Source organism: Somniosus microcephalus, chromosome 3 (assembly GCF_052327205.1).
Source record: "Somniosus microcephalus isolate GS21.2 chromosome 3, FLI_Smic_1.0, whole genome shotgun sequence".
Lineage (NCBI taxonomy): Eukaryota > Metazoa > Chordata > Chondrichthyes > Squaliformes > Somniosidae > Somniosus > Somniosus microcephalus.
In genome coordinates this window covers 51,913,486-52,201,843 of record NC_140989.1, presented here as the reverse complement: position 1 = coordinate 52,201,843, position 288,358 = coordinate 51,913,486, and the positions used below count along the sequence as shown (strand labels likewise).

The window sequence follows — 288,358 nt, the reverse complement described above, 5'->3', positions numbered from 1 at the left end:
CCGGCCTCGGGTGACTGTCTGTGTGGAGTTTGCACATTCTCCCCGTGTTTGCGTGGGATTTCTCCGGGTGCTCCGGTTTCCTCCCACAGTCCAAAGATGTGCGGGTTAGGTTGATTGGCCATGATAAAAATTGGCCTTTAGTGTTAGGGGGGATTAAATACGCGGGGTTACGGGGATAGGGCTTGGGTGGGATGGCTGTCGGTGTAGGGACCAGGTGCTAGGGTTTGGATCATCAGCCATGATCTCGTTGAATGGCGGAGCAGGCTCGAAGGGCCGAATGGCCTACTCCTGCTCCTAGTTTCTATGCGTTACCTGACCTCAATGAGCTGATTGTATTCATTTTTTTAAATCTGACTTTTTATGTTTCTCTTGTTATATTGATTTCTATGGTCATCAGGTTAAAATTGTCACTAAGTGAATGAGAAGTTAGGAGTAATTTATTTATACAAATGTGTGTTAGAAAATGGAATGAGTTCTGCCAAACCCCAGGTTAACCTTCTGAGACGATGGCAAATTACAGATACTCTCCAATGCTCCCAAATCTTAAAAATACATCTAAATTACTGCCAAGTTCCAGGATCCTCCCAATACCACCAAACTCCAGCACTAATACCTTGTAATACCAAAGCCCAGGACTCATCCCCTCCCCTGATCCCCCCAGAACTGTTAAATGCCAGGTACCTATCTGCAACTTTGCTAACATCTACACTTTAAAGACTGTAACAAACAAAAAGTTAGTATACAAGAAACAGGTAAGCAAAGACACTGATTTATAGTTTTCACATAAAAATGGATAGAATCATGGAATTTAATGCCAAAAGCACTAGTAAAAATCCCAGAATATCATGCAGTAAAAACTGAACTTGACTTATTCATTCATTGTAAATCAGTGGACCAGATAATACATTTTGTGTTACATGACAGTAATGCACCTCTCCTCAGTGCTCCTGCATGCCACTACCTCCATCTAGATACTGTTGTATATGTACCTTTAAGAGAGAACTGTTTTACAGCTCCTGTATACTGTAGTACCGGCAGTGACCACACCTGTATATAAAGCCGGAGCAGGCTTCTGTACTTCAGTCTTGAGACTACTCTGCTCTAGTAAACACCTGTTGATTGTTAAGTTACAGCCTCCGTGTAGTTCTTGGGGAAACATCCTATTTAAAGAATCACGGATCTAACAGTGGCGACGAGGTTGATTCGAATCTGCCTGCAACTCTGCATTTCCCGTCAAGGAGTCGCTCCGGGAGGACGGTGGAAGAAAGTCGAGGCCAGAAGCACGGGCGTCGACCACGAGCAACCACCCAGTCATCCGGCAGCAAGTGAACGTCGCAGGAGTGGCTGTTGAGAGCCACGACGACCCAGCAACAGACTGACAACAGGTGCAGCGCACACCCTTCCCGGACAGCAGCGGCGGGAGCCGACCGACGGCGTAGAAAAGCCAAGCAGCGTCGACAGGGTAAGAGAGAGGGTGAAGCGCACAGGGCGCGGCCGGGGGTTAAAGAACCGAGTGGCGTCGAGGAAAAACAAGAGAGAGGGTAAAGCAGCAGCCGGGTTCAGGACCGAGCGACGGCAGCAGGAAAGGCACACAGGAGAACGCGCAGAGCACAGCCAGGGCTCAAGGGCTGAACCGCGTCCGCGGGGAGAAGAAGGGAGAGCGCAGGAGATGCCATTTTTTTTAAGCCGCAGCGGAGAAGAAGGGCGAGCGAGGGAAGGAAGGAAAACGCGGGAGACGCCATTTTGTTCCAGCGGAGAAGGGAGAGCGCGGGAGACGCCATTTAGACAGTTAAATTACACCCAGGGATGGCGAAGAATGGCAGTATCACGGCGTTCGACAATGAAGTCGAAGATTGGGCGACATATGTGGAACGCATTGAGGTGTATTGCAGGGCGAATGAAGTGCCAGATGCTAGGAAAGCACTGGTTTTGTTAAATTCCATGGGTGCAAAAACTTATGGCTCACTGGGAAACCTGATAACCCCAGAGAAGCCCGTGGAGAAGAATTTCGAAAGCATAGTAGAAATCCTACAGGACCACTTAAGCCCCACACCGCTGCTGATAGCAGAAAGATTTAAGTTCCACAAAAGGAACCAGCATAAAGACGAAAATAATGCTGAGTACTTAACGGAACTGCGCAAGTTATCGAAACACTGCCAGTTTGGAGCGGGACTATCAGAGACGTTAAGGGACAAGTTTGTGTGTGGGCTTCAAAGTGAAGGAACCCAGAAACGGCTTTTATCAGAAAAGGATCTTACGCTGGACAAGGCTTTCAGTATGGCAGTATCACACGAAGCAGCCGCACGGGGCGCTGCAGAGATACAACGGAGATCGCAAGAATACGGCACCAATGAAATGTCATATGGAGCAGGGAAGTGTTATCGCTGCGGCAGAACAACACACGATCAGAAGGATTGTTGGTTCAAGGACCAAGTGTGCAGACAGTGTGGAAAAACAAGACACATAGCAAGAGTCTGCAGGTCAGGGAAGAAAACCAACAGCAAGAAATCTCCACAGGAGAAGTACAAAAAGGTACATAAGGTGATGGACAATAGTTCAGACGAACAGAAAAGTGATACAGACTCCGGAAGCAAGGAGCTGGGTTGTCTGAAACTACATAAGGTAACCAAAATGGAGGATCACCAGACTATCTGGGTCACACTCAAGATAGACGGAGTCCAAGTGAAAATGGAATTGGACACTGGATCAACCCTAACAGTCATAAACCAAAGGGACTAAAACCGGCTATTTCCACATATACCCTTGAAAGCTACAGAGATTGTCTTGAAGACGTACACGGGGCAAAAAGTCTACCCCAAAGGAAAAATAAGGGTGAAAGTGATATACAAAGGCCAGGAAATACCTATATGTATTGCCAGATGGAGGACCACCACTACTAGGATGTGAATGGATCCGGAAGATACAATTAGATTGGCATTCCATACAGGCACTGAAGGTTGAGGCCAAAAAGGATGACGACGCCACACCTGGACGACTGTCAAAAATGCTAACTGATGCACAAGAAGTGTTCCAGGAGGGACTCGGAACACTAAAAGGCATAACAGCAACGATTAAAATAGAGGAAAATGCAAGCCCAAAGTTTTTTTAAGGCCAGACCGGTGCCTTATGCGATCCGACCAGCCGTTGAAGCAGAGCTGGAAGGGTTGGAACGTTCAGGAGTACTGTTCAAAGTAGACTGGAACGAGTGGGCTACACCCATCGTCCCGGTAATGAAGAGGTCATTGAGTAATACGCCTGGGGAGCCAAAGAAGGTCCACATCTGTGGGGATTTTAAGGTGACAGTGAACCCAGTCCTTCACACGGTACAATATCCGCTTCCATGGATTGAGGATATTTTCGCCTCGCTATCTGGAGGGAAATGCTTCACCAAAATTGATCTGGCCCAGGCGTACTTGCAAATGGAAGTAGAAGAAGCCTCAAAACAATACCTCACGATCAACACTCATAAAGGTCTCTATCAATACAACCGACTGGTGTTCGGGGTAGCATCGGCTCCGGCTATTTGGCAAAGGGCAATGGATCAAGTCCTGCAAGGGATTCCAGGGACCCAGTGTTATTTGGACGACATCCTGGTCACGGGCGAAAATGACAGTGATCACCTCGCCAACCTGGAGAAGGTGCTCACTAGATTAAAGGAATATGGGCTACGAGCTAATTGCCACAAGTGCAAGTTTTTCCAGAAGCAGATCTCGTATTGTGGCCACATTATTGATGAAGAAGGGTTACATAAGTCTCCTGAAAAGATTGAGGCAGTAGTCAAGGCTCCAGCACTGGAAAATGTGTCACAACTGAGGTCGTTCCTCGGGCTGGTAAACTACTACCATAAGTTCTTACCAAATTTGTCTACAGTAGTACACCCACTGAATACCCTACTGCAAACGGGGGTACCATGGAAGTGGAATGACGAATGTAAACGAGCTTTCCAGAAGTGCAAAGAATTGATCACATCAAAAGAGGTGTTGGCCCATTTCAACCCAGCACTACCAATTCGGTTGGCATGTGATGCATCACCCTATGGTATTGGAGCGGTGCTGTCGCACAAATTCCCAGACGGGTTGGAGAAGCCAGTAGCCTTTGCGTCTCGGTCACTAACCTCAGCCGAGCGCAACTACGCCCAGATCGACAGGGAGGCCCTCAGCCTAGTATGGGGAGTAAAAAAATTCAACCACTATCTGCATGGGCAGAAGTTCACCTTGCTGACTGACCACCAACCACTTGTCTCCATCTTCAATCCAAAGAAGGGCGTTCCGGTGATGACTGCACAACGGTTACAAAGATGGTCCCTTTTTCTAGGGACGAACCAATATGAAATAGAATATAAAAGGCACGAAACAGCATGGAAACGCTATGGGCTATCACGCTTGCCACTGCCTACTGTGGAGGAAGCACCAGCAGTGGACCCTATCGAGATATTTTATTCGTCAATAATTGAACGATTGCCAGTAACTAACGCGGATATAGAGAAGGAGACCCGCAATGATCCGACACTGTCTCAGGTATATGATTTGATGGTGAGGGGATGGCCAACACATGGCGACTCACTGTTGCCAGCATTCTCATCCAGAAGAGAACAGCTGTCAGTATGCCAGGGGACAGTGATGTGTGGATCCAGAGTGGTAATTCCACCCAAGTTAAGGGAGAGAGTGCTCAATGAGCTTCACGAAGGTCATCTGGGAGGGGTAAAAATGAAAAGCCTTGCTAGGGCTTATGTGTGGTGGCCGGGGATTGATCAACAAATCGAGGACCTAACCAAGACATGCTCAGGATGCCAGAAGGTCCAAAATGCACCACCACATGCCCCTCTACACCCATGGGAGTGGCCCTCCTCTCCATGGCAACGGGTGCATATTGATTTTGCTGGTCCATTCATGGACTCAATGTTCTTAATAGCAGTGGATGCGCACTCGAAATGGCCTGAGGTGATAAAAATGTCCTCAACCACTACAGAGAAAACGATTGCAGTCCTACGGACCATATTTGCCAGGAACGGCTTGCCAGAGCAGATTTGCTCTGATAATGGACCACAGTTTGTGTCCGAAGAGTTTCGGAAATTTATGAGAAGGAATGGGGTAAGACATTACACATCCGCCCCATATCATCCAGCCACAAATGGATTGGCTGAGAGGTTCGTACAAACCTTTAAAAAGGCGATAAAGGCCATGTGCGATTATGAAATTCCACTACAGCATAAGGTGGACAATTTCCTGTTAGCCTACAGAAATGCGACACATGCAGTTACTGTGGTAAACCACTTTTATCGTTCACTATCGTTACACTATGGTTATCACTGTTTACACTGTTGTATCACTACACGAGGTCGCCTCCTGTCACGCTGTTATACCTGGGCTGACCACTGCTGACTCCGCCCATGGCTCCACCTACCTGCCCAGGTATAAAGGTGGTCGACTGGCTGGTATTCCTCCTTGTTGGATCCGATCACCCACGAGGGTGGGCTCTGTTATTTAGCCAATAAAAACCTATAGTTACTTTCTTAACTCGTCGCTTTTCATTGGATGAATTGATAGGTATATCAGTTACCAACCAGACCCCGGCCATGATGTTCTTTAACCGAAGGTTGAGATCTCGTCTGGATTTGCTCAGACCAAATGTGCGAAGAAATGTTGAGGATAAACAATTCCAGCACATCAATGAGAAGCCGACAAGGAGCTTCAATGTAGGACAACCAGTCTTGGCCCGTGACTACCGAACAGAGAAATGGCAACCAGGAATGATATGCACACGGCAGGGGCCATTAATGTACACAGTGGATGTCGGGGAGAACATTGTGAGATGCCACATCGACCAGACCTTAGCGTCACAGGAATGAGTCAACCCCATGTCTCGCGTACCTGGGGATGAACCCGACATACCAGTAGCATCTACTTCAGAAACAGTAGCAGTGGAAACTGATGAACTAACCGACGAAAGGGGGCCAGAATCGCCTCCGCACCAAGAACAAGAACCTCAGGGAAGGCGCTATCCAGAAAGGTCAGGAAGCCGCCCCAAAGACTGAATTTATAAATGGACTATTTTCAGTTAATGTTGCATGTTAAAAATGTTAATTGTTAAATGAATGTTATGGTACTGTTAATCTAAAAGAGGAGGAATTGTTGTGTATGTACCTTTGAGAGAGAACTGTTTTACAGCTCCTGTATACTGTAGTACCGGCAGTGACCACACCTGTATATAAAGTCGGAGCAGGCTTCTGTACTTCAGTCTTGAGACTACTCTGCTCTAGTAAACACCTGTTGATTGTTAAGTTACAGCCTCCGTGTAGTTCTTGGGGAAACATCCTATTTAAAGAATCACGGATCTAACAGATACTGCTCCAAAAGCTCCCTCCCAGTGCTCACACCCCAAGAACCCCCCCACTTCAATTGTACCACACCCTGACATCCCCACATCACTTCTACCAGACCCTGATATCCCCCTTTTCTGTACTCCCAAACATCATCACTACCCTACCCAGTGTTCCCACATCCTGCAATCAACTTCCTCCCATACTTTCGCAATCCTGCTCTGCCCCCATAATCCTCGCTCACAATATTCCCAGACCTCAGGACCAATTTGTAGATTTTAGGCCAGCTGGTTTTTACCTATCCTTCATTTTTGTTTGTTTTTATGTCATTAAATCTTTAGCCCTGATGTTATCCCCTACTTAGCATAAAGATCCCTATTGTTACAAAACACCGAATCATCTGAATCACGTGGGAAATATGGGCTGGATTTTCTGAATGCAGACGTGTTGGAGGCGGGACTGCTGCTTGCCCGGTCTCAGTCCCGCCTCCATCATCTTCTGGCCAACCAGCGGGATTTTCCCGATTGACCTTGTTAAGCCTGCCCTGTGAGCTCAGCAGGCCAATTAGGGGGAAGTCACTGACAGAGCACGTCAACGTCTGACGTGCCATCTGTCAAGATTTCTTGAAAGAAGAAATGACAGCTCTGTGAAGCTGTCAAACACTGACATTCTGTGTAGTTTGATGAGCTCTTGTGTTCATGACTCATCAAACCTTTCTACTTTGTAGAAATCAGATGACTGTTGGTTCGGAGGATCCAACAGCTAGTCTGTGAAATCTACAATGAAGATGTCGGGACTCCGGATCCAGAGCGTCTGAAGGCTGTAGGCAGAAACAAAGGTAAGTGAACATTTTCTAACAATTTACACTCACCTCACATACTTACCACTCCATACTTGCACCCATCACTCACTCACCTCTACATTGCACTTTCAGACCCCTCCACCCTGGTGGGGTTCTCCAAGGTCAGGAAGCCTGCACTTGAAAAGGTAAAATGGGACTAATCCTTTTTTCTGCCTGTTAACAGGCAGTTGAAAGGATTTAATCCCTTTCCCACCTCGAGGAGATGGGACCCGGGGCAGGACGGCTTCCCGCCTCCTGGCAAAAAGGCACAGAGGCGGGGTGGGGGCGGATTTGCCAGCCGCCCCCACTTTCTGCAACTTTACCGGCAGTTCCGCCTCCATACCTGCCTCCTTGGAGCTGGCAAAATCCAGCCCATAGTATTTATAGCGTGCTTTCCTTTAAATGTAACACTTTCTTGTCATGCCATTTCCATCACTATGAAACATACCTACTTATTACCTCTGATTGAGTCCTTCTAGCTCAATTTCAAACTAAGTGGTATTGTTCTTCACACACCTACCCGAGGGCTCCCACTCCTCAGTCCCTCAACTAAGTCCTAAAGTAGCCTTTCTCCCGACTGCTCGTCTTTCCTCAGCCTACCCCAAGCCTTTCCCTGCAGCCCACACCCCGTCCGGGCACCTCATGCTTCAGTGCCTAGCACAGTAAGTAATTTAAAGAATGAAAAGCTGATTCCAGAGAGGGAGAGAAACAGACACAAGAGGAGAAACAAATGCCCTTTTCACCCTTCCTTTTGTCACTCCTGCTCCATTGCCGCAGCATAGTGCCACTTTAAAGGACTTAAAGTCATGCCCAGAAAGAGATGGGGAGAAAGGAAGGGAAGTAGAGGTGACACAGACACACACACACACACACACACACACAGAAGAGCAGGGCCAGAGAAGTAGAGTTGAAAAGAATTGAAGGAGAGACACAGAAGTAAAAATGAGAAAGAGAGACTCACCAGTACCAGTATCCTTGGCTAAAGGAGCACAACAGACAATTCTTTTGGCAAACCTTTGCCCAAAATAAAAGCCAATAGCGAAGGCCGCTAAATCCCCAGGGCCTGATAATCTACATGCGAGGGTACTTAAGGAAGTGGCCCTAGGAATAGTTGATGCTTTGCTGATCATCTTCCAGCATTCAATGGAATCTGGAACAGTACCCATGGATTGGAGGGTAGCTAATGTTACCCCACTATTCAAAAAAGGTGGTAGAGAGAAAACGGGGAATTACAGACCGGTAAGCCTGACATCGGTAGTGGGGAAAATGCTAGAGTCCATTATAAAAGATGTAATAGCAGAGCACTTGGAAAAAGTCAACATGGATTTACAAAAGGTAAATCGTGCTTGACTAATGTACTGGAATTTTTTGAGGATGTAACTGTTAAAATAGATAAGGGAGAACCAGTGGATGTGGTGTATTTAGACTTTCAGAAGGCTTTCGATAAGGTCCTGCATAAGAGATTAGCGTGTAAAGTTAAGGCACATGGGATTGGGGGGCAAGCTATTGACTTGGATAGAGAACTGGTTGGCAGACAGAAAGCAAAGAGTTGGAATAAACGGGTCTTTTTCCGAGTGGCAGACAGTGACTAGTGGGGTACCGCAGGGATCGGTCCTTGGACCCCAGCTATTCACAATATATATTAATGATCTAGACAAGGGAACTAGATGTAATATCTCCAAATTTGCAGACGACACAAAGCTGGGTGGGCGTGTGTGCTGTGAGGAGGATGCTGAGAAACTCCAGGATGATTTGGACAGGTTGGGTGATTGGGCAAAAGCATGGCAGATGCAATATAACGTCGATAAATGTGAGGTTATCCACTTTGGTGGCAAAAACAGGAAGGCAGATTATTATCTGAATGGCAATAGATTGGGAGAAGGGGAAGTGCAACGAGACCTGTGTGTCCTTGTGCACCAGTCGCTGAAGGTAAGCATGCAGGTGCAGCAGGCAGTGAAGAAGGCAAATGGCATGTTGGCCTTCGTAGCGAGAGGGTTTGAGTACAGGAACAAGGATGTCTTACTGCAGTTATACAGGGCCTTGGTGAGACCACATCTTGAGTATTGTGTGCAGTTTTGGTCGCCTTATCTGAGGAAGGACGTTCTTACCATGGAAGGAGTTCAGCGAAGATTCACCAGGCTGATACCTGGGATGGCAGGAATGACGTATGAGGAGAGATTGGGTCGATTGGGCTTGTACTCGCTGGAGTTTAGAAGAATGAGAGGGGATCTCATTGAAACTTATAAAATTCTGACAGGACTGGACAGACTAGATGCAGGAAGGATGTTCCTGATGGTCGGGGAGTTCAGAACCAGGGGTCACAGTCTAAAGATAAGAGGTAAGCCATTTAGGACAGAGATGAGGAGGAATTTCTTCACCCAGAGAGTGGTGAACCTGTGGAATTCTCTACCAAAGAAGGCAGTAGAGGCCAATTCATTAAATATATTCAAGAAGGAGTTGGATATATTTCTTAAGGCTAACAGGATCAAGGGATATGGAGAGAAGGCAGGAACAGGGTACTGAATTTCGATGATCAGCCATGATCTCATTGAATGGTAGAGCAGGCTCGAGGGGCCGAATGGCTTACTCCTGCTCCTATCTTCTATGTTTCTATGGCAGATTTTAAAATACAAATGCATAAATCTATGCTCCAGAGCTTTAGGATTTTGATCACAAAATTAGATATGCCCACCAATGGCTTCTCCAAGTGACGCAGTGCCACACTTTAATTGAGCTCACCGCCCTCTGGCCCGCTCCCCATTTAAACATATCTTCACAGCCTCTTCAGATGCTGCCTTTCTGTGGTACCATTTGTCTGCTGCCCCATACTTCTCGGCCACTCATCACTTACATTGCTGTGGGTGCCTGTGGTCCATTCCTGGGTCTAACCACTCGTATAGCTGGGCATGTATTCAGTCCCCTCCAGCACCCAGTGCTCCAAAGCCACATCTCCTAAGTGGGATATAAAGCTTGGAAGCACTGGGAGTTCTCCCATGCCCCTTCTGTTAAAGCCCAGATAGCCCCAAATCCTACCAAGCCAAAGGTGCAATCCAATGTGTGTTCCCACACCCCAGCAATCCCATGTACATTCCCAATTGCTTCCAGATCCTGCTCTTCTTCCTATAGCTACTCTCTTTCACTCTCCAATCCCAACACATTGCTTTCTTTCTGCAGCAGTCCCTCTGGCCTGACCTGCAGCCTCACCTTCCCTCTCAACTATCCATGTCACAGCATTTCTATGGCAACCTCTGCCACACCAGCTCCAACTTCCTGTATGTTGCCTCACATCTTCCAGCATATGCTAGACATTAAAAAAATGCTTGGAGCAGGGACGTGTAGGACTGAAATGGAAAGGGCAAAAACTAGGAAGAAATTGCCACTCAGGGTGGGAAGGAGAGGGAAAGGTTGAGGGGCAGGAGGGGACAAATGTTTAGGGTCAGAGCAAGAGTGAAAAGGTGATGCATAGAAAGCAATGGACACTTGAGATGTTCACAGTGGGAGTGGTTCAGAGGGAGAGGGAAAGGATGAGGTGGGTGTTTAAGGCAGTAGAGAAAAAGAGCAAGGGCAGAAAGAATGGGCATCTGCGCTGGTATGGGGAGCAGGAACTTTAAGTTCCCTTCGCAACTGCAAGTTCCCTTCGCAACTGCAGATTTAAGGAAGACCCCATTATTTAAAACTCCGCAGTGGGCAAGCCTTAAGGGATTTTTTAAAAATAGGTACCTGCTGAGTAATGCAGCCTGTTTGTGATTCAAAATCCAGTTCCACGCCTTCATCAGGAACTGGCTTTTGAAGTTGCAGGGGGTTAGATTAATTAAATGGTGTCCCCACAATACTGGTGAAGAAGTCATTATTTAAAACTCAAAATGTATTAAATAATAGGGCATTTTCAAATATTGCGGGGAGCACAATGGAATTTGTCCCTTTCCACTTCAAAAGCTAGTTCCCAGTGGTTATGAATCAGCTTCTGAAATCTGGACAGCAAAAGAGGCAATTGGGCCAGGGACAGAAACAGCTGGAGTGGTGCCAGAGAGGAGCAAGCTGAGGGAGGTCACCAAGCTGGGAGAAGCTTTGGGGTGGGGGCAGCACGGTGGCATAGTGGTTAGCACTGTTGCCTCACAGCGCCAGGGACCCGGGTTCAAATCCGGCCTCGGGTGACTGTCTGTGTGGAGTTTGCACATTCTCCCAGTGTTTGCGTGGGTTTTCTCCGGGTGCTCCGGTTTCCTCCCACAGTCCAAAGATGTGCGGGTTAGGTTGATTGGCTATGATAAAAATTGGCCCTTAGTGTTAGGGGGGATTAAATACGTGGGGTTACTGGGATGGGGCTTGGGTGGGATGGCTGTCGGTGTAGGGACCGGGTGCTAGGGTTTGGATGAACAGCCATGATCTCGTTGAATGGCGGAGTAGGCTCGAAGGGCCAAATGGCCTACTCCTGCTCCTATCTTCTATGTTTCTATGTTTCGAAAAGTGAGGTCAGAGAAGCAGCTGGGCCAGAGGGGAGTGGGCCAGGTGAAAGACCAACAGGGCTGGAGAAATTAAGACACATAAAATTACATTTAAAGTAAAAGTAACAAAATAAAAAACACTTGAGCCATAGTACCACCAGCAGTGGGAGGCCTGCAACTACATGCTTTTAATGTTTCCTGGGGTCAGAGGGAGCATTACATGTCAGTGATCAGATTCACATTGGAAATCCTATTGGATCTCAACCTGCTAACATCATGGAGAATAGTTACAGGTAAACCCGGGTTCGAATCCGGCCTCGGGTGACTGTCTGTGTGGAGTTTGCACATTCTCCCCGTGTTTGCGTGGGTTTCCTCCGGGTGCTCCGGTTTCCTCCCACAGTCCAAAGATGTGCGGGTTAGGTTGATTGGCTATGATAAATTGACCCTTAGTGTTAGGGGGATTAAAATACGTGGGGTTACGGGGATAGGGTGGGATATGTGTCGGTGCAGGCTCGATGGGCCGAAATGGCCTCTATCTGCACTGTGGGGTTTCTGTGATAAAAAAAAAAAAAAAAAAATGTAACATGTTTCACCATTTTAACAAGAGAATCTCCACAGTAATGTTTATGTAAGATTTTTCAATGGAAGGTATGACCCAAGTACTGATTTTAATATATTATAGCTATTAATACACATGAATAATACACATGAAGAAGAAAAAATTGCAGAGATATGGGGAAAGAGTGGGTGAACGGGACGAATTGGATTGCTCTTTGAAAGAGATGGCGCAGACTCGATGGGCCAAATGGCCTCCTTCTGTGCTGTACTATTCTATGATTCTGTGATTCTATAAGGTCCTATATATATTCCTAAAGTAAACTTGAATTGTGGATATTACAATATGGAGCTTTAGCAAATGCAACGGTCTTTTTCATTTTCAATTTCAAATCAAATTGACGATTGTTTTTGCTTCCATAGAGATTGTTTCCATCCAACTCTACTTGATCCACAAGGATATAAACATTCAAAAGACACTGACATGGCAATAACAAAGCACAGAATTATTTACTGAGGGGAATTCTCAACAGTGCAATTCCTGCTATCCAAGGAAAAGAGCTGTGCTGCCAAGCAACAAAAATAATTGATTGCTGGAAGTTCCACAGGGACTTCTCTTAGGCAGAATGATACAGAAAGATCTGGAATTACAGACATCATCAAACACGAGGCCCTGCTGGATGCCCCTATGATCCCAAAGCCTTGCAAAGGAGGGAAGTCAAAATCTAAAGTGGGAATTAATATCTTTTTCCCAATTTCAGTTATCTTCATTCAAAATGCAGCTGGAAGTTCTATATATCAGACTTGAAAAATCTGTGACATCGCTTGTAAAAGTTATAATCGACAAACAATTTAGGTCATTCAGTAGGCATTCTCCTGCTCTATGGAATATATTGCCATAATCTATCTAATTATCTTTTTGAAATATTATAGTTGCCTTTTTACACTATAATACTTTTCCCAGCCCACACAAAGTTGAATGAACCTACCTTGTACAGATATAACTTTTCAAGTGGAAGCATCCTCCACATGATGCAGATGTAAGCCAAAGTTATCAGTGAAACATAGAAGATAGGAGCAGGAGTAGGCCATTCGGCCCCTCAAGCCTGCTCCGCCATTCAATGCGATCATGGCTGATCATCCAAATTCAGTACCCTGTCCCTGCTTTCTCCCCATACCCCTTGATCCCTTTAGCCTTAAGTATATCCAACTCCTTCTTGAATATATTTAATGTATTGACCTCTACTGCCTTCTGTGGTAGAGAATTCCACAGGTTCACCACTCTCTGGGTGAAGAAATTCCTCCTCATCTCTGTCCTAAATGGCCTACCCCTTATCCTTAGGCTGTGATCCCTGGTTCTGGACTCCCCGACCATCAGGAACATCCTTCCTGCATCTAGTCTGTCCAGTCCTGTCAGAATTTTATAAGTTTCAATGAAATCCCCTCTCACTCTTCTAAACTCCAGCGAGTACAAGCCCAATCGACCCAATCTCTCCTCATACGACATTCCTGCCATCCCAGGTATCAGCCTGGTGAATCTTCGCTGAACTCCTTCCATGGCAAGATCATCCTTCCTCAGATAAGGTGACCAAAACTGCACACAATACTCAAGATGTGGTCTCACCAAGGCCCAGTATAACTGCAGCAAGGCATCCTTGTTCCTGTACTCAAACCCTCTAGCTACGAAGGCCAACACACCATTTGCCTTCTTCACCGCCTGCTGCACCTGCATGCTTACCTTCAGTGACTGGTGCACAAGGACACCCAGGGCTCGTTGCACTTCCCCTTCTCCCAATCTATTGCCATTCAGATAATAATCTGTCTGCCTGTTTTTGCCACCAAAGTGGATAACCTCACATTTATCCACGTTATATTGCATCTGCCATGCTTTTGCCCAATCTCCCAACCTGTCCAAATCATCCTGTAGTTTCTCGGCATCCTCCTCACAGCACACACGCCCACCCAGCTTTGTGTCGTCTGCAAATTTGGAGATATTACATCTAGTTCCCTTGTCTAGATCATTAATATATATTGTGAATAGCTGAGGTCCAAGGACCGATCCCTGCGGTACCCCACTAGTCACTGCCTGCCACTCGGAAAAAGACCCGTTTATTCCAACTCTTTGCTTTCTGTCTGCCAACCAGTTCACTATCCAAGTCAATACCTTGCCCCCAATCCCATGTGCCTTCACTTTATACGCTAATCTCTTATGCGGGACCTTATCGAAAGCCTTCTGAAAGTCTAAATACACCACATCCACTGGTTCTCCCTTATCTATTTTACCAGTTACATCCTCAAAAAATTCCAGTAGATTAGTCAAGCACGATTTACCTTTTGTAAATCCATGTTGACTTTGTCCGATCCTGTCACTGTTTTCCAAGTGCTCAGCTATTACATCTTTTATAATGGACTCTAGCATTTTCCCCACTACCGATGTCAGGCTTACCGGTCTGTAATTCCTCGTTTTCTCTCTACCACCTTTTTTGAATAGTGGGGTCACATTAGCTACCCTCCAATCCATGGGTACTGTTCCAGATTCCATTGAATGTTGGAAGATGATCAGCAATGCATCTACTATTTCTAGGGCCACTTCCTTAAGTACCCTAGGATGTAGATTATCAGGCCCTGGGGATTTATCGGCCTTCAATTCCGTCAATTTCCCTAACACCATTTTCCTACAAATACTGATTTCTTTCAGTTCCTCCCTTTCATCAGACCCTATGTTCCCCGACATCTCTGGGAGGTTATTTGTGTCCTCCTTTGTGAAGACAGGACCAAAATATGTATTTAACTGGAATGCCATTTCTTTGTTCCCCATTGTTAATTCCCCTGATTCTGACTGCAAGGGACCTACGCTTGACTTCACCAATCTTTTTCTCTGCACATATCTATAAAAGCTTTTACAGTCAGTTTTTATGTTCCCTGCAAGCTTGCTCTCATATTCTATTTTCCCCTTCTTAATTAATCCCTTTGTCCTCCTTTGTTGAATCCTAAACTGCTCCCAATCCTCAGGTTTACTGCTTTTTCTGGCCAATTTATATGTCCTCTCCTTTAATCTTATGCTACCGCTAATTTCCCTTGTTAGCCACGGTTGAGTCACCTTTTTTGTTTTATTTTTATGCCAAACTGGGATGAAGAAATTCTGTAGTTCATCCATGCGGTCTTTGAATGTTTGCCATTGCCTATCCACCATCAACCCTTTGAGTGACATTCCCCAATCAATCCGACCCAACTCACGCCTCAGACCATCGTAGTTTCCTTTATTTAAATTCAGGACCCTAGTCTCTGAGTCAACTACTTCATTCTCCATCTTAATGAACAATTCGATCATATTATGATCGCTCCGTCCCAAGGGGCCTCGTACAACAAGATTGCTAATTAATCCTTTCTCGTTACATAATACCCAGTCTAAGATGGCCTGATCTCGAGTTGGTTCCTCGACATATTGGTCCAGGAAACAATCCCGTAAGCACTCCAGGAATTCCTCCTCCACAGTATTGTTACTAATTTGGTTAGCCCAATCTATATGTAGATTAAAGTCACCCATGATGACTGCTGTGCCCTTATTGCACGCTTCTCTAATTTCCCTTTTAATGCCATCCCCAACCTCCGCATTACTGTTTGGAGGTCTATATACCACTCCCACTAACGTTTTCTGCCCCTTGGTATTTCTCAGTTCTACCGATACAGATTCCACATCATCAGAGCTAATATCCTTCCTTACAATTGTGTTAATCCCTTCTTTAACCAGCAATGCTACCCCACCTCCCTTTCCTTTTTGCCTATCTTTCCTGAATATTGAATACCCCTGGATGTTGAGTTCCCAACCTTGACCACCCTGGAGTCATGTTTCCATAATCCCAATCAAATCATCTTCGTTTACCTCTATTTGCACAGCTAATTCATGCACCTTATTACGAATGCTCCTTGCATTAAAACACAAAGCCTACAGGCTTTTTTTTTTTTTTTTTTTTTTTTTTTAACGCTCTTAGACCTATTAGAATTATTATTTACTGTGGCCATGTTTGATTTAAGCCGTTGATTTCTCTGACTGCCACTTTTGTTTTTCTCCTTCCTATCTTTTGCTTTTATCCTCGTTTCCCTTTCCTCTGTCCCCCTGCTCAGGTTCCCAACCCCCTGCCATTTTAGTTTAAACCCTCCCCCAGAGCACGAGCAAACACTCCCCCAAGGACATCGGTCCCGGCCCTGCCCAGGTGCAAACCGTCCGATTTGTACTGGTCCCACCTCCCCCAGAACCGGTTCCAATGTCCCAGGAATTTGAATCCCTCCCCCTCGCATCATTCTTCTAGCCACGTATTCATCTGAAATATCCTTCCATTTCTACTCTGACTTGCACGTGGCACTGGTAGCAATCCTGAGATTACTACCTTTGAGGTCCTATTTTTTAATTTATCTCCTAACTCCCTATATTCAGCTTTTAGGACCTCATCCCGTTTTTTACCTATATCGTTGGTACCTATATGCATCACGACAACTGGCTGTTCATCCTCCCCTTCCAAAATGTTCTGCAGCTGCTCGGAGATATCCTTGACCCTTGCACCAGGGAGGCAACACACCATCCTGGAGTCTCGTTTGCGGCCGCAGAAACGCCTAACTATTCCTCTTACAATAGAATCCCCTATTACTATAGCTCTACCCCTCTTTTTCCTCCCGTCCTGTGCAGCAGAGCCATCCTTGGTGCCAGGAAGTTGGCTGCTGCTGCCTTCCTCTGATAAGCCATGCCCCCCAACAGTACTCAAAGTGGTGTATCTGTTTGAGAGGGGGGATGTCCACAGGGGACCCCTGCACTACCTCCCTGTACCTAGTACTCTGTCTGTTGGTCACCCATTCCCTTTCTGCCTGTCCAACCTTTGCCTGCGGTGTGACCAACTGATCAAACGTGATATCCACGACACCTCAGCCTCGCGAATGGTCCAATATGTATCCAATCGCAGCTCCAGCGCCGCAATGCGGTCTGCCAGTAGCTGCAGCTGGACACACTTCCTGCACACATAGTTGTCAGGGACACAGGAAGTGTCCCTGAGTTCCCACATAGTGCAGGAGGAGCATACCACGGCACCGGGCTGTCCTGCCATAACTTACCCTTTAATTAATTGCAATTAAATTAAATCAATTCAATCCCACCAATTACACTATAGTTAAATGATATATTTATGGGGAAATAAATCACATGGATCAAGGGGGAAAGATTTGGTTTCGCCCATTTTCAGGCGCTAATATCATCCGGGCGCAAAGTTTAGCACCCGCTGCTAATTATCGCCTCAGACTACAAAATTCACCTCTTTCGCCCCTGGAGGTGATTTCAGCGCTAAATCAGTCGCTACACACCTCTCTTAAGGCGCAAACGTCGGGGAGCGAGGCACTACCTCAGAATGCTACAGAAGCTCAGGTGCTGTCAGTTACCATGGAAGCCAGACAGACTGGTGCCGTCCAGTTCTTAAAGGGGAGGGGCCATTGCAGCCTTGAATCTCGGCCTGCAGAGACCTCTAAAGCAATTGTGTTGGAAGGACTAATGGATAGGCCCAGGGAAAGAGCTCAGCACGTATGAACCTCAAAAGTGGTGCTGAGGGCCAAAACTCCTTAGGACAGCGTTAAATCTTTCCAGACGCCTCTCTCCCTCTCAACCTGCGTGTACCAAAAATTTTGCCAACAAGAAAAGGCAGGACGCGCCCGCCTTTAAATAGCGCTCCCCCTCCCCTTCCAGACTTGAAAACGTTCCCCTCTACCTGTCATTCCTACCTGCAGGCGCAACTCAATATCCGGTCCGGGGCGCGACATGCTCGACTGATGTCACGATCTATGGGCGCAGGAGATCGTGGTGGTAGTGTTTAGCGCTGCCGCAAAACAAATGGTCAATTTCGCGAGAGGCACTAAAATCAACACGCTCAGGTGCTAAGTTCTTAGCGCCCCCCCCCCCGCCCCCCGGAGGCGCTAACCAAACGAATTCCCCCGCGCCCCCCCCCCCCAAAGTCTTAAGACACCTACAAACTTCCTTTCCCTGCACCACATATAAAATGCCTTCTCTGTGGCAAGGATTCCTTTTTTTTTTCCAAATGAGGTAGCATTTTAATATAATTATACGGTTATGTTTCAAGATTTTTAATCATTATTTTCATCAAAGAAAGGATTTGGGAAAGACTTTAAGTGTTGTGCTTTAAAACTGTAATTCTGCACAGATTTAAAAATTCTCACAGACAATTTCAAACTGAAGCAATGAGAGTTGGTTGCCTCATCCCAGGACCATGAAGCCAGGATGATCCCAGTTCATTTTTAGAATAGTAGGAAATGGTTTCTTGAACCTACAACAAAAGGATCGGGGTGGAGAATTATCCAGTTTTATATGCAGGCCTACTGGCAAATCACCAAACAGAAAAACAATCAGAGACTGCATTCCCTTTTCATGGGAACACAAAGAGAAAAGAACAAAGGGACACATGGCTGATCTGGGGAGCAACTCTGGCTTAACAAGAAGAAACTCGCTTATGTCAAACCCACAGCCAGTTAAAATCAGTAAACCAATCAATAGGAACAGCAAGGCATTTTTATTTTTATTTTTTGTTCTCGTGGAGGATTCTGTAGTTAGCTGAATCAAGATGAAATTCGACTGCAATTCTTACTCACTCTATATGTTTAATTGTGTCTGGCCTTGCCGCACAAAATGTTTCAGTCTGTCTTCAGAAAGATTGGTGAAGTGTATGTGAAGACACTTGTGAAAGATACGATATCCAGTTTAAATCACCAGGGCGTCCTACACACCTGGATTACGTTATTGTAAAATTAAATATGGGCAATATGTGCACACTCTTGAACATAAGATGCTTGGATCACTTACAGGAGTGGCCAGCACCACTGTACCCAAGAGAATATCTAAGATTGATCCAAAACTGTAACAATTGGTGGAAGTTAGCTGGGATACTGATTTATACTGATGATGAAGGTGACTCAAAATGTTTAAAATTTAAAAAAAGTGAACAAAACAGAAATACCTAAAAATGTTGACCAGATCAAGAGGCAGAAATTGAAGTGGAGCGATTAGCAACAGAAGGACAAGCGAGACAGAATTTCACAAACTCGGGTTGTGCTCCCTAGAATTTAGACAGTTAAGGGGTGATTTGATTGAAGTTTTCAAGATATTAAGAGCAGATAGGGTAGATAGAGAGAAACTATTTCCGCTGGTTGGGGAGTCTAGGACTAGGGGGCATAGTCTAAAAATTCGAGCCAGAACTTTCAGGAGTGAAATTAGGAAATACTTCTACACACAAAGGGTGGCAGAAGTTTGGAACTCTATTCCGCAAACAGTAATTGATGCTAGATCACTTGTTAATTTTAAATCTAAGATTGATAGATTTTTGTTAACCAAAGGTATTAAGGGATATAGGGCAATGGAGTGGAGTCCTTCTGCTGCTCTATCCTTTATATAGCATGGAGACCAGAACTATGCAACATATCTCGTTTTAAAATTTGGAATTAGATTTGATTTAGTAAAATGGCTGTAACATTTGCATATTGATTTATCATTGGCTCGCAGGCATCTGTAAGGAATACCTATTATATTCACATGTGATCACATGCTGAGTTGTCATTGGCCTGCAGGCATCTGTAAGGACTGCTATTGTTTATAGGACCCAGGGGGTCCTGACTCCATGTTGTCCACACGGTGCTGCATTGATTGAGAAAGCTTACAGACCTGATGCTTCATTAAAAGAGTTTAAACTGTAATACTCCGTTGTCCTGCAATTTATTATTTTTGTACAAAGTGTGCAAAACAAGACAATGACCAGTGGCAAATTCCATTACTTCTTTTACCAGACTCGCTGCTGATCTGATTTTCTTTGCCAGTTCAAGAACATAGGAACAGGAGCAGGCCATCCAGGCCCCCCGAGCCTGTTCCGCCATTCAATGAGATCATGGCTGATCTGCGACTCAACTCCATATACCCACCATTGCTCCATATCCCTAAATACCTTTGGTTAACAAAAATCTATCAATCTCAGATTTAAAATTAACAATTGATCTAGCATCAATTACTGTTTGCGGAATAGAGTTCCAAACTTCCTCACGTCCCCCGTGTATCTCTTGCCCAAAACCTTAAATCTGTGTCCCCTATCCTTGTACCATTAACTAGTGGGAACAGCCTTTCCCCGTCTAGCCTATCCAAACCTGCCATAATCTTGTAAACATAGAAGATAGGAGCAGGATTACGCCATTCGGCCCCTCGAGCCTGCTCCGCCATTCAATGAGATCATGGCTGATCATCCATACTCAGTACCCTGTCCCTGCCTTCTCCCCATATCCCTTGATCCCTTTAGCCTTAAGAAATATATCTAATTCCTTCTTGAATATATTTAATGAATTGGCCTCAACTGCCTTCTGTGGTAGAGAATTCCACAGGTTCACCACTCTCTGGGTGAAGAAATTCCTCCGCATCTCTGCCCTAAATGGCTTACCCCTTATCCTTAGACTGTGACCCCTGGTTCTGGACTCCCCGACCATCGGGAACATCCTTCAAGCATCTAGTCTGTCTAGTCCTGTCAGAATTTTATAAGTTTCAATGAGATCCCCTCTTATTCTTCTAAACTCCAGCGAGTATAAGCCCAATCGACCCAATGACCTACTCCTGCTCCTATCTTCTGTGTTTCATCTTCTATGTAATCTCTCCTCATACGTCATTCCTGCCATCCCAGGTATCAGCCTGGTGAATCTTCGCTGCACTCCCTCCATGGCAAGAACATCCTTCCTCGGATAAGGCGACCAAAACTGCACACAATACTCAAGGTGTGGTCTCACCAAGGCCCTGTACAACTGCAGCAAGACATCCTTATTCCTGTACTCGAACCCTCTCGCTACAAAGGCCAATATACCATTTGCCTTCTTAACCGCCTGCTGCACCTGCATGCTTACCTTCAGCGACTGGTGCACAAGGACACCCAGGTCTCGTTGCACTTCCCCTTCTCCCAATCTATTGCCATTCAGATAATAATCTGCCTTCCTGTTTCTAACACCAAAGTGGATAAACTCGCATTTATCCACGTTATATTGCATCTGCCATGCTTCTACCCAATCACCCAAACTGTCCAGATCATACTGGAGTTTCTCGGCATCCTCCTCACAGCACACACGCCCACCCAGCTTTGCGTCGTCTGCAAACTTGGAGATATTACATCTAGTTCCCTCATCTGGATCATTAATATATATTGTGAATAGCTGGGGTCCTAGGACCGATCCCTGCGGTACTCCACTAGTCACTGCCTGCCACTCGGAAAAATACCCGTTTATTCCAACTCTTTGCTTTCTGTCTGCCAACCAGTTCTCTATCCAAGTCAATACCTTGCCCCCAATCCCATGTGCCTTAACTTTACACGCTAATCTCTTATGCGGGACCTTATCGAAAGCCTGCTGAAAGTCCAAATACACCACATCCACTGGTTCTCCCTTATCTATTTTACCAGTTACATCCTCAAAAAATTCCAGTAAATTAGTCAAGCACGATTTATCTTTTGTAAATTCATGTTGACTTTGTCCGATCCTGTCACTGTTTTCCAAGTGCTCTGCTATTACATCTTTTATAATGGACTCTAGCATTTTCCCCACTACCGATATCAGGCTTACCGGTCTTTCATTCCCCGTTTTCTCTCTACCACCATTTTTGAATAGTGGGGTAACATTAGCTACCCGCCAATCCATGGGAACTGTTCCAGCGTCTATCGAATTTTGGAAGGTGACCAGCAATGCATCTACTATTTCTAGGGCCACTTCCTTAAGTACCCTAGGATGTAGATTATCAGGCTCTGGAGATTTATCGGCCTTCAATCCTGTCAATTTCCCTAACACCATTTCCCTACAAATACTGATTTCTTTCAGTTCCTCCCTCTCATTAGAGCCTATGTTCCCCGACATCTCTGGGAGGTAATTTGTGTGCTCCTTTGTGAAGACAGAACCAAAATATGTACAGGAAACTTTCTGGTATCCGGCACTGACGGGACCGAGCTGGTGCCAGTCGATCAACACTGCCGGAGAAACCAGCGCTCATGTTAAAACATACGGAGCTTCTGAGCTCCGTATCTAGCAACAAACCCTGTTGCTTAGCAACAGCTTCAAAACAGTCGGCGCAGCTTGCAAGCGTCTCTGTAGCTAAGCAACAGCTTCAGCTAGATGCTTACAGAGCCAGGAATGGAGAAAAAAAGCAATGAAAAGTAAAAAAAGTTATCTGAACCGACTCCTGAATTTTGCCGGTGGATAGAGCATTCCGGAGATTTAACCTCCGTTTAAACGAAAGTTTCCTGTATTTAATTGGTCTGCCATTTCTTTGTTCCCCATTATAAATTCCCCTGATTCTGACTGCAAGGGACCTACACTTGACTTCACCAATCTTTTTCTCTTCACATATCTATAAAAGCTTTTACAGTCAGTTTTTATGTTCCCTGCAAGCTTACTCTCATACTCTATTTTCCCTTTCTTAATTAATCCCTTTGTCCTCCTTTGTTGAATCCTAAATTGCTCCCAATCTTCATTTTTACTGCTTTTTCTGGCCAATTTATATGTCCTCTCCTTGGATCTTATGCTATCGCTAATTTCCCTTGTTAGCCACAGTTGAGTCACCTTTTTTGTTTTATTTTTATGCCAAACTGGGATGAAGAAATTCTGTAGTTCATCCATGCGGTCTTTGAATGTTTGCCATTGCCTATCCACCGTCAACCCTTTGAGTGACATTCCCCAATCAATCCTACCCAACTCACGCCTCATACCATCGTAGTTTCCTTTATTTAACTTCAGCACCCGAGTCTCTGAGTCAACTACTTCATTCTCCATCTTAATGAAAAATTCTATCATATTATGATCGCTCCTCCCCAAGGGGCCTCACACAACAAGATTGCTAATTAATCCTTTCTTATTACATAATACCCAGTCTAAGATGGCCTGATCTCTAGTTGGTTCCAAGACATATTGGTCCAGGAAACCATCCCGTATACACTCCAGGGATTCCTCCTCCACAGTATTGTTACTAATTTGGTTAGCCCAATCTATATGTAGATTAAAGTCACCCATGATGACTGCTGTGCCCTTATTGCACGCGTCTCTAATTTCCCTTTTAATGCCATCCCCAACCTCCACATTACTGTTTGGAGGTCTATGTACCACTCCCACTAATGTTTTTTGCCCCTTGGTATTTCTCAGTTCTACCCATACAGATTCCACATCATCAGAGCTAATATCCTTCCTTACAATTGTGTTAATCCCTTCTTTAACCAGCAATGCTACCCCACCTCCCTTTCCTTTTTGCCTATCTTTCCTGAATATTGAATACCCCTGGATGTTGAGTTTCCAACCTTGGCCACCCTGGAGCCATGTTTCCGTAATCCCAATCATATTATATTCATTTACCTCTATTTGCGCAGCTAATTCATCCACCTTATTACGAATGCTCCTCGCATTAAGACACAAAGCCTTCAGGCTGGTTTTTTTAACGCTCTTAGACCTTTTAGAATTATTATTTATTGTGGCCATGTTTGATTTAAACCCTTGATTTCTCTGACTGCCACCTTTGTTTTTCTCCTTCCTGTCTTTTGCTTCTATCCTTGTTTCCCTTTCCTCTGTCTCCCTGCTCAGGTTCCCAACCCCTGCCATTTTAGTTGAAACCCTCCCAGAGCACTAGCAAACACTCCCCCTAGGACATCGGTCCCGGTCCTGCCCAGGTGCAAACTGTCCTGTTTGTACTGGTCCCACCTCCCCCAGAACTGGTTCCAATGTCCCAGGAATTTGAATCCCTCCCCCTTGCACCATTCCTCTCGCCACGTATTCATCTGAAATATCCTTCTATTTCTACTCTGACTAGCATGTGGCACTGGTAGCAATCCTGAGATTACTACCTTTGAGGTCCTATTTTTTAATTTACCTCCTAACTCCCTATGTTCAGCTTTTAGGACCTCGTCCCGTTTTTTACCTATATCGTTGGTACCTATATGCACCACGACAACTGGCTTTTCACCCTCCCCTTCCAAAATGTTCTGCAGCCGCTCCGAGACATCCTTGACCCTTGCACCAGGGAGGCAACACACCATCCTGGAGTCTCATTTGCGGCCGCAGAAACGCCTATCTATTCCCTTACAATAGAATCCCTTATTATAATAGCTCTACCCCTCTTTGTCCTCCCGTCCTGTGCAGCAGAACCACCCCTGGTGCCAGGAAGTTGGCTGCTGCTGCCTTCCCCTGATAAACCATCCCCCTCAACAATATCCAAAGTGGTATATCTGTTTGAGAGGGGGATGACCACAGAGGACTCCTGCACTACCTGCCTGCACCTACTACTCTGCCTGTGCAACGTTTACCTGCGGTGTGACCAACTGATTAAACGTGATATTGTACAATTCTATCACATCACCCCTCAACCTCCTTTGCTCTAGTGAAAACAAATCCAGCTTCTCCAACCTGTCCTTGGAGCTAACATTCCCCCATCTCCGGAACCATTCTGGTAAATCTCCTCTGCACCCTCTCAAGTGCCTGGGATGGCAGGAATGACATATGAGAGATTGGGTTGATTGGGCTTATATTCGCTGGAGTTTAGAAGAATGAGAGGGGATCTCATTGAAACTTATAAAATTCTAACAGGACTAGACAGACTAGATGCAGGAAGGATGTTCCTGATGGCAGGGGAGTCCAGAACCAGGGGTCACAGTCTAAAGAGAAGAGGTAAGCCATTTAGGACAGAGATGAGGCGGAATTTCTTCACCCAGAGAGTGGTGAACCTGTGGAATTCTGTACCACAAAAGGCAGTTGAGGCCAATTCATTAAATATATTCAAGAAGGAGTTAGATATATTTCTCAAGGCTAAAGGCATCAAGGGATATGGAGAGAAAGCAGGGACAGGGGACTGAATGTGGATGATCAGCCATGATCTCTTTAAATGGCCGAGCAGGCTCGAGGGGCCGAATGGCTTACTCCGACTCCTATCTTCTATGTTTCTATATGTTTCACATCCTTCCTGAAGTGTGGTGACCAGAACTGGATGCAATACTCCAGTTGTGGCCTAACCAGCGCTTTATAAAGGTTCAGCATACCTTCTCTACTTTTGTACTGAATACCTCTATTTATGAAGCCCAAGATCCCATTTGCCACACCCTCAAGTTTGGTGTCATCAGCAAATTTAGAAATTCTACTCTGTATTCCAATATCCAGGTCATTTATATGTATCAAAAAAGCAGTGGCCTTAGCACTGACCCTTGGGGAACACCACTATCTACCATCCTCCAGTCTGAAAAACAGCCATTTACCACAACTCGCTGTTTTCTGTCATGCCAATTCCTTATTCAAGCTGCCACTGACCCACCTATTCCATGAGCCTCAATTTTGTTCAACGCCTTCCTAAAATTCATGTAGACAACATCCATTGCATTCCCTCCATCAATCCTCGCTGTTACTTCATCAAAAAATTCAATTAGATTAGTCAAACACGATCTGCCTTTTACAAATCTGTGTTGGCTCTCCTTAATTAGCTTAAACCTCTCCAAGTGCCCGTTAATTTTTTCCTTGATTATTGTTTCTAAAACTTTACCCACCACTGATGTTAAACTGACCGGCCTGCAGTTACTAGGATTGTCCTTACACCCTTTCTTGAACAATGGTGTCACATTTGCCACTTTCGAATCCTCAGCACCTCCCCCGCATCTAGGGAAGATTGGAAAATTATGGCAAGCCCTTCTGCTATCGCCTCCCCCAATTCCTTTAGCAACCTGGGATGCAAGCCATCTGAGCCAGGCGACTTATCCACTCTAAGCATACCCAGTCTTTCTAGGACATCCTGTCTATCAATTTTCACCCCTTCCATTGCTTCTACCTTTTCCACTTCTACCGTTACTTTGTCAGCATCCACCTCCTTCGTAAACACAGATACAAAGTACTCATTGAGTATTCTAGCCTTGCCATGCGCCTCTAAGCATATATCACCTTCTTTGGCCCTAATATGCCCCACCCCGCCTCTTACCACCCACTGTTTAAATGCCTGTAGAAGACTTTTGGGTTCCCTTTTATGTTAACCGCCATTCTACTCACATATTCTCTCTATGCCAATCTTATTTTAATCTTCACATCCCCTCTCAAATTATTGTATTTGGTCTGGCTCTCCCTTGAAGAATTCATCATACACCCTCTTTTTTTGTTTCATCATCTTCTCTATCTCTCTCATCGTCCAAGGAGCCCTTGCTTTGGTTCCCTTACCCTTCCATCTTGTTGGAATGTACCTAGCCTGTACTTGGAACATCTCCTCCTTAAAGATCACTCTTTATTCCGTTACAGTTTTTCCTGTCAGTCTTTGGTTCCATTTTACCCTGGCTAGATCCCTTCGCATCCCATTGAAGTTAGCCCTATTCCAGTTTAGAAGTTCCACTCTAGATTGTTCCATGCTCCTCTCCATTGCGAATCTAAATCTTATGATATGATGATCACTTGTACCCAAGTGTTCTCCCACAGACACTTGGTCGACCTGGCCCACCTCATTCCCCAGCACCAGATCCAGCAATGCCTCCCTCCTAGTTGGGCCAAGAACATACTGGTCAAAGAAATTCTCCTGAACACATTTCAGAAATTCCTCCCCCTCCTTTCCCTTTACCCTAGCAATATCCCAATCGATATTTGGGTAATTAAAGTCCCCCAATATCACCACTCGAAAGCTCTTGCATATCTCTGCGATTTCCTTGCAAATTTGCTCCTCTACCTCCCTCTCACTATTTGGAGGCCTGTAGAATACCCCCAATAGCGTGATCATACCCTTTTTGCTCCTCAACTCGAACCAAATGGATTCTGTCCTTGTCCCCTCAATAAAATCCTCCCTTTTCAACACTATAATGTCTTCCTCCACCCCACCTCCCTTTTTTCCTTCCCTATCTTTTCTGAACACCTTGTACCCTTGAATATTAAGTGCCGAGTCCTCATCATTTTTAAGCCTCGTTTCCATTATTGCCACATGGCTAATTTTGCTTGAAGCTCACCGACCTTATTTGCCACACTTTGTGCGTTTACGTACATGCATTCTAAACCCATATATCAATTTTTTGTAGTCTTTCTTAGTCTGCTCCTATTTAATATGGTACTACTTCCGCCTCCAGAACTACCTTCCCCTCCAGTACCGTCCAACACACTCACTCTTCCATGCACCCCATTCCTCCCCTCCACTCCTACATGCTGGTGCCCATCCCCCTGCCAAGCTAGGTTAAACCTTCCCCAACAGCACTAGAAAACCTACTTGCGAGAATATAAGTCCCGGCTTGTACAGGTTCCACCTTCCCCAGAAATGGTCCCAATGCCTCAGGAATCTAAAGCCCTCCGTCCTGCACCATCTCTCCAGCCACGCATTCATCTGTTCTATTCTCCTGTTCCTGTACTCACTAGTACATGGCACTGGGAGTAATCCAGATATTACTACCTTTGAGGTCCTGCTTTTTAATCTCTTTCCTAGCTCCCTATAGACTGCCAGTAGGACCTTATCCCTCTTTCTGCCTATGTCGTTGGTACCGATATGGACATCAATCTCTGGCTGTTCACCCTTCCCCCCCTTCAGAGTGTCCTGCAGCCGCTCAGTGGCATCCTTGACCCTGGCACCAGGGAGGCAACATACCACAGAGTCATACAGCACACAAAGAGGCCCTTCGGCCTATCGTGTCCACACCGGCCATCAAGCCTGTCTATTCTAATCCCATTTTCCAGCACTTGGTCCGTAGCCTTGTAATGCCATGTTGTTTCAAGTGCTCATCTAAATGCTTCTTAAATGCTGTGAGGGTTCCTGCCTCTACCACCCTTTCAGGCAGTGAGTTCCAGATTCCAACCACCCTCTGGGTGAAAAGGTTTTTCCTCAAATCCCCTCTAAACCTCCTGCCCCTTACCTTGAAACTATACCCCCTGGTTATTGACCCCTCCACTAAGGGGAAAAGTTCCTTTCATCTACCCTATCTATGCCCCTCATAATTTTGTACACCTCAATCAGGTCCCCCCTCAGCCTTCTCTCTTCAAAGGAAAACAACCCCAGCCTGTCCAGTCTCTCTTCATAGCTGAAGCGCTCCAGCCCAGGTAACATCCCGGTGAATCTCCTCTGCACCCTCTCCAATGCAATCACATCCTTCCTATAGTGTGGCGACCAGAACTGCATACAATATTCCAGCTGTGGCCTAACTAGCATTTTGTACAGCTCCATCACAGCTTCCCTGCTCTTATATTCTGTGTCTCGGCTAATGAAGGCAAGTATCCCATATGCCTTTTTAACCACCTTATCTACCTGTCCTGCTGCCTTCAGGGAGCTATGTGCATGCACACCAAGGTCCCTCTGATCCTCTGTCCTTCCTAGGGTCCTACCATTCATTGTGATTCCCTTGCCTTGTTAGTCCTCCCAAAATGCATCACCTCACACTTTTCAGGGTTAAATTCCATTTGCCACTGTTCTGCCCATCTAACCAACCTGTCTATATCGTCCTGTAGCCTGAGGCTTCCCTCCTCGCTATTTACCACTCCACTAATTTTCGTGTCATCTGCGAACTTACTGATCATATCTCCTACATTCATATCTAAATCATTAATGTACACTACAAACAGCAAAGGACCCAGCACCGATCCCTGCGGTACACCACTGGAAACAGGCTTCCAGTCACAAAAACAACCTTCGACCATCACCCTCTGCCACTAAGCCAATTTTGGATCCAATGTACCAAATTGCCCTGGATCCCATGGGCTCTTACCTTCTTGACCAGTCTCCCATGTGGGACTTTGTCAAAAGCCGTACTGAAGTCCATATAGCCTATATCAACTGCACTACCCTCATCCATACACCTAGGCACCCCCTCAAAAAATTCAATCACATTGGTCAGACATGATCTCCCCCTGACAAAGCCATGCTGACTATCCTTGATTAATCCTTGCCTCTCCAAGTGGAGACCAATTCTGTCCCTCAGAATTTTTTCCAATAATTTCCCTACCACTGATGTTAGGCTCACTGGCCTGTAATTCCCTGGTTTATCCCTACTACCCTTCTTGAATAATGGTACTATGTTAGCTGTTCTCCAGTCCTCTGGCACCTCCCCTGTGGCCAGAGAGGTTCTGAAAATGTGTGTCAGAGCCCCTGCAATCTCCTCCCTTGCCTCACACAGCAGCCTGGGATACATCTCGTCTGGGCGTGGAGATTTATCCACTTTTAAGCCCGCTAAAACCGCTTCTACCTCCTCCCTCTCAATACTAATTTGTTCAAGTATATCACAATCCCCCTGCCTCATTTCTATGCCTACATCGTCCTTCTCCATAGTGAACACAGATGCAAAATATTCATTTAAAACCTCACCTACATCTTCCGGCTCTACACAGATTGCCACTTTGGTCCCTAATGGGCCCGACTCTTTCCCTGGTTATCCTCTTGCCCTTAATATACTTATAAAACACCTTGGGATTTTCCTTCATTTTGCCCACCAGTGCTTTTTCATGCCCCCTCTTCGCTCTCCTAATTTCTTTTTTAAGTACCCCCCTGCACTTTATATATACTCCTCTAGGGCTTCCACTGTTTTTAGTCCTTTATATCTGCCAAAAGCCTCCCTTTTTTTCCTAATCCATTCTTGTATATCCCTTGACATCCAGGGTTCCCTGGGCTTGTTGGTCCCTCCCTTGACCTTTACGGGAACATGTTGGCGTTGTACTCTTTATTTCCTTTCTGCTCCCATCTTATATGTTTCTTTAGGGATCAAGGGATCTGGGGAGAAAGCAGGGACAGGGTGCCAAATTTGGATGATCAGCCATGATCTCATTAAATGGCGGAACAGGCTCGAGGGGCTGAATAGCCTACTCCTGCTCCTATCTTCTATGTTTCTATGAAAGACTTCCAATGCTCTGATGTGGATTTTCCTACAAGCAGCTGATCCCAGTCCACTTTGGCCAGATCCTGCCTTATCATATTAAAATCGTCCTTCCCCCAATTTAGAACCTTTATTTCCGGTCCATCTTTGTCCTTTTCCATGACTACCTTAAATCTCATCGAATTATGGTCACTGTCACCAAAATGCTCTCCTACTGACACTTCTACCACTTGACCGGCTGCATTCCCTAGAATTAGGTCCAGGAGCGCCCCCTCTCTTGTAGGACTTTCTACATGCTGGCTGAAAAAGCTCTCCTGGAAGCACTTGAAGAATTCCGCACCCTCTAAGCCTTTCACACTCTGACTATCCCAGTTAATAGTGGGTAAGTTGAAATCCCCTACTATTATTACCCTATTATTTCTACATTTCTCTGAGATTTGCCTCCATATCTGTTCCTCTATCTCCCCCTGACTGTTTGGGGGCCTATAGTACACTCCCAGCAAAGTGCTTGCCGCCTTTTTTTTTTAAAGTTCTACCCATATGGCCTCATTAGAGGAACCTGCTAAGATATCATCCCTCCTTACAGCAGTAATTGACTCCTTGATTAATATTGCGACACCCCCTCCTCTTTTACACCCCCCTCTGTCTCGCCTGAAGATTCTATACCCCGGAATATTGAGCAGCCAGTCCTGTCCCTCCCTCAACCATGTCTCTGTGATAGCAACAATATCATACTCCCATGTGTTCATCAACACCTTCAATTCATCTGCCTTACTCGCAAGACTCCTTGCATTAAAATATAAATGCCATCCAGCCTTCCCATACTCCCTTGTGCCATTACATATCTGCTCTGCATTCCAGGGTGACTTGTTTTTTCCTCTGTATTCGGCTGTGCATCACCCCCTACTATAGCTCCACTCCGTATCCCATCCCCCTGCCAAGTTAATTTAAACACCAGCCGCCCGCCGCCCCCCCCCCCCCCCGACCCCAACAGTACTAGCAAACCTCCCCGCAAGGATGTTGGTCCCGTTCCGGTTCAGGTGCAACCCGTCCGACTTGTACAGGTCCCACCTTCCCCAGAAGTAGACCCAGTGATCCAGGAAACTAAAGCCCTCCCTCCTGCACCAACTCTTTAGCCACGCATTCATATGCTCAATCCTCCTATTCCTATACTCACTAGCACGTGGCACCGGGAGTAATCCTGAGATTACAACCTTTGAGGTCCTGCTTTTTAATTTGCTACCTAGCTCCCTACATTCTTGTTGCAAGACCTCATCCCTCTTTCTACCCATGTCGTTGGTACCAGTGTGACCCATGACCTCTGACTGTTCGCCCTTCCCCTTCAGAATGCCCTGCAGCCGTTCAGTGACATCCTTGACCCTGGCACCAGGGAGGCAACATACCATCCTGGAGTCACATCTGTGGCCACAGAAACGTCTATCTGTTCCCCTTACGATAGAATCCCCTATCACTATTGCTCTCCCATTCTTTTTCCTCCCCTCCTGTGCAGCTGAGCCACTCGTAGTGCCATGGACTTGGCTCTTGCTGCATTCCGCTGAGAAACCATCTTCCCCCATCAGTATCCAAAACGGAAAATCTGTTGGAGAGGGAGATGGACTCAGGGGATTCCTGCTCTACCTTCCTAGTTCTTTTACTCTGTCTGGCGGTCACCCATTTCCTGTCTGCCTGTGCACTCTTTACCTGCGGTGTGACCACCTCGTTAAACGTGCTATCCACGAAGATCTCAGCTTCGCGGATGCTCCATAGCGACTCCAGCCCCAGCTCCAGCTCCGAAATGCGGATTTCGAGTAGCTGCAGCTGGAGATACTTCCTGCATGTGTTCGCCCTGGACTCCAAAAGTGTCCTTACTTCCCACAGAGCACAGGAGGAGCACTCCATGCTGCCCTACCATGTCCCACCCTTCATTTACTCTTCTATAGATAGGTGAAGAGAAAAAGATTGGTGAAGTCAAGCGTAGGTCCCTTGCAGTCAGAATCAGGGGAATTCATAATGGGGAACAAAGAAATGGCAGACCAATTAAATATATACTTTGGTTCTGTCTTCACAAAGGAGGACACAAATAACCTCCCAGAGATGTCGGGCAACATAGGGTCTAATGAGAGGGAGGAACTGAATGAAATCAGTATTTGTAGGGAAATGGTGTTAGGGAAATTGACAGCATTGAAGGCCGATAAATCCCCAGGGCCTGATAATCTACATCCTAGGGTACTTAAGGAAGTGGCCCTAGAAATAGTAGATGCATTGGTAGTGGGGAAAATGCTAGAGTCCATTATAAAAGATGTAATAGCAGAGCACTTGGAAAACAGTGACAGGATCGGACAAAGTCAACATGGATTTGCAAAAGGTAAATCGTGCTTGACTAATCTACTGGAATTTTTTGAGGATGTAACTGGTAGAATAGATAAGGGAGAACCAGTGGATGTGGTGTATTTGGACTTTCAGAAGGCTTTCGATAAGGTCCCGCATAAGAGATTGGCGTGCAAAGTTAAAGCACATGGGATTGGGGGTAAGGTACTGACTTGGATAGAGAACTGGTTGGCAGACAGGAAGCAAAGAGTTGGAATAAACGGGTCTTTTTCCGAGTGGCAGGCAGTGACTAGTGAGGTACCGCAGGGATCGATGCTAGGACCCCAGCTATTCACAATATATATTAATGATCTAGACGAGGGAACTAGATGTAATATCTCCAAGTTTGAAGATGACACAAAGCTGGATGGGCGTGTGTGCTGTGAGGAGGATGCTGAGAAACTCCAGTATGATTTGGACAGGTTGTGTGATTGGGCAGATGCATGTCAGATGCAGTATAATGTGGATAAATGCGAGGTTATCCACTTTGGTGGCAAAATCAGGAAGGCAGATTATTATCTGAACGGCAATAGATTGGGAGAAGGGGAAGTGCAACAAGACCTGGGTGTCATGTGCACCAGTTGCTGAAGGTAAGCATGCAGGTGCAGCAGGCGGTTAAGAAGGCAAATGGTATGTTGGCCTTCATAGCGAGAGGATTCGAGTACCAGAGCAAGGATGTCTTGCTGCAGTTATACAGAGCCTTGGTGAGACCACACCTTGAGTATTGTGTGCAGTTTTGGTCGCCTTATCCGAGGAAGAATGTTCTTGCCATGGAGGGAGTGCAGCGAAGATTCACCAGACTGATACCTGGGATGGCAAGAGTGACGTATGAGGAGAGATTGGGTCGATTGGGCTTATATTCGCTGGAGTTTAGAAGAATGAGAGGGGATCTCATTGAAACTTATAACATTCTAACAGGACTAGACAGACTAGATGCAGGAAGGATGTTCCAGATGGCGGGGGAGTCCAGAACCAGGGGTCACAGTCTAAAGGGGTAAGCCATTTAGGACTGAGATGAGGAGGAATTTCTTCACCCAGAGAGTGGTCAACCTGTGGAATTCTCTACCACAGAAGGCAGTTGAGGTCAATTCATTAAATATATTCAAGAAGGAGTTAGATATATTTCTTAAGGCTAAAGGGATCAAGGGCTATGGGGAGAATGCAAGGACGGGGTACTGAATTTGGATGATTAGCCATGATCTCATTAAATGGCGGAGCAGACTCGAGGGGCTGAATGGCCTACTCCTGCTCCTATCTTCTATGTTTCTCCCTTTACTTCCTTTAAATTAAAGAATATTAAATACACTAGGTACCTTACTTCCTTTTAAACACTACTTACTCTAAACTAGAGACCTTACTTTTACTTTAATGACTGGACTGTAGAAATACTCACCATGTCCTACTTACCAATGAGCTCCTTCCCTGGTTGTGACATCACTTTAGCGGTTTCGCAGTTGTTGTTGTTGTTTGACTGCTCCCGTTCTCGGACCCTTTCCTTGGTGTAAAGTAAGAACCAATTCCCAACTCGCAGCACTCTGTTTAAACCGCACTCAGTGCAAAGTTCTGGAGTCACGTCTGCATCCACAGAAACGCCTATCTGTTCCCCTAACCAATGAATCCCCCATCACTAATGTTCCACCACTCTTCTTCCTTCCCCCCGCCACACCAGTTTCCAGAACTGTGAAACGGTTAGTGAGTGAGATGCACTGTGGGGACTCCTGCCCTACCTGCTTGGTCCTCTTTCTCTGTCTGGTGGTCACCCATTCCCTCTCTGCCTGCACATTCTGAGGCTGCGGGCTGACCACTTCTAGAAACGTGCTATTCAAGTATTTCTCAGCCTCGCGGATGCATTGTAGTGACTCCAGCTGCCGCTCAAGCTCCGGAACCTGGAGCTTGAATTGCTGCAGTTGGCGACACTTCCTGCACACGTTGTTGTCCAGGCCGCAAGAAGCATCCAGGATTTCCCACATGGCACAGGATGTGCAAATCACAGGACTGAGCTGCCCTGCCATGCCTCTATTTACCAGACGATGGAGGTAATTTAGCAGAAATAACCTTAAGAAACACTCAACAGCTACCCACCAATCAGCACCTCCCTGTATTAGATAGGCTATGAACTACTTAGCAGAAATATACTGGTAGTCCGCTCACTCAGACTCCCAGGTCTCTGCTCCGCGCTGCCTTTATCCCCGGTCTCCGACTCCGTTCCTCCCGCAGGTCCGCTCGCTCAGACTCGCATAGCTTAGATGCTTTCAAAAGGAAACTAGACGAGTACAAGAGAGAAAAGGAAATAGAGGATATGCTGAAAGGCTGAGATGAGGTAGCTGGAATGGGAGGAGGCTCGTGCGGAGTATAAACACCAGCAGACTAGCTGGGCCGAATGGCCTGTTTCGTTGCTGTATTTTTTTTTATTTGTTCATGGGAAGTGGGCGTTGCTGGCAAAGCCAGCATTTATTGCCCATCCCTAATTGCCCTTGAGAAGGTGGCGAGGTGCCTTCTTGAACCGCTGCAGTCTTTGCACATCTTTCCTGTAATGTGGTGACCAGAATTGTATGCAGTACTCTAGCTGTGGCCTAACTAGGGGTTTATACAGTTCAAGCATAATTTCCCTGCTCTTATATTCTATGCCTCGGCTAATAAAGGAAAGTATCCCGTATGCCTTCTTAACCACCTTATCTGCCTGTCCTGCTACCTTCAGGGATCTGTGGACATGCACTCCAAGGTCGCTCTGTTCCTCTACACTTCTCAGCATCCTAACATTTAGTGTTTATTCACTTGCCTTGTTACCTCTTACTTCTCTGGATTGAATTCCATTTGCCACTTTTCTACCCACCTGATACCTTGTCTACAGCTTTCTTCCTCACTATCAACCGCACGGCCAATTTTTGTATCATCTGGAAACGTTTTAATCATGCCCCCTGCATTGAAGTCTAAATCATTGATATGTACAACAAAAAGCAAGGGACCTAGTACTGAGCCCTGCGGAACACAACTGGAAACAGCCCTCCAGTCACAAAAACACCGTCGAGCATTACTCTTTACTTCCTGCCACTGAGCCAATTTTGGATCCTACTCGCCACTTTCCCATGGGCTTTTACTTTTCTGAGCAGTCTGCCATGTAGGACCTTGTCAAAAGCCTTGCTAAAATCCATGTAGACTACATCAAGCGCACTACCCTCATCGACCCACCTTGTTACCTCCTCAGAAAATTCAATCAAGTTAGTCAGATATGACCTTTCCTGAACAAATCCATGCGGACTGTCCTTGGTTAATCCTTGCCTTTCTAAATGATGATTAATGCTGTCCCTCAGAATTTTCTCCAATAATTTGCCCACCAGAGGTAGGCTGACTGGCCTGTAACTACTCGATCTATCCATTTCTCCTTTTTAAACAATGGTACCTGTACAATGTTAGCAGTCCTCCAGTACCACACCTGTAGCCAGAAAGGATTGGAAAATGATGGTCAGAGTCCTCTGCTATTTCCTCCCTTGCTTCTCTTAACAGCCTGGGATACATTTACCTACTTTCAAAGATGCTAAACCCCTTAATATTTCCTCTCTCATTATGTTTATCTCGTATTTCCTCTCACTATGTTTAGAGGGTAGTTAAGGCAGAGACAATTGCATCTATTAATGGAAAATTGGATAATTATTTAAAGCAGAGGAAGATATAGGGCTGTGGGGTGAAAGCAGGGCAGTGGGATTAGTTTTGGATTACTCTGAGAACATAAGAAATAGGAGCAGTAGACCATATAGCTCCTCAAGCCTGCTCTGCCATTTAATAAGTTCATGGCTGAAATTCCACATCAACTCCACTTTCCCGCCCTATCCCCATATCAATTGATTCCCTTAGTGCCCAAAAATCTATCGATCTCAGTCTTGAACAGACTCATCGACTGAGCATCCACAGCCATCTGGGGTACAGACATCCAAAGATTCACAAGCTGAGTGAAGACATTTCTCCTCATTTCAGTCCTAACTGGTCAACCCCTTATCCTGAAACTATGAGCACTAGTTCTAGACTCTCCAGCCAGGGGTAATAGTTTCTCAGCATCTCCTGTCAAGCCCGCTCAGAATTCTATACATTTCAATTAGATCACCTCTCATTCTTCTAAACTCCAGAGTATAGGCCCATTCTACTCAATCTCTCCGCATAGGACAACCCTCTCGTCCCAGGAATCAATCTAGTGAACCTTCACTGCACGCCGTCCAAGACAAATATATCCTTCCTTAGGTACGGAGATCAAAACTGTACACAGTATTCCAGGTGTGGTCTCATCAAAGCCCTATAAAATTGCAGCAAGACTTCCTTACTCTTATGCTCCAACCCCCTTGCAATAAAGGCTAACATACCATTTGCCTTCCTAATTGCTTGCTGTGCCTGCATGTTAACTTCGGTGATTCATATACAAGGACACACGAATCCCTCAGAATATCTACATTTAATAGTCTCTCACCTTCTAAAAAATACTCTGCTTTTTCATTCTTCCTACCAAAGTGGATAATTTCACACTTCCCCACATTATACTCCATCTGCCACCTTCTTGCCCACTCACTTAACCGATCTATATCCCTTTGCAGTGCCTTTGTGTCCTCCTCACAGCCTACTTTCCCACCTAGTTTTTTATCGTCAGCCAACTTGGATATATTACACTTGGTCCCCTCACCTAAGTCACTGATATAGATTGTAAATAGCTGAGGCCCAAGTACTGATCCTGGCAGCACTCCACTAGTTACACCCTGCCATCCCGAAAATGACCCATTTATTCCTACTCTCTGATTTCTGTCTGTTAACCAATTCTCAATCCATGCTAATATATTACCCCAATCCCATAAGCCCTAATCTTGTGCAACAACCTCTTGTTTGGCATCTTATCGAATTCCTTCGGAAAATCCAAATATACTACATCCACTGATTCACTCCTTATCTATCCTGCTAGTTACACTCAACAGATATGTCAAACACGACTTCCCTTTCATAAAACCGTGTTCACTCTTCCTAATCATATTGTAATTTTCCAAGTACTCTGTTACCACATCCTTAGTAATAGATTCTAGCATTTTCCCTATTACTGATGTCAAGCTAACTGGCCTATAGTTCCCTGTTTTCTCTCTCCCATTTTTCTTGAACAGTGGGGTTACATTTGCTATCTTCCAATCCACGGGGACCGTTCTAGAATCTAGGGAATTTTGGAAGATCAAAACCAATGCATCCACTATCTCTGCAGCCATCTCTTTTAAAATCCTAGGATGTAGGCCATCAGGTCCAAGGGATTTGTCAGCTTTTAGTCCCATAAATTTCTCCAGTGCTTTTTCTTTACTAATATTAATTACTTTAAGTTCCTCACTCTCATTAGAGCCTTGATTCCCCACAATTTCCAGTATGTTTTTTGTGTCTTCTACTGTGAAGATATACAAAATATTTATTTAACATCTCAGCCATTTCCTTATTCCCCATTATAATTTCTCCTATCTCAGCCTCTAAGGGACCCACATTTAATTTTGCTAATCTCTTCCTTTTTGCTCTTACAATCTGTTTTCTTTATTTCTTGCTAGTTTACTCTCATATTCTATTTTCTCCCTCTTTACCAATTTCTTAGTCACGCTTTGGTGACTTAAAATCCTCCCAATCCTCAGGATTAGTTCTCTTTTTGACAACATTGTAAGCCTCTTCTTTTAATCCAATACTATGCTTAACTTCTCCAGTTAGCCATGGCTGTACCACTTTTCCAGTGGAGATTTTATTCCTCAAGGGAATGTATATTTGTTGATAATTATGAATTATTTAAATATTTGCCACTGCTTATCTACCATCATATCTTTTAATCTAATTTCCCAATCTACCTTAGCCAACTACCCCCTCACGCCTCTGTAATTTGCTTTGTTTAAATTTAAGACCCTAGTTTTGGACTTAACCACGTCACTCAAACTTAATATGAAATTCTATCACTTTATTTTCACTCTTCCCCAGAGGATCCTTTACTGTAAGATTCTTAATTAACCGGTCTCTTTACAGTTTGTTCCTCAACATATTGTTCTATAAAACTGTCTTGAATGCATTCCTGAACTCATCCTCCAAGCTGCTTTTGTCAGTTTGGTTTGCCCATTATATTAAGATTAAAGCCCCCCATCCCACCCCCCATGATTATTGCATTACCCTTGTTACATGCTCCTCTAATTTCCTCTGTCCAATGCTAGGATTACTGTTAGGGGGCCTATAAACTACTCAACAACATTTCCGCTTTTTGTTATTTCTTAGCTCCACCCATACAGATTCCATACCCTGATTTTCTGGGCTAAGATCCTTTCTCACTACTACCTTTATCTCATCATTTATTATCAGGGCTACTGCCTCCTTTTCCATTTTGCCCATCTTTTCTACCTAGCTTTGTATCTACCCTGGAATATTTAGTTCCCAAACTTGGTCACCCTGCAACCATATTTCACTAATGACTACTAGATTAAACCCATTTATCTCTATTTGTGCCATTAATTCATCTATCTTGTTATGAATACTATGTGCGTCCAGGTATAGCTTCTTTAATTTTAACATTTTACTATTTTTTCCCTTCTGTGGCCTTAGTTGCTAACGCCCTATTACCATTGTTAAATTCTCTATCCCTCCCTGGCACAATCTGATTGATTTTACCCAAATCACTACTCTGGTCTACACCCTTGACTTTTCTCTTCACTTATAAATGTACCCATACCTGAACCCTCCCGCCCCATTATTAAAGTCCTATCTACTGCAGGCGCAATGGGCTGAAAGGCCTCCTCTGTACTGTAACCATCTATGATTTTTATCTTTTGCAGCCCCATCCGTGCCATCGTCAAAGCATGGCTTCGCTTCACAAAGATAGAAGTTGGACTAAGCATGGTCGTTAAAAGCAGATACTGTCCAGGGCTTTTTTGGACTTAGAAAACATAGAGATAGGAACAGGAGTAGGCCATTCGGCCCTTCGAGCCTGCTCCGCCATTCAATGAGATCATGGCTGATCTTCGTCTGAGATCATAGCTGATCTTACCAGTTCAGTACCCCGTCCCCGCCTTTTCTCCGTAACCCTTAATCCCCTTAGCCTTCAGAAATATATCCAATTCTCTCTTGAAAATATTTATTGAATTAGCCTTCACAGCCCTCTGTGGCAGGGAATTCCACAGGCTCACCACTCTTTGAGTGAAGAAATTCTTCCTCATCTCTGTTTTAAATGATTTGCCCGCTATTTTTAGACTGTGGCCCCTGGTTCTGTGCTCCCCGGCCATTGGAAACATTCTCTCTGAATTCAGCCTGTCCAGGCCTGCCATAATTTTATATGTTTCGATGAGATCCCCTCTCAATCTTCTAAACTCCAGTGAGTACAAGCCCAAACTATTTAATCTCTCTTCGTAGGTCATTCCCGCCATTCCAGGTATCAGCCTGGTGAATCGCCGTTGCACTCTTTCCATGGCAAGAACATCCTTCCGCAGATGGGGCGACCAAAACTGTACACAATACTCCAGATGCGGTCTCACCAGCACCTTGTACAGCTGTAGTAAGGTATCCCTATTCCTATACTCGAACCCCCTTGATATGAAGGCCAACATACCATTTGCCTTCTTAATCGCCTGTTGCACCTGCATGCTCTCCTTCAGTGACTGGTGCACAAGAACACCCAGGTCCCTCTGCACTTCCCCATCTCCCAATCTATTGCCATTTAGATAATAATCTACCCTCCTGTTTTTACCCCCAAAGTGGATAACCTCGCATTTATCCACATTATAGTGCATCTGCCACGTATCCGCCCATTCCCCCAACCTGTCCAAATCGCACTGTAGCCTCCTGACATCCTCATCAGAGCCCACCCCTCCTCCTAGTTTAGTGTCGTCAGCGAATTTGGAAATATTGCATCCAATTCCCTGATCCAGATCATTTATATATATTGTGAACAGCTGGGGTCCCAGGACAGATCCTTGCGGCACCCCGCTGGTCACTGCCTGCCACTCCGAAAACGAGCCGTTTATTCCAACTCTCTGCTTTCTATCCGCCAGCCAGTTCTCTATCCACGTTAATACTTTGCCCCCAATCCCATGAGCCTTAATTTTGCATGATAATCTTTTGTGTGGAACCTTATCGAAGGCTTTCTGGAAGTCAAGGTACACCACATCCACTGGCTCTCCCCCATCTATTTTACCAGTTACTTCCTCAAAAAATTCCAGCAGATTAGTCAAACACGATTTACCCTTTGTAAATCCATGTTGACTCTGTCCGATCCTTTCCCCATTTGTCAAGTGCTCCGCTATTTTATCCTTAATAATGGACTCTAGCATTTTGCCCACAACCGATGTAAGGCTTACTGGTCTATAATTCCCTGCTTTCTCTCTACCCCCCTTTTTAAATATTGGGGTAACATTAGCTACCCTCCAATCCACGGGTACTGTTCCCGAGTCAATGGAGTTCCGGAAGATGATCCTTAGAGCATCTGCTATCTCCAGGGCCACCTCCTTAAGTACCCTAGGATGTAGTTTATCAGGCCCCGGGGATTTGTCGGCCTTCAGTCCCCTCAACTTACCCAACACCATATCCCTAGAGATACTAATTTCTGTCAGCTCCTCCCTCTCATTAGTCCCTATGTTTGCCGATATTCCTGGGAGGTTATTTGTGTCCTCCTTTGTGAATACAGAACCAAAGTATGAGTTTAATTGGTCTGCCATTTCCTTATTCTCCATTATATATTCTCCCGAATCGGACTGCAAGGGACCGACTTGGGATTTTACCAGTCTTTTCCTCCTGATATACCGATAAAAGCTTTTGCAGTCTGTCTTTATGTTTGCTGCAAGTTTACTTTCGTATTCTATTTTCCCCTTCCTGATTAATCCCTTTGTCCTCTTTTGCTGTATCCTGTACTGCCCCCAATCTTCCGGTCTGGTGCTTTTTTTTGCCAGTTGATATGCCCTTTTTTTTGATTTTATGCTGTCCCTAATTTCCCTCGTTATCCACGGTTGAGTCACCTTTTTAGGTTTATTTTTATGCCAAACCGGTATAAACATGTTCTGGAATTCTTCCATTCTATCTTTGAATGCTTGCCATTGTCTATCCACTGTCAATCCCCCCAGAAACACCACCCAATCAATCTTACCCAATTCCCGTCTCATACCCTCGTAATTCCCTTTATTTAAGTTCTGGACCTTAGTCTCTGATTCAATTTCCTCACTCTCCATCTCGACTGAGAGCTCGATCATATTATGATCGCTCTGACCCAAGGGGCCTCGTACAAGAAGATTGCTGATAAGTCCCTTCTCATTGCACAATACCCAGTCTAAAATGGCCTGATCTCGAGTCGGCTCCTCGACATATTGGTCCAGATAACCGTCCCGAAAACATTCCAGGAATTCCTCCTCCTCAGAATTTTTACTAATTTGGGTAGTCCAATCAATATGTAAATTAAAGTCACCCATGACGACAGCTGTGCTCTTATCGCACGCTTCTCTAATTTCCCTTTTTATGCCTTCCCTCACCTCCATATTACTATTTGGAGGCCTATATATCACACCCACTAATGTTTTCCTCCCCTTGCTGTTTCTCATTTCTACCCATACAGATTCCGTTTCATCCAAGTTAATATCCTTCCTTTCCATTGCATTAATCCCCTCCTTTACCAGCAATGCTACCCCACCTCCCCTACCTTTTTGCCGATCCTTCCTAAATATTGTATATCCCTGGATGTTAAGTTCCCAGCCTTGCCCACCCTGCAGCCACGTTTCTGTAATCCCAATCAAATCATACTTGTTTACCTCTATTTCCACAACTAATTCATCCACCTTGTTCCTAATGCTTCTAGCATTAAGATACAAAGCCTTCAGGCTTGCTTTTTTCACACTCTCATTATGAATTAGTTTGGCCCTTTGTGTTTCTCTCCTTTGCTTAATGCTTCTCACCTTTCTACCATCTATTTCTGACTTCATATGACTTCCCTCTTTTCCACTACCTAGGTTCCCATCCCCCTGCCAAATTAGTTTAAATCCTCCCGAACCGCCCTAGAAAATATTACCCCGAGGACATCGGCTCCCTCACAGTTCAGGTGTAGACCGTCCCCTTGGTACAGGTCACTCCTCCCCAAGAACTGGTTCCAATGCCTCAAGAATTTAAATCCCTCTCCCTTGCACCACTGCTCAAGCCACGTATTTAGCTTATCTGTCTTACTCTCTCTAAACTTATTAGCTCGTGGCACTGGTAGCAATCCAGAGATTACTACCTTTGAGGTCCTACTTTTCAATTTAGCTCCTAACTCCCTAAATTCAGCTTGTAGGACCTCCTCCCTCTTTTTACCTACATCGTTGGTACCTACATGTACCACGACAACTGGCTGATCCCCCTCCCCCTTCAGAATGCTCTGCACCCGCTCCGAGACATCCTTGACCCTTGCACCAGGGAGGCAACATACCATCTTGGAGTCTCGGTCTCGGCCACAGAAACTCCTATCTATCCCCCTTACAATTGAATCCCCTATCACTATAGCCCTATCCCTCTTTTTCCCGCCCTTCTGTGCAGCAGAGCCAGTCATGGTGCCCTGAACCTGGCTGCTGGTGCCTTCCCCTGATAAGTCATCTCCCCCAACAGTACCCAAAACGGTAAACCTGTTTTGGAGGGAGATGACCGCAGGTGACTCCTGCACTACCTTCCTGCCTTTACCCTGCCTTTTGGTCACCCATTTACTGTCTGAGCTAGCCTTTACCTGCGGTGTGACCAACTCACTGAATGTGCTATCCACAACATCCTCAGCATCGCGTATGCTCCAGAGTGAGTCCATTCGCAGCTCCAGCGCCGCCATGCGGTCCGCTAGGAGCTGCAGCTGGACACACTTCCTGCACACATAGTTGTCAGGGACAGTGTCCCTGATTTCCCACATGGCACAGGAGGAGCATGACACGGGTCCGAGCTGCCCTTCCATGACTTAACCCTTACAATACCCTTTTATTTACTACGATTTAGCTTAATTATTGAATTCTACTTAGAATAAGTTTGTGAAAGTACTCACCAACCAGTCACCTACCTGTTTTCTGGTGTTGTATTTTCACTGCCACCTCCTGTCCTGGAACCTTTTCCACCTAGGTTAGGCTCCTGAAATAAAATAAATTGAACCTACCTTTTCAACTTCCCCTAACCCCTAAAAGGTTAGAGGAGGTGGAAGGGTGGGAGACACTACACTGTAGTGTTTCGGGTTTAGCAACAGCTCCACCTATATAAGAGTTACTGGCCTCCTGCTCTCCCGACTGCACCAGCTGTGAAAGAAAAAGCCCGCGAAAGGTGAGCTTTTAAACTCACCAGTTACTGGCCTCCTGCTCCTTACTTGATGTTGGTGTGTCACAGATACAGAAATATATTTTTAAAAACAAAATCAATTATATCTTATTCCAGGCCCAAATTAAAGATTGATTTAATGCTTTAAATTGGATAGGCTTTATTACAGTGGCATGTCTTCTTCATATTGTGTGGAATATTGAATATTGAAAGTGTTCCTTTCATGCAATTGAGCAGGCCTACATTAACCAAAATGTTGTTCATTTTAAAGCCTGTTGTCACATTAGGAAATGTCATTGCTCCCAACTTCAAGCTGGTCTTTTACCAAATTCTTCCTGTGTACCGTCAAAAAAGAGTCTAAAAGTGTGTGGAAACATTTGAAATCACAGCGCTATTTTACACTAGGAAAAAAAAGTTCATACTTAGTTGTTGTTCATGTTTTGGTGTACTTACTTGATCTTGGTGTGTCCCAGATTTGTTGAAGCATGACAGATACTGACTGCCAATAGGCTACCTCTGTAGAAAAAACATTTAAGTAACTTTTTCCTGTGAATGCCGGAATCCTTATTTTTTCAGGCCAGAGGTAAATCTTAGCTGTAAAATGACTGAAATTATTGTCATTGTAGTACTGCAAAAAATTTTTTGTGATTATGTTTTCCCATTGCTATTAAAGCAATTATGGGCTAGAAATTCATTATAGCCAAGGAATGGGTGGTGTTAAGACAAGACATGGTAAATCAGCGCCAGGCAAAAATGCTCCAGACTGCACGCAAAATTCGTTCTCACTGCTCAATAAAATGATTGGAGTCTTAAATCAAGTCTAAAAACACAAGCTCATTGGCATTACACTTAAAGGCTAGACCAATATCGGGTGCAGTCTAGTCACAAATCATGATTGCCACAGGCTTTGTAGACTACTTATAGGGGAGGTTCATTGATGCTGCAGCACCTCATTCTCAGCATTGTTGGCTGTGCAGCTGCCTCAACAACCATAAGAAGGACAAGGAGAAAGAGCACTTATTTAGAAATCCCCATGGCAGGTCGCTGTCCCAGGGAGAGAGCCCGCAGGTTTTCCAATGAAGCTTTGGAGGCATTGGTTTTAGCGCTGGAGAGAAGGCGGGCAGTCCTGCACCCACCAACTGGCAGGAGGCCCTCACCACAAGTCTGCTGCACTACGTGAAGAGAGGTGGCACACCATATCACGGACCGCCCATCCGGAAACCCAACTGTCCGGCTGCCTCCTCCCTCCCTCCTATTCCTTGTCTTCTTCCGCCTCCCTCTGTGCATATTTTCACATCTTTCTCACTGTCTACACTCCCTCCACCGTAGATCCTGGAGGGCGAAGTGGCATGCCAGTACACCCCCCATTAATCTTACCAAATGTTGCAGTTTGAATCTTTGAAGAATAAATGTAACTACTTTGTACTTGCCACAAGACTCCTGAAACAAAATAACCTTGAAATTACTCAATGAAACTGTTGCAGTAGCTGAAACTAACAAAAAGCCACTGAAACTGCACTAACCTGGCCGGTGCGAGTGATTACTGACGATCCCTTTAAATAACGCCCCTGCAGCCGGCTTCCTAGTGCTGCACACCAGCGCTCCCTGTCGGTGTTTACTCCAGGTGATGAGTTAAGTGGCTAAAAGCAATTTGGGAAATCGGGCGTTCAGTGAGCGTCGCACACTCATTGACCTCACGATCTCCCTGGCGTTGAGGTCCCCGGCGATAGCGGTTACCGGCAGCACTACAGGGGGTCCCGATTTGGCGTGCGGCGCTGGATTCGCCTCGCCCTGTCGGTACTGGTCTCAATGCCACATTAGCGCCATTCTACTGGCGTGAAGGGGACAAATTTTTCCTCCGCTGAAAGGTTTTTTTTTAAAGTCTAGCTGCAGATGCAACAAGCATCAGAACAATAATCATGCCATTGTCTATTGCTTTATCAATTTTAAATGCCATTTAAATCCAACAAATTCCACCAGACTTCTTACCGATTAGAATATCCTACGTTGGTTCTTAGCTTATTTAAAACTTTCTCCCCAGAGTCACCATTTTAAATTTCTAAATTACTCATTCCTAAACTGAGCTGAGAAATCTAGGTGCAGGATTTGACCAACATTGACAAGAGTCAATGAGGACTAAATATGATTGGTAAATCGAGATGTAGCACTTAGGTAAAGCCTAGCTTGGGTTTTAAAATCTAGCACAATAGCTTGCAGGAGAAAAAGTAGACGGAGGAAGATAAAGAGCTTCACAATTTTGAGATTCTGAGTAAGTGTAGGAGATACTATCATGAGTCTATTTTTAAAAAAACAATGAGGTTGCAAGGAGTAGAAGATTTGCACTACATTGTGAAGTTAATACACTAGCAGATCTCCCCAAGTATTGCTCCTGGTGTGTTGGAAGGTAAGTTTTTTTTATCCCACCTAACATACAATATACTGTATTAAGCAGGATCACTGATTGAAAAAGTTAAATTGTATTTCTACTACATTGCATTGTGGGAATATTTGTGATATTTTTGCATCAAATACTATAATTATGTGCATATTTGTGTGTAAAATGTAAATCAATGTTTTTTATTATTATGTTTATGCAGTTCATTTTATCGTCTACCTTCTATAAAGCCTAGGAATTAGAGGGTGATGGAATGGAAGATGTTCCAGGATGCAGGTACTGAAGTCAACTATGCAGTTAGATAGTGTTGGGAGGTTGGTTCTGATGTGTGGGAACACTGGAATGACATTAGAGAGCCATGGGATCACTGGGGGGAAATTTCTCGGGGTGGAAACAATAGGAAGGGTGGTGCAGGCTGCTGCTGAGAAAAGGATGACAACAGGAGTTTTGTTGAGGTTAGGTCAGTACTGGCAATTGTGGAGAAACTATGGATACTTGGCATGCAATAGAGATGTGGGAGTGGCGAGAGAATGGTGAGGGGAAGGCATGGACACTCGAACAGTAGGCAGGAAAGGGGAAATGCACCAGTATTCAAGGCAGAGGCTATAGGACGGAGGCAAGTACACAGGTGTACAGTGTGAGGAAAGATAGCACAATGAAATGGGGAAGGGGATTGGGTGGAGGCTGAGAAACTCAGGGGAAATCGGGTTGATGATATTACATACAGGCATAAAGAATAGTCTTTCCCGGTATCCCAGCAGGTTTAAAAAAGTAATTGGCTTGTCTAATACGGTTTACAGACTATTTCAATACGTTTCCCAGCTACTGTGGGAATGGTCCACTAGTGATGGCAACAAGGACTGGTGCTAGAGCGAGCCAGGAGAGGAGAGAGGCCGAGCAGGCACCACAGTGCCAGTCATCTCAGAGACAGAAGCTAGGAAGACTAGATCACAAATAGGTATATGGTAAGAAATAGTCTTAAGCTTAAATAAAGCCAATAACATAGGTATGAGGGACAAGTTGGCGTAGGCAGATTGGGAAAATAGATTAAAAGACATGACGGTAGATAAGCAATGGCATGCAATAGCGATCACAATGAATATATATTCCATTGGTAAATAAAAACACCACGAGAAAAATGATCCATCCGTGGCTAACTAAAGAATGGGTTTAGAGTGCAAGTACGTAAACGCACAAAGTGTGGTGAATAAGGTTGGTGAGCTACAAGCACAATTAGCCTTCTGGCAGTATGATGTTGTGGCAATAACAGAAACGTGACTTAAAAACGGTGAGGACTGAGCACTTAATATTAAAGGGTACAAGGTGTTCAGAAAAGATAGGGAAGGAAAAAAGGGAGGTGGGGTGGCAGTGCTGATTAAGGAAAACATTGTAGTGTTGGAAAGGGAGGATATTATTGAGGGGAGAAGGACAGAATCCATTTGGTTAGAGTTGAGGAGCAAAAGGGGTATGATCGCGCTATTGGAGGTATTCTATAGGCCTCCAAATAGTGAGAGGGAGGTAGAGGAGCAAATCTGCATGGAAATCGCAGAGATATGCAAAAGCTATAGAGTGGTGATATTGGAGGACTTTAATTACCTAAATATCGATTGGGATAATGCTAGGGTAAAGGAAAAAGGAGGGGGAGGAATTTCTGAAATGTGTTCAGGAGAATTTCTTTGACCAGTTTGTTCTTGGCCCAACTAGGAAGGAGGCATTGCTGGATCTGGTGCTGGGGAATGAGGCGGGCCAAGTCGACCAAGTGTCTGTGGGAGAACACTTGGGTATGAGTGATCATCGTATCATAAGATTTAGATTCACAATGCAGAGGGACAATCTAGAGTGGAAATTCTAAACTGGAATAAGGCTAACTTCAACGGGATGCGAAGGGATCTAGCCAGAGTAAAATGGAACCAAAGACTGACAGGAAAAATGTAATGGAACAATGGGTGATCTTTAAGGAGGAGATGTTCCAAGTACAGGCTAGGTAGATTCCAACAAGTGGGAATGGTAAGGGAACCAAAGCAAGGGCTCCTTGGATGACGAGAGAGATAGAGAAGATGATGAAACAAAAAAGAGTGCATGTCAGGTGAATTCGTCAAGTGAGAACCAGACCAAATGCAAGAAGTTGAGAGGGGAAGTGAAGATGAAAATAAGATTGGCACAGAGAGAATATGCGAGTAGAATGGCAGTTAGCATAAAAGGGAACTCAAACTCTTCTATCGGCATGTAAACAGTAAGAGGTTAGTAAGAGGCGGGGTGGGACCTATTAGGGACAAAGAAGGTGATATATGCTTAGAGGCGCAGGGCAAGGCTAGAATACTCAATGAGTACTTTGTATCGGTGTTTACTAAGGAGATGGATGCTGACAAAATATCAGAAGTGGAAAAGGTAGAAGCAATGGAAGGGGTGAAAATTGATAAGACAGGATGTACTAGAAAGACTGGATATGCTTAGAGTGGACAAGTCACCTGGTCCAGATGGCTTGCATCCTAGATTGCTAAGGGAATTGGGGGAGGAGATAGCAGAAGGACTTGCCATAATTTTCCAATCTTCCCTAGATGCGAGGGAGGTGCCTGAGTATTGGACAGTGGCAAATGTGACACCATTGTTCAAGAAAGGGTGTAAGGACAATCCTAGTAACTACTGGCCGGTCAGCGTAACATCAGTGGTGGGTAAAGTTTTAGAAACAATAATCAAGGAAAAAATTAACGGGCACTTGGAGAGGTTTAAACTAACTAAGGAGAGCCAACACGGATTTGTAAAAGGCAGATCATGTTTGACTAATCTAACTGAATTTTTTGATGAAGTAACAGCGAGGATCGATGAAGGGAATGCAATGGATATTGTCTACATGGATTTTAGGGCGGTGTTTGACAAAGTACCACATAGAAGGCTGGTTAACAAAATTGAGGCTCATGCAATAGGTGGGTCAGTGGCAGCTTGGATAAGGAATTGGCTTAAGGACAGAAAATCCCAGAGAGTATGTGGTTGCTTTTCAGACTGGAGGATGGTAGACAGTGGTGTTCCCCAACGGTCAGTGCTGGGGCCACTGCTTTTTTGATATATATAAAAATGACCTGGATATTGGAATACAAAGTAGAATTTCTAAATTTGCTGATGACACCAAACTTTGGGGGGGGGGGGGGGGGGGCAAACAGTGAGGATGATACCAATCGACTGCAACAGGACATAGAAAGGCTAGCAGAATGGGCAGACAAGTGGCAGATGGAATTTAATGCAGAGAAGTGTGAGGTGATGCATTTTGGCAGAAGGAACAGGGAGAGGCAATATACACTTAATGGCACAGTTTTAAAGAGTGTGCAGGGACAGAGGGACCTGGGAGTTAATGTGCATAGATCCCTGGAGGTGGCAGGAGATGAGAGAGTGTGGTTTGCAAAGCATATGGGATCTTGGGCTTCATAAATAGAGGTATTGAGTACAAAAGTAGAAAAGTTATGCTGAACCTTTATAAAGTGCTGGTTAGACCACAACTGGAGTATTGCATCCAGTTCTGGTCAGCACACTTTAGGAAGGATGTGAAGGTCCTTAAGAGGGTGCAGAGATTTACCAGAATGGTTCCAGGGATGGGGGATCTTAGCTACAAGGACAGGTTGTAGAAGCTGGATTTGTTTTCATTGGAGCAAACGAGATTGAGGGATGATTTGATAGAGGTGTACAAGATTATGACGGGTTCAGATGGGCGAGACGGGGAAAGGGTATTCCCACTAGTTGATGGTACAAGGACAAGGGTCACAGATTTAAGGTTTTGGGAAAGAGATACAGGGGGACGCTGTGGTGTATGTAACCTGTTCCACCTTAAGAGAACTACCTTAAGAGATGTACTACTTTGTCTTGGCTGCTGTATACTGTAATACCGGTGGTGACCACACCGGTATATAAGTGTTGTGCAAGGATTTGCTGGGCAGTTCAGCCCTGACCTCCGAATAGTAAAGACCTGTTAAAAGTTATTCTTTTTGTCTGTGTCCAGTGATTGATCCTGAACATAACTGGAACACACAGACTCAACAGTGGCGACGAGTCCGATCTTACCCTGCGGCAATTTTACATCCAAGGCAGCTTCGTCCTCAAAACGGGCGTCGAGAAGAGGCATCCGCCCTCATCATCCTGCTGAGCACCATCGCACGGGAGGCATCGAGAACCCGGGTTAAAAAGAAAAAGAATTCTGACCACGAAGCCCTCCATCAGCGACAGGCAGTGATCATCCCTTCTACCACGGTGGTGGGTAAGCCGATCAGCGACACGAGCAGAAAGTCGGCCGCGTTGACTGTGGAGTAGGGGAGGGAAAACGGAGGAATAAGGGCGGAGAGCTCGACCACGGCCGGTAGAAAGGGCCGGGCTGCAATCGAGGCCGAGAGGCGCAGCGACTGGGGCGGCTTAAGGCTCGAGAGCCGCGGAGAACTCAAATGCAGCCGGTGTACAGGACCGGGCTGCGAGGCAAAGCAGCGTCGGGGAGTTGAGATGCTTAAGGCACGAGAGCCGCGGAGAATTCAAACGCAGCCGGTGTAAAGGACCGGGCTGCAAGCGGGGCTGCGAGGCAAAGCAGCGTCGGGGAGTGAGAACCGCTGGGGAGGCGAGAACGGCAGCAGCAAGGCAATCGCCATTGCGCCAGCGGGGGAAGAAGGCAAACGCGGGAATCCGCCATTGTAGTCGGCGGGGGAAGAAGACGAGCGCGGGAAAGACCTCCAAGCGCGGGAAGCCGCCATTTTAGTAGGCGGGGGAAGAAGACAAGCGCGGGAAGCCGCCATTTTGAGAAAAAGAAAAATTAAAAAAACTTGCAAGGATGCCTAAACATGGGAGCATTAATACCTTTGATAGTGATATAGAAGATTGGACCACGTATGTAGAACACATGGAAGTTTATTGTAAAGCAAATAAGGTACCAGATGATGAGAAAGCACTAACCTTATTAAGCTCAATGGGTGCGAAGACATACGGGCTATTGAAGCACCTTCTATCACCAAATAAACCGGCGGATCAGACTTTCGCGAATATTGTTACTGTCCTGAAAAATCATTTAAACCCCACGCCGCTGATGATAGCGGAACGATTTAAATTTTACAGAACGCAGTTGAAAGACGAAAGCAACGCTGAATTTTTAATTGAACTACGTAAGCTATCGAAGTACTGTCAGTTTGGAACAGGACTAGCAGATGCGCTAAGAGATAAATGTGTGTGTGGATTGTTAAAAGGAACACAAAAGCGACTGCTTGAAGAGAATGATCTTACGCTTGATAAAGCTGTCACTATTGCAGCATCGCAAGAAGCCGCAGCAAGAGGCACTGCGGAAATGCAGCTACGGTCACCGGAACTCAGCACCAATCAAATGGTCTTGGGTACAGTAAAATGTTATCGTTGTGGAAAGACAACGCACGATCAGAACCAGTGCTGGTTCAAAAATCAGGAATGCAGAAAATGTGGCAGGCTTGGTCACATAGCTAAAGTATGCCGGTCAGGAAAGAAGACCAGCAACAAAAAGTCACCGCAGGAAAAGTACAGAAAGGTACACAAGGTGACAGAGAACAGTTCGAACGAACAGAAGTCAGATTCAGACTCCAGCAGTAATGAACTGGGTAGTCTAAGAGTACACAATGTTGGTAAGGAAGCAGACCTCCAAACAATTTGGGTCACACTTCAGATAGCAGGAGTCCAAGTGAAGATGGAATTGGACACTGGATCGGCATTGACGGTCATGAATAAGAAAGATTACAAAAGGTTAATCCCACATATTCCCCTTCGGGATACGGAGATTGTATTGAAAACATACACGGGGCAAAGAGTATACCCCATTGGGAAGATAGAGGTAAAGGTGGTCCACAAGGGCAAAGAAAGCCGAGGAATGGACTTATATGTGCTACCTGAGGGAGGTCCACCACTACTGGGACGGGAGTGGATCAGGAGAATAAATATGGACTGGCATTCCTTAAAAGCACTAACGGTAGATTCCGGTACAAAAGATGTCAAACCTAAACGATTGTCCAGAATATTGGACGATGCTAAAATGGTGTTCCAACAGGAACTGGGAACACAGAGGAATTACGGCAAACATCAAAGTTGAAGAACATGCAAACCCGAAATTTTTCAAAGCCAGACCGGTACCTTATGCAATACGGCCTGCTGTGGAAGCGGAGCTGGAAGGGCTAGAACGTTCAGGAGTACTGTCTAAGGTAGACTGGAGTGAGTGGGCCACGCCCATTGTCCCCGTCATGAAGCGTTCATCGAGCAACAAGCCGGGGGAACCGGGGAAGGTTCGCATCTGTGGAGATTTCAAGATCACTGTTAATCCAGTGCTTCACACGGTGCAGTATCCGCTTCCGTGGATCGAGGATATCTTCGCTTCGTTGTCTGGCGGAAAACACTTCACCAAGATAGACCTGGCACAGGCGTACTTACAGATGGAAGTTGAGGAAGAGTCACGCCAGTATCTCACGATCAACATGCATAGAGGCTTGTACCGGTATAATAGACTGGTTTTTGGAGTGGCATCGGCTCCAGCAATTTGGCAGAGGGCCATGGAGCAGGTATTACAGGGAATTCCAGGTACACAATGTTACCTGGACGATATTCTGATTACAGCAGATGATGACGAGGAACACCTTGCAAACTTGGAACTGGTGCTCACCAGATTGAAAGAATATGGTCTTCGAGTTAATCGCCAGAAATGTGAATTCTTTCAGAAGCGGATCTCGTACTGTGGTCATGTCATTGACCAGGAGGGGCTTCATAAGTCTCCTGACAAGATCGAAGCTGTTGTGAAGGCTCCCGCTCCGGATAATGTATCCCAATTGAGGTCGTTTCTAGGGTTGATTAACTATTACCATAAGTTTCTGCCAAATTTATCCACGGTGCTGCACCCGCTGAACGCTCTTTTGCAGAAGGGAGTACCATGGAAGTGGAGCGAGGACTGTAAGAGGGCCTTTCGCGAAAGCAAGGCATTGATCACCTCAGAGGAAGTGTTGGCTCACTTCAACCCAACGCTGCCTATTCGTTTGGCTTGTGATGCTTCTCCATATGGTATTGGGGCAGTACTCTCACACAAGTTGCCAAATGGCCAGGAGAGGCCAGTTGCATTTGCATCCAGATCATTGACCTCCGCTGAGCACAACTATGCTCAGATAGATAGGGAGGCTCTCAGCCTTGTGTGGGGAGTAAAGAAGTTTAATCATTACCTGCAGGGCCAAAAGTTTACGCTTCTGACAGACCACCAGCCGTTGGTATCCATTTTTAACCCTAAGAAGGGTGTTTCGGTGATGACAGCACAGAGACTCGAGAGATGGTCCCTTTTCCTAGGGGCACATCAATATCAGATAGAATTCAAAGGTACAAAGCAGCATGGTAATGCTGATGGGCTGTCACGCCTGCCACTACCTAGAGGAGGAGGCACCGACGGTTGACCCTGTTGAGTTATTTCACTCGACCATCATCGAATGTTTACCAGTCACCAATGCAAGTATTGAAAGAGAAACCAGGAACGACCCGACACTGTCCAGGGTCTACGAAGTGACAGTGAAAGGATGGCCAGCACATGGTGATCCACTGTTACCGGCATTCTCAGCAAGACGAGAACAGCTGTCCGTCTGTCAAGGAACATTGATGTATGGAACAAGGGTGATTATTCCTCCTAAGTTAAGAGACAGAGTTCTAAAGGAACTGCATGAAGGTCATCTGGGGGGAGTCAAGATGAAAAGCCTTGCTAGGGCTTGTGTGTGGTGGCCGGGTATCGACCAACAGATAGAGGATCTGACGAAAAGCTGCTCAGGGTGCCAAAAAGTGCAAAATGCACCTCCGATTGCACCGCTGCATCCATGGGAATGGCCTTCAACCCCATGGCAACGTGTACATATTGACTTTTCTGGTCCTTTCATGGACTCCATGTTTTTAATTGCGGTGGACGCACATTCTAAATGGCCAGAAGTGATTAAGATGACTACCACTACCTCGGAAAAGACGATCGCGGTGTTAAGAACGATATTTGCAAGAAATGGATTGCCAGAACAAATATGTTCAGACAACGGACCGCAGTTCGTGTCAGAAGAATTCCAGAGGTTCATGAAGAAGAATGGAGTGAAACATTATACCTCTGCCCCATATCATCCGGCTACAAACGGGTTGGCCGAGAGATTTGTACAAACGTTCAAAAAAGCGATAAAGGCCATGAGCGAAGATCAGATTCCACTACAACACAAGGTGGACAAATTCCTACTGGCATATCGAAACGCCACTCATGCAGTGACAAACCAAAGTCCTGCCATGATGTTCTGTAACAGGAGGTTGCGGTCCAGGTTGGACTTGTTAAAACCAAATGTGCGGAGGGAAGTTGAAAACAAACAGTTCCAGCATATAAATAACAAGACCACTCGGAGCTTCGAAATAGGACAACCAGTGTTAGCCCGGGACTATAAAAACGAGAAATGGCAATCTGGAACAATTCGGGCCAGACAAGGACCCCTGATGTACACGGTAGATATTGGTGAAAATGTAATACGGCAGATATTGGTGAAAATGTAATACGGCGTCATGCTGACCAACTGGTAGAATCGCGAACAAGGGTCGAACCCATGGTTACGGCAGAGACAACCGTGGAAGAAGTTAGTGAACCTGAAGCATCTACCTCAGAAGTGAATGTACCTGATGATGATGTCCAATCCATAAGAGACCAACTAGATGAGTCACCCCAGCAACGAGAATCAGAGACCCCTGAAAGGCGTTATCCAACTCGAATCAGGAGGCCTCCTCAGCGACTGAATCTTTGAACTGTTTTGCATGAAGTTGTATATATATATATATGTTATTATGTTATGTTAAATGGGGATATAACTGTTAAGCTAAAAAGGGAGGATTGTGGTGTATGTAACCTGCTCCACCTTAAGAGAACTACCTTAAGAGATGTACTACTTTCTCTTGGCTGCTGTATACTGTAATACCGGTGGTGACCACACCGGTATATAAGTGTTGTGCAAGGATTTGCTGGGCAGTTCAGCCCTGACCTCTGAATAGTAAAGACCTGTTAAAAGTTATTCTTGTTGTCTGTGTCCAGTGATTGATCCTAAACATAACTGGAACACAGACTCAACAGATGCGACGACAAATTTTTACGCAGCGTGTGGTGAAGACCTGGCACTCACTGCCGACGGAAGTGGTGGAAGCGGACACACTCAATGTTTTCAAGGGGAGACTGGATAGGCACTTGAAGGAAATAAATTTGCAGGGCTATGGGGATAGAGCGGGGGAATGGGACTGACTGGACTGCTCTGCAGAGAGCCGGCACAGACTCAATGGGCCGAATGGCCTCCTTCTGTGCCGTTATGACACTATAAAGAGGTTAAGAATATTATTAGATTCGAAGAGGCTTATAATGTTGCCAAGAGAGGTAAGCCAGAGGAGTGGGAGAGTTTTAGAAACCAGAAAAGGATGACCAAAAAATTGATAAAGGGGGAGAAATAGAATATGGGAAAAAACTAGCAAAAAATATAAAAGAGCTTCTACAAGTATGTAAAAAAGAGAAAAACGAAGTAAACATGGGTCCCTTAGAGGCTGAGACAGGAGAAATTATAATGGGGAATAAGGAAATGGAAAGGACATTAAACAGATATTTTATATCTGTCTTCATAGTAGAAGGTACAAAAAACATACCAGAAATAGTGGGGAGCCAAGGGTCTAATGATAGCGAGGAACTTAAAGTAATTAATATTAGTAATGAAAAAGTACCGGACAAATTAATGGGACTAACAGCTGACAAATCCCGTAGACCTGATAACCTACATCCTAGGGTTCTAAAAGAGGTGGCTGCAGAGATAGTGAATGCATTGGTTGTGATCTGGAACAGTCCCAGTGGATTGGAAATTAGCAAATGTAACACCACTATTCAAGAAAGGAGGGAGAGGGAAAACAGGGAACTACAGGCCAGTTAGCCTGACATCTGTCATCAGAAAAATGCTGGAATCCATTATTGAGGGCACTAAGAAAATCAGAATATGCTCAGGCAGCGTCAACATGGTTTTATGAAAGGGAAATCGTGTTTGACAAATTTTGGAGGGTGTAACTAGCAGGGTAGATAAAGCGGAACCATTGGATGCAGTATACTTGGATTTTCATAAGGCATTTAATAAGGTGCCACATAAAAGCTTGTTACATATGATTAGAGTTCATGGGATTGGGAGGGTAATATATTAGCAATGATTGTGAATTAGTTAGACAGAAATCAGAGAGTAGGAATAAATGGGTCATTTTCGGGATGGCAGGGTGTAACTGGTGGAGTGCCACAAGGATCCGTACTTTGGTCTCGGCTATTTCCAATCTATATCAATGACTTAGATGAAGGGACGTAGTGTAATGTATCCAGGTTTGCGGACGATACAAAGCTAGGTGGGAAAGTAAGCTGTGAAGAGGACGCAATACCTAGGTTAAGTGAATGGGCAAGAAGGTGGCAGATGGAGTATAATGTGGGGAATGTGAGGTTATTCACTTTGGTAGGAAGAATTGAACTGAAGAATTGAAAAACATAATTTTTTTTAAATGATGAGAAACTATTAAATGTTGGTGTTCAGAGGGATTTGGGTGTCCTTGTACACAAAACACAATATGTGGAACACTCTTTGTTCCAGTCCTACTCAGGTCCCCTCCCTCACCTCTTTTTCCAGTACATTGATGAATGTATTGGTGCCATTTCCTGCTCTCGCCCTGAACCAGAAAATTTCATTGACTTTGCTTCCAATTTCCACCCTTCCCTCACCTTCACATGGTCCATCTCCGACTCTTCTCTTCCCTTCCTTGACTTCTCTGTCTCCATTTCTGGGGATAGGCTATTGACAAACATCCACTACAAGCCCAATGACTCCCACAGGTACCTGGACTACACTTGCTCACACCCCGCATCCTGTAAAGACTCTATTCCATTCTCGTTTCTCCGTCGTATCTGTACTGACGATGCCACCTTCCATACTAGTGCTTCCGGTATGTCTTCCTTTTTTCCTCAACCGAGGATTGCCCTCTACCGTGGTTAGCATGGCCCTCGGCCGTGTCCGTTCCATTTCCCGCACTTCTGCGCTCACCTTCTCCCTCCCAGAACCACGATACAGTTCCCCTTGCCTTCACCTTTCGCCCCACCAGCCTCCACATTCAACGGATCATCCTCCACCATCTCCAGCGTGATCCCACCACCAAACACATCTTCACCTCCCCTTTCAGCATTCCGAAGGAACCGCTCCCTCCGCAACACCCTGGTCCACTCCTCAATCACCCCCAACAGCCCCTCCCCTCCTCACGGCTCCTTCCGTGCAAGCGCAGGAAATGCAACACCTGCCCTTTTACCTCCTCCCTTCCCACTGTCCAGTGCCCCAAACACCCTTTCCAGATGAAACATCAATTTACTTGTACTTGCAATTTATTATACTGTATTCGCTGCGCACGATGTGGTCTCCTCTACATTGGGGAGACCAAACAGATTGGGTGACCGCTTTGCGGAACACCTCCGTTCAGTCCGTAAGGGTGACCCCGAGCTTCCAGTCGCTTGTCACTTTAATTCTCCACTCCACTCCCACTCCGACCTCGGCCTCTTACACTGTTCCAATGAAGCTCAACACAAGCTCGAGTAACAGCACCTCATCTTTCGATTAGGCACTTTACAGCCTTCTGGACTCAACATTGAGTTCAACAATTTCAGACTATAACCCCGCCCCTATTTTTTCACATGGCAGCTGTTGATGATTCTGCCATTCCCATTTGCAACATTTAACCACTCCTGCCTTTCACCCCAGCATAGACCGTTCCCTTTTGTTCTTTCTTCCCCTCCCCCTTCCTCTGCACCTGCTTAAAACCGGTTACATCTCTAACTTTTTCCAGTTCTGACGAAGGGTCACAGACCTGAAACATTAACTGTTTCTCTCTCCATGGATGCTGCCTGGCCTGCTGAGTGTTTTCATGCATTTTTTGTTATTTCAGATTTCCAGCATCTGCAGTATTTTGCTATTATACAGAAAGTTAACATGCAGGTACAGCAAGCAATTAGGAAGGCAAATAGTATGTTGGTTTTTATTGCAAGGGGGCTGAAGTACAAGAGTAAGGAAATCTTGCTACAATTGTACAGGTCTTTGGTGAGACCACGCATAGGGTACTGTGTACAGGTTTGGTCTCCGTACCCAAAGAAGGATATACTTGCCTCAGAGGCGGTGCAACAAAGGGTCACTAGATTCATTCCTGGGATGAGCGGGTTGTCCTCTGAGGAGAGATTGAGTAGAATGGGCCTATACTCTCTGGGGTTTAGAAGAATGAGAGGCGATCTCATTGAAACATACAAAATTCTGAGAGGGCTTGCTCTGCCCTGGCTGAACAGACTACAACGAGGTGGCATAGTCTCAGGATAAGGGATCTGCCATTTAGGGCTGAGATGAGGAGAAATTTCTTCACTCAAACAGTTGTGAATCTTTGGAGTTCTCTACCCCAGAGGGTTGTGGTGCTCAATTGTTGAGTATATTCAAGGTTGAGAGCAATAGATTTTTGGACTCTAAGGGAATCAAGGGATATGGGAATCAGGCGGGAAAGTGGAGTTGAGGTCAAAGATCAGCCATGACCTTATTGAATGGCGGAGCAGGCTCAAGAGGCCATATGGCCTACTCCTATTTCTTATGTTATTTTAAAAAACTTACATTTGTATACATGTCCTCAGGATGTCTCAAAGCATTTGACAGCCAATGAATTACTTTTCAAATGTAGTTAATGTTGTTTTGTAGGGAAATAAAGCAGCCAAATTACATACAAATGGCAAATATGATAAATGATCAGTTAATGTGTTGAGAAATGACAGTTGGCTGGGACACTGAAAACTCCTTGCTCTCTGCTACCAATAGTGTAGGTTTATTTTTTAACTTTGTGAACATGCAGAGTCCCTCAGTTTAATATCTCTCATCTGCAATACCTCCAACAGCTCGGCCCTGCACTCAAAGGACAGCTTTGATTAGGGGCTCAAGTCCTGGAGTGGGATTGAACCCAAAGCTTTCGGACTCAGAGGCAAGAATACTACCACTGAGCCAAGATTAGTATTCATTTTATTAATTCTCATGATATGGTGTCGCTGGCAAGACCGACATTTATTCTCCAACCCTAGTTGCCCTTGGGAAAATGGTGGTGAGCCTTCTTGAACCGCTGCAGTCATGTGGTGAAGATGTTCCCAGAATGCTGTAAGGGAGGTTCGGGATTTTGACCAAGTGACAATGAAGGAAGGGCGATAAATGTCCAAGTCAGGATGGTGTCTGACTTCACAGAATCATAGAATGGTTACAGCACAGGAGGCGGCCATTCAGCCCATCAAGTCCGTGCCAGCTCTCTACAAGAGCGCTTCAGCTAGTCCCACTCCCCCGCCCTTTCCCCGTAGCCCTGCAATATTTTTTTCCTTCAGGTACTTATCCAATTCCCTTCTGAAAGCCTCGATTGAATCTGGCTCCACCACCCTCTCAGGCAGTGCATTCCAGATCCTAACCACTCGCTGCATAAAAAAGCTTTCCTCATGTCGCCTTTGGTTCTTCTGCCAATCACCTTAAATCGGTGTCCTCTGGTTCTCGACCCTTCCGCTAAGGGGAACAGTTTCTCTCTATCTACTTCCTTGCTTTTGTACTCTATGCCTCTATTTATGAAACCCAGGATCCCGTATGCTTTTTTAACCACTGCCCTGCCACCTTCAAAGATTTGTGCACATATACCCCGGTCTCTCTGTTCATGCACCCCCTTTAGAATTGTACCCTTTAGTTTATATTGCCTCTCCTTGTTCTTCCTACCAAAATGTATCACTTTGCACTTTTCTGCGTTAAATTTCATCTCTCACGTGTCCACCCATTCCACCAGCCTGTCTATGTCCTCTTGAAGTCTATCACTATCCTCCTCACTATTTGCTATTCTTCCAAGTTTTGTGTCATCCTCAAATTTTGAAATTGTGCCCTATACATCCACATCCAAGTCATCAATATATATCAAGAAAAGCAGCAGTCCTTGTACTGACCTCTGGGGAACACCACTGCATAACTTTCTCCAGTCTGAAAAACAACCATTCATCACTACTCTGTTTCCTGTCATTTAGCCAATTTCGTATCCATGTTGCCACTGTCCCTTTTATTCCATGGACTTCAACTTTGCTGGCAAGCTTATTATGTGGCACTTAATCAAACGCCTTTTGGAAGTCCATGTACACATCAACACTCTCTGTTACCTCATGAAAAAACTCAATCAAGTTAGTTAAACACGATTTGCCTTTAACAAATCCCCGTGCTGGCTTTCCTTAATTAATCCACACTTGTCCAAGTGACTGTTAATTTTGTCCCGGATTATCGTTTCTAAAAGCTTCCCCACGACCGAGGTTAAACCGACTGGCCTGTAGTTGCTTAGTTTATCCTTACATCCTTTTTTGAACAAGGATGTAACATTTGCAATTCTCCAGTCCTCTGGCACCATCCCCGTATCTAAGGAGGATTGGAAGATTATGGCCAGTACTTCTGCGATTTCCACCTTTACTTCCCTGAGCATCCTAGGCTGCATCCCAGCTGGTCCAGGAGACTTTATCTACTTTAAGTACAGCCAGCCTTTCTATTACCTCCTCTTTATCACCTGTAACGGCTTCTCATCCCACTCCTGCATCATTACCTCTGGTGTGCCCCAAGGATCTATAGTTGGCCCCCTCCTATTTCTCATCTACATGCTGCCCCATGGCGACATCATCCGAAAACACAGCATCAGTTTCCACATGTACGCTGATGACACCCAGCTCTACATCACCACCATTTCTCTCGACTACTCCACGGTCTCTAAATTGTCAGACTGCTTGCCCGACATCTGGTTCTAGATGAGCAGAAATTTTCTCCAATTAAATATTGGGAAGACCAAAGCCATTGTTTTCGGTCCCCGCCACAAACTCCGTTCGCTAGCCACTGATGCCATCCCTCTCCCTAATTTCTATCTGAGGCTGAACCACACTGTTCGCAACCTTGGTGTCATATTTGACCCTGAAATAGAAACATAGAAGGAGCAGGAGTAGGCCATTCGGCCCCTCGAGCCTGCTCCGCCATTCAATGAGATCATGGCTGATCATCCAAATTCAGTACCCTGTCCCTGCCTTCTCCCCATATCCCTTGATCCCTTTAGCCTAAAGAAATATATCTAACACCTTCTTGAATATATTTAATGAATTGGCCTCAACTGCCTTCTGTGGTAGAGAATTCCACAGGTTCACCACTCTCTGGGTGAAGAGATTCCTCCTCATCTCTGTCCTAAATGGCTTACCCCTTATCCTTAGATTGTGACCCCTGGTCCTGGACTCCCCGGCCATCGGGAACATCCTTCCTGCATTTAGTCTGTCTGGTCCTGTTAGAATTTTATAAGTTTCAATGATATCCCCTCTCATTCTTCTAAACTCCAGTGAGTATAAGCCTAATCGAAATGAGCGTCCAACCACATATCCGCGGCATAACTAAGACCATCTATTTCCACCTCTGTAACATCGCCCGTCTCCGCCCTTGCCTCAGTTCATCCGCTGCTGAAACCCTCATCCATGTCTTTGCTACCTCTAGACTTGACTATTCCAACGCACTGCTGGCTGGCCTCCCACATTCTACCCTACGTAAACTTGAGGTCATCCAAAACTCGGCTGCCCGTGTCCTAACTCACACCAAGTCCCGTTCACCCATCACCCCTGTGCTCGCTGACCGACATTGGCTCCCAGTTAAGCAACGCCTCAATTTCAAAATTCTCATCCTTGTTTTCAAATCCCTCCATGGCGTCGCCCCTCCCTGTTATCTCCTCCAGCCCCACAATCCCCACCCCGACATATCTGCGCTCCTCTTAAAACCTACCTCTTTGACCAAGCTTTTGGTCACCTGCCCTAGTTTCTCCTTATGTGGCTCGGTGTCAAAATATTTTTCATATAATACTGCTGTAATGCGCCCAAGGACATTTCACTACGTTAAAGGTGCTATATAAATACAAGTTGTTGTTGTTAATCCATTTTTATCCCATTCAGTATCTCAACTACCTCTTCTTTCACTGACTTTGGCAGCATCTTCTTCCTTGGTAAAGACAGGTGCAAAGTCCTCATTTAGTACCTCAGCCATGCCCTCTGCCTCCATGTGTAGGTCTCCTTTTTGGTCCCTAAAGAGCCCTACCTCTCCTCTTACTACCCATTTACTATTTATATGCTAATAGAAGACTTTTGGATTCCCTTTTGTGTTAGCTGCTAATCTAGTCTGATACTCTCTCTTAGCCCCTCATTTCCTTTTTCACTTCCCCTCTGAACTTTCTATATTCAGCCTGCTTCTCACATGTATTCTCAACCTAACATCTGTCATAAACCCCCTTTTCTGTTTCATCTTACTCTCTAAGATTGGATGTTTAAGGTAGATCAAGTGGATAAGGTCGAGCTTTAGTGTTGTTGGAGCTGCATCACTTGGAGGTGATGGGTGTTCCCAACCACCTCTGCCCTTGTCCTTCTAGGTGGAGGTCTCAGGTTTAGGATATAATGCTGAAGATGCCATGGTGAGTTACTGCAGTGCATCTTGTAGACAGTACACACTGCAGCCAATGGTACGCCGATAGTGGAAGGAGTGGATGTTTAAGCTAGATCAAGCGGACTGCTTTGTCCCAGATAAGGTTGAGCTTCTTTAGTGTTATTGGAGCTGCACCCAACCAGGAAAGTGGAGAGTATTCCATCACACTCCTGACTTGTGCCATGTAAAGAGGCTTTCGGGAGTCAGGGGGTAAGCCACTCATCACAGAATACCCAGCCTCTGACCTGCTCTAGTAGCCACGCCATTTATGTGGCTGGTCCAGTTCCATTTCTGGTCAATAGTTACTCCTAGGATGTTTATGGTAGGGTACTTGGCAATAGCCATCACCTGACACTTGTGTGGCGCAAATGTTACTTGCCATTTAGCAGCCCATGCCTGGGTATTGTCCAGGTCTGAAGAATTGTGAATGGGGTGGACCACTATGCAATCATTGGGGACCAGCCCCACTTCTGACCATATGATGGAGGAAAGGTCACTGATGAAGCAGCTTAATATGTTTGAGCTTAGGACACTGCCCTGAGGAACTCCTGCAGCGATGTCCTGTGGCTGAGATGATTGGCCTCAAAGGACCGTTACTATGGTTTAAACATGACAAACAGGGTGATTGATAAAGGTGTTACAGGAAATGCAGCTGAAGACAATAACTTTAAGGTTCTATATAGGATATGAGTATTATGTACAGATGTTTATACCAAGCAGGTCTCCGACTCCATCCCCGTTGGTATCGCGGTAGGATTGGACGGCAATGCGATACATCGGTCCCTTTTGCCACCATCTAAGTTTAGGGGTAGGTTTACAGTCAGGGGTCCGTATGATGTTCACCAGGGCCGTCGCCAGTAAGCCTATCCAACTGAACCAAAACAGAGTGAGGGTGCATCGCTTGGCCCACTTCCATCGGGGCCTGCTCGCTAGCTGCAGCTCTATCTTGGTCAGTGTTTTGAACGGAGACGGGCTCGAGGGTCGGCCGGCATCAAAGCGACGCAGTTCAGACATCACCGAAGAAAAACGGCTGCTGAGTTTGTGTTTCAGCGGCGGTTCAGGGTCGCTCGACTGGGAGGCGGTGGGACTCGGCCCCTGAAGGATAATCTCACTCTCGTTCTCAAGGGCAGCGGGTGCAATGGGGATATCTCCTCCGTCTTTCTGTAAACCTTTCGCCCCAGCGTCATCGTGTACTGCATTATTCACGGGTAAAGTTTCCTGCTCCATGTTGGCGGCTCTCCGGAGAAGCACAAGCCGCTCGAGGGCCTCGCTTTAACGGCCGGCGGTTTAAATCCTCGCGCTCCCTGTTCCCGCTCATTTCCCCTCTGGCTTGAATTTCAATCCCCGCGCATGCGTCCCTATGCGCGACAAGCCAGGCCTGTAAATAAATTACTCATCGGCGAAGATTTTACCCAGGTCTCCTGTTTGTTTTCTCAAGCACGCTGTTTTTCGTAATGTGAGTTTTTAATGTTTTTACTGAGAATGCGGCTCCCTGCCCTTTGACAGAGAATTTCCGCAAGGGCAAGGTCAGGCGGTTGGGAGAACGACAAGGTAACCCAAGCTAAAATACTGGTAACGTTTATCCCACTTGTACAAGTTAAAGATTATTTATTTAAACATTCATCACAAGCGTAGGAGCAAATAAGGAAGTGAAGCTGAACTACGAAACAAGATAATAAATATGTAGAATACTACAGCGTCTCACAATGGTTTTAGTGATCACGTTTGAACTTGTTTGGTTCAATCGTCTTTTCACATCCTGTAAAGTCTGTGGGTTGTTTAGTTAATTAATACACAGACTACCAGAGTAACTTAAAACAGGACTTTACTATTCGAAGGTCAGGGCGAATCTGCCAAATAAATCCTGACACAGCACCGTCGGTATTACAGTATACAGAAGCCAACAAAGTAGTGCCACACCTAAAATAGTTCTCTTAAAGGTGAACGGTTACATACAATGGTTTTCTTAAAGGTAGACGGATACATACACTGCAATCCTCCCTTTTTAGCTTACAACATACTTAGTCCCCCATTAAACATAACATATACGCAACTTCATGTAAAACAATTCACAGGTATAATCTATGCGGGAAACAGTTTACAGATTCAGTCTCTGCGGGAACAGTTCACAGATTCAGTCTCTGGTCTTGACTCGGTCCGAACAACATCGCTGTGGTGTAGCCGGTTCACATTGCTAGCGTGACTCATCCAATAGTCTTTCCCTTGACTTAACAGCTTGAACTTCCGTCCTGTTGAACCAGCAGTGCTGACTTTTACAAACAGCTGGACTGCCTTGGTAATTTTTCCTACTTGCCAACTGATTTGGCTCCCTTCGTAGGGCCCACGTACATGATCTGGTAGAAGTGATAATGATTTAGATGGTTATCACCTTCTGCTTCGTCTTTTTCTTTTCTGCTTCTTGGAGACTCTCGGGGCTCCCTTATCAGCTGCCAGCTGTAGCGCCACCATCTCCCTATGTTCCTTAGACTTTAAGTGCTTCATCCTGATTTCTGCACTTTGGGAGTTTTCATCACAAGCTGGGCAGACCAAGTCCTCGTAATATTCCGTGTCACTCAACAGGTCATGGTAATATTCGGTGTCGTCCTGAACTAGTCTAGCGAGAGGGCCTGCTACTTCTTCCTTACCCAACTGGACGTTAGCCAACTGTTGTTCCCTCCCTAGACATCTTTCCTGAAGAGACTTCTTCATGCGTTCATATTCATCCCGCTCTTCCTGGGTTTCCTGCAAATCCTTCACTAATTTCAATACTTCCCCTTCCATCGGGGATTGATTGATCGGGCTATTCAATCCTTCTACTGGAGCAGCTGTTTCAACATTCTGTTGTTCACATAGACGTGATTCAGCGTACTTTTGGCATCCCAGTAAAATCTGTGTTGCAACCTCAGCTATTTCCATAACTTTTGAGAGCTCCGAACTCCTTCCCTTTGAAGATTGAAGCTCGTGTTCAGATTGTTCCCATTGCAGAGTCTTGTCCCTCAGCATATGAAGGAGTTGGCTGACCGTTAACTCTTCCACGGGAGCACTGTGGATCAGAGTCTTCTCCATTTCATCCACCTTTTCCTCCAATGCTTTCACCTTCTTTTCCTCTTGTACTTTGGCTTTCAGCGCTCGGAGAAGTTGCGCCTTGATGCTCTCTAGCTCATGTTCAGGGGCCATTCTTACAGTCTCTGTGTTTCTTAGTTTCCTTTTCTTCCACTGAAAGGATTCCCAGTTGAATCTGTTCTTCAAGTTGTTGAACCTCGGTCATTGCCGCCTCATATTTGTCTTGGGTTTCCTTCAATATTTTTAATGAGTTCTTGGACATTTTGTCTTTCATGTTCTGCCATGTCTTTCACCTCTAATTTCTCATCTATGGATGGAACTTCTACCGATGAGTCTGTCTTGGCCTTGAGCTCATCAAGAATTTCCTGTAGCCTTTGGACTTCTTGCTCATGTTCAACCTTTAGTTGCTCATATGCTTCTACTGAAACTAGCTTTTCGGAGGTTGCCGAGTTAATCCCCTCCAGGATTGTAGCCTGGGCCTGTTCATACTGTTCCTTCAACTTCTCAAACTCTGCTTGTAAGGAGTCGTAGAGAAGAACGGGAATAAAATCCTGGCTTCCTGAAGATTCCTCTTCATTTGCTCCTTCCTGCAAATATTCTAACTCCTGAACAGCATAAGGGAGATGTGATCGGTAATTGGTCACAATGGCTCTATGGTCGCTCTCTGCTTGAGCTAGCTGCTTCTGTTGTCTTTCCAGATTCTCCCATTCGGTGTCATAGAACTTTTTCATTGTTTTCATCTCTTGTTCGAGATGGTAACTCACTTGTTCTACTTGCTGTCGTAATTTGAAATAAAGTTGAGTCCGAGCTCGGTGTTAGTCAGTCATGGATATGTCCGTAAACTGGACAGACTCAGAATTCTCTGTCAAACTATGTTGTCGTGAGTTCTGTTCTGAAACTTTGTTCTTCTCTGGAGCATAAGCCTTTATGCATGCCTTCGTTCTTCCAACCTTAGTCGGCAAGTCCATTTTAGCCTTGTCTTTCATATTTGGGTTGGTCTTATCGTCATCCGTTTCAGAATCTGAGCTGATTGTCTGCACCGAGTCCTCACTCGTTATGGCTTTTAGATAGTGCCATTCCATGTCTATTTTCTTGATCCACTCCCGTCCCAGAAGTGGTGGTCCTCCCTCAGGTAGTACGTATAAGTTCATTCTTGGGTGTTCTTTACCCCTATCTCTCACTTTGACTCTTATCTTTCCCATGGGGTATACTTTATGCCCCGTGTATGTCTGCAATACGAACTTGGTATCTCTTAAGGGTATATGTGAGAATAGCCGGTGGTAATCCCTTCGATTTATGACTGATAGAGCTGATCCAGTGTCCAACTCCATTTTCACTTGGATTCCAGCTATTTTTAGCATGACCCAGATAGTTTGTAGGTCAGCTTCCTTACTCACATTGTGAATTCTCAGACTACCCAGCTCCTGGCCGTTTGGGTCTGAGTCTGAATTCTGTTCGTCTGAACTCTTCTCAGCCACCTTGTGTACCTTGTTGTACTTTTCCTGTGATGGCTTCCTTTGGTTGTTGGTCTTCTTCCCTGACCGGCATACCTTAGCTATGTGACCCAGTTTGCCACATTTCCTACATTCCTGGTTCTTAAACCAGCATTGGTTCTGGTCGTGTGTTGTCTTCCCACAACGATAGCATTTTGTTGTACTCGAGGTAATTTGATCCACACTGAGTGCCGCTGCCTTTAGCTGCATTTCCGCAGTTCCCTTCGCTGCGGCTTCGTGCGATGCTGCAATAAGGACAGCCCTGTCAAGTGTAAGGTCGTTCTCTTCGAGTAGTCGCTTTTGCGTTCCTTCCTTTGACAACCCGCACACGAACTTGTCTCGCAATGCCTCTGTCAGATTCCCTCCAAACTGGCAGTGTTTCGCTAGTCTACGCAGTTCGACCAAGTATTCTGCGTTGCTTTCGTCTTTCCTTTGCGTTCTCGCATAGAATTTGAATCGTTCCGCCAACATCAACGGTGTGGGGTTCAAGTGATCCTTCAGAACAGTCACAATATCATCGAAAGTCTGATCCGCCGGTTTAGCTGGTGCGAGTAGATGCTTCAAGAGCCCGTATGTCTTCGCGCCCATCGAGTTTAGCAAGGTTATAGCTTTGTCATCTTCTATTTTATTGGCCTCACAATAGATCTCAATGCGTTCCACATACGTGGCCCAGTCTTCTACCTTGGAATTAAAATCGTTGCTGTTACCACGCTTAGGCATCTTCCTCTCTTCCTGATAACACCACGAATTATTTCTTTAAATTTTCTTTTTTTTTCCCCAAGATGGCGGTTCCCGCGAAAATGGCGGTTTCCCGCGCTTATCTTCTCTCCCCGCCCACTTCAATGGCGGTTTCCCGCTTCGGTCTTCCTCCCCGCCTAATGGCGGCTTCCCGCGTTTCTTCCCTAGCGGGAGGGGTACACTTTCCCCATGGGCGACGGCCGCTGGCTTTCAGGTTCACAGCCTGCGCGTCGGCTTCAGGGCTTTCCCTTTTCTCGGCAGGGCAACTGGCGCTGGGTACACCCCGTTGACGGCGAACAGTTTCAGCCGCTGGGCTGGCTCTCGCTCGGTTCCCCTTGCTCGGGCTCTGTCTCCCGCTCGCTCGGCTCTACCGGCGCTGGGTACACCCCGTTAACGGCGAACAGTTTCAGCTGCTGGACTGGCTCTCGCTCAGTCTCCCTTGGTCGGCTCTGCCTCTCCCGCTCGCTCGGCTCCCAATCGCGCCTCCCAGCCCTCTCGCAGTCCGGTGCTTCCCTCCCCGGCTGCGGCTGAGTTTTTATATCTTCCCGCGCCTACGCTCCCGGTCGCAGCGCTTCGTGGCTTCGGTCGCTGCCCGGCCTTTTTCGCCGGTCGCGGTCTAGCTGTCTCACGACGCCGTTGCGTCCCCAGCCTGTCTGTACCGCGGCTTCCTTGCTCCACGCTGCCCCAGTCTCAGCGCCTCTGGACCCGACTTCTGTCCGGCTCCTTTCCCCCTCGACCGTGGTCGAGTGCACCGCCCTTATCCTCCGGTTATTCTTCTTACTTTTCCCTTACTCACAGTCACCGTGGCCGGCTTGCTTCTCGTGCTGATCGGCTCACTCCGCACCGTGGCAGAAGGGACAGTCAGTGCCTGTTGCTGATGGAAGTCTTTGTCTCTGAATTCTTCCTCCTTTCCAGCTCTGCAGACTCGAGTTTTCTCCCAGCAGAATGACGAGGGCGGTTGCCTCTTCTCGACGCTCGTTAACTGCTTCGGAAGTATTGTTGCCACAGGGTACGATCGGACTCGTCGCCACTGTAAAGTCTGTGGGTTGTTTAGTTAATTAATACACAGACTACCAGAGTAACTTAAAACAGGACTTTACTATTCGAAGGTCAGGGCGAATCTGCCAAATAAATCCTGACACAGCACTTATATACCGGTGTGGTCACTGTCGGTATTACAGTATACAGAAGCCAACAAAGTAGTGCCACACCTAAAATAGTTCTCTTAAAGGTGAACGGTTACATACAATGGTTTTCTTAAAGGTAGACGGATACATACACTACACATCCCTCCTTCCGTGGCTATTCTGAATTCCTCCACTGACTATTCTGTAGTACTTGCACTACTCCTGTGCCCTTTTTTAATTGACAGTCCTTCCCTATCTGAATTTAAAGGTAAAATATAATCGAGGCAAGAGTTTTAGATTTGCTTGTGGATTTACGTTATCCCCCAGCGGAAAGTTAAATCTCAATATTTACATTCTCGGTTTTAACTGTTAGCCGCCATGGTGCATTTACAAAAAATGGTGTGCTATAAAACATCAAGCGGTTAGATCCACTTTTACTTAAAAACTTGTTGCAAATTTAACCCAAAACTTAAGAAATGGCAAAGAGAAATAGCTAGAGTTGAATGGAAGCTATCTTTCCTTACCCAGATACAAAAAGATCAAAAACAGATGGTTTATTGGACGAGCGCAAGATGAATAATCAGGGTTTGCTTTAGGTACTAATTAAATTGTATGTGATCAAGGTATAAAAGGTCAGAAAGCAGACAACATGTGAATAACTGACCATCAAAATTTTACACTATTGTGGGCTATAAATGCTGAGGAATGCTCACCGGCTTTAATCCTAGCAAAAGATCAAAACGCCATCGGTGAACTAGAAATTCATAGCTGTGTACATCAAAAAGTTTGTGCAAAAATGATTAAAAGTATTTTTAACCCCATATGAACAAATTCTAATTTACCTGTTTTTAAGCATTGTGCGGATTTTCATGCTGTACCATATTTAACCTGTAAATAAATCTGACCAACAACAGAAAATGCTGGAAAAACTCAGCAGGTGAGGCAACATCTGTGGAGAGAGAAATAGAGTCAACGTTTCAGGTCGAAACCCTTCGTCAAGACTCAATAAATCTGACCAGTTTGTCTATGCATTGGACTAGCCGTACACTATTTTCCACTCTTCAAAATATCAGGCCAGCCTAGTGGGCATACCACATGATCTCCACTGTACCATATAAATAGTTTAGGGTAACTGTTAATCATGCTACCAGTAGACATGCTATTCCATATATACAAAGGCATAGATTTCAGATTAAGATAATCCATCTTCTGATGGGAACTTTAAAAAAAATCACAACCACAAAACAAAAATGTCAGGAATAAGCCTGCATTGTAACAAGAACATTTATTTTGAAAAACACTTAATTTTTTTAATATTTCACCCCTTATTTACAATACACATTATTTAACAAAAAAATTATTTGAACCAAACTTCCATGTTACAAGTTTGGCAAGTCAGGGCCGTCTGTTCAGAGGGGGGAAATTACTCCCCTTAATCACCACTAACCCGTACATAGTTCTCAAGATATTTTAGGACTGGCCAAATGTATGTGACTTGTATGCCACTCTACTTTCTTTACAAGTTGTATCCATGTGGAAGATTGGCAATGTCCAAGGGCAAATTCTGATATCCCAAATTCAGTTGAGCATCTAAAGCATAACTTTCACAGACTGCTTGATTAAAAGTCCACAAAGGGTATCCTACACCCAAGGGAGGAAACAAGACACTGTTGTAACTGCTTCCATCATTAAATTTGTGAAGTCTTAGTGTAGCAAGATGACTATAAAACACTTTGCATCGGTACCATACCCTTTGTAATCCAAACCTAGAAATGTCCCAGTTGTTCCAAGAATGTTCAATAGTAATGTAATACCTGTCAATACATGTCCTTGGAATAATAGTGTACCAAAGAGGATATTGTACCTACAGATTTTGAATGTCTAAATAACAAAGTCAACATCTTCATAAGAAGGTAACAAAGATCTTCAGACATCATAATCCAAGTGTTGAAAGGTTATTTTTACCAGAAACTCCAGTTCAGATTGTTTAGTGAAGGGGTGGGGTTGGTTGCCTTTGTATCAATAGGTTATTTAACTCTTAGAAGTTTGGTGGCTGCTGAGGCTTACGCACCTCTGGGTGTTACCATCCACAATATTGGATACTGTTCCCCTTATTATCATGGTCATTCTTGGCTTCCAGAATGCCAGCATTTCAAGAGTTCTATATGTTAGATTTCTTCACTCCAGACAGAACCGAGCATCCTCACCCTCACTGCAGTCCCTTATTAGTTATAAAGGCACCATATCAATGATTATTACAGCTGTGTGAAGTTCTATCAGCTTTATTCAGACACAGGAAATTATTTTGAGCAAGCTGAGCTATCCATGCTTTGACCACATACAGCTGTGCTATTGCTGCCTTCTCATTTTTCAATACTGGCATCCAGCTAATGATATTTTATACCTGAAAAAATAGGCATCAGTACTTGGCTAAATACTCTATGTAACTGATAAGCGTATTCCAACATAGAATTTACAGCACAGAAACAGGCCATTCGGCCCAACTGGTCTGTGCCAGTGTTTCATGTTCCAAATGAGCCTCCTCCCACCCTACTTCATCCAATCACCATGTCCTTCTATCCTTTTCTTCATGTACTTATCTAGCTTTCCCTTAAATAACATCTGTGCTATTTGGCGTAACTCCTCCATGTGGTCACAAGTTCCACATTCTAACCACTCTCTGGGTAAAGAAGTTTCTGTTGAATTCTTTATTGGATTTATTAGTGTTTATCTAATATTTTTGACCCCTAGTTTTGGACTCCCCCCACAATATAATGTATTAGTTGATTAATAACCTGTACAACATGTAAGACCCAGCTTTGGGACCATAATTTTGCATACAAGTCCTGGTGCTCAGCACAAAGGGAAGTCACTTAACTGCAGAGCAACAGCAGTGACCTCTTCACTGTGAAAATGGATACAAAGTGCTCTTTAACAAATCTACCATTTGTAGGATTCGCAAAATTGAACATTGTCCTATAAGGGTCTATTGGCAGAAAAGGCCTTAATTTTAAAGACTGTTTTAAAAGCCCAGAAAAAGGGGCACACAAAATGGCCGCCAGAACCCGTGATCAGCTTTTTGGGACATTTTAAAATGGTTCCTGCAGTCCACAGACAGCTTTGTGGATTCAGCCCACAGTAAGTTCTGGAATGCAATTTCGGAGAATGCGAAACCAGACAGAACCCCATACATATGGATTGGATGCAGATCCAATCAGATCGGCCTGTAGATAAAGGCCATCAAAATGTTTACCCAGACAAAGGGAAACAGCTTCAAATTCAAAAGGGAACATCAAGACCCATTAAAGACAATACAAGGTCATTCCAGACCAGAGATGGCAGTTACCGGCCATCCCGAAAGTACTTTAAACACAATGACTACCCCTCTGCTACAAGCCCACCAAAATTTAAACAAAGACTAACCTTGATATGGCGGGAGATAAGGGCCTCGATGAGAAGTATAATTGGAGACCCGGGGTAGCTATCAGGAGTTCAGAGAATCGGAAGACGATCGAGTTGGGGGTTCGAGTCGAGACGATCAAGTTGAGGATCGGGATCGACGATCGATGTTCAAGAGAGAGGTTCGAGAGGGAAGATCGAGTCAGCGCCCAGACCCGGGGTAGCTATCGGGAGATCGACAAACCCCGGGCCATTTGGCGAGACGAGAAGACGGCAACCCTCCAAGAAGAAACCTATATGAAAATGGTCAAACAGTTGGGTCTCTCTCCACGCCGACGTCCAGGCCTGCTAACATCCAGCCTGTCCGAGTCCATCACCTTGAGGGAGAGAAGAGTGAGTCGCAGCCCGCTGCGTTCCGCTGACCACGTGGAGACAGGACGCCTCAGAGGACCAAAACGCAGACTTCAAAACCTCTATTTTCTAACTGGGACTGGTGAGCATGTTTCTAATCTAATCTAGCTAGGTTTAGGGGGTGGGCATTTTAGGGGATAATTAACAATGAGTTGTTGTCCCTCGATGTTCTGTGTGTTTCCCTATTTCATGGTGAACCTTGTAAAGTGTAATATGCCTGTGGATATATTGGTTAGTACTGTATTATGATTTGTTTTTCCCTCCCATGTACCTTATTTTGGCTTACATTCAATTTTTCCTTCATGCGATAAAATTTCACTTTGTTTCATTAAACTTGGTCTACAGAGTATTCTCTGCATTGTAGTTCCTGCCTCATATCCAGTGTATAGAACCTAAGGGGTGAGAGGGTCGAACCACTCGGTAAATTACTGTGCAAAAGAAAGGTCTCACCAGAGACCTAGCAGAGAAAACCCCTTACACATTTCCTTATTGTCCATTAGCCTTTACTGGGCCCACATTCCTCTATACCACTCTCTTTTAATGTTTACAAAAAACATTTGCTGGTAGCTCGCAAGTTTTTTTCCCCCATATTTCCTTTTTGCACCTCATTACTTTCTTCATATACAATTATAGCTCTCCCAGTCCTCTGGATTACCATTCTTTCTTGTATTTGTGCAAGTGTTTTGTTTTAGCTTGATACTGTCTGTTACCTCATTTGTTGTCCATGATTGCTTAACTATACAAGTGAAGCCTTTGGCCTTTTAGGAGAATCAGAGGGAGCAGTGTTGCCGACGTCTCCATTGTGCCATTATAATCAATTTCTTCACTTCTCTGTTTCCATCACTACTTGCCCTTTTCTAGTGAGCATTGGCTCTTTAGGAGCTGCTACCCCTTCAGATTTTCCAACACCCAGTGTACAACAACAAGCTCTTTGTACAAGCTTTTCTTGTATCTGTACCTTATTCAAATTAAGGCAGAGACTTCCAGCAGAAAATGCAACCAGGCCTGGCCTCTGCTGCATAACCAGGCAAGCCTGCACACTGGACAAACGCAATCCCCATTGTTCCTGTTGCCTGAAAATCAGGGCTAGAGTTTTCATTTATTGATCCTAGTTTGTTTGATAAAAGGGCTTATAAGCAACTATTAGATTCAGAATTCACAGGCTAAAATGTGAACTTTTAAATCATCAACTGCAGACAATACAATTTGAACACAAACAAAAAATGGAATTCAGTGGGCCATGAGCAGGAAGCCCAAGCACCCTGTAAGAGTAAAAACCACCTCCATATCCAAAAAATACAGCAGCAAAAACTTCTAGTAACAAAGCCTAAATTTCAGTGAGGGAGGTATGCAGAGACGGACCAACTGCTTGCAGGGGGGGGGGGGGGGCGCCGCCGAGAAATAGATGAAAAGAGGGGACTGGGATGACATTTATTTGGCATGAGAGTCTTTGAAAGTGGAACATTTTCATTAAGAGCATTCTTCTTCGAGCAGGGATGTAATAATGGTTGGGATTAGTTGCTAGAATTAACATCTCACCTCAATTGTCATTCTTCACAAAGATGATGTGCTGCTGTTTGACCAACTTTTGATCCATTGTGGGACTTCTTGATCTGAGATTTGTAACCTGCGGCTATGCAAACCCCCAACTAGTTCACGTCCTTCAGGGAGGACAGCCTGCCACCTTTATCTGGTCGGGCCTACATGATATTCCAGTCTCACTGCATGATTCACTCTTAATGCCCTCTGAAGTGACCCATCACCACCTCTCCATCATTTGAAGTAATGGAGTCAGCAATAGCGTTGTGAAGCAACACCTACTCGCCAATAACCTGCTCACCGACACTTGGTTCATGTTTCGTCAGTATCACTCTTTTCCAGGCTTCATCACAGACTTGATCCAGACACAGATGCAAGAACTGAATGCCACAGGAGAGGTGAGAGTGGCTTCCTTCAATATCAAGATCGCATTCAACCATGTATAGCACCAAGGAGTCCCAGAAAAACCCTGAGGACAATGGGGGAGGTGCCAGCTGAAGGCAAAACTCTATGGTTGGAGTCCTACTTGACACAAAGGAAGATGGTTGTTGTTCTCAGAAGCCTTAGGGAAGTGTCCTTGGCCCAACAATTTTCAGTTGCTTCATGAATAACTTACTTTTCAACACAAGGTCAGGAGCAGGGCTATTCATTGACGATTCCAGAGTGTGTTCGGCTCCATTTATAACTGCTCCAACAATGCAGCAGCCCATGCCAGCCTACAGCAGGGCCTGGATAACACATCCAGGTTTGATTTGCGCCACATGTGCCAAAAAAACCTCAGAGAAAGACAATCCATCTTCCCTTGACCTACCATGGCACCACCATTAACATCTTGGGGATCACCACTGACCAGAAGCTTAAGTGTACTTAGCTAGATCAACAATAATATGGCAGAAGCTGGGTTATCTGCAACAAGCAGCTTACCCCTGCCCCCTCAAAGCTTATCCACTTAGATGTGTGCAGCCTTAATAACACTCAAGCAGCTCAACACCATCTAGGACAGAGCGGTTTGCTTGATTGGTGCCACTGTCACCAGGCCCAATATCCACAATCTCCATCACCAGTGCACCATGGCTGCAGTATATATGATCTACAGATGCAATGCAGCAACTTACAATGTAGTGGGAACACCATTACGTCCAAGTCATACATAGAATCATAGAAATTTACGGCACAGAAGGAGGCCTTGGTGGCCCATCGTGTCTGCGCTGGTCCAAAGAGCTATCCAGCCAAATCCCACGTTCCAGCTCTTGGTCCGTAGCCTTGCAGTTTACGGCACCTCAAGTGCATATCCAAGTACTTTTTAAAATGTGGTAAGGGTTTCTGCCTCTAGCACCCTTTCAGGCAGCGAGTTCCAGACCCCCTCCACCCTCTGGGTGAGAAAAGTTCTCAATTCCCCTCTAATCCTTCTAACAATTACTTTAAATCTATGCCCCCTGGTTATTGACCTCTCTGCTAAAGGAAATAGGTGCATCCTATCCACTCTGTCTAGACCCCTCAATTTTCTTCTTAGGCAGTCCCTTGGATGACTTGCTTCCACACTAAAAATGAGTTCTCAGGTGACTGATGAGTCCAATGCAGGACCTACAGTCTGTCACAGATTGGGCAGACAGTGGTTGAAGGAGCGGGTGGGTGGGGCGCTTGGGTTCACGTGCGCTCCTTCCGCTGTTTGCGCTTGCTCCCGGCGAAGAAACCCAAGTAGTTCAGCGCCTTCCCGGATGCTTCTCCAATTTTATGCACCTCAGCCTCCTCTGTTCTAAAGAAAATCTCAGCCTATCGAATCTTTCCTCAACTAAAATTCTCCAGTCCCGGCAACATCCTCATAAATCTCAATACCCTCTCTTGCAATCACATCTTTCTTGTAATGTGGTGACCAGAACTGTATGCAGTACTCTAGCTAGTGTTTCATACAGTTCAAGCATAACCTCTCTGCTCTTATATTCTATGCATCGGCGAATAAAAGTATCCCGTATGCCTTCTTAACCACCTTATCTACCTGTCCTGCTACCTTCAGGGATCTGTGGACGTGCACTCCAAGGTTCCTCTGTTGCTCTACATTTCTCAATAACCTACCATTTATTGTGTATTCCCTTGCCTTGTTAGCGCTCGCCAAATGCATTACCTCACACTTCTCCGGATTGAATTCCATTTGCCACTTTTCTGCCCACCTGACCAGTCCATTGATATCTTCCTGCAGTCTAGAGCTATCTTCCTCACTATCAACCACACAGCCAATTTTTGTATCATCTGGAAACATCTTAGTCATGCCCCCTACATTGAAGTCTAAATCATTGATATATACCACAAAAAGGGACCTAGTACTGAGCCCTGCGGAACCCCACTGGAAACAGCCTTCCAGTCACAAAAACACCAGTCAACCATTACCCTTTGCTTCCTGCCACTGAGCTAATATTGGATCCATTTGCCTCTTTCCCTTGGATCCCATGGGCTTTTACTTTTTTGACCAACCTGCCATGTGGGACCTTGTCAAAGGCCTTGCCAAAATCCATGTAAACTACATCAAATGCACTACCCTCATCAACCCTCGTTACCTTCTCAAAAAATTCTATCAAATTAGTCAGACATGACCCCTTAACAAATCCATGCTGACTGTCCTCGATTAATCTGTGACTTTCTAAATGATGATTTATACAGTCCCTCAGAATTTTTTCCAATAATTTTCCCACCACCAAGGTTAGGCTGACTGGCTTGTAATTACTCGATCTATCCCTTTCTCCCTTTTTAAACAATGGTAGCAGTCCTCCAGCACCACACCTGTAGCCAGAGAGGATTGGAAAATGATGGTCAGAGCCTTCACTATTTCCTCCCTTGCCTCTCTTAATAGCATGGGATACATTTCATCCGGGTCTGGCGATTTATCTACTTCATCATCCTGACTTAGACATACAATCGCCATTTCTTCCAATATCCTGAAATTTCCTACCCAACACCATTGTGGGAGCCCCATCACCCACAAGGACCGCAACAGTTCAAGGGGAAGGCCCACCACCACCTTCTCAGGGCAACTAGAGATGAGCAGCATCACCCATGTCCAGTTAACAAATTAAAAAAGTTTCCCCATCTGCTGTTGACTGACTAGCAGAAAGGAGCTTAAATGCAGCTCAAAACACGCTACTTGCCGAATTTTTCACCCCTCCATTTTTACAAGGACAATCCTAACTACTATTTAACATTTCAACACAGGCCAGGAACCCTGCAGAGTAAAGCACTGCTTACTCTATGCAATGATGCCCCTCACATATGTAATTCTTTCTCCTCTTTCCAAGCCCACCACCTTGCTTTTCTCTGGTAAAAATATGAATATTCTGAAGTCACCAAAGTTCCCTGCTAAATGCATCTGTTCTTGAAAAATTAGCTAACAGCTAGTTAGTACAGATACTAAAATAACATTTTAATGGGCCTATATTGATAAATCCGGGATTCCTAAAACTGGAGATGCACAAGTGTGGAGGGAATGTAAATGCAGTTACTGCACAGAGCAGATCAAGATTGTAATATGAAAGAAATTTAACATCTGAAACTAATTTTTGTCTAGTGAATCAAAAATCGTATCTCCTTTTACCTGGGAGTGCATGGGCAGAGAAGGAAGAGCAAGCTACAGAGATAGCTATATAACTAGAAAACTTATTTTCTTGGCAAGAAGGGGCAATATATCATTTCTAAACAACACATCGGTAGAGTGGAAGATCTTATATTTATGATAACAGGAACAGTATCCAATACCAAGGCTACGGACTGAGAGCAAAGCCTCCTAAACTTTGTCTTCCAATTCATATGTTCATAATGGTGTTAGGGAAGCTCAGCCACACTAGTAAAAAAAAACCTGCTGATCCAGCTCCTTCCCTCAAAGAAGCATTCCACAAAGAGTACTGTAGATTCCAAGCCTAGCAGTTCCACAAGATAGATTGTGGATCCAGCTAGCATGTAATATGGTCAGTGATAACCAGTAACATTTAAATTACTAAAACTACAGATCATTGCACATTTGTAATTGTTAAGCTATCAAAAACTTACCTGTATTCAGAGGTTTCATTTAATGTTACAGGAGCAGATTTCTATCAACAACATTTGCAGTCACAAAGTGAGCAAGGGGGCACACGTATAATGACAAAGAATGAAGTCAATCAAATGCTCTAAAATTCCACTGTGCATTTGATCCACAATTAAGTATAAAATGTACAAAATGGTATGGTAGGCAAATTTTGATAGAGACTACACAGCAACTGTTAAATATCGGCTTATAATGAATGTTATAAGCATTACAGAAAGATAAGATGACTGAATGCTTGCACCAAAAAATGTTATCGGAATTTTTCCCATTTATCGTGGGACTATGATCCACCATGATATTGGCCATCATGCTGTAAACAGTTTTCAAAGGCATAACTTAGTTCAGCAGAAATAGAAAATTATGGTTACCATGGGACTAGTGGCAGAACCTCAAGCATTGCTTCTGATTAAGGGTGTATGTCCAAAATGTTAACCTTTCTCTTTACAGATGCTGACTGGTCTACTATGTATTTCCAACATTTTAAGCATCAATATTATCTCAATCAATGTGCTGATTTAAAAAAAGGACAAACCTGAAGCTTTATACTTTATTTACCAAACAATGGCAAGTTCCTTATTTTCATGTTTTTTGTAACTGGCAGGTGTATTCCAGAACTTATACAGCTCAGGATAGAAGATATGTATCTGAAGTGAGTGTAGTATCCATAAACACTTAAAAGTGCTCAGTATCTAAGCATGAAGGCAAATTACATTATCAATACATGGATGATCTGAATGGCCAACTGGATCTTCGGTTCTAAGGAGAGAATATTTTAAATGCAAGATCAGCTAATATGTTTACATACAGTTCTGAAGCAGTTTATAAAGCGTTATCACTTACATTATTCCAGAATACTATTGGAAAAAAAGTTATGTGAATCAAACAAAATTACTGAGTTTTTGCTGTGGAAACAGGTAACACTATAAACATAATTCCATCTTTTAAAATAAATTCTTTGCAGTATTTTTGACCTCAGAATACAATCAGAGCCCCATTACCTAACAGGATCCAAAAATACCTTCTGAAGTGCAAACTTTAAAGTTCCATTTGATTTTTTTTTAAACCTGTAGCAGTTACATATGGATTAGTCACATAATGCAAAAAATGGCTCGAGATTATTACAAGAACCAGCTTTTTCTCTATTGTAGATAAGAGTACAAAATATAGATAGGGTTTATTCTCAGGCAGTATATACATGATACAAACTGTAAATACAAAAGTCACAATGCATTTAGCAATCCTTTATTGAAGATAACAAGGTGGTTATGATCACTGTATTGTATGAAACATCACAAATATCATACAGGGAATATACTATAGTCAGTACAGGGAAGGACCAGAGTGGACAGTCTGTGGACAATAAGAAACCACTTGTGCACTCTTCATCCCCTATCCTAAAACAACCCCATAATCTCAACAAAGGGTCAAAACACCTGTTAACATCATCTTCTTCAGGACATTTTCATTGTTGTAGCTAAAATCTAGTGAATAAATAAAAACACTGGCAATAATCATACTCTCTAGGCCAAGAATCATACCTACACAATGAACCAAACGATTGGGGAAGCTGGTTGTAGGCACCAGTGCTCAAGGGTGTATGGTAACAGGCAGCTTTTCAGCATAAGGACTTAATGAGGGGAAAAAAAACAAAGTTAGAGAAATACAAATGAATTCCATTTTATACAAATCCAATCAGCATCACTCATTAGTATGTTTCAATCATGTATAAGGGCAATCAACATTTTCAACAATACACCATTAACAGACTAGCTGCATCATTTAAATCTTACAAGGCATCCATAGCATGTGTATTGTGTACAAGTGGATACATCCATTGCTCTCTCTCTGCCCTCAATGCTGCTCAAATCCCCTTCCCCCTCAACCATTAGCTTAAACCGAACTTTAGTACATGCACAACTCAAACTTACTCAGTAAAATCATGTTATTGCAGAAATATAAATCAAACTAAGAATCTTCAAGTACCTTAAAAGACAGCCACTCTGTACCATGCCCATTCCACAATGAATGAAAGAAAAATCACTGAACAAAATTAAGAAACATATTTTGTAAAGCTTAAATTCACAATAGAATATTTTAAATTGCATTTATAAATCTATGTGATCTCTAGTTTTGTAATTGTTAATGCAAACAATTCTCTTTTGCAAAACTATACCCCAGTTTACACAAGGCTGTCTCTCTTTATTTCTGCTGCAAATCAATGATACTAATAGAAAACCACATGTAGAACAAAATCACAATTTACAATATCATGTGAGAAAGGCAAATTTTATAGCGATATTTTCAACTTCTGCAATAATGAGTGGGATGTCTGAAGCAAATGACAAGTGACATAGAAGCATAAATTAATCTATTCATTTTTGTCCAAAGGTTCTGCTTAGCAAGAGCTTATAATCTACACATGCTTTAAAATCATAAGGGAACTTTACCATACATTTGCTATATTTATTGCCAAATGCAATGTTATCTTCAAGCAAGCAGTAGACAACATATACTGCATATCTGACAGCAGAGAAAACTGAGTATTTGGTAGTACAGCAGAAATTGAAGTGAAGAATTACACAAAATAAATTTCTACAGCATTCTGCTTACTGCATGTTCCCTCTGGGCCTGAGATAGGTGCAGAAGCTCTCAACCTTGAACCTTGCAATCAAGTAATGCCTTATACAGCAATTTGTACATGCTCATGTCCGGTGAGTTAGATTTAAATTAACAGTACTTAGTGCATCTTCCAAATGAAACTAGAAATCCATGCACCTCAGGTACTTTATTACATCTGCTAACAGCATCACCATTTCTTCAGGCAACAAGTTGGGTACAGATGCAATCAGTAAGTCTGAGGCAGTCAACAAAATACTGTTTTACAGGAAGATGCGCAAGAGTGGCAATATTAGAATATGCAAAAAAAATAAATGAACAAATGGTGTATAATTCTAACAATTAAGTTCCTCCTGCCCTTCTGACAAAATGACTTTAAAAGAAGATCCTTTGGATTTTTAATTTCCCTTGTAGTAAATAAAAGGTGTGTGAACGAAGGTTTCTTCCATATTTCAAACCAGGAAATTCTTAGCGATTCTAGCCTATTTAACTACCAGGGGTCTTCAAGATCTGCGGAACCCTGTGAGAAATAAAATAATACTATTATACTTGCATTCTCCACCATGTGTACAGAAGTTTTGCAAATGCCTTACCTGTTGAATATTTCAAATACAAAGGAGACGACAGACAAGAAAAGGAGTTTTATATTACTTTAAAGAAATTGGAACAGATAAGCACAAAGGGATAAAAGTTGTCTTATATATGGATATACATAGCAGTAAACACCTACCCAATAGGACATTTTAGCTTGATTCTTGTTAGGGGAAAAAGAGAGAAGTATCCTGATGGATAAACTCCAAAGATGATTCAAGCTACATAGAAAAGTGGTTACGAGCAACATTTCAAATATTGTAAAAAGCTTCTATTCTGCAACATTTCAAATGTTGTAATGTATATCTTCATATAAAATATAACTTTAATTGTACAAAATAACCTTTCAATGTAATCACATTTTGGAAGGGACATGAAAAGGTTCTGAAGAAAACTCAACACTTCAAATTTAAAATTAATCTAATTTAGGACTGTATGGCGTAGTATCTTTAATTGTCTTTGCTCTTCATCAATCTCGAATGTCTTTTCACCTGTATGGGTAAAACACATTAAGATATGCAAGAAAAGGAAACCTGAAATCTGTCCAAGCAGGTAGAAAACATGAAATATTCACCCGATGGCTTTTTATCATGAAGTAGCACAAAGCTTTTTATCATGAATGAGCACTATTTTGATTAAGTTCACATATTGTAATCCGGGAATTTACACATAGTAACAGCATAAAACTGTACTGATTTCCAATGGAACTAAATTCTAGGCTCATTCTTCAAAAAGAGAGATTTTTAATTTTCAGTAAATAGATTAGCTTTTCAGAGTAAGTGTGTTCAAGCCTGTTTACTGAGTGTTTGATGATTTGCCTGCTGACAACACAGTACCGTATGTTGGTAATATGATACAATGTATCTTGATCTGCACAGTCCCCATTAGAGTTCATTCTCTATGCAATTTCTGTGGAATATTAAAGTCATACAGAAAGGTACTTGCATTTGTACATAGCACTTCAAACTCAGTTTTAAATATGGCTGTTGATGAATAAGCTCAACTTTTATGTCGGGTCTTGTTTAGCAAATCTTCTTTACCAAAATCAGAAATTTACAGAGCACATGAAATTTGAGAAAAAATCCATTCCATTTTCATCTCATTCTACCACTGCTACTAATTAGTATATATTGGAGTATACAAATGCCACATATTTTAGAAATAATATGTCCATTTTTTCTTTTATAAATGAGCTGTTCTGCTTGAACACCCAATTTCTCACTAACATTACCGGTGCTTTCACATACCTTTCCGAAACAAATTATAGCATGTAAATTCTTGAAACGTTTTACCAACTTGTTGTTTAAAATAACCAACCCACTACCTGGCCAAATGTTAGTAGTGTTCTTTTGGAAATTAGCCAAAATAATTTCTTGCAGTAAGTTGTACATTGGCTCAGAGGGTCCGTGCAGACTCAAACAATACATAGCTGTGCATGTAATCCAGATTATTTTCTAAACAACCCGATGGCTTTAATTTATATTTTAAAGTAAGATGTGGAAATAATGACATGTAAATGGTTGCATAAGAATCATAAGCATATGTAAAATGGTGCATTTAATTAAAATGAGTTTAGAAAAATTGTAACTGGGATGCATTGAAGTGCGCAAGTTTATAATCATTTTATGCAGTGTTTACCCCTTTAAATGCAAACACAGTGTAGCCTCCAGACAAGCCACTTACTAAACGTAAAACACAACCATCTGGTTTCACGTTTTTTTTACACATTTATTGTGGTAAACAAAGTATATCCATATTAACTTGTAATGAGCAAGTTAAACAATGGTCCAGACATACTATAAAGCTTTATTACACGTTAAAAACAGACAAATCCCCTCTCTGGCTGAATACTGCAAAAAACAAGAACATACCCAGAGGGATTGTTCACAAATAACTGACATTTACACTAAAGCATGGCGGATTTATCAATGTCACAAGCATATGTTCTGAATCATGCATTTACTATGTTTACAGTTTTACAACCAAAATTAATGTGCTACAAACAGGTCTTGAAAATTAACTTTCACTGCTTGGGCTGTTATGTGACCTGACAACAAAAATCTATATCACAAGCACAAAACACTTTTTTTAAAAAACATGCAATAGAAGTCACAAACTCATGCAATGTAATAAATTATAACACAGTTGATACACAATGCTGGAATCATGAGCTCTTATGGTGTTTCTCATTTATTACTACATCTTCAATCAGTTCAGTTTACATCCTCAGGACGAGTCTCATCAGCCCGCAACCTGGTCTCTGATTCTCTAGCAGGTATAACTGCAGTAGAAGCAGCTTGTTCGGTGGTACTTGCTTCCCCCTGGATCTGAGCTAGCCTGTAATTAGCCAGCATCTCCTCCATTAGGTGGCGGTAGCTCCCCCTATGATTAATTCTCAATTGTCTGAGTGTCTCGAGCAATGTGCCCGGTCTTGTTCCCCCATCATCTGCTCCAGTAGGGTCCTTTTCAAGATTCAATACCCCAGTGTGAGTAAACAGCCTATGATAATCTTTTGGACTATCAAATACATATAAAATTAATTCTCAAAAGGAGCTCTTATGGTTAGTAAATATGCATCAAAAATCATATTTGTGACTTCCTTTGAAGCTACACCTGTGCAACAAAAAGGCTAGCTAATTAATGTTAAGATTAGAAGTGCAGTAGAATAAAGTAGGAATTTAGTTTTAAGTCCTCGATTATAGTGTCCCTTTAACATCTGAATAACTTCCAAAAGGTGCTAGCCAATATTAAAAAGGACTGTCACACAAATCAAGTTATTGCATATTAATTCATTTATGAAATAATAAGTATTTTTAAAACCGGTTTACCAGTGTTGAAAACCTTTTCATCAACAATCTGTTTTCAATATGCAATAATCTTAGTAGTATTCAGACTAAAACATACACAAAATGAAAATTACCTCAGCATCTTTTCTCAGCCATAACCCTTTTAAGTTCTATCTACTTCAAAATGCATTTTTACTTGGATATTATGTAGCAGGTATTTCTACAGAAGACAACCTGAGTGAATACAAACAGAATCTGCAGCTTATACTCTGGTATTTTAAATACACGGTTCAATAAAACCTCTCTGGAGGACTGTTACCAACGAGTACGAACTGAATAATTCCACTTCTCCAATAAATCTGAATTAATTGTTAATTTGGCTTTTAGGATTAAATAAGTAAATAGAATACATATACTTAATCTCCTGTGTACAAGTATTGATTATAAAGTTTCACTACAGTGTTTTGATAAGTGGCATTTGTATCCTAATATTAGGGAGGTCTTTTAGAAATCATATGATCTGCCTTTTATTCATAGCTTCATTTTTACCACAAAAATGAAAATAAAAAATAATGCATCAAGGATTCCTTCTTAAATCGTAAATCTTTGCCGCTTAAGATTAGTATTTATTTCAGTCCTGTAAAGATGATTTATAGTAATTTCCCAGAGTACTACTGCAGCTACTTGAAAATAGTCTTGTTCATATTAGTTTTAGGACTTTTGTTTAGAACCTTTCCATTTTTATCAAGGAGGAAATATTAAACTTCAACAGTATAATGCTAAACTTGCATTGCATATATATTTATGAATAAAGGACTCTTTATTTCTAAAGCAGAGTAAGACCAGGCTTCGAGACAAGTGCATCGATACCATAGGTTTGCATAATTAAACCTGGTCTGCAGTATTTGTTCCAGTCATAGGCAATCTAAATTTAACATTTATATGGTGCTACTGCAAGACTTGCGTGCAACCAGATATCAGTAACCCAATAAAGCAAGGAGAATGAATAGTCAGTCAGCTTTTTAAAATTAAAAATATACTATTCAATGGATATTAAGTTTTAGGGTTTATAGTATTCAAGGAAACATTTAAAGCCTCTTAATACATTGTCTATCTTTAAAACTATTTAGATCCATTTACAAGAACTGCTCGAGTGCAAAGGACTATTTCAATATTTATAGTCCAAATTTTGAAGTGGTCTGCACCATCACACCAGCAGCTTACAGGTCCACAGAAAATGCCAATTTTCTTCCTTTTTCCTTTGCCTCTGATATAGTACGACTGTTTCATGAAAGCTTTACATAAACAAATGTTTTGAAGTCAGTGGTCAATTAACATAGGCCGCTGTATTAGCCACAAGCCAACTGTGGCTAATTGGAAATCCAGATGTGGCTAATTGCATTTCTAATTAGGAAATAAAAAATTAGTAATAGACAATGTTGTCATCATTGGGCATGTGATCTCAATACTCATATTTGCAAGGTGTACGCAACCTTTTTTATGCATTTGTTGGTGAAATGATAAGATGTAAAACAAAGTGTGCAAGTGTTTTTTGATCGTCAAGTGCTTTACTTCCTTGGAGACTGAATGGTGATAGATGTTTGTTACGTAAATATCCACATGAAGTACAGTTACCTGCAAATGATGCACGGTGTTTTCTAGTGCACATGACTAAAACAGTGTCGCCGTAGCAACACCTGCAACTAGTCAGTAATCTCTATTGGACAACATTAATATATGCAAATGAAAGGGACAAACACAATCCTGGACAAACCTAGCAGACCTTTTTTTAATATAAAGTTTACATTTTCTGCTGAATTCTTATGCCCATCAAAATAAAGAATGTCAAGATTGGGAACACAAGAGTTTTCCACTTATTTGGCACCAATGTCAGTGGTAAGCATTGCCAAATCAGGTACAGTACATATGGGCTAAAGTTACTCAATCACAATATGCATCAACTTACTGCTGCACCATTATGGAATTCTCAATTCCTCCAACAGCTTCTGAATAAGATGGCCAGTTCTGTGCATTCTGTTCTCAATTCCAACAGTTCTGTGCCGAGTAACTACACTTCTTAAAAGCTGAACTAAGACTGCCCAATCACATTTTATATGGGGCTTTTACTTAATCAGTAAACAGAAAAGTTCATCCTATAATTTTGTGCTGAATTTTAATCAAACTATTGGAGATAATCAAAAGTGTGCCATCTAGATTTTTATTCTCTAAATTGAATTTCGACAAATTATTTTTTCTCCATACCTTTTTCTACAACTGGGCATCTTAATGGCTTCTACTTGTACTTAATGTACTATTGAGCCAGCTGTGAAGTGCTACCATATCCTAGGCTAGGAATGAAGTGTGGGAGGTATGATTCAAGAACAGTAAACTGAAAAATATAAATTTTTTCTACCTCCCCAAAGATGGAAGACTATGGCCCAGAATTTGCTGCCAAAAATAATGGCTAGCTCACGCAGCATGTTGTTATTAATGCATAAAAAACAATAATTTGTGGTGAGGAAGAGATACGCTGTGGCTGCAGAGATAGTGAATGTATTGGTTGCAATCGACCAAAATTCCCTGGATTCTGGAGAGGTCTCAGTGGATTGGAAAACTGCAAATGTAATGCCCCTATTTAAGAAGGGAGGGAGACAGAAAGCAGGAAACTATAGCCAGTTAGCCTAACATCTGTCATTGGGAAAATGCCAGAGTCCATTATTAAGGAAGCAGTAGCAGGACATTTAGAAAATCATAATACAGTCGAGCAGAGTCAGCATGGTTTTATGAAAGGGAAATCATGTTTGACAAATTTGCTGGAGTTCTTTGAGGATGTAACAAACAGGGTGGATAAAGGGGAACCAGTGGATGTGGTGTATTTGGATTTCCAGAAGGCATTCGATAAGGTGCCACATAAAAGGTTACTGCACAAGATAAGAGTTCACGGGGTTGGGGGTAATATATTAGCACGGATAGAGGATTGGCTAACTAACAGAAAACAGAGTGTCGGAATAAATGGGTCATTTTCCGGTTGGCAAACGGTAACTGGTGGGGTGCCACAGGGATCAGTGCTGGGGCCTCAACTATTTACAATCTATATTAATGACTTGGATGAAGGGACCGAGTGTAATGTAGCCAAATTTGCTGATGATACAAAGATAGATGGGAAAGAAGTTGTGAAGAGGACACAAAGAATCTGCAAAGGGATACAGACAGGCTAAGTGAGTGAGCAAACATTTGGCAGATGGAGTATAATGTGGGAAAGTGTGAGGTTATCCACTTTGGTAAGAAAAATAAAAAAGCAAATTATTATTTAAATGGAGACTACAAAAAGCTGCAGTACAGAGGGACCCAAGGGTCCTTGTGCATGAAACACAAAAAGTTAACATGCAGATACAGCAAGTAATCAGGAAGGCAAATGGAATGGCCTTTATTGCAAGGGGGTTTGAGTATAAAAGCAGGGAAGTCCTGCTACAACTGTGCAGGGTATTGGTGAGACCACACCTGGAGTACTGTGTACACTTTTGGTCTCCTTATTTAAGTAGGGATATACTTGCATTGGAAGCAGTTTAGAGAAGGTTCATGAGGTTGATTCCTGAGATAAAGGGGTTGACTAATGAAGAAAGGTTGGGCCTATACTCGATGGAGTTTAGAAGAATGAGAGGTGATCTTATTGAAACATACAAGATACTGAGGGGGCTGGACAAGGTAGATGCAGAGAAGTTCCCCTCGTGGGGGAATCTAGAACCCGGAGGCATAGTTTCAGAATAAGGGGTCGCCCATTTAAAACTGAGATGAGGAGGAATTTCTTCTCTGAGGGTCATAAATCTGTGGAATTCTCTGCCCCAGAGAGCTGTGGAGGCTGGGTCATTGAATATATTTAAGGTGGAGATAGACAGATTTTTGAACAATAAGGGAGTGAAGGGTTATGGGGAGCAGGCAGGGAAATGGAGCTGAGCCCAAGATCAGATCAGCCATGATCTCATTAAATGGCGGGGCAGGCTCAAGGGGCCAAACGGCCGACTCCTGCTCCTATTTCTTATGTTCTTGCAAATCACCATAAATTGCTGGACAATTTGCATATTTTAATAAACTTCTGATTATTTAAAGGATGTCCATCCTGCCACTTCACAGCTCTGCTAACCATTCAGATCCTTAAATTTCATTTGTTAAGGAGATAGGCCATTGGTCCCATCATTCACCAAAGTCCCAGATGCCCAGCTGACCTTGCCGCACCGTTATTATTTCCTACTTACAGAAATTTGCAGTGCAAAATTAATTGGAGCTGAAGGGTGAGGAGAAAATCCAACTCATGGCACTCCCCATGAGATGCCCCGCTTCAGCAAATTCTGGGCCTACATGTATATGGCACATCAAATGAACTAAAACTCACCCAATTTAGACAACGGAGTTCAAATAATAGGTAGCTTTGGGGCTCAAACTCATTCCATTCTGCCTTAAAACCAAGGACTTTAATGTAACCCAATGCCTCCTGGTTTCCTGTAATAAATTCTAATTTAAGCTGTGGTACTATAAAATCAAGTGGTCTAAATGCTGCAGGAGGTTAACAGACCATCCTTTCAAATCTGTTACCTGGGTTCAAATGCAGTTTAGATGTGGAAGTAGTTTAGGTAGTCTCACCACAATTCCTGAAAGGGCAATAGTAGAATTGTCCATAATTTGATATTAATTGCCAATCTAATTCACATTTAGGACCTGTGGTGTGGGAAGTGAAATAAATTAGCACTGGTGCAAAAGGTAGCAAGCCAAGGTTCAGGTTGGCAAATGTTGTAGTAATAGAACACAGGGAGCTTTGCTCTGTATCCAGCCTGAGGTATGTCTGCCCCAAGAGTTTATGATGCATATAATGGGTGTCAGAAATGAAAAAGTGTCTCATTCCTCAGTATCATTGATCTTGATGAGCATAATTCATCAAAAAATTGTAAGTTTAAAAAAAAGCAATGTAAGACTCTGCTTTATTTCTTCCACAAATTTTCAAAGCATTAGGTTACTTTTAATAACTTAATATTTTTGCTGAAGTGCAGTTTAACCAATTAATTAATGCATGCTTATTAGAATAAATTTCTAAATAATGTCTTATACTCTTAAAATACAGGATTTACACCCATAGTTAGTGCACTGTACAGCACTGACCTGTTGGGTCGAATGGCCTGTTTTTGTGTTGTAAAATTCTATGTAAGCAGCAAAGTTGCGCCTTTGGACAAGTCAACTCCACAAATTACACATGAACTAAGTTTTTGATTCAAAATCTAGTATTAAAAAGGTGGTCAGAAATTGTTGCGAGTTTTTTTTTGCATGACAAAGATATTTTCCAGAATGATTAAAAGGTTATCAAATGGCATTCTACTGCAAGCAAACCTTTTGATTAAATAGATTTATGTAATCCAATGAAAATAATTATATCAGTGAACATTACATGTACATTATATTCAAGAATTAATTTTTGAACTTGTTCAGTACAAGAACAGTATGTGCATAAGAAAATAAAGCTCACCCCATCATCATCCCTGTGTGGATTCAGTCTACTATAAACAGCTTCAATCACACTGCGCCTAAAGGGATGAGAGAAACACAAACTATCAAACAGATTTTTCTTGTTTCAATTACTTGTGAAAAGATGAAGCAACGCTATTTGTACCTTTAATAGAATGCAGCCAAACTTGGATACAAGAGAGCCATGAACGTATTCTCATGCTATATAAAGTTAATATTCCAAGAAATCTGAAGTTTTATGGAAACTTGTCAGCTAAAATCAAATAGATTTTTTAAATTCCTTTTAGTACCTCATTTAATGTATCTTTCCTAAAGTAACATTTTATTTTGCCTCGTAGCCAAAGAATATTATGCGTGAAAAATGGTTCAAACATTTGAAGTGTTGAATAGGCTGTTTCACTTATGACTGAGCCAGACTGCACAGTAGAGATAATTACATAGGAACAAGATTAGGCCATTCAGCCCCTCAAGCCTGTTCAACCAGTTAGATCATGGCTGATTTGTACCTCAGCTCCATTTGTACCTCGCCTTTGCTCCAAGGTGTCAGACATAGCTCAGTGGTAGCAGTCTCGCCACCAAATCAGAAGGTTGTGGATTCAATCCCACTCCAGAGACAAGCACATTATTCAGGGTGACACAAGTGCAGTACTGAGTGAGCGCTGCACTGTCGAGGTGCACTGTCAGAGGAGATGTTCTCTCAGATAGGCATAAAAGGTTCCATGGCACTATTCGAAGAAGAGCAGCAGAGTTCTCCCGGTGTCCTGGCCAATATTTATCTCAACCAACATTACTAAAATAGATTAACTGATCATGTATCTCATTACTGTTTGTGGGACCTAGCTGTACACAAATTCCTGATATTACAACAGTGACTATGCTTCAGAAGTACTTCATTGGTTGTAAAGTACTTTCGGACATCCTGAGGTCGTGAAAGGCGCTATATAAATGGAAGTCCTATAGCTAACTAGCAAAAGTTAGCCAACAACTTCAAAAAAGCTAGCAGCTCAAAGACTGCAAGCCTGTGGCAGGTGAAAACAAGTAATTACACAAGCTTTGTAACTTAAGCTATAGGTATGCACAATATTCCTTCACTTGTACTAAAAGTATAAGTACATAAAGCCTGAAGAAAAACTTCAACATTGAAGGTTCGAAATTGATGCTGCACTTCTAACGGGGCGCAGGGAGCATACGCGGTATTTTTTCCATTAAAAGTCATGTATCCTGCTTAATTTTAAACACACTTATACTTCACAATTAACAGATTGATTTTTTTTTTTTTTTTTTTATAAACAGATAAACATGGCATTTGGATTTTCAATGGACTAACCAGACCATCAACCCAAGACCAAGTCATTAATGTACATCAAAAACAGCAGTGGTCCTAGTACTGAAGCTTGGAGAACTTCACTGTATACCTGCCTCCAGTCCAAAAAAACAGCCTTAGCCAGTTTTGTATCCATGCTGCTACTGCCCCTTTTATCCCATGGGCTTTAATTTTGCTAACAAGCCTAATATGTAGTACTTTATCCACCCTCTCTATTACCTCATCAAAAAACTCAATCAAGTTAGTCAAACAAGATTTGCCCTTAACAAATCTGTGTTGGCTCTCCTTTATTAGTCCATGCTTGTCCAAGTAATTTTCTCCGATTATTGTTTCTAAAAGCTTCCCAACCACCGACATTAAACTGACTGGCCTGTAGTTGCCAGGTTTATCCTTCTCTTTTTTGAACAAGAGTGTAACACCTCCAATCCTCCAGTCCTTTGGCACCGCCCTTGTATCTAAGGAAGATTGTGACCAGCACCTCTGCAATTTCTACCCTTACTTCCCTCAGCAACCTAGGGCGCAACCCATCTGGACTGGGTGACTTATCTACTTTAAGTATTGCCATCCTTCCTAGTAGCTTCTCTTTATGTTTAACTCATCCAGTATCCCAGCAACCTCCTCATTTACCATAGTTTTGTCAATAGGGTGTTTAGGGTGATTTGCTTTCCTGGAATATGATTGGGAACATGCTTTTTTGGTGCCGGGTGATTGAGAAGAAGCTTTGTGTAGGATGGTAGAAAGGTTTTGTCCAATAGGATTGGTTATTCTTTGCTCATTATTTTACCAATTGGAGAAGTGAAAAACACAATATATTTGAAAAGTTTAAGGTGGTCATTTCAGATGCAAGATATTTAATACTCACTTGCTTGCAAGGCCTCCTCCTGGGGGTAGGTTAGGGATGTTCTCCATAGAGAGGGTACGCATCACATGAACCAAATCAGGCATCCCTTCTTCACTGGGTTTCAGCATGATTTCTAGTATTGGTAATTAAAAATAAGACACATTTAACTGAAGGTGTCTTCAAGTTACAAATCTGCCAGAGTGCTTTGTGCAGTTGCCAATAAAATTAAAAACTTCAATAACTTTGCATAACCTGTAAAGTAAAAAAAAACTGGATGCTCATACTCCCAAGTTAGATACGTTACCATGTATGAAAAATGGCCAAAAAATTCTTTGGTCAACAGCACACACACTTGTGCTGCACAAGAAGTATTGTACTTACTTTGGAAGAGACAATAGTTTAGCTGCATCAAGTGCAAGTGTCTCACCTCGAGTCAGAAGGCCATGGGTTAAAATCCCACTCTGGGAGCCGATACTTCAGTGCAGTACTAAGGAACTACTCCATCATCACAGCTGCCGAGCTTCAAATTAAATATTAAAATTGAGGCTTCTCCATCTGTTAAAGAGCTCATGGCACTACTTGGAGAGGAGCAGGGAGTTCTCCCAGAGTCTGGGCTAACATTCTTCCCTCAACCAACACCACCAAAACAGATTGGTCATTCATCTGATTGCTGTTTTTTGTAGGATCTCAGCATGTGTAAATTTGCTATTTTTGCCTAAATAACACTGCTCTTCAAAATTAATTTGCACTTTGAAACATTTCTCAGAGATGTGATAAAGCACTATATAAATGCAGATCTTTATTTGAAACTAGCAGGTGTTGAAATTATTCAAACACTAAGCAGATAATTTTCAACACCAAATCTAAAAGGAAGACTGAAGCAGTTTGAACCGGAAAAAAAACTTGGGCATGAGCCGATTTTACAACAGGGGCGCAGTGACAACCCGCCCGTATATTAGTGTATGAAGTGTAAATGAGGTCCGCTCACATTTTTAGCACAGAATAAGCCATGTACTGAGGTGGGTTGAAGGCGCAGCCTCCTCAGAAATGTGCTGTTTGGCCTGCATGGGAAAAGGTAACTGTTCAGGTGAACATAATGTCATCATATGCTCTATTTGTGACCTTGTGGAAGCATGAGCTTCATTACCACCTACCGCCCTCCCTCAGCTGATGAATCAGTACTCCTCCATGTTGAACACCACTTGGAAGAAGCACTGAAGAGTAGCAAGGGCACAGAATGTACTCTGGGTGGGGGAATTCAATGTCCATCACCAAGAGTGGCTCGGTTGCACCACGACTGACCGAGCTGGCCGAGTCCTGAAGGACATAGCTGCCAGTCTGGGCCTGCAACAGGTGGCGAGATAAACACAAGGGAAATACCTACTTGACCTCGTAAAACTGAAGTCAATGGGAATCGGGATAAACTCACCACTGGCTGGCGTCATACCTAGCACAAAGGAAGATGGCTGTGGTGGTTGAAGGTCAATCCTCACAGCCCCAGGACGTCACTGCAGGAGTTCCTCAGGGCAATGTACTAGGCCCAACCATCTTCAGCTGCTTCATCAATAACCTTCCCTCCAACATAAGGCCAGAAATGGGGATGTTCGCTGATGACTGCACAGTGTTCAGTGTCATTCACAACTCCTCAGATAATGAAGCAGTCCATGCCCGCATGCAACAAGACCTGGATGACGTTCAGGCTTGGGCTGATAAGTGGCAGGTAACATTCACGCCATACAAGTGCCAGGCAATGACTATCTCCAACAAGCGAGAGTCTAACCACCGCCCCTTGACATTCAACGGCATTACCATTGCCGAATCCCCACCATCAACATCCTGGGGTCACCATTGACCAGAAACTTAACTGGACCAGCCACATAAATACTGTGGCAACAAGAGCTGATCAGAGGCTCGGTATTCTGCGGAGAGTGTCTCACCTCATGAATCCCCAAAGCCTTCCCGTCATCTACAAGGCACAAGTAAGGAGTGTGATGGAATACTCTCCACTTACCTGGATGAGTGCAGCTCCAACAACACTCAAGAAGCGCAACACCATCCAGGACAAAGCAGCCCGCTTGATTGGCACCCCATCCACCACCTTAAACATTCACTCCCTCCACCACCGGCATACCGTGGCTGCAATGTGTACCATCTACAAGATGCATTGCAGCAACTCACCAAGGCTTCTTCGGCAGCACCTCCCAAACCCGCGACCTCTTCCACCTAGAAGGACAAGGGCAGCAGGCACATGGGAACACCAGCACCTCCAAGTTCCCCTCCAAGTCACACACCATCCTGGACTTAGAAGTATTTCGCCATTCCTTCATAGTCGCTGGGTCAAAATCCTGGAACTTCCTACCTAATAGCACTGTGGGAGTACCTTCACCACACAGACTACAGCGGTTCAAGAAGGTGACTCACCACCACCTTCTCAAGCACAATTAGGGATGGGCAATAAATGCTGGCCTTGCCAGCGATGCCCACATCCCATAAACGAATAAAAAATATATATATTCTCTAAGCTAGGGTTTGTAGATTTCAGACTACTTAATTAAAAAAAAGCAAGCTCATATTCTGAACCCAGTTAAAGAAATCAAAGAAACTCACTAAAAGGTTTCAGAGCTGATCATGTATTTTTGGGGCAAATTATGCAAAAGGCAGATGGTGAAGCCCTATCTTTGAGTTACATAATTTTGAAATCTTGAACGAGGCCTGAGCACAGTAGCATGAGCCTCCTATGAAACCAGTTGAGCCAAAAAAAGTAATTTGATCCCAATGCAAAGCCTCCTCCCGGCATTTTCGAATTGTCTCACACCAAGACAAACATGCCCGAACATCACATACTAGCTGACTTGAAAAATTTCCCTTTTCATTTCTTTTGAGGGTGGGAGGTGCTTACAAGGGTCATCAGGAATTGGACTACGCTCAGCCAAAACAAAAAAGAACAGAGTCTAGGTTTACTGATCACTTAACAGTTTAAACACACCTTTTTAAATATCTTCCATCCTCTCCTACACCAAAACTGCCTCCTGAATTCCAACAGGCACAGACTCACTAATCCTGCATGCTTCAACAAGCACAGTCCATCTACAGTGATTTTGGGTCGACTTTGGGTCTCATTTTTTGAGCGAGCAATTTACCTCACCTCAATGCTAAGACCAACCACCAGTTGTTCAAAATAATTCATTATCTGTGGTGCTGTAAGGGTCAAATCATATTCAGAAAACACTGAATGATAAACCTTAGGCAACAGAAATGTAAAACAAGACAGTAATTTGGTTGAAGTTACAAGTACTTAACAGCATCAAATAAACCAATGTTCAAATTATATACTGATCTGTGGCAGCAATGTTGAATAATAGGGCTTTAACTCGTCCTTTCATTTTGTCATCCCCAACTCTGATGCATTGTTTACAACATGATTGTGGTCAGGAACTTCACTGAATAAACCAAAAGGTGAAACGTTCATTGCAATGCTTATGGAAATTGACTTTACCTAAGCTTTTCTGGCACATTACACGGGATATTCCAGCAACATCTGCTTACTGCTGACAATGTTTTCTGTAAGGGCAATGTCTGAATGGATATGAGTGATGAGGAAATCCTGCCACACTTGCTGTGCCAAAAGGCTTGGTGCCAGCTGCATACTTCAGCTGATCTAACAGCCATGTTAACACCACAAAGTAACCCATGTTTTAATCAAACCAGGAAATGCAGTGCGTCTGGTATCCACAGCATCCAAACAACACAAACTGACTCCACAAGCCAGTTAAATATTTACACAATGTCCTTCACTATGCCACCAAGATTTTTTGGAAGAAAAAAAACTACTTTGATTCTTTGAAGAAAAGACCTCTACAAATTTGTAACCGTCTCAATCGCTGAATAAACAAAGTACTAAGTATCATGTCGGAGCCAAGAAACCAATTATAATTTACAAACAGGAAATTACTCTTAATATCAGTTATACTAGTAAGATGTACAGCAGTGTTTGAGTGACATTACACAAGCCTACAAGTATAATTTTTCTGAGCTAAGCTTTTTTTCCTCACCTCCTGCTAGATTAATTCCAAGTATCTAACCTCATAATACTCATGCCCATCAAAGAACACAGTAATTAACCTTCTAGGGCCACAGAAAACAGAAGGAAACTGATTGCAAGTGCTCTGAAGAACACTGAAAATAAAAAAATAAAAATGTATTTTGTTCCTGTAACAAATTACATTCTACAGTTTGACAGCAATGAATATAAATATTGAGATCCAATGTGATGTTTTGTGAAATCTCGCCATCAACATCCAGAAGCATGGGTAAACTTCCACATTTATGCTGTTAACATCCAGGTGTGCCTCTCTAACTTCTTCAACGATTCAACTGCTTATCCCAAAGACCTGGATGTGGCAACATTTCCTGCAGCTTAAAGTCAAAGCCATTCCTTTTGGCTATCAATAGCATCTACGCGCCACTGGCTTTGATACCATCAACCCCTTCCGAGCTGCTACCTCAGATAGAGTCTGGTACTGCAGAACCCTAGAATACGACTCAACCCCGAGCACCACTTCCTCCCTCTCCTTCACTACTGCTGTCTTTCGTTCCTGCTGCTGAAATCCGGCTTCATGGCTTCATCACCCGGAGACTCAGCTTCTCCAACACTCTTAGCCTCAACCCTCCAAAAGTTTCAACTCATTCAAAACACTGTCGTCTATACCTGACCAAAGTCCTACACTCCCATCACCCCATACTCCAGTGAGTTTACTTCAAAATTACTGGCCACGCTTCCAAATGCCTCCATGGCCTTACCTCGCCATTCTTAAGTGATCTTCTCTTGCGATACGTTACTGCATGCATGCTTTGTTCCTATTTCTGACCTGCACCTCTCGTCTACAATTGGTTGCCACTCATTCAGCAGCTATACCCCCCACTTTCAAGAATTCCCTACACAGTTACTTTTGCCTTGCCATCTTCCTTTCTATTTTTAAATACATCCTCAAAACCCTTTTCTTGGATTGTGCCCTTTATTTTATCTCCCCATCTTTATTTTTCCCTTTGGCTCTACTGCTCGGTATCCATTCTTATGTCCTTCTGTAGTTAAGCATTTGAGATGCCTTTGTGCACGTGAAGAGTGCTATACAAATGCAAGTCGCTTTTGCTGTCATACATCCATACCAACATTCCAAGTAGGAACAGGGAGTGGAATTTGAGTTCACTGAAGGCATGGTCAAAGATTTGTTTTAAAAAGGTCTCTGAAGTTGGGGAGAAATTTAGCAGGGTGGAGAGAGAAAACTACAGTGCTGAGACATGGGGCAGGATTTTCATTGGGCCATGGAGACGGGATTGGAGGCGTGTGGGGGTTAAAATCCTGAAATCGGGGGGGCACGAACCCATCCCGCCCCCATGCCAGTTTCAAAGGAGGCGGGTACCCGACCCGCACTGGGACCCGCCTCCCCGAGGCAGGAAGGGGATTAGTGCCAATTAACTGCCTGTTAACAGGTAGTTAACATGCAGTTTTTAGCCTAATCCCTATTTTCATTTTTGAAGTGTGGGATTCCCGACAGCTCAGCGAGGCGGGCCGTCGGGCTGAAGGGTTCGAGATGTCTGGTGTTCAGGTGAGTGATGGGTGCATGAGTGCAAAGGTAAGTGTGTTTGGTGTGTGCAAAGTGTTTAAAGAAGTTTTACTTACCTTTACAGCCTTCCTTCCTTCAGGTCTCGGGAGTCCCTCATCTCACCAGCACAGAAAGCAGAATGGCCGCGATGTCAAAAATTGCAGCATTCAGCTTTCTGTTCTGGAGAGATCTCTAAATCATCCTGAGAGGAAGGAATTAAGTTGGAGTACAGATTGTCAGTGTTTGACAGCTTCAAACAGTTGTCAAACGCTGATATTTCATCTGTCAAAAGGTCTTGACAGATGAAATTTCAATCTGTGACGTCACCTGTGGCTGGGTGGCCCTTAATTGGCCTGCTAAGCCCGCTGGGCGGGCTCAACAAGGTCAATCAAGTCAAAATCGCGTGGGTTGGCTACAACTCGATGGAGGCGGGAATACAACCCCGAAAGTTGTAGTTCCGCCTCCTACCCGACTCCTCAATGAAAATCCAGCCCATGGTGGCTGAAGGCTCCATCCAATGGTCAAGTGGGTGGGGGGGTGGGGGGGGGGGGGAAGGAGGGAAAAGAAAGGTAGACCAGAGTCATAAAATGCACAATATGCATACTGGGACAAAGGTTTGGTGAACATTGAAGAGATAAGCAAGAGTTATACTACAGAGATATTTAGAAATGTGGGTGAAGATTTTTTTTAAATTTTTTTTTAAAGTTGATGCACCAAAACATCAACGCCCAAACAGTAAGAAGACATCCCTTGCAAGACAGGGGATGCTTCCTTTGCTCACTGCTATGATGGCAGAGAACCATGGCCAATAAGGAGTTACCAAAAAAGTTTCTGCTTTATTTTCTGGTAAGTTTTGAACTACTCATAACATCGGGGGTACTAAACATGTCCAGGGAAAGAGTAGATTGTCCAGCCACAGACTAACCTGGCCTCTGTGCTTGAGCAGAAACTTGGTTATCCTGAGATGCAACAAGTCTACCTCCTGATGCCACACCCCACACCCACTCCTGAAAATGTCCTAAAGTACCTCTGGGTGGATTTTGCACTTGTGGGTGGACTGTGAAATGACAAAATCTGTGTTATGTTGTCCAGCCTAGCTAAATGCTGACCGAGAGTAATCATACTATAGACAGCAACATACATGGAGATCACATCTTGACAAAAGGAACAAAAGCAAGCTTCTTCCTTGCTTGTTAATATAGCACTACAGTATAGTCCAACCACACACATATCAGCCTGTCCAGTAGTGTTCAAGAGCTAGCCTTACTACCCCTTAATTGGAGTCAATTGATGGATTGGTCCACTTGCAGATGGGCACAAATTCCTGTCAGAGACACATCTGTTACCATGATCAATTGTGAAGAAAGCGGTTGCTTGGATTACTCGAATATGTAGTCTTCTGGTGGCTACCATGCGAGGTCCACAGCTGACACCCAGTCCAATAAAAAGGGAAGATTTTGAAGTGTGGGGTCACAACACTAGCTGAGCAGGTTCAGTTGAAAGGATACATAAAAAGTCAATCATTGGGAACTATGAAGGTGGCTTTTGCCATTAGACCCAATATTCTTTTGCTGGGATTCAGAACTCTTCCAATAAAGGAGGTATTCTGGAATAGCCACAAGTTGTGCTCCATGAGGGAACCAATGACATAGGAAGGAAAAAGGTTGAGGTCCTGCAGTCAGAGTTTCAGGAACTCGGGAAGAAATTAAAGAGCAGGTCCTCAAAAGGTAGTAATCTCTGGATTACCCCCAGTGTCATGCGATAGTGAGTATAGGAATAGTAGGATAAGACATGGTTAATGCGTGGTTGGAGAAATGGTGCAGGAGGGAGGACTTCAGATTCCTGGGGGATTGGGACCAGTTTTGGGGCAGGAGAAACCCGTTCAAGGTGGACCTCAACTGAGCTGGGACCAATGTCCTTGCAGGAAGATTAATTAATTTGGCAAGGGGGTGGGCATCAGGATGAAACATTAGAAAGGAGAAACAAGGTGCACAGAGGACTGGGAGAGACAGCTAGCACTAGAGTAAAGAATAGTTCAGAAATAGGAGGGATCAGACAGGAAGCAAATGCAAGATAGTCTAAGGTGGGTTTGGAGTGTGTGTGCGTAAATGCACAACGTGGTAAATAAAGTTGGTGAGCTGCAGGCACAAATTGTCACATGGGACTATGATATAGTAGCAATAACAGAGACCTGGCTCAAAGAAGGGGAAGATTCAGGAAAGATAGTGAGGGAAAGAGAGTGGGGTTGGCAGTATTGATCAAAGAAACTATTATAGCACTGGAGAGGGATGATGTAGTTGAGGGGTCAAAGAAAGACATTATTTTGTTACAATTAAGAAACAAGAGAGGGGCTATTACGTTACTGGGTGTATGCTATAGGCCACCAAATAATGGGAAGGCGATAAAGGTGCAAAAACTAGAGTAGTGATAATGGGGAACTTCAATCCTGATAATAGGCTGGGATAGTAACAATGTAAAAGGCAAAGAGGGGGAGGAATTTCTAAAATGTGTGCGAGAACTTTCTTGATCAAATGAGATGAGGAGGAATTTCTTCACACAGAGGGTTGTGAATCTTTGGAATTCTCTACCCCAAAGGGCTGTGGATCCTGAGTCGTTGAGTATATTCAAGGCTGACAGATAGATTTTTGGACTTGAGGGGAATCAAGGGATATGGGGATCGGGCAGGAAAGCCTACTCCTGCTCTTAATTCTTGTTATGTTTTCAGCCCAACAAGGATGGGAGCAGTGCTGGATCTAGTTCTGAGGAATGAAGTGGGGCAAGTGAAGCATGTTTCAGCGAGAGAGCGCATTTGGTGATCATAATGTCATCAGGATTAGAATAATTATGGAAAAGAACAAGGAACAATCAAGCACAAAAATATATAACTGGAGGAGAGCGAACTTCAGGCAAGTTAAAAAAGGGATCTAGCCCAGCTGAATTGGAATCAAAAATTGATAGGCTAAACAGTAACTGAACAATGGGAGGCCTTCAAAGAGGGGATGGTTCGGGCACAGAGTAGACACAGTCCCATGAGGGTGAAAGGACGGGCATCCAAAGCTAGAGCTCCATAGATGACTAAAGATAGAGAGGTTAAATGAGGCAGAAAAAGGAAGCTTATGACAAATGTATGGTTCATAATACAGTAGAGAACCAAGCAGTACAGAGGAGCTCCTAAAAAAAGGAATAAATGGGACGAAAGAGTATGAAAATAGATTAGTGGCCAACATAAAAGGGAACCCAAAATTCTTTTATAAAACACATAAATAGTAAAAGGGTAGTCAAAGGAAGTGAATGAATTAGGGACCAAAAAGGAGATATTCTTGTGGAGGCAGAGGGCATGACTGAGATACTAAATGGGTACTTTGCATCTGTCATCACTAGAGACGAGAATGCTGCCAATGTAGCAGTAAAGGAGGCGGCAGTAGCGATATTGGATAGGATTAAAATAAAGAGTTACTTAAAAAGTTGGCAGTACTCAAAGTAGAAAAGTTACCCAATCCAGATGGGATGAGGGAAATAAGAGAGAAAGTTGTGGAGGCTCTGGCTACAATCTTCCAATCCTCCTTAAGATATGGGGGTGGTGCGAGAGGACTGGAGGATTGCAAATGTTACACCCCTGTTCAAAAGAGGGGAGGGTGATAAACCCGGCAACTACAGGCCAATCAGCCCAACGTCGGTGTTGGGGAAACTTTCAGACAATAATCCAGGACAAAATTAATTGATATTTGGAAAAGTATGGGCTAATAAATTTAAGTCAGCACAGATTTGTTAAAGGCAAATCATTGCTTGACTAACTTGATCAAGTTCTTTGATGAAATAACAGAGGGTTGGTGAGGGTAGTGCAGTTGATGTTCTGTGTATATGAACTTTCAAAAGGCATTTGACAAAGTATCACATGATAGACTTATTAGCAAAATTAAAGCCCATGGGATTAAAGGGACACTTGCAGCATGGATGCAAAACTGGCTAAGGGACAGAAAGCAGAGAGTAGTGGTGAGCGGTTGTTTTTCAGACTAGAGGGAGGTATACAGTGGTGTTTCCCAGGGGTCGATAATAGTGCCGCTGCTCATTTTAAAATATATTAATGACCTTGGGTATACAAGGCATAATTTCAAAGTTTGCAGATAACAAGAATATCTCCTTTTTGGTCCCTAATTCATTCACTTCCTTTGACTACCCTTGTACTATTTATGTGTTTTATAAAAGAATTTCAGATCCTTGGCTTTATTAATAGGGGCATAGAGTACAAAAACAAGGAAGTTATGCAAAACCTTTATAAAACACTGGTTAGGCCTCAGCTGGAGTATTATGTTCAATTCTTAGCACCACATTTTAGGAAGGATGTTAAGATCTTGCAGAGGGTGCAGCAGAGCTTTACTAAGATGGTACCAGTGATGAAGGACTTCAGTTATGTGGAGAGACTGGAGAAGCTGGGATTGTTCTCCTTAGAGTAGAGAAGGTTAAGAGAAGATTTGATAGAAGTGTTCAAAATAATGATGGGTTTTGATCAAGTAAATAAGGAGAAACTGTTTCCAGAGGCAGAAGGGTCAGTAATCAAGGAACACAGATTTAAGGCGATTGGCAAAAGAACCAGAGGTCATAGAATCATAAAATTGTTACAGCACAGAAGGAAACCATTCTGCCCGTCGAGTCCGTGACAGCTCTCTGCAAGAGCACGTCAGCTACTCCCACTCCCCTGCCCTTTCCCCGTAGCCCTGAAAATGTTTTTTTTCCTTCAGATACTTATCCAATTCCCTTTTGAAAGCCACGATTGAATCTGCCTCCATCACCCTTTCAGGCATTGCATTCCAGATCTTAGCCACTCGCTGCGTAAAAAAGTTTTTCCTCCTGTTGCCTTTGGTTCTTCCGCCAATCATCTTAAATCTGTGTCCTCTGGGTCTCGACCCTTCGGCCAATGGGAACAGTTTCTCTCTATCTACTCTGTCTAGACCCCTCATGATTTTGAATACCTCTATCAAATCACCTCTCAACCTTCTCTGCTCTAAGGAGAAAACCCCCAGTCTATCCACGTAACTGAAGTCCCTCAACCCTGGAACCATTCTTGCAAATCTTTTCTGCACCCTCTCTAAGGCCTTCACATCCTTCCTAAGTGCGGTGCCTAGAATTGGACACAATACTCCAGGTTGAAGCCAAACCAGTGTTTTATATAGGTTCATCATAACTTCCTTGCTTTTGTACTCTATGCCTATTTATAAAAGCCAAGGATCCAATATGCTTTTTTAACTGCTTTCTCAACCTGCCCTGCCACCTTCAATAATTTATGCACATATACTCCCAGGTCTCTCTGTTCATGCACCCCCTTTAGAATTGTACCCTTTAGTTTATATTGCCTCTCCTCATTCTTCCTACCAAAATGTATCACTCGCATTTTTCTGCGTTAAATTTCATCTGCTACATGTCTGCCCATTCCACCAGCCTGTATGTCCTCTTGAAGTCTATCACTATCCACTATACTTCCAAGTTTTGTATCATCTGCAAATTTTGAAATTGTACCCTGTACACCCAAGTCCAAGTCATTAATATAATCATGAAAAGCAGTGGTCCAAGTATGGACCCCTGGGGACCACCACTGTGTACCTTCCTCCAGTCCAAGAAACAACCGTTCACCACTATGCTCTGTTTCTCGTCACTTAGCCAATTTCGTACCCATGCTGCCACTGTCCCTTTTATTCCATGGGCTTCAACTTTGCTGGCAAACCTATTATGTGGCACTTTGTCAAACGCCTTTTGGAAGTCCATGTACACCACATCAACCGCAATGCCCTCATCAACCCTCTCTGTTACCTCATCAAAAAACTCAATCAAGTTAGTTAAACACGATTTGCCTTTAACAAATCCGTGCTGGCTTTCCTTAAGTAATCTACACTTGTCCAAGTGACTTAATTTTGTCCCAGATTATCGTTTCTAAAAGCTTCCCCACTACTGAGGTTAAACTGACTGGCCTGTGGTTACTGGTTTTATCCTTACACCCTTTTTGAACAAAGGTATAACATTGGCAATTCTCCACTCCTCTGGCACCACTCTCGTATCCAAGAAGGATTGAAAGATTGTGGCCAGTGCCTCTGCAATATCCACCTTTACTTCCCTCATCATCCTAGGATGCAACCCATCCAGTCCTGGTGACTTATCTACTTTAAGTACAGCCAGCCTTTCTAGTACCTCCTCTATCAATTTTTATCTCATCCAGTATCTCAACTACCTCCTCTTTCACTGTGACTTTGGCAGCATCTTCTTCTTTGGTGCCTCCGTGCGTAGGTCTCCATTTTGGTCCCTAATCGGTCCCACCCCTCTTCTTACTACCCGTTTACTATTTATATGCATATAGAAGACATTTGGATTACCTTTTATGTTAGCTGCCAATCTATTCTCACACTCTCGCTTTGCCACTCTTATTTTCTTTTTCACCTCCCCTCTGAACTTTCTATATTCAACCTTAGTTCTCATTTGTATTCTCAACCTGACATCGGTCATATGCTCCCTTTTTCTGCTTCATCTTACTCGCTATCTCTTTCATCATGCAGGGAGCTGTGGTTTTGGTTGCCCTACCTTTTCCCCCTCGTGGGAATGTACCTCGACTGTACCCAAACCATCTCCTATTTAAAGGTAGCCCATTGTTCGATTACAGTTTTGGCTGCCAATCTTTGATTCCAGTTTACCCGGGCCAGATCCATTCTCAACCCACTGAAATTGGCCTTCCTCCAATTAAGTTTTTTTTATTCTAGATTGCTCCCTGTCCTTTTTCATAGCTAATCTAAACACAACATCCACTGTTTCCCCCTTATCTATTCTGCTAATTACAACCTCAAAAAACTCCAACAGATTTGTCAAACACGATTTCCCTTTCATAAATCTGTGTTGACTCTGCCCAATCCTATTATTATTTTCTAAGTGCCCTGTTACCACGTCCTTAATAATAGATTCTAGCATTTTCCCTACTACTGATGTCAGGCTAATTGGTCTGTAGTTCCCCGTTTTCTCTCTTCCCCCTTTTCTTAAATAGTGGGGTTACATTTACTACCTTCCAATCCACGGGAACTGTTCCAGAATCTATGGAATTTTGGAATATGACAACCAATGCGTCCACTATCTCTATAGCCACCTCTTTCAAAACCCTAGGATGTAGGCCATCAGGTCCAGGGGATTTATCAGCTTTCAGTCCCATTAATTTCTCCAGTACTATTTTTTTTTTACTAATACTAATTTCTTTCAGTTCCTCATTCTCGCTAGACCCTTGGTTCTCCACTATTTCCGGGAAGTTTTTTGCGTCTTCATCCATGAAGAGACACAAAGTATTTGTTTAATTTCTCAGCCATTTCCTTATTCCCCATTATAATTTCTCCTGTCTCAGCCTGTAAGGGACCCACATTTACTTTCGCTAATCTTTTCCTTTTTACATACCTAGTCTTTTAGTCTGTTTTTGTGTCTCTCGCTAGTTTACTCATTCTATTTTTCCTTTCTTTATCAATTTCTTGATCCTCCTTTACTGAATTCTAAAATCCTCCCAATCCTCAGGCTTACTACTCTTTCTGGCAACATTATACGCCTCTTCCTTTGATCGAATATTATCTTTAACTTCTCATTAGCCACGGTTGGACCACTTTTCCTGTGGGGTTTTTGTGCCTCAAAGGAATGTATATTTGTTGTAAATTATGTATTAATTCTTTAAATGCTAGCCAGTGCTTCTCTACCATCATATCTTTTAATGTAGTTTCCCAATCTACCTTAGCCATCTCGTCCCTCATACCTACGTAGTTAGCTTTGTTTCGATTTAAGACCCTAGTTTCCGATTTAACTCGATCACTTTCAAACTCAATATAAAACTCTATCATTTTGTGGTCACTCTTCCCTAAAGGCCCCTTTACTACAAGGTTATTAATTAACCCTTTCTCATTGCATAATACTCGGTCTAAAATAACCTGTTCCCCAGTTGGTTCCTCAACATACTTATCTAGGAAACTATAGTTTTCTATGAATTCATCCTCCACACTATTATTGCAAATTTGGTTTGCCCAGTCTATAATGTAGATTAATGTCCCCCCATGATCACTGTATGCCTCTAATTTCCTGATTTATACACTGCCCTACATTACAACTACTGTTTGGGGGCCTATAAACAACTCCCACCAATAATTTCTGTCCCTTGCTGTTTCTTAGTTCCACCCAAACTGATTCTGCTTCTTGATTTTCAGAGCGAAGATCCTTTCTACTGTCTTTATCCCATCCTTTATTATCAGACTATCCCTCCTCCTTTTCCATTTTGCCCATCTCTTCTAAAAGTTAAGTATCCTGGAATATTTAGTTCCCAACCTTGGCCACTTTGCAACCACGTCTCTGTTGTGGCTATTAGATCAAACCTGTTGATTTCTATCTGCGCTATTAATTCATCTATTTTGTTGCGAATGCTTCACGCATTCAGATATAGTGCCTTTAGCTTTGCTTATTTCTGTTTTTCCCCTGATGTCAACTTAGTCACTGATGCCTTATTACCTTTGTTACTCTCTCTGACCCTTCCTGATCCACTCTGCTTATTTTTACCCAAAACTCAACTCTGCTCTGCTCTAGAGCCTTGACATTTCTCTCGCTGCTTTTAAATTTACTCTTTCCTGAATCCTCCTACCCCCCCACATTAGTTTAAAGCCCTGTCTACTGCCCTAATTATTCGGTTCGCCAGGACACTGGTCCCGGCCTGGTTTAAGTGGAGCCAGTCCCAACGGAACAGTTCCCTCTTTACCCAGTATTGGTACCAGTGTCCCATGAACTGAAACCCCTTCCTCAAGGGGTCTGGGGAGAAAGCAGGGACCGGGTACTCAATTTGAATGATCAGCCATGATCGCGTTGAATGGCGGAGCAGGCTCGAAGGGCCTACTCCTGCTCCTGTCTTCTATGTTTCTATGGTGGAAAGGCTTTAGGGAATCAGGTGGTGAGACACTCGCCAGAGTACCCAGCCCTCTGACCTGTTCTTGTAGCCACAGTGACGTCACTTTGCGATTTCTCTCCCGTTCTGCTCTCGGCCTCGGCCTTTCCTCCCGCTCCACTCTCGGCCTCGCCCTTCCCTCCTGCTCCACTCTCGACCTCGCCCTTCCCTCCCGCTCCGCTCTCAACCTCGCCCTACTCCCTTACTCCGCTCTGCTCTTGGCCTCGCCCTTCCCTCCGCTCTCTGCCTCGCCCTTCCCTCCCGCTCTGCTCTTGGCCTCGCCCTACCCTCTTACTCCGCTCCGCTCTCGGCATCGCCTTTCCCTCCCGCTCTGCTCGGCCTTTTCATCATGGCTGATCTGTACCTCAACTCGATTTGCCCACCTTTGCTCCACATCCTTTGATACACTTTTCTAACAAACATCTACCTATCTCAAGTCTTGAAAAATTGAACCAGCAACCACAGCCTTTGGGGAGAGTGTTTCAGATTCCCATTACTGTGTGTGAAAAAGTGCTTCCTGAATTCACCCCCGAATGCCCTAACTTGCGTCATCTTAGCTCAGGTGGTAGCAGTCTTACTTTGAATCACAAGCCCCACTTGATGACTAGAGTGCATAATCTCAGCTGACACTTTAGAGCAGTACTGAGGGAATGCTGCATGGTCAGAGGTGCAGCCTGTTCCCTCAGGAAAGCATGCTTGTTCCATCTTCAGTTCTTCACTTAGGTGACATGGCAAATGTCATCAAAAATGACATCCTCAGCTACTTACACTATCTTCTACAGAGGATTAATGCCGGTCTTAAAAGATAAATGGTGACTGGAGTACAGACAGAAAAAAGCCCAAAGTGAAGGAATACTGTAGCAGGAACAAAATCCACTCTTCTGTCCTTTTGGTACTTGTTACATAACAGAGGTGTCTAATAGGCATTTGAACCCTGGGCAATTACCACTCTGGGGGAGCACCATAAATGGTAGACAGCACAATCCCTCTGAATCTGGACATTCTTTATAACAGTCTACTTTATCCAGGAACTTGTAACCTGTTGAGAATCGACACACCTGCCCTTACTAAACTGCTTGTCCTCAGAAGGCATAAGGCCTGGGAACATATTCTACTGGCTGAGGACTGGATAGTGAAGTACCCTTTAAAGAGAAAAATATTGCAATCACTTGCAAGTCTTGAAGGGAATCAAGTTTAGTTGGCACTGGCCCTTGTTGAAAGTGTACCTAGGTAGATCAAACAGTTACTATTTAAACTTGAAGACTTTCTCCAGTTTAGCAAACAGTTTTGTGCTGAAGACAAACACTACATAATCATTTTCTGGACATCAGAAGACATTTCAACATGGGAACTACCTCATGCCTATACAAGTGTCTTGAACTGGATTCTTTCCACTAGGAATATATTTTAAACAAGGGCATGCTGATCACAAGACTTGGTGGCAAATCTGGTAATATAAAATAAAGTGCTTGGTGCAGAGAAAAAATAAAACCCAAAAAATCAGATACATGGCTGAAGAACAGTTCTTCTTGAAAATGAATGGAAGCAGAACCCAAGTTCTGACAGGAAAAAGATAAAATAAACCAACAGTGAACATGATCTTCGTATATTTCAAGAACTTTCATTGAAACAACACATTTTCTAGCATTGTTTTTGTTCAATTACACATCCTACCGTAACATATACAGTAGAAAGGAAGAACATCACTTGAACTCTATATTTTAAGATCTTTGAGGCTTTGGAGAACCAAAAAGTGTTCAAAAATAATTCTTTAAAACATTTACTTCTGCAGAGCCTATTGAAATAAGCATTTGGTAATAAATTAATTGAATCTTAGTAAAAATCTCACAACTACAACAAGTAAACCAAACCAGTCCTACCTTCAACACGTGACTCCAGGCACTTATCCAGTTCAGTATCTTTTTTCACTGCCTCTTCTGAAACCTTGGGAGCATTAGGGAAGCAGACTAGTACAATGCTCATGTTGTCTCTACTTCCCTATAAAAACAAATTAAATGAGTTAAGTTTAATTATTAATATGCATCGCAAACTATTATAAGAATATTAAACCACAGGTTAGGGTACAGATCAGTCACATTCATATAATTGGCGAAGCAATGCAATGCAACTTTCCTATATATTCCAGAATTATCTCAGTTGCTGTTTTCAGAACATTTTAATGTGTAGTTGAATTTCTAACTCCTACTAAAAAAAAATCTCTTTCACTCTCTAGCTAAGAGGCAGGTAACTTACTCTCAGGCCTCCGACAATGGAAATTTGTAACCCATTCCCTTATCTGCGCATGAAACTTTACTAACATGAAACTTTAGACACAGTTTTTACTTAAATTGTAATATCTACATTACAAATTAGGTGTTCTGAAATCTACATGTGCCACCAGTTTCTAACTTAAATACACTTTCCTGATTGAGTACAAAAGGATAGTCCAGTTTATATTAAAGTTAATTTTGTAGTTTTATACCATGCTTACATAAAGCAAAGTCACTAAACATAATGGGCTGTATTTTCCGATCGGAGGCCTTCTGCGTGCGGAGGCCTCCAATCTGGAAAAATCTACGAACTTACCCGAGGGCTCCTATACTCCCGATCCTGGGCCTCTCCAAACTCCAAGTGCGCAGGGCCCACTTATCCCAGAGACGCAGGCAGTTCGCAGCGTCCCTGGGATCACGTGGGCCATGGGGAGCCAATAGAAGAAGGGAATCTCCCTTCATACACTTGACAGATAGACCTGTCAAATATATGAATGGAGATCACCCCAAAAACATAGTAAAACTTTAAATACATTTTTTTAATCACCTTTTTAAAATTAGTTTAAATTACAATAAATTAAATATTTTAAACAAAAATTTAATTTTTTGAAAAAAATAAGTTTTTTTACAGGGCTAAAAATAAACTTACCTTTTTTTTTTAAAAGTATTTTTAAATGATAAATGAGTGAAAAAATGTATGCGCTTTTTTTCAACTCTTATCCTGGTAAAAGCAGGCTTTTTACCAGGCGTAAGAAGTCTAAGGGTTTTCTGCAGGTGGGGGGTCTCCAGAAAGCGTAACTCTCTGCCCGCGGAGGACCTTCTCCAGGGCAGGCATCCAATCTGTCAAGAACATTCTTGACAGATCGGAAATGCCGGTTTTCAGCGCATACACACCCGTAGGAATCGGAATATACAGCCCATTTTATTTGCAACAGGAAGCAAATAACTGCATTAATAAGTTATTTAGGTTCCCCTTAAAAGTGGGAAAAATGTCTTTTTCAGCAAGATATTGAATGCATGTATACCTACACACCAAACAACAAAAAATAAAATCTCCTTGTTTTATTGTCCTTGCAAATATCTGAACTTGGGCTTCCACATGGAGATACATAGACATCAAGATGATCCAACACTGATGAATGAATGTGTCAGACAGGCACAAGATACTCCCACTGACAACACATTTTAATATACACAAAGCAAATTCCACACCTCCTGCAGAGGTCACAACCCAACTTCTTCTTGTCATGAGAAAGCATGTACTTCTTTTCCACTGGTCTTCTAAAATGGGCCCATGGCACACTAGTACATAAAAGGAGAAAAAGAGGCACTCAGATGTACTGAGTCTCCTCTTAAGGACTTACTCAGAACCCCAGCACAAATTAAAAGTGCTACAATACAAAATGAAAATCACAAGATAACATACATTCAGGAACATTTAGTTGTTTCAACATATCGGGAACGGTAGCATAGTGGTTATGTTACTGGGCTAGTAATCCAGAGTCCTGGGCTAATGATCCGGAGACAGGAGTTCAAATCCCACCATGGCAGCTGGGGAATATTAATTAAATAAATCTGGAATAAAAAGCTAGTATTAGTAATGGTAACCATGTCGTAAAAACCCATCTGGTTCGCTAATGTCCCTTAGGGAAGGAAATCTGCCGTCCTTACCAGGTCATAATATGTGATTCCAGACCCACAGCAATGTGGTTGACTCTTAACTGCCCTCTGAAATGGCCTAGCAGGGCAATAAATGCCGGCCTTGCCAGCATCCCACATCCAGTGAACGAATAAAAAAAAACATTCAAAAAACTGAAAGCCAAAACCAAGTCACTTCAGGCATAGGAACTGCTAGATAAAAAGGGACCAAGATCCATCTAGTTCGCCTTCTACCATCCTGGTATCACGATAATGATAATGGAATTGCTGACTAATCATAGCAAGCTTCATCTATTAGTCTACAATAGTCCCAGCAAGGTCACTAGGAAAACCTCTGTTGGAGGTTTGGGAAGCATAGTTCCAAAATCATCTGTTCCTCCTAAGCATGCTACACTTACCATGCCTCTATTTACTGTATCCCAAATGTTATTTTCTGAAGGAAATGCACCTAATTTGAATGTGAATGAATCAATACTAACTGATTCCAGTCATCCTTGGGAGCCTATTCTTCTGGCTCTACAGCAAAGGAATTTGTGTAAACTCTAATAAGACAGAATTTTTTTTCCCCCACTGCATGTGGACTTGTAGCAGCATGTAAAGAACATATTATTGAAGATAGAAACTCAACCAATTTATTGCTTTGCTAACTTCAGTTAAAAAGAAAATCATGACTGTGCATAATGAAGTACTGAAAATTAAAGAAAAAAGGTTGATTATACACCATCGAGCCAGCAAATTGCACTGGCTGTATCTAATGAATTGGCTGGTAAGCAAAAGCAAACGATAATGGCAACCTTCGGCTCCAGAACCCAAAAATCCTATTCTCAACTGAGCTAGAAAGCTTAGAAGGGTAAATTCTGTGACAGCATACCCTTAGTAGGGAAGCAACAATGGAATGCAAATTGAAGACAGAGCTATAACTACATCCCCAATTCTCTGACCCATGCTCCCTGTAAGCAGGGCTCCCTCCTGGGAGTGGAGAATTTACTCCAGAGATCTAAAATAGGCTATTTCCCTAAAAGCCTGTAAATCACATCCAATCAAATTTCCATCTTGAAATCAAAGTTTTCCAGCACTTGATAAAGATTCTTCACAGATGTTAAGTTAATGGAATAAACTGCTTTTGAACAATCTCAAAGATCCATTATTAGACCAAAATGTCCCTTTGATTTTTCTGGAAGTTTTCTTCTACACGTGAGCCTCATTCTGTTCTTGCTCTTTTCCCCTCCCCTTCACAAACCAGTGTTACACAATCTTGGAACTTCTATCTCGAACATTTATTCAGTTGCCTCAAATCTATGATCATGCACAATCTAAAAGCCACTTTCCTCTCCAGCTAATATTCATTCGCGAAAAAAAAAAAATTACAAGAGTGCAAACTTAGTACAAACTCAGATACTCCAATACTGGTGTTAGCACTAGTGGAGATCAGGTGCTGGAACTTGCTGCAAGGTACAATCTTCAACTTAATTGCCCCCTCCCTGCCCCCAAAAAATTAGAAAACGGTTAACCAAAATCAATGCCTGAACAGGCCTGCATAACCCCTACAAATGGGATCAGTTTGTGCCATCCCCACTCTTTGATTCATATTGTTGTTAGTTGGTCTCAAATTACAGTGCTAAAATGAAGATGGTCTCGGCAGTGGTTTAAGAGACCATCTGGCTAAGCATCTAAGTAAATAAATGCAAGTTGTTGTATCTTGTCCCAAACAAAAAACGAGTCAGAAAAATCTTCCCTCAAGCTCTGACAAGTCCCATTAATTAACTGTCTACTATTAAGACTTGCCTCTTTCAGTTCCCTTTCCACATTACAATGGTGGAATTACCCAATTAATGACCTAGATATAAGTCTGTAGACCTACCATTATCAAAAATTGCAATTCTACTACAGGTACTGACATCAAAATGATCTCTTCCAACATGTGGACAATGAACTGGATATTTGGTACAGCTAACACTAGAAGCAGATTCTAGTGATGAGCTCTGCCCACTCATGCACCAACGCTCAAGCAGAGCCTTCCACCTGCACCAAGACAAGTCAACTACTGTATATCGTAAGATCTCACCGCAGAGAACAGCATCCTTGGTTTTAACATGTTTTTGACCAACAAATCAACTTAAATGAAACCTGGAAGGAACAATGCTCAGAAAGAGACAAAAGTGATCTTCAGCATTCTACCAATATTGGCCATAGTACATTAATAATAGTGTCTTTTAACACTTCTTCAAACCATCCTAAATTCTCAAACAAAAACTTGCCCCATAATTTCTTGAAGAACATTACGTAGCTTGGTCTTGGCTATTACTTAGTTATTAACATTTTGAAACCAGTATTTAGCATAATTTTTTCACTCCTTGCAAGGAAGTGAACCACATGGCAGCTTTTTCCAAAGGTCAAAAACTGACCAAGAAATCCAAAGCACTTCTATCTTAAACAGTTCTGGAAGCAGTCTGAAAGCTTCCAACAGCCACAGGAGAAGAAATAAAGAATATCTGTATATAGTACAGCAAGAGACAGGTCACCAAAACTCAATGATGCCACATCTGATAGCATTTGTTACTTACTTCTGAAAGCTGTCACTGCATCAACACAAAGCAAGACCAATGGGCTACGGGATCATTGTCATTTTAAACGTGCATTTCTGGTATTATTTGTAAACATGGCCAAGATTTCAGAACTATCAGCCAATTATCTAATCAAGCGTAGGACCGTCATTAAAAAACAACTGGTTCAGTAATGTCCTTTAGGGAAGGAAACCTGCCATCCTTATCTGGTCTGGTCTATGTGCGACTCCAGTCCCACACCAACATGGTTGACTCTTAACTGTCCTCGGAGGGGGTCTAGCAAGCCACTCAGTTGTATCAAACCACTATCATCACCACCACCTTCTCAGGACAATTAGGGATGGGCAATAAATGCTAGTTTCACCTAAATACCAAGAATTTTTTTTAAAATCTGCTACAGGACACAAAGCCCCTGTTTTCTTAATGCAGATGTGGAAATGCTCCTGAACAGGAGGTAGGTCATCATTGGAACAGAAAGGCACCAATGAGGTCAGCTCAGTGGAAAGGGGTGGCCAGGACAATTATTCTGAACTACACGACTCCACACATTGACCCTCAGTGCAAGTTTCATTTAGGCTTTACCAAGTTAGGCAAATTAAGAAAAGTTAGCCACAAGTTCCAACAATGTACTCCAATAATAGTGTTTGCCACTTACAATAACCTCCCTTCACACTGTGTTAAAGTGCTTCAATTGCTTACCATCAATGTCCAGGAGGCTGCACATCGCCCTTCATAGCCCCATACTTCACTTGTAAATGTTCCTTCACTTGCATCCTTATTATGCATTCATCTCTCAATGGAATGGAATTACTTATTGCATGCACTTGCCCTCACACAGTTAAGGGTTGCATGTTGACACCTAGAGTTTTACACCATAGCACGGCAAACTTAAGGTGATTTGGACTTTTAGTTTGCTTTTTCTTGGACATCACAACCACTAAAAGCAGGCAGGAATGAGCCTAGTTTAAAGTCCCTTAGTTACTACATTGGACTAAGCTGGGTGTTTTTACTCTAGAAAAACACAGACTTTAAAAAGAGTTGACTTAGGTCTTTATAATAATGAAAGGATTAGATTCAATCCATGTGGATAGGCTATTTGAATAAGATAGGTTAGGGGGGGTGGGGCCAGGGTCAAAAGTATAAGTTACATAAGCAAAGAAGTTTACAAGATACAACTGCAGCAACTCGCCAAGGCTTCTTCGGCAGCACCTCCCAAACCCACGACCTCTTCCACCTAGAAGGACAAGGGCAGCAGGCACATGGGAACACCACCACCTCCACGTTCCCCCTCCAAGTCACACACCATCCTGACTTGGAAATATATCGCCGATCCTTCATTGTCGCTGGGTCAAAATCCTGGAACTCCCTAACAGCACTGTGGGAGTACCTTCATCACACGGACTGCAACAGTGGCTCACCACCACCTTCTCAAGGGCAACTAGGGATGGGCAATAAATGCTAGCTTTGCCAGCGATGCCCACATCCCATAAACGAAAAAAAAAAGTTGGTTAGGTATAAAGAAGTACTTCTTTTCGCAGCAAGCAATCAATATATGGAACAAGTTGCTGGCTCGTGCAGTAAGTGTGCATTTGCTGCAAACCGAAAGTAGGTATGGTAATGGGGAATGTGTCTCCTAGTCACTGAGGTCTCCTGGAACTTGGTTGATCACCTTCTAGGGTTGAAGTGGAAGTTCAGGGTTTCTTTCCCCCTAAATAAACCTAGGGTTATTTTCCTTTTGTTTCCTTCTCCCAGGAAAACACATGGTTGGCTGGTGAGGGTCATGGTGTGCATAAGCTGCACCATTGACAGTACGGAACAGACCATCTGATCTTTTCCTATTCATCATTATCGCATGTTATCTCATTGGAACCAAATGATTTACTGTCCCACAGATCAGTGGCTATGCAAAGTCAGTGCCTAGTACGAGCACCATAGAAGGAAGGTGCAAATTGCAGTCTCTCAAGAGTGCCAACACTTATATACCATCCTGCTTGTTCCCTCTGCCACACACGTGGCAGAAAGAGGCAAGGTAAGGTTGCACATGCTGTAGTACAAGAGATGCTGTCTGCAGGAGGTCTATGCCAGAATATAGCTTCAGTGGGACTGAGGTAGCCCTCATCTCGAGGGTTCTCCTGACCCCATACGAAATCCAGCAACCTTACATGATCCTGGAATACAGGAGCACCTAAGACAACCACTAGGGTTGTTTTCGAAGTTCAAACATCACATCCTGGCAGCAAAGGAAGGCACAGTAGTAAGAAATTGGCATGCAGATACAGTATGGGTTGTAAATAAAATTGTTAGCAATAAAGTTGTTACACATGCAGACACTGTCTTTGGCAAAGTTTGGAAGTGGCTTTGATACGGTGACATCAATAAAAACTGTGCGAGTTGATGCACTGAAAAAGGCCTGTAAATTAAGGCATATTTATGGTGGGAAATGGAGCGAGAGATATAAACAGTTTAATCAGTGGCCAGACATGGCATCAAGAGAAGGTCTCCCATATCAGATTGGCACAAATGTCTTACAGCCAGGAATAGGTTGCCCTCCACTTCATTAGGCTGCTGCGTCTCGCTGATGCCCTTCCAGCACGTTCACAAGGAGCCCTCTTTGTAAAGTAAGTTTATACAGTATGCAGCATATCACAACGGCCAGCGAGACCCTTGCTAGATGATACTGCAGGATTTATCCCAGATCCTAAGGTTCAACTTCAACATGCCTATGGTGTGTTCAATGATGATTCAGGTGGATGAATGGAACTCATTATGGTGCTGCTCAGCAGGTGCCCTGAGAGAATACACTAGCGTCATCATCTTGGAGGCACATCCCAGAGACTTGTCTTTCTCGGTTAAAGAGTGCTGCCATGGAAGCACACATTCATTTGCATGATGGTGCGCTGCTGGTTGCAAATAAGCTGCACATTAAGAAAGTGGTACCCTTTCCTGTGGATATACATCTGGACATTGATGAGAGGAGCACGCATACCCACATGGGTGCCATGTATGATCTTAAGGAATCCTGTCACTCAGTAACAATGCAGTGCTTTGTCATATTGGCACAGTTGTCCATGGGGAATCTGATGAAATTGCTAGCTCTACAAAATAATGCGTCCAAAAATCTGCTCGATACATCTATGCAAAGCTGTTTGGCTTAATCTCAGTGGCAGCCTGGAATAACCATAGTACAAAAGTTAGTGGCAGTGGAGATGGACTGCAGGTCTGCTTGCAGTAGGTGGTGTAATTCTGTGACCGATTCCTCTGAAGTGAAGTCTCCACAGACATTCTGCTCATTGGTCAAATACAGGAGGGCCTATTGCCTGTATTTGACCAAGGAGCAATGTCTGTGGTGTGGGGGTATCGGTGCTATGTGCCAGCAGTGCAGCTTCAACAGTCTGGCCGCCGTGGTTTCTTCCAAGAAGAAAAGATAGGGGGAAAATCCCCAAAGGGAAACATACTGTGCCCGGTCTGAACAGGGTAGCAAGGCTAAATATGGCAGCCCCTTATAAAATGGCACAAAGGGAGGTGGCAACAGCAAAAAAAACAGCAACAGTAACTGAATAAGCTTCTCCCTTTAAACTCAATTCTGACAGGAATCAGATGTAGGATGTCACCTATCATTACTGCCTCATTTACGTATACCTGCCCCAAAATGGGCTGTGCTTTTCCCAACTTCCTGAAGTGACAATGAAAATTGGGTGGGCGCTATTTTTTGGCAGCGATCCAATAGAACGGATCCCTTCCCCATTTCCCACCCCACACCACCCCATGATTAGCACACCAAAGTCAGGGAGAATGCAACAACAAAAACTTAAGATTTATATATACATTTAATGCAGCAGGAAACCAAGGCATGGTTGATTATGCATGTTTGTGAAATTATGTATTATCACAACCTCAGGACACCTCAAAGCACTTTGCAGCCAATTAAGAACTTTTGAAGTGTAGTCACTGTTACAATGTAGGAAATGAGGCAACTAATTTGTGCATAGCAAGGTCCCACAAACAGCAGTGTGATAATGACCAGATAATGTTTTTAATGGTGTTGGTTGAGGGATAAATATTGGCCAGGACACCAGGGAGAACTCCCCTATTCTTCTTCGAAATAGTGCAATAAGATCTTTTACGTCCACTGGAGAGAGCAGACGGGGCATCGGTTTAACGTCTCATCCAAAAGACAACACCTCTGACAGTGCAGCACTCCCTCATTACTGCACTGGAGTGTCAGCCTAGATTTGTGCTCAAGTCTCAGGTGTGGGGCTTGAACCCATGACCTAATAATGGCCGACACCATTGAGAGTTGTTTTGTTTCATGGGTGTAAACTTGTCAGGCAGTCTTTCAACCCTTCTGTGATTGACAGCTCTATTTAATTGCGAGTCCCCTTAAAGCACTGACAGGAGATAGATTGTTGTCCCATGTTAGGGTTGCTTTTGAGAGTTATCTGCTTCACCAGGCAGTCGTCGAGCTCGAGTGAGCTGAAACACTCCACAAATGTCTGATTTCATGCGTAATGTTTCGCCGCGTAGACAATGGTTCAAACTAATTTTATGTCATAAATGTTTAAATCAAATTTTGTAAGTGAACCAGTGTAATTTATTGCTGTTGCTTGACTTTTTCTCCTGCTACTTTTATTTCCTACTTGATCGATAGTTAGGTGAGATATGTAATCTGTCAAAGTGCCTCAGTCAGAAAGGCAACAGTACAAGGCATTGAAATTATTTCCAAAGCTTATAGCAGCAAAAGGCATTAATCATTCACCCTGGGCACACTACATCATCCGATAAGCTGCCATCACACTTCAGTTTATAAGGAGCAAGAGCTTGCTTACAGGAGGAAGCTTTTACACTGGGCATCAGAAAAAGTATCTGGCGAGAGCCTAAAACATAACACCCTCCCAGCACGGTGGCATAGTGGTTAGCACTGTTGCCTCACAGCGCCAGGGACCCGGGTTTGAATCCGGCCTCGGGCGACTGTCTGTGTGGAGTTTGCACATTCTCCCCGTGTTTGCGTGGGTTTTCTCCGGGTGCTCCGGTTTCCTCCCACAGTCCAAAGATGTGCGAGTTAGGTTGATTGGCTATGATAAATTGACCCTTAGTGTTAGGGGGATTAAATACGTGGGGATAGGGTGGGATATGTGTTGGTGTAGGGGTTACGGGGATCGGGTGGGATATGTGTCGGTGCAGGCTCGATGGGCCGAAATGGCCTCCATCTGCACTGTGGGGTTTCTGTGATTCTGTGATCTGGAAAGAGCAGGGGAGTGGGACTAATCGGGTAACTCTTTCAAAAAGCCAGCACAAGCACAATGGGCCAAGTGGCTTCCTGTGCTGCATGAGTAAAGCAAGCTCTTACCTTCCACTGGTGGGTCCTACCCTCCCTGAGTAAGGAAAAATACTCAACCAGCCAATTTGTTGATTTCAGCAATGGGCTTGCACACAATCCTGTTTCCATATAAAACTATTAACACACAAACCTTCCGTGAGAAAGTTAAAGTAATATCAACCAAGTGATCATTTTCTGATTTCTAAATGATATCTCCTTCTGGTTTCCTGTACTGTATTAAAATTATGCCATAAATGACAGATGAGAGGTGAAGCATGCTGTGCTTACATGCCAAACAAGATATGGTGACGAACAATGCAGCTTCAGCTCATTAATCTTTTGCACCAAAATAAGGGTTAGCAACATTTTTAGGGGAAAAAAACTTAGGATCACACAAATACATGGTTCAAAGAATAATGACATTAGTTTGAGACAGATTGAAGTCCCAAGTGTGAGTTTTTGCAACAGATCCTTAGAGCTATCTAGTTTCAAGTCAAAAAATTATCTTTTAAGTTTGCAATTCAGCCGAGGGAATGGGATGTTTAAACAAGTGAAAATTTTGAAAATCTGAAACAATATTAGAAATGCTATAATTAGAAAGTTCAGTCAGCATCTGTACAGAAAAAAAAGATTGGTTACCGTTGAGAATAATCCTTAGTCAAAACTCTCTGTAAAAGAAGACAGTTAATGTTAATGTTTCAGGTTTAACCAATGGAATATTAGGGCTACTGTGACTTGAGTCTCTTTGTCTTAGCTCAAGAACAGGCAGACAACACATAATAGACACCTGTAATTGTAGGAGGTACCTGAACCAAGGTAGAGGGCGTCACTACTTATAATGATTCGGAAATATGTTTGTTGGGGATATTAGAGGTGAAAGCACCACAGCGCAGAACAGTTCCATTGACATTGTTTGTGACAAACAGGTCCACCATCTTGGCATGATGCTTAAAAGGATTGTGGAATCTCCGGCAGACAGTACCAGTCCTGGCTATGATAGAGGGAAGGTCTTTGATATAGCAACAGAAGATAGTTAGACCAAGGATGCTTCTTGGAGAATCTTCTGTAGTGATGTCCTGGAGATGGGATGACTGGCTTCCGAAATCACACCATCTTCCTTTTTGTCAGATGTGACTCCAGCCACAGGACCTTTGACCCCATTAGCCCCAGTTTCACGAGAGCTCCTTGGTGCTAAATGTTGGCTTGATGTTGAGGACAGCTACATTTCACCTTTCCTGAGGCATTCAGTTCTTGCATCCATGCCTGTATCATGACTTGGAGATCGAGACCAGTGTGCTTCTGGTAAAGCCTGAATCGAGTGTCGATGAGCAGGTTATTGGTGACGATTGTTGCTTGATGGCACTATTAGTGACTTCTTCCATCACATTGCCGATGTTTAGGAGGCTGATAGAGCGGTTGGCCTGGTTAAATTTTTTGTTTCTCTTATGGATAGGAAACAGCTGGGCAATCTTTCACATTGTCTGGTAGACATCAGGGTCATAACTATACTGGAACAGATTGGCTTGTGGAGTGACTAGCTCTAGTGGACAGGTCTTCCGCGCTAGTCAAGATTTTGTCAGGGCCCATAGCCTTTGCTGCCTCAGGTGCTTTCAGCCACTTAACGACATGTGAAATGAACCAAATTGGCTGGACACTGGCATCTGTAATGGAAGTGTCCTTCGAAGGAGGCTTAGTAGGCTCTGTTGGCTTAAAATTGGAAATATTTCAGTCTCGTCGTGCACTCCTGTGCTAGGCTGCACCATAGTTGAGGATGGGGCTGGGAACGTTTATGGAGCTGCTTCCTCCTGTTAGTTGCCTGGTTGTCCATTACCATTCTCAACTGGATGTGGAAGGACTACAGAGCTTTTCTCATATCCGTTGGTTGGGAAACCATTTAGCTCTGTCTATAGCCATCAGCTTTTCATGTTCAGCATCTGGGTAACCCGGTGCGGTATGCTAAAAGTGGTAGACTTGTCTCTGGTCCAACTTTTCTCCTGGGGGATGCTGGAAGCATCCTGGTGTGCAGCACAGGACCTGACTTTTTCTTCCTCCATTTACCATTTATTTCCTTTATCTGTTTGTTGGGTTAGTTAGAAAAGTGGAAGCAAGAGTAGAATAGGTGTGCATTGGCATACTTGTACAGCATTTTGTGATGTTGATATGCATTATAAAGTCAAATTTTATTCAAAAAGAAAGCGATTTACATTTATAAATATCCTTTTACCTCGGTGAGCCACTGCACATTGTTCCCAATTAATCAAAATCCATTTTTCTTAGCTTCCTTTATGGTAGCTTGGACATCAAAGCAAAGTGAAACATAAGGATATTAGCATCCCGTTCTTGTGTTTCCTACTATAATGGCTTAAAGGAGTTCCATGTGATTTATTTCATGAAGTTTTCAATCACACAAATGTTTAAAAGTTTTTTTTTGAAGAGAGAACAGCCAAGACATCGAGCTGCCAAACTTTTGCAACAGAAGTACTGTATTTGTTCTTGATTCTGTATAATTTTACTTACAAATTGATTCATTATTTTTATCCTGAGCTATACGGCCTCTCAGCATGCCATTGGCCAACAATTCCGAAAGAGCTGGAGGACACATGTAGGCCATACCATACACCAACAATAAAATAGAATAGTGGATAACTGCCCCAAGTTTCCCCACATTATTTTAACAACAGACATATAGGAGGCAGAAAAGTTCCTGAACATGTCTGAGTTGAGAATTTTTCAAGTTTCACACACAGTCCTTTGTTCAAGTCAAAATTTCCTGAGACAGACCCATTTGAATAGCAATAAAGGGGTTATAATCATTAAGAGACTGGAACCCTGGGTAAAGGAGCTCTGAGGACTAGAATTCTTCTCCACATATACCTTTCCACCTTCTTCACCAGAAAAAGAGATGTCTACTCTGCTATTCTGGGACAAACTCATAGGCTTCATAAGTCAGTAGTGCAGAATCAGTAACATTGGCCAGGGCAGGGTGAGGAGCATTGGAGCAGAGGCCAAAACTACAAGAGGTACTGCAGTAACCAGCTGCTGTACGAGACTAATTACAGTAGGTACTTCAGCAATTATTTTACATTTGTAGAGAAGACGAAATAGCTAGAATGACAAAGCCTAATGTATAATATTGGCATCAATGAACATGCATTTTCCACAACATTATGGACTGTTAGGGTGGAAGCTTTGCTGATGTCAGGCAGATCTCTACCACTGGGCAAATAAAACACTTTTTGGATAGGCTGGTCCTTTCACGTGTACTGTCTTTTTGTGACCAAGCGGTCTGGCTTTTCTTAAATTCAATGGTACTTTCAGTATGGCTTCAGAAAGCAGAAAAGTGTACCTCAGGACAAGCACTCTGACTATCCTAGGAAGGTGACTCATCTAAATAGTGGGGATGCTTTGTAAAGTGAAAATATAGCCTTCCCAATAGTCTCTCTTATCTAGGGCAGCACGGTGGCATAGTGGTTAGCACTGTTGCCTCACAGCGCCAGGAACCCGGGTTCAAATCCGGCCTCGGGTGACTGTCTGTGTGGAGTTTGCACATTCTCCCCGTGTTTGCGTGGGGTTTCCTCCGGGTGCTCCGGTTTCCTCCCGCAGTCCAAAGATGTGCGGGTTAGGTTGATTGGCTATGATAAAAATTGACCCTTAGTGTTAGGGGGGATTAAATACGTGGGGTTACGGGGTTAGGGCTTGGGTGGGATGGCTGTCGGTGTAGGGACCGGGTGCTAGGGTTTGGATGATCAGCCATGATTTCGTTGAATGGCGGAGCAGGCTCGAAGGGCCAAATGGCCTACTCCTGCTCCTATCTTCTATGTTTCTATGTTAACCTTGACATGAGACATGACCATAACACATTGGCCTAGAAATTCAGTTGCCTTAGCACCGCTTTTGAGGCGCTAGAGGGACTAGCGCCAGAGTTATGGCCAGTTTAAAAATTCCCATGGGCCCTAAATCGGCGTTGCACCGGTTGCGCTGCGCCGGCACCGATGACGTCATCGGTGTGCGCAGCGTCCCGGTTGCCGTGGTAACCCGCCCGAACTCCGAAATTGAGTTGCGGCCGCCTCGCCCGTGGCAGCCGCAAGCAACGTTCTGGCAGAGGTGCCTTACTCCAGTTTGCGCCGGCGCATTAAAGGCCCCGCGGCGGCCGGCCGGCCACTTTCCCGCCGGCCGCCTGCCCGCAGCTCCCTCCCCGGACTTCTCCCCCCGCCCCCCCCCCCCGGAACAGATGCAAGCCCGGCACTTGTCCGAGGTGCCGGGCTCATTTTTAAGCTGATTTGCGCGGGCCGCGGCCGGGTGCAGGCAGCTCCTCCTTAACGGGAGGAGGAGGCCTGCACGTCCCCAGCCTGCCGCACCGCATCGGGTGCCGCAGCGCCGGAATTGCGGCGCGAAACGGCAGTTAGCGCCGATGTACCGCCGCAAAGACCCTTCAGTAGCGCCGGCAGCCGTTTGGGCGCGGCGCCACTGAATTTTTGGCGCGCGCAGGGGACTTAGCGCCGGCACTAACTTCCGGCGCTAAAGCCCTGGCTAAGCCAAAACCCAATTTCTAGGCCATTGTGTCCAAGAGGTGAGGTTCATTCTTGTCTTCAGTGAAGTCACCAATTACGGAAGTTGCTTCAACTTACATAACCTTAAATGTTAAAGAGTCTTGTCCAGCGTCTATCAAAAGATATTGATGTCTAGCAAACTCAAAAGCAGCATTGTCATATGCTCAGGTTAACAATATAGATTCAAAGCCATCTTTTAAGCAGTTGTGAAGTAAACAGTTTCTCTTTATTTGCTCTATCAAAACCTCATAATTTTGAACACCTCCATTAAATCTTCGCTCAGCCTTTTCTACTCTAAAGAATTGGACATAATTCTCTAGCTGAAGCCTAAGCAGTGATTTATAAAGGTTTAGAATAACCCCCTTCTTTTGTACTCTACGCCTCTATTTATAAAGTCCAGGATCTCATATGCTTTTTCTAACAACTTGTCCTGCCACCTTTAAAGATTTGTGTATGTGAACACCCAGATCTCTGTTTCTGCACCCGCTTTAAAAACTGAACAACTTGCATTTATATAGCACCTTTAATATAGTAAAACATCCCAAGGCGCTTCACAGGAGTATTCACAAAACTGTGCCACATAAGGAGATATTAGGACAGGGGGCCAAAAGTTGTTTGAAGAGGTAGGTGTTAAAAAGCATCTTAAAAGGGGGAGAGGGGTAGAGAGCTTTAGGGAGGGAAATCCAGAGCCATTTAGTTTATATTGCCTCTCCTCATTCTTCCTTCCAAAATATATAATTTCATATTTCTCAGCAATAAATTTCATCCGCCATCTGTCTGCACATTTCACCAGTGAGTCCATGTTCTCCTGAAGTCTGCTACTATCCTCCTCACTGTTTACTGTATTTCCGAGTTATCTATGTACTGGTTAAAGACTCTGAAATACCTAGTCAGTGGACACAGAATAAGGCATGGTTAGGTGCTACCTTTTTAAGACTGTTCCCAAGTACTTTTGCTACCTCAACTTGCTTCTGTCCTGGAGCTAGAAGTGAATGTTGGAAAGAATCCAGAACCCCAAGTCTCTTCACAGATGATCAAGGATGCTCCCTCTTGCCTGAATTCCAAAATTAGGTGGCTACAAGAGCCATTTTGCTGAGCTTGGAGACGTCGTCACACTTCTGAAAATAACACTCAAGCAACATCAGTGAACAAAGAAGTACTTCAGAGGTCAACCACCAGAAAAAAAATCAACACCAGCAATGCGGGTCTTAAAACAAGCTGTTGACATCAACCAGAAAAAATCCTTTCACGACTGATCAACTCTGAATACATAAAAGCAAAATTTGGCTGGAGTTGCAGCCATCACTTTGAAAAATAGATATTTTGCTGGAAAAGGAAAGCTTTTAGATTACAAAACACCTACAAAAACGTTTTGAAGTGCAATGACTAAATGGACAAAGACTTTTCTATAAGCAACAATAAATACCGTTGCTCATGATGAAACACCAACACATGAATCCTGAGTAACGGATAATACCAGAAAATGGCAACTTAATTTTATAATACCAACTGTGTATAAAATAAACAGTGCGCACCTCCAAAGCAGAGCAGCATGAAACCACATAACAGTAACGTACTAAATGCTTAGCAAAGAAGCAACTGATGTCAGTTGCAACAATCCAACAGCATACATGCAGAACATGACAGTATACAGCAAGTCAAGTAAATTACATTAAAGCAAGTTCCAAGAAAATTTAATTTTGGGGGTAATTGTTGTCATCAAAGGCAGTCGTGACTGCAACCACTCTGCCTTCCCGACCTATTAAGAGCATGCCAGCAAGTTTTTGGCTTTCTTCAGCCTCCGATGACCGCTCCCAACTGCAACAAATTCTACAGACCCCACTCACTCACTAACTTTCAGCAACTACAAAGTGTCTTTTTTCTAACCATGCTCAGAGACAGAACTCCAATGTCTGTGAAACCTGCAATCTCCTTCCTTAAACCACAACCACTGGCTCACTACCTACTGTTAAGTAGTGTGGTTTCTGAAGGAAGAGGGGAAAAGACAACAGATGAAAAGGGAAACAGGAAAAAAGAAACCAAATGAAGCAAAAATGAGGGGATGCTGCAGCAGAAGATTCCGGACTTCAAAGGTTAAGTTACGAGGAGAGATTACCCAAATTAGGGTGGTATTCCCTAGAATTTAGAAGGTTAAGGGATGATCTGATTGAAGTTATCAGGATATTAAGCGGAACAGATAAGGTAGATAGAGATAAACTATTTCCGCTGGTTGGGGAATTCTAGAACTAGGGGGGCATAGTCTAAAAATTCGAGCCAGACCTTGCAGGTGTGAAATTAGGAAAACACTTCCACACACAAAGGGTGGTAGAAGTTTGGAACTCTCTTCCACAAACAGCAATTGATGCCAATACAATAGCAAAATACTGCGGATGCTGGAAATCTGAAACAACAGAAAATGCTGGAAATACTCAGCAGGCCAGGCAGCATCCGTGGAGAGAGAAACAGAGTTAACGTTTCAGGTCTGAAACATTAACTCTGTTTCTCTCTCCACGGATGCTGCCTGGCCTGCTGAGTATTTCCAGCATTTTCTGTTCTTATTTCAGCAATTGATGCTAGATCAATTGTTAATTTTAAATCGGAGATTGATAGCTTTTTGTTAACCAAAGGTATTAAGGGATATAGGGCAAAGGCGGGTATATGGAGTTAGATCGCAGGTCAGCCGTGGTTTCACTGAATGGCGGAGCAGGCTCGAGGGGCTGAATGGCCTACTCATGCTCCTATGTTCTATGTTCCTAAGAACAAAGACAGCAGAGTGGAACTAAATTTAAAAAAAAGACGAAAATGGGATGAGATGACAGCAATGAAAAAATACCGAACATGCATTGTAGGAAAAGAGCTACTGCAAGGGGGAAAAAGGTAGTAAATAAAGTCAAGGAAAGTTAGAAGCAGGGGTCTAAGGCTGAGGAAGAAGCTGCTACTGACAACATAACTTGGCCAATAGCCTAATCAGGGAATGGTAGATCCCAGTATTTATTCCTACCATATTCTCCCAAGGAACTCAGTAACTGCAATAAAGCAAGCCGTTATCTCTGTGCTGGTCTGTGCAAACCAAATAGGATTTATACAGGGCCACTTCTCAAGGAACACCAGGTGGCCATTAAATGTGGTTAAAACACACACACACACCCAGGTACTCGCCTTAGATGAATAAAAAAAGCTTTCCAATCAAGTCAAGTGTAAACTGCTCGTCACAACACTTGAGGAATGGTCTTTTGTAACACGTTCCAGGGGTGAATTACAATCCTGTACTCTCATCCCACAACAGGCTCAACTCCGCTGAATATCTTCTGCACCAGAGGACCAAGCAGGGATGCCCCCTATCCCCACTCATCCTGGCCACAAAACATTTAGTGACATGCATCAGAATGAATTCAGACTTCCATGAGTACATGGTGAGAGAATGCACACAAAATATCCTCACTTAAATACATAGGATTACATAGGATATACAGCATAGAAACAAGCCATTTGGCCCAACCAGTCCATGCCAGTGTTTATGCTCCACTCAACCCTCCTCCCATCTTTCCTCATCTAAATCAATCAGCATAACCCTCTATTCCCTTCTCCCTCATTTGTTTATCTAACTTCCCCTTAAGTGCATCTATACAATTCACTTCAACCACTCCCTGTGGTAGCAAGTTCCACATTCTCACCACTCGCTGGGTAAAGAAGTTCCTTCTGAATTCCCTCTTTGATTTCTTGGCGACTATCTTAAATTGATGGCCTCTAATTTTGCTCTTCCCCACAAGTACAAACAGTCTCTCTCTATATATACTCTATCAAATGACCTTCCCTCCATCATGAAGGTCAGAAGTGGGGATGTTCGCTGATGATTGCACACTGTTCAGCACCATTCGAGACTCGTCAGATACTGACGCAGTCCATGTCCATATGCAGCAAGACCTGGACAACATTCAGACTTGGGCTGACAAGTGGCAAGTAACATTCGCACCACACAAGTGCCAGGCAATGACCATCTCCAACAAGTGAGACTCTAACCATCTCCCCTTGACATTCAATGGCATTACCATCGCTGAATCCCCCACTATCAACATCCTGGGGGTTACCATTGATCAGAAACTGAACTGGACCAGCCATATAAATACTGTGGCTACAAGAGCAGGCCAGAGGCTGGGAATTCTGCAGCGAGTGTCTCACCTCCTGACTCCCCAAAACCTTTCCACCATCTACAAGGCACAAGTCAGGAGTGTGATGGAATACTCTCCACTTGCCTGGATGAGTGCAGCTCCAACAACACTCAAGAAGCTCGACACCATTCAGGATAAAGCAGCCCGCTTGATTGGCACTCCATCCACCACCTTCAACATTCACTCCCTCCACCATTGCGCACTGTGGCTGCAGTGTGTACCATCTACAAGATGCACTGCAGCAACTCGCCAAAGCTCCTTCAACAGCACCTTCCAAACCCGCGACCTCTACCACTTAGAAGGACAAGGGCAGCAGACGCATGGGAACATCACCACCTACAAGTTCCCCTCCAAGCCACACACCATCCTGACTTGGACCTGTATCGCCGTTCCTTCACTGTCGCTGGGCCAAAATCCTGGAACTCCCTTCCTAACAGCATTGTGGGTGTACCTACACCATATGGACTGCAGCGGTTCAAGAAGGCGGCTCACCACCATCTTCTCAAGGGCAATTAGGGATGGGCAATAAATGCAGGCCTAGCCAGCGACGCCCACATCCCATCAATAAATTTAAAAAAAAAATAATTTTAAAGACCTCTATTAGGTCACCCCTCAGCCTTCTCTTTTCAAAAGAGACCCAGCTTGTTCATCCTTTCCCGATAGTATACCCTCGCATTTCTGGTATCATCCTTGTAAATCCTTTTTGCATCCTCTCCAGTGCCTCTATATCTTTTTTTATAATATGGCGACCAGAACTGTACGCAGTACTCCAAGTGTGGTCTAACCAAGGTTCAATACAATAATGTTTTTTAATAATTTCCCTAATTTGTCTGTATATTTCTTCCTCCACCTCCCTTCCACTATTGGGTGGTCTGTAGACTACCCCTATTAGTATGATTGATCCTTTATTATCTTTTATCTCTATCCACATGGATTCTATTTTTGTCTTGTTGATAGCTGTGTCATTTTCTTTCAACTGCCATTGTTACCCCTAATAAGTACAGCTACTCCACTTCCCCTTTTCCCCCTCTATCTTTTCTAAATATGTTATACACTGCAATGTTTAATTCCCAGTAATAATTTTTCTGTAGCCATGTCTCAGTAATCCCTACTATGTCTGGTTCCTCACAACATATTATTGCCTCCAGTTCCCCGGTTTTATTATAGACACTGTATGCATTACTGTACAGAAAGTTTAACATTTTTAATAGCAGTTCCTCTCACTGTTAACCATCTTTTTATACTCCTGTTCTATAGCACTATTTATTCCCTGGCCATCAATGTCCTCCCTTACTTTATTCTTTCCTATGCTCTTCCTTTAGGGAAGAGTGACCATAACATGATAGAATTCTTCATTAAGATGGAAAGTGAAGAAGTCCAATCCGAAACTAGGGTCCTAAATTTAAACAAAGAAAACTACGAAGGTATGAGGAGGGAGTTGGCTATGATTGATTGGGGAGCTTCATTAAAAGGCATGGAGGTGGATAGGCAATGGCTAACATTTAAGAAACAAATGCATAAATTGCAACAGTTATACATTCCTTTCTGGCGCAAAAACACAAAGGGAAAAGCAGCCCAACCATGGCTAACTAAAGAAATTAAGGATAGTATTAGATCCAAAGAGGAGTCATATAAAGTTGCCAGAAAAAGTAGCAAGCCCGAGGATTGGGAGCAGTTTAGAGTTCAGCAAAAAAGGACCAAGAGATTGATTAAGAGGAGAGAAATAGATTACGAGAGTAAACTTGCAAGGAACATAAAAGCAGACTGTAAAAGTTTCTACAAGTATGTAAAAAGAAAAAGATTAGTGAAGACAAATGTAGGTCCCTTAGTCAGAAACGGGAGAATTTATAATGGGGGAAAAAGGAAATGGCAGAGCAATTAAACAAATACTTCGGTTCTGTCTTCACGGAAGAGGACACAAATAACTTCCCAGTAATGCTAGGGAACCAAGGGTCTAGTGAGAAGGAGGAATTAAAGGAAATTAGTATTAGTAAAAAAAATATTGCTGGAGAAATTAGTGGGACTGAAAGCTGATAAATCCCCAGGGCCTGATAATCTGCATCCCAGAGTACTAAAAGAGGTAGCCATGGAAATAGTGCATGCATTGGTTGTCATCTTCCATAATCTATAGAATTTTGGAAGAGTTCCTGCAGATTGGAGGGTGGCAAATGTAACCCCACTATTTAAAAAAGGAGGGAGACAACAGGGAACATCAGTACTGTAGATGGGAAAATGCTAGAGTCTATTATAAAGTCTATGATAACAGGACATTTAGAAAATATCAATGGGATTAGACAAAGTTAACATGGATTTATGAAAGGGAAATAGTGTTTGACAAACCTACTGGAGATTTTGAGAATGTAACTGGTAGAATAGATGAGAGAACCAGTGGATGTGGTGTATTTGGAATTCAGAAGGCCTTTGAGAAAGTCCCACTAAGAGGTAAGTGTGCAAAATTAAAGCACATTGGATTGATTGAAAATTGGTTAACAGACAGGAAACAGAGAGTAGGAATAAATGGGTCCTTTTCAGGGTGGCAGGCGGTGACTAGTGGGGTATCACAGGGATCAGTGCTTGGGCCCCAGCTATTTCACAATATATATCAACGATTTGGATGAGGGAACCAAATGTAATATTTCCAAGTTTGCTGACGACACGAAATTAGGTGGGATTGTGAGGAGGATGCAAAGAGGCTTCAAGGCGATTTAGACAAGTTGAATGAGTGGGCAAATGCATGGCAGATGCAGTATAACGTGGATAAATGTGAAGTTATCCACTTCAGTAGGAAAAACAGAAAGGTAGAGTATTATTTAAATGGTGATAGATTGGTAAATGTTGATGTACAGAGGGACCTGGGTGTCCTTGCCTTGTACACCAGTCACTGAAAGCAAACATGCAGGTGCAGCAAGCAGTTTGGAAGGCAAATGGTATGTTGGCCTTCATTGCAAGAGGATTTGAGTACAGGAGCAAGGATGTCTTACTACAGTTATACAGGGCCTTGGTGAGACCACACCTGGAGTACTGTGTGCAGTTTTGGTCTCCTTACCCAAGAAAGGATATACTTGCCATAGAGGGAGTGCAGCGAAGGTTCACCAGACTGATTCTTGGGATGGCAGGACTGTCGTATGAGGAGAGATTGGGTCGACTAGGCCTGTATTCACTAGAGTTTAGAAGAATGAGAGGGGATCTCATTGAAACGTATAAAATTCTGACAGGGCTAGACAGACGTGATGCAGGGAGGATGTTTCCCCTGGCTGAGGGGTCTAGAATGAGGGGTCACAGTCTCAGGATACAGGGTAGGACATTTAGGACTGAGATGAGGAGAAATGTCTTCACTCAGAGGGTGGTGAACCTGTGGAATTCTCTACCACAGAAGGCTGTGGAGGCCAAGTCACTGAATATATTTAAGAAGTAGATAGATTTCTCAACACAAAAGGCATCAAGGGGTATGGGGAGAGAGCGGGAATATGGTATTGAGATAGAGGATCAGCCATGATCATATTGAATGGCGGAGCAGGCTCGAAGGGTCAAATGGCCTACTCCTGCTCCTATTTTTCTATGTTCTGTTTCCTTTCCAGTTTTGCTTATATTTAGGCTGGTTTCATTTCTTGTAGATCACTCCCCCCCTTCTTACTAGTTTAAAGTCTTTACCATCTCCCTATTTACCCTTTCCACTAGGATATGGGTCCCATCCCGGTTCAGGAATTCTACCCTTTACATGGTCACAGGACGGTTTTAGATACCTTATGAACACACCACCCTGTACAAAAGGAACTCACTCCAACTCATCCCTCCATTTGATACAACTATGTGATTTACTGGGCCACTTCATAGAACAGTTAAGAGTCAACCATGTTGGTGTGGTACTTGGAGTCACGTATATGTCAGACCCAGTAAGGATGGCAGGTTTCTTTCCTTGTTTGAATCCCTCCAATCAGGTTTCTGCCTCTGCCACAGCACCGAAACAGCTCTCAAAGTCACAAATGACATCCTTTGTGACTGTGACAAAGGTAAACTATCCCTACTCGTCCTTCTCGACTTGCCTGCAGCCTTGGGCAGGTTGACCACTCCATTTTTCTCCACGCTTCTCCACTGTCGTCCAGCTGGGTGGGACTGCACTCACCTAGTTCCATTCTTATCTGATCATAGCCAGAGAATCATCTGCAATGGCTTCTCTTCCCGCTCCCACATTGTTAACTCTGGTGTCCCCCAAGGGTCTAACCTTGGCCCCCCTCCTATTTCTTATCTACATGCTGCCCCTTGGCAACATCATCCAAAAACACTGCGACAGTTTCCACATGTACGCCGACAACACCCAGCTCTACCTCACCACATTTCTCTTGACCCCTCCACGGTGTCTAAATTGTCAGACTGCTCGTCAGACATCCAATTCTGGATGAGCAGATATTTTCTCCAATTAAAGATTGGGAAGACCGAAGCCATTGTTATCGGTCCCCGCCACAAACTCCGTTCCCTATCCACTGACTCCATCCCTCTCCCTAACATCTGTCTGAGGCTGAACCACACTGTTCACAACCTTGGTGTCATATTTGACCCTGAAATGAGCTTCCGACCACATATCCGTGGCATAACTAAGACCGCCTATTTCCACCACCATAACATCACCCGTCTCAGCCCTTGCCTCAGCTCATCCGCTGCTGAAACCCTCATCCATGCCTTTGTTACCTCTAGACTATTCCAACACACTCCTGGTTGGCGTCCCCCATTGTACCCTATGTAAATTTGAAGTCATCCAAAAATCAGCTGCCCGTGTCCTAACTCGCACCAAGTCCCGTTCACCCAGTACCTCTGTGCTCGCTGGCCTATATTGGCTCCCAGTTAAACAATGCCTTGATTTCAAAAATCTCATCCTTGTTTTCAAATCCCTCCATGGCCTCGCCCCTCCCTATCTCTAATCTCCTCCAGCCCCACCACCGAGATATCTGCACTCCTCTAATTCTGCCCTCTTGAGCATCCCTGATTATAATCGCTCAACCACTGGTGGCTGTACCTTCTGTTGCCTTGGCCCCAAGCTCTGGAATTCCCTGCCTAAACCTCTCCGCCTATCTATCACTCTTTCCTCCTTTAAAACACTTCTTAAAGCCTACCTCTTTGACCAAGCTTTTGGTCACCTACCCCAATTTCTCCTTACATGGCTCGCTGTCAAAAAAAATTAATCTTACAATACTCCTATGAAGCGCCTTGGGCCATTTTACTTCATTAAAGGCGCTATATAAATACAAGTTGTTGTTATTAAAAGGACATTACTGAACCATTTGGGTTATTAACAACAATCCAACAGCTTCATGGTCACTTTTATTGATAGCAGGTTTTTTTGCCATGCTGGGATTTGACCTCATGTCCATCACATTCTCTGGATTATTAGTCTAGGTCTCCGGATTACACTTTAGAACTTTTCTATCCATGCATTAACAGCGTACTGTGCATCACCACCCTCTGCACCTTCACAACCAAGGACGTAGCTGAAAACCTGAAGTCCAGCAACATATTCACTGGCCTAACCAGATGGAACAACCTACCTTCGTTACCCACTGGGAGGACAAACACAGTACAAATGAACACCATCAAAGTACCAAACTGACAATTCTATAATTTGGACAGTCACATCTCCAAATTCTTGAGTGAACAAGACACCACAGAAACACCTCCAGCTCCTAACCAAGAATAAGCACTTGGCCTCCCAAATTACAGACAATATCATTGGAATGCTCAGACTCTGAATGTGGACTGGTCCCTACCTCCCCAACAAAACCTATGGCTGGGAATGGAAGCAAAAACTTCCTTCCCAATCCCCTTACACAACCTGCTATTCATACATCCTCAGAAGACACCATTTTACCCTGAAGACAGATTGATGCCATTTTGAAGATCCCACCAGGTCGATCGGTCTTTCCCAAATCTAGCATAATGGGGCGCTCCCAGGAGGACTCAAGTCAAATGGATGCAGGGCCCCATCACAAGATTAGAAAGCTCCTCCATGAGGGACAGGATTATGCCCTTCGAACAGTAATCCAAAAATGTCACTTCTCCCAGCATGACCAATGCCACTATCTCGAAGTTTGAAATATTTTGTAGACTTCAACATGAGCTAAACACTTTAGAACTTTTCCTCCACTCATTAACAACGTACTGCGCATCTCCACCCTCTGCACCTTCGCGACCAAGGGCACGAACAGAAAACTCGAAGGGAATCCTAAGAACAAAACCTAGACTTACTGTCAAAGGGGGGGGGGGGGGGGCGGGGGGGAGGGAGGAGGGAAATAGCACATGGAGCCAGACCCTAATTAGCAACACCTGCAACAAAATGCACTATGATCAACTCAACTCATACATCGCATGTTAGACCCCACATAAATTCCACAAATTTCATCCTAATCTGTGGCAGTGATAGCAAGTTTTTTCCAGCTATTTTGTTAGGAGTCAGAAGGAATGTATAAAGCTAGTACGGGATTCTGCAAGACAAATTTAGGTAGAGTCCCAAAATACAGCTGAAGTTTTAAAAGGCTACTTTGTATCACTCTTCACTGAAGAGGACACTGAGCTAACACTGCAGCATAGTGTTGATGCTAAAGTTGAACGTGTGAAAGTGGATGCAGAAATAGCATTTGCTAAATTTACAGCTCAGAGCAGATGGGGCTGCTGGCCTTAGAGTGTTTAAAGAAATGGGGGCTGTATTCTGCAAGTTTATATGTAGATATATGGGCAAGTAGATATGTACACATATGAGAAAAGCAGGTTGCAGGCAGATTTGGACACAATAAAAGGAATAAGCCTAGTATCTGGTAGACTTTTTTTTTTTAAATATAGACCACATTTGGGCTGGGGCAATTCCTAGCATTGGATTACAGGTATTCCCAGGAACTGCTGGAGGCCCATGTGGTGCCTAAATCTAAAAAGGGTAGCAAGACAAAACCAGGAAATTATAGACCAATTAGTTTGACGTCAGCTATAGGCAAGTTGTTTGAAGAGGTTATTAGAGATGCATTATATGAACACTTTGAAAGAGATTATTCGAGAACTTCAGCAGTTTCTCGAAAAGGAGGTCCTGTCTACCAAGTTGACCGAATTCCTTGGAGGTTACGAACTTGGCGCATGCGGGGAGCCCAATTAATAGTGTATCTAAACTTTAAAAAAATATTTTGATTAAGTACTTTATAAAAGGCTGGCTGCTAAGCCAGGTTGCGTCTTGTGGGATTGGTAGGCAGATCTTAGGCGAGATAAAGAATTGGTTGTATTTGCATAGACCGTAGTTGTTAATGGTAGTAGCTCTGTGTCGGGGCCAATCAGCGCAGTCCCTTAAGGTTCAGAGTTAGGGCCATTGCTTTTCAGCCTTTACTAACTATCTGGAAGAAGGCATCAGAGGAGCAATCTGCAAGTTTACGCATATAATGTAGATATATAGGAATGTAGACATGCGCACCAACATAAAAAAGCAGCTTGCAGAAAGATTTGGACACTATAGAAAAATACACCTAGTGTCTGGTAGACACATTTTAATATAGACAAATGCAGCATAATACATTTGGGCAGGGTCAATGCCAAGCATGTATACACCATGCAGGGTTGTGCACTCAAGGCAGCTGAGCCAAAGGAGGACCTGGCAATTATAGCTAATGAGTCATTGAAAATCTATGATCAGTATCACGAGGCTGTGTGAAAGCAAATGGGGTGTGAAGATGCGTAGCTAGGATAATTAAATATAAAGCTTGGAAGTACAAGGCCTCGGTCCAGTTATATTTAGAATATCGTTCAGTTCTAATGCCCTCAAATTGTGGAGGAATCTCTAGGTGCTCTTGATTGATACCTAGGTCAAGCTTAGAGAGCTGGAACTTTTTACCTTGGAAAAGCATAGACTTCGAGGGGATATGATCGAGATCTTTAAAATAATAAAGGGAATAGATTCTGTCCACATGGATAGGATTCCTGAGTTAGATAGGTGAAGGAGAACTAGAGAATTCTGGTACAAATTAAAGCATTAGAGTTAGATTAAATGCTGCAAAATTCTTTCAGCAGAGAGTTGTCGATCAATGGCGTAATATAGCAGTACGTGCGAATTTGGTGCCACTATTCTTAACGGAGCTTCACAAGTTTCTGCAATTGGGAGACATCACAAGTTATAAAAAGTAGGTGGTTAATGGGGATAATGGTACTAATTACCTTGGTCTCCTGGAGCTTACTTGATTGCCTGCAGAGGTGAGAGAGAAATTTACCAGAGTTTGTTCTAAATTAGGCCAAGGTTTTTTTTCTTTGAGGAGACGGTGTTCCTGTGGAGCGGTGGGGTGCAAAGGTATTAAAATGGTATTTCTAGGTTGCACCATGTGGAGAGTGACCAGCGTGATGGTCCAGCTGGTCCTTTCCAGTCCTTTATTCTTACATTTGCAGCCCTCTATATAGATGATTCCTAGAGGGGCTGTGGCCAGAAGGCACCCGCCTACACATATTCTGGTCATGCCCCTGCATCCAGCCATTCTGGACAGCAGTCCCAGAAATCACTAGGAATTTGACCAGTCTCACAACCCCAAAGAACCCAGCTCTGTATTTGCTGGGCCTGCCCACTGGAGAGGAAGTGTCTCCCAAAATGAGTGGGCTAGCACATATTATTAGCTGCAAAATGCATTCCCCTTAGTGGCAGAGTGCAACCTCAACATGGATGCTAGATGTTCTGCATTTGTTTCAATCAGGACAAGTGATGTTTGGCCTCTCCCTGAAACGGGGGAAACACCAGGTAATCTAAGGATTCTTCTTAAAAACTTAAACATAAACTAGCCCCTTGGAGCAATCTATCCAATAACCATGAGAATCAACCCCAAGCAACACAACCATCAGTATGTGGGACCCCTCCCACCATTCGCAAGCATAACTAATAGGGCCATACAAGCTGCCTCAGCGCCTGCTCTAGATCACTCTCAATGCAAGCACACTGTGCTAAGAGACCTGCATATGGCAGTAAAGTCCTCCTGCAGGCACTGTGGACTGACTTAATAAACCTTGTAGAGAAATGTACAGTCTCAAAATGCGTGTGTGAATATAAACCTAAATATAGAATTTCCTCAAAATATATCTTAATGTACCCTTAATTTCACAAAGGTTTCATAAAATATATGTATGTACGCCTATATGTATAATAGCTTCAAAACATGAATGTACTGTACTTCGAGAACCCAATTAAGAGATAAAAAACATTCAAACCACTTGATGTCACAAAAATAAGTGATGTTATAAAGATCCTAACCATGAACATCATTGAGCAAGCCTGCTTCTCATTTCTGCTTCCTTCATAATTAACATAAACTGTATTTTGAGTATACTTATCAAGGATTATATAACACACATAAAAAAGTCACCCATAAACACTTGCTTTGTATTTTGATGTTGATTCCATCTGCACCTAGGTTACATCAGGAACCCCTACCATATGTTGGAATAGGATTTTCCCATCAATATGACAGTCTGCGATGGTAGAATACTTCAAGAACTGCTTTCTATCTATATGTAGTTGCAGGCTCTGGCCACTGAGAGGCTCTGCAGCAATTTTTGTTTTTCCAAACTTCTCGGTTAGCCATTCTAGCCAAGGCAAGAGGCCAGGTGACTCTTTTTACATGCAAGTTACATGAAAACGGGCCATTCGGCCCAACCAGTCCACATCAGTATTTACCCTCCATGTGTGCAAATCCTTCTAATCACATGAACCACCCTGTGCCCATATCCCCTCAACCCCTTTTCGTTCATCCACCTATCCAATCTAATCTTGAATTTTGGCAGTCTCTGCTTCAACTGCGAACCCTAGAAGTAAATTCCACAGCCTCACAACGCACTGTGTTCATAAATCTCTGATATGTAATCTTGTATCTATGGCCTCTTGACCCCTCAACTACTGGAAAGAGTCTGCTTCTACCTGCCTTGTCCCATCCCTTCATTTTAAACGCTTCTATCATATTGCCCCATAAGCAGTGTTGTTCTAATGAAAAAAGATCCAATTTGTAAGTATTTGTATTTCCTCATACCATTGATCAATTCTTGGCACCTTCTTGTAACCTTTTTAAAATATTCAATTATTTTGTGGTAAACTGGGTCTCTGTATGCAACAGTTTTCTTCAGCCACATGAAGTCCTCAGCACCTCCAACACACCCACACACCCAATTTTAACAAAACCACCCACACCAAGGCAAAACTGTACCCGTAAACTCCTCACTCAGGCCTTGTTCACACACCTGGCCTAGAGCGCACTATAGCTGAACACCAGACCCTGGTCTTTTTTATGCGCCATCAGCTTTTTTGAGGCACTCAAGGCCTCCAATACCTCCAATCTCATGCATTAGACTTTTTTTGAAATAAAAGGACACTGTCCATCCACACTCAACCCAAACACCCGTCCTGACCCCAGTAAGTTTCTCTCTTAGCCCTTAAAAAAAAAAATTATCAGAACTTTTTTAAAGTTAGGAATTCAAAATAAAGCAAAAGAAAAAGTGCTCTTTTAAATTACTTTTAAAAATTGCCCCAATGTTCCCCTTATTTTTAAAATTACTTGTGCTGCTTTTTTTTAAAAAACCCGTTATACTTTTTCTCAATATGCTGCTTTTTCATAGCCTCAATGGGTTTTTTTTTTAAACCGCTAATTCTGCTGTTTTGTAGCCCCAATTATGTTTTATTCCCCCAACATAGTTCCACTATCCTCCATTTCTTCTATAAACTCAGTTATGCTAACTTTATTTTGTCAATAAATTTTTTCGGCTCCTATATTTAATAAAACAATAGCCCGAGAGCAACACCATGGGAGACTGACTAGAAATAACCCTGTGACAGCAGAAGCCATTGGATCATAAATACATAGTCCCAGTGCATGAAGGGATGCAAGTTCAATTCACCATTGTCCTTAGTTCCTGACAGTCAATGCTCTGAGGAGATGCTAAGCAGTAGGCCCAAGGTGCTTGCTCCACAGTAGATGGGTAACCCTCCGAAGCTTATATTTGCAGAGGAACAAAGACATTTTATAATTTCTTTAAAACAGCTGCACGAACAACTAAATTATTGTGGTAAACCACTTTTATCGTTCACTATCGTTACACTATGGTTATCACTGTTTATATCGTTACACTATGGTTATCACTGTTTAATCACTACACAAGGTCACCTCTTGCCACGCTGTTATACCTGGGCTGACCACAGCTGACTCCGCCCATGGCTCCGCCTGCTTGCCCAGGTATAAAGGTGGTCGACTGGCTGGTATTCCTCCTTGTTGGATCCGATCACCCACGAGGGTGGGCTCTGTTATTTAGCCAATAAAAACCTATAGTTAATAACTTAACTCGTCGCTTTTCATGAACTGAATTGATAGGTATATCAATTATAAACTGTTTGGTTCCTCCTCCTCCTGTTTCTTATCATTTGTCTTTTCCCCTTGTGTCTACTTCTGATTGATGTCCTTCTTTTCTCCTTCATTTCCCCAAGTTTCTATCCTCCTTTTCCATAAATTCAGTGGCATTAAGTGATGCAGTATTAGCTGAGTCACAGAATGAGAGGTGTAGATTCAATCACACTCTGCTCAGTTCCTAATTTGAGCAAGCTGAATGAATTTGCATTTATACATCGTATCATGTCGCTGCAGACATCCCAGGAAAAATCTTTCCTTCCCGAGCACTAACATCCCTCAGCTTGATGAGCACAATACAGAGACACGTGCACACACACAAAAATGGATACTAGAACTATTTTAAAAGGCCAGTTTAAAAATCCCTTACAGTACGTAAAATCAGAAGCACATTTTTATATGATACAAGCAGAAAAGGATAGAATTTCAAGATATCTTCCCTTAAAACATAAGCTAAATTATCAAGATGTTCCATCCAGTTGAGACTTTGCAGATACTTTTGCATGTACAGGTGGCATACATTTTCTAAAAGGTGCAGTGGAATCTCTGTTATCATCCACTGCAATGTGAATAGACGTTCAACTGCACTGTAATAAACTGGGTAATTGAAGAGTCTCCAAATTTTGGCCTGCATGAATCATACAGCAATACACTGCACAGGAATTAAAAGGTTGAAATTAATGTTCCTTGGGCTGCAAGGTGAATTTGTGTCAAATAGGAGTTTGGTGTTAGTGGGCTATACATTTCATAAAAGGCTTTGTCCCACAAAATTTCTTGCAGATAATCAGGAAAATCATGGAGGTTCCGCATGCTGATTTTAAACCCAAATATTACTGATTACACCCCATTCAACTAAATATTCAAATCCAGTTTGCACTAGTAAGGCACAAATCACAGCAGATTTCTAGTATAAATAATGCAGCTGGGATACAAAGTAGAGCTCCCAGTCTCCAGGATGTAAAATTCTTATCCATCCTTTCAAATGTGTAGCAGTCCCAAGAGCTTCCTTACCCATCAATCCTTTATGATGCCAGGGTTTATCCGTTCTTCTTTACGAAAGTAAAATGGAATACATTTTGAGCAGTCTCCTGAGCTAGGGGCTTAAAACTTGCACTAATTTTCCAGTAATATCATACCCATTCATGCAGTCAGGTATCAGTTAAAAATAGAAGCCCCAAATGAAGGTTATTCATCGTGGATGTTTCAACATGACCATTTGCAGAGCTAGAGCACAGTAAGCTAACCAACAGTTGATCTGTGGGTCTCAGATTTGCAGGTCATCTGCAGCATTTTGATTCAATTCATCACCAGGAAAGGTTGCACACAGTCAAACTAGCCAAAACAGCATATGAATTACAATATTACATAGCTAGTATCTAAAAATGACCAAATTCACTAACATTGCAGGAAAGACTTTAGAAATTTGGAACAGTTATTGTGAAGTAGATTTCTCCCTATAGTACAATACAGCAAATGCAATTTGAACAAATGAGATTTCATTTTCTACAGAAGTATGAATTGTAATTTCAGGCTCCCGTCTCTGGCCTCTATCTTCATGATCATGTGGGAAAGTATGCGGTCATCTCCCCTTCTTAGTTTTCCCCTGTGATAGAAATGCCCCATTTTTCAGGTAAGATGTAGTAGTCAGAAAAGCAGCCAGCAAGTTTAAAGTCACACCTAGTTTGTGGTCCTTTAACTTTAAACTAAAAGTGCAGGCAAGAAAATGCTCCCAGTTCTATTGAATTGTATCTTGTGTATCTTTAAGACAACAAAATATTTGGACTATAAAACAATGTTCCCATGTTGTTGTACCTGACTTACAATAATCTTCCAGTTCAAATTGCACTGTATATTACTTCGATGCAGCTTTGATCTAAACAAAGGCAAACATCTCAATTTTGCATCAAAACAATGCAGAAAAGATTTGGGGGGAAATTCTTGTGCTCAAGGTGAATGGTGAGCTATGGAACATTTCTCCACTGTTGACATTTCTATCAGTTTCGAGCACTGCCGGAGCAGGTACAGCAATGGATGGGATTGGATGGGTTATAATTCTCCATTTACTTTGTTCCAATTGTGCACCCAAGAAAAGTACCATCTAATGCATTTTCCATTTCCCACATCAGCCATCCTTACATCATCAGAGCAAGCCTGCTAATTTAGTACTCAATTATAGACAGCTTTGCGCTGCACTATGGACTCATGGTTACTATTAACTGGCCTTGGACTATAGCCTCATGTACAATCTTCAGTGCCATGGGAGTGGAGGCAGTCTACCTTGGATTAAACCCAGGATCCAGAATGAGCGACAACACTAACTCACTGACCCCAACCTGTTGAGACAAAAATTCACATCTAAAATAGCTGAACAGTGATCAGGCTTTAATTTTAGTGATTTAAATAGTAGCCGAGAAACTTGGTAGCCAAGGTTAGCGAAGCGGTGCAATGGCATGAAAATATCACGGTTTGCACTTGACATGTTTTAGTACATTTAAAACATAGCACATTACTATTTCTACTTCTAAATCTCATTTGAACAAAAACTAAATGCATCTCTGGAAAAGCATTAGGAAGTGTGTCATTTTAGAATGTGTGAACTAGTACTTAAGGGTCCTTCACTTTTGAGCCGAAAGTTTGATAAAATTATTATTCATTATCTAATCTCAGGATCTTAAAAAGGAACTCGCAATAGCTTTTCTCACAATTATCCCCTCTTTCTTCCCTCCCCATCTCTTTTGAAGGCACTGATTCTTACTAGGATCAATTCCACATGTCTAATACTTTGTCCAAGTGATGATCCATCATGTGGGAGACAAGACCATGAAAGGCAGCTAGTTATTCCATCATACGGGGCATCACAAACAATAGTGGATACTGTTCTTAACTACATTTTTCAGCAGTGGTCATTGGATAGTGATTTGAAGCAAAAATCATGGCTGATTTTTCACCCACAGATAACGAAAAACCCTCTCCGTCAAATGCGCAACAAAGAATTTTTTTAAATTGCATGAATATATTAATTGTGCAAACCCAGTAACCTACCCACTTCATGGTGTTCTGCATTAAATGGATTAAATAACTTACTGTATACAAATACTAATCATAAACAAAACTGGGAGTTTCAATGTAAAAGATCATATGGGGTTAATCATAACATGTTGAACATACTTTGTTTTTGGTTCACAAGTATTTAGCAATGACACCATGCACATTAGAGTAGTAATTCATGTAAGCCCTTTCCCCTCCGCGCCCCCCCCCCCACAAGAGGCTGAAATCAATAATTGCATATTAAAATCAAATCAATATCACATCAATACACACATTGTTAATTCAAAACAATCCATAATAAAATACATATATTAACTACCTTGTGTAAGCAGGTGTCCACCACCCAGTTGCAGACTTTTTCAAGGTCATCCGTTATCTCTAGTCTAGATCTAGTGAACTCACAGAGCTCCTCATTGGACATCACATCCCAAATGCCATCACATGCCAGTATAATAAACTCATCTTCTTCTGCTCTAAGAATCTCATACACTTCAGGTTCTGGAGATACCAGCTGCTCTGTAGGCCCTTTCCCATCGACACACTTGTAATCATAGTCCCCCAATGCTCGTGACACAGCTAGTGACCCATTAACTCGCTGTATCATTACACTGCCCCCTGCATTCTGGATTCGCTCTTTCTCCCTTGGGTTGCAAGGCTTATGATCCTGTGTTGAAAAGCAAAGTTGTGCATTTCTGTACAGAACAGCTCTGGAGTCGCCACAGTTGATAAAGTATATGTGCTCTGGGGAGATCATCACTGCTACAGCGGTCGACCCACTCCTGTCCATGCCATTTCTCAGCTCTGAAAAATTACGCATGTACTCATCAATTTTCAAAAATCCAGTTCTGATACCACTCTTGACATGTTCTATGGTAGGTTCAATGGGATACCCGGACACATTTGTGCCTCTGAAGTCTTCGTTACTTGTGATGTGTTCAAGTAAGTGCTTTGAGCAGTAGTTTGCCACTCGAGAGCCTGCATGACCATCATACACTGCGAAGAAGGACCATGTGTCCAAGCCTTGAGGAATGCCAACAATAGCTGTGTGAGCATCTTCCATCTCCACTCTCCAACCCTGCATGCTGCTAAGGCCATAACGCAAGTCATTCCCTGCACCATGTGCATTATGTTTCTCTGTTTTTGGTTTATCCAAAAATGCACCCATTTTTCACTTTCCTGAAAGAAAACAAGAGACACACAAATAACGAGTTATTTGTAACAGCAAAATCAGGAACAAAACTCTTCAATTGAAAAAATATAGCACAGGTCCAAAGGGTAAACATTTGTGTTTCACTTTGCATTATTCTGTGTAAGCATATGCCAATATTTGCTTTCCCCACTCACTATAGAAGTGTTGCTAAATAGAAAATCTCTTCCATTTAAAACAGGATCCAATGTTCCTCCCCAATTTCCAAACATCTCCATATAACTGAACAGAAATGCAATTCTAAAATTAAAGTTACTACAAAATAAGTAATTACACAATCCTTCTACACTCCTGATTTTTGAGAAATTTGCATAGCCATAACCAAGCATGTCTAAGATTATAGAATCTTACATACATCCAATAATAAACTGAAGGAAACCAACAAGCTTTGAGTGAAAAATCTGCACTGTTTGCAAATGAAATATTTCTGAGGCCCATGCAAATCATAACTAAACAACTAACACTAACTGAAGACAGACTGGGCTTGCAAGCTACCAACTTATCCATAATTATTTTTGCACATACAGACATTGCTTTGGAGAGGGTGCAGAGAAGATTCACCAGGATGTTACCTGGGATGGAGCGCCTCAGCTATGAAGAAAGACTAAACAGGCTGGGGTTGTTTTCCTTGGAGCAAAGAAGGCTGAGGGGGGACCTGATTGAGGTATACAAAATGATGAGGGGCATAGATAGGGTAGACAAAGAGGAACTTTTCCCCTTAGTAGGGGGGTCAATAACAAGGGGGCATAGATTCAGGGTAAGGGGCAGGAGATTTAGAGGGGATTTGAGGAGGACCTTTTTCACCCAGAGGGTGGTTGGAATGTGGAACTCAATGCCCAAAAGGGTGGTAGAGGCAGGAACCCTCACAACATTCAAGAAGCATTTGGATGAGCACTTGGAATGCCATTGCATACAAGGCTATGGACCAAATGCTGGAAAATGGGATTAGACTGGACAGGGATGGATGGGCGGCGCAGACACGATGGGCCGAAGGGCCTCTTTCTGTGCTGTAAAACTCTATGACTCTATGACATTCATTCTTTTAAACAGCATTTAATTTGCAAACTTTTATTTTTAAATACCACAATCTGATTTTTGGGACAAGAAGTGAAAGACAAAAAGATTAAATATTTTGCTATCACTGCCAACTTAATTTGCACGAGCGTTAACATATAACTGGATTTAGATAGTTGAGCTTTAATGGGTTAAATGGTCGCTTCTCTTCATGACTTTTCTTTTAAATTAACTCTGCAAGGCCAGTTGCTGGTATGGGGTCTCCACCAGTATTTTCCTCATCAGAATTACAATAAATAACATTCCTAGTCTCCATCATGGCATGCTCTGTCACAGCCACATGTGCAATATTGCATATATTGTTCACAAATCATTCCTGTGCAGAGAGAGAGTTCCATAAAATCCAGACTATAAAGTAGGAGCTTCTATACCCCTCAACTACCATTAAAATAACTACCAGTGCGGCATAATATGAACAAGATGTTTACCATCAAGAGACAACATATTATCCAGCAAAAAAAAAATCAATTTGTCTTACAAATTCTCAACAACCTTTGAAACATAAGCAAGCGTTTGGAAAAATGTTGCTTTTCTCTCCTTTAGTCGTATAAAGAGGGGCAGGTTTCCATATTGTGCATTGCATTTAAACTTCAAATTATTAGCGTAAAGTGTCATCTAATTTGTTCTTAGTGTACAAGTTGGATTAACAGGAATAAACCATTAGGTCCATAAGTCACTTACTAGGTCCATCATAACACTAGCTCCTTGTAAACCACTGCAGCTAGCAGTATAAGATGATACATAACCACCAAGGGAAAGGCTACTGCTTACAGTGATTAAGTGCAAACAGATCTTCACTAAGGAGTGACCTAAACTAGTTTTAGGAGACGGTAGAATAATGAACTACAAGACTATTATTGTGATTCAGTTGGAATATGTGAAATGTAGAATGTTAATACTGGAAAATATCAGTTCCCAACTGCCAGATACTGGTTTCAAAAATGTTAATGCCATATTAGTAATTAGAAACATAGAAAAATAGGAGCAGGAGTAGGCCATTCGGCCCTTCGAGCCTGCTCCGCCATTCAATATGATCATGGCTGATCCTCTCCCTCAATACCATATTCCCGCTCTCTCCCCATACCCCTTGATGCCTTTTGTGTCTAGAAATCTATCTCCTTCTTAAATATATTCAGTGACTTGGCCTCCACAGCCTTCTGTGGTAGAGAATTCCACAGGTTCACCACCCTCAGTGAAGAAATTTCTCTTCATCTCAGTCCTAAATGTCCTACCCCGTATTGTGAGACTGTGACCCCTCGTTATGGACCCTCCCAGCCAGGGGAAACATCTTGCTTGCATCCAGTCTGTCTAGCCCTGTCAGAATGTTATAGGTTTCAATGAGATCCCCCTCATTCTTCTAAACTCTAGTAAATACAGGCCTAGTCGATCCAATCTACAAAGTCTGAAACATTGATGAATATTCTTCATATGCCTCCTATGTATTCACACAGTGGAAGGAGCAATTCCCTTGTACAATATGGGATATGTAAAAGTAAGTTTATTACTTAAAAAGGAACATCCATTTATCTATTTTGAAAAACAGAATGTCCAATTGTACAATATATACAAAACTGTGAGAATTTAATCAATTTGCATGACAAACAAATGAAACAACTTTGGCAATGTTTCTACTGACAAGTTTGACAAACATCGCAAAATAGGTAAGGGAGAGAATGAGGAGGGGGCAAGTGACAGAGAGGGGCGGCAAGAGAGCGCGACACACACGCACAAAGACAGAGCCCAAGATACATACACAGGGAGACAGAGTTGGTGAAAAGGAGCTCTCACGTGCCCCCGAGTTCTAAATGAACACTGGCCTAAAAGCAGTAATCTCTCAAGTGCTGCTTGCCCTGGGAAGTCCAAAGAGCCAAATCCTCAAAACACAAATTAAAAACCACTATAGCCCAGTGGAGAGGTTGCTAGCTATTTTGTCACAGAGAAACTAAGTCAGATGAATCTTATCTAGGCTATGAGTGTGCACTCCTTCCAGCCATGAATCTGGCTGAACATCCTGTCAGCATGTAAAGACCCAAGAAATAGGGAATGCACGTGCAGAAGTATTTACAGGCTGCAATACTCTAAATCTGTAAAACCTCAACACCACTTAAAATTCACTAAGGATTTAAGCTATCAGCTGTCCAGCTGGGTTACACCCTTGCAATCTTTCCTGCTTGCATCCCATTTAATGCTTGCCCCTCAATTTCCTAACAATCTTCTGGATTCCATAAATACATAAAAGGAACAGTGCCATGTTATTTCCAATATCAAACCAAAACAAACTTCTAAAATGACATTGTAACAATCGGAAACAAATATATCTTGCGTAGCACTGGGAAGATTTGGTGTTAAGTTGATTCTTGTTTGTTAGTCAAACTAACTAAGTTAGGGCAACATTTGCGCAATACGATTAGCATCAGCATTCCTCAAGTTAGGGAAACACATATCCATGTTTTCCACTCCAAATAACTATCCAGCAGACCATCTAAGGACATCAGATGGGGAAAAGTCAGAGTTCCCTCGACAGTCAGATAACACTGACAACCCATGCTCATGCATAAAGGAGAGCTCCTTGGGCAAGGTACTGGAGGGCTGCCATCACCTAGGTAGCTGTACTTCAGTGCATGTCACACCCTTCAGGATAGGAGCAAGGGATGAAATATCATATAAAAGCAAAGGGAGAACAAAAATTACAGCAATTGGAAGAAAACAGCCAAGATAAAGGCACATGGCCAGAAGGCAGATGTAGGCAAGAGAAAAGGAGATAGGAAAGTGTGAAATAATTAGTACCAGCAGGAAACTAAATTGAGAGGGGTGAAGGGGCGAAACAGAACAATGCTGGCTATAGCATGTGGAGTATCATTTGGGAAAAAGCACACACAAAAAAGGTTAAAATAGATATGCATACACCATGCAAATGAGTATTGAGATCACATGCCCAGCAAGTGTTGATTATTGATTTTTTTATTTACTACTTCTGTGTAATATCTTGCCAGTAAATAGTAAACTATTAGTTTCATCCTGAGTGTGACATCTACCACCTTTCAGAGTAAACAGAAGAATATGGTGGACATCCCCCTTAGTCTAAATACAATATAGTATAGACAAGGAGTAATTGTTGGTCCTGGCATACTAACCTGCTCACAGCAAGAGAGTGTTACATTTTCTACACATTTTTAATCACAGCACTGCACCACAAATATGTCTCCAAATTTTTATGATCTGAGTGAATTGGGAAACGTGTCATCTCACTTCCAACAATGTGCTAAAATATTAGAGTGCTGGACTGTAAATGGTAATTAGTTGAAAAGTCATCACGTGAGTATTGGTTTATCACTTCCCACAATATTGCATTATTAAATTATGGAAAAAAATTTTAAAGGCAATTGATTATGGAGTTCAATGCTCTGCAGTGATAATGGAAGATTCAAATATTTTTCCATTTCTCCCACTAATGCAAATGTAATATGAACCAGTACTGCATTAGAATCAAACCCCACGTACAGTGACATCTCAAATGGCTCAGTATTTAAATAGTTTTAAAAGATTTTGATGAAGCTGAAGTTCTATCTCCTGGACTCATTCCCTGGTGGTGTTTTATGTTTCGTAAAATAGAGGATAACTAACTATATTAGGTATTCCAATTTCTCAGTGAAGGCCACTGTACTTATGGACCTCTCAGATACAACAGCAGACAAATTTACAAAATGTGGAAAAGGGGCTAGTATAATTACTGACTAGAGTTTTGACACTCTCATTTGTAACACTTTTTTTTTTAAATTAGTTTGGATTATGCAACTCAATTTATACAAGCTCCAACTTCAACTTTTTAAAAGCACAGTCAGCATAAAGCCCACCTGCAGGGAATATCCCCCTTCATCCCTAGCCATAAAAATAATAGTAAGGCACCTCTGGAAAGAGTGATGATGTAACCTCACAGGAAGTTTTAAATGGTCCTTTGCCATCAATAATCCCAGTACTACACTGCCAGCCGGCAAGCTATTTCTAGCATTTTAACACTCTTATGATACAGTTCCATATTTAAAACACAAAATTATACTTAAGTAGAATGCATACTACCACATTTAATTTTATTCTTTTTTAAATATATTTCTTCCACTCCTATAGCCCCTTTCTGGAACTTGAGCACGTAATCTAGGCTGATAATACAGTGCAGTACTAACAGAGTGTTACTTTGTCAGAGGTGCTGTCTTTTGAATGACACGTTAAATCAAAGTCCCATCTGCCTGCTCAGGTGAACATAAAAGATCCCACGGTATTGTGTGAAGAGGTGGGGAGTTCTCCCAGTGAGGGATAAATGTTGTCCCTGACAACCGCAAAAACACAGACCAACGGGATATTTCTTTCATGTGCTGTTTGCGGACCTTGCTATACACAAACTGGCTTCAAAAGTATTTCAATGGTTATGAAACGCTTTGGGTCATCTTGAGGATGTAACGGTGCTATAAAAATGTATGTCTTTCTCTCTTTGCAATTCCTCCCCCCTCTTGCCACCATAAGAATAGCAAGCCATTGATGAGCTGTAGCAATTCACCAAAATGTGTGGAGATGCTACAGGGAGGAGAAAAGTTGCCCATTTTTCATGAGAGAACAGCTTAAACATGCAGTGACTATCAGATGGTACACCCGAGGGACTGAACATGAAGCGGAGAACTGCAAGTTTGAACCCACATCCAACCAGTATGTAGCACAATGTTCGAACACAGGACCACATTCATGATTTTACTTCAAATGAGTGGCATCCTCTCAAACCCATACTGTTTTACATTTTTACAGAGTTCTTTTTTTGGAGGAGGGCCCTGACTTTAAAGCTCATTCCTTTTCTTCCTGATTAAGTTGCTGTAGCTTAGCAATATTGTAATATCTTATTCATTTAAATAGAAATAATGAGAAAGGCTACTTTAAAAAATGGTAGATGGACGAATTAAAACAATTGACTTGATACAACTGTAACCAGTATCCTCCATTTGTTAGGCTATTACTATTTTGGGGACTTTGTCCCCAATGAATTATTGGGTCACTGCGAGGAACTAGTGATACTTGAGGGCATTACTGTTTGCTAGGACATATCCTCACATATACAAATCAATAATCTGCCTATTTTAAAATAATAAAAATGCAGTACCCTGTACTTCTTTACTCTAACCCCCCACCCCTTACATTTTCTTCAGTGGCCCAATTTCTCTTATCCTCCCCGCACCCCACCCCACCCCATTTCCCTTGACCGCTCTTCCAGATTAAGTTTTCTAACATGTATTTCTCTTTTTGGCTTCTCCTTTTCTCTCCCCCTCCCTACCTTGGGGCCTTTTAAATGTTTAATTCTGGCTTCCAACACGAGTTGTGTTCACCGTCCCAAGAGCAGAAGAAAAACAAACAAAACAACACTGCGCTGACGAACCGCACTAAAAAGCCGCGACCACTCCCGTTGACTGTCCCTTCGTGGTTGAACTAACGCGCTCGAACCTCAACGACTGATACAGGCGCAGGAAAGGCCCAGGCTTTAATCAGGGCCTAGGTCGTCATTTCCCGCTCGGCAACAACGGTTTCACCGCGGTCCTAGCGCCCGACAAGTTATCGAGTCCAACATTTTTTCCAACAAAATGAATGCGACTCCACAAAAACGTTGCTAAAATCAGCAGCTTCACTAATTACACTATTTTACAAGAAGTGACCCAAGTGTCATCAGCCCTTTGCCTCTCCTTTCCCAATCGCCCTCTTGCCCCACTGCAGGTCCAGCATCAAATGTGACATCTGGTGACATTGGAACTGACCTCCACCTGGATCAACAGGGGACTGCGAGATGCCAATGTGACACCTTAGTACAAACTGTTGCACTTCAATTCAAAAGGAGGTGGATAAAACGCCACGAAACAGATTGAAACATTGTATTAAACAATGTTCATGCGTCGCTCCTTGAACGGGTGAAGACGCTTGTGAAACTTCTGCTGAAACTGTCAACTCTCAGATCGCAAGAGTCAATATTAGCACAGTATTCTCACTCAATGTAATCTCTCGAATTCCTTTCCGTATAGTAGCTAAATTTGACTTTCCTCCATGTACTATATTTCCTGCAAAATAACGTTGACTTACAAGCCGCTCATTCCTACAACTGTAGTAACAAGCCAGTTCTTTCTTTTCTGCAGTTTTAACATCAATGTACACTTTAACAAAACAGGGGGAGGGGGGGGGGGAGAGAGAGTCCAGAATCAAGGCCAGTGCAAGGTGCAGTGAAGCAAAAGGCGTGCAGTACTTACACTGCGCAGCATCACTGCTGACACCAAATGTGCACTAAGCATTTTAAACTCCTTTCGCTATTTATATTCCAGAGTCAGATTTCAGTGCTTTTGGCAAAGCTCGTGGAAACGAGCAGAACGTACTTTAAGCATATCTTTGAATACAATTTATAGTCTTACACTATTTTCTTTGCGTTCGAAGATGCGGTTTAGATTCAGTAAATTTTAAAAAGTAAATATTTTACGTCCTTGTTTTTCCACTTCGAACCAGCTTTATTACAAACATATGGATCGAGTGAGTGTTCGTTTCAGACATTTATTTTCTTGCTAAAATTACAAAAAGTTTCAACATTTCATTTTTCCTTGAACTGTAGGAAGCGAAAACTGCACAAACTTTGTCAGAAGTTCTAAACAGCCAGGGCATAGACAAATCAAAAAGTTTAACTGTTATTGTAGGGCATAAGTATTAGATTTTATTTTCACTTCCGGATAATAAGCCCACACTAATTTTGCCCCTACAAAAAATCAAAATATCGTTCATATTGCTTGTGATTTGGTCCAAGCAATAGGAAATTTTGGTTTTGTTGGGGGAAATGAGTACGTTGTTTTATTACCCAAAAGTGGACAGAAAATCAAAAACATATACCCTGCAACAGTTGAACATTTTGTGTAATAAGTGTAACGATTTAGCTTTTAACAGTATGTCCTGGTGGTGGTATAAAACGCCCATTTAAAAAGGTACTGGATACGCATTTGCCCCAATTATTTTTCTTTAAATGTAAAATATACTTATTAGCCTCTCCGTCACAGATTTATAAGCCATAATATTTGCAGCTACAATACATAGTAGTTGCAAAATACAGATTAGTTCTCTTAATTCATAGTTGCTTAATTCAAAAATACCTGTTAAAGCCAGAGTAATGAAATTGCCTGCACAGCAATGTACAGAGCACCACCAACAAAATGGGGAAATTGGAGGCAGTAATTAGACATGAGGGAACAGGGTGACAGACAGGATTGGCAGTTAAATATTGGAGGCTATAATGTATTTAGCAAAAATAGGGAAGGAAAAAGGGGTTTGTGGAGTAGTTGTGTTAATCAGAAATAATATAATGGCAATTGCAAGGACATAACTAACAAGAGATTGCAACAGAATCCATATGGACTGAGATAAAGAACACAAAGGGATCGGTCACACTATTAGGGGCACACTACAGACCAAATAGTGAAAAGGAAATGGAGGGAAAACTTTGTAGGCAAATCGATTAAATGAATTTTAAAAAATCATGGGGGATAACCCCAAATAAACTGCCAAGGAGAGGGAGTGAAAGAGGATAAAGGGATGGAGTTTTTACACTGTTTCAGACTGTTTTCTGACCCAATATGCAAGAAGCCCAACAAGGGAGGGAGCACTGCTAGACCTAGTAATGAGAAATGAATTGGAGCAGGTAAAAGTAAGCATGGGAAAATATTTCGGGAGTAATGATCACAACATAAAAGGTTTAAGGTAATGATTGAAAGAGATATAGGTGGTACAAAGACCAAAGTAATAGACTGAAAAAAACAACTATGAGGGAATGAGGGTGTAGCCAAGGGAAATAAACTGGAAACAAATATTGATAGACAAAGAGGGAGAACAACAGTGAGCAATATTTAAAGGAGAGACTGATAGAATTCAGGAGAAATATAAAAAATAAACTAGCCACGAATGACATGCCATGGATAAATAAAGAGGCATGGATAAAATTGAATCTAAAGAAAAAGGTATACACAAAGTACAGAAACAATAAAGGAGAGAATGACGAGAGAGAATATGAGCCGCTTAGGAAAGAGATAAAAAATACAATTAAGGCGGCAAAGTGGAAATATGAACTTGAAATATCAAAGAATATAGAAAGAAAGTGAAGTTTTTTTTTAATAGGCACATAAGTAACAAAAGGAGAATTACAATAGGGATAGGGCCACTAAGGGATCAGCAAAATAAACTCACAGATGATATTGAAATGGCACAAATATTGAATAGATACTTTGCCTCAGTTTTCACTGGGAAGGCTAAGAAGGATATGACAACAGTTAAGATAGAAAAAAAGATACTAGACAAACTAAAGAGAACAAAACTCCAGGTCCAGGTGGATTGCACCTGCTGATACTCAGAAGGAGATTGCAGTGGCACCCGTATCCATATATAAAAATTGAACAGAAAAAGGAGTAGTGCCAGAGGACTGGCAGACAGTAAATGTAATCTGTATCAAACAACAACCCCCACCTGTATTTATATAGCACCTTCAACATAGTAAAAACATCGCAAGGCACTTCACAGGAGTATTAAAAGACAAAAAATTGGACAACGAGCCACATAAGGAGAAATTAGGGCAGATGACCAAAAGCTTGGTCAGAGGTGGGTTTTAATGAGAGTCTTAAGTGAGGTAGAGTGCAGGAGAGGGTTAGACAGGGAATTCCAGAGCTTCGGACCTAGGCGACAAAAGGCACAGGCACCAATGATTGAGCAATTATAATCAGGGATGCTCAAGAGGCCAGAATTTCAGGAGCGCAGATATCTCGGGGGGGGCGGGGAGATTACAGAGATAGGGAGGGGCAAGGCTATGGAGGGATTTGAAAACAAGGATGAGAATTTTGAAATCGAGGCATTGCTTAACCAGGATCCAATGTAGGTCAGCGAGCACAGGGATGATGGGTGAACGGGACTTGGTGTAAGTTAGGACACGGGCAGCCGAGTTTTGGATCATAAGTTTACGTAGGGTAGAATGTGGGAGGCCAACCAGGAGTGCGTTGGAATAGTCAAGTCTAGAGGTAACAAAGGCATGGATGAGGGTTTCAGCAGCGGATGAGCTGAGGCAAGGGCGGAGACAGGCGATGATAGAGGTGGAAATAGGCGGTCTTAGTTATGCTGCGGATATGTGGTCGGAAGCTCATTGCAGGGTCAAATATGACACCAAGGTTGTGGTATCTTCAAAATGGGAGATATATTTATGTTCCCTGGATTAGATCCAAGAATGTCACCAACAGATCAAATGAAGAATTTAGGGGGAATTCCTTTATAGAGGGATGAGTGTGTGGATCTCTCTGCCACATGCAGTGGTTAAAGCAGATAGCATGAACACGTTTAAGTGGAGGTTTGATGTATATATAAAAATGGAGAAAGAAGTAGAGGGATACGAGAACAGGGTGGGAAGAGGTAATTAGAATGTGAGGCTCGTATGGAGTATAAACATCAGCACAGACCAGTTGGGCTGAACAGACGGTTTCTGTGCTGTAGATTCTGTGTAAATCATCCAATAATTAAACATTTGAGTGCTAAATTCCCACTTTACTGTATTACTTGCATTGCTCAATTCAAATTAGCACAAAAAGTGACTTTGAATTACCAGTTAACTGTACATACATACTCACACTCCACTCTTCACTACAGACAGAACATTGTTACATCTGACAAAAGGTCATCAACCGGAAACATTAACCTTTCCTGCTGAGTGTTTCCAGAATTTTCTATTCTTATTTCAGATTTCCAGCATCTGCAGTATTTTGCTTTTTATTTTATTTTTACCTCTGGCTTTTCATTCCCAACTCTTAATAGAAGCAAAACCCATCTTAAGCAAACAACATTAGTAGGTCCAAATAATTGCTGTTTAGGAGAGATCTTTATTAATTAGTCTAATGCAGGGCTGGGACACATCCAGTATTGTACGAATAAAAATGTTTGACAGATTCAATTTCAGAACACTAACTTTATTGTCCCGGTATTTCAGTCTTCCATATATCCAGTTTCCTTGCTATTTTACACAGATTTAAAGCACTTTTTACACGATGAAAAGTTAAGGGATAACAGCAACCTACATGGGCAAAGAAAAAAAAAGTTAACAGGTTGGCAATAAAAAATTCTAAAATTAAAAAATGCACCAAAGAACAAGAAGTTTTTTTTTCCAAACTCTCATTGGTGTTTATTTGGAATATGTCTGTTAACTAATCAAAAGCGAACATCTGCATTGGTTACCTTGCATGGTCAGACTGCTGGGAAGGAGGGAGGCTTTTTCCTGCCACTACACAACTAACATTCGTAGTACTGCTTTATTAAGTGACCAATATAAAAGAATAAGGTAGCAAACATGCTATAATTTAAAAAATTTAAATGGGTGTTTATTTCAAAATGATATAATAGAGACTTCATACCAAATTGCTCATAATGTAATTTTAGAACATCCATTTACAATATTACAAAGTGCACAAAAATTATATTGGGCACTTTTTCCTCTAAATGGTTATTTTCCTTTATGTTCCTGAACCATTATTTAACTAGGAATTTTTTTTAAGAAAAAACATGCAAACTCATAAGTGTGTTATATTTCCATTCCTTTTGTTTTCGTTAAAACAATTCAATGTTATGATAGCCCAGTCATTAGAATTTTCTAAACCTCAGGTCAGGTTCAAACTTAGGCTGTATAAAATTAACTGACACCATTTGCTAAGGCACGGGTGGATGCAACTCTTTACATAGATGGCATTCCACACCTACCAAGCAGAAAATATCAAAGGCAGGAACTAATTCTATTACACTATGTCTATGTATTTCTCTTTTTTCCTAGAAATAACCTGCACAAAAAACAAAATGAGGCAGTAAATTCAAAAATAGCATTTTAACAGAATTGGAAATGTTTAACCCATATTTGTTTCATCTAAATACAAGATTATTTAAAAATCATGCCATTAACAAATCATTAAGAATAAACATTTGTCAAAGAGCCGAACTACTACAATGCAAGAACCTCCAAGGTTTTATCTGACATTTCCAAGTATGCAGGTTTCTAATTTCTCAACCAGATCACAGAACCAAAAGGAGGTTTACAGATGAGGAGGCCCGTCAGATCTTTGCTAGAGCAAACCAAAACTAACCCCACTTCCCTGCTCTTCTGCATCTTCCTCTGCTTCAAATGTTCGTCCATTTTTAAAAGATTAAATGGTCTCTGCCTCAACCGTTCCCTGTGGCAAAGCAGTCTCTGTTCCAACAAATGTTAGCATTCACCTAACCTCTCTCTTTAATCTCTTGGTGACAATTTTAAATTGATGACCCTTCCCAAGCAGAGGAAATAATGTTTTTTTTCCCCTCAGGATGTGGGAAATACTGGCACGGTCATTATTTATTGCCCATTCCGAGTTACCCTGAGAAGGTGGTGGCGAGCCATCTCATTGAACCGCTACAATTCCCGTGGTGATGGTGCTCCCACAATGTGAGGGAATTCCAGGATAGTGACCCAGCTACGATGAAAGAATGGCAATTAATGTTGCATAACTTGAAGAAATTGCAAGTGGTAGTGTTCCGATGACATTGCTGCTCTTCTCGATGGTACAGATTATATGCTGGGAAGTGCTGCTGAAGTAAGATTGGCAAGTTGCTGCAGTGCATCCTGAAGATATTATGTACTGTAGCCACAGTGCAGTAATAGAGGAGATGAATATTGAGTCCAAGGGCACCAAGCAAGAAGACAGTTTTGTCCTGGATGACATACAGCTTCTTGAGTGCTGTTGCAGTTGCACCCATCCAGGCGATTGGTTAAGCATTCCAACACATTCCAGACTTGAGCCTTCTAGATAGTGGAGAGACTATAAAAGGGGTTAGGAGGCGAGTCACTCGACACACCAAAGAGTAGCCAGTCTTTACCCTACTCTTGTAGCCATGTTACTGATGTGGCTGGTCCAGTGAAGTTTCTGGTCAGTGGTAACTCCCAGAGTGCTGATAATGGAGAAGACGACAATGACAAGGTCAGGGGAATGTATTTGGACCTTCTCTTGAAGCCTGGAGATTGTCCAGGTCCTACTGTAGGCTAGCATGGACTGCTCTTTTATTGGAGTTGTGAATGGAGCTAAACACTGTTGAATTGTCAGCGAACAGCTCCATTCCTAATCTGACCTTATGAAAGAGGAAGATCATTAATGAAGTAGATGAAGCTGGTTTGGCCAAGGACACTGCCCGAGGAACTCCTGCAGTGATGACCCGGGGTTGCGATGATTGGCCTCCAATAACCACGGCCATCTCCCTGTGTCAAGTATATCTACAGCTACTGGAGTGTTTTCCCATTGACCCGTTCCACTAGGGCTCCTTGGTGCCATATTTGGTCAAAATTGGTAGCTAAGTGATGCACTAACATAAACAGAACAGAGTAGTTGGACAAAGCTTCACATCTGTGATTCTCTACAGGAAATTTCTAATCTCAAAATCAGACCACTGGATGATATACATCTGTACAATGAAGAAGGAAGCGAGGACTGGACTAACATTTGAACTTCTGGGCTGCCTAATTAGTTGTTAACAAGAAACTTTGTTCGCCCTGGTTGCTTGCCTCTTGCTTGGCTAGGCAATGGCATGTGATATGGAAAGAAATGGGGAAAGTTAAAAATATAACAGATATAATCTTCCAGCACAATTAGTAGGTAACCTGTTTCTGGAGTACTTTCTACACAAACATATTGAAACAAATTTACAACTGAAATATTTCTTTTAGGTTTTATGCAAGTTTTTAAAAAGACAGATTGAAAAGTCACAAGTTAGTAACACTCTGAATATGTAACAAATGGAAAGATGGTTGTGGATAACAATACAAGTAATGCAGAGAATAAGGGCAAATAGAAAGATTATTTCTGAAGTATTCAAGATGAATCTAAAAACAAAGCAAAGGAGATTTAAAAAACTGGTGAGTAAAGCTAAAATGGAAACTGAGGTTAGGATAGCATGGAACATTAAAAATGTCAAGCACTTCTATAAATATATTCACAGCAAATATGTGACAAAAGGAAACATTGGTGCCCTGGAAAGGTATCAAAGGTGATGCTATCAAGTAACCAAGGCATAGTAAATACATTAAACAGATTCTTCTCTGCATTCAAGGAGATGGCCCTGGGCAGTCTGCTCAGTTGAATTTTTGGGGTAGAGCAGACAGAGGAGGTTAAGGGAAGACAACTTGGCCACTAGTAGGCTAAGAAAGATCAGGATCCAGGTCTGGATGGATTTCATACCAAGCTCATTAAAATGGCTAACAAAATCGGTCACATCCTTGGTGCAGTATTTTTAGGGAATCATGAAAAATGGAAGGAATGCTCAAGGACTGGAAAGTAGCTAACACAACACAAAGAACCATAGGAATAATCCAGGAAACTGCAGGCCAGTGAGACTAATAACTGTTGCGAGTCAAGCATTGGAAAGCATCCTGAAAGGAGGAGACAATAAAACATCCAGACAAGCATGGTATGGTTAGGTGAGAGGGAGTCAGCGTAGAGCTTCGAGAGGGAGATCTTGCCTAACAAATTTATTCGAGGAAATGACAGACCTTGTTGGCAATGGAAATTCTGGATATGTGATATATTTATATTTCAGCACAGCTTTCAATACACACACACAAGTAGTCCACAAGGTAGGAAGGCATGGGATAGGAGGCACATTTTGAAGGTGGGTTGAAAGTTGGCTAACCCAGAGAAAGCAAAGTGCAATTCTGAATGGACCTGTGTCAATATCACGATCAAGGTGCCACAAGGATCGGAGCTGGTGCCATTGCTGTTTACAGTGCATAAAACAATTTGGAACGGTGAATAGAAACAACACTGTCAAACACCAAATTGGGGGAGGAGGGTTCAATCTATAAGAACAGACAAACCAAATAAAAATCTGGATAGGTTGGATCAGTCGGCCGATGAGTGGCAAATGCCATGGAATGTGGACAAATGTAAGTTAAGGAGACAAGGGAACGGAAATAAACTAAAATATAAATTAAATGGCTCTAAAGATACATGATACAACATAGGAGAAGGATCTGGGGATACTGGTGGATCGCTCACTGAAACCGACAATGCAATGTGTGACAGCAGTAAGGAAAGCAAACCTAACCTTGGGATGTATAGTCAAAGGGATAGAACACAGATCCCAAGAGGTGACAAAGCATGTACAAGGCACTACAGTGGCCATATCTGGAGTATATTCAACGTTGATCGCCATACCACAGCAAGAACACCCAGGCAGTGGAGAAAAGAGCAAACAAACAGATACCTAGTTTAAGGTATGAGCTATGGGGAGAGTTTAAAGAACTTGCGATTGCTGTTTTCTGGAAAAGGCTCAGGAAAGATATTACTCAAGTAGTCAAGATTCTTAAGGGAATTCATAAACATTCTATCAAGATTCAATTTAAGATTGCCACAAATTCTGGAACTATGAGTCAGTCTCAAGCTTCGAAGAGGGGAGAATTAGAATAGGTATCTGATGAAAGGTCATCGACCTCAAACATTAACTCTGTTTCTCTCTCCACAGATGCTGCTGAACTGCTGAGTAGTTCCAGCATTTACTGTTTTTATTTCAGATGGACTGCAGTTTCTTTTCCACTTTATATTTTCCTATGTTTTTAACATTTACATGCAATATTTTATTCTGAACCCATGTTCAAGAAGTTATGATTGCTTAGATTGGGGGGCTTGTGCGAGGTTTTGGGGGTGGGGGGGGGCCGCAGGTGGTGAAGAAGAGAAGAATAAAGACAACTGAACAGCTGGAACAAGCAATGATGTCAATTAGGGCTAGGCTACACAGTGGGGAATGTGTTGTCAACCTACTGTTAGCACAATTTGTCAGCATTATTGTCTTCCTACAGAGGAAAACAGAGGACACCTATTATACTTGTCAAATAAATGCACACCTTATTTTGCAGAAAAAAGATGTAATCATAACGAAATAGTCTCAAACTGCTTAAATCATCTTTTTTGTTTAAAAAACTGAAAACCATTAAATACATTAATATCTGTATTTCCTAGATTTCTATCCTCCTGATTGGAGAAATCACAGTAAATTCATAACATTGATGGGTAATTTGCAAAACAATATAATTAAAAGGGGAATTAGTGTTGAACACTCCTCCATCTCGGTTTTCTTCCCTTGTGTGCCCCTCAGTTCTACATATTCTCCTCTAAGTGGGGCAGTAGGACAGAGTGGATAACTGTAGATTTCTGCATGACTGAAGTAACTATTATCGGCCAAGCAAAGCAACGTGCACTGGTCAGCGTCGGTTGCCCCTTTACCCTGGCCTATTCCAAGGGGCACAATTCTACTTAGCACCTGACACAGCCCAGATGTGTAAGTAAATGCAGGTGTAAAACAAGTATTTAATGTTAGATCACTAGATCGATTACTAATGTGCCCTTCTTGCACTGTCAATACCCAAAACAGAAAAATTCAAAAGCATCCACTATGAAAGGGTGACACTAAACATTAACTAATCATAAAATGGTCAACTGTGCAGCATGTGTTTGAGCAATATGCTACAGAGCGCTAGGATTCAGATTCATACCCACAGTTCCCCACAATGAATTCCTTGAATCTCAAACATGCCAACATGATCAGCCACTTGGAGATCGCAGTCTTCCTTGCTACCCCATGTTTCTGGTTACAGTAAAAGGGCCAGGAGCAAATCATTTACCTGCTGCTCCTTCTGGGTGCGGCACTGGGAGAAAACCATTACAACTGTTTTTTGTTTAATGGTAATCTGATAAGTAATCACTGGTCGAGGGAAATAGATCACCTTTTATGCCACCAGATCACGTGCTCGGGATGTGCACCAACTAGGAGTCAGTGGGCGGAAATCAGAAGTGTTTCTTTTTCCCGTTCCTTTCTCCAAGGCTGTTAACCACTACTGCTGCTCTGAACGAGGTTTGCTAACTCAGCACAGACCAGGGATCAAACCTTGGACTTTCTGATCTATGTACAATCAGGCACTGCTTCTAGTACCAATTTTAAAACTTTGGTTCCATCAAGTATTAGTAAAATATCTTGAGCAAAGGCCATTTGTGATCTTTATAAAGTACTGAATTACTGTTCTAAGTAGAACACATTGACTTTGAATTTTTTTCCTATGTACATGAAATTATAGGTATGAATTTACACGAGGAAATAGATACTGGAGCAGCTAACGTTAAAAAATGTTTTTATTCCATCCCTAATTCACTTCAGACTTAAATACCATTCTCAAATGTTTCCATCAACTTTGTGTTAAAAGAATGTTTTTTTTAAAGCTAATAGGAAAAAATACATCAAAACCATAAAAGAAAACTACAATATAATAGCAATGAGAGAGACCTGGCTATAAGCTGGGCATGAATGGTAGCTTAATATTCCAGGCAATAAGATTTTTTAGAAGGGACAGGGAAATAGTGAAAGGAAGAGGAGGAGTAGCAACACTGCTAAAAGACAATAATACAGCAGTTGAAAGAAAGGATATCAGCAAGAGTGAATAGACATTGGAAACACTCGGGAGTTGTCTACAGACCTCCTGACAGCAGTGATGCAGTAGAGGGGTGCATAAATACAGAGATCAGAGAAGCTTGTAGCAAAGGCAAAGTAGTTATACAGTAATGGGAAATTTTAATTTTCACTAGGCTAGGGGATGCAAAACAGCTCAAGTCCTAACGGCACTGTATGTCTCGAGTGTATCCAGGACAGTTTACTGAAAGTATGTTTTCGGACCGTCGAGAACAGGACATACCAGATTTAGTATGAGCAAATAGACAAATTGATTCATAATCTGACAATAAGGGAGCATCTTGCAAACAGTGACCATAACATGAGAGTCTGACATTAAGTAATCCAGCGGACTGGGAGAAATAAAGAAAGCAACAAAGGGGCACAAAGAAAATATTAAGAACCGCAAACAAGGAATATGAAGAAAAAACTTGTAATATAAAGGCTAATAGTAAAAGTTTTATAAATACATTAGGCAGAGGTGGGCCCATTAAAGACAGACACATAGTGTAATAGATAACAAGGTAATGGCAGATTTATTAAACAAGTACTTTCTATCAGTTTTCACAGTAGAGGATAAATTACCAATGACAGAAGGGAAACTAAAAATAAATCATGGGGAACTTATTGGATTCAATGTAAAAATGGTAATGAGAAAATAATGTGATACATAAATTTTCAGGATTTGATGGGTTCCCTCCCCATGGAATTAAAAGAAGTAGGTGAGGAAATTGCAGAAGCATTAGTCATAATTTTTTAAAGCTCTCTTGATGTCATTCCTTTATTTAAGAAGGATGGGAAAGAAAAAAACAGGTAACTACAGACCTGTCAGTTTAATGTCAGTTGTGCAGAAACTACTAGCATGTCATTAGGAACAGAGTGACTGGGCATTTGAACAAATACGAGCTGATGAGAGAGCGTTAGCATGGCTTTGTTTCGGGTGTCATGTCTAAATAATCTAGTTGAATTTTTTGAGGAGGTCCCTAATGTAGTAGATATGGATGTTATCTATATGGATTTCCAGAAGGTGTTCGATAAGGTTCCACATGAGAGATTACTACCAAAAATAAGAGCACATGGAATTGGAAGTAGCCTTTTGACTTGTGTTAGAAATTGGTTGGTAGGAGACAGAATGGGATTAAAGGGTATGTAGTCTGTTGGTGTTCCACAGGGATCTGTTCTACATTGGAGTACATAGAATACACAGCAGACAAACAGGCCATTCGGCCCAACCAGTCCATGCCGGCATTTATGCTCCACTCCAGCCTCCTCCCATCCTTCCTCATCGAACTCTATCAGCATAACCCTCTATTCCCTTCTCACTCATACGCTTATCTAACTGCCCCTTAAAGGCATCTATACTGTTCGCCTCAACTACTCCTTGTAGTAGTGAGTTCACCATTCTCACTACTCTCTGGGTAAACAAGTTTCTTCTGAATTCCCTATTGGATTTCTTGGTGACTATCTCATATTGATGGCCTCTAGTTTTGCTCTTCCTCACAAGTGGAAACTCTTTCTGTGTCTACTCTATCAAAACCTTTCATAATTTCAAAGACAACTATTAGATCACCCCTCAGCCTTCTCTTTTCATTGGCTGTAAAGCATTTTGGACATCCTGAGGTTGCGAAAGGCACTATATAAAAAGGTAAGTCTTTCTTTCTCACAGGTATAACCTTGCAGTTCTGGTATCATCCTTGTAAATCTTTTTTGCACCCTCTCCATATGGCGACCAGAACTGCACACCGTACTCCAAGTGTGGTCCAACTAAGGATCAATACAAGTTTAGCATAACTTCACTACTTTTCAACTCCATCCCTCTAGAAATAAACCCTAGTGCTTGGTTTGCTTTTGTTATGGTCTTATTGACCTGCACGCAACTTTTAGTGATTTGTGTATTTGTACTCCCAGATCCCTTTGTTCCTCTACTCTACTTTAGATTCTAATTTTTCAAGCAATATGTGATCTCCTTATTTTTCTTACCAAAATGCAATACGAACATAAGAATTAAGGAGCAGGTATAGGCCATATGGCCCTTCGAGCCTGCTCTGCCATTCAATCAGATCATAACTAATCTTCGACCTCAACTCCACTTTCCCACCTGATCCCCATATCCTTCGATATCCTAGAGTCCAAAAGCTTCTCTCAGCCTTGAACATACTCAATGACTCAGCATCTACAGCCCTTAGAGAGGGTTGTGAACTTTTGGAACTCTCTACCCCAGAGTAAAGAAATTCCTCCTCATCTCAGTCTTAAATGGCCAACCCCTTATCCTGAGACTATGCCCCCTAGTTCTAGACTCTCCAGCCAGGGGAAACAACCCCTCAGCATCTACCCTGTCAATCCCCTTCAGAATCTTATATGTTTCAATGAGATCATTCTCATTCTTCTAAACTCCAGAGAGTATAAGCCCAATCTACTTAATCTCTCCTCATAGGACAGCCCCTCATTCCAGGGATCAATCTAGTAAACATTCATTGCACCGCCTCTATGGCAAGTATGTCCTTTCTCAGATAAGGAGACCAAAACTGTGCACAGTACTCCAGGTGTGGTCTCACCAAAGCCCTGTACAATTGCAGTAAGACTTCCTTACTCTTGTACTCCACCCCTTTGCAATAAAGGCCAACATGCCATTTGCCTTCCTAAATGCTTGCTGTACCTGCATGCTGGCTTTCTAGGTTTCCTGTACGAGGACACTTAAATCTCTCTGAACACAAACATTTAATAGTTTCTCACCATTTAAAAAATATTCTGTTTTTCTGTTCTTCCTACCAAAGTGAATAACCTCACATTTCACTCCATCTGCCACCTTATTGCCCACTCACTTAATCTGTCTCTATCCCTTTGCAGGCTCTGTGTGTCTTCCTCACAGCTTACTTTCCCAACAAGCTTTGTATCGTCAGCAAACTTGGATACATTGAATACTTCACACTTACCTATGCTGAAATTAATTTGCCCATTCTTCAAGTTTATTCATGTCTTCTTGTAATCTGTTGCAGTCCTCCTGAGTGTTGACTATCCCTCGCAATTTGGGGTCATCCGCAAATTTAGAAATTGTGTTTTTGATTCCAAAGTCTAAATAGTTAATATGAATTGTGAACAGTGGTCCCAGCACTGATCCTTGTGGGACCCCACTTCCTACATTCTGCCACACTGAATAGCTAACCTTTACCCCTACTCTCCGCTTTTTGTCTTTCAGCCAGCTAGCTATCCATTCTGATAATTATCCCCTGACCTTATTCGTTAGTCTAGTATGTGGCACCTTATCAAAGGCCTTTTGGAAATCTAGATATATTCTATCTACTACATTACCCTTCTCTACTGTTACCTCTTCATATAATTTAATGAGGTTGGTCAAGCAAGAATTGCCCTTTTGAAATTCATGTTGACTATTCATCATTATACCTTTGGTTCTAAAGGCCTCAAACTTTCACCATATTTATTAATGACTTGGATGAAGGAATAGAGTTGTACACCCAAGTTTGCAGATGACACTAAGTTATGGCAGACAGGAGCAGGGAGTTGCAAAGGGACACAGACAGATTGAGTGAGTGGGCATAATTATGGCAAATGGGGTTCCATATGGGCAAGTGTGAGGTCATCCACTTGGCTTGAGTATAGAAGATTGAGGGGCAATCTGATCGAGGTGTTGAAAATGTTAAAAGATTTGATAGAGTAGATACGGAGAAACTATTTTCTCTGATGGGGAAATCAAGAACAGGGGGATATAATCTTGAAATTAGAGCTAGGCTCAGAAATCAGGAAGCACTTTTTACACACTTGGAGTTGACTGATGACATGGTTGAAAAGGTACATTTTGATGAGGTTTCTGTAGGTAGGGATAACAAGGAACATGGAGCAAAGGCAGGTACATGGAACTGAGGTGCAGATCATCCATGATGTAATTGAATGGCAGAGCAGACCAGAGGTGGTGAATAGCCTACTCCTGTTCCTAAAAAGTACTAAGCATATATGGCATGCAATAGCAAATTCAGATATAGGAAACTGAATCAAGAGACTCAAGGAATGAGAGAGAGAGAATAAGCAGAGGGAGAGAGAGAATGAGAGAGAGAGAGAGAGAGACCCCAACATAATGAATTCAGAATCATTGTAATCAATTGCAAATCGTTCCAGATATGTTTGCAACCTCTTCCAATTCTACATGCCAGCACACACCTTATAGCCTTCTGACTGACCTCCTCTGCAACCCCCCTCTCTGCCCACCATCACAGGCAGAACATTTCAGTTTTCTTGGACCAACAATTTGGAACTCTTCCCAAAACCTCTCCACCAAGCTATATTTTTCCCCACCTACAAAAACCCTCATCAAAATATACCTCTTCGATCATGCCTTCAGTCAACTCCTCTAATTCGTTTTCTATCATTGTTTTGTGTCAGTTTTGGTCAAGCACTTTGGCATATTAAAGGTGCTATACAAGTGCAAGTAGTTGTAATAGCAGGACTGAAGATCAAAAGGATAGACATATACTGCTTTTATATTGATCTTCGGTCACTGGCTCCAATAACCTGGGTCTCTCACAGCTCGCAGCCAGATGAATGTAAAATGGTCTGGGTTTATTTTAAGACGAGTGACAAGGAATGCCTTTTCTTTCCCATTAGTGCAGCATTTTTACGGAGCACATTTAGACCGGTGGCATGTACTATCAGCAGCGCAGTCTTCACTGAATTTAAGTGTCTCTTGGAATGATCAAGTACTCTGCAGAGCACCAGGGTTCATGCCATGGTGAGTCAATAGCATCACTGCAATACGAAGAAGTTGTAGTATAAATCCAGACTTTGAGCCTGACCTAACCTGAAGCCCAATGAGATTCCCCATCAGGTTAGGCCCTGATTTACCCAAGAACATTAACATGGGTGTGATTCAAAACGGTATGAACCATCCCTACAATTGTACTTTAGATGTACCCAATTTTAGACCGTCATACTTAATTAATATTCTCAAATTTTACTCCATTAACCTTGGGGATTGGGAGAAAATGTCACATTTTTTCTCCTTTCAGGTTTACCAGTGAACTGGTTGCCTCCTTCAAGAGATTCAGTGGTTGAGCCGAGTCCATGTAAGGAATTTTGGTCTAATAGGCTTGATAGACAAATGACTTTCTCCTTCCATACATTTACATTGCAACAGCTGATTCTAGCAATTGCAAAGCCTCTTTGTTTTAAAGTTTAATCAGACAGCTGGGCTTTTCATTACTGCTGACAGTCTTATCCAAACTTAAGCAGCTTGGAGGACCAGATTTTCACACAACTATTACGTTGTTGCAAAATTAAAAAGAGCGACCTAAATCCAACCTTTAAATCTTAATATAAAAATCACAAAAAAGGTAGAAAACCTCTAGAGCATACTACCTAAATACATAATCCATCAATGATTTGTATCCTTTCATTTCAAGTCTTACATAACTTATGCGTGTCATTCTAAAATTTACATATTACAAGTAACGAACGTGATAGAAGAAAAGTGAAATTGAATAGGACAGATTTTTTTTTTAAGCATATTGCTGGATTATTGCAGTTAGAACTACACTTTAGGTGTGCAATAAAACTAAAAAGTTAAAGAATATTCAAACTGCAGTTACTTAGTGATGCCTAGTGTTTACTCAAAGAAACTGCATTTTTAAAGAGGGGGGCCTTACTGCTAGTCTTACCTTTTAAATAAGGAAGAAAGAATCTGGTTTTGCTGTTCTTGCAGCTATAGTGCCACTTTGTGAATACAGTACCACCACTTTACTCACATTGACAAAATTATACTGGCTCTAGATAGCAGTATTTTGATTCCCTCAAACTTATTCCATCATTACACAAGTATGCACATACACATTTGTGTCAGTGTAAGCAAAACCCACACATGAAACTGGAGCATCAAATACGTGACCAGTTTCAACAATTTAGTTACCAGCCCCCAGGAGGCAAGAGAGGACAATGAGTCAGTGCACTCCATGACACATACGGAGCTGAATTCAAGGACACTCCCAGCTCCACCTGTTAAGGCGATACCAGCATACCACTAATGCAATAAAAAGCCTGGGTAAATTACTGTGCAGGCAAAGGTCAAGTATCGGAGTGCAATTTGGCTACTCTATACTAGATTTTGTGCACCAAATGTTTGCTAATACGCTACATACATATTCAAGTGTTTAACATATTAAAAATATCCTTTCTTTTTCTCTCTACTGCTCTCCCACCCCCATCTGTTAGCAGGAGAAGAAAAATAAATGTTTTCCCCGTGGATCTCATTAGTTTACTTTAAGCAATGAATGCTGTTCTATCTGAACAAAACTGGTTTGCAAGACTGCTAACCATGCAAGAAAGCTGAATTATCAGTCCCGACAGTCACTAATCGTGGGGTGGCTGGCTCATTGTGTCATTTCTTACCTTCCCTCCTCCAAACTTTCTCATCCAACACACACACACAGGCAGATGTCACCCTGAAAATAATGACATGCCCAAAGAAAAACAGTGCTGTCTATGCAGAAAATTTTAGTATAAAGCAATAGAAATCATGGTCTAATAAGTCAAAAAATATAAAAAATCTCAAGATAGTGTTGTATACCAACCCCAGATAAGAGAAATCTTGCTCGGGCTCGCAATTTGTTTGAAAACTATGCTCTCAACGCATCCTCTGCTGAACAGAGTAATTAATACCGAGGCAGTTTCAAAGACATCAGCAGCCTTCTGGCACCATCATCCAGGAATCCTGGATGATTTTTTCCTCCTCTCTAGACTAGCGTTGCTGAAGCTATTTGTAGTGGCCATCGCTGCCCGAGCTACCATCGACAAATTCAGCAGAGAGCGGAATTGGACCTGGCACTTTCCTGGTCTGTATAGAGGAGTATCACATTTCTTCCATGCACGTTAGCTATCTCTTCCCAGACAGGCCAAGCTCATTTTTAAAGCATATAGCAGTTTTTGGGACAACGGAATCTACTCAGTCAACACTGGCTTCATCTGAACCCGTTTGGTAGGAATACCTTTGCAGGAAGGTCCATGTGCGGTGGAAGAACATGGAGGGGGGTGGGAGAAAATATTTGACCAAAAAATAAAATGATGGAACCAGAAAAGCTACAAAGGCTGGATGTGACAGAACAGAACAGAGGAGGGACTGGAAGAAGGCATTTAGAATAAAGAAACTGATTAAATGAGTATAAAGATAGAAGAAATGGGTAGTAACTATGAAAAAACACAACTCTGGGCCATGAGGTTACAAATTGTACTGGAATACAATTCTGTTGCTGCTGATGGCCTACAGCGCCTCATAGATGCCCAGTTTAGAGCTGCTAGATCTATTCTTAATCTATCCTACCTAGCACGGTGATAGATGGAGGGTATCCATAGTGTGCAAACTGGACTTGGTCTCTACGAGGACTGAGCAGTGGTCGCTCCTACAAATGCTTCCTTTGTACAGCAAAAATCTAACACAAGATCCAATTCTCTCTCTTCTCCAACACCTTTTTGAAACTGGATTCTGTACATGCCGATGAATATTTGATGAGACCTACCACGAACAACAAACAGTGCTGACCTCTGAATGGTGACATCAATGTTTGGAAACGGCACTGCTGCCTCATGTCTGGAAGACTAAGCTATGTATCATGTATTCTGAAACTATTCGATGGATTGCACATCAGACAACATGAAGTTCTCTTAAACATGGCTTTTTCACAAGACCAACTTACTTTTTAGAAGCACATTAACAGGTCGATTTGTGTTAAATTCAGCTTCCTGTGTTATATAGTATTCTGCAACTTATCCTGTGACCTGTCCATTTCTAAACATTATCAGCAGTCACACACATCCGTTGTCTCAATAGCTGCAAATTCTAAAGCAGGAGACAGCGTGTTGAGAAAAAGAGGAAAATAGATCATGAACCAACTAAAAACTGAGGTACCAAAATTACAAAGGGAGGTAAATAAAAAGCAAGTTACAGGAAACTTTGGTTTATCCGGAGGTTGTATGTCCGGAATACTCGATCTAACGGTAAAAATCAGGAGCCGTTTTCTGTAAGTTTTTTTAGATCTCGTTCTTTTTTTTTCCCCCCAGTCAGCCACTGCAAGGTCTGTAGCTATAGCAACAGCTTCAGCTACAGACGCTTGCAGCTGCAGCCGACTCTTTAGAAGCTGTTGCTAAGCAACAGTGTTTGTTGTCAGATACGGAGATGAAAACCTCCGTATGCTTCAACATTAACTTTGTATGTCCGGCAGTTTTGATAGATCGGCAACACGCCGGTCCCGTCAGTGCCGGATATCACAAAGTTTCCTGTATATTTGTGAGTTATAAAGAGGGAGTCTGAACAGTTCTATTTTAGCTGCCCCAAAATTTATGCTGCTGTGTTAACAGATGTACATCAATAAACTGACAGGCGACAACCTTGATAGGCAACAAAAGTCAGCAAGGACATCATCTTGTTTCAGAAGGAACAAACAACTTATTTACTCCTGTCCAGTGATTAATATAGTACCCCATAAATTACTTGGGAGGCTTAATCTTGCATGGTTTTCAAAATAAGATTAGAAAACTTTTTATAAGGATCTAAATAAACTAAATAGATGTGAAGGCTTTTCAACTGAAGTAATCACTAATGTTCAATTGTACCATTCTCATTGTTTACTGTAATACTATACAAAAAGCATTGTTTGGGATTTCCAGCTGTTTTGAATCCCATAAATGGCTTATCCTGGGATGACACTGGGGTTTTCTGGCAGATAGCAGGGGGGTCCAGAACCAGGGGTCACAGTCTAAGGATAAGGGGTAAGCCATTTAGGACTGGGATGAGGAGGAATTTCTTCACCCAGAGCGTGGTGAACCTATGGAATTCTCTACCACAGAAGGCAGTGGAGGCCAATTCATTAAATATATTCAAGAAGAAGTTAGGTATATTTCTTAAAGCTAAAGGGATCAAGGGATATGGGGAGAATGCAGGGACAGGGTACTGAATTTGGATGATCAGCCATGATCTCATTAAATGGCAGAGCAGGCTTGAGGGGCCGAATGGCCTACTCCTGCTCCTATCTTCTATGTTTCTATAACTGACCGTGCGGAAGCCCAAACCAGGAGGCCAGGCCCGAAGCTCGCCTGAAATTGGGCCTCGGGCCTTACTGTATTAATGGAGGGGGAGCTGCCTGTTGTGCCTCGAGAAGCACACCCGCAGCAGCCCCTGGGCAAGTCCTCAGTTGGGCCGGGGACGAGGGGGAATATCGCAGCCAGCAGTGACCCTCAGGAATTGCTGACTGCTCGTTGGGCCACATCCATGGCAGGAAACATGAGCGGGCAGCCTAATTTCAGGAAGGTGTCCTAAAGCAGGCGTTAAGCCACTTGCATATGCTAGTGATGGGCCTAACGCCCGAATAATCACCCACTCCAATGGGGTCAAACATATTCCAGGCACCTTTGGGGCATGGAAAACAGTCCTGCGAAATTGATCCTTTCTGTTCCCGTTATTTGTCCAGCAACAAGGTCCAATTTCTATCCCATTAAGTCATGAGAAATTTTTAGCCCTGAAGCCAGAGAATGCAGCATACAGAAACACATGTACCAGAACATGCATGGACATGGAGTTCCCAATTTCAGCTACATCACTGTCTTAATGGGAAATTCAGAGGGAGTGCTCTTGTGCATCTTCTCACTCAACAGCTCAAAGTAACATTGGTCGAATTTAAGAGTGGCCAACCCACTCCCTGCCTCAGATGTCACACAACCTAAAAGGACCATGCCAATCACATCTTTACAAACACAACATTTAAAAAGAATATGTAAATATTTGATTCAAGTTAATTCGGAAATCGCGCCAATAAAGCAACAGGCACATGAACTCATTTTTAATGCAAGAAAATGGAGTTTCTTCCTATGATATCCTGAAAAGACAGCATAAAAGGTGTACAAGATTAACATTTACTTTGTATGGCAAAAACCACGTATAGGAACCAAATTAGCCCAAAATTAAGGTCCAGGGAAAATTAAACAATAAATGAAGGATGACTAAGTAAGCAACATTTACATTCCTTTAGTCCCAAAGTGTGCCTCTTCATGACAGAGGGTCTAATTTCCCCAAAATCCAAGGAAAAGGCTAGCAAAGCTCTACTGATGCAAGAAAGAACTTTCATTAAACTAGCTCCTTTCATGACCTCAGGCCAAAGCACTTCACAACCAATGAAGTACTTTTGAAGTGTAGTCACTATTGTAATGCAAGGAAATGTAGCAGTTAATTTGCACGCAGCAAGGTCACACAAACTGCACTGAGATTAATGACCAGATAATCTGATGCTGGTTGAAGGATAAATAATGGCCCTGACACAGGAAGAACTCTCCTGCTCTTCTTCAAGTAGCAGCATGGGATCATTTATGTTCATCTGAGAACAGATGGGGCCTCAATTTAACGTCTCAACTGTAATACGACACCTCTGACAGTGTAGCATTCCCTCAGTACAACACTGGACTAGATTATGTGCTCAAATCTCTGGAGTGGAATTTGAATCCATGGCCTTCTGAATTAAAGGCGAGAGTGCTAAAGTACTACCATGGAGCCAAGGCTGACAGCTATTCATGGTAAACAATTAATCTCGGATAGACAAGAGACAGCTCTGATATTTATTTGGCAAGCCTCTGCTCCATCAGACCACACCAGATGTTGTGCTATCAATATAATTCCAAATGGTATGTTTATTGAAAAAATTGAAAATGTTCAGCTAAATACTGTATCTGTTAATATTCTTTCTGAAAATTCTATTATTTTACACATCCATTTCACACCATGCTATGTTTGACAGCATGCTCAAAACTAACTGTGCTTAACGTTTCCTATGTACATTAAATTCAATTATTAAAATACATAAAACGGTAAATACCAAGTTGATTATCCCAGTGTAATCATAAATCAGCTTCTTCTATTGAAGGGGATTTAAGAAACACTCAAATTTAGTATTGCAAGTATATTATTAATATATTATATCAAAGTTTCTCTAACTCAAACCATGGTCCTCTCCACGCCAAAGGGCATCAAGCAAGGCGTTGCTTTGTTCTATATTTAGGCTTGCAATGTTGAGCCTTCTGGAGCTGAATCAGTCAAAATGGAGATTGTAAGCTCTGATGACTCATCTACGGAGATCCATAATAAGCATCAGTTAGCTTATTGTTTGCTACCCTTTAAATTTAAACCCTGGTTCTAGTCACCACCACAGAATATAATTTCAGTATTTTCAGCTGAATACAAAATTCAATCTGACCTGCAAGCCACGTAGGTGCTCTTTTTGAACAGGTCAGGAAATCTAATGCCAAAATATATCTTTTGTCCCCCACTGCTTTTATGTACTCCATGTTTATCTATTTTTTGATGTGCAAGATACACGGCAAGCTGATAACCAGGCCTATATACAAGATTGGTTCCTGATGTTTCGAACTATAATGGGGGGGAGGAGGAGGTCATGCCGTTTTGTTGCATTCAGGGAGCCTGACTTTGGTGCCATGGAGCTGCTGGGGAGGTTAATCCCAGTGTTTTGGCAGAATTAGAGCTCTGGGGATTGTCAGCAATGAGCACTGTGAAGATGATGAGGTTTTGCAGAATTGGGGAAGTCCTCAAGTTCAGCAGCATTTGAGGGGTTGGAGGAGGGAAAGAAAAAGAAAAAGGTCAGTTCTTGGATTTAGCAGCTCCAAGCAGCAGTGGTCCTGAAGTTTGCCAGAAGTATATTAGGGGCCCTGGGGACTGGGAGGTGGGGTTTGGCTCATTGGAGGGCTCCAGAGGTCTGGCAGTAGTGGGTTGGGGTCACCAAAGAGAGTTACATCATTATTGGGTGGGGTCTTAAGAGTTTGTCAGCAGTGGGGGAGGTGTCTAGGATCTGGCAGCAGTGGGATAATTGAGAGACACCCTATGGTCTTCAGGAACTCGGGGGAAGTTGGTGGTGGGGGAAGTGGAGCGTTAGGGTCAGCACTTGGCCAGTTCCAGGGTCTGGCAGTACTGAAAGGGGGGCAGGCTCTGGTATCAGGGAATTAGTGAAGAAGAGAATCACCACTCCCTCCACCAGAATGGCATACCTACCACCCCAGGTATCACCTTGCAAGCCTCAAGACTTCAATCTCTCCCCATTCGATCTCCCAACCAGCTCCTCCAACCTACTGCTCCCACCATTATCTGCCTGGGCCATTCACAAGCACGAAGGGAAGGAGGATAAGCAGGAGGGGAGATTGGGACATTGAGGAGATGTGACAGGCAGGTAGATGGGTAGTCCTGACATACTGGGCTGTGAATAAAAATCAAGAGCAAGTGGTTAAATGAGACAGGGGAGAAGGGGTTCAGGAAAGTCTTACATCTGGCAGTATTTTGGGCATGGGTTGAAAAACAACAGAGCCTTCACCCTACCCCAACCACACTCACCTTAAACCTGTACTGTGGACCTGTACACACTCATCAAATACAGTACAAGGGCAATAAGCACTTTAAAGAACAAATGGTTCCCGGCTTAGTGCTAGGAAGCATTTGATGAGATCAAGAGCCTTGGGTGAGGTGGGGTGAGCAGCTGCAGGCCACAATGGAGGCCCGATTGTGGGGGCAAGGTAGGACATGGCAGTCAAGGTCTGAGATCCGAGGGGGAGAAAGGAAATAATAACAGTGGAAACAGGCGTGGTCCCGTTAAAAATTTATAAAATACACAATTAAAATTGAAAAGCATTTAAAATATAGAAAACCATAACAGAAAAAAGTTAAAAGGGCAACAGGTAAGCTAACACAACGTGTGACACTGAAAGGAAGTAGACACATATGCATGATTTTAATATATAACTAGTAACTGCTTGTAATATATGCCATTTGATGAATATAATTTTTAACACACAAGATGACAAACAAGTTAGCAAAGAAACTTCAAAAACTCACTCTACAGAGCCATGTAGTAATTTACAACGGTAAATGCTGACAACAGGAAGTACAGTTTATAGACAGGAAATTCATGTTCATGTGAAGATGGGCTAGAGGATGAGAATAATTGATACAAAGCACACAGATGGGGAGAGGGAAGGAGGGAAAGAGAGGGGGAAGGAGGGAAAGGGAGGAAAGAGGAGGAAAGGAGGGAAAAGGAGGAAAGAGAAAGGGAAAGGGAAGAAAGCGAAGGAGGGAAAGGGAGTAGAGAGAGGGGGGAAGGAGAGAAAGGGAGGAAAGAGAGAGAGGGGGAAGGAGGGAAAGGGAGGAAAGAGAGGGGGAAGGAGGGAAAGGGAGGAAAGAAAGAAGGGGAAGGAGGGAAAGGGAGGAAAGAGAGGGAAGGAGGGAAAGGGAGGAAAAAGAGAGGGAAGGAGGGAAAGGGAGGAGAGAGCGGGAAGGAGGGAAAGGAAGAGGGAGAAGGAGGGAAAGGAAAGGGAGAGGGGAAAGGAGGGAAAGGAAAGGGAGGCAGGGAAGGAGGGAAAGGGAGAGAGGAAAGGAGAGACAGAAAAGAGAGAGAGAGAGAGAGAGACAAGGAAAGAGGGAAAAGAGGAATGTTTCCCCAATGATATCCACTGACCAGTTTTGCGATTTGGTTCTGTGCTCGGTCAAATATTACCCTGGTGTTGAAGGTAACTACTCTCATCTTTCCTCTGGCATCCAGCGTTTGCATCCATAAAGAACTTGTCTTTACATAGTGCCTTTAACATCTTCAGGATGTCCCAAAGAGGAGAGAGGGATGTCCCAAAGAACTTCACAAATATATATTTTTAGCGTCCACAAACAGCAATGAAATAAAGAAGCAGATCATCTATTTTAGTGATGCTGGTTGAGCAATAAATGTTGGGAACAGTGGGGTGTTTCAATTATCTCCACCCTTTAACCCTACGTCCAACTGTGAGGGCTGCGGGAACCTCTGTTTAATGCCTTCAATAGTGCAGCACTCCTTTAGTACGGCACTGAAGTGTCAGCCTGGAAAGTCTCTGGAGTGGGAGTTGAACCGATGACCTTTGGACTCAGCTGCAAGAGTGGTACCACAGAGCCAAGGTGGGCACATCAATGCTCAAAGTTGGGGTGGTCATGCTCTCAGTTCAGTGAGGGAGATGTTTCAGGACATGCCTTTTATAATATCTTTGTTCCTTACCTCGTTTCAGCAAAACAGCATCGGAGTCTCTTCTCCATCTCGATGACATGCAATTTCCTGTTTCCATTCATTGAGCACTCTGGTCCGTGGGGGAAGAGGGAGGGTGTTGGCCATGACCTCTGCTGTGTGGTGGCAGGAGGAAGTGGTTGGCCACTATTTTTGATCAGTGAAACGGGAATGGAGTGAACTCTTTCCAGTTGGGGGAGGGTATACCACATTTTGGAGTGTTTATCTGCCCAATTACAGGGAATTTGCAACCATGATTTTCTTCCTGAAAGGGTTAGCTGGAGATTACTGAGCGTGAAGGTTTGGGCTGTCATAACATTAGTTGCTGCCTCATTTTAATGAATTTGCCATGTAATGTTGCATTTGCAGTACAATCTATAGGCGTAATACCTTTGGAATCCTGAGACCAGTCACCATTTTTATAATATAATAAAACGTTCAGTTCCTATTTTTATACTAGTCAATGTTCCGTGCTATTGCCCACAGGGAATAATGGCCATGTGCAGTCTTCAGGTAAAGAGAGGTTACGGGGCGGTGATTAATTGTACCAGGCCACGCAGATGTAATTCAGGCCCCATTTTAAGAGTCATATATTCTGTCATTATTAACACATATGATACAAACTACATACAAAATATATTTTTAAATCTTATAGCGCACACACTTCCTGCCAACGTTTTCCATTGCAAATTCTTATGTCCCCATTTAAAATGGATACTGCCTATGTAAACACTGCAATTAAACCCTCCCGTCTCCTACATGGCTTTCGATACAGTCGCCCACTCCATCGCCTCTTCTCCAAAGTTCCCTCTAAGCTGCCTGTTTATTTCAATGTGCGGTTCCTTTAAATTTCTGCGCATGTGCGGCATCTCCAATGGAAAAGCTTGCGAGTGGCCTGCGTGGTACCTTGCATGCGCGCAGCTTAGAGGGTCATACAGGGACCACCCTCACACGGCTGAACCTGTCCCAACACAGCCAGGAAATCTCCAGCACCGCCTTCTTCTCCCACCCGCACATAGTCTCATCCAGAGTACCTCGATGATCATATATACACTGACAACATACAGCTCTTCCTCTCCACCACCATCCTCAACTGCTTCAGTGTTGTCAGACTGTTTCTTCAACAGCAAGCCCTGCCAGAATCATTATCATTGTTCCTGACTCCATCCCTTTCCCAGCTACTAACTCAGGTTGAACCAGATGGTACACGACCTCAAGTGTCCCGATGAACCCCAATCCAAGTTTCAAATCCCGTAGACTATCCAGCACAAGACCACTTACTTTTAACTTATGCAACATTCAGCTCAACCCCACTGCCAATGAAACCCTCATGCATGCTTTTGTCACCGCCAGGCTCAACTTTTCCAATACCTCTCTCATCAGTCACCTGCGCTCCACCTTAAACAAAGTACAACTTGTCAGAAACTTTGCCACCCACATCCTGTCCTACACCAATTCCCACTCGTTCACCAACCCCATCTTTTCAAAACTCCATTAAATCACTGTCCTTTTAGTCCGGCTTTATGTTCATCCATGGATGGCACAAATTTCAGCCACGGTCCTGTAAGTTCCTCCCTAACCTCTCCCCAGCTTGCTACTTCTCTTCCTGCCTTTAAAATCTTGTTTCCAGTCATCGCTCCGAATTCTCCTATTAATGCTAGGTAACCATTTTTCCTCAAGTACTTTGGGAAATTTTCTACATTAAAGCTGCTATCTAAGTTGTTAGCAGTCTTCAGGTGTCTCAGCATCACCTTCACCACCACCATAAAGGGTTGCAGACCCAGAGTGACCTGGAACAAAAAGTACAGGAGTTAGAATCTCAATACAGGAGCCACTGAAGAGAATGCTGAAAGGGCCCCAATACAGCAGATGCTGACAAAACTCCTCTGGTATACCAAAGCCAAATACAACGAAGCACATCGCATACACCTTATGGCAGAAAATGTGTGGCAGGACTATGGCATCAGTTCAGCGAGTGGATCATAACCTCACCTCTGACCATACTGAGAGAAACAGAATTTTCAAACTACGACACCTTGTTCTATACATCCAAGGACCAAGCCATGGCTACAAGATGCTGAATATTGATCCAACCTCCCCCTTCCCCAACTCTCTAAGGACAGCACACAGTTGCTTGACATCCCAATCTCAGATGCAAGAACCAGCTGGCAGTTAAAAATCTCCAATATGGAAAAGCCCCAGGACCACCGGATGGCTATGGTGCTGAGTTTTACAAGGCCCTTCCCAGGAATTTAATTCCCTTCCACTGAAAGTCCTACACTACATGCTGGAAACAAAGACCCTCTCAGACATCTTCAGGACAACCACAATAATCCTCAATGTTGACTACAGAATAATGACCAAATTCCTGGTCTCCAGAAGAGATGCAGCCATCCCTAGACTGGTCCATGCAGACCAAACAAGATTTATATGGGACCACCTCTTGAGGACACCATTAGCTGGTGGTGCAATGTAATACACCACAAAACTTCACCAACACACCTTGCCCAGTACTCTCCATGGATCCAGAAAAGGCATTGGACATGCAAAAGGCTGCCAATATACTTCAGTTCCCTGAAAAAAAGTTCCCTTAATTGATTCCAGGTTTTGCTTCCACTATTCTATCCATGAATCGACTCCAGGTACTGATGACTCTGCATGTGAAGAGGAGCTTCCTGATATCAATCCTAAATTTATCTTTTAAAGTTTGAACATGGACTACTCAAAATTAAATGTAAAGTCATTTATCTTTACTACATGAAACTCTTTTATCTGGCACCCACGGGACCGGCATGGTGCCGGTTGATCAAAAAGTCTGGATTACAGAGAGGTATACTTACCAAGGTATGAGAGCCCCGTACACGGCACTTGTGCAGCAGTCCCGATTACACGGCCACAGATCCAGGAGTCCCTGTTGCACGGCCACAGGTGCAGGAACCCCGGTTACACACCCACAGATCCAGGAACCCCGGTTACACGGCCACTAATATATAGTAAAACTTACCTGAACCTACTCCTGAATTTTGCCGGTTAAGAGAGATTTCCAGATATTTAGGTGCCAGTTAAAAGAGAGAGTTTCCTGTAACCTGTTTACGATCTTATATACTTCAATCGCCTCAGTCACCTCCTTTCTAGGTTGAAAAGCCCAAGTGTCTTCAGTCATTCCTCATAACTCAGACCTCTAACACTAGGGATCAGCCATGTGGCTCATCGCTGCACTGTATCCAATGCTTGAAGGTCTCCCAAGTGTCTCAACAACCAAAAAGGTCGTCTGACCAAAGTACTCTACCGTTTGAGCGTGACTTCTTCCAACTTGTATTTTATCTTTTGGCTAACATTCTATTGGCTATTAGAAAGGACAGGGAAATTGGGAAAGGAGGGAGAATAGCAATATTGATTTTAAAAAATTATAGCAGTGGATAGAAGAGATTTCAATACGGCTGGTCAGGTAGTGGAAATACAATGGGTAGAGTTCAGGAACAGCAAAGGATGCAAGGCTCTGGTAGCAGTTGTTAACAGACCTCCTGATATTAGTGATATAGTGGGGGGGGGGGAATGTATAAATACAGAGAGCATGGAAGCATAAAGCAAAAACAATGTACCTGTAGTTATAATGAGAGATTTTAATTTTTACAGACTGCGAGAGGCAGGACAGCTGAAGAAGTAAAGCCAATGAAATTCTAGAAAGTATTCGGGACAATTTTTTAGAATATATTTTAGAACAGGGGAACAGGCCATATTAGATTTAGTGATAAGTAATAAACTAGAATAACTTCAAAGGGATGACAAATGAATTGACCACAGTGTGAGGTCATCCATTTTGGATCCGAGAAAAACAAATCAAATTTTTCTTAATGGTGAGAAACTAAGAGTTGTGCGGAAGCTGAGAGATTTAGATGTCCATACACAAAAATCACAAAAAACCACTGCACAGGTACAAAAAGTTACCAAAAAGCCTAATGGAATGTTGGCCTTTATCTCAAGGGGATTGGCATACAAAAATGAGGAAATAATGCTTCAATTGTGCAGAGCATTGGTCAGATCCCGCATTCAGCATTGGGCACCACACCACAGGAAAGATATATTGGCCTTGCAGAGGGAACAGTGCAGATGCACTGCAATGATACTAGGGATGTGTAGTGTCCGTGTGTTGACAGAGACACTGAAGACAGGAGTTGGTTCATAGGTGTTTAGTAAGCAAAGTCTGGGAGGGGGGTTCTAACGGATATACACAATGTACAGGCTTATATAGCCTGAGTGGCCATTACCGGCATTACAGCACACCTGGGGCTCTTAAAGGCACATACACTACAATTCCTCCCGTTTTAGCCAACCAGTACATCATATTTTAAGTAATTATTAATTACATGTTATAAGAAAAATAATATACACATTGCTGTAGTTAATTAATTATAAGTCAGTCTCTCAGGAGGCTTCCTGACTCGGTCCGGATAACGCCTCGGTGGTGTAGTCGTTTCTGGTGGTGTAGTAGGTTCTTTTGGCAAGGCTGATTCGGCTTGAATGCCAGTGTCGGGTTCATCGGGTTCCAGTATCACCGGATCGGAGGTAGATATGGGTATCTCTACTTCATCGTTAGGCGTATAGAGTTGTGGTGTAGGTTGTCCCTTTTCGGATGACTCTATGATTTGGTCAGCATGGCACCTTATTATGCTTTCTCCGATGTCCACGGTATACATCAGTGGTCCTAGTCGTGTGCAGATAGTTCCAGGCTGCCATTTCTCGGTACGGTAGTCCCGAGCCAAAACTTGTTGACCTATCTGGAAGGTTCTAGTTGGCCTTTCATTCATGCCTTGAAACTGTCGGTTCTCCACGTCCCTTCTGATGTTGGGCTTGACCAAATCCAGCCGGCATCTTAGGTTTCTATTGAAGAACATCATGGCGGGAGTTTGGTTGGTAACCATATGTGTTGCATTCCTGTATGCGAACAAGAAGTTATCCACCTTGTGCTGAAGTTTTATGTCTTCATTACCCATGGCCTTTATGGCCTTCTTGAAGGTCTGGACAAACCTTTCAGCCAATCCATTGGTGGCGGGATGGTATGGGGCGGACGTGTAGTGCTTAACCCCATTGTTTTTTTAAGAACTTCCTGAATTCTTCGGACACAAATTGCGGTCCATTATCAGAACAGATCTGTTCCGGCAGCCCATTCCTGGCAAATATAGTCCTTAATACTGTCAGGGTTTTTTCCGTGGTGCTGGAGGACATCTTTATTACCTCCGGCCACTTGGAGTGTGCATCAACCGCGATTAAGAACATTGAGTCCATAAATGGACCAAAGTCGATGTGTACCCTTTGCCAGGGAGATGAGGGCCACTCCCATGGATGTAGAGGGGCTTGTGGTGGAGCGTTTTGGACCATCTGGCATCCTAAGCAGCTCTTGGTCATTTCTTCGATGTCTCCATCGATACCTGGCCACCATACAAACGCCCTAGCTAGGTTCTTCATTTTCACTCCACCCAGATGCCCCTCGTGAAGCTCCTTTAGCACTTTATCCTGGAGTTTGGGTGGAATCACCACTCTGGATCCACACATCAAGGTTCCTCGGCACACTGACAGCTGTTCTCTTCTTTGCGAGAATGCTGGCAACAGTGGTTCGCCATGTGCTGGCCATCCCTTCACTGTTAAATCGTAGACCCGTGAGAGAGTCGGGTCATTTCTCGTCTCCCTTTCAATGGCAGAATTTTTTACTGGTAGACATTCCGCTATGGTTGAGTGGAACATCTCCACTGGATCTACTGTAGGTGCCTCTTCTACCATTGGCAACAGTAGGCGTGATAAACCGTCAGCATTCCCATGCTGTTTTGATCCTTTGTATTCTATGTTGTATTGGTGTGCCCCTAGAAAAAGGGACTACCTCTGTAGCCTTTGCGCTGTCATAATGGGAACACCCTTTTAAGGGTTGAATATGGAGATGAGGGGTTGATGGTCAGTCAACAAGGTAAATTTTTGTCCGTGTAGGTAATGGTTGAATTTCTTCACTCCCCATACCAGGCTGAGTGCTTCCCTGTCGATTTGGGCATAGTTACACTCAGCTGAGTTTAATGAGCGTGACGCAAAAGCTATCGGCCGTTCTGAGCCATCAGGGAATTTATGCGATAATACTGCTCCTATGCCATAAGGGGATGCATCGCACGCCAGTCTGATTAGTAGTGATGGGTTGTAATGAGCCAAAACTTCTTCGGATGTGATTAAGTCTTTGCATTTATGGAAGGCACGTTTACAGTCTTCGTTCCATTTCCAAATCACTCCTGTTTGTAGCAGTTCATTAAGAGGGTGTAGAAGAGTTGATAAGTTCGATAAAAATTTATGATAGTAATTTATTAATCCCAGGAACGACCTTAATTGTGAAACATTTTCAGGTGCTGGGGCTTTTATGACCGCTTCGATTTTTTCCGGTGACTTATGCAACCCTTCCTTATTAATTATGTGGCCACAATATATTTGATTTTGGAAAAATTCGCACTTGGGGCGATTTGCTCGTAGGCCCCGTTCTCTCAGCCTAGTGAGCACCTGCTCCAAATTGGCAAGGTGCTCATTGTCGTTTTCTCCTGTTACAAGGATGTCGTCTAGGTAGCATTGAGTACCTGGAATCCCTTGGAGGACTTGCTCCATAGCTCTTTGCCAGATAGCTGGAGCGGATGCTACTCCGAAAACCAGTCGATTGTACTGGTACAGGCCTTTGTGTGTATTTATCGTGAGATATTTTTTAGAGGCCTCTTCAACCTCCATCTGTAGATATGCCTGTGCCAAGTCAATTTTGGTGAAACGTTTCCCTCCGGATAGTGAGGCGAAAATATCGTCTATCCTCAGAAGAGGATACTGTACTGTGTGAAGGACCGGGTTTACAGTCACCTTGAAGTCTCCACAGATGCGAATTTTTCTCTGTTCTTCAGATTTATCATTATTCAATGCTTTCTTCATGACTGGAACGATGGGTGTTGCCCACTCGCTCCAATCTATTTTGGATAATACGCCTGCCTTTTCCAAATTCTCCAGCTCTGCCTCAACTGCTGGACAAATTGCGTATGGCACCGGTCTTGCCTTAAAAAACTTGGGAATTGCTGCATCTTCCACTTTTATTGAGGCGGTGATGCCTTTCCAGGTTCTTAGTTTTTCTTGAAACACTTCTTTGGCATTGGCCAAGATGTCTTTTAATCGTTCAGGTATGATGCCATCATCGTTTTTTTCCTTACTGGTCACCGTCAGTGCCTGAATGGAGTGCCAGTCTAAACGTATCTTTCTGATCCATTCACGTCCCAACAACGGTGGACCACCATCTTGTAGAATGTATAAATACAACTTTTGTATTTCCTTGCCGTTGTATACAACGGGCACCCTTATTTTTCCTTTGGGGTATACTTTCTGCCCCGTATATGTTTTTAAGATAATGGATGTGTCTTTTAAAGGTATATGCGGAAATAGCCTCTCGTAATCCCGTCGATTTATTACGGTTAGAGCTGATCCTGTATCTAGCTCCATTTTAACTGGGGACCCTGCTATCGTGAGGGTAACCCAAATGGTTTGGTAATCATCTTTGGCAATCATCTTTGGCAAGTACATTATGTAATTTGAGACAGCTTAGTCTCTTGTTTCCGGAGTCGCTATCGCTCTTCTGGTCTTCGGAGCTACTGTCCGTCATCATTTGTACCTTTCTGTACTTTTCTTTATTGATTTTTTTTTTCCTGTCTGTGGATTTATTTTGTCCAGATCGGCATACCCGTGCAACGTGTCCAATCTTTTCGCATTGCCTGCATGCTTTGTTCTTGAACCAGCAGTCCCTCTGGTTATGGGTGGATCTGCCGCAACGATAACATCTTTCGAAACCCTGTGTCATTTCATGGGTGCCGAAGTCCTGTGTCTTTTGTTGTACCTCTGCAGCTCCTCTTGCTGCTGCTTCGTATGATACAGCCATACTGAAAGCCTTGTCCAGTGTTAAATCTTTTTCAGAAAGCAGCCTTTTTTGTGTTCCTTCACTTAAGAGACCGCAGACGAATTTGTCTCGAAGATAATCCGCTAGTCCTGCCCCGAATTGGCAGTACTTTGATAGCTTTCTTAATTCGGGAGGTAATCAGCGTTACTTTCATTCTTGTGTTAATTTCTCTTGAAGAATTTGAATCGTTCCGCTATCAGCAGCGGTGTTGGGTTTAAGTGCTCCTGCAGGGTATCAACAATTTCTTTAAAATTCTTGTCCTTTGGTTTGGCTGGAGTGATTAAATTTTGTAACAGCCCGTATGCCTTTGCGCCCATTAGGTTCAGCAGTACTGAAGCTTTTTTTTCATCTTCTATTCCATTTGCAATATGCCTCTACTCTTTCCACATATGTAGGCCAATCCTCTATTTCGCTATCAAAAGCATCAATATTGCCAGACTTAGGTATCTTAGAAAAGATATGGCGCTTCCCACACTTTTCTTTCTTTTCTATTTATTTACCGTTGGAGACTCATTCCCGCCGGACTTTCTCTCTAGGTCTGAACGCCGACCTGCTTGCAGCACTGGCCGTTTCCCGAGTGCTCCCTCCCCGTGTTATTGCTTGCTTCCGATTTCGCTGCTTGTTTCAGCTGTAGAGCCAGCCGCTGGAGCCCCAGCCTGACGCCCAGGAAGGATTAGCGCAGTACCTGCCACCAGCTTGGCCAGCTGGTGAAACCACAGCTTCTTTCACTTTCTTGAGTCTTCTGGACGCCCGAGGAATCGATGTCCTTGAGGTGCTGCCGAATTGCAGGTAAGTCCGTTTCCACTTCGTCGCCACTGTCGTGTCCGTGTGTTGATAGAGACACTGAAGACAGGAGTTGGTTCATAGGTGTTTACTAAGCAAAGTCTAGGGGGGGGTTCTAACAGATATACACAATGTACAGGCTTATATAGCCCGAGTGGCCATTACCGGCATTACAGCACACCTGGGGCTCTTAAAGGCACATACACTACAGGATTAAAGGGTTAAATCACGAGGACAAGTTGCAGAAACTCGGTTTGTATCCCCTTGCGTTTAGAACATTGAGGGGTGATCTATTCGAGGTCTTTAAAATTATAAAAAAATGTAATAGGTCAGATACAGAGAAGCTATTTCCTCTGTTGGGGACATAGTCTTAAATTAGAGCTAAGCCAGTTAGGAGTGAAGCACTTTTCCACACAAAGGGTAGCAGAAATCTGGAACTCTCTCCCCCAAAAGGCTGTGGATGCTGGGTCAATTGAAATGACTGAGATTGATAGACTTCTGTTAGGTAAGCATATCAAGGGAAATGGAGCAATGGTAGGTAAATGGAGTAGAGATCAGCCATGATCTAACTGAATGGCAGAACAGGCTCAAGGGGCTGAATGGCCTACTCCTGTTACTATGTTCATTTATTGATTGTTTCTTTGCACTGGTTGGACACGTTTAGCATTGAGTTTACCAAGACGCCTAGGCTTCTTTCAACTTCATCCTCATCTATTTGAAAACCATTCATGGAGTACATGTGTTATCTATTTTACTTCCAATGTGCAATATTTGGCATTTGTCAATATTAAATTTCATCTGCCTTATATATTTTGTCTAGCTCATTGTGTAATTTCTGAGCCACCCCCTCTGATTCCACTGCATCTCCTAGTTTAGTATTTGCAAATTTGACCAATTTACATTGGATTTCTGAGTCTAAGTCACTGATGCAAGAAGAATTACTAGTCCCAACAACAAAACCAGGGGAAGTCCACTCAGTACTTAGAATGAGATACCTTATCTGCTTTCCTCCCTCTGCACGGGCAACTTCTGATCCTCGGTGATTTCAACTCATCTTGCTCCCTCTCCTCCGAGTTCACTGCCCTCCTTTCCTCCCTTAATCTTTCCCTTCATGTCAACTCCCCCGCCCATATAAACGGCCACCTATTCACTATCCCCTCCTTAACCATTACCAATAAGGCAATCTCCGGCCATTTCCTTACATCACTCTACCCATATTCCCCTTCGCTCTCATAAACCCACTTTCTTTCATATTCGGCCCTGGAAAAAACTCTCCCTCAAGTCCCTTACCACTGCACTTTCTAATTCCCAACTACCTAGCCTTTGGCCTACCATTCTCCATGACATCTCTGCAGCTACTGACTTATTAAATCACACCCTCTTCACCACCTTTATGCCCTTATCCCCATTAAAATCATGACACTCTCCCTAGTCGTTACTCCTAGTATACCCCTCATCTCCTCTCCCTCAAATCCAAGGGATGCAGACCTGAACGTCTTTGGCAGACAACTGGTCTAATCATCTATCACCAGATTTGGCTCGATCATATAAAGCACTACTCGATCCTGCTCTCCATCACTAAAACTGTCCACTATTCGGAGATCGTCTAGGACAGCAAAAACGCCAGGCTTCTCTTCTGCACCACTGACCGTCTTCTCAAACCACCCTCCCCTGCCTCCTCCTCCCCCCTCACCTCCAACAATAAATGTAAGGAGCTCATGGACTTATTTGTTAAAAAGATTGACAACATCCGTTCAACTGCTTCTGCTTTCAATTCCCTCCCTCCCCCAGCCCACCAGACCTTACTTCCGCCCCGTTTTCCCCCTGCCCTAACCCAAATTTATTATTTCTCTCCCCTCTCCCTCCTTGGCCTTTCAAAGCTCATCTTGTCAATGAGACTGACCTTATGCTCTCTCGACCCTATTCCTACTAAATTGCTGACGACCCTACTTTCCTTCCTGGCTCCCATGTTAACGGATATTGTTAACAGTTCTCTCTTCTCTGGTATTGTTCCCCTTTCCTTCAAATCTGCCGTCACCATCCCTCTCCTCAAAAAAAACAACCCTCGACCCCTCCGTCGTTGCAAACTGTCGCCCCATCTCCAACCTCCGTTTCCTCTCCAAAGTTCTTGGACGTGTTGTTGCCTTCCAAATCCGTGTCCATCTTTCCCAGAAACTCCTTGTTTGAATCCCTCCAACCAGGCTTCCGCCCCTGCCACAGTACTGAAACTGCTCATACCAAGGTCACAAATGACATCCTAATTGACTTCGACAAAGGTAATCTATCCCTTCTCGTCCTTCTAGACTTGTCTGCAACCTTTGACACGGTTGACCACAAAATTCTGCGCAACGCCTCTCCACCGTCGTCAAGCTGGATGGGACTGCACTCATCTGGTTTCATTCCTATCTCTCCAATCATAACCATAGAATCACCTGCAATGGCTTCTCTTCCCGATCCCGCACCACCACCTCTGGTGTCCCCCCCAAGGATCTATCCTTGGCCCCCTCCTATTTCTCATCTACATGCTGCCCCTCGGTGACATCATCCGGTGACACAACGTGAGTTTTCACATGTACGCTGGTGATACCCAGCTCTATCTCTACTCCATCTCTCTCAAACCCGCCAGCATCTCTATACTATTAGACTGCTTGTCCGACATCCGGCACTGGATGAGTAGAAATTTCCTCCAAGTATGTATCAGGAAGACCAAAGCCATTGTCTTGGGTTCACGTCACAAACTCCGTTTCCTTTCCATAGATTCGATCCCTCTCCCTGGCAACTGTCTGAGGCTGACCAAGTCTGTTTGCAACCTTGGTGTCATATTTGATCACAAATTCAGCTTCCTACCTCATATCCGTTCTCTCACTAAGACTGCCCATTTCCACCTTCGTAATATCGCCCGTCTCCGCCCTTACCTCAACTTTTATGCTGCTGAAACCCTCATCCAAGCCTTTATCACCTCTCGACTTGACTATTCCAACGCACTCCTGGCCGGCCTCCCTCGTTCTACCCTGCATAAACTTGAGGTCATCCAAAACACTGCCACCCGTGTGCTAACTCGCACCAAGTTGCGTTCATCCATCTCCCCTGTGCTCGCTGACCTACACTGGCTCCCAGTTAAGCAAGGCCTCAATTTTAAAATTCTCATTCTTGTTTTCAAATCCCTCCATGGCCTCGCCCTCCTCATCTCCTCCAGCCCCAAAATCCCCCTAGACCTCTATACTCCACCTATTTTGGACTTTTGAACATCCCCAATTTTCAATCGCTCCACCATTGGCGGCTGTGCCTTCAGCTCCCTAGGTCCTACGCTCTGGAATTCCCTCCCTAAACCTCTCCGCCTCTCTACTTCTCTTTCCTCCTTTAAAGACTCTCCTCTTCGACTAAGCTTTTGGTCATCTGCCCTAACAGCTTATATGGCTCGGTGTACAACTTTTTTTTGATAACACTCCTGTAAAGCACCTTGGGATGCTTTATTACGTTAAAGGCGCTATATAAGTTGTTGTTGTTATCCGTGACACCCCCACCACCCCCGCCCAACCCAAATAACTGCTCTAATGTAATTCTATGTAGTGCCAGTTCTACTCCTCAGCCAATTCCTTACCCATACCAAAGATTTACCCTGAATTCCCACATCTTTCGGCTCAACATTAAACCGTCTGCCCTCTCAGGTAGACGTAAAAGATCCCAGGACACTATTTCGAAGAGCAGTTGGGGAGCTCTCCCCCGGTGTCCTGCCCAATATTTATCCCTCAAACAAGCATTAATAGATTCCTGATAGAAACACCCTTCTTTCAACAGTTAATTCCAGATAACTTCTGCTGATTTTGCCAACACTGCTGAACCCTTCATAGCTCCCGACAATGGATTTCTTCCCAGTTATATTTTTGCCAAGTTTATCCATTTGTACTGTCCAATATGAATCCCAAATTACACTTCATACTTTGAAGAAGGGAAGCCAGTGTGGAGTAGACTAACTGCGTGCTCTCTGTTGGTGCCTGGCAAATATTTGTGTGTATAAATCCCAGAGTGCATCAACATAGATAATTCCAAAAAGAAATGTGATCGTTTAACTCCTAAACATGAAATACATTCTACACCTTTTACCTTTATGTTGTAGTGAAGTGTAAGTGGATTTTGCACTTTTATTTGTGTAGAAAAATAGTATTGGCCCTCTGAATTCAATTCTGATATCTCCAGAAGGCAATAATATCCTGTAAATATTACTAAATAAGACAATCCAAATGATGTATACAGCAGAAACATATGGCTAATACCTTCAAGATATCATATTCCATGTGAAACGCTTAAAGCTCCCGATCACTATATTGGGTCACATTTGTCTAATGGTCTCTTTTTTATCCAAACATTCCGTCACTAAAGCCATGTAAATTCATAGTTGACACAAAACCTGAAGACAGTGTCAAATGCTCCCGAAAAATCCAGTATTAAGGGCACCAATTGTTTCCTTCAACAAAATGCTAGTACTAAATCAACGTCAACCCGGAAATTCATGAAGGCTTGAAGTGGAATCAGCGTTTGCCTACATAACAGACAATGCACTCCAAAAATAATTCGGTGCTAACTGTGAAGAGGACTAGATGCAACTTCAGGAGGACATAGAATCATAGAATGACATACAGCAGCTTAGTAGATTGGACAGATAGAAATCAGACCTCAAAGTTTCAAGGCTTCAGGTTGAACAAGAACAAGGAAGCCTAGGATTACCAACTAGCACCACCCACACCCCTCAACTGATGAATCAGGACTTCTCCATGTTGAACACCACTTGGAGGAGGCACCAAGGGAAGAAGGATAAAAAATAAATTGGTTGGGGGATCCTCAATGTCCACCACTAAGAGTGGCTCAGTAGTACCATCACTGACCGAGCTGGCTGAATCATGAACACATAGCTGCCAGACTAGGCCTGTGTCAACATAAGGGAATAACCTAGGTTACCTTATTCTCACCAACATACCTGGCACAGACACATCGATCTATGATAGTACAGTCGGAGTGACCATCACAGAATTTTTGTGAAGACAGTAAGAACGCCATCTATCATGAAGTGTGCCACTACTGTCATGCCAAGTGGAACAAACCAAGAACAGACCGAGCATCCCAAATCTGGGCATCTATGAGGCATTTTGGCCATCAACAGTAGAATTGTATTCTACCAGAATCTGCAACCTCATGGCCCGGAACATCCCTCACTCCTCCATTACCATCAAGCTGGGAGATCAATCCTGGTTCAATGCAGGCATACCTTAGAATGAGACAACCACCTAATGAAACTAAAACACAGACCTATCTGCACACTAATAACCAAAAGCAGAAGGCTATAGACAGAGCCAAGTAATCCCACAACTAACAGAGCTGAGCAAAGCTCTGTTGTCCTACTATATTCAATCTCAAATGGTGTCAGGCAATTAAAGGGAGGAGTAGGCTTCATGAATATCCCCATTCTCAACTACGGTGGAGCCCAGAACATGAGCGCAAAAGACAAGGCTGAAATGTTTGCAAGTATCTTCAGCCAAAAGAGCCAAATGGACAATACTGCACAGTCTTCTCCTGAGCCCCGCACCATAATAGTTGTCATTGTCCAGCCAATTCAGTTCACTCCATGTGACATGAGGAAATGACTAAGTACACTGGACACAGCAAAGGCCATGGGCCCTGATAACATCCCAGCTGTACAACAGAAGATCTGCACACCAGAACTAGCCAGTCCCCTAGGCGAGCTATTCCAGTACAACTATGACGCTGGAATCTACTCAGTAATCTGGAAAATAGCTCAGGTGTGCCCTATCTACAAGAAGCTGCATAAATCTAACCTTGCCAATTACCACCCTTTCAGTTTCTTCCCAATCATCAAAGTAATGGAAGTCATCAATAGTGCCATTAAGTGACACGGAATCACTGATAACCTGCTCGCCAATGCTTAGTTCAGGTTCCACCAGAACCACACAGCTCCAGACCTCATCACAGCCTTCATTCAGGTATTATCAGCCTTGGAGTAGTAGTAGAACTCTTGCCACTGAGTCAGAGACTGTGGGCTCAAGTGTCACTTCAGAGACTTGAGCATATAATCTAGGCAGAGACTTGAGCATATAATCCAGGCTAACACTTCGGTGTAGTACTGAGGGGACACTGCGCTGTGGGGGGTGCCATCTTTCAGATGAGATGTCAAACCAAGGTCCCATCTGCCCTCTCCAGTGGATGTTAAAGATCCCATAGCACTATTTGAAGAGCAGGCGAGTTCTTCTGATGTCAGGCCCAATATTTAGCACTCAACCAATATCTGATTACCTGCTCATTAATCTCATTACTATTTGTGGCACCTAGCTGTACACAAACTGGCTACCGTGGTTCCCTACATTACGACAAAAGTACTTGGTTGGCTGTAAAGCGCCTTGGGACGTCCTGTGGTCGTGAAATGCATTATATAAATCCAAGTTCTTTTTCTCATTATGGATGCAAGAGCTGGATGCCAGCGGAGAGGCAAGAGTAGATACGCTTAACAGCAAAACAATATTTGACCAAGTACAGCAGCAAGGAGCTCTAGCAAAGCTGAAGTCAATGGACATCAGTGGGAAAACCCTAAATTGACTGGAGTCGTACCCGATACACTGGAAGATGGCCATTGTTGTCCGAGGCCAATCATCACAGCCCCAAGGCATCGCTGCTGGAGTTTCCCAAAATGCCCCTCCATTGTTTAAAAAGGCTCAAGTCAAAGTGTGCTGGAATACACAACTCTTGCAGATGTAGCTGCAACAACACTAAAAGCTTAACACCAACCAGGATAAAGCAGTCTACTTGATTGATGCCCCCACCATTGAACTCGATATCCACTCTTTCCACCATCGGCGCATTATAGCTACAGTACATATTATCTACAGGATGCACTACAGGAACTCACCAAGCTCACCTCAACAGCAACTCCATGTCCTGCAACCTCCACCATCAAGAATGAGAGCAGCAACATTATTGGAGTACTATCACCGCCAAGTCACACACCATGCTGACTTGCACATATACCACCATTCCTTCAGCATCACTGGGTTAAAATCCTGGAATTCCCTATCTAACAGCATTGTAGGAGCACCATCACCGCAAGGGCTGCTGCATTTCAGACAAGGTCCACCACCTTCTCAGGCAACTAGGGTTACGTAATAAATGTGCCCTTGCCAGTGTTGCCACAACTTAAAAACAAGAAAAAATTGTAATTGAATGCAGAAAAAATGCAAGGTGTTAAATTTTGGGAAGAATAAGAGGATATAAATACAGTACTGAATGGTGACATTTTAAAAGGAGTAGAAAAGCAGAGACTTGGGCCTCAGATGCATCAAAACTGGGAAGGCAAGTCAATAATACATTAGTTCCTACACTACAACAGTGACTACACTTCAAAAAGTACTCCGGGATATCCCGAGATCGTAAAAGACACTAAAAACAATGCGGGTAATATGGCAAATGAAAATAAGGAAACGGCAGACTTGTTGAGTAATTTACTTTGTGTCAGTCTTCACGGTCGAGGAAGAGGATAATATACCTGACATTCCAGGGAAACTAATTAATCAAGTACTAGAACTGACAAAGAAAAAATAATGGCACTAAAAGACTGACAAACCCCCAGAACTTGATGGTTTCCACCCCAGGGTTTTAAAGGAAGTGAGGAAATTGCAGATGCTTCTTCATCCATAATCTTCCAAAGCGCTCTCGATTCAGGAATTGCCCCTTTAAATTGGAAAATTGCAAATGTAACTCCATTACTTAAGAAAGGTGAGAGAGAAACCAGGAAATTATAAACCTGTTATTCCAACATCTGTTGTAGGAAAGTTATTGGAATCTATAATTAAGGAGAGTGACTAAACACTTAAAGAAATTTGAGCTGATTAGAGAGAGCCAACATGGATTTGTAACTGTAAGGTCATATCTAACAAACCTAACTGAATTTTTTGAGGAAGTAACTGAAGTAGTAGACAAGGGAATGTCTATAGATGTAGTTTATATAGACTTCCAGAAGGCATTCAATAAGGTTCCACATAAGAGAGTGTTAGCTAAAATTAAAGCTCATGGAATTGAAAGCAAATTATTGACCCGATTAGGAGATTGGTTAAGTGGAAGTCGTCAAAGAGTAGGGATAATGGGTATGTACTCGAATTGGAAGGCAGTGACTAGTGGAGTCCCACAAGGATCTGTGCTGGGACCTTAACTATATTTATCAATGGCAAATAACACAATCAGGAGCCATATATCCAAGTTTGCCGATGACACAAAGATTGGTGGTATAGCAAGTAGGGTAGATGGGAACATAAAATTACAAAGAGACATTGGTAGATTAAGTGAGTGGGAAAAACTGAGGCAGATGGATTTCACTGCAGGCAAGTGAGAGATCATATATTTTGGACCAAAAAAAGGGTATATTGGAGTACTTTTTAAAATGGTGAAAAGCTCAAAACAGTGGAGGTCCAAAGAGATTTTGGGGTCCATGTACACAGGTCACTAAAATATAGTCGTCAGGTACAAAAAATAATTTAAAAAGCTAATGGCGCGTTAGCCTTTATAACAAGAGGGCTGGAATTCAAACGAGAGGAAATTTTTATGCAGTTATACAAAGTCCTGGTTAGACCACATCTGGAGCACTGTGTTGTCCAGTTGTAGTCACCGCACCTTAGAAAGGATACACTGGCCTTGGAAGGAATGCAGCGCAGATTCACCAGAATGTCACCAGGGCTTCCAGGCTTAGATTATGAGGAAAGATTACATAAACTAGGCTTGTATTCACTGGAATATAGAACGTGAAGGGTGATTAAAATTGATAGGGTAGAGAGAAACTTATTCCACTGGTACGGGAGTCTAAGACAAGGGGACATAACCTTAAAATCAGAGCCAAGCCATTCAGGAGGCACTTCTTCACACAAAGGGTGCTAGAAGTGTGGAACACTCTCCTACAAAAAAAAAGATGCTAGCTCAATTAATAATTTTAAATCTGAGATTGATAAGATTTTTGATACCCAAGGGTATTAAGGATATGCAGCCAAGGTGGGTGGATGGAGTTAGAATACAGATGAGCCATGATCTCACTGAATGGCAGAACAGGCTCGAGGGGTTGAATGGCCTATTCCTGTTCCTATATTCCTAAATGCAAGTCTTTCTTTTTCTTTAATGCTGTTAAAATAAAGCATTTAGGATACTAGATTTTATAAATGGGGCATCAAATACAAAAGCCAAGAGGTAAGGTTACATACGAACATACAAATTAGGAGGAGTAGGCCACTCGGCCCCTCAAGCCTGCTCCGCCATTCAATAAGATCATGGCTGATCTGATTACTCCACATTCCCACCTACCCCCATTGAGGCCCCAGCACTGATCCCTGTGGCACACCACTCGTTACATCTTCCAACCAGAAAATGACCCATTTATGCCTACTGTGTTTCCTGTTAGCTAGCCAATCTTCTATCCATGCCAAGCAAGGGGGTGAAAGGTTATCAAGAATCTATCTACCTCTGCCTTAAAAATATTCAAAGACTGCTTCCACCGCCCTCTGAGGAAGAGTTCCAAAGACTCACAACCCTCTGAGAAATAATTTCTCATCTCTGTCTTAAATGGGCAACCCCTTATTTTTAAACAGTGACCCCTAGTTCTCGATTCTCCCACAAGAGGAAACATCCTGTCCACATCCACACCGTCAAGACCACTCAGGATCTTATATATTTCAATCAAGTTACCTCTTACTCTTCTGAACTCCAGCAGATACAAGCCAAGCCTGTCCAACCTTTCCTCACAAGACAACCCACCCATTCCAGGTTTTATTCTAGTAAACCTCTGAACTGCTTCCAACGCATTTACATCCTTCCTTAAATAAGGAGACCAATACTGTACACAGTACTCCAGATGTGGTCTCACGAATGCCCTGTATAACTGAAGTATAACCTCCCTACTTTTGTATTCAATTCCCTTCACAATAAACAATAACATTCTGTTAGCTTTCCTAATTACTTGCTGTACCTGCATACTAACCTTTTGCAATTCATGCACTAGGACACCCAGATCCCTCTGCATCGCAGAGCTCTGCAGTCTCTCACCATTTAGATCTTCTTTTTTATTATTCCTGCCAAAATGGACAATTTCACATTTTCCCACATTATACTCCATTTGCCAGATCTTTGCCCACTCACTTAACCTATCTATCTCCCTTTATAGCTTCCTTATGTCCTCTTCACAATTTACTTTCCTGCCTATCTTTGTGTCATCAGCAAATTTAGCTACCATACCTTCAGTCCCTTCATCCAAGTCATTTATATAAATTGTAAAAAGTTGAGGCCCCAGCATTATCCCTGTGGCACACCTCTCATTGCATCTTGCCAACCAGAAAATGACCCATTTATGCCTACTCAGTTTCCCGTTAGCTAGCCAATCTTCTATCCATGCCAATATGTTACCCCCCATACCATGAGCTTTTATTTTCCACAATAACCTTTGATGTGGCACCTTATCAAATGCCTTCTGGAAATCTAAGTACAGTACATCCACCAGTTCCCCATTATCTACAGCACATGTTACTTCCTCAGAGAACGCCAATAAATTGGTTAAACATGATTTTCCTTTCACAATACCATGTTGACTCTGCCCGATTACCTTGAACTTATCTAACTGCCCTGCGATAACGTCTTTAATAATAGTTTCTAACATCTTTCCTATGACAGATGTTAAGCTAACTGGCCTGTAGTTTCCTGCTTTCTGTCTCCCTCCCTTAAGGTTAAACCTCAAAAATTGCTTAGGCTGGGATTAGAATCATGTGTCATGTTCTAGGCATCCACTTTAAGAAGCACGTTTTTTTTTTTTTAATGGGATGTGGGCGTCGCTGGCAAGGCCGGCATTTACAGCCCATCCCTAATTGCCTATGAGAAGGTGAGCCGCCTTCTTGAACTGCTGCAGTCCGTGTGGTGAAGGCATTCCCACAGTGCTGTTAGGTCGGGAGTTCCAGGATTTTGATCCAGCGACGATGAAGGATCGGCGATATACTTCTAAGTCAGGATGGTGCGTGACTAGGAAGGGAACTTGGAGGTAGTGGTGTTCCCATGCGCCTGCTGCCCTTGTCCTTCTAGGTGGAAGAGGTCGCGGGTTTGGGAGGTGCTGCCAAAGAAACCTTGGCGAGTTGCTGCAGTGCATCTTGTAGATGGTACACACTGCAGCCACGGCACACCGGTGGTGGAGGGAGTGAATGTTTAAGGTGGTCGATGGTGTGCCAATCAAGCGAGCTGCTTTGTCCTGGAGGTTGTCCAGCTGCTTGAGTGTTGTTGGAGCTGCACTCATCCAGGTAAGTGGAGAGTATTCCATCACACTCCTGACTTGTGCCTTGTAGATGGTGGAAAGGCTTTGGGGAGTCAGGAGGTGAGACACTCGCCGCAGAATACCCAGCCTCTGACCTGCTCTTGTTGCCACAGCATTTATGTAGCTGGTCCAGTTAAGTTTCTGGTTAATGGTGACCCCCAGGATATTGATGGTGGGGGATTCAGCAATGGTAGTGCCATTGAATGTCAAGGGGAGGTGGTTAGACTCTCGCTTGTTGGAGATAGTCATTGCCTGGCACTTCTGTGGCACGAATGTTACTTGCCACTTATCAGCCCAAGCCTGAACGTCGTCCAGGTCTTGTTGCACGCGGGCATGGACTGCTTCATTATCTGAGGAGTTGTGAATGGCGCTGAACACTGCAGTCATCAGCGAACATCCCCATTTCTGACCTTATGTTGGAGGGCAGGTCATTGATGAAGCAGCTGAAGATGGTTGGGCCTAGGTCACTGCCCTGAGGAACTCCTGCAGCGATGTCCTGGGGCTGTGATGATTCACCTTCAACCACCACAACCATCTTTGTTTGTGCTAGGTATGACTCCAGCCAGTGGAGAGTTTCCCCCCACCCGCACCCCCACCACCCCCCCGGATTCCCAATGACTTCAGTTTTACTAGGGCTCTTTGATTCCACACTCGATCAAATGCTGCCTTGATGTCAAGGGCAGTCACTCTCACCTCACCTCTGGAATTCATCTCCTTTGTCCATGTTTGGACCAAGGCTGTAATGAGGTCGGGAGCCGAGTGGTCTTGGCGGAAACAAAACTGGGCATCAGTGAACAGGTTGTTGATGACACCTTCCATCACTTTGCTGATGATTTAAGAGTAGACTGATGGGGCGGTAATTGGCTGGATTGAATTTGTCCTGCTTTTTGTGGACAGGACATACCTGGGCAGTTTTCCACATTGTCGGATAGATGCCAATGTTGTAGCTGTACTGGAACAGCTTGGCTAGAGGTTCAACTAGTTATAGAGCACAAGTCTTCAGCATGATAGCTGGGATATTGTCGGGGCCCATAGCCTTTGCTGTATCCAGTGCGCTCAGCCGTTTCTTGATATCCCGTGGAGTGAATCAAATTGGCTGAAGACTGGCTTCTGTGATGGTGAGGACGTCACGAGTAGGCCAATATGGATCATCCACTCAGCACTTCTGGCTGAAGATGGTTGCAAACGCTTCAGCCTTGTCTTTTGCACTAACGTGCTGGGCTCCACCATCATTGAGGATGGGGACATTAATGGAGCCTCCTTCTCCCATTAGTTGTTTAATGATCCACCACCATTCACGACTGGATGTGGCAGGACTGCAGAGCTTTGATCTGATCCGTTAATTGTGGGATCGCTTAGCTCTGTCTATACCATGCTGCTTCCACTTTTTAGCATGTATGTAGTCCTGTGTTGCAGCTTTCCCAGGTTGGCACCTCATTTTTAGGTACGCCTGGTGCTGCTCCTGGCATGCTCTTTTACACTCCTTATTGAACCAGGGTTGGTCCCCTGGCTTGATGGTAATGGTAGAGTGAGGGATGTACCAGGCCATGAGGTTACAGATTGTGGTGGAATACAAATCTGCTGCTGCTGATGGCCCACAGTGCCTCACGGACGCCCAGTTTTGAGCTGTTCTGAATCTATCCCATTTAGCATGGTGGTAGTGCCACACAACACGATGAAGGGTGTCCTTAGTGTGAAGACGGGTCTTCGTCTCCACAATGACTGTGCGGTGGTCACTGTTACCAATGCTGTCATGGACAGATAGAAACATAGGAGATAGGGGCAGGAGTAGGCCATTCGGCCCCTCGAGCGTGTTCTGCCATTTAATGAGATCATGGCTGATTATCCAAGTTCAGTACCCTGTCTCTGCTTTCTCCCCATATCCCTTGATCCCTTTAGCCTTAAGAAATATATCTAACACCTTCTTGAACATATTTAATAAGTTGGCCTCAACTGCCTTCTGTGGTAAAGAATTCCACAGGTTCACCACTCTCTGGGTGAAGAAATTCCTCCTCATCTCAGTCCTAAATGGCTTACCCCTTATCCTTAGACTGTAACCCCTGGTTCTGGACTCCCCCGCCATCGGGAACATCCTTCCTGCATCTAGTCTGTCTAGTCCTGTTAGAATTTTATAAGTTTCAATGAGATCCCCTCTCATTCTTCTAAACTCTAGCGAATATAAGCCTAATCGACCCAATCTCTCCTCATACGTCATTCCTGCCATCCCAGGTATCAGTCTGGTGAATCTTCGCTGCACTCCCTCCATGGCAAGAACATCCTTCCTCAGGTAAGGCAACCAAACTGCACACAATACTCAAGGTGTGGTCTCACCAAGGCCCTGTACAACTGCAGCAAGCCATCCTTGCTCCTGTACTCGAATCCTTTTGCTACGAAGGCCAACATATCATTTGCCTTCTTAACCGCCTGCTGCACCTGCATGCTTACCTTCAGCGACTGCTGCACCAGGACACTCAGGTCCCGTTGCACTTTCCCTTTTCCCAATCTATTGCCGTTCAGATAATAATCTGTCTTCCTGTTTTTGCCACCAAAGTGGATAACCTCACATTTATCCACATTATACTGCATCTGCCATGCATCTGCCCAGTCACCCAACCTGTCCAAATCATACTGGAGTTTCTCGGCATCCTCGTCTAGATCATTAATATATATTGTGAATAGCTGGGGTCCTAGCACCTATCCCTGCGGTACCTCACTAGTCACTGCCTGCCACTCGGAAAAAGACCCGTTTATTCCAACTCTTTGATTCCTGTCTGCCAACCAGTTCTCTATCCAAGTCAGTACCTTATCCTCAATCGCATGTGCTTTAACTTTGCACTCCAATCTTATGCGGGACCTTATCGAAAGCCTTCCGAAATTCCAAATACACCACATCCACTGGTTCTCCCTTATCTATTCTACAAGTTACATCCTCAAAAAATTACAGTAGATTAGTCAAGCATGATTTACCTTTTGTAAGTCCATGTTGACTTTGTCCGATCCGGTCACTGCTTTCCAAGTGCTCTGCTATTATATCTTTTATAATGGACTCTAGCATTTTCCCCACTACCGATGTCAGGCTTACTGGTCTATAATTCCCCGTTTTCTCTCTACCACTTTTAAATAGTGGGGTTACATTAGCTATCCTCCAATCCATGGGAACTGTTCCAGAGTCTATAGAATTTTGGAAGATGACCAGCAATGCATCTACTATTTCTAGGGCCACTTCTTTAAGTACCCTAGGATGTAGATTATCAGGTCCTGGGGATTTATCGGCCTTCAATGCCACCAATTTCCGAACACCATTTCCCTACAAATACTGATTTCATTCAATTCCTCCCTCTCATTAGACCCTATGTTCCCCGACATCTCTGGGAGGTTAATTGTGTCCTCTTTGTAAAGACAGAACCAAAGTATGTATTTAATTGTAAATTCCCGATTCTGACTGCAAGGGACTTCACCAATCTTTTTCTCTTCACATATCAATAGAAGCTTTTACAGTCAGTTTTTATGTTCCCTGCAAGCTTACTCTCAATCTATTTTCCCCCTCTTAATTAATCCCTTTGTCCTCCTTTGCTGAATCCTAAACTGCTCCCAATCCTCAGGTTTGCTGCTTTTTCTGGCCAATTTATATGTCCTCTCCTTGGATCTTATGCTATCCCTAATTTCCCTTGTTAGCCATGGTTGAGTCACCTTTTTTGTTTTATTTTTATGCCAAACAAGGATGAACAAATTCTGTAGTTCATCCATGCGATCGTTAAATGTTTGCCATTGCCTATCCACCGTCAACCCTTTAAGTAACGTTCCCCAATCCACCCTAGCCAACTCGTGCCTCATACCATTGTAGTGTCCTTTATTTAAATTTAGGACCCTAGTCTCTGAGTCAACTACTTCACTCTCCATCTTAATGAAGAATTCTATCATATTATGATCATTCCTCCCCAAGGGGCCTCGCACAACAATATTGTTAATTAATCCTTTCTCATTACATAATACCCAGTCTAAGGTGGCCTGATCTCTAGTTGCTTCCTCGACATATTGGTCCAGGAAACCATCCCGTATACACTCTCGGAATTCCTCCTCCACAGTATTGTTACTAATTTGGTTAGCCCAATCTATATGTAGATTAAGGTCACCCATGATAACTGCTGTGCCCTTGTTGCATGCGTCTCTAATTTCCCATTTAATGCCATCCCCAACCTCAGCATTACTGTTTGGGGGTCTGTATGCAACTCCCACTAACGTTTTCTGCCCCTTGGTATTTCTCAGCTCTACCCATGCAGATTCCACATCATCAGAGCGAATATCCTTCCTTACCATTGTGTTAATCTCCTCTTTAACCAGCAATGCTACCCCACCTCCTTTTCGCCTGTCCTTCCTGAATATTGAATACCCCTGGATGTTGAATTCCCAGCCTTGGTCACCCTGAAGCCATGTCTCCGTAATTCCAATTACATCATATTCATTTACATCTATTTGCGCAGCTAATACATCCACCTTATTATGAATGCTTCTCGCATTAAGACACAAAGCCTTCAGGTTTGTTTTTTTAACACTCTTACTCTTTTTAGAATTATTTACTGTAGCCCTGTTTGATTTACATCCTTGATTTTTCTGCCTTCCACTTTTGCTTTTCTCCTTCCTGTCTTTTGTTTCTATTCTTGCTTCCCTTTCCTTTGTCTCCCTGCACAGGTTCCCAACCCCCTGCCATTTTAGTTTAAACCCTTCCCAACAGCATGAGCAAACACTCCCCCTAGGGCATCGGTCCCAGTCTCGCCCAGGTGCAAACCGTCCAGTTTGTACTGGTCCCACCTCCCCCAGAACCGGTTCCAATGTCCCAGGAATTTGAATCGTTCCCCCTTGCACCATTCCTCTAGCCACGTATTCATCTGAAATATCCTTCTATTTCTACTCTGACTAGCACCTGGCACTGGTAGTAATCCTGAGATAAGCCATCTCCCTCAACAATATCCAAAGTGGTATATATCTTTGAGAGGGGGATGGCCACAGGGGACCCCTGCACTACCTGCCTGCACCTACTACTCTGCCTGGTGGTCACCCATTCCCTTCCTGCCTGTGCAGCCTTTACCTGCGGTGTGACCAACTCCCTAAACGTGTTATCCACGATGTCCTCAGCATCGCGAATGCATATGCGACAGGTAGATTGGCGAGGGCGAGGTCAAGTAGGTTTTTCCCTGACCATCTGTCGCAGACCCAGACTGGCAGCTATGTCCTTCAGGACTTGGCCAGCTCGGTCAGTAGTGGTGCTACCGAACCACTCTTAGTGATGGTCATTGAAGTCTCCCTGGAGAGGCTATGCAAGAAATTCACTAAGGTGATATTAGGGATAAGAAGTTTTAGCTAGGAAGACAGACTAGAGAAACTAGGGATCAAACTTATGAGGGGTTATTGAAAAGGTAAATAAGGAAAAACTATTTCCACTAGTCAGCAAGTCAGTAACTAGAGGGCATAAATTAAAGGCCATGATGAAAAGAACAAAGGAAGATAAAGGAGGTTTTTTTAATAATGCAGAGGGTTTTTAGGACCTAGAATACCTCATCAGAAACAATGGTGGAAGAAGAGACCATTATAGCTTTTAAAAGAGGTGGATAAATATTTGAAATATTAAAACTTAAAAAGAGGAATGGGGAAAGGACTAGGCAATGGGACTAACTAGATCGCTCTTTCAGAGAATCAATACAGGTACGATAAGCCAAATGGATATACAGGAAACTCTTTGGTATCCGGCACCAACGAGACCGGTGTGTTGCCGGTTGATCAAAAATTCCGGATGACGGAGAGGGTTATCTACCGAGGCTATTTTTAACAAAGAAAAATTTTAGAAAATCAAGAAATGTGCAGTATACAGTAATTGGGTACTCACCTACAGAATGTTGTGTTAAATGGATGGTGGAAGATGCTTGATTAAGTACAGTACTGCCAGTTGAGGGTAATGCAATGCAATGACTATCAGGAGATTGGGAGACGCACAGTACCCCTGTAAAATGGCGGATCAGAAGAGACTACCGGCAGTCTGGGAGAGTCAGACTCCTGTTATTGAGGTGTTCCAGCCAAGTAGTGGCAGTTTGGAGAACTACCCCCACTGACTAACTCGGCCACCGTGGGAGACTCGGACTCGGCAACATTGCCGGTTATTGAGGTGTTGTTTTCAGAGTGAGAATTTTGCCAGTTAATAGAGAATTCTGGATATTTAGGTGCCATTTAAACAAGAGTTTCCTGTATATCTTTTTTTAATGTTCATCAATGTGGGCTATTACTTGATACAGCTCATCTTTGACTGCAACAGCATGTTTCTGTATTTTACATTACACGAGTCCTGGAAAATCCCTCACCCTCTCCAACATAGACCAAACTTGCTTCTGCCCATTTTTACCCTTCCCTGCAGAGAACCAAGATTTATTACCTAATGTGAGGTTGCAGCTGTCAAACTAGCTCGGAAGCAAGTTCTTTTAGTTAGAAAGGAATGACCTACCTATTCAGCATCAGCAAGCTTTGTAATATTCCTATTGTGCCTATGTCCAAATCACTTACAATAATGGTAAACAAGCGGTCCCTGCAACCCGCTACCCACATCCCAGCAATGTAGAAAAACATCCTCTTACTTGTACTCTTAGCTTACTGCCCCCTGGCCATCCCGCCCTCTATCCATGCAATTACAGCCCCTCTAATGCTATGTGCCTTCATTTTTTTTTTAAACAAACCTCTTGCGTGGTATCTATTCAATCTTCTGAAAATCCATATATACAACCATGTTCACTTTAGTTATACACTGATTTCCTAGAAAAATTAAATTCAGTCAAGCATTATCTACCCTTTACAAATCTATGCTGCCTATTCCTGATTAGCCCACGTTTTTTGAAGGTTTCAGTAACTTTGTCCCTTATTATGCATTCTACATGTTTACCCACAACAAAGATTACAGTAAATGGCTTAGTTCCTGACTTATCCATTTCCTCTTTCCTGAACAATGTGTAGCATTTGCAACCTTCTACTTGGCAAAGCTCCGACTTCAAAACATTTCTGAAAAATGTCAGTATTCTCGGATGGATTCCATCTATGCCTGGTGACTTTTCTACTTTATTTAATACAACTCCCTTTTAAATAAATACCTATTTATAAGAAGTGTCTCTTCCACATCTTCATCAGGTATACCTACAGTCCTGCTTTCAGTTTCTTCTGCAAAATTGATGCAAAATACTGATTATTCATCTGTCACTCAAGTATAAATTAGCCCTCTTCATCCTGAAGTTATTAGGGCCTATCCAGAATTTTTTTTAAATGTAAACTAGACAGAAAACACACAGTTTCTAAAACAGAAGCCTGTTTTTCTCCACTTCTGTGGAATAGTGGGAGTTTATATTACCAACTTGATGTCACATCAACATACAGGAGATAATATGAGATATTTTACAATCGCTCTCTTAAATCAGTCATTAAAATAGAGGCCCAAAATTATTAGTTCAGTTTTGGACTTGGTAAAGCTGGTAACCTATTTATAACAGTATACTTAAATGAGCTATGTGTCTCAAGTCTGAGACAATGGCATAACAGTGATATCATGACATAAAATGAGTCTTTTTCACAACCTGAGTCACAACACTAGAAATAGTTCACCAAAATAATGTTATTCTTAAAAAAAGAAAATCTGTCAAATCTACAAGGCTAAAACATAAACTAAAGGCACAACACTTCAACCTGTCAAATGTTATTATCTTGAAAATGCAGATAAAATCCTAGAATAGTGTAATAAATTTAATAGACAGCCTTAATTAAAATAAAAACTATACAAAACTAAAAAAAAAGTTCAACTATTAGAACAGAAATCTGATCCAACAAGTATACAAAGGTTATTAATATTAAAGCATGGCATAGATTATTTGAACAAAATTACGTGAAAGTGTCAAAACCAAAAAAACAGCAGTTGAGACATTTTGCAAAGTATTGCCAAGCATCTCAAGATCCCAGAGCTGTCAATTTCAGGGAAATGCTGGGGGCAACCTTTATAATAAGCAAAGAACAACACATGGATTGCAAATCCATTTAAAAGTTTGCTCTTAAAGAAAAAAGCAATGAGATATATCTAAATAAATTACATTTTAAACCAAAATCGACTGAAATCCAACACATTCAGCTCCTTTTTAAAATCAGAAAAGTGGAAAAAGCAAAAAAAAAGACATATTGCATAGATCCTACCCCTACTTTACCGTTATTTCCTTTCCGAAGATTTTTTTAATTGCACTTTTTTTTTAAAACCACTTAACAGCTGTCAAACACAAGTCTGGGTGTGTAATGCACACAAGAGGCCTACAATGACCTTTCTCCAAGCCCCTTGTTTAGCCTGCTCCTCATTTGAGGGCACTGATGTCAATTTAAACTAAACCCAAAGAGAAGAGGATCTACTATCAAACTCATTAATATAAATAGAGATAGAAAAAAAAATATTTTCATAAATCTTCATGGTTTAAAATAGGATTTCTCTGGTGTGCAAACACAGATCCTGGTGGCAGTCAATTTATGAACGGGAAATCTGCCAGTCCTGGTTTTATATGTGCGAAAATTTATGATGAACACATATTTAAAAACAAAAATATAGTTTGGGCCTAAGCCTTTTTGACAAGCCCCGACCTCTAGTGGAAGGTAGAATTGGGACGGCGAAAGGAGGAAGGGGATGCGAAGAGAGTGGAGAAGGGGCAGAAGCGGAGAAAGGGGGGTTAGGGGGTAACAGAGGGGGGTTAGGGGGTAACACAGAGAGCGGGGGGAGAGACACACACCGACACGGTGACCCTCCCAGAGATTTCAACACGGCTACTTACGCCTCTTTTTTTTCCTGCCTGCTCCCGCTGTTAAGTTCCCGATGTCAGATTTACACACGAGGTCAATTTTTATTTTATTTTTAAAAAATATTTTTCTCAGAATACTATCTTATACAATGTTGCTACTAGTCAATGCCTGCAGCTCACAGCAGCGGACATTTTCAGACATTTTAAATGACGTCTTAGACGGACATCAAAAATGATTTTTTTTTTAAAAACAAGAAATAAAGTGCGGGCCGAAAAAAAAAGACAAGAGACGCCACCGTCGCTCACTCCATGGAGATACGGCTGGCGCTCGGGCGGGCGCGACTAACAATGTAACCGAAGCTCTGTTGGGTGATGGGGTTTTTTAAAATCCTTTCCCTCCCGCTCCAACTCCCGCAAATCCACCGTAGAATTTTTACTCGGCCCAATTTTATCGTCAACCATATCATTTTTTTTTTAAATCCCGCCTCCTTTTCCTTATCTCTATTTCTCATTGGTCCAAATGCCTGGAGCTCCCTCGCCGATTGGTCCACACGAAGAGTCAAGCCATTGTTTCGTCACGTGGGTTGACCGTCGCCCACCCCGTGCGCCCGATGACTTTGAGGCAACTGGTGCCCAGATGTTCCTGGGGTGAAATCACCAGCAGCCAATAGGAACCGATGATGTCAGGTTTCACAACAACCCTCTCTCTCCGGCCTATGAACGTTGTCGAAGATTTACAGAAAACGTCATTCGCGCCGAAGTCAAAGCACATCTAAAACTTTTGATTAGCTCTTTTAGCAAATTCCCTTTCTTCCTGCCTCGCATTTGTGCCAGAAGATTTTTGGATCCAGATGCGTGACGCGCTGACGTTCTATTTTTAGGTTGTGCTGAAGCAGCCAAGGCAACTGCGGCTCACAAACAGGGATGAGCTCTCTGAAAGTGAGAGTGCATTTAACTGAAGTCGTGTTGTCAACCACTTTCCAGATTGGAGATTGCAATAGTTTAATGCATTGCTCGAAATGATCTTTTTTAGGAAGTGATTATTTCCATTTAGTGAAGTTGCTTTATGGGCACCATAATAATTACATTAAAAACTATTTATATTTTTATCCACACTTTTGGTTTGTGCCTTTCCCTTTTTTCTCTCTCCCACATGGCAGCTGTCTTTCACTCTGCCAGCGCATTTCACACTTCATCTAGAGCCATTGTTTATTTCTTTACCTGTCTGATTACTATCTCGTCTCACCTTGAATATCTCTTAATGTCTCTTCTTTCATCCCCTCCCCCATTTCCCTTTTTTTCTCAGTTCTGTAGAAGGGTTTCGACCCGAAACTTTGACTCTGTTTCTCTCTCCACGGATGTTGCCTGGCCTGCTGAGTTTTTCCAGCGTTTTCTGTTGTTATTAAAAACTATATTGATTACGAGTGACCACGTCACACATGAGCTCAAGGGGTTATTCTTCGTGTCTGAGCCTAGACTAAGCACTGGTGAAACTGTCAAGGGAAAATCACAAGCAAGTTCAATCCTGTCTTCACGTGATCTCTACAAAACGCACTTCCTCATGGGAGGAGGGGGAGGTCACTGAATAATGATCAGCAGCAGAATCTAGCTGATTCCCCCTCCCATAGCCCAGAGTTGTGATAACCAATTGTAGCACCATGCTGCTACTATGGTTGACTTTGGCCTACTTAAGACAAACCAAGAATCAAACCTGGAACCTTTCCGGTCTGCATAGTCCAGCAGCACGCCACACTACATACCAACTGAGCCATCTTGTAGAAGTTGCTGAAAGTTACTATTCTGCTGGTGTCAACAAAGGATGCAATCAACAACAACAACTTCAACTTATATTTATATAGTGCCTTTAACGTAGTAAAACATCCCAAGGCGCTTCATAGGTGTTTTATAAGACAAAAAATTTGACACTGAGCCACATAAGGAGAAATTAGGGCACATGACCAAAAGCTTGGTCAAAGAGCTAGGTTTTAAGGAGTGTCTTAAAGGAGGAAAGAGAGGTAGAGAGGCGGAGAGGTTCAGGCAGGGAATTCCAGAGCTTAGGGCCTAGGCAACAGAAGGCACGGCCACCAATGGTTGAGCAATTATAATCAGGGATGCTCAAGAGGGCAGAATTTGAGGAGTGCAGATATCTCGGTGGTGGGGCTGGAGGAGATTAGAGATAGGGAGAGGTGGAGCCATGGAAGGATTTGAATTTTGAAATCGAGGCATTGCTTAACCGGGAGCCAATGTAGGCCAACGAGCACAGGAGTGATGGATGAACGGGACTTGGTGTGAGTTAGGACATGGGCAGCCGAGTTTTGGATCACCTCAAGTTTACATAGGGTAGAATGTGGGAGGCCAGCCAGGAGTGTGTTGGAATAGTCAAGTCTAGAGGTAACAAGGGCATGGATGAGGGTTTCAGCAGTGGATGAACTGATGCAAGGGTGGAGACGGGTGATGTTATGGTGGTGGAAATAGATGGTCTTAGTTATGCCGCGAATATGTGGTTGGAAGCTCATTTCAGGGTCAATTATGACACCAAGGTTGCGAACAGTGTGGTTCAGCCTCAGACAAATGTTAGGGAGAGGGATGGAGTCAGTGGCTAGGGAACAGAGGGGGAGAAATTCAGTATCGCCACGTTTGGGGCGTAATACTCGAGCGGGCGCGAAATTTAGCGCCCGGTGCAAATTATCGCCACCTACTGCTAAATTGACCTGCTTCGCCCCAGGAGGTGCTTGGACCGCTAAAACAGGTGCTGCACGACTGTCTTAAGGCGCTAAGCTGGAGAAGCGAGGCGCTACCACCGAGGGCGGGCGCAGCTCAGGTGCGGCCCGTTAGCGATTGCACGCAGACACGCTGGCGCCGGTCAGCTCTTAAATGGGAGGTTCGATCTTGGATTGCAGCCACACCCTGCGCATCGGAGCCCTGATTCTCGGCCTGGACAGACCTGCTGCCACATTCTAACGCCTAGGACCATGGAGAGGGCCAGGGAGCGAGCGCAGCGGTTCAGTGAGGGGGCCTTGCAGGTTCTGGTTGGCGCAGTGGAGCGCAGGCGATCTATCCTGTTTCCGGACAGTGGCAGGAGACCGCTGCCCAACGACTATCGCAAAGCTTGGAGGGAGGTGGCTCACAGAGTGACCTCCAGCAGCATGGTGCCTAGGACCCCTGTGCAATGCAGGAAGAAGTTCAATGACCTCACTCGAGTCATCAGGGTGAGTACCCTTTTCAGTATCCTCTTCATCCCTGCATGTCCACCTCACTTTATGGCCAAAGGGTCCTGAAAGCCCCAGTGCCCAGCCCTCATCCAACAACTATGGGCCTTTCATGAAACTCACACGCACATTCAGCACTTTACACACTGTAAGGGCTATTCGACCATGGGAGGCAGTGCAGCCAAGATCAGGGCTTCACACTGTAAGGGTTATTCGACCATGGGAGGCAGTGCAGCCAAGATCAGGGCTTCACACTGTACTCAGAGCCCGTCCTTTCTCTTGCAGGGCAAGCTGGCTCATAACAGGAGGCAGCAGCAACGGACCGGGGGAGGCCGGCCTCACCTTCAAGACCTCAGCGATCTGGAGCAGCGAGTCCAGTGGATTATGGCAGGCCAGATGATTGGCCCCATCGCCGCTGGAGATGCCGACCCCGTTCTGGACAGCAATGGTAAGGTCATCACCTTTTTGACCTCTCTCCTTCCACGTGCCTCACACCAGCATCCTTTGCCACTATCGAACCAATACAGTGCATTGCAGCACTCATGCCTCCCTCGCTGCCGCCCTGTCCTCACGCTAAAGCAACTCTTGTACCTCCCTGCTTTCAGATGCTGATTCGCCAGGTGAGGAGGCGGGCCCTCAAGCTGCCACTGTGAGTGATTCTGAAGGCGAGGAGGAAGAGAAAGCCGGACCATCAGTGCCACCCTAAGCCGAGGCAGCCCATGACCATAATGGGGACACGTCTTCCCTGGAGGGGAGCAGGGGGGAATGGTGTGAGGAGGGTGAAGCTCCGGGGCCCAGCGGACTGCAGCAACGCGGGGGGGTTAGGGAAGCTCGGCGGCCTTCTCCCCGGAGGGAGAGTCTGGCCTCCAGTCCTGCTACAGTGAGCACAGAAGAGGTGCGGCTCCTCGCTGAAATGAGCACCCAGGCGGAGCACAGGCACACTGAGTTCATGGCTGCAGTGGCAAGGATGCCCGAATCCATTGAGTCACTGGCAAGGAGTGTCCAGGACTTCGGCGCAGCACTGACAAGGAGTCTGCAGGACTTCGGCGCAGCACAGGCAAGGAGCCTGCAGGACTTCGGCGCAGCACAGGCAGCACAGGCGGCTTCCATGCAAGTGCTTAGTGGTGCAATGCAGTCAGTGGCTGGTCTGATGCAGACGCAGATTGAGGCCACACGAGCACTGACTGCTGCCACCCTTGCTGGATCGGGCACGAATCGCCGGGGCCCTCGCCGCACCGCAGCAGGCCAGCAGTCTGTGCTTCAGCAGATTGCTCCGCATGCTGCAGTGCTGCCCCGTGGGAGTGCCAGTGTGTCGTCCGACCAGGGAGTGGCTGTCCTCTGTCAGGATGGCAGCATTCCTGCTGCCAACACTGTCACTTCTCCACTGCAGCTGCCGCCACCTGTAGGACAGACTGCTGCCGCACATGCAGAGTTGGAGCAGTCAGCAGCCGGGCCCTCCAGGCCCAGAGCTGGTCCAGGCCATACCTCAAGGGCATCTGCCGACTCAGTTGCTGACACTCAGCAGCCTTCTCCCAGCCTTGCTGCAGCCACTGGGGTCCCATTGCGGAGGAGCTGCAGGGTGGGAAGGGGCCAATCTCGCAAGCAAAGCACATCACCCTCGAAGGGCAAAAAGTAGGAGGTGTGGCAAAATGCTGTTAATTTTTTTATTGAAGGCCGAGGATCGTGGTCATTTTTTGGTTACTCTTTTGTTCATTGTCTCCAGGTTGTGAGAGCCAGCTATGTGTCTGACTGCTTTTTTGGGGGTTTCTCTCTATTACATTGTCATGCAGGAGGGGCACACAGTTTGTTAAATAAAGAAGTGTCTTTATTCAGAATGTGCATGTTTGCTCTTTGAACTATTTGTTGCCTTGACCGGCTTAAGGGTTGTGGAATGGTTCCATTCATGTTCTTTCAATGGCACAAGCCATTCCCTCAGCGGGGGCCTAGAACCGAATTGCAATAAGCCGCTGACGGACGGCCCTTGCACTTTGTGCCTCCCTCCCGTCTTGGTGCTCCTCCTCCTCCTCCTCCTCCTCTGCTGGTGCTCCAATGTCTGGTGGCAGTGGCTGAGGCCTGAGGATTGCCAGGTTATGCAGCATGCAGCGCACTACAACGAAATGGGAGACTCGCTCAGGTGAGTACTGAAGGGCTCCCCCAGAATGGTCCAGACAGCGGAACCGTTGCTTGAGCACGCCGATTGTGTGCTCAATGATGTTCCTGGTCGCCTGATGGCTCTCATTGTATTGTTCTTCAGCAGGGGTGCTGGGCGCACGGAGCGGGGTCATCAGCCAGGTGCACAGAGGATAGCCCTTGTCCCCGAGAAGCCAGCCTCCTGGGTGAGCCGGGGCTTCGAAAAGGTCTGCCACAGAAGTCTGGCGCAGGATGAAGGCGTCGTGGCTGCTGCCTGGAAAGCGGGCATTGACAGCGAGTATCAGCTGTCTGTGGTCACACACCAACTGGACGTTCAACGAATGGAAACCCTTCCGGTTGCGGTAATCCTCGGCATTCTCTTGCGGCTCCCGCAAAGCCACATGCGTGCAGCCAATGGTGCCCTGGACCATGGGGAAGCCCGCTATTCATGCAAATCCCATTGCGCGCTCTTGCTGCTTGTCCAGGGTCATGGGGAAGGAGATGTACTGACGCCTCCTTTTAAAGAGGGCATGCGTGACTTGATGGATGCAGAAACGCACCGCGAACTGGGAGATATTGGCAATGTCCCCAGTAGTGGATTGGAAGGAGCCGGTGGCATAGAAGTTGAGAGCCACTGTCACCTTCACTGCCACCGACAGAGACGTCCTGCTCCTCAGTTGAGGCTGCAGATCTGGCTGAAGCAGGTGGCAGAGCTCAGTGACCACCTCCCTGCTGAATCGAAGCCTCCGAAAACACTGCTCCTCAGACATGTTGAGGTATGAGAACTGCTGGCGGAAAACCCTGGGACGGTAAGGCCTCCTGTGCCGACGCCTGTTGGCCCTCCTCTGTCTGGCCATGATTGGCACTCTCTCTCGGCGTCTCTGAGCCCTCTCAATGTAATGGAGAAGCCCAACGTTTCCACCCATTGCAGCCCCCATAGTATTTGGCCACTCAAGGTTATGCCAGTGAAAAAACAAACCAACTACAAAGTTCTGGGCCGAAGCCAGAAGTACCTCTGCGAGTGCTGACTCAATGCAGAAAGCTCTCTCCCTTTGTCTCTCTGCAAATCTCTCTCTCTCTCACAGAAGGAGTGGTGCAAAAATGGCTACCACAAAGAAGCCAGGAAGAGCCCCCTTTAAATAGCACCCCCCCAGCCCCACAGCGACTGGGAACCGTTCCAGTCAACCAGTCGCTGGGAGCACCAGGCGGAAAGGAGGGGGGCGCCACTGAATTTCCGGTTCGGGGCGCCCCAAGGGCGTTGCACCATGAAATGACGTCAGGAGCTGCGCGCGTAGTTGAGCGGGCGTTGCAGTTTTGCGCCGCCGCTAAATCTCCACTCAATTTTGCGAGAGGCACAGGTCTCGCCGCGCCCGGGTGCTAGCCGCCTGGCGCTAATGGGTGGCACAAACAAACTGAATTTCTCCCCCAGAGTCTGTGGCGGGGACTGAAAACAATGGCTTTGGTCTTCCCAATATTTAATTGGAGAAAATTTTTGCTCATCCAGAAATGGATGTCAGACAAGCAGTCTGATAATTTAGATACCATGGAGGGTTTGAGAGAAGTGGTGGTCAGGTAGAGTTGGGTGTCATCAGCGTACATGTGGAAACTGATGCTGTGTTTTCAGATGATGTTGCCAAGGAGCAGCATGTAGATGAGAAATAGGAGGGAGCCAACAATAGATCCTTGGGGGACACCAGGTAATGATGCGGGAGCGGGAAGAGAAGCCATTGCAAGTGATTCTCTGACTATGATTAGATAGATAAGAATGGAACCAGGCAAGTGCAATCCCACCCAGCTGGACGACGGTGGAGAGGCGTTGGAGAAGGATGGCGTGGTCAACCATGTCAAAACCTGCAGACAAATCAAGAAGGACGAGGGGGGATAGATTACCTTTGTCACAGTCACAAAGGATGTCATTTGTGACTTTGATGAGAGCTGTTTCAGTACTGTGGCAGGGGTGGAAACCAGCAAAATCTAAAGAAAACATCCGACTCTGTATCCTCTCCATCTCCATAATAACGCCCATCTCCACCCCTGCCTCAGCCCATCTGCTACTGAAACCCTCATCCATACATTTATCACCTCCAGACTCAACTATTCCAATGCTATTCTGGCCGTCCTCCCATTTTCCATAAACATGAGCTCATCCAAAACTCTGCTGCCCATATCCTAACTCACACCAAGTCCTATTTGCCCATTACCCCATGCTTGCTGATTTACATTGGCTCCCAGTCCACCAATGCCTCGAATTTAAAATTCTCTTGTTCAAATCCCTCCATGGCCTCACCCTTCCCTATCTCTGTAAGCTCCTCCATCCCTACAGCCCTTCGAGAACTATGCATTCCTCCAATTCTGGCCTCTTGTGCAACCCGACTTCCTTCACCCCACGATTGGCAGCCGTGCTTTTAGCTGTCTAGGCCATGAACACTGGAATTCACTCCCTAAATCTCCGCCTCTCCACTTCTCTCTCCTCCTTTATGACGCTCCTTAATACCTACCTCCTTGACCAAACTTTTGGTTATCTATCCTAATCTCTCCTTCTTTGACTCGGTGTCAATTTTTGTGTGATTACGCTCCTGTGAAGTGCCTTGGGACGTTTTACTACATTAAAGGCGCTATATTAATGCAAGTTGTTGGTTGAAGGAGCCAACACCACATCCTCTGATTCTACAAAGGGTGCAGTTATATTGGCATAGTTGCATCACTGTGAAAATGACAGTATCACTCAGGGGTCAGGTCCTGCTATGACCCTGCAAAACAGCAATATGAAACCATTTGGAGAGATTGTCTCCAATCATTTCAACTTGACAGCACATTAAGCATAAGATGAGTTTACAAAGTGCATTAAAAGCTGGATTTTCAAAGGACTTTTAGAATTCATGGGCCCTTCAGAAAATTAAGCAGAATTTTTAAAAATGTTTTGAGAATGTGCCACTCCCACTCTTGCTCTCAAAATATTCAAAATGTGCTGTCTAAGTGCTAAGCTCTGTTCATACATGTAAGCACACATGCAGAGCTCTCTCCTGGCCATGAGAATGCCTTTTCTGACAGGCAGTATATAAATCATGTGTTGCTAGCTGAAAATCAATATTGGAGCTACTGGTCTCTGACTTAGCACAGCATAAGTGCAGCCTTGGTGATATTTACTGTTTCATTGTTTCAAAGTTTCTCAAAAACTGTATTATCACAGCAGTGTACTTAAAATTTTCTAAAACAGGTTTGCTAATAAAACTTAGAGTTCTTTCAATGCCTCAGGTGTTATATCCTGTGTACATAATCATTTGCTATGACCGAAGTAAGTAAACAAACTATAGGCTATATACCAAAACAAGCTAATGGTAAAATTGTGCAGTTTATTGACAGTGAACAGTTGAATAATGACAATTTTCTTTCATGTCTCCAGATACTTCCACATCAAGATCCTCTGAGTCATTCCAAGGCTATTACCATATCAGAGGAGGATGGTAACAAAGAGCAGGATCATGACACTTCTGGCAAGTGGAAACATTACACAATCCCTGAGGATCCAGCTCTGGCCTTGCATTGTGTGCTTATGCTGGAATAGGATGGCTCGCTAGTTAACCTGCTCATTACACTGCTCAGAAATCAGCATCCTTAACTTTTGTTGTATTGTTGTGTTGGCATTCAAGTCATCTAAAGGCAGGTCAATGGGAATTATAAGTCAGCATTCTGTAGCAAACCCAAAGCATAACAAGATGCAAGATTCTACCAGTAATAGGTTTTCTCAATTCTCTACAACCAGATTATTGCAAAATTGGAAAACAGAACAAATACAAATCATTTTAGAGGACTAATAAAGATACATTTTTACATTATTCAAATGTTCTTTTGCAAAAATACATTAGTAAAATAAAAATGTAACTTTTGAGTCAGTTTATTAATGAATAGTAGACGCGAACCTGTGATGTTACTTTTGAGGAATCTCCTTGGCCACGATAATCATGTGACAGTTCTAATTGTTTCTTATTTTCTTGATAGGACTCAGGACCAAAACTAACAAGTACAAGCTAGGCAAGGGCAGGGATCTAACAGAATTTATTTATACAATAACAACAGTAATCTGTGCATTAAGTCATAAATTTAAAAAATCACTATCTGGTAGACTAACAAATGTTAATAATATTGCAAGTCCTCCGTTAGTGAGTAATTTCTAGAATTTGAAGCAAGGCTCCCTGCCTCTCCCAATTTCCAGGAAGCAGCTGCTGCTCCTGCTTGATTGATGGTCTTATTGTTACATCGCTGAGCCTCTAATTCTGATGTAGTGGGAGAATGTGTTGGTGATTTTCAAAGTTTCCCTAGCCACCAATTCCATTCCCCTCCCTGGCCACTGCCTCAGGCTGAACCGCTTCTCAACCGTGGCATCCTATTTAACACTGAGCTGAACTTCTGGCCTAATATCCTCTTCATCACAAAGACCGTCTACTTCCACCTCCATAACATCAGTCGTCTCCACACCTGCCTCAGCTTATCTGCTGCTGACACCCTCATTCATGCTTTTGTTATCTCCAAACTCGACTATTCGAAAGCTCTCCTGGCTGGCCTGCCATCATCCACACTCCATAACTTGAGCTCATTCAAAACTCTGCTGCCCATATTCTAACCTGTAAACATAGAAAAAAAACATAGGAGCTGGATGTTAGATCCGTGTATCTTGATGTTGTGTGTCCTTCAATAATTAGACAAGAGACTGCAGGGAACAATCAACAGGTGTTTACTGGATGAGGGTTACTCTAAAACTAACTCTACAGATCCCTACTCAGGGTTTATATACAGGTGTGGTCACTGTCGGTACTACAGTATACAGGAGCTGTAAAAAGTAGTTCTCCCCTTAAAAGGTACATACACTACAATTCCTCCCCTTTTAGATTAACAGTACCATAACATTAATTTAACAATTAAATATCAACTAATTACAATTAACACTTTTAACATGCAACATTAACTGAAAATAGTCTATTTATAAATTCAGTCTTTGGGGCGGCTTCCTGATCCTTTCTGGATAGCGCCTTTCCTGAGTGTCTTGCTCTTGGTGCGGAGGCGATTCTGGCCCCCTGTCATCGGTTGGTTCATCAGCTTCCGATGCTACTGTTTCTGGGGTAGATGCTACTTGTATGTCGGGTTCATCACCAGGTACGCGAGACATGGGGTTGACTCGTTCCTGTGACTCTAGGATCTGGTCAACGTGGCGTCTCACAATGTTCTCCCCAACATCCACTGTGTACATTAGTGGCCCCTGCCGTGTGCATATCGTTCCTGGTTGCCATTTCTCTGTTCGGTAGTCACGGGCCAAGACTGGTTGCCCTACATTGAAGCTCCTTGTCGGCTTCTCATTGATGTGCTGGAATTGCTTATTCTCAACATCTCTTCGTACATTTGGTCTGAGCAAATCCAGACGAGATCTCAACCTTCGGTTAAAGAACATCATGGCCGGGGTCTGGTTGGTGACTGCATGTGTCGCATTTCTGTAGGCTAACAGGAAATTGTCCACCTTATGCTGCAGTGGAATGTCGTCATCGCACATGGCCCTTACTGCTTTTTTAAAGGTTTGTACGAACCTCTCAGCCAATCCATTTGTGGCTGGATGATACGGGGCGGATGTGTGATGCCTTACCCCATTCCTTTTCATAAATCTTCGAAACTCTTCGGACACAAACTGTGGTCCGTTATCAGAGCAAATCTGCTCTGGCAAGCCGTTCCTGGCAAATATGGTCCGTAGGACTGCAATAGTTTCTCCGTGGTGGTGGAGGACATTTTGATCACCTCAGGCCATTTCAAGTGCGCATCCACGGCTATTAAAAACATTGAGTCCATGAATGGACCAGCAAAATCAATATGCACCCGTTGCCATGGAGATGAGGGCCACTCCCATGGGTGTAGAGGGGCATGTGGCAGTGCATTTTGGACCTTCTGGCATCCTGAGCAGCTCTTTGTCAGGTCCTCGATTTGCTGATCGATCCCCGGCCACCACACATAAGCCCTAGCAAGGCTTTTCATTTTCACCCCTCCCAGATGGCCTTCGTGAAGCTCATTGAGCACTCTCTCCCTTAACTTGGGTGGAATTACCACTCGGGATCCACACATCAAGGTCCCCTGGCATACTGACAGCTGTTCTCTTCTGGATGAGAATGCTGGCAACAGTGAGTCGCCATGTGCTGGCCATCTCTTCACCGTCAAGTCATATACCCGAGACAGTGTCGGGTCATTTCAGGTCTCCTTCTCTATATCAGCGTTAGTTACTGGCAAGCGTTCAATTATAGTCGAATAAAATATTTCGACAGGGTCCACTGCTGGTGCTTCCTCCACAGTAGGCAGTGGCAGGCGTGATAGCCCATCAGCGTTTCCATGCTGTTTCGTGCCCTTATACTCGATTTCATATTGATTCGCCCCTAGAAAAAGGGACCATCTTTGTAGCCGTTGTGCAGTCATCACCGGAACGCCCTTCTTTGGATTAAAGATGGAGGCAAGTGGTTGGTGGTCAGTCAGCAAGGTGAACTTCTGCCCGTGCAGATAGTGGTTGAACTTTTTCACTCCCCACACTAGGCTGAGGGCCTCCCTGTCAATCTGGGCGTAGTTACGCTCGGCTGAGGTTAGTGACCGAGACGCAAAGGCTACTGGCCTCTCCGAGCCGTCCGGGAATTTGTGCGACAGTACCGCTCCAATGCCATAGGATGATGCATCACACGCCAACCGAATTGGTAGTGCTGGGTTGAAATGAGCCAACACCTCTTTTGATGTGATCAATTCTTTGCACTTCTGGAAAGCTCGTTTACATTCGTCATTCCACTTCCATGGTACCCCCGTTTGCAGTAGGGTGTTCAGTGGGTGTAGTACTGTAGACAAATTCGGCAAGAACTTATGGTAGTAGTTCACCAGCCCGAGGAACAACCTCAGTTGTGACACATTTTCCGGTGCTGGAGCCTTGACTACTGCCTCAATCTTTTCAGGGGACTTATGTAACCCCTCTTCATCAATAACATGGCCACAATACGAGATCTGCTTCTGGAAAAACTCGCATTTGTGGTGATTAGCTCGGAGCCCATATTCCTTCAATCTAGTGAGCACCTGCTCCAGGTTGGGGAGGTGATCACTGTCATTTTCACCCGTGACCAGGATGTCGTCGAAATAACACTGGGTCCCTGGAATCCCTTGCAGGACTTGATCCATTGCCCTTTGCCAAATAGCCGGAGCTGATGCTACCCCGAACACCAGCCGGTTGTATTGGTAGAGACCTTTATGAGTGTTGATCGTGAGGTACTGTTTCGAGGCTTCTTCTACCTCCATTTGTAGGTACGCCTGGGCCAGATCAATCTTAGTGAAGCGTTTCCCTCCAGATAGCGAGGCGAAAATATCTTCAATCCGTGGAAGCGGATATTGTACAGTGTGAAGGATTGGGTTCACTGTCACCTTCAAGTCCCCACAGATGCGAACCTTCTTTGGTTCCCCAGGCGTATTACTCAACGACCTCTTCATTACAGGAACGATGGGTGTAGCCCACTCGCTCCAGTCCACTTTGGACACTACTCCTGAACGTTCCAAACCTTCCAGCTCTGCTTCGACGGATGGGCGGATCGCATAAGGTACCGGTCTGGCCTTAAAAAACTTTGGGCTTGCATTTTCCTCTATTTTGATTGTCGCTGTTTTGCCTTTTAGTGTTCCGAGTCCCTCCTGGAACACTTCTTGTGCATCAGTTAGCATTTTTGACAGTCGTCCAGGTGTGACGTCATCATCCTTTTTGGCATCTACAGTCAGTGCTTGTATGGAATGCCAATCTAGCTGTATCTTCTGGATCCATTCACGTCCTAGTAGTTAGTGGTTGTCCTCCATCTGGCAATACATATAGGTCCATTTTTGGTGTTTCGTTGCCGTTATATATAACGTTCACCCTTATTTTTCCTTTGGGGTAGACTTTTTGCCCCGTGTACGTCTTCAAGACAATCTCTGTATCTCTCAAGGGTATATGTGAGAATAGCCGCTTGTAGTCCCTTCGGTTTATGACTGTTAGGGCTGATCCTGTGTCCAATTCCATTTTCACTTGGACTCCGGCTATCTTGAGCGTGACCCAGATAGTTTGGTGATCCTCCGTTTTGATCACATTATGTAGTTTCAGACAACCCAGCTCCTTGCTTCCAGAGTCTGTATCACTTTTCTGTTCGTCTGCACTACTCTCCGTCACCTTATGTACCTTCTTGTACTTCTCCTGTGGGGATTTCTTGCTGCTGGTTTTCTTTTCCGACCTGCAGACTCTTGCTATGTGTCCTACTTTTCCACACTGTCTGCACACTTGGTCCTTGAACCAGCAATCCTTATGGTCGTGTGTTGTTCTGCCGCAGCGATAGCACTTCACTGTTCCGTATGACATTTCATTTGTGCCATATTCTTGCGGTCTCCGTTGTATCTCTGCCACGCCCCGTACTGCTGCTTCGTGTGATACTGCCATGCTGAAAGATCCTTTTCGGATAGAAGCTGTTTCTGGGTTCCTTCACTTTGAAGCCCACACACAAACTTGTCCCTTAAAGTATCTGCTAGTCCCGTTCCAAACTAGCAGTGTTTCGACAGCTTGCGCAGTTCCGTTAAAAACTCAGCATTACTTTCATCTTTATGCTGGTTCCTTTTGTGAAACTTAAATCTTTCCGCTATCAGCAGCGGTGTGGGGTCTAAGTGGTCCTGTAAGATTGACACTATGTTTTCAAAATCCTTTTCCACTGGCTTCTCTCAGGTTACTAGGTTTCGCAGTAAGCCATACGTTTTTGCACCCATTGAATTCAACAATACCAGCGCTTTCCTGTCATCTGGCACTTCATTCGCCTTGCAGTACACTTCTATGCGTTCGACGTATGTCGTCCAATCTTCGACTTCATTGTCGAACGCTGTGACACTGCCACTCTTCGGCATCCCTGGGTGTGGTTAGACTGGCTCAAAATGGCGTCTCCCGCGCTCTCCCTTCTTCTCCGCTGCAGCTCAAAATGGCGTCTCCCGCGCTTTGCTTTCTTCCCCGCTGACGCTGCTCGGCCCTTGAACACCGGCTGTGCTCTGCGCGTTTTCCTGCGCGCCTCTCTCTCTCATTGACGCTGCTCGGCCCTTGAGCACCGGCTACGCTCTGCTGTCTCTCGTTGACGCCGCTCGGTCCTGAACACCGGCTGCGCCCTGTGCGCTCTACCCTCTCTCTTCTCCTGTCGACGCCGCTCGGTCCTGAACACCAGCTGCGCCCTGTGCGCTCTACCCTCTCTCTTCTCCCGTCGACGCTGCTCGGCCTTTTTCTGGGCCGTCGGTCGGCTCTAGCCACCGCTGTCCGGGAAGGGTCTGCGCCGTACCTGTTGCCAGCCGTTTCGCTGGACCACCGTGACTGGAGAACCAAGCCCAGCTCTCAACAGCCTCCCCTGCGATGCTCAAGTCTCCGCTGGATGGTCGACGCCCGTGCTACTGGACTCGGCCTTCTTCTTTCACTGTTCTCCAGGAGCGAATCCCCAGGAGCGAATCCCTGGGAGGTGATGCAGAGTTGCAGGTAGGTTTGAATCTTCTCGTCGCCAATGTTAGATCCGTGTATCTTGATGTTGTGTGTCCTTCAATAATTAGACAAGAGACTGCAGGGAACAATCAACAGGTGTTTACTGGATGAGGGTTACTCTAAAACTAACTGTACAGATCCCTACTCAGGGTTTATATACAGGTGTGGTCACTGTCGGTACTACAGTATACAGGAGCTGTAAAAAGTAGTTCTCCCCTTAAAGGTACATACACTACACTGGAGTAGGCCATTCGGCCCTTCAAGCCTGCTCCGCCATTCAATATGATCATGGTTGATCCTCTATCTCAATACCATATTCCCCCTCTCCCCATACCCCTTGATGCCTTTTGTGTCTAGAAATCTATCTATCTCCTTCTTAAATATATTCAGTAAGTCCCAACCACCCACTGTGCTCACTGGCCTGCATTGGCTCCCAGTCCACCAACGCTTCAAATTTATAATTCTCACCCTCCCATTCTAATCCCTCCATGGCCTGCTCCCTCCCTATCTCTGAAACCTCCTCCAGCCCCACAACCCTCCGAGAACTCTGTGCTCCTCCAACTGGCCTCTTGTACATCCCTCACCCCACCGTATGTATACACAAAATCACAAATCACATTGTAATTGAAAATTGAAAGAAAGGCTGTTCTTTTGGGTTTTCCACCAACTCCATTACATGCATATCCACTCTGAATCATGTACATTGTGAACTTCTCCATAGTTATTGTCAGCACTGCTCAATATGGATAGCACAATGTATGTTTTGTGGGACAGGATACCTTTCAAGCTAATTTTAGTTTGTTAAGAAGTCAATTATTTGAAGTAAGTTTAATTTTTTAAGGGTTTTTTAAACTCTTGGGCAGTTTAAACTGGAAGTAGAATCCGGGTATAAAAGGGGAGGGGCTAGTACGGTGCACAGAGTGCTTTGTGCATTGAGTGCTGTTCGAGTTTTGCTAAGTGGGAGAGTTCGGATAAGTGGGAGGTGAGGGTGTGTTTTTTGCTCTGTTTTGTTCCCCACTCCCAGGCTTGGACAACACTGCGGAGGCGGAGCAGTGAGACGAGGCAACCAAACAGGCCTCACAGACAGTATTCAAGGAGGAGGTTGGTGATCAGCTGGTTGGTTGGTTTTCTTCCTTCTCTTCTCTTTTATACCTTTAAGTTGGTAAGTCCTATTGAATAGTGGTGTGATATTACCATATATATCCAGGCAGGGTCTTCATAACTAATAATAAGAAATTTAATTAATTATATAGAATGGAGCAGGTGATGTGTTACTGTTGCGAGATGTGGGAGCCGGTGAACCCCATTGAGGGTAACGGTGATTACATCTGCGACAAGTGTTTGCTGCTAGAGGAACTCAAGTTCCATGTTATGGAGCTTGAGACCGAGCTTCAGACACTGCGACACATCAGGGAGGGGGAGAAGTTCCTGGACTCTATGTTTCAGGAGATGGTCACACCTATGAAGTTAATTACTGCAGATGTAGTCCGTGGTCAGGGACAGGATGGTGTGACTACGAGTGAGGAAGGTACAGGGATCCAGGATGTAGTGTTGAAGGAGACGCAGCCCTTGTTCTTGTCCAGCAGGATCGAGGTTCTTACTCCCTGTGAGGGTGGGAGCGGGGACTGCAGGGAGGATGAGCAACCTGGCCACAGCACCGTGGTACAGGGGGCCATTCAAGTGGAGGGAGTAAAAAGAAATGTTGTAGTGGTAGGGGATAGTATCATTAGGGGGATAGATAGGGTTCTCTGCAGTCAAGAGCGGGAGTCCCGAAGGCTGTGTTGCCTGCCAGGGTTAAGGACATCTCTTCTGGGCTGGAAAGAAACTTGGAGTGGGAGGGGGAGGATCCAGTTGTCGTGGTCCATGTTGGTACAAATGACGTAGATAGGACAAGGAAGATGGTTCTGTTAAAGGAGTATGAGCAGCTAGGGGTCAAATTAAAAAACAGAACCTCAAGGGTAATAATCTCTGGGTTATTACCTGAGCCACGAGCGAATTTGGCTAGGATAAATAAAATTAAAGAGTTAAATGCGTGGCTCAAAGACTGGTGTGGGAGAAATGGGTTTTGCTTCTTGGGACACTGGCACCAGTACTGGGACAGGAGGGAGCTGTTCTGTTGGGACGGACTCCACTTGGCCAGTGCTGGGACTAGAGTCCTGGCGAATCATATAACTAGGGCTGTAGAGAGGGCTTTAAACTAATTAGTGGGGGGGGGAGGTTTCTAGAGAGCAAATAATAGAAATGACAACAGAGAAGGTCATAGACTTAGGTAGCAGTGGGGGAATTAAAAAACAGAATGTGTCAGGAAGGGACAGAAGGTATGGAGTAAAAAGTAAAGTACTAAAAAGGGAAAAAACAGGAACTAAGTGTTACAAAACATATTTGAAAGTTCTTTATCTGAATGCATGTAGCATTCGTAACAAAATGAATGAGTTAACGGCACAAATAATGACATATGGGTATGATCTTGTGGCCATTACAGAAACATGGCTGCAGGGTGACCATGACTGGGAATTAAACATACCAGGTTATTTAACAATCAGGAAGGACAGGCAGGAAGGGAGAGGAGGTGGGGTGGCTATGTTAATAAAGGAAGGAATCACTATAATACAGAGAAATGATATTGGGTCAAAGGAGCAGGATAGTGAAACAGTTTGGGTGGAGATAAGGAATAATAAGGGGAAAAAAACACCAGTGGGTGTAGTCTATAGGCCTCCGAACAGTTGCAACTCTGTTGGACGGAGTATTAATCAGGAAATAGTTGAGGCTTGTAATAAGGGAACAGCTATAATTATGGGGGATTTTAATTATCATATTAACTGGACAAATCAAATTGGGCAGAGCAGCCTTGAGGATGAGTTCATTGAGTGTATTAGGGATGGGTTTCTTGAGCAGTATGTGACTGAACCGACCAGGGGGCAAGCAACCTTAGATTTGGTCCTGTGTAATGAGACAGGATTAATTAAAAATGTCCTAGTAAAGGATCCCCTTGGAATGAGTGACCATAACATGGTTGAGTTCCATATTCAATTAGAGGGTGAGAAGGTTGGATCTCAAACAAGCGTGCTGAGCTTGAATAAAGGAGACTATGAAGGTATGAGAGCAGAATTCATTAGCGTGGACTGGGAAAATAGATTAAAGGGTAAGACGGTACATGATCAGTGGTGTACATTTAAGGAGTTATTTTACAACTTCCAAAAAATATATATCCACTGAGGAAAAAAGGGTGTAAAAGAAAAGATAGCCATCCGTGGCTAAGTAAAGTAATTAAGGATCGTATCCGACTAAAAACAAGGGCATATAAGGTAGCCAAATCTAGTGGGAGGATGGAAGATTGGGAAGTCTTTAAAAGACAGCAAAAAATAACTAAAAGATTGATTAAGAAAGGGAAGATAGATTATGAAAGTAAATTAGCAAAAAATATAAAAACAGACAGTAAAAGTTTCTATAGTTATATAAAAAGAAAAAGGGTGGCTAAAGTAAATGTTGGTCCCTTAGAGGATGAGACCGGGAAATTAATGGTGGGAAACATGGAGATGGCAAAAACACTGAACAATTATTTTGTATCAGTCTTTACAGTAGAGGACACTAAGAATATCCCAACACTGGACAAACAGGGGGCTCTAGGGGGGGAGGAACTAAATACGATTAAAATCACTAAGGAAGTGGTACTTGGTAAATTAATGGGACTCAAGGCAGATAAATCCCCTGGACCTGATGGCTTGCATCCTAGGGTCTTGAGGGAAGTAACGGTAGGGATTGTGTATGCATTGGTAATAATTTTCCAAAACTCACTGGACTCAGCAAAGGTCCCGGCAGATTGGAAAACTGCTAATGTAACACCCTTATTTAAAAAGGGTAGTAGGCAGAAGGCTGGAAACTATAGACCTGTTAGCCTAACATCTGTGGTTGGTAAAATGTTAGAGTCCATTATTAAGGAGACAGTAACGGGACATTTGGATAAACATAATTTAATAGGACAAACTCAGCATGGTTTCATGAAGGGGAAGTCATGTTTGACAAATTTGCTTGAGTTTTTTGAGGAAGTAACATGCAGGGTGGATAAAGGGGAACCAGTGGACGTAGTGTATTTAGACTTCCAAAAGGCATTTGACAAGGTGCCACACAAGATTATTGCTCAAGATAAAAAATCACGGGATTGGGGGTAATATTCTGGCGTGGGTGGAGGATTGGCTCTCTAACAGAAAGCAGAGAGTTGGGATAAATGGTTCGTTCTCAGATTGGCAACCAGTAACTAGTGGTGTTCCGCAGGGGTCAGTGCTGGGTCCCCAACTCTTTACAATCTATATTAACGATTTGGAGGAGGGGACCGAGTGTAACATATCAAAGTTTGCAGATGATACAAAGATGGGAGGGAAAGTAGTGAGTGAGGAGGACATAAAAAACCTGCAAAGGACATAGACAGGCTAAGTAAGTGGGCAGAGATTTGGCAGATGGAATACAATACTGGAAAGTGTGAGGTTATGCACTTTGGCAGGAAAAATCATAGAGCAAGTTATTATCTTAATGGCAAGAAACTGGAAAGTACTGTAGTACAAAGGGATCTGGGGGTCCTGGTGCACGAAACTCAAAAAGTTAGTATGCAGGTGCAGCAAGTGATTAAGAAGGCCAATGGAATGTTGGCGTTTATTGCTAGGGGGATGGAATATAAAAACAGGGAGGTATTGCTGCAGTTGTACAAGGTATTGGTGAGACCGCACCTGGAATACTGCATACAGTTTTGGTGTCCATACTTAAGAAAAGACATACTTGCTCTCGAGTCAGTACAAAGAAGGTTCACTCGGTTAATCCCGGGGATGAGGGGGTGGTCATATGAGCAGAGGTTGAGTAGATTGGGACTCTACTCATTGGAGTTCAGAAGAATGAGAGGCGATCTTATTGAAACATATAAGATTGTGAAGGGGCTTGATCGGGTGGATGCGGTGAGGATGTTCCCAATGATGGGTGAAACTAGAACTAGGGGGCATAATCTTAAAATAAGGGGCTGCTCATTCAAAACTGAGATGAGGAGAAACTTCTTCACTCAGAGGGTGGTAGGTTTGTGGAATTTGCTGCCCCAGAAAGCTGTGGGAGCTACATCATTAAATAAATTTAAAAGAGAAATAGATAGTTTCCTAGAAGTAAAGGGAATTAAGGGTTACGGGGAGCAGGCAGGAAATTGGACATGAGTCTAGGTTCGGAATGGTCATGGCCCTGTGGGTAATGGAGTGGGCCCAGGGGCCGTGTAGCCTTGTTCTGCTCCTACTGTGTTCTAATTCTGTGTTAGATTTCAGGAGATGGTTTTATTCCTGTTCCTGGCTGGGGTGGAGATTGCCTTTACAGAAGGTAAGTACTGTAGAAAATATATGGACAGAGTGATCTGGAAGAATTTCGATCGCCTAGATGGGTCGGAGAGGAATTTCCCAGATTTTTTTCTCCCAATTTGGCCATTGGGTCTTTATCTGGTTTTTCGCCTCTCCCGGGAGATCACATGGGTTCGGGTAGATGCAGAGTGATATAAGATTTGAGGTTAGGATCAGATCAGCCATGATCTTATTGAATGGCAGAGCAGGCTCGAGGGGCCGATTGGCCTACTCCTGCTCCTATTTCTTATGTTCTTATGTTCTTCACAAAGGACCATTCATCAGATAGTCTGGCATGGAACTAGCTAGGTTTCTGCATTAACACTGCTGAGGTTGAATCTCACTTAAAATTTAAATCTGAATTAAAGCCAAGCTCTTTCATTCTCTTTTTAAACTTTTTAGTGTTTTCTTCCAGTCATCAAGGTGAGAGATGTCAGTGTTAGTGAACAGACTCCATTATCTTTGCATGCCATAGTATTTGTATTGAGTACTTCCAGGTCAAGTACAGCATAGATTAAATGCAGAGTAAACCCTCCACTTTGCCCCATCAATATGCCTTGGACCTAATCTCAGAAGAGCACCAGTTTAAGATTTTCCATTTCCTACACCAACCATCCTTGTCACCCCTCTGAATGAGGCAGCCAATATAGTGCCAAGTTAGAGAACAATTTTCCCCATACCCAGGGGAGTCTAGGTCCATAATTGCCCAAACTCCTTTAGATAGGACTCTTAATAGAAAAATGACTTTCATGTTAGCAACTGAGCTGGATTGGAACCAAGTTCATAAATGGCAAAGGGCAGTATGTTAATCCACTGTGCCACCCAGTCTGCCTAAGTCTTTACATTCCATTGCACTGGCTTCCCCACAAGAAATTTTTCTTTTGCAACATATCATCAGGGAAATGATTGTAAGGAAAGGTGGATTTAAGCCTATTACTAGAATATAGTTGTGTTGTCATCCGTTATTGTGTAAAAGCATTCTTTTTCAGAAGGCTTGTTATTATCTTCACAACTTAGCACCATGCGGAACGTGAAACCAGAGAAGGCTATAATTTAAACCACAGACCAAATTTTCCATTTTAGATATTAAAGTAAAAAAGCTTCAGTGCAAGAACCCGAAAATGTTCGTTACTGGGGAGGCAAGTTAACTGGTAGCAATAATCACCCTGCCATCAGAGTAGAGTTTGGATCCAATTTAAGAAATGTATATCAAGTGTAAACTGTAATAGGTTGTAGTAATAGTATAGCACTCTTTCTGATCCAAGGCTTTATTGGCATCAATGGATACTAACTCTGGTGGAGTCTTGACTTGCTTGTGGACCTTTAGCACTTTTAGCAATCTGTGAATGTGATCACTTGAGGACTAGCACTAGTAAAATCCCATCTGATCCATGCAATCCATCAGATCTGGCAGTTGGTTCGTACTATTTTGAGAATCATAGTGGTAATAAAAAAGAGACTTAAATGTTGAGGCGACACTGAACATTTGAGCACCAACACACAGCATTACAGAGTGCAAGAATATAGATTCACTCCTCCATTGCAAGTTCATATTTCTTCGTTCTCAGAATTTAAATTTCTGTTTGTCTGCTATGTATTCCTAGTTCTATCATTACAGACTCTTGCTGTACAGTCTCCACCTACAATTGTTGCATGTGATAGTTCCTCTAAAGCTTTAGAGATGAGGGATAGTGCTCCTGGCCCCTTTTTTCTCATGGAACAACTTTTTCTTTCTGCTGCATGCCACTCTACTGTGTCTTGATGGGAGAACATAAATACATTACCTTCCCACAAAAAAAATTGCTTTGGAAATCATCTATTTTATGATAAAACATTTCTTTTTTAGAGATGATGAAAAATTCCAATATTCTAACCATAAAATTAATAAATAACAGCTTTACAGATACGTTAGTAAATTATCTCAATTAGAAAATCAGTAACATTACAAACAGGGGGATGCAGAAATAAAACTTCTTTTTATAAACTTTAGAGACCATATGTAGCTACTAATTCATAAAAGAAATGGAAGGCAAGAAAATCACAACAATGATGAAACTGAATTATTAATGGGATCCTGTTACTATCGTAAACAGAATTGACTGTTTTCACCATATGGGTGCAAAGATTCTTCTTGGCTGTTTGAAGTCTCTTCCTGTATAATTAAAACTCTCTGTTCCAACACTATATAAAGAATTAGAGTAACAGAAGAGCTGATTTTAACTCCTGGCACAAATTGGACAAGCAGGGAGAGCAGGAAGCCCCCATGACGTTGCATGCATGAGGCCTGGGAGATTTTAACTCCTGGCCTTGCTTTCATTTGATTGACAGGCTGCTCACCGAACATGGCAAGAATTGGGCAGCTGCCCACATGGCACGCGCAATTTCCAGCAGGCTCATATTTCTAACTGATATTTTTTAAAATTAATCAATGGCCAGTATTAATTTATTACTTTGGACTTTGTTCAAAACTGAAAGACAGAAGGTTCATAGCGTTGGTTTTGTGATGATACATCCACAGCAGGTCAGATCAATAATTGGGATAAAGGACACTGCAGGGTATGGAAGAAGGGACCATGGAATGGCTTTCATTAAATGTCAATTCATGGAACCTCCACCTGGTGGTCCATTCTATTTATGGTGTAGCAGGATGCAACATTTACATTTGCTTTTGAAGTATGAAAATACAAACTACAAGAAATATATTGTGCACTGGACTTAAACAGTACAAAACATTTTTGCAGTGTCTACCTGAAACTGAATATTGGAAAGAAAACTCTGTTAATTCATTCTGACCTAGGACTATAGAATTTTTTTTTTTAATTCCAAAAGCATAAAACAGTAAAAATACCCCCTCCTTCTTCTTAGGCAGTCCCTCTGAACCGAGGATGACTTGCTTCCACATTAAAAATGAGTTCGCAAGTGACTGATGAGTCCAATGCGGGACCTACAGTCTCTGTCACAGGTGGGGCAGACGGTGGTTGAAGGGGCGGGTGGGTGGGGTGCTTGGGTTGAAGTGCGCTCCTTGCGCTGCCTGTGCTTGGCTTCCGCTTGCTCCCGGCGAAGAGACTCGAGGTGTTCGGCGCCTTCCCGGATGCTTCTCCTCCACTTTGTGCGGTCTTGGGCCAGGGATTCCCAGGTGTCGGTGGGGATGTTACACTTTTTCAAGGAGGCTTTGAGGGTGTCCTTGAAGCATTTCCTCTGCCCACCTGGGGCTCTCTTGCCATGCCGGAGCTCCGAGTAGAGCGCTTGTTTTGGGAGTCTCGTATCAGGCATGCAGACGATGTGACCTGTCCATCGGAGCTGATTGAGCATGGTCAAAGCTTCGATGCTGGGAATGTTGGCCTGAGTGAGAACACTGACGTTGGTGCACCTATCTTGCCAATGGATTTGCAGGATCTTGCGGAGGCAGCATCGGTGGCATGTCTCCAGAGCTTTGAGGTGCCTGCTGTACATGGTCCATGTCTCTGAGGCATAAAGCAGGGCGGGTATCACTGTTGCTCTGTAGACCATGAGCTTAGTGCCGGGTTTGAGGTCCTGGTCTTCAAACACTCTCTACCTCAGGCGACCGAAGGCTGCACTGGCACACTGAAGGCGGTGTTGGACTTTGTCATTGACGTCTGCTCTTGTTGACAGTAGGCTCCCGAGGTATGGAAAGTGGTCCACGTTGTCCAAGGCCTTGTCATGGATTTTGATAATCGGGGGGCAGTACTGTGTGGCGGGGGCAGGTTGGTAGAGGAACTTTGTCTTACGGATGTTTAGTGTAAGGCCCATGCTCTCGTACGCTTCGGTGAAGGTGTTGACGATGGCTTGGAGTTCGACCTCCGAGTGAGCGCAGACACAAGCGTCGTCTGCATACTGTAATTCGATGACAGAGGATGGGATGACCTTGGATCTGGACTGGAAGCGACGAAGGTTGAACAGTTTCCCATTTGTTCTGTAAATTAGCTCCACTCCAGTGGGGAGCTTACTGAGGGTGAGATGGAGCATTGCAGCAAGGAAGATCGAGAAGAGCGTTGGTGCGATGACACAGCCTTGCTTGACCCCTGGGTCTGTGGTGGAACCGTTGGTCAGGATCACGGCTTGCATGTCATCGTGAAGCAGGCGGAGGATGGTGACAAACTTTTGAGGGCAGCCGAATTTGAGGAGGACACTCCATAATCCCTCACGGTTGACAGTGTCGAAGGCCTTTGTGAGATCAAAGAAGGCCATGTACAGTGGTTGGTGCTGTTCCCTGCATTTCTCTTGTAATTGATGTGCAGTGAAGATCATGTCCATCGTGCCCCTTAGTGGGCGGAATCTGCATTGCGACTCTGGGAGGAGCTCTTCGGCCACTGGAAGACAATGGAGGAGGATTCTTGCGATGACTTTCCCTGTGGCAGACAGCAGGGAAACTTCTCTGTAATTACTGCAATCGGCCTTTCTTGAAGAGGGTCACAATTACAGCATCTCTGAGATCCCCTGGCATGCTCTCCTCCTTCCAGATAGAGAAATGAGTTCATGAATTCGCGCCAGTAGTGCTTCTCCGCCATGCTTTAGTGCCTCGGCGGGGATTCCATCTGCTCCTGAGGCCTTGTTGTTCTTCAGTTGTCGGATGGCCTTTTCAACCTCATGCCGGGCTGGGGTTGTGCCAAGATGGTGGCGGGTAGCATGCTGCGGGATGGAGTTGAGGACACTCGCATCGAAGACAGAGTCTTGGTTAAAGAGATCTTCGAAGTGCTCCTTCCAGCGGGCACTGACTGCCTCTCTGTCCTTGATGAGTACCTCTCCGTTCTTGGCCCGCAGTGGGGTAGGACCTTGGGTGCTTGGGCCATAGATGGTCTTGACTGCGCTAAAGAATCCACGCACGTCGTGGTTGTCGGCTAGCTGCTGGATCTCCTGCGCTTTCTCCACCCACCATCTGTTCTTTAGGTCGCGAGTTTTTTGTTGGACCTCGGCCTTCAGGCGTCTGTAGAGCTGCTTTCTTGCTCTCGAGTTCTGTTGCTGTTTCCAGATCAGGAATGCCTTGCGCTTGCGGCTTATTAGCTCCTGATATGGTACTGAATCACAAAAACCAGGACGGTTGATGGTTTCGCTCTATGCCTTTGCTAACATAGTTGATTTATCTAGGATAACAGTCATAAGGCTATAATTGGCTTCAGCATCCCAGGCTAGGGAGGGGGAAATAATCAACCAAGGTTTCTGTTTCTAATCCCTTCCCAGCAATCTCCTACTGCAAAATACACATGCATGGACATCAGGTGAGGGCAGGATCAGATTTGACTGTGATTCCAACATTCACTGTCTGGGCTCAGAGACAAAGAATAACTGTTTGGGTTCATTGATGGAGGGCCGCCAGTGGCTCAGGAACCATACCTTTTCCATAAGTCCTTGTCGTCAAGAGAGCAGGAAAGAAAAGTAAGAAAACTGGGGGAAATTGGGAAGGAATGTTTGTGATTGGTACAGCAACCAAATATCAGGTTCAACTGTTATTTGAATATAAACTGTCCTGATGACCAAGTTTCATCAGTTGTTTGCTGAGCCACAAAACACTATTCAGCATTGCGTGCTCCATCAGTGGGGATATGGTGGCTGCTGGAGGTCTACCAGAATCGTATCTGCCCTCCAGAATGTGTATGTGGACCCTGTTGTGGGTGGAATACTTCCACTTGGCCATGTGCCATGCAGTATAATTGAAAAAGTTCATGGTTTAGGCAGCTTTTCTTTCTTAGCTGAAAAAGCAAGCATGCTGTCGAAAGACACTGAAAGAACCTAAGGAGAAAAGAGAGCAAATTCTATAACAATAACAACAACTTGCATTTAGACGGTGGCTTTGACATAGTAAAATGACCCAAGGCATTTCACAGGGGCGTTATCAGACAATATTTGACACCAAGCCAAAGAAGGGACATTAAGACAGGTGACCAAAAGCTCAGTAAAAGAGGTAGGTTTTAAAGGTGGAAAGAGAGGCAGAGAGGTTTAGGGAGAGAATTTCAGAGCGTAGGGCCTCGAGAGCTGAAGGCACGGCTGCCAATAGTGGGTGTGTTGAGATACCGCGGCAAACGTGGGAGTCGAGACCAGAGCCAGTGAAACAGTACAGCTTTTTATTTCAGCCTCATGGCAAAACAGGAACTGGAAGAGCCCGCGCCTGACTTAAATACTCCCCAGACAGGAAGTGCTCCCGGCAGCCTGTCCCTGTGGGAAACAAGTTGCTGGAGGAAAGGGCCCCCGGTTGGGGGCGTCTGCTTAAACTGTCCGTACCGCCGTGAGCGGATTGTGTCCAGTGGTGGCGTGTCGCCACAGGTGAAGGAAATTGGGGATAAACAAGGGGCCAGAATTGGAGGAACGTAGAGTTCTTAGTAGGTTGGAGTGCTGGAGGAGTTTTCAGAGACAGGAAGGGGATTTGAACACAAGGATGAGAATTTTAAAATCAAGGCATTGCTGGACTGAGAGCCAATGTAAATCCGCGAGCACAGGGGTGATGGGTGAACGGAACTTGGTGTGCATCTACTCCCCGAAACCAAGTTGGTTAATGTATCAGTGCACTGTACCATGAAGTAATAGGATATAGGTTTAGCATCATAGATAGATCAATGGGAAATCCAGATATTGGCAGAAAGACAGCAAACCCTGCTAATGTATTTAGTCTATGCTATTGCATTTCAAGCTTGCTTTTATAGTTTCCCCCAAATTCTCAGAGAAAGTATACAAGGGTTATATATTTTTTCAGGGAAACCTAGTAGCAATTGAAGTTATTTCTTCCAATGGTAACTCTTTTGTTCAGATTTTAGAAAGGTTCAGCTATGCAGCCATTCACTGGGAGACTGAAGAGAGCACAGTAAAGCTGCAGAGACAGTGAAGTAAAGTGATGGCATTTTTAAAATTTGTTTATGGGATGTGGGCGTCGCTGGCAAGGCCAGCATTTATTGCCCATCCCTAATTGCCCTTGAGAAGGTGGTGGTGAACCGCCCTCTTGAACCGCTGCAATCCATGTGGTGAAGGCACTCCCACAGTGCTGTTAGGGAGGGAGTTCCAGGATTTTAACCCAGCGACGATAATGGATCGGCGATATATTTCCAAATCAGGATGGTGTGTGACTTGGAGGGGAACTTGCAGGTGATGGTGTTCCCATGCACCTGCTGTCCTTGTCCTTCTAGGTGGAAGAGATCACGGGTTTGGGAGGTGCTGCTGAAGAAGCCTTGACGAGTTGCTGCAGTGCATCTTGTAGGTAGCAAGGCAAAATGTGTGAGAGAGCGAATTAAAATGAGAGAGTATTGCAAAGCAAAAGAAGGAGAGATAAATTTAAGAGTGTTAAGTAAAATATGGAGTGTGAGACAAAGTGAGATGTAGTGGGGTTGATTTTAATTTGTTTCGCATGGCATTAACTGGATGGGAAAGGCCTCAAAATCGCTTGGTAGCCTTACTAACCCAACAATGTGCCCGGCATCATTTTAAAAGGGGCCTAGCACCGGGCACCTGAAGTGCCTGCCCGTTTCAGGTATTAGGCCCATTTCAATATGCAAAATGAGTTCTAGGACCCCGATTGGCGTTTAGGTTGGGAATGGTCGGAGTGTATGCCTTGCACTCTCTGATGATTTGCATGGGCGATAGAGCTAAAAAGGTCTAACCATGGTAAGTTTGATATTATGTTTGGAGGGCCCAGAGAAGCAGGAGTGCTTCTCCGGGCCCCACAAATATAATCTGGGCCGCAGCGGCCCCGGGGCTCCCCTCCTCCATGAACCCCCCCCACTGCCCCCCATCCCCAGCTTGCACTTAACTTGATGGCAGCTGAGGTGGCCCAATGTTAACCAGCTTGAATGCGAGCCTGTTTGCCGCTCTGCAGCTTGCCAACCCGAAGTAAATGGGGCCCGTGTCTCAAAATCATGGCTGCCTCTTTGCCGCTAGTATGGGTAACTGCTGGTTGGTCGTCCAGAAGTCAAAATCGACCCCAGTGAGTGAAAGGACAAGATTCAAAGTAAAACATTAAAACAGTAAAGCAAAGTAAGAGAAAGAGAGAATTAAACAGAGAGTGAAGCAAAAGTGATGGAGGCAGTAAAGCTCACTTGGCGAGCTAGTTTATTAAGATTTCTGCTCACACGTGATTCTTAAACAATTTCTAACATTACATCAATAAAGCTGCTTGGATGTCAGGAATCACTTTGTTCTTTCATTTCTTTCCAACTCGTATAATCCTGATAAAACTTTTATACCCTCTTGATTTTTTTATACTTAATGCTTTACTTAGATTTTCCTCAGCCTTCGAGATCCCATTATCCAATTGAAGGTCGGACTAGCACCACTCAAAATTAGCTTCTGATCAATAAAAATCAGCTCAAAAGTTTCATTGTTTACAACCCCTGTAGGAGAATGCTTGGACTTGTGCGTACACAGGAAAATGTACGGGAAATACATCAACGAAATTCCAAAAAATGTAAGGATAAAATAATTTGTACATTCCTACATTACAACAGAGAATACACTTCAAAAGTATTTAATTGGTTGTGAAGCGCTTTGGGATATCACAAGGTCGTGAAAGGCACTATATAAATGCAAGTCCTTCTTTTTAAATGAAAATTCCATCTGGTTCATGTGGACGTTAAAGGTGCAATGGCACTATTCAAAAGAGGGGGAAAAATTTGGTTGCTTTGTGCCTCCCGTTAGCACCCTAATAAAGGGCGCAAAGCAACTAGCGCCCGGGCGCGGCGATGTTTGCGCCACTCGCGAAATTAACCAGACATTTTGCGGCGGCGCTAAACACTACTGCCACGATCTCCTGTGCCCGCAGATCGTGATGTCAGTCGAGCGTGCAACGCCCCGGTAGCACCCTGGACCAGATATTCAGTGGCGCCCCCTGCCCTTCCGCTTGCTGCTAGCAACGACAGGTTGAGGGGAGCGTTTGCAGTCGGGAAGGGACTGGGGGAGCGCTATTTAAAGGCGGCCGCTTCCTGCCTTTTTTGTCGGCGACATTTTTGCACCGCGCATTCTGAGAGAGAGAGAGAGACTTCTGGAGAGATTCAGCGCTGTGTGAAGGAGTTTTGGGTACTAAGCAGCAATTTGCAGGTTCATTTTGATTTTACCTTCCTTGCATCGATTTGGAAGAGACTATGGGGGCTGCACTCTGAGCTCTTTCCCTGGGCCTCTCCATTGTTCTTTCCAGCAGAATTGATGTACAGGTCTCTCCAAGCCGAGATTCAAGGCTGCAATGAGTAGGGTGTGGATGGAGAGCAAGATCGACCCTCCCCTTTAAGAACTGGCCGGCGGCAGTGTGTCTGTGTTCCATTGCTAACTGACATCACATGAGCTTCGCCAGCGCTCTGAGGTAGCGCCTCGCTCCTTGGCGTTAGTGCCTTGAGAGGTGTGTAGCGCCTGATTCAGTGCTCCAATCACCTCCAGGGGCGATAGAAGCCAAGTTTGCAGTCGGAGGTGATAATTAGCGCCAGGCGCTAAACTTTGCGCCCGGCTGATAATTGCGCCGCAAACAGGGCGATACCGAATTTCCCCCCCCCCCCACAAGAGTTCTCCTGTTGCCCTGACCAACATGCCTCCCCCAACCAATACCAACAAGACTAGCTTAAGTTGTGGCGTACCGATCACAGAAAGGACACAATCCGCTTTTCGGTCCGTAGACTATAAATCAGGCGTCATGCCTTTAAGAAGGATCACACCTTTAAGAAACTCGATCTGCAACATAGTTAAGCCCAGAGCGGGGGAGGAGCAGTCGAAGCTGTGGACTGATGAAAGGCGGTCGGACTTGGTGTAGTCTCTGACGCCATTTTTGTGTTCAACATGCAGTCTCAACAATTAAACCTTTTCTGTTGAACCTCTCCGAGTTCAGTATTTTTTGCTAGGAGTACGTAGACTCCTACATTGGTGACCCCAACGCTCAGCACGACTCCTAAGCGTAACCATGGCTGACACAAACGCAGTTTCTGTGAAGCTGCCGGAGTTCTGGGAGAACCTAGCCACCGCCTGGTTCCTTCAAGCCGAATCGCAATTCCGACTCCGCGGCATCACCGCCGACGCAACGATGTACGACTACCTCCTCGCCTGCCTGGGCAGCTCCACAATCACGAAAGTCTGGACAACACTACAAAACCCTTCAGAGGAAGGCAAGTACGCACATCTCAAGGCCGCGCTCCTTAAAAAATTCACAGCCTCCCAATTCGTGCGCAACTGCCACCTCCTCGACCTCCCGGGCCGCGGTGACTCCACGCCGTCAGACTTGCTCTCACACATGCTTGCTCTGACCGACGAGAAACCGCCCGGCTCCCTCTTCTGCACGCTCTTTATCCGCCAACTACCTCCCAGCATCCGCCCGGCGATCGTGGCGTCCAGCCTCACGGACCCCGAGGCCCTGGCCGACGAAGCCGATAAGCTTCTGTCCGCCGGCTCCAACCACGCCGTCACCCCCGACCTGGCCTCCGCAGCGTCGGCATGCGCTCCACCCTCTATCACGCAGCCACACAGCTCGGCCACGAGGCCCCCCAGGCCCCCACGTCCCCCAAGCCCTCCGACCCAGGGCTACTGCTACTTCCATACCCGGTTCGGCGCACGGGCACGCCGCTGCAGTCATCCCTGAACGTTTCCAACCGCCCCCACACCAGCATACACGATGGCCGTGGGGCAAGCAGGCACGCTGCTGTACGTTACGGACAGCGCCTCCGGACGCCGTTTCCTATACGACATGGGCGCGCAGCATCATCCCCGCGTCCGCCCTCGAGATCCAGCGAGGCGGCCGCGGCCCTGCGCTGGCTGCCACCAACGGCACCGACATCCGGACGTACAGCACCCGCACCGTCACCATCGACCTCGCAGGCCGCCGCTACCACTGGGAGTTTATCACCGCCAAGGTGCTCTCCCCGCTCCTCGGTGTGGATTTCCTGTGCGCCCACGGCCCGTTGGTCGACATGCCTCGGTGCCGCCTTGTGGACATGAACACCATGTCACCTATCCCGGGTGCCATGGCACCCCCCAACCCGCCGAAATGGCGTGGCAGTGCCGCACCCGCTCAACGGACGACTACTCAGCACTCCTGGCTGAGTTCCCAGCCCTCACCAACCCGACCTTCTCCGCGAAAGTTGCTAAGCACGGGGTAGAACACTTCATCCCCACCACAGGCCCACCGGTGTATGCCCACGCCCGCAGGCTGGACCCGGCCAAGCTGGAGATCGCGCGGGCCGAGTTCGCCACAATGGAACAGCTCGGCATCATCCGCCGCTCCAACAGCCCCTGGGCCTCCCCACTCCACATTGTCACCAAACCCGACAGGGGATGGCGACCCTGCGGGGACTACCGGCCCCTAAACGACGCCACCACGCCGGATCGGTACCCCATACCGCACATTAAAGACTTCTCGGCTAGACTGGCCGGCCACTCAGTCTTCTCCAAAGTCGACCTGGTGCGCGGTTACCATCAGGTGCCATTCCGCCCCACGGACGTTTCCAAGACGGCCATAATCACCCCTTTTGGGCTATTCGAGTTCCTCCGAATGCCCTTCGGCCTCAAAAACATGGCCCAGGCCTTCCAGCGGCTCATGGACTCGGTCCTCCGGGACCTGAAGTTCCTCTTTGTCTACCTGGATGACATCCTGGTAGCTAGTTCCTCCAAGCAGGAACACATCGCGCACCTCCGCACCCTGTTCCAGCGGCTCAGTGAGCACGGGCTCATCATCAGCCCAGCCAAGTGCCAATTCGGCCTCAGCAGGATCGAATTCCTCGGCCACCACATCACGCAGGACGGAGCCATTCCCCTGCCCGCCAAGGTGCAAGCCGTCCAGCAGTTCCCCCGGCCTACCACCATCAAAGGCCTCCAGGAGTTCTTGGGGATGATCAACTTTTACAACCGCTTCATTCCCGGAGCGGCCTCCCTCATGCGGCCCCTATACGAAGCCCTCCGGGGTAAGAAAGACAGAATGGCGATCGAGTGGTCGGCGGACATGTTGCCCGCTTTCAACTCGACCAAAAAGGCGCTCGCCGACGCCACCATGCTCGCTCACCCACAGCCCAACGCCAGGGTGGCCCTCACCACGGACGCCTCCGACCACGCGGTCGGTGCCATGTACGAACAGTGGGTCGACGGGGCCTGGCAACCGCTGGCCTTTTTCAGCCGCCAACTGCGCCCCCCGGAGGCCAAATACAGCGCCTTTGACCGCAAGCTCCTCGCACTGTACCTGGCAGTCCGCCATTTTAGATTTCTTCTGGAGGGCCGCCCCTTCACCGCGTTTGTCGACAACAAACCCGACATTTGCGATGGCAAAATCTGCGGACCCGTGGTCAGCCAGGCAACAACGCCAGCTCGCCGCGGTGTCCGAATTCACCACGGACATCCAGCACGTCTCCGGTCGAGACAACGTGGTGGCCGACTGCCTATCCCGCCCCGCTGTCCACGGCGCCCACCTGGCAGTGGACTATGCTCAACTGGCAGCGGAGCAACACACCGACCCCGATCTGCTCTCCGCGCCCACAACCCTCCCAGGGCTGCGACTGACCGACGTCGCCTGCGGCCCATCTGCCGTCACAGTCAAATGCGACACCGCCTTGGCGCAACCCCGCCCCGTAGTCCCGGCGTCCTGGCGAAAACGGGTGTTCGACATCGTCCACGGCCTCTCACACCCCGGCACCCGCGCGTCCATTAGACTGGTGGCCAACCGATTTGTCTGGCGCGGCTTGCGCAAAGATGTGCGCGTCTGGTCCAGATCCTGCATAGCTTGCCAGCGTGCCAAAATCCACCAGCATGTCAAAGCCCCACTCGAAGAGTTCACCGTGCCAGAAAGAAGGTTTGACCACGTCCACATCGACCTCATCGGCCCCCTGCCGCCATCACAAGGTCACATGCACCTGTTGCCAATCGTGGACCGTACCACCCGCTGGCCCGAGGCCATTCCACTGACGTCCACCACCACCGCCGACATCGCGAGGGCGTTCATCGGCACCTCGGCATCCCCTCTGACATGACGTCGGATAGAGGCCCGCGGTTCACCTCTGATCTGTGGGCCGCCATCGCCCGAAACCTCGGGGTGGCCGTTCACCGCACCACGGCTTACCACCTCCAAGCCAACGGACTGTGCAAGCGATTCCACAGGTCCATGAAGGCGTCCCTCCGCGCCAGCCTCGAGGACGAGGCTTGGATCGACCGCCTCCCGTGGGTGCTACTTGGCCTACGCTCCGTGGTCAAGGAAGACCTGCAAGCCTCGGCGGCGGAACTCGTGTACGGCCAGCCGCTGCGCGTACCCGGAGAGTTCCTGCCCACCGCCACGACCCCCTGGTTGGCTGACCAGCAACACCGCACTTTCGCCAACCGAGCACAACAGTTCGCTCCGGTACCCACCGGCTGGCACGGCGAACCAGCAACCTGTGTACCACCTAGCCTGCACATGGCCAAATTTGTTTTCGTGTGCCATGACGCCCACCGAGGACCTCTACGGCCCCCATACGACGGACCCTACAAGGTACTCCAGACGGCGAACAAGTTCTTTCTCCTCGAAGTGGGCGGCAGAACTGACAAGGTGTCGGTCGACCGGCTCAAGCTGGCGCACCTAGAGCCCAATGAACCCGTTCAAGTGGGCCAACCCCCACCGCGGGGCAGACCGCCTAAGAGCCCGACGCGTCCGACCGCCCCGCTCCCGACACCAACCGCCAAGAGCCGTCCCGGCCGTGCCATCAAGCCACCACGCCGGTTCGTACACTCCCTACTAGCGGATTCTGGGGGGAGCTGTGTGGCGTACCGATCACAGAAAGGGCACAATCCGCTTTTCGGTCCGTAGACTATAAATCAGGCGTCATGCCTTTAAGAAGGATCACACCTTTAAGAAACTCGATCTGCAACATAGTTAAGCCCAGAGCGGGGGAGGAGCAGTCGAAGCTGTGGACTGATGAAAGGCAGTCGGACTTGGTGTAGTCTCTGACGCCATTTTTGTGTTCAACATGCAGTCTCAACAATTAAACCTTTTCTGTTGAACCTCTCCGAGTTCAGTATTTTTTGCTAGGCGTACGTAGACTCCTACAAAGTGATCATTCATCTCATTGTTGATTATGTGATCTTGATATGAGTGTAAATGACTGCACATTTACCTGCATAACAACATCAAAAAGTAATTCATTGTATGCAAAGTGCTTTGAAACTTTTCTGAAAGATATGATTATGTTTGATATATATGCAAATCCTCCCTTTTTTCAATGCATCCCAGCTGCCAGTTACATAGGCAAGATCTGGAGGCAGCTCTTCTGCCCATCCTCTCACCTGTGGAATGGAGGTGCATGGCATGAGGGAAAATACTTCAGGGGAAAATAAACTAAAAAAAAAGACAAAGGCGGCCATTCCAGTACAATTAAAATGGCAGCTTACAAGCTGGCACAAGTAGGCCTGTGCTTGCACATTCATTAATGTGTGCTTGCCTCTGTGCCTTTTTTTGACAGTGACTTTCTGGATGTTACAATACTCTGTATACAGGAATTTCTGCCAAACGGCATGCCGCTGAATACTAATTATGGCCATTAGTTAATGGAAGTAGAATACTCCAGTTGTCAGTCAAAGTGTTATTTGCCTGAAATGAACAATGGACTGACTGTGGTTGCTTAGTACAGAGAGAAAAAGCTGTAAATGAGTATTCAAGCTGCACCATAACAAAGCCCTCCTTTAGAGTAATTTAAAGCTGCAATACTGTACTTGGTAAATACAACTTCTTAGTTTGAAATTTATGTCAAAATAAAGAATAATGGATACAAGCCAGCAATCTAATTGAGGGGTTCAGGGGTGGAATTGTTCTATCTGTGGTAATGTTGCCAGCCATTTACTGCTTATAGTGGCACGGTTATTTTGGCGCTAACCCTACTTTTAGCATAATTACCGCAACTCCATATTTTCTGCAGTTAATTAAGCACAGCTGCAATGCATTACTGCACAACGACTAAAACACTAATTATACCAATTATTAAAGAGCGGACTAAAATAAAGCCAACCTGCAATTTTCCACATCGGATACCAGTATGATCCACGTGTGCTAGAAGTCACAATTAAAATAGGGTTAAATACCGCTTGCACACACTGACTCTTTTAGCCACACTAATGAGTAGCAGGAATGTCTCATCTGAGCTAAGTATTTATTTTGGCAGCAGCTGCCTTACAGTAGAAAAGAGCGAAAAGAAGAAGGAGAATTTAGGAATGAGGTAATATCCTTTCAGAAGAACATACTGGCAAAGAAGCAAATGTTTGGCTTTGACATAACAGTAGCCTCTATGTTGGTTTTCCCTCCGTAGACACTGTGCTTATTGACCTATACTGTCAGTTGCATTCAGAGCTGGAATCACCATCTTTGATTGCCACTATGTTACCTGTAGCTGTCAAGTCACTGCAGCCTTCAACTTCTATTTCACTAGTTCCTTTCTTTGACATCCTGAGGAGTGATTATACAGGAATCCCATCATACACCATAATCAAACACATCCAGGAGTTCGCAAACACACTGTCAATAAGTCTTTTCAATGTATCTATAACAATTTGGGAAATTAAGAACATGAGAACATATAAGAACATGTGAGGTAATGCATTTGGGGAGGTCGAACAAGGCAAGGGAATACAGAAGGGGATACTGAGAAGTGTAGAGGAACAGAGGGACCTTGGAGTGCATGTCCACAGATCCCTGAAGGTAGCAGGACAGGTAGATAAGGTGGAAAAGCAAAATACTGCGGCTGCTGGGAATCTGAAATAAAATCAGAAAATGCTGGAAATACTCAGCAGGTCAGGCAGCATCTCAAAATCAAATCAAATCAAATCAACTTTTATTGTCATTGTTAGTGCACAAGTGCAGTACAACGAAATGTAGGCTTGCGGCTCCCGAGAGTGTACATTTAGATTAAGACATTTAAACATTCAACATACATTTGGCTTGTAATACATTAACATAAACATAACCATAATAAAGTGCATTGGCAGATGTGCAGGCTTTAGAGTTTCTTTGTGGAGTTCAGTAGGATGACAGAGAGTTAACGTTTCAGGTCGATGGCCTTTCGTCAGAACTGGAAAAAGTTAGAGATGTAACAGGTTTTAAACAAGTACAGAGGCAGGGAAAGGGGGGAGGGGAGGGAAGAACAAAAGGGAAGGTCTGTGATAGGGTGGAAGGCAGCAGTGATTAAATGACAAAAGGTATGATAGTACAAAGCAAAAGGAGATGGTAATGGGACAAGTAAAGAAACAAAAGATGAGTCTAGAAGAGGTGCAAATGGGAATGGCAGAATCATCAACAGCTGCCATGTGAAAAAATAGAGGCAGAGGTTATGGTCTGAACTCGATGTTGAGTCCAGAAGGCTGTAAAGTGCCTAATCGAAAGATGAGATGCTGCTCCTCGCGCTTACATTGAGCTTTATTGGAACAGTGTGAGAGGCCGAGGACGGTGAGGTCAGAGTGGGAGTGGAGCGGAGAATTAAAGTGACAGGCGACCAGAAACTCGGGGTCATGGACTGAACGGAGGTGTTCCGCAAAGCGGTCACCCAATCTGCGTTTGGTCTCCCAAATGTAGAGGAGACCGCATCGTGAGCAGCGAATACAGTATACTAAATTACAAGAAGTAAAAGTTAATCGCTGTTTCACTTGGAAGAAGCGTTTCAGGCCCTGGACAGTGGAAAGGGAGGAGGTAAAAGGGCAGGTGTTGCATCTCCTGCTCTTACACGGAAAGGTGCTGTGGGAAGGGGTGGGGTGTTGGGGGTGATTCAAGAGTGGACGAGGGTGTCGTGGAGGGAGTAGTACCTTCGGAATGCTGAAAGGGGAGGGGAGGGGAGGGGAAGAATTTCTAAATTTGCCAATGACACCAAACTTGGGGGTGAGGCAAACAGTGATGATGATATCAATTGACTGCAACAGGCGATAGAAAGGCTAGCAGAATGGGCAGACAAGTGGCAGATGGAATTTAATACAGAGAGGTGTGAGGTGATGCATTTTGGCAGAAGGAACAGGGAGAGGCAATATAGGCTTAATGGCAAAGTTTTAAAGAGTGTGCAGGGACAGAGGGACCTGGGAGTTAATGTGCATAGGCCCCTGAAGGTGGCAGGACATATTGAGAGAGTGGTGAACAAAGCATATGGAATCTTGGGCTTCATAAATAGAGGTATTGAATACAAAAATAGAGAAGTTATGCTGAACCTTTATAAAGCGCTGGTTAGGCCACAACGGGAGTATTGCGTCCCATTCTAGTCACCACACTTTAGGAAGGACGTGAAGGCCCTTTAGAGGGTGCAGAGGAGATATACCAGAATGGTTCCAGGGATGGGGGTATCTTAGCTACAAGGAGAGGTTGGAGAAGCAGAATTTGTTTTCATTAGAGAAAAGGAGGTTGAGGGGTGATTTGAAAGAGTTGTACAAGATTATGACGGGTTTGGATAGGCTAGACGGGGAACGGATATTCCCACTAGTTGATGGAACAAGGACTAGGGGACACAGATTTAAGGTTTTGGGCAAGAGATACGGGGGGAAGTGAGGAAAAACTTTTTTACGCAGCGAGTGGTGATGACCTGGAACTCGCTGCCGATGGAAGTGGTGGAAGTGGAGACACTCAATGTTTTCAAAGGGAGACTGGATAGCCACTTGAGGGAAATAAACTTGCAGGGCTACGGGGATAGTGCGGGGGAATGGGACTGACTGGATTGCTCCACAGAGAGCCTGCACGGACTCGATGGGCCGAATGGCCTCCTTCTATGCAAACATTTAAAGATCGCATGGATGAACTACAGAATTTGTTCATCCCTGTTTGGCATAAAAATAAAACAAAAAAGGTGACTCAACCGTGGCTAACAAGGGAAATTAGGGATAGCATATGATCCAAGGAGAGGACATATAATTTGGCCAGAAAAAGCAGTAAACCTGAGGATTGGGAGCAGTTTAGGATTTAGCAAAGGAGGACAAAGGGATTAATTAAGAGGGGGAAAATAGATTATGAGAGTAAGCTTGCAGGGAACATAAAAACTGATTGTAAAAGCTTCTATAGATATGTGAAGAGAAAAAGATTGGTGAAGTCAAGCGTAGGCCCCTTGCAGTCAGAATCAGGGGAATTTATAATGGGGAACAAAGAAATGGCAGACTAATTAAATACATACTTTGGTTCTGTCTTCACAAAGGAGGACACAAATAACCTCCCAGAGATGTCGGGGAACATAGGGTCTAATGAGAGGGAGGAATTGAATGAAATCAGTATTTGTAGGGAAATGGTGTTAGGGAAATTGATGGGGTTGAAGGCCGATAAATCCCCAGGGCCTGATAATCTACATCCTAGGGTACTTAAGGAAGTGGCCCTAGAAATGGTAGATGCATTGCTGGTCATCTTCCAAAATTCTATAGACTCTGGAACAGTTCCCATGGATTGGAGGATAGCTAATGTAACCCCACTATTTAAAAAGGGTGGTAGAGAGAAAACGGGGAATTATAGACCGGTAAGCCTGACATCGGTCGTGGGGAAAATGCTGGTGTCCATTATAAAAGATGTAATAGCAGAGCACTTGGAAAACAGTGACATGATCGGACAAAGTAAACATGGATTTACAAAAGGTAAATCATGCTTGACTAATCTACTGGAATTTTTTGAGGCTGTAACAGGTAGAATACATAAGGGAGAACCTGTAGATATGGTGTATTTGGACTTTCAGAAGGCTTTCGATAAGGTCCCGCATAAGAGATTAGCGTGCAAAGTTAAAGCACATGGGATTGGGGGTAAGGTACTGACTTGGATAGAAAACAGGTTGGCAGAGTGGAAGCAAAGAGTTGGAATAAACGGGTCTTTTTCCGAGTGGCAAACAGTGACTAGTAGGGTGCCTCAGGGATCGGTGCTAGGACCCCAGCTCTTCACAATATATATAAATGATCTAGACGAGGGAACTAGTGTAATATCTCCAAGTTTGCAGACGACACAAAGCTGGGTGGGCATGTGTGCTGTGAGGAGGATGCAGAGAAACTCCAGTATGATTTGGACAGATTGGGTGATTGGGCAGCTGCATGGCAAATGCAGTATAATGTGGATAAATGCGAGGTTATCCACTTCGGTGGCAAAAACAGGAAGACAGATTATTATCTGAACGGCAATAGATTGGGAAAAGGGGAAATGCAACGAGACCCGGGTGCCCTTGTGCACCAGTTGCTGAAGGTAAGCATGCAGGTGCAGCAGGCGGTTAAGAAGGCAAATGGTATGTTGGCCTTCATAGCAAGAGGATTCGAGTACAGGAGCAAGGATGTCTTGCTGCAGTTGTACAGGGCCTTGGTGAGACCACACCTTGAGTATTGTGTGCTGTTTTGGTCACCTTATCTGAGGAAGGATGTTCTTGCCATGGAGAGAGTGCAGCGAAGATTCACCAGACTGATACCTGGGATGGCAGGAATGACATATGGGGAGAGATTGGGTCGATTAGGCTTATATTCGCTAGAGTTTAGAAGAATGAGAGGGGATCTCATCGAAACTTATAAAATTCTAACAGGACTAGACAGACTAGATGCAGGAAGGATGTTCTCGATGGCGGGGGAGTCCAGAACCAGGGGTCACAGTCTAAGGATAAGGGGTAAGCCATTTAGGACTGAGATGAGGAGGAATTTCTTCACCCAGAGAGTGGTGAACCTGTGGAATTCTCTGTCACACAGGGCAGTTGAGGCCAATTCATTAAATATATTCAAGAAGGAGTTGGATATATTTCTTGAGGCTAAAGGGATCAAGGGATATGGGGAGAAAGCAGGGACAGGGTACTGAGTTTGGATGATCAGCCATGATCTCATTAAATGGCAGAGCAGGCTCGAGGGGCCGAATGGCCTACTCCTGCTCCTATCTTCTATGTTTCTATATTTCTATGTTATGACTCTATGACTCTATGGAGGAGAAATTCAGTATCGCCCCTGTTTGGGGCGCGATTATCGGCCGGGCGCAAAGTTTAGCGCCTGGCGCTAATTATCACCTCCGATTGCAAACTTGGCTTTTATCACCCCTGGAGGTGATTGGAGCGCTAAATCAGGTGCTGCACACCTGTCTTAAGGTGCAAAGGCCGAGGAGCGAGGCACTAACTCAGAGCGCGGGCACAGCGCAGGTGATGTCAGTTATCGATGGAACACAGACACACTGGCGCCGGTCAGTTCTTAAAGGGGAGGGTCGATCTTGCTCTCCAGCCACATCCTGCTCATTGGAGCCTTGAATCTCGGCCTGGAGAGACCTGACTACATTTTCCAGCCAAGGACTATGGAGAGGGTGAGAGAACGAGCTCAGCGCTTCAGCGAGCGGGCCTTGGAGGCTCTGATTGGCGCGGTGGAGCACAGAAGATCAATACTGTACCCAGAGAGTGGCAGGAGGCCTTTGCCACGCGACTACAGAAGAGTGTGGAGGGACGTAGCTCAGCAAATCTCCTCCAGGAGCATGGTGACCAGGACCCATACTCAATGTCGCAAAAAGTTCAACGACCTCACTCGGGTCATCAGGGTGAGTGGCTTTTTTTCAATACCTCTCCATCCCTCCATCTCAACCACACTCTATGGCCAGAGGGTCTTAAAACCCCAATGCCCAACATTCATCCAACACCTATGGCCCTCTCATGAAACACACATGCACATTCCACACTTTGCATACAGTAAGGGCTATTCAACTATGGGAGGCACATCAGACAAGACCATGGCTGTATATTTACTCAGACGCCATCCTTTTTCTTGCAGGCCAAGCTATCTCATAATAGGAGACAGCAGCAACAGACGGGGGAAGGCAGCCTCAGCTGCAACCCCTCAGTGATCTTGAGGCGCACGTCCACAGGATTGTGGCAAGCCAGGTGATCGGTCTCGTCGCCCCTGGAGAGGCCAACCCCGATCGGAACAGCAATGGTAAGGTCATCAGCTTTCTCTCCTCTCTCATTCCACTTGTCCCTCACAACAGCAGCCTTTGACACTTTCAATCCAACTTACTAAATCGCTGCACTCCTTCCTCCCTTACTGCCCCCCTGTCCTCACGCTAAAGCCACTCTTGTACCTCCCTGCTTTCAGATGGTGACTCACCAGCTGAGGAGACGGGCCCTGAAGCTGCCAGTGGGAGTGAAGCTACAGGCGAGGAGGAAGAGGAAGCCGGAGCATCAGCGCCACCCTCTCCCGAGGAAGCCCATGCCCACACTGGGAACACGTCTTCCCTGGAGGGGAGCAGGGGGGGAAGAGTCTGATGAGGGTGAAGCTCCAGGACCCAGCGGGCTGCAGCAATGCGATGTGGCTAGGGAAGCTCGGGGGCCTTCTCCCCGGAGGGAGAGTAGGCCAGCGAGTCCTGCTGCACTGGACGCAGAGGAGGAGCGGCTCATCGCTGAAATGAACACCCAGGCGGTGGACATGCACACTCAGCTCATGGGTGCAGTGGGAAGGGTGCCCCAAATGCATTGATGCACTGGCAAGGAGTGTGGAGCACTTCACTGTAGCACAGGCAGATGCCATGCTAATGCTTAGTGCTGCAATTCAGTCATTGGCTGCCGTGATCCGATCTCAGACTGCTCTCATGCAGACTCAAATTGAGGCCATGCGAGCACTGAATGCTGCCATTGTTGCTGGTTCGGTCACATTTCCCCGTGGCTCTCACCGCGCTGCAGCAGGGCAGCAATCTGTGCTCCAGCAGATTGCTACAGATGCTGATGTGCTGCCCCGTGGGTGTGCCATGTGTCAGTTGAGCAGGGAGTTGCTGTCCTCTCTCAAGATGACAGCATTCCTGCTGTCACTTCCCCATTGCACTTGCCACCGCCTGTAGCCCAGACTGCTGCCGCCCATGCAGAGTTGGTGCAGTCTGCAGCCGGGCCCTCCAGGCCCAGAGCTGGTCGAGGCCGCCCTTCAAGGGCATCTGTAGTCTCAGGTACTGACATTCAGCAGCCTTCCACCAGCCTTGCTGCAGCCACTGGGGCCCCATTACGGAGGAGCAGTAGGGTGGGAAGGGGTGAAGTGCACAAGGGAAGGGGATCACCCTCGAAGGGCAAAAAGTAGGAGGTCTGACGAAATGTTGGTCAATTTTTTATTAAAGGCCGAGGTTCGTGTTCAAACTTTTGTTTCGTGTTTTGGACATTATCTCCAGGTTGTGAGAACCAGTTATGTTAATAAATTATATTTTGTGTTTGTTTCTATTAGTTTGTCATGAAGAAATGGCACACACAGAGTTTGTAAAATAAAAAAGTTTTTGTATTCAAATTGTACAGGTTTGGCCTTTGGAAACATTGCTGCCTTGGCCGGCTTAGGGGTTGCGGGTTGGTTTCATTCATGTTGTTCTCCATGCCAGAAGCCATTTCCTGAGTAGGGGCCTAGAAGCGGCTTGTTATCAGCCGTTGACGGACAGCCCTTGCAGTTTCAACATTGTGGGCCTCCCTCCCGCCTTGGTGCTGCTGCTGATCATCCTCCTCCTCTTCCACCTCCTCCTCCGGTGGTGCTCCAAGGCCTGGTGGCGTTGGCTGGGTCCTGAGGATTGCCAGGTTATGCAGCATGCAGCACACAACTATGAAGCGGGAGACTCGCTCAGGCGAGTACTGCAGGGCTCTTCTTGAGTGGTCCAGACAGCGGAACCATTGCTTGAGCATGCCGATCATCTGCTCAATGATGTTCCTGTTGGCAGGGGTGTTGGGGTTACGGAGCGGTGTCATCAGCCAGGTGCACAGTGGATAACCCTTGTCTCCGAAGAGCCAACCACTTGGCTGATGCGGTGCCTGGAAAAGTTCTGGCACAGCAGTCTGGCGCAGGATGAAAGCATTGTGGTTGCTGCCAGGATAGCAGGCATTGACAGCGAGTATCAGCTGTCTGTGGTCACAGACCAACTGGACGTTTAAGGAGTGGAACCCCTTGCGGTTTCGGAAAACCTCTGCATTCTCATGCAGTGCCCGCAATGCCACATGCATGCAGTCAATGGCGCCCTGCACCATTGTGAAGGCCGCTATCCTTGCAAAGCCCAATGCGCGTTCATGCTGTTTGGCATGGGTCATTGGGAAAGAGATGTACTGGCGTCTCCTTTTATAGAGGGCATTTGTGACCTGACGGATACAGCAATGGACCGTGAACTGGGAGATATTGGCGATGTCCCCAGTAGCTGCTTGAAAGGAGCCGGTGGCATAAAAGTTCAGAGCCACTGTGACCTTCACTGCCACCGACAGAGATGTCCTGGTCCTCAGTAGAGGCTGCAGATCTAGCTGCAGCAGGTGGCAGAGCTCAGTGACCACCTCCTTGCTGAAGCGCAGCCTTTGCAAACACTGCTCCTCAGATATATTAATGTAGGAGAATTGTTGGCGAAATACCCTGGGAGGGTAAGGTCTCCTGTACAGAGGCCTGTTGGCCCTCCTCCGTCTGGCCATGATTGACACTCACTCTCTGCGTCTCTGTTGCCTCCGATTCTGCAGGCGCAGGACGATGGCCCGAATCAGTGCAGCCCCCAGAGTCTCTTGGTAATCGAAGTAATGAAGGTCAAATCCAAAAGTACCTGCAAAGTGATGCTCAGTAGCCAAAACTACTTCACACAGCGTTGACTCTATGCAGAAGTCTCTCCTCTCTCTCAGAATCTCTCTCTCTGTCAGAATGAGTGGTGCAAAAATATCTACCACAGAAAAAGCCAGAAAGAGGCCACCTTTAAATAGCGCCCCCCCAGCCCCTCACCGACTGGCAAATGTTCCCGTCTCCCTGTCGTTGCTTGCGCCATGCGGAAAGGAGGGGGGCGCCACTCAATATCCGTTCCGGGGCGCCACAAGGGCATTGCACACTCGACTGACGTCAAGATCTAAGTGCACAGGAGATCGGGGCAGCAGTGTTTAGTGCCGCCGCAAAATGTCTGGTCAATTTCATGAGCGGCGCAGACATCGCCGTGCCCGGACGCTAGTTGCTTTGCACCCCATTAGCACCCTCTTAAGGCACTAACAGGAGGCGCAAACCAACCGAATTTTTCCCCCTATGTGTTTGTTGTGGGATCACGCTGGAGGTTGTGGAAATGGCGGAGGATGATACGTTGAATGTGGAGGCTGGTGGGGTGAAAGGTGAGGACAAGGGGAACCCTATCATGGTTCTGGGAGGGAGGGGAAGGGGTGAAAGCAGAAGTGCGGGAAATAGAATGGACACGGTCGAGGAGACGGAGAAACTGGGAGAATGGAATTGAGAATTTACAGGAAGCTGGGGTGGGAGGAAGTGTAGTCCAGGTAGCGGTGGGAGTCAGTGGGCTTATAGTGGATGTCTGTCGATAGCTTATCCCCAGAAATGGAGAGAGAGAAGTTCAGGAAGTGAAGGGAAGAGTCGGAGATGGACCTTGTGAAGGTGAGGGAAGGGTGGAAATTGGAAGTGAAGGGCTTGATTTTAAGTCCCAAGGCGGGTTGGAGTTGGGTTGCATGGTGGGCGGGTTCGGGAGCCGCTTCCGGTGGGAACAGCTGCAGAGTTGCGATTTTTATTAAACTAGCTTGTTAATTTCATGGCGGCGCACTGGCCGGTCCAATGAGTGGGACCGGGTCGGCTGGCCGCCTCTGGTGACGTCATAATAGCAGCTGCTATTAAAGCTGCCATCCAGCCTGAGCCTTTCTATTGTGGATTCCTGGGCTTGATTTAAACGCTGTGACTTCTTCCAGAGGCAAGGCAGCTCCTCGTTTTAGTGATGAGTCCCTCCAAGTTCTTGTGGATGCTGTCAGAGGGCGCAGGGAGATTCGCTTCCCTCTGATTGCCGGAGGAAGCCTCCTCAACAGACCAAGGCAGCCTGGCCGCGCACTGCTCAGGAGGTGAGTGCAAGGTGCATTTATGTACCGTCATGGATACAGTGCCGCAAAAGGTTTAATGATCTTGTGAGAACATCAAAGGTAAGTTCCCATCTCACTTGCCTTCACTCTGTTTCCCTTCTCTTCTCATCACCAGCACTCTGCGTTATAAGCCTGCTCCTCCACATGCCACCTTACTCTTACTTCCCTTGCACCCTTTCCTATCCATCTCTGTCTCTGCACTGAATCACTTCAGCATCCTGCCTATGCACCCTTTAGACTCGCTCTCACTGTCATGCAGTGACAACAACTAACAACGCACAGGGAGCTAGCTTCCTCTTGGCACCTTACCCCATCTTCGTCTCACTCAAAGCTTCTATGGTAGCGATTAATCACACTCACTCCATCACTGTGGCTGAAACACCGCTTGTGTCCCTCCTTGCAGGAAAAGATAGCCCACAATAGGAGGGAGAGAGCAATGACTGGAGGAGGAACACCTACCCTTGCAACATTGACCAGTGCTGAGGAGGCAGCAAACGAGATTGTTGGAGGTGGCGAGGACCTGGAAGTGGGCGATGGAGAGATGGGCAGACTAGAGGAAGCTGGTGACATAACAGAGTTTCATCCCTCTCAGAAAGCAATGGAATATGATGTTCATACAGAATCGCGTTGTATCATCTGCTCAAAAGGATGTGTCTGCTATATCAATATCAGATGTCTAATTCAAGCCTTTATTCTCCCACATGACCATCGAGCGCCCCCCTCCCCATGAACCAGGGCGAAGACCCAGACATCTCCTCAGAGGAACCTGAAGTCTCTGAGGGACTAGTGTCACCAGGACTCAGCACACCCAGCACCAGCGCAACAATGCACACCTCAGTGGGGCCCTCGCGAGTTATAGTGTTGCCACCTGATCTATCACAGCGCACAAGTGAGCATCAACAGATGGTGGACACAGCGACACCAGTGGAGAGTCCTCGGTGGGGGTCACAGGACTCTCCTAGCTCTGCTGAGCTGCATGCAGACGCTGTGGGCTCGATTTTGCCAGGCCCGAGGAGGCGGGAATGGAGGCTTGTGAGTTGTAAAAATCGCTAAAAATGGCGGGTGGCTCCGATCCCGCCTCCGAGCAATTTTCCCACATTCGTGGTTTCAGACCCCGTTTCCATCCCGCCTCCAAGAGGCGAGATAGGCCCTTAAGACCCTTAACTATCAGTTAATTGCCTCTATAATCCCATTTTGAGAGGCCTTTCTGAATTTAAGACATTTCCCCTGTGCTGCACGTCTCCTCTGGAACACGCCAGTTAATCCTGGCGGTCTCACATGTGGATGGCTTACTAATAACAGTTGCAGCTCCACCATTAAAAAGGACTTTTCACCGATGATCATTTGCAGGTGGCAGAACTTTGTTGTCTCAGGTCTGGGGAAACTTTTAGCAGGCCTACTCATTGTTGTGCAAGTTTGGAGCCTGACACCCATCTCCAGTGTGACCTCCTGGGAAACCCCTCTCCCCACATTGACTGAGCGCTTCCTCAACTGAGGCATATACCAGAAGCATGAGAACCATTTATTTCCTTTCCTCCTGGACATCAGATTCGGACGAAGACTGGCCGCGGCAGCAGCAGAACCCTGAACAACAGCAGCACCAACAGCAGGAGCAACAACAGGAGCTCCAAGCTGCTGCTCACCCACCTGAAGCTGCACAGGCCAGAAGGCGCCAGCGCATGGAAGCACGTCGGCGCAGGAGATACCCCCAAAACAGGGTCTACAGACAAAGGATCAGCTACCTCAACATAACTGAGCAGCAGTGCCAAAGGAGGCTCAGACTTTCGCGAGAGGTAGTCGCTGACATCTGCGCAATGCTGCAGCAAGACCTGGAGCCCAGTGGATCCAGTGGACGCCCCTTACCAGTGGCCGTTAAAGTCACCACCGCACTCAACATTTTTGCTTCAGGCTCATTCCAGGGATCAGCAGCAGACATCAGTGGCGTCTCCCAGGCGGCCGCACACACTTGCATCACGCAGGTAACTTTGCCATCGCGCACAATTACATCAACTTCTCCAAGGATCAAGCAAGTATAACTGCACGTGCGGTTGGGTTTGCCAATCTGGCAGGCTTTCCAAGGGTGCAGGGCATCGTTGACTTCACACGTGGCCCTTAAGGCACCCCATCACAATCGAGGTATTTTTGTCAACTGTTGCCATGACTCCTTTATCCTGCGCCAGTCTAGTGTGCCTCTGCTCTTCAGTCCGCCAGACCAACTTTTCGGATGGCTACTTGGAGACAAGGGCTATCCCCTGAAGACATGGCTAATGATGCCATTGAGGTGCCCTTCCAACGACGCTGAGGAGCGCTACAACTTCAGCCACATTTCCACCAGATCCATAATCGAGCAAACCATCGGCTTGCTGAAGATGCGGTTCAGATGCCTTGATAGATCAGGTGGAGCCCTGCAGTACTCAGCAGCCAGGGTCTCCAGAATCATTGTGTTCTGCTGTGCACTTCACAACATGGCACAGCATTGTGGCTTGCAGCTGTCTGAGGTAAAAGTGGCTGATCACATAGCCTCCTCAGATGAGGAGGAGGAGGACACCGACAACAAACAGGTTGCGGAGGCGCATCAACCAGCGGCACCAGCACGCGAGCACATTGCTGCCCGGGAAGCAAGGGATGCACTCATCTTGGCCAGATTTGCTTAGCCTGCACAATCAAACACGTTTGCATCGCACCTTCTTACCAGAGCATCAACAATGGACAAGAACCTGTGGATTCCTATCACTCTGACCTCCATACAGACAATTGCAAGTCGCCCTAAGGCCGCAATGTGGAAGTCCCATTTGCAAAATGACACAGGCCACAACTTCAACAGTTTGCCATCAAATTTGTTTATCATCACAATTCACGGATGGCTTTACAAAAATAAACACAACAGAACACCCAAGTGACTACCCCTGTGACTACTTGTGCTTACGCGTGCTTCTATGTGGTGCTTCCCCTGTGGCTTCAGCAGATGTGGAGGACCCTTGCTCACTTTCTTGCTGCTCCTATCTCAACAGCTTTGGCGGGCGTCCTCTGGGGTTGCAAGCCTGTGAGGGCTCGTCAACAGTCTGCTGCTCCTGCGGCTGTGCAGGGGCTGAGACGACCATCTCAGTTGGGTGAGGACTCTGGTGGGGCTCTGACCGAGGGCTTTGCAGTGGCATGGTCGTGTGAGCGCGTGGAGAGGAGCCCCCAATTCCTTGTTCTCTGCCACCAACATCCCTCTCATGGGTCAGCTCCACTTCAGAGCTAGCAAGTGGCTTGACAGCACCTTGCTGCACTTCAGGGGGGCCATGAGGACCCATTTCTGCACTGGAAGTCCTACTCCAGAGGACATGAAGGTCTGGTTTCTATGCTCAATAGCTGACCATCGCTCCTCAAGAGATGTCAGTCTATTCTGAACAATCACCATGTTTTCAATACCCTGGCGACTAAGCTCCTCTATGGCCATAGCCATCCTCTCCTCTACCATAGCTATCCTCTCCTCTACGGTAGCCAGCCTTACCACGGAGTTTGCCATCTTTTCCGTGGTGATGCGTTCATGCACCAATGCCTCCACAAAGGCTCTGCTCATGTTCACGATGGACTCCTCCGTTCGCTCCACACTCACAGCGACTCTGGAGACAAAATCTGCCAGAGACTCATGCACCTGTTCCTGGAGTTCCAGCACCGCTCTCCTTCTGGATGGACCCGGAGGCACAGGGTCGACATGCAGCTGAGCTGAGCTGGGAGAGTCCTGCGCCTCCGACGAGGACTCTCCACTGCTGTCCCTGTCTCCACCATCTGCTGATGCTCACTTGTGATCTGTGATACACCAGGTGACAACACTACTCCCAAAGGTCCCATCTTGTTTGCTCTTGCTCCCTCCACCAGAGCTTGGAGAGAGGCCTCATCAAATCTAGGTGCACACTTTGGTCTAGAGCTGGGCATACTTGCACAAGGAATCACGCAGAACAATGGTCACAAAGTTGAAAGGCTGAAAAAGAAGCAAGGCTGCTTGCAGGCCTTAAATCCAGCAGCATTGATAACGTCATCGGAGATGAGTTTCTGTGTGAAAAGGCTCATTGGGCCAGGGGTACCCACACGCTGGAAAGCAATTGTCCAATTAGGGCAAAATCGCAATTTTGTCCCACTTTACATCAGAGTCAGGATCCTGACACGACGACCTCCTGACATGCCCGCAGCCCGCCCCCAATGACAAAATCCAGCCCTGTGTCTCTGGGGCCATCCAGAAAAAGAGCGGTTCGTGAAATACAGGAACAAGTGCAGGTGTCTCTGGAAGGGTTTGCCTCCAGGGTTAGTGCGAGTGTGGAGAGAATGGAGGAGTCCATCTCTAACATCTGCACTGCCGTGGTGGAGGCAATGGTGCATGAATGCACCACCATGGATAAGATGGCAACCTCAGTGGAAAGGATGGCTACCTCAGTGGAAAGGATGGCTATGGCCATGGAGGAAATAAGTCCCCAGAATCAGGAAAACATGGGAACTGCTCAGAATAGAATGACATCCCTGCAGGAGCAATGGGCAGCTATTGAGCAGAGACCAGAGCTTCATGGACGTCCTTTTGATGAGGACTGCCAGTGCAGATACGGGTCCTCATGGTCCCCCTGAAGTGCAGTAAGATGCTCTCCTGCCACTTGCCAGCACTGAGGTGCAGCTGACCCAGGAGAGGGATGTTGTTGGCAGGACAGAAGGATGTGTGGGCTCCTCTCAAAGCACTCACATGACCATGCCACTGTGGAGCCCTCGGTCAGAGACACACTTTGCAGGGACAACTGAGATCGCCGTATCAGCCCCTGCACAGCCACAGGAAGAGCAGACTGTTGAAGAGCCCTCACAGGCTCACAAACCCAGAGGATGCCCGCCAAAGGCGTCCAAGCAGGCACAGCATTCTAGTCAACAAGGTGCCTCTACATCTGCTGAAGCCACAGGGGAAGCACCACGTAGAAGCACGTGTACGAGAAAGATATAAGAACATAAGAAGTAGGAGCAGGAGTAGGCCATACGGCCCCTCAGGCCTGCTCCGCCATTCAATAGGATCATGGCTGATCCGAACCTAGACTCACGTCCACTTCCCTGCCCGCTCCCCGTAACCCCGAATTCCCTTATCAGCTAGGAAACTGTCTATCTCTGTTTTAAATTTATTTAATGTCGCAGCTTCCACAGCTCTCTGAGGTAGCAAATTCCATAGATTTGCTACCCTCTGAGTGAAGAAGTTTCTCCTCATCTCAGTTTTGAAACGGCAGCCCCTTATTCTAAGATTATGCCCCCTAGTTCTAGTCTCACCCATCAGTGGAAACATCCTCCCCGCATCCACCCGATCAAGCCCCCTCACAATCTTATATGTTTCAATAAGATCGCCTCTCATTCTTCTGAATTCCAATGAGTAGAGGCCCAACCTACTCAACCTTTCCTCATAAGTCAACCCCCTCATCTCTGGAATCAACCGAGTGAACCTTCTCTGAACTGCCTCGAGAGCAAGTATATCTTTTCTTAAATATGGAAACCAAAACTGTACGCAATATTCCAGGTGTGGCCTCACCAGTACCCTGTATAACTGAAGCAAGACTTCCCTGCTTTTATACTCCATTCCCTTTGCAATAAAAGCCAATCACCTGCTGTACTTGCATACTAACGTTCTGTGTTTCATGCACCAGGACCCCCAAATCCCTTTGTACTGTAGTACTTTGCAGTTTCTTGCCATTTAGATAATAACTTGCTCTTTGATTTTTTCTGCCAAAGTGCATAACCTCACACTTTCCAACATTATATTCCATCTGCCAAACGTCTGCCCACTCACCTAGCCTGTCTATGTCCTTTTGCAGGTTTTTTATGTCCTCCTCACTCACTGCTTTCCCTCCCATCTTTGTATCGTCGGCAAACTTGGATACGTTGCACTTGGTCCCCTCCTCCAAATCGTTAATATAGATTGTAAAGAGTTGGGGTCCCAGCACTGACCCCTGCGGAACACCACTAGTCACTGATTGCCAACCCGAGAATGAACCATTTATCCCAACTCTCTGTTTTCTGTTAGATAGCCAATCTTCCACCCATGCCAGTATATTACCCCCAATCCCGTGATTTTTTATCTTGTGCAGTAACCTTTTGTGTGGCACCTTGTCAAATGCCTTTTGCAAGTACAAATACACCACATCCACTGGTTCCCCTTTATCCACCTTGTTTGTTACATCCTCAAAGAATTCGAGCAAATTTGTCGAACAAGACTTCCCCTTTATAAAACCATGCTGACTCTGTCCGATTAAATTATGCTTATCCAAATGTCCTGTTACTGCTTCCTTAATAATGGACTCTAACATTTTACCAACCACAGATGTTAGGCTAACTGGTCGATAGTTTCTGGCCTTTTGTCTACCTCTCTTTTTAAATAAGGGCGTTACATTAGCAGTTTTCCAATCTGCTGGGACCTTTCCTGAAGTTTTGGAAAATTACCACCAATGCATCCGCAATCCCTACTGCTACTTCTCTCAAGACCCTAGGATGTAAGCCATCAGGTCCAGGGGATTTATCCGCCTTAAGTCCCATTATCTTACCGAGTACCATCTCCTTAGTGATTTTAATCGTGTTTAGCTCCTCCCCCCCATAGCCCCCTGTTTGTCCAGTGTTGGGATATTTTTAGTGTCCTCTACTGTAAAGACTGATACAAAATATTTGTTCAGCATTTCTGCCAACTCCATGTTCCCCACCACTAATTTCCCGGTCTCGTCCTCTAAGGGACCAACATTCACTTTAGCCACCCTTTTTCTTTTTATATAACTGTAGAAACTTTTGCTATCTGTTTTTATATTTTTTGCTAGTTTACTTTCATAATCTATCTTCCCTTTCTTAATTAATCTTTTAGTTATTCTTTGCTGGCTTTTAAATGCTTCCCAATCTTCTATCCTCCCACTAGATTTGGCTACTTTATAGCCCTTGTTTTCAGTTGGATACTATCCTTTATTACTTTACTTAGCCACGGATGGCTGTCTTTTCTTTTACGTCCCTTTTTCCTCAGTGGAATATATTTTTCTTGAAAGTTGTGAAGTATCTCCTTGAATGTACACCACTGCTCATGTACCGTCTTACACCTTAATCTATTTTCCCAGTCTGCTCTCATACCTTCATAGTCTCCTTTATTTAAGCTTAGTACGCTGGTTTGAGATCCAACTCTCTCACCCTCCAACTGAATTTGAAATTCAACCATGTTATGGTCACTCATTCCAAGGGGATCCTTTACTAGGACATTTTTTATTAATCCTGTCTCATTACACAGGACCAGATCTAAGATTGCCTGCCCCCTGGTTGGTTCAGTAACATACTGCTCAAGGAACCCGTCCCTAATGCACTCTATGAACTCTTCCTCAAGACTGCCCTGCCCAATTTGATTTGTCCAGTCAATATGAAAGTTAAAATCTCCCATGATTATAGCTGTTCCCTTATTACAAGCCCCAACTATTTCCTGATTTATACTCCGACCGATAGAGTTGCAACTGTTAGGAGGCCTATAGACTATGCCCACTAATGACTTTTTCCCCTTATTATTCCTTATCTCCACCCAAACCGTTTCACTATCCTGATCCTTTGACCCAATATCATTTCTCACTATTGCAGTGATTCCATCCTTTATTAACACAGCCACCCCACCTCCCTTACCTTCCTGTCTGTCCTTCCTGATAGTCAAATACCCCTGGATGTTTAGTTCCCAATCATGGTCACCCTGCAGCCATGTCTCCGTAATGGCCACCAGATCATACCCATGTGTAGTTATTTCTACCGTCAACTCGTCTATTTTGTTACGAATGCTGCGTGCATTCAGATAAAGAACTTTTAAATATGTTTTGTGACAATTTATTCCTGCTTTTACCTCCTTTACTACTTTACCTTTATATCTTTATATATTCTGTCCCTTCCTGACACGCTCTGGTTTTTAATTCCCCCACTGCTACCTTGCTCTATTGCCTTCTCCGCTGACATTTTTATTTTTCGCTCTCTTGACACCTCCCTCCCACTAATTAGTTTAAAGCCCTCTCTGCAGCCCTAGTTATTCGATTCGCCAGGATTCCAGTCCCAGCACTGGTCAAGTGAAGTCCGTCCCAACGGAACAGCTCTCTCCTGTCCCAGTACTGGTGCCAGTGTCCCATGAAGCAAAACCCATTTCTCCCACACCAGTCTTTGAGCCACGCATTTAACTCTCTGATTTTATTTACCCTAGCCAAATTTGCTCGTGGCTCAGGTAGTAATCCAGAGATTATTACCCTTGTGGTTCTGCTTTTTAATTTGGCCCCTAGCTGCTCATACTCCCTCAGCAGAACCTCTTTCCTTGTCCTATCTATGTCGTTGGTACCAACATGGACCACGACAACTGGATCCTACCCCTCCCACTCCAAGTTTCTCTCCAGCCCAGAGGAGATGTCCTTAACCCTGGCACCGGGCAGGCAACACAACCTTCGGGACTCTCGCTCTCAGCTGCAAAGAACCCTATCTATCCCCCTAATGATACTAAAGATTAAGCACCTATAGTCACAAGGGGACTCACTTGGGTGATGTTTCTTTTTTTTCTGACTCTTGCTGGTAAATTATCCTTTTGTCACGTGTTGAAGATAAATTATGTCAAACAGTTGATTGTGTGGCCTATGTGAAATGGGAAATGGCAAAAGCGCATTGAGGGCTCAGGGCGACTTGCATTTGTAATGCTGATGGTAAAAGTGATAGTAAATAACAGGGTATAGCAAAGATGAAATATGACTTCGACAAGTATCGCCTGCAATTACAGAGCCACCTATGGTTAAAGAGTAAGTTTATGGTAGTGTGGCATGGCAGTGTGCATACCCTGGATTACAGGTAGCAGTGAACTGGAGGGATGCTGCATTGGTCACAACAGGGCATGCAAGTCTCCCCTCATCCTCCTCCTACTCCTCTCCCCAGGAAGATATGTGGTGAGCCACGCGGCTGCTCCTCCCCCGATTATAAGGACCAGGATGAGAGGGCATAAATGTTTCCCATGCCTTTGCTATAGATTTCATTTGAGGCAACAATCTTGTAAGCGCAGTCGAAGTGGCCTGAAATCATTCCATTCATGACACACTGCAGATGGGTGTCAGCTTGAACAGTCAGAAGGTCAGTAGATGTGTAAAATGTTATCCCATACCTACAACCACAAAGTTGTTGCATTTGAATGTTTCTGGGGCGCTTTTAAAGCGCTCCACCAATGCATACAAATCATGTCCTCCAGCAACTCATCTCCTTGAACCTGGCCTGTTTCTGACAAGTCGGGAAACAGGAGCCAGAAGCAGGAAAATGGGAAACCACTATCAAAATAGGATTAGCAAGGCAGTTAACAGGCTCTTAACTGCCTTAACTACCTGTCCCAACGGTTGGAGACGGGTCAGTTTGGGAGCAGCTAAACAGACACTCACAAAAATCGGGTGGGGGTGGGACGGAGGCGGGTTGGCTGTCTGAAGCTATTTTTCCCGATTTTCCCAACAGACCCGCCTCCAAAGGGCTATTAAAATCGAGCCCAGAGTGAATGAAATTTTCTAGTTCAGGGCAAGAGCAGGAAACGGCACCAATACAGTCATCAATGTACCGGAAAAAGAGGCGAGGGAGGAGACCCGAGTAGGACTGGAACAAAGAATGTTCCACAAATCCCACAAAAAGGCAGGCATAGCTAGGACCCATGCAGGTTCCCATAGCAACACTTTAACTTGGAGGAAGTGAGTGGAGTCAAAGGAGAGGTTGTTCAATGTGAGAACAAGTTCAGCCAGGTCAGGGAGGGTGGTGGTGGATGAGGACTGGTTGGGCCACTGTTCAAGGAAGAAACGGAGCGCCCTCAGACCATCCTGGTGGGGGATGGAGTTGTAGAGGGATTGGACGTCCATAGTGAAAAGGTAGATAAGGTGCTTAAGAAGGCATATGGGATACTTTCCTTTATTAGCTGAGGCATAGAATGTAAGAGCAGGGAGGTTATGCTAGAACTGTATAAAACACTAGTTGGGCCACAGCTAAAGTACTGCATACAGTTCTGGTCACCATATTACAGGAAAGATGTGATTTCACTAGAGAGGAGATTTATGAGAGTGTTGCCAGGACTGGAGAATTTTAGCTACGAGGTAAGAATGGATAGGCTGGGGTTGTTTTCTTTGGAACAGAGGAGGTTGAGAGGAGATTTGATTGAGGTGCATAAAATTATGAGGGGCCTAGGTAGAGTGGACCTATTTCCCTTAGCAGACAGGTCAATAACCAGGCGGCATAGATTTAAAGTAATTGGTAGAAGGATTAGAGGGGAGTTGAGAACTTTTTTCACCCAGAGGGTGGTGGGGGTCTGGAACTCACTGCCTGAAAGGGTAGTAGAGGCAGAGGGCAGGATTTTCATTGGGCCGTGGAGGCGGGATTGGAGGCGCGTGGGGGGGGTAAAATCCCGAAATCGGGGGTCCCGAACCCATCCCGCCCCCAACCCGCCTCCATGACAGTTTCAAAGGAGGCGGGTACCCGCCCCGCACTGGGACCGCCTCCCCGAGGCAGGTAGTTAACAGGCAGTTTTTAGCCTAATCCCTATTTTTAATGTTGAAGTGTGGGATTCCCGATGGCTCCAAACCACGCCAAGTTAGAGGAGGCGAACCGTCGGGATGAAGGGCTTGGAGGGGGTCGAGATGTCCGGTGTTCAGGTGAGTGATGGGTGCATGAGTGCAAAGGTAAATGTGTTTGGTGTGTGTAAAGTGTTTAAAAAAGTTTTACATACCTTTACTTACCTTTACAGCCTTCCTTCCTTCAGGTCTCGGGAGTCCCTCATCTCACCGGCACAGAAAGCAGAATGGCTGCGAACTGTCAAAAATTGCAGCATTCAGCTTTCTGTTCCGGGGAGATCTCTAAATCATCCTGACAGGAAGGAATTAACTTAGAGTACAGAAAGGTCTTGACAGATGAAATATCAATCTGTGACGTCACTTGTTGCCGGGTGGCCCCTAATTGGCCTGCTGAGCCCGCTGGACGGGCTCAATAAGGTCAATCAAGTCAAAATCGCATGGGTTGGCTAGAACTCGATGGGGGCGGGACTACAACCCCGAAAGTTGCAGTCCCGCCTCCTACCCGACTCCTCAATTAAAATCCAGCCCTCTAGAAACTCTCATCACATTTAAAAAGTGCTTGGATATGCACTTGAAGTGCCGTAACCTGCAAGGCTATAGATCAAGAGCTGGAAAGTGGAATTAGGCTGGACAGCTCTTTTTCGGCCAGCACAGACATGATGGGCTGAATGGCCTCCTTCTATGTCAGAAATTTCTATGATTTTTCTATGATTCTAAGAAATAGGAGCAGGAGTAGGCCATATGACCCCTCGAGCCTGCTCCGCCATTCAATAAGATCATGGCTGAACTTCTACACAACTCCACTTGGAGTACTGAGCACAGTTTTAGTCTCCTTATCTAAGGAAGGATATATTTGTCTTGGAGGCGGTGCAACGAAGGTTCACTTCGATGATTCTTGGGATGAGAGGGCTGTCCTATGATGAGAGATTGTGTAGAATGGGCCTATACTCTCTGGAGTTTAGAAGAATGAGAGGTGATCTCACTGAAACATACAAGATTTTGCAGGGGATTGACAGGGTAGATGCTGCGAGGTTGTTTCCCCTGGCTGGAGAGTCTAGAACTAGGGGGCATAGTCTCAGGATAAGGGGTAGGCCATTTAAGACTGAGATGAGGAGGAATTTCTTCACTCAGAGGGTTGTGAATCTTTGGAATTCTCTGCCCCAGAGGGCTGTGAATGCTGAGTCTTTGGGCTCAATTTTGTCAATGGGGAGCTTTTGGAGGCGGGACTCCCACTTTTTGGGTTGTAGTCCCGCCTCCATCGACTTGTGGACAACCCACGCTATTTTCCCTTGATTGACCTTGTTATGCCCGCCCAGCAGGCTCAGCGGGCCAATTAAGGGACACCTGGTTACTGGTGACGTCAGCAATTGACATTTCATCAGCTCTGTGAAGCTGTCAAACGCTGACAATCTGTCTTCTAACTTGAGTCCTTCTACTCAGACTCAGTTAGAGAGCTCTCCAGACCAGAAAGCAGAGGCTGCAGCTTTTGACAGTTCAGCGGCCATTCTGCTTTGTGTGCCGGTGAGCTGAGGGACTCCCGAGAACTGAAGGAAGGAAGCCTGCAGGAGAAAGTAAAGGTAAGTAAAACTTATTAAAACACTTTACACTTACCTCAAACACTTACCTCTGCACACATGCACCCATCACTCACCTGCACAACGAAAATCTCAACCCCTCCAACCCCTGAAGACCGACAGTCTGCCTCGATAACTTGGCGTGGTTCAGAGCAGTCGGACAGCCCACACTTCAGGCTAAAAATAGGGATTAGGCAAAAAGCTGCCTGTTAACTGTAATGATATGCAGTAACATGTCATTCTAGAATGGTACACTAGGTGTAGCTGTATGTTTTAGTAGTGGGCTATGTGGTGTATGTGCCTTTAAGAGCCCCAGGAGTGCTGTGATGCCGGTAATTGCCACTCGGGCTATATAAGCCTGTGTATTGTGTATATCCGTTAGAACCCCCCCCAGACTTTGCTTAGTAAATACCTATGAACCAACTCCTGTCTTCAGTGTCTTTATCAACACACGGACATTACAGTGGCGACGAAGTGGAAACGGACTTACCTGCAATTCGGCAGCACCTCAAGGACATCGATTCCTCGGGCGTCCAGAAGACTCAAGGAAGTGAGAGAATCTGTGGTTTCACCAGCTGGCCGAGCTGGTGGCAGGTGCTGCGCTAGTCCTTCCTGGGCGTCGGGCTGGGGCTCCAGCGGCTGGCTCTACAGCTGAGACAGGCAGCGAAATCGGAGGCAAGCAGTGACGGACTGGGAGGGAGCACTCGGGAGACGGCCGGCGCGGCAGGCAGGTCAGTGTTCGGACCTCCGGCGGGAACGAGTCTCCAACAGAATTTTTTTTTTAAAAAGGAAAGAGAACGGAAACCTCAGTAAACAGCGTTATTATCGGCAGCAGCGGCGGGAAAGCGCGGGAAGCGCCATATCTTTTCTGAAATGCCTAAGTCTGGCAATATTGATGCTTTTGATAGCGAAATAGAGGATTGGACCACATACGTGGAAAGAGTAGAAGTATATTGCACTGCAAATGGAATAGAAGATGAAAAAAAAGCTTCAGTACTTCTGAACTTAATGGGCGCAAAGACATACGGGCTGTTACGAAATTTAATCACTCCAGCCAAACCAAAGGACAAGAATTTTAAAGAAATTGTTGATACCCTGCAGGGGCACTTAAACCCAACACCGCTGCTGAGAGCGGAACGATTCAAGTTCTTCAAGAGAAATCAACACAAGAATGAAAGTAACGCTGATTACCTAACCAAATTAAGAAAGCTATCAAAGTACTGCCAATTCGGGGCAGGACTATCAGATTATCTTCGAGACAAATTTGTTTGCGGTCTCTTAAGTGAAGGGACACAAAAAAGGCTGCTTTCTGAAAGAGATTTAACATTGGACAAAGCTTTCAGTATGGCTGTATCATACGAGGCAGCAGCAAAAGGAGCTGCAGAGATACAACAAAAGACACAGGACTTCGGCACCCATGAAATGGCACAGGGTTTCGAAAGATGTTATCGCTGCGGCAGATCCACCCATAACCAGAGGGACTGCTGGTTCAAGGACAAAGCATGCAGGCAATGCGGAAAGATTGGACACATTGCACGGGTATGCCGATCTGGACAAAATAAATCCACAGACAGAAAAAAAAAAATCAATAAAGAAAAGTACAGGAAGGTACAAATGATGACGAACAGTAGCTCCGAAGACCAGAAGAGCGATAGCGACTTCGAAAACAAGAGACTAAGCTGTCTCAAATTACATAATGTACTTGCCAAAGATGATTACCAAACCATTTGGGTTACCCTCACAATAGCAGGGTCCCCAGTTAAAATGGAGCTAGATACAGGATCAGCTCTAACCGTAATAAATCGACGGGATTACGAGAGGCTATTTTCGCATATACCTCTAAAAGACACGTCCATTATCTTAAAAACATATACGGGGCAGAAAGTATACCCCAAAGGAAAAATAAGGGTGCCTGTTGTATACAACGGCAAAGAAATACAAAAGTTGTATTTATACATTCTACAAGATGGTGGTCCACCGTTGTTGGGACGTGAATGGATCAGGAAGATACGTTTAGACTGGCACTCCATTCAGGCACTGACGGTGACCAGTAAGGAAAAAAACAATGATGACATCATACCTGAACGATTAAAAGACATCTTGGCCAACGCCAAAGAAGTGTTTCAAGAGAAACTAGGAACCTTGAAAGGCATCACCGCCTCAATAAAAGTGGAAGATGCAGCAATTCCCAAATTTTTTAAGGCAAGACCGGTGCCATACGCAATACGTCCAGCAGTCGAGGCAGAGCTGGAGAATTTGGAAAAAGCAGGCGTATTATCCAAAATAGATTGGAGCGAATGGACAACACCCATCGTTCCAGTCATGAAAAAAGCATTGAATACAGATAAATCTGAAGAACAGAGAAAAATTCGCATCTGTGGTGACTTCAAGGTGGCTGTAAACCCGGTCCTTCACACAGTACAGCATCCTCTTCCGAGGATAGAAGATATTTTCGCCTCACTATCCGGAGGGAAATGTTTCACCAAAATTGACTTGGCACAGGCATATCTACAGATGGAGGTTGAGGAGGCCTCTAAAAAGTATCTCACGATAAACACACACAAAGGCCTGTAGCAGTACAATCGACTGGTTTTTGGAGTAGCATCAGCTCCAGCTATCTGGCAAAGAGCTATGGAGCAAGTCCTGCAAGGGATTCCGGGGACTCAATGCTACCTAGATGACATCCTTGTAACAGGAGACAACGACAACGAGCACCTTGCCAATTTGGAGCAGGTGCTCACTAGGCTGAAAGAACGGGGCCTACGAGCGAATCACCCCAAGTGCGAATTTTTCCAAAATCAGATATCATATTGTGGCCACATAAGTAATAATGAAGGGTTGCATAAGTCACCTGAAAAAATTGAAGCGGTTATAAAAGCCCCAGCACCTGAAAATGTTTCACAATTAAGGTCGTTCCTGGGATTAATAAATTACTATCATAAATTTTTACCGAACTTATCAACTCTTCTACACCCTCTTAATGAACTTCTACAAACAGGAGTGATTTGGAAATGGAACGAAGACTGTAAACGTGCCTTCCATAAATGCAAAGACTTAATCACATCCGAAGAAGTTTTGGCTCATTACAACACATCACTGCCAATCAGACTGGCGTGCGATGCATCCCCTTACGGCATAGGAGCAGTATTATCCCATAAATTCCCTGATGGCTCAGAACGGCCGATAGCTTTTGCGTCATGCTCATTAAACTCAGCTGAGTGTAACTATGCCCAAATCGACAGGGAAGCACTCAGCCTGGTATGGGGAGTGAAGAAATTCAACCATTGCCTACACGGACAAAAATTTACCTTGTTGACTGACCATCAACCCCTCATCTCCATATTCAACCCTAAAAAAGGTGTTCCCATTATGACAGCGCAAAGGCTACAGAGGTGGTCCCTTTTTCTAGGGGCACACCAATACAACATAGAATACAAAGGGTCAAAACAGCATGGGAATGCTGATGGTTTATCGCGCCTACCGTTGCCAACGGTAGAAGAGGCACCTACAGTAGACCCAGTAGAGATGTTCCACTCTACCATAGTGGAATGTCTACCAGTGACAAATTCTGCCATTGAAAGGGAGACGAGAAATGACCCGACTCTCTCACGGGTCTACGATTTAACAGTGAAGGGATGGCCAGCACACGGCGAACCACTGTTGCCAGCATTCTCACAAAGAAGAGAACAGCTGTCAGTGTGCCGAGGAACCTTGATGTGTGGATCCAGAGTGGTGATTCCACCCAAACTCCAGGATAAAGTGCTAAAGGAGCTTCACGAGGGGCATCTGGGTGGAGTGAAAATGAAGGACCTAGCTAGGGCGTTTGTATGGTGGCCAGGTATCGATGGAGACATCGAAGAAATGACCAAGAGCTGCCTAGGATGCCAGAAGGTCCAAAACGCTCCACCAGAAGCCCCTCTACATCCATGGGAGTGGCCCTCATCTCCCTGGCAAAGGGTGCACATCGACATTGCTGGTCCATTTATGGACTCAATGTTCTTAATCGCGGTTGATGCACACTCCAAGTGGCCAGAGGTAATAAAGATGTCCTCCACCACCACGGAAAAAACCATCACAGTATTAAGGACCATATTTGCCAGGAATGGGCTGCCGGAACAGATATGTTCTGATAATGGACTGCAATTTGTGTCCGAAGAATTCAGAAAGTTCTTAAAAAACAATGGGGTTAAGCACTACACGTCCGCCCCATACCATCCCGCCACCAATGGATTGGCTGAAAGGTTTGTCCAGACCTTCAAGAAGGCCATAAAGGCCATGGGTAATGAAGACATAAAACTTCAGAACAAGGTGGATAACTTCTTGTTCGCATACAGGAATGCAACACATATGGTTACCAACCAAACTCCCGCCATGATGTTCTTCAATAGAAACCTAAGATGCCGGCTGGATTTGGTCAAGCCCAACATCAGAAGGGACGTGGAGAACCGGCAGTTTCAAGGCATGAATGAAAGGCCAACTAGAACCTTCCAGATAGGTCAACAAGTTTTGGCCCGGGACTACCGTACCGAGAAATGGCAGCCTGGAACTATCTGCACACAACTAGGACCACTGATGTATACCGTGGACATCGGAGAAAGCATAATAAGGCGCCATGCTGACCAAATCATAAAGTCATCCGAAAAGGGACAACCTACACCACAACTCTATACATCTAACGATGAAGTAGAGATACCCATATCTACCTCCGATCCGGTGGTACCGAAACCCGGGATACTGGAACCCGATGAACCCGACACTGGCATTCAAGCCGAATCAGCCTTGCCAGAAGAACCTACTACACCACCAGAAACTACTACACCCCCGAGGCGTTATCCGGACGGAGTCCGGAAGCCTCCTGAGAGACTGACTTATAATTAATTAACTACAGCAATGTATATTATTTTGTTTATAACATATAATTAATAATTACTTAAAATATGATGTGCTGGGTAGCTAAAAGGGGAGGAATTGTGGTGTATGTGCCTTTAAGAGCCCCAGGTGTGCTGTGATGCCGGTAATTGCCACTCGGGCTATATAAGCCTGTATATTGTGTATCTCTGTTAGAACCCCCCCCAGACTTTGCTTAGTAAATACCTATGAACCAACTCCTGTCTTCAGTGTCTTTATCAACACACGGACACTACAGGCTACATCTATATTGGGTTGTCTTGTTTAACATGAGGCACTGGTCGAGAGAGTCAACATGGGTACTGTATACAAGTCAACATGGCTGAATAAATGACTAGCACAAGCTAGCTGTTCATAATAAAAACATCTATTTATTTATGAACATAACATGGTACCAGGAGTGGTAATATCTGCTGAATATTGCGAAACGCGACATGGATAATTTGAAGCCACCAGAGGGTTTGAAATTCACGGGGAATGTCGACTGCAATTGGCGGACTTTCAAACAACAATTCAAAATCGACATTGCCGCCATCGGGTTCGGTACGAAGCCAGATGCAAGGAAAATAGCGTTGCTGCTCACGGTTGCAGGCCCGCAGGTGATAGAGGTATTTAATACGTTTGTATTTGATCAAGAGGAGGACAGAGAAAAAATGGATGACGTGCTAAAGAAGTTGGATACATATTATTCTCCCAAAAAGAACGAGACCTATGAGAGGTACGTGTTCCGTTCACGGACACAGCAGCAAAATGTGACTTTTGATAGCTTTGTGACCGATCTGAACCTGAAAGCACAGACATGTAATTTCTCTGAACTGAAATCATCCATGATTCGTGCCCAGATTGTGTTTGGTATTCATGATAAAAAGGTCAGGGAACGTCTGTTGAGAGAAACCGAACTAACATTGGAGGATGCTGTGAAAATATGCCATGCCAGTGAGCTAGCTCAGCAGCACGCAAAGATTTTCAGTGAAATTAATAATGGTGCGACTGTAGCGAGTGACAGTGCAGCTGTCGGTGCTGTGTCCTGCAAGGGGAAGAAACATGGGCAGAACAGGAATGCAAAGCAATCGGAGCATGGAACTTTCAATTGTAAACGCTGTGGTTACCAGCACCAGTCAAGACAATGCCCAGCGTTTGGGAAAATGTGCACAAAATGTAATGGAAAAAATCACTTTGCCAAACAATGCTTTTCAAAAGTAAAAACAAAGAAAGAACATAAAGTTAATGCAGTAAAAGAGGACACTGATTTAAGTGAGACATTTTTTGTAGGAATGGTATCATGTGACAATATAGAAAAGGATACAGAAAATGTGCAGCCCTCAGGAATGGACAATGTTGAACATAAAGTTAATGCAGTAAAAGAGGACAAATGGATGATGCCACTGCAGGTAAATGGAGCATTAGTTACATTGAAACTAGACACTGGGGCAAAAGCAAACTTAATCAGTATGAGTGACATTAAAAATATGAAAGAAAAGCCCAAAATACAGACAAAGTCAGTACTACTGAAGAACTATAATGGACAGAAAATAGATAGCTTAGGTGTATGCAGACTTAAAGTGACAGTCAAAGACAAAGTGCATCATCTCATGTTTTCTGTTGTGGCTGAAGGACTTGATTCACTACTGGGTGACAAAGCTTGTGAGGACTTAGAACTGGTCAAGAGAGTCTACCGTATAAACTGTGCCATAAGCAGACCAGATGACTCGGTGGATTCTGTAGTGAGTAATTTCCAGGATGTGTTCAAAGGATTTGGAGTTCTACCATTCACTTACAAGATCCAGCTAAAGGAGGATGCTCAGCCAGTGGTACATGCTTCACGGAGAGTTCCAGCACCCCTGCGTGATCGGCTCAAGAAAGAACTGGACAGAATGACCACACTAGGAGTCATCAGGAAAGTCGAAGAGCCAACAGACTGGGTTAACTCCATGGTATGTGTAAAGAAGAAAGAACAATGATCTAAGAGTATGCATGGATCCAAAGGACTTAAATGCAAACATAAAACGTGAACACTACCAGATTCCCAAGCGAGAAGAAATTACCAGTGAAATGTCAGGTGCCAGATACTTCACAAAGCTCGATGCCTCACAAGGATTTTGGCAACTAAAACTGGATGAAGAGAGCACCAAATACTGTACCTTCAACACACCATTTGGCAGGTATTGTTTCCTCAGAATGCCTTTCGGGATAATATCTGCATCTGAAATCTTTCATAGAGCGATGGAACACATAATTGAAGGTCTGGAAGGAGTTCGGGTCTATGTTGATGACATCATCATCTGGGGCTCCACACTGAAAGAACAAAATGAGAGACTGACTAAAGTGCTACAGAGCATACGCCGGAATGGACTGAAGCTCAACAAAGCCAAGTGTCAGTTTGGCGTCCAGGAAGTCACTTTCCTAGGAGATAATCTATCTGGTAAAGGAATAGAGCCAGATATGGAAAAAGTAAACGCCATACTCAACATGCCCCGACCCACTGACAAAAAAGGAGTGCTACACATCATGGGGATGATAAACTTCATAGGAAAGTTTATTCCTAACTTGTCAGCCAAGACAGCCTGTCTGCGAGACCTGCTACATAAAACAAATGAGTTCGCATGGACAGAAAGACATGAACAAGAGTGGATGAACCTCAAAACAGTGCTGACAACCACACCTGTACTCACCTTCTTTGACCCAACAAAGAGAATCAAAGTGTCAACGGATGCATCAAAAGATGGCCTAGGCGCAGTCTTGCTACAAGCAGAGGGTGAAGATTGGAAGCCTGTTGCCTATGCCTCCAGGTCTATGACTGATTCTGAGTGTCGATACGCCCAGATTGAAAAGGAATGTCTAGGCTTGGTAGTTGGACTAGAAAAGTTCCATGGCTACATATATGGACTTCCCACCTTCACAGTTGAGACAGACCACTGCCCACTGGTTGCCATCGTAAAAAAAAAATCTGAATGAGATGTCTCCAAGGATTCAACTACTCATGATGAAGCTGCAAAGATATGACTTTGAACTGATCTACACACCAGGCAAACACATAGTGTTAGCAGATGCACTATCCCGAGCACCCACAATGAGTCATGTGAGCTCTACTGAGGAAGACGTGGATGTTCATGTGAGTATGGTCACTGCTGCGCTGCCCGTGTCAGACACAAAATCAAAGCAAATAGCAGAAGAAACAGTAAAAGATACAGTGTTACAAACAGTAATAGAGAACATTCATCATGGTTGGCCAAAAGGTTCTTGTCCAAAGTACTATCACATCAGGTCAGAGTTGAGTGTCGCAAGTGGACTATTACTAAGACAGAACAGAATAGTCATTCCACAGGCTCTCCATCGAGACATGCTCAAAAGGATTCATGAGGGACACCTCGGAATTGAAAAATGCAAAAGGAGAGCAAGAGACATTGTTTATTGGCCTGGCATAAATAAGGACATTGAGAACATGATAGGCAAATGTGAGACATGTCAGAAACACCAAAACAAACAAGCAAAGGAACCAATGATAGTAGCTGACTTACCAACAGCACCATGGCAAAAGGTTGGTATGGACCTTTTTCATTTGAATGGTAAAGACTATCTATTAGTGATTGACTACTATTCTAACTATCCTGAGATGGCGCTGCTCTCAAGCACATCAGCAAGCAGTGTCATAATGCATGTTGAATCCATCTTCGCCAGACATGGGATTCCCAGGATTGCCATTAGCGACAATGGTCCGTGCTTCAACTGTAAGGAGTGGCAACAGTTTGCAGCACATTATGACTTTCAGCGCATCACATCCAGTCCTCTGTATGCTCAGTCGAATGGTAAGGCAGAGAAAGGTGTTCAAGTTCTCAAACAGCTACTGAAGAAAGCAACAGAAAGCAAGTCTGATCCTTATCTCGCCCTGCTGAGCTACCGAGCCTTCCCTTTAGACTGTGGTTCTTCACCTGCTGAACTCCTAATGGGTCGCAAGTTGCGCACCACGCTACCCTGCTGTGCAAAAGAAAAGCAGAGTCAGGAACTGAGACAGAGACTTCAACTGTTAAAGCTGAAACAGAAATCACACTATGACAAGTCATCCAAAACTATGAAACCATTGACAAGGGATGATGTTGTCAGGATTGAGGATCCAAATGCATGGAACAGGAAAGCTACAGTTCTTGAGGAAGTAGGACCAAGGTCATACACTGTTAGAACTGAGGAAGGACAGATTCTCAGGAGGAACCGCCGTTCCCTCCTGAAAACACAAGAAACTATCCAAGAGCAAATCGATGACAATGCCGCAACTGAATCTTGTCACTCACCACCAGAACAATCTAACACAAACACACACACAGGCTCTCATGAAAACACATCAGACTTACTTGTGCTGAGAAGATCCACACATGAAGTAAAAAAGCCTGATAGACTTAATCTTTGAGTACAAAGAAAACTATAATAAAAGAATGAAAAGCTTAGAGTTCATAAAGTAAAGCTTTGAAGATGTGTTGACTGTTGTGAAGATGTTAAAAAAAAATGTTTGTGTCGTTATGTAAAAAAAAGTTCATTCGAAGGTTTATAGAGCACTAACAAAAGTGTTACTGATATCATCTTTATCGTTTTTCTTGAAAGTTGATATTGATTTTGTTTAACCTCAAAGGAAGGGGGATGTAATGATATGCAGTTACATGTCATTCTAGAATGGTACACTAGGTGTAGCTGTATGTTTTAGTAGTGGGTTACATCTATATTGGGTTGTCTTGTTTAACACGAGGCACTGGTCGAGAGAGTCAACATAGCTACTGTATACAAGTCAACATGGCTGAATAAATGACTAGCACAAGCTAGCTGTTCATAATAAAAACGTCTATTTATTTATGAACTTGGCGTGGTTCAGAGCCGTCGGACAGCCCACACTTCAGGCTAAAAATAGTGATTAGGCAAAAACTGCCTGTTAACAGGCAGTTAATTGGCACGAATCCCCTTCCCGCCTTGGGGAGGCGGCTCCCAGCACAGGTCGGGTTCCCACCTCCTGGGACATTGGCATTGAGGCGGGTTGGGGGCGGGATGGGTTTCTGCCCCCTGATTCTGCAATTTTCCCACCACTCCCGCCTCCAAACCCGCCTCCTCGGGGCTTGGAAAATCAAGTCCTTTGAGTATATTCAAGGCTGAGATAGATGGATTTTTGGACTCTAGGGGAATCAAGGGATATGGAGATCGGGCGGGAAAGTCGAGTTGAGGTCGATGATCAGCCATGATCTTATTGAATGGCGGAACAGGCTCGAGGAGCCGTATGGCCGACTCCTGCTCCTATTTCTTATGTTCTTATGTTCCCGCGCTAACCCCATATCACTTGTTCCCCTATTGCCCAAAAGTCTTGCGATCTCAGTCTTGAATATACTCAATGACTGAGCATCCACAGCCCTCTGGTGTAGAGAATTCCAAAGATTCACAACCCTCTGATTGAAGAAATTTCTCCTCATCTCAGTCCTAAATGGCCAATCCCTTATCCTGAGACTATGACCCTTAGTTCTAGACTCTCTAGCCTGGGGAAACAACCTCTCAACATCTACCCTGTCAAGCCCTCTAAGAATTTTATATGTTTCAATGGGATCACCTCTCATTCCTCTAAACATCGGAGAATATAGACCCATTCTACACAGTCTCTCTTCATAGGACAACCCTCTCATCCCAGGAATCAATCTAGTGAACTTTTGTTGCACCCCCTCTAAAGCAAGTGTATCTTTCCTTAGATAAGGAGACCAAAACTGTGCACAGTGCTCCAGGTATGGTCTCACCAAAGCCCTATATAATTGCAGCAAGATTCCCTTACTCTTGTACTCCAACCCCCTTGCAATTAAGGCTATCATACCATTTGCCTTCCTTACTTCTTGCTGTACCTGCATGTTAACTTTCTGTGATTCGTGTACAAGGACACCTAAATCCCTCTGAATGCCAACTTTTACTAGCTCTCACAGAATCACAGAAACCCCACAGTGCAGATGGAGGCCATTTCGGCCCATCGAGCCTGCACCGACACATATCCCACCCGATCCCCGTAACCCCTACACCAACACATATCCCACCCTATCCCCGTAACCCCACGTATTTAATCCCCCTAACACTAAGGGTCAATTTATCATAGCCAATCAACCTAACCTGCACATCTTTGGACTGTGGGAGGAAACCGGAGCACCCGGAGGAAACCCACGCAAACACGGGGAGAATGTGCAAACTCCACACAGACAGTCACCCGAGGCCGGATTCGAACCCGGGTCCCTGGCGCTGTGAGGCAACAGTGCTAACCACTATGCCACCTTTTAAAAAATATTCTGCTTTTCCATTCTTCCTACCAAAATGGATAATTTCACACTTCACCACATTATACTCCATCTTTTTTGAAATTTTTTGTATCTTTTAATGACTTTCAATAAGGAAAATATGTTAAAAATTTGATGCAGCTAACAATATCACAAAGAGAAACACACTAGTCTGGATATGAATTCTAGGTGGGAGTTGTATGGGCGGGGCTGAGGCAGTCGGCAAACTGTTTGTTCTCTGGCAGTCTGAGGCCCGGGAGATTTTGGGCTCGATTTTCCAAACCCCGAGGAGGCGGGTTTGGAGGCGGGAGTGGTGGGAAAATTGCAGAATCGGGGGGCAGGAACCCATCCCGCCCCCAACCCGCCTCCGTGCCAATGTCCCAGGAGGCGGGTACCCGACCTGTGCTGGGAGCTGCCTCCCCGAGGCGGGAAGGGGATTAGTGCCAATTAACTGCCTGTTAACATTTTTAGCCCTGAAGTGTGGGCTGTCTGACGGCTCCGAACCACGCCAAGTTAGCGAGGCGGACTGTCGGTCTGCATGGGTTGGAGGGGTCGAGATGTCCATTCTGCAGGCGAGTGATGGGTGCATGTGTGCAGAGGTAAGTGTGTGAGGTAAGTGTAAAGTGTTTTAATAAGTTTTACTTACCTTTACTTTCTCCTGCAGGCTTCCTTCCTTCAGTTCTCGGGAGTCCCTCAGCTCACCGGCACAGAAAGCAGAATGGCTGCTGAAATGTCAAAAGCTGCAGCCTTCTGCTTTCTAGTCTGGAGAGATCGCTAACTGAGTCTGAGTAGAAGGACAGATTGTCAGTGTTTGACAGCTTCACAGAGCTGTCAAACGCTGATTTTTCATCTGTCAAAAGCTCTTGACAGATGAAATGTCAATCGCTGACGTCACCAGTAGTCCCTTAATTGGCCTGCTGAGCCTACTGGGCGGGTCAATCAAGGGAAAATAGCGTGGGTTGGCCACAGGTCGATGGAGGCGGGACTACAACCCAAAAAGTGGGAGTCCCGCCTCCAAAAGCTCCCCATTGACAAAACGAGCCCCCTGACTCTGAGCCTCATTTCCACCTTGGAAGTCGGAGTGCCACCTGAACCCACCACTATCTGGCCAGTGGGAGGGAGTGGGATTTCAGGTAGCAGGAGGCCATCACCAGGGACCCAAGGGAACAGTCCATGGCATAAAGTAAGTGGTGAGTGGGTGTCTGGAGGGGATTGCGATCAGGGGAGGGGAAAGGGAAGGCCCAAGGTTTCCTTGTGCTCCTGCTCCTCCCAGCCCACAAGGGAACTGAAAACAAATTAATTTTACTAACTTTTCTGGGACTCTTCCAGCCCCGATCCTGCTTGCTGTCAGGTTTCACTGCTGGGTCTGGCAATGCGTGACTGCCACAGTCGGCAGTTAAAATCATGTCGGGGTGCTAATTGCATCATAGGATCCCAACGTTTAAATACTAATAAGGCCTCCCATTTGCCTGTAGCAGGCATCCCCACGATGCTGAAAGCCATGCTGTTAAAATGGCAGCAGGAGCGAGCACGTCAGGAACAGAGCGGGAGGCCCGCGACCCCTATTTTAACCACCTGCCTGCCCTATTCCCGCTGGGCGGGCAGGATTAAAATTGGCTCTATTGTATTTGTAGCAAAAGTACAGATAAGACTCAGCTGAAACCCCCAAAGAATTTGAACTTATATCAAATCATTAACACTTTGAAGGACAATGCGGATATATGTCAAACCCAGTTCATATGATTCTAACTGCTGTCAGGTGTCAAAAGCAACTGGATTACCAGATGACCAGGAAACTACAGTTCACAACTATCTACTCATGTTAAAAATGGCTAACATCATGATTGCCTGAACATTGAAAAGAATTGTTTGATTTTCAAAGGGGACCTGCCTTTACATGAAGCAATGGACAACTGATATAATTCAAGAACAGTGCAATAGATTTCAGCTTCCTATTTCAGCTCCCAAGTTTTGACAATCCTGCCCTTGATGCCTAGGAAGCTTAGTCCTATTTGTGATTAAATTTCAGACTTGCTGGTTTGAATTTTGTGGGTCTGGAGATTTGGAAAGGACTGTTTTTCATGCTGTGGTCTCATTGGTGGTTATATTCTAAAACATAATACTAAAATCTGTTAATATGTGCAATTTGAGATATATGTAAATTAACGTGAACACACATTTAACTTTATATGTAGTCCTCAAGGACATATGAGGGCCATGAAGATAAAAGCTTGGACACCCCTGTCATATTTGTCTTGCAGATAAGTCACACCCAATAGGGGCTCAATGCAGAATTGCTCCTGTCTAATTCACCATCTCGGACTGTATTTTCAAGAGTTAGTTGAAGTTTTTAAATGGAAGACATGGGTTGAACTGAGGTAATGCCTCATGTTTGAGATGAAGTTACTTTGATGGGTTCTATGATTTGTTTGAAATCTTAAGGCATACAGTTTGACAAATAAATTTGTAATTTCTAGATGTGAACAGCCCAGTCTCAGGGAAATATTCAACAGAGCTCACAATTTCAAACCATTATTTTTTTTTCTATGGTAGTGTAAAAGCTGTTAACATTTTGATTGCCTGCGTGGATATTGTTTGTTAAGGGTAATCTTCAAAGAGTCTGCTACATCAAAGGGATAATCCAGGAACCCTCTCGGTAACCCAAGTCTTCTCATCATCTAGCCTCTTTTATGTAAAGGGTTAACAGAAACTCTGAGTTATCTCATATAATTACCATCAGAAGCTGTGTTGGCACAGAAATTTCTGGAGCGATGCATCTCACGGTAAGCGGCATGAATTGGATTGAATTATTTTTGCGCTGTGAATCGCTGGAAATGCGAATTGATAATGGCGTGACATAGTCAATGGGGCATCTGAGACCTCATAAACATTGGGTCCAATGGTCTAGACCCTTAATCAATTAAATTTAAGAACATAGAAAGAAACAGAGTGAATGAGAGAGAAGGAAATAGGGTAAATTAGAGTCAAATTAGATACAGAAACAGAAATAAGATACAGAAACAGAAATAAAGAGTGCAAAAGAGAGTAAAAAAGAGATAGAAAAGAAAAGTAAGGAAAAAAATTAATTTTAAAAACCTCTATGAACAATTTACTCCACAGTTTCATTGTTCTGTTTCTGGGCCTCCAGGGTTGAGTGGCATGTCAGGACCATAAATCACATCATTAACAGGGTCCTTACGACATGAAATACCAGCCCAAAATGGCTATGGTGAGATTAATTGGTATTAACAGCACAAATCCAACAATTTTATGACACACCATGGAGGAGGCTGACGGCAAGATGATAATTTTTTCGGTTTTATTGAGGCTAACGGTGGAGTGGCGCAAATTGGCCAACAATTTGTGGTGAATCGGAATGGATGGCATATCTCTTCTTTGCCACAAATTGCTAGGTTTTTTATGCATTAATAATTGCAGGCGCCATGAACTCACCATTATTTTTCCAGCAATTTCTGGGCCAGTGTCCTATAGCATCTGGGACTGGAGTTTAAATGCAGTCCAGGTTGATAGGATGGAAATATTCTTTCTCTAGCAGCTGTAAGGGTTCTATGCAAAACGAATTTGGACAGTCTGAGCCCAGTTCTTCATGAATGGAGGTCCACATTATAAAACTGTCGATTACAGTACAAATTGGCAATCCCATTAGCAGTCACAATGATGACTAGTTTATTCAAATGGAAATATCATACTGATGCAGAGGGCTACTCTTCAGAGCTTTAGGTTAGAGTTCATTGTTGGGGGACAGCAGAGGGATATTTACTTTACAGCTAAGCTATACCTGACCTGCTTGATGCTAACATTAGGTGAATTTTTTTTTGCCAGTACACAAAATTTTCCTTCACCTCATCCCAAAAAACCCTAGGAAAATAAATAAATGAATAAAATTGTAAGGTTCTATTGAATCATAGTTGTCCTTGAGTGTGGGTGGATCTTAAGTACACCACACAGATTGATAATGGGTGCACAGACTGTGAGATTAACCTCTACTGATAGCAGAGGGAACCATGGTAACAAGGAGGAGGACTCACTATAGTATTGCACTCGTCAGACTTGTTTGTTCTATTCTTTTCATATTAGTGTTAACTTAAACATTAACATAACCAAAACCAAATGTAGATTTGGTTTGTCATAAGAAGAATTTGTAGAGTCATTATAATTTAACCCTCTTTAATACCAACAGGAACAAATCCAAACAATATTAATTAATAGTGCATTTGGGATTTGCTGTGTCATCAGATTCAAGGACTTAAATATAGTCACAAAAATAACATTTCAGCTTTTATGTGAATTATGTGCTGCTAATGTGCCGACTCTGACCTCTTGTACACCCCCCCCCAACCACTCCATTTGCCCCCCCACTGTGGCTGTGCCTTCAGCCATCGAAGTCCTTTGCTCTGGAATTCCCACCCTAAAACACTCTGGGATAGAAATTCTGGGCACGTGGGGGCAGCAGGTTGCAATCCCTGCGGCTGAATGGTGAGGCCCGAGGTGCCCCCGATATTGGGCCTCGGGCCTAATTTCCATCAAACAGCGTAGCACGAAGAGCCAGCAGGCGAAGAGTCAATGAAGATTGGGCTGCTGGCAGTGACGCTGCAGTCTTTAGGTAAGTGAAGGCAGGGATAAATGGAGATCAGAGCCCGGGTCGGGAGGAGTGGCAGTGAATCCCCGGGGATGGGGCACGGTGGTCCGCGTTCTTTAAATGTGAGTCTGAGAGGAGCACTCCTGCTGTCCCTGGCTTTGCAGTCAGTTAAGACTATTTCAAAAACTTACCTTGTTGGTAACAGGTTTGTGCCGGTGGCCTCAGTGCAAACTAATCTTGCAGTGGAGGCCTCAACCATGTGGTTGGCCCTTTATTTGCTTATGCAAAGGGCCTAACATCTATTTCAAGCGTGGGCACGGCTCGATTATTTTTTTTTTCTTTTTCCAATATGGCAGCCGGTGCACTTCTGGCCGGAAATGTGCGCACTCTTCTGGCCCGCCATATTGGGGGCTTAGTAGGCCCATTAGTGCCCCAAAAATGAGTGCTGCGCGGTTGAATTTATAGGTTCTGTCTCTGCATCTCCCTCTCCTCCTTTAAGACACTCATTAAAACCCATGCCTTTGACCAAACTTTTAGTTACCCCTCCTAATATCTCCTTCGCTGGCTCAGCATCCATTTTTGTCGGATCATGTCTCTGTGAAGCACCTTGGGATGTTTTTCTACGTTGAAGGTGCTATACAAATGCAAGTTGTTGTCATTGAAATATCGAAATACATTCTCTATTTGTTTTGCAGTGAAGTGAAAATAAGACCATCAGGTAAAGATTCATTCTCCAGTTGTTTGCTTTTATTACTTCTCAACTTTCTATCAGAGGGGTGGCTCAGTGGCTAGACTCCGATTACATGATCGACAGGAAGCAATTATTCCCAACACCCACCCAAAATAAATTCTCTCTCCGACAAATTAGACAACATCTGCTTTACATACAGTCTATACTTCCTAATACTGGAGTATGATGTTCAATTCATAGGAGAAAATTTGGATACAATTTTCCGCACTTTATAAACTGGGAATTTGTGTTCTCTAGGTGTACTAATGTGTTGGCTACTTGAAAACTGAGTGCACCTGCTACATTATAGGAGGGTTGCCAGGTCTAATGCTGGACATAGGGTGGGGTTTAGATGGAGCTAGGAGGTTTGGCTTAGGAAAATCATTACATTTGTATTAAGGCACATAATTTCAGCTGTTATAGAATCACAGAATTTACAGCACCGAAAGAAGCCATTCAGCCCACTGGTCTAGCTCTTCAACTGGATTAATCTACCAAACAGGGGATACCTTTATTTCAATGTTATCTCTCTCTCTTTTTCTATTTTGCTGCACGATTTCCTGACACCAGCCTGTTTTACAGCTATTTATATAGGTCACAAGATCATTATGGATGAGGGAGACCATTCTACCCATCTCAATTTATCCGTCATAAAGTCCTTTCTTTTCATGCATCCAAATGCTTCTTAAATGTTTCTAGAGTTTCTACCTCTATTTGGGAGTTGAATGTGTTGATCACTCTATGTGTGAAGAAGAGCTACAAAAAGAGAGTATGAAAAGAAACTTGCAAGGGATATCAAAATCGACAGAAAGAATTTTTACAATTATATTACAACAACAACTTGTATTTATATCGCGCCTTTAACGTAGTAAAACATCCCAAGGCCCTTCACAGGATTATTACAAGAGGTTAGTCAGGAGCAATGTTAGCCCCTTAAAAACTGATATCGGTGATATTGTCAATGATAATAAGGAAATGGTGGACATGTTGAATAATTACTTTGCGTCAATATTTACAGTAGAGAAAGAGGATAACATGCCAGAAATCCCAAGGAAACTAATATCGAATCAGGAACAGGGACTCAATAAAATTAATGTAAGTACAATAACAGTAACTAAGAAAATAATGGCACTATAGTGAGACAAATGCCCAGGACCAGATGGTTTCCATTTCCAGGGTTTTAAAGGAAGTAGGTGAGCACATTGCAGGTGCACCAACTATAATCTTCCAAAGTTCTCTCGATTCAGGAACCGTTCCTTTAGATTGGAAAATTGTGCACATCACTCCGCTTTATAAGAATGGTGAGGGGGAAACCAGGGAATTATAGACCAGTTAGCCTAATATCTGTTGTTGGGAAATTACTAGAGTCTAAAATTAAGGATAGGGTGACTGAACACCTGGAAAATTTTCAGTTGATCAGCGAGAGCCAACATGGATTTGTGAAAGGTAGCTCATGCTTGACAAACCTGATTGAATTCTTTGAAGAGGTGACTAAAGTAGTGGACAGGGGAATGTCTATGGGTGTTATTTATATGGACTTCCAGAAGGCATTTGATAAAGTGCCACATAAGAAACTGTTAACTAAGGTAGAAGCCCACGGAATTGAGGGCAAATTATTGACCTGGTTAGGAAATTAGCTGAGTGGCAGGAGACAGAGTAGGGATAATGGGTAGGTACTCTAATTGGCAGGATGTGACTAGTGGTGTCCCGCAGGGATCTGTGTTGGGGCCTCAACTATTCACAGTATTTATTAACGACTTAGATGATGGCATAGAAAGACATATATCCAAATTTGCCAATAACACAAAAATAGACGGCATTGTAGGCAGTGTAGATGAAAGCATTAAATTACAAAGGGATATCGATAGATTAAGTGAATGGGCAAAACTGTGACAAATGGATTTCAATGTAGGCAAATGTGAGGTCATCCACTTTGGACCTAAAAAGAATAGAACAGGGTACTTTCTAAATGGTGAAAAGCTAAGAACAGTGGAGTTCCAAAGAGACTTGGGGGTCCAGGTACATAGATCATTAAAATGTCATGAACAGGTACAGAAAATAATCAAAAAGGCTAATGGAATGCTGGCCCTTATATCTAGAGGACGAGAATACAAGGGGGCAGAAGTTATGCTGCAGCTGTACAAAGCCCTGGTTAGACCACACCTGGAGTATTGAGAGTAGTTCTGGGTACCAGACCTTAGGAAGGATATATTAGTCTTGGAAGCAGTAGGTTTACCAGAATGATACCCGGACTCCAACGGTTAAATTATGAGTAGAGATTACACGCATTAGGGTTGTATTCCCTAGAATTTAGAAAGTTAATGGGTGATCTGATCGAAGTTTTCAAGATATTAAGGGGAACCGATGGGGTAGATAGAGAAAAACTATTTCCGCTGGTTGGGGATTCTAGGACTCGGGGGCATAGTCTAAAAATTAGAGCCAGACCTTTCAGGGATGAAATTAGGAAACACTTCTACACACAAAGGGTGGTAGAAGTTTGGATCTCTCTTTCGCAAACGGCAAATGATGCAAGATCAATTGTTCATTTTAAATCTGAGCTTGATAGCTTTTTTGTTAACCAAAGGTATTAAGGGATATGGGCCAAAGGCGGGTATATAGAGTTAGGTCGCCATGATCTCATTGAATGGCAGAACCGGCTCAAGGGGCTCAATGACCTACTCCTATTCCTATAATTTCCTGATATTAGTTTCAAATTTGCCTTTTATTAGTTTGAGCCTGTGACCCCCTTGTTCTATTCTCACAGTTTCTCCAGTCTTTCCTTATAATTGAAACCTACAGATCAAACTCATGGCTGTTTTCTGCAATGCTTGAATATCTCTCTTGTGTCTTGGTGACCAGAACAGAACACGGTACTCAAGGTATCACATGACCCAAGCACTGTACAGTTTGATCATGACTTCCTCTAACTTGTATTTTACTATTTTGGCTATACAGTTCAACATTCTATTGGTTTTGTTGATTGTTCACTGCATTGGCTGGACATTTTGAGTCCCAAGTCTTCTAAAATTTCACGATCTTTGCTGCAGATTTAGATACAGTGCTATTAACTAACAGGACTGGAACCTGATTTGGAGGCCCTGTTGTTTTGAAACCATAAACAATTCAAATTGGTCTAATTTAGCTAATTTACCATAAACTGGATGTAAGAAATCTGCCACATGCTAGACAAGAAAAGGACCAAAGTGACCAGAGAACTGGACATTTACTGCCCAGTTTACCTTGAGAAAATACAGCCAGGCCAAATAAACTCATGGTATCCCTATGTTAAAGACAAGCACAATGGTAAGAATGGAGGTACACATGAGCACACAGTAGATGTGTGAAAAAGAACTTTTTTAAAATCTTTAAATTTTTGTGCCCACCAAGGGTGGGGGTAGAATTTTTTTCTATTGTGTCGCAGCAACCACTTCAAAATCCACAGATTAGATGGCACGGATTAGATGGCACGGATTAGATGGCACGGATTAGATGGCACGGATTAGATGCAGAGCTAAATTCCATCTGTTCCTTTCCAATTAATGTGCCTTAATTCAAACAATAAATGACTGCTGATCACTGCGCCAATTGGTAATTTCCATTATCCACACCAACTAACCTTGAATGCTTCTCTAAGAAATGCCATCAGCTTAGTCATAATTGCTGCCAAATTTGGGTAGTTCTTTTACTGTGTACTCACTAAGAAGTGGATAGAGACTGCCCAGTTTCATTCCACTTTAATCCCATTAGTATGGTCTGAATTCAACCCCAGGTCCCAAAGGCAAAAGGACAGCGTGCAAACCCACTGCACCAACCAGTCACTCGCAATGATCATTTCAACATGCCCCTGATAAAGGTTATATTTAGAAACTTTTGCTATTTACTTGACCTGAAAACACGTGGACACAATGTTTTTGAAATCCTGGATTAAGAACACACCAAATAAGTCAAACTGACAAATGTTTACACTTATCTCAGAGCAGCAGTGAGCAAGGAGATGCATACCAGAGAAGTTGTGTAACCCAGTAATAATGTACTTAAAAAAAAACTCACAAGAGCCCAGCGCCAGTCATGCGATGCTGTATCACATTACTGCTCTGTGACAATGCCTGTAACATGTACTTGTTTGCGTTATGGCACCACATTCTCGCTATGAGGCCTTACTCTTGTTGGCATTAATTTATGGGTAAGCGCAAGCTTAGAAATTAAAACAAAAAAAGACCAAATTTTAAATAGTGTACTAAACAACAGTTAGCTGGTGACAGCATAAGCGCTGGCACAGTTACAGACAGATGATGTTTATAAATTGCTTTAGCTTCATTCTCACTTTTTATGATATCATCTGACCCTGCCAGCTGTATTATACCCTTCTAACTCCTTCCCACTATCCTGCATGAAATGTGACTATTTTTCTCCGTTGCATTTATAAGAAAGGTCATACAAAGTCAACAGTTAGTAATCTGGTTTCTCACCAACTAAATTTGTGACTCTCTAATGTCAATCTTATATTGGCCAACCAGTTTAACCACTTTGCATCTTTTCAAAATCAAACTGATCAACAGACTTAGTGACTAAACTGACTGACCATTTAGAAAATATTATTGTACAACGTCGCTGTGCCATTGATTGATATTCTGTTATTTAGAATAATGACTCAAGTATCAAAATCGATATACTCCTGGATGCCACTATTGTCAACCGGAGGTTGATTTTAACCCGTGTGGGTTTCGGGCAGGTGGAGGGGTAGGGTGTGAGCAACTCACACTTGCTGGCCTAGATCTCCGACCTGAGATATTTTAACTCCTGGGCCTCAATAAAACTTGACTGGTGGGTTTCTCACCCGATGCCGTCAGGAACGGGAAGCGTGCCCACTTTCTGTTTGTAATTTTCGCTTGGCATCCATAGGCTAATTTAAAGCAGGAATGCACCTCTTAAAGGGAGGTTGTATTCATTTTACTGACGTGGCTGTCTTTTAGTGCTACAAACTGCAAGATGAGTCGGAAGCAAGCCCCCAGGTTCTCTGAAGCCTCCCTGGAGGTCCTGGTGGAAGAGGTGAGGGCGATGAGGGAAGTTCTCTTTCCCACCAATGGAAGGAAGAAATCCAAAATGGACGTTCACCAGGTCTGCAGCGAGGTGGCTGAGAATGTCATCTATAGGAGCATTTCCCCCAGGACCTGGATTCAATGCATAAATGTTTCAATGATCTGACAAGAGCCGCAAGGGGACTACAACACTTCATTCCTCTCTCAATAGCACTTGGCAACAGTCCTTCCACCCTCCCCACCCCCAGCACTCTGAACATTTCCCTCCCCTGCACCACTTCCTTTACCACCCATCACATGGGCACACTATCCCACTTCTCATTCTCAGACCAAACACACACTCACCCCTTACTTGTTGCCTTTACAGCAGCTACTAACTGCATTCTGTGCTCACACGGTAGCTGTTACAGATCGAGGAACTCCTCTGATGACTCCTTCCTCACTCCAGCCACTTGCTTTCCATTCAACACCTCCCATCCTGATTGCATCTTGCTTCTTCTCCCTCTCAGCATATGCACAAGCAGAAGCTCCACACATGTCCTTTTCAGTAGACATGCACTAAGTCTCACAATCACTTTCTGCAGGAGAAAACAGCCCAGAGCACAAGGGAGACTGAGGAGGAACACCCAGCATCATGATCCTCTCTAAGCTGGAGCACCAAACTCTCAAGATCACTGGCCCCTGGAGAACTGCCCAAATTGGGGACTTCTAGGCAGGGGCTTAGCTGAACAGGGCCTCTGACTATTACTTGTACTCCTTCATGGACCTCATTAAAAACGCACATTCAACCAGTTTGACAACATCAAGCTGCATTGTGAAGTTTGTCGTCATCTACTGTGCAGTTTGTCAATGCCAGGCCAGCTCTTGTCCCTTTTCTCTAGGTCCTTCTCAGTAGCAAGAGACTGCAGAACAAGACACCGCAGAGGAGGACAATCCTTCTGAGGAGGCAAGATCATGCGCTCCATCCCTCCCAAAAACCAACACAGATACTGGCACCCTGGTTAGGTTAGAGACTGAGTTACTGATGCCTGCACCCAGCACGAGTGAGCAGGAGCAGGTAGTGGTAGTAAGGACAATCCAGGAGATAGCTCACTTGAGGGCGAAGTCCTCTCCCAGCTCTGCTGAAGAGGACAGAGATTGAGACTACAGGGGCCCAGCTATGAAAAGAGAAATGTTGGCCTCATGTAGGCAGTTATACAAGGTATTGGAAGGCCTGTCAAGGAGTTTTAGCATCATGGCTGAAAGAATGGAGGAGTTTGCTTCCAACTTGTGTGGTGTCATCTTGCATGGCATCACCACTCTGTAGTCTACCTTGGAGCATGTGGCCTGTTCCAGGGATACTGCAGCGGGCCCTCACAACAGGAGTCTATGTTACCAGCATTTGTAACTTTGGTGAAAGCTCAACTGGCTGCCATCCAGACTCAGGGCTCCACCTTGAAGAGACTGGTGGACCGGATAGGGACTTTCAAGGCGTCACTCATCTCCTGCCATCTGTTCTCCCACAGATCAAAGGTTCTGATGAGCCCCAGCTTCATGGGAGTGGCAGGGGCGCAACGGGAGCAGTGTATACTGTCCTCTCTCAGGATGTCAGCATATCTGCTTCCTCGACACCCCTCAACCAATACCCACCATGGTGCCAGAAAGCCAGTTGGGCTAGATTGCCCTGGCAGCAGCCAAAGCGCTGCACTCTGCAGCCGGGCCCTCACTGGCCCGAGTACCCAGAAAGCACTGGCCATGAGCATCTCAAGAGTCCCAACATGAGCAACAACTGTCTTCGACCAGCTTTGCTGAAGCCACTGGTGGAGTTAGTAAATCTTCTTTTAATAATTACACTATTGCTTGACACTTGGGTAAGAGATAATTTCAAAGCAATTGTTGCATTTGGCATTACATTAATTACCTTTATCACATTTGGCACTTTGGTCCCCAATGTATTTACATAGCAGTTTCTAAGTCTGCATTGTCATATAAAATTTGGCTGAATGGTTTTAATGTTCTTTAATGCCGCTTTAAGGGAGTGATGACAGGGGTAACAAGGACTGTAAATGCAGATGGGCTTTGTGTCACTTTTCTGGGGAGGGGAATGAGCAGGTCATCGGAAGTACTGTTCTATCAACTGATCCTTGGCTTATCTGGCTGGAATATGCTGCGCTCACCTTCCTTCTTCTGCTTGCCCCTCACTTCATCCAATTCTTCCTCATCAGAGGATGACTCTTCCTGTTGCTCTGCCTTTTCCAATCCTCTCTGTATTGCCACATGTTGCAACATACAGCACACTACAATGATGCAGCAAACTTTGTGTGGGGCATATTGTAGGGAGCCCCAAGACCTATCCAGGCACCTGAATCTTTATATCAATAGTACAACATTGTGCTCAGGGATGTTACTGGTGGTGCCGTGGCATTGATTATACCTGAGCTGCTCAGATGTGGCGGGGTTGTGGAGGTGTGTCATTAGCCATAGCAGCAGCTGGGAAGGCCTTCTATGAGCAGCCCCTTTCACCTGCTGTCTTCCAACAAGCCTGCCTGCAGCTATCATCCTGGGTGTTGAGGCTGCTGCTGCTCCTCCTCTTCCTCCATCCAAAGCAATAAAGCAAAAATGGCACTGTGAGGTTAATCAGGATGAGTAAGGCAAAAAAGACAAAAACAATCTCCAAGCTCAAAAATCCATTGGAAATCCACTAAGCACAATGAACCTGGTGCTTGCAGCCGAGTTCTCCTTTAAATTTTTTCTTCCAGTCAGACAATCAGTTGCTGAAGCCAATTGCCACAAAGGTTTGCTCAGCAGGTTGATCGCTGGGCAGGGCTTCTGTCCTGCCTAGTTAAAATCGTGTTGGGGTCCTAATAACATCATAATGCATTTACGTGCATTCGCGAGGCACCTGCTTGCTATTTACGGGGGCCTCAGCCACTAAGTGAAGTCAGCAGTTAAAATAATGGCCAGCAAGATTACAGCAGGAATGGGGCGGTAAAACTAATCAATCGATTTTAATAGCCCCTCCACCCCATTCCGGCTGGGCATGATGGGTTAAAATCGACCCATCTTTTTTATTCAACAGAACTTTTGTCTTTGACTTTTCTAATTTTAGAACTGATTATTTACATGAAAACGGATTTTGTGTACATTAGAAGGATTCAACTAATATTTTGACATTTGCAGAAAGGATGACATCACACACAAGTGGGTAAAGTTTTAGAAACAATTATCAAGGAAAAAATTAACGGGCATTTGGAGAGGTTTAAGCTAATTAAGGCGAGCCAAAACGGATTTGTAAAAGGCAGATCGTGTTTGACTAATCTAATTGAATTTTTTGATGAAGTAACAGAAAAGATTGATGAAGGGAATGCAATGGATGTTGTCTACATTGATTTTTGGAAGGTGTTTGACAAAGTATCACATAGAAGGCTGGTTAACAAAATTGAGGCTCATGGAATAGGTGGGTCAGTGGCAGTTTGGATAAGGAATTGGCTTAAGGACAGAAAACAGCGAGTTGTGGTAAATGGCTGTTTTTCAGACGGGAGGATGATAGACAGTGGTGTTCCCCAAGGGTCAGTGCTGGGGCCACTGCTTTTTGTGATATATATAAATGACCTGGATATTGGAATACAGAATAGAATTTCTAAATTTGCTGATGACACCAAACTTGGGGGTGTGGCAAACAGTGATGATGATATCAATCGACTGCAGCAGGACATAGAAAGGCTAGCAGAATGGGCAGACAAGTGGCAGATGGAATTTAATACAGAGAAGTATGAGGTGATGCATTTTGGCAGAAGGAACAGGGAGAGGCAATATACACTTAATGGCACAGTTTTAAAGAGTGTGCAGGGACAGAGGGACCTGGGAGTTAATGTGCATAGGTCCCTGAAGGTGGCAGGACATATTGAGATAGTGGTTAACAAAGCATATGGGATCTTGGGCTTCATAAATAGAGGTATTGAGTACAAAAGTAGAGAAGTTATGCTGAATCTTTATAAAGTGCTGGTTAGGCCACAACTGGAGTATTGCATCCAGTTCTGGTCACCACACTTTAGGAAGGATGTGAAGGCCCTTGAGAGGGTGCAGAGGAGATTTAGAAACATAGAAACATAGAAGATAGGAGCAGGAGTAGGCCATTCGGCCCCTCGAGCCTGCTCCGCCATTCAATGAGATCATGGCTGATCATCCAAATTCAGTACCCTGTCCCTGCCTTCTCCCCATATCCCTTGATCCCTTTAGCCTTAAGAAATATATCCAACTCCTTCTTGAATATATTTAATGAACTGGCCTCCACCGCCCTCTGTGGCAGAGAATTCCACAGGTTCACCACTCTCTGGGTGAAGAAATTCCTCCCCATTTCAGTCCTAAATGGCTCACCCCTTATCCTTAGACTATGACCCCTGGTTCCGGGGATGGGGAATCTTAGCTACAAGGACAGGTTGGAGAAGCTGGATTTGTTTTCATTAGAGCAAAGGAGGTTGAGGGGTGCTTTGATAGAGGTGTAGAAAATTATGACGGGTTTGGTTAGGCTAGACGGGGAAAGGCTGTTCCCACTAGTTGATGGTACAAGGACTCGGGGACACAGGTTTAAGGTTTTGGGCAAGAGATACAGGGGGGGATGTGAGAAAAAACTTTTTACACAGCTAGTGGTGATGACCTGGAATTTGCTGCCAACGGAAGTGGTGGAAGCGGAGACACTCAATGTTTTCAAGGGGAGACTGGATAGGCACTTGAGGGAAATAAACTTGCAGGGCTACGGGGATAGAGCGGGGGAATGGGACTGACTGAATTGCTCTACAGAGAGCCGGCACGGACTTGATGGGCCGAATGGCCTCCTTCTGTGCCGTTATGACTCTATGGGCTAGAAATTCAGTAGGCTTTGCGCCCAGTTTTCGCCCAAAGAGGGCTTTTGCGCCACTTGCTGAGCTTTCGCCAATATTCAGCGCTGCGGTAATGGCGGCGTTAGCCAGTAGCGCTGCGCCGCCACCGATGACGTCATCGGTGTGCGCAGTGCCCCACTACCGCCCCGCTACCGGCCCGACCGCCATATTTAGTTGCGGCCGCCTCTTCCGCAGCGGCCACAAACAGCGGTCAGAAAACGGGGCCGTCCTGTAGCGTTAGTGGAGCGAGTTAAGGCGGAGGTGCGGTCGGCCGCTTTTTCGGCGGCCGCCTGCCCGCACCTCCTTCCCCGGCCTCCTCCACCCCCCCCCGCGGCATTGCCGGCTGTTTTCCGGGAGCCCGGCACTTCTCCGTGGTGCCAGGCTCATTTGCCGGGCTCATTTGCCGGCACTAGCGAGCGGCGATCTCGCTGTTGCAGGCACCTCCCCCTTAAGAGAGGGAGGAAGGCCTGCAGTACCGCAGCCTGCCGCTCCGCAGCGGGTGGCGCTGCGGCACCTAGCGCGCCGATATTCAGTTTCAGCGCCCCAAGCGGGGGCGCCGAAACCCTTGAATAGCGGCCGCCTTCGAGTTGGGGCGCTGAAACTGAATTTCCGACGGGCGCAAGTGGCTCCGCGCGCAGCGGTACTTTCTGGGCGCGAGCGAGCTGGCCGCCCCAACCTGAATTTCTAGGCCCTGGACTCTAAGTAATGCAACAATTTCCATGCTGATATCATTGGTTTGCAAATACGTTTGTGAAATACTTTCTCATGAAGATGGTGACTCTTTAAAACAATTGATAAAGAGGGGGCTGAATGGTGCAGTAGATTATAACACTGCCTTTTCATTTCTGGGTTGAATCCAGCCCAGACTGAGGTGAAATTCTCCACTCTGTCCACCAACGACAGGAATCAAAATGAGTTTGGCCAATTCTCGACCCAAATCCTAGTGGGCATGAATCACAGCAAATAAACTCTTCATATTTATGCACTAATTGGTGCTAAATTGCAGTCTCACTCAGAGATGGCCCAAGAGATGGGGGGAAAATCATTACTGGTACTGTCGGTAGCGGGTACACTTCTGAGAGTTGGACAAAGGAACTAGTGGATAAAAAATCTGATGCACACCTCCTGATATAACCAGGAACACATTGCAAAATTGTGCACTTCCAGGCTGCAATATTCTGCCCATTAATGGATGGAAAATGGCAAATGGCAACTGCACAATCTTGTAATATGCACTCCCAGCGTGTACCTGGAATAAGCACAACAGAAGAATTAATTTTAAGGTTTCATTGTACGTGAAAACACCTTTACAATTGTTGTATGTAGTTCTAAAGTTATTCCACCCTTTTATTGAATCCCTCCAATCAGGTTTCCGCCCCTGCCACAGAACCAAAACGGCTCTTATCAAAGTCACAAATGGCATCCTATGTGACTGTGGCAAAGGTAAACTATCCCTCCACGTCCTTCTCGATTTGTCTGTCGGCTTTGTCACAGTTGACCACACCATCCTCCTCCAACATCTCTCCATCATCA

General features: G+C 44.2%; 1 protein-coding gene across 10 annotated transcripts; it reads right to left on the bottom strand.

Annotated features, from left to right (window-relative positions):
- Positions 1–79,571: 79,571 nt before the first annotated feature.
- ppm1ba (protein phosphatase, Mg2+/Mn2+ dependent, 1Ba) lies at positions 79,572–203,723 on the bottom strand. Of its 10 annotated transcripts, none has more exons than XM_085980390.1 (7): positions 203,374–203,723; positions 201,670–201,736; positions 141,910–142,766; positions 108,504–108,621; positions 92,107–92,218; positions 89,922–89,979; positions 83,410–84,085 (listed from the first exon to the last, which is right to left on the bottom strand). In XM_085980390.1, the coding sequence occupies exons 3-7, from the start codon at positions 142,753–142,755 to the stop codon at positions 83,837–83,839; spliced, it is 1,383 nt and encodes a 460-aa protein (XP_085836516.1). In that variant the 5' UTR covers positions 142,756–142,766; positions 201,670–201,736; positions 203,374–203,723; the 3' UTR covers positions 83,410–83,836. The 10 variants fall into 10 exon arrangements, with proteins under 10 accessions (XP_085836525.1, XP_085836516.1, XP_085836515.1 ...); XM_085980389.1 differs by lacking the exon at positions 201,670–201,736 and adding an exon at positions 153,869–153,973; XM_085980399.1 differs by lacking the exons at positions 83,410–84,085; positions 201,670–201,736 and adding an exon at positions 79,572–81,552 and having other exon boundaries at positions 203,374–203,715.
- Positions 203,724–288,358: the final 84,635 nt, after the last annotated feature.

Bases quoted from the DNA above. Each gene is read 5' to 3' on its own strand.
- ppm1ba (XM_085980390.1), bottom strand. From the start codon at position 142,755: ATGGGTGCATTTTTGGATAAACCAAAAACAGAGAAACATAATGCACAT. The intron at 108,622-141,909 runs GTAGTTAATATA...TTGTTTTTATAG, and splicing joins TGGACACCTGCTTACACAAG to GGAAGTAGAGACAACATGAG. The intron at 89,980-92,106 runs GTGAGTATTAAA...TCATCCCTTTAG, and splicing joins GGAGGAGGCCTTGCAAGCAA to GCGCAGTGTGATTGAAGCTG.